This window comes from Eulemur rufifrons, chromosome 12, assembly GCF_041146395.1.
Source record: "Eulemur rufifrons isolate Redbay chromosome 12, OSU_ERuf_1, whole genome shotgun sequence".
Taxonomy (NCBI): Eukaryota; Metazoa; Chordata; class Mammalia; order Primates; family Lemuridae; genus Eulemur; species Eulemur rufifrons.
This window is the reverse complement of record NC_090994.1, coordinates 26,255,485-26,519,095: the sequence shown is the minus strand read 5'-3', so window position 1 is coordinate 26,519,095 and position 263,611 is coordinate 26,255,485. Positions and strand designations below refer to the sequence as shown.

General features: G+C 41.4%; 5 protein-coding genes, 1 long non-coding RNA gene and 3 pseudogenes across 13 annotated transcripts; 3 read left to right on the top strand and 6 right to left on the bottom strand.

The window, feature by feature from the left end:
- Window positions 1–8,326: 8,326 nt before the first annotated feature.
- Window positions 8,327–9,542, bottom strand: LOC138393823 (nucleophosmin pseudogene; annotated as a pseudogene).
- A 2,913-nt stretch (window positions 9,543–12,455) lies between these two features.
- On the bottom strand, window positions 12,456–36,507 carry POMK (protein O-mannose kinase). Of its 4 annotated transcripts, none has more exons than XM_069485318.1 (5): window positions 36,446–36,507; window positions 33,736–33,822; window positions 27,785–28,087; window positions 16,417–16,470; window positions 12,456–14,378 (listed from the first exon to the last, which is right to left on the bottom strand). In XM_069485318.1, exons 2-5 carry the CDS (start codon window positions 33,799–33,801, stop codon window positions 13,608–13,610), a joined length of 1,194 nt encoding a protein of 397 aa, XP_069341419.1. In that variant the 5' UTR covers window positions 33,802–33,822; window positions 36,446–36,507; the 3' UTR covers window positions 12,456–13,607. The 4 variants fall into 4 exon arrangements, with proteins under 4 accessions (XP_069341419.1, XP_069341421.1, XP_069341422.1 ...); XM_069485320.1 differs by having other exon boundaries at window positions 36,432–36,465; XM_069485321.1 differs by lacking the exon at window positions 36,446–36,507 and adding an exon at window positions 34,586–34,669.
- Window positions 36,508–37,115: 608 nt separating this feature from the next.
- LOC138393680 (amyloid beta precursor protein binding family B member 2-like) lies at window positions 37,116–42,909 on the top strand (annotated as a pseudogene).
- LOC138393820 (large ribosomal subunit protein uL13 pseudogene) lies at window positions 40,720–41,333 on the bottom strand (annotated as a pseudogene).
- Window positions 42,910–47,599: 4,690 nt separating the features above from the next.
- FNTA (farnesyltransferase, CAAX box, subunit alpha) lies at window positions 47,600–76,898 on the bottom strand. The gene is made up of 9 exons (XM_069485031.1): window positions 76,660–76,898; window positions 74,605–74,690; window positions 69,855–69,969; window positions 64,876–64,980; window positions 61,098–61,224; window positions 57,516–57,664; window positions 52,126–52,188; window positions 50,696–50,867; window positions 47,600–50,417 (listed from the first exon to the last, which is right to left on the bottom strand). The coding sequence occupies exons 1-9, from the start codon at window positions 76,863–76,865 to the stop codon at window positions 50,295–50,297; spliced, it is 1,146 nt and encodes a 381-aa protein (XP_069341132.1). The 5' UTR covers window positions 76,866–76,898; the 3' UTR covers window positions 47,600–50,294.
- A 23,540-nt stretch (window positions 76,899–100,438) lies between these two features.
- Window positions 100,439–196,939, bottom strand: HOOK3 (hook microtubule tethering protein 3). Its single transcript, XM_069485030.1, has 23 exons — window positions 196,737–196,939; window positions 187,629–187,714; window positions 172,330–172,402; window positions 169,357–169,407; window positions 164,232–164,364; window positions 158,999–159,066; window positions 152,819–152,881; window positions 150,771–150,854; window positions 145,263–145,426; window positions 139,683–139,823; window positions 137,715–137,916; window positions 132,514–132,624; window positions 131,739–131,826; window positions 126,466–126,535; window positions 123,777–123,917; window positions 119,518–119,605; window positions 115,133–115,167; window positions 109,708–109,790; window positions 107,690–107,790; window positions 105,443–105,547; window positions 105,082–105,153; window positions 101,884–102,020; window positions 100,439–100,711 (listed from the first exon to the last, which is right to left on the bottom strand). The coding sequence occupies exons 1-23, from the start codon at window positions 196,791–196,793 to the stop codon at window positions 100,705–100,707; spliced, it is 2,160 nt and encodes a 719-aa protein (XP_069341131.1). The 5' UTR covers window positions 196,794–196,939; the 3' UTR covers window positions 100,439–100,704.
- A 371-nt stretch (window positions 196,940–197,310) lies between these two features.
- Window positions 197,311–232,465, top strand: RNF170 (ring finger protein 170). 4 transcript variants are annotated; one of them, XM_069485314.1, is made up of 7 exons: window positions 197,311–197,351; window positions 203,753–203,896; window positions 216,474–216,549; window positions 219,295–219,403; window positions 223,163–223,236; window positions 226,127–226,237; window positions 229,948–232,465. In XM_069485314.1, exons 2-7 carry the CDS (start codon window positions 203,760–203,762, stop codon window positions 230,215–230,217), a joined length of 777 nt encoding a protein of 258 aa, XP_069341415.1. In that variant the 5' UTR covers window positions 197,311–197,351; window positions 203,753–203,759; the 3' UTR covers window positions 230,218–232,465. The 4 variants fall into 4 exon arrangements, with proteins under 4 accessions (XP_069341415.1, XP_069341418.1, XP_069341417.1 ...); XM_069485316.1 differs by lacking the exon at window positions 197,311–197,351 and adding an exon at window positions 197,599–197,605; XM_069485315.1 differs by lacking the exon at window positions 197,311–197,351 and adding an exon at window positions 197,795–197,854.
- An 8,109-nt stretch (window positions 232,466–240,574) lies between these two features.
- Window positions 240,575–242,917, bottom strand: LOC138393817 (uncharacterized). Its single transcript, XR_011235246.1, has 3 exons — window positions 242,853–242,917; window positions 242,612–242,718; window positions 240,575–242,228 (listed from the first exon to the last, which is right to left on the bottom strand). It is a non-coding gene; the product is annotated as an uncharacterized lncRNA (long non-coding RNA).
- THAP1 (THAP domain containing 1) lies at window positions 242,893–247,372 on the top strand. Of its 2 annotated transcripts, XM_069485310.1 has the most exons (3): window positions 242,893–242,963; window positions 244,994–245,189; window positions 245,744–247,372. In XM_069485310.1, exons 1-3 carry the CDS (start codon window positions 242,893–242,895, stop codon window positions 246,116–246,118), a joined length of 642 nt encoding a protein of 213 aa, XP_069341411.1. In that variant the 3' UTR covers window positions 246,119–247,372. The 2 variants fall into 2 exon arrangements, with proteins under 2 accessions (XP_069341411.1, XP_069341412.1); XM_069485311.1 differs by lacking the exon at window positions 244,994–245,189 and having other exon boundaries at window positions 245,744–245,888.
- Window positions 247,373–263,611: the final 16,239 nt, after the last annotated feature.

The following is a 263,611-nucleotide window of genomic DNA, read 5'->3' as shown; positions in this document are numbered from 1 at the left end:
TCCACCCTGTATTATTTTTATACATGAGTGTCTGAATTATTTGATAATTTTTTAAGCTACAAAATGGTGTTATTACTGCCGTTAGGAAAAGGTAGCATTTGACAGGAGCACCCAAGCTGTTCAGGGAGGGTTTGCAGGGGCCTGTGATTTGAGTTGAGTCCGGGGATGCCGGCCAGGCGAAGAGGGGAAGCGTGCTCCCAGCAGAAGGAACAGCCTTTGCAACAGCCCAGAGCACACGGGGCTTAGGAAGGCACTGACAGAAACGCAGCGCGGCTGGAGCAGGGATCCGTGAAGGGAGGCAGGAGACAGTGAACTAAAAGGTCCAGCTGAGTGCAGCCTCCTTCCTAAGGGTGGTAGGAAGCAGTTGGTGAGTTTTAAGGTGAATAACTTTCAGGAAAGTAATGGTCATGAACTGTCTCACAAACTCAAGTTCAGTCAAGGAGAGCAAGCCCCTATGCCAGAATGTCCGTTCAGTCACTCTCTCTTTCCTTTGTCCCCTGCCTCATGGTTCACAATCCCAGGACTTGGGGGACTCTGGTGCCTGAGCAGTCTGGCGAGGCCGTAGCCAGCAGTCGTCTGATGCCCTGGCTTGAGCCACAGGAGTCACTGGGTGGCTGTGCCCTTCTCTCTTCTGTTTTGGAGGACAGCTGTGGGCTCTGTCACACCCTCCAAGCCCAGGAGAGTCTTCGGGCTGTTCTCAGCCGCTCCCTCCACGTGGAACACCCGTCCCACACCCAGATGCCTCCTGGCTCCCTCCCTCACTTCATTCAGGGCTCAGCTCAATTGTGGCCTTGTCTAAGGGGACCGTCCCCAGTAACCCGGTCTAAAATGAAAGCATGGCCTGTCCCCATATCCTGCTGCATCTGCTGCATTTTCTTCGTGGCACGGATCTCTACCTGACATCCCAATGTGTCTGTCTGCCTCCCTTGACTGGAATGTGAGTTCCATGAAGGCGAGGAGTTTGTCCTGAGGGCAGGAAGCCTCTCCGTTAGATTTTAGTACACTGACAAACAGCTCCAAAATCTTGTGGCTTATCCCAATAAAAGTTCCTTTCTTGCTCACATTCATGTCCAATGCTTCATCACAACAGGAGCCTCTACCGTTACTGCTGCAGTGGGAAGAAAATGTACCAAATCCTGTACCAGTTTTTAAATCTCCTGCCCAGAAAAGAGCATGTGACTTCCACTCACATTGCACTGGCCAAAGCAAGTAAGTACACGGCCCCAGGTGACCAACAGATGCAGGAAAAACAGTGAACAAAATTCAACACCTGTTCAATCCTCAGCAAACTAGAAAAAGAGGGAAACTTCCTCAATATAATAAACATGATACTTGAAAAGACTGAATGCTTTCCCCCTAGGATTAGGAACAAGGCCCTCACCACTTCTACTCAACACTGTATTGGAGGTTCTAGTCAGTGCAAGGCAAGAAAAAGAAATAAAAATTGGCTCTATTCAAAGACAGCATGATTGCATATGTGGAAAATCTTAACGAATCTACCAAAAAAAAAAAAAGGTACTAGAACTATAAGTGAGTTTGGCAAGGTCACAGAATCCAAGGTCAAGATACAAAAATCAACTGTATTTTTTTTTAAGAGACAAGGTCTTGCTCCATTGCCCAGGATGGAGTGCAGTAGTGTGATCATAGCTCACTGTAACCTCCAATTCCTGGGCTCAAGCGATCCTCCTTCCTCAGCCTCCCAAGTAGCTGGGACTACACGCATGTAGCACCACGTCCACCTAATTTTTTTATTTTTTTGTAGAGACAGGGTCTCGCTATGTTGCCCAGGCTGGTCTCCATTGTATTGTTATTTCCCAGACACAAACAACTGGATGTTGACATTGAAAAAATAGAAATTTACAATGGAATTTAAAAATTGAATAAATGTAACAAAACTGGTGTAAGATCTGAACACAGAAAACTACAAGACACTTGAAAGAAATTAAAGAAGACTTAAAAAATTAGAGAGATCCACTGTGTTCATAGATTGGAAGAATCATTACTGTTAAGATGCCAATTCCCCTAAGATTGATCTCTAAAGTCAAAATTTAGACAGTTTTTTGTTGTTAAAATTGACAATGTTGATTCTAAAGTTTATATGGAAATGCAAATGACCCAGAATAGTCAAAATAATTTTGAAAAATAAGAACAAAGTTTCAGGTATTACACTACCTGATGTCAAAATTTACTATAAATATATATTAACAGTAATCAAGATAGTGTGCTATTGGCATAAGGATGGCAATATCAATACAATTTCCATACAAACTTTTCACCAAGTTTTTGACAATTTGGTTTTTTACCAAGCTGTCAAAGGAACTTAATGAAGGAAAGGATAACCTTGTCAACAAATGATGTTGGAACATTGGGAAATCCACATGGAAAAAAATGAACCTTGACCCTTAGCTAACTCTATACACAAAACTGAACTAAACATGGATTATAGACCTAAACATCAAAGCTAAAACTAAAAACTTCTTGAAGAAAATACAGGAGAAATCTTCATGACTTTGGGTTAGGCAAACATTTCTTAAATAGCACATAAACCATTAAAAAAGAAACACTGTAATAAAAGACACTCTTAAGAAAATGAAAAGGCAAGCCACTCTGAGAAAAGATTTGGAAAACACATATCTGAAAACAGACTCAATACCTGAATATGTAGTGAACTCTTACAATTCAATAACAAATGAGTTTATTTTTAAATGAGTAAAAAATTTGGATTCTTCATCAGAGAAGATACATCAATTGCCAACAAACATATGAAAAGATTTTCAGCAACATTTGTCTTTAGGGAAATGCAGCTTAAAATTACATTGAGATACTACTTCACACCCACCAAAATAGCTAAAATTAAATGGGCTAATAACAACAAGTGCTGGCAATGATGTGGATCAAATGGAACTCTTATGTATGGCTGTAGTAAAGCAGCATGGTATTGTTATAAAAACAGACACATAAACCAATGGAACAGACTAGAGAAAGCAATAAATAGCAACCAAATTTAAAAGAAGAAGTCAAATTGTCCCTCTTTGCCAATTAACAATCTTCTATAGAGAAGACCCGAACTCTTAGAATGGATAAAGGAATTCAATAAAGTTGAAGGATACAAAATCAACATATAAAAATCAGTGGTGTTTCTATACATCAATAATGAACTAGCTGGGAAAACCACCCAAAAAAATGCCATTTAGCTACAAAAAAATACCTAGGAATAAATTTAACCAAGGAAGTAAAAGACCTTTACCACAAAAATTACCCAACAGTGATGAAAGAAATTGAAGGGGACACAAAAAGATGGAAAGACATCCCATGCTCATGGATGATAAGAACTGATATTGTCAAAATTACCATACAACCCAGAGTGATTTACAGATTCAATGCAATCCTACCAAAATACCAATGACATTCTTCACAGAAATAGAAAAAAAATCCTAACATTTGTATGGCACCACAAAAGACCCCAAACAGCCAAAGCAATATTCAGCAAAAAGAACAAAGTTGGAGGCATCAAATTACCTGACTTCAACATACATTACAATGATATAGTATAATAAAAACAGTGTGGTACTGTTATAAAAACAGACGCATAAACCAATGGAACAGTCTAGAGAATCCAGAAATCAATCCACATTATCTACAGCCAACTGATTTTTGACAAAGGAGCCAAGAACACACTTTTCAATAAATGGTGCTCAGAAAACTGGGTATCCATTTGTAGGAGAATGAAACTAGATTTCCATCTCTCAACATACACAAAAATCAACTCAAAATGGATTAAAGACTTAAACATAAGACACAAAACTATAAAACTACTAAAAGAAAACATCAGGGAAATACTTCAGGACATTACTCTATGCAAAGATTTTTATGGTTAAGACTTCAAAAATACAGGAAACAAAAACAAAAATAGACAAATGAGACTATATTAAACTAAAAACCTTCTGTACAGTAAACAAGCAACAGGTGAAAATATGGCCTGTACAATGAGAAAAAATATTTTCAAACTATCCATCCAACAAGGGACTAGTATCCAGAATATAGAAGGAACTAAACACCTCAACAGCAAAAAAATAAAAAAAAATAAAAAAAAATTAAAAAGTGGCTAAGATCTGAATAGACATTTCTCAAAAAAAGACATACAAATGGCCACAGGTATATAAAAAATGCTCAACATCACTAATCATCAGGGATATGCAAATCAAAACCATAGTGACATAGCATCTCACCCTAGTTAGAATAGCAATTATCAAAATAAAACACAAATAACAAATGCTAGGGAGAATGTGGTGAAAAGGGAACTCGTATGCTGTTAGTGGGAATGTAAATGAGCACAATTATGGAAAATAGTGTGCAGGTTTATCAAAAAACCTAAAAATAGAACTACCATATGATCCAGCAATCCTACTACTATTTATCCAAAAGAAAGGAAATCAGTGTATCAAAGGGATACTGACACCTCCGTGTTTACTGCAGCACTATTCACAATAGCTAAGCTATGGAATCAACCTAAATGTCCATCAACAGATGAATGGATAAAGAAACTTTGGTACAGAAACACAAAGGAATACTGCTTGGCCAATGAAAACAATGAACTCCTGTCATTCCTGGCAGCATGCATGATCCTGCAGGGCATTATGTTAAAGGTAAAATAAGTCAGGCAGATAAATACTATATATTCTCACTCATATGAGGGGCCTAAAAAAAAATCTGAGCTCATGGAAGTGGAAAGTGAAGGCTGGGAAGGACAGAGGGGAAGGAAGGATGGAGGAGGCTGGTTAATGGACACAAAATGACAGCTAGGTAGGAGGGCTGAGTTCTGGTGTTCTGTAGCACTGCAGGGTGAATGTGGTTAAGTACAATTTATTGAATATATTCAAAAAGCTAGAAGAAAGGATTTTGAATGTTCACAACACAAAGCAATGATAAATGTTTGAGGTGATGGAGATGCAAATTACCCCGATTTTATCATTACACATAGTATATACATATCAAAATATCACTCTGCATCCCATAAATATGTACAATTACTATGTCTCAACTACAAATAAAAGAAAATAGTAGAAAAAATAAAACAGTGGGTACAAGCATAAAAACAGACATATAGACCAATGAAATATAATACAGGGTGCAGAAATAAACACTCACATATATGGCCAAGTGGTTTTTGACAAGGGTGCCAAGACCCTTTCCCCATTATGGGGAAAGGACAGTGTTTTCAACCAATATGTTGGGAAAACTGGATATCCACATGCAAAAAAAATGAAGTTGGGCCCCATCTAACACTACATATAAAAATTAAGCCAAAATGGATCCAAGACCTAAATAAGAGATAAAACTATAAAACTCTTAGAATAAAACATAGAAGAAAACTGGATGACATTGGATTTGGCAATGATTTCTTGGATTATGATACCAAAAGTACAGACAACAAAAGAAAAGATAAACTGGATTTCATCAAAATTAAAAACTTTTGTGCATCAAAGGACACTATCAACAGTGAAAAGGCACCCGTAGAATGAGAGAAAATATTTGCAAATCACATCTGTAAGTAATTGACCCCCAGCATATGTAAGAACTCCTACAATTCAACAACAATAATCTGATTTTAAAATGGGCAAAGGATTTCAATAGGCATTTCTCCAGAAGATATATAACTGGCTGATAATTACATGAAAAGATGCTCAACATCACTAATCATTAGGAAAGTGTAAATGAAAACAACGAGACACCACTTCACACCCATTAAGATTACTGTTAGCAAAAAAACCAGAAAATAAAAGTGTTGGCAAGGATGTGGAGAAATCGGAACCTCAGTGTATTGCTGGGGGGAATGTAAAATAGTGCAGCTACTGAGGAAAACCATATGACAGTTCCTCAAAAACTTAAACATAGAATTACCATATCATTCACGAATTCCACTTCTGGGCATATAGCTAAGAGAATTGAAAGCAGGGACTCAAAACTGATACTCGAGTAACACATTCCCAGCAGCATCACAGCGGTTGCCAGGCGCTAGGGAGTTGGGGCAGATGAAAGGGGAGTTAGCGTTTAATGGGGCCAGAGTTTAAGTTGAAGAAGATAAAAAAGTTCTGGAGATGGAAGGTGGTGATGGTTGCACACTGTGAATGTACTTAATGCCACTGAACTGTAGTGTAAAAATGGCCAAAATGGTAAATTTTGTGGTATGTACATTTTACCACAATAAAAATGAGTATACCCTGAAAGAAAGCTATTGTCATTCCTATTTTGCATATAAGAAATGGAGGATCTGAGACTAATTTTAACAGTTAAGAACATTCAAATTGCAAGTATCAGAAGCCCCAACCAAAGTTATGTAAAACTAAAACACACTCCCCTTCAAAAAAGAAAACCGCAATGAGATACCACTTCACACCCACTGGGATGACTATAATCAAAAAGTCATAATGTAGGGAAATTACAACCCTCGTATACTGCTGATGGGAATGTACAGTGGTGTAGCTACTTTCGAAAAGTTTGTCCATTCCTCAGATGGTCAGCAGAGTTACCATACGGCTCAGCACTTCTAAGTATATACCAAGAGAAATGAAAACACAAAAACGTGTACACAAATGCCTATAGCAACATTATTCACAATAACCCAAAGTGGAAACAACCCAAGTGTTCATCAGTAAATAAATGGATAAACAAAATGTGGTATATCCATGCAATAGAATATTATTCAGCCATAAAAACGAATGAAGTGCTGACACATGCTACAATTTTGGATAAACCTTCAAAACATTATGCTAAATAAAAGAAGCCAGTCACAAAAGTCCACGTAATATATTCTTCCATTCATATGAAAGTCCAGGATAGGGAAATCAATGGAGAGAGAAAGTAGGTTAGTGTCTGCCTAGGGCTGGGGGCGTGGGATGGCAGGGTGAGGGTAATAGCTAAGGGAAATGGGGTTTCTTTTTGAGATGACAAAAATGTTCTAAAATTCACTGTGGTGATGGTTGCACATACATGTGACTATAATAGAAACCATTAAAGTGTACGTTTTAAATGGGTAAATTGTATGATGTGAGTTATATCTCAGTAAAGCTGTTTTTTAAAAAATGTAGATGGCCAATACATACAATCCCTTCAAAAAGTATAGTTGAGAAGGAAAGATACAAAGCACTAGCTGGAGAGGGATGTAGAATACTGAGGGTTTTAACTATTCTTCAGAACCAAATCAGTTTGCCTGACTAATACAGGAATACCTAAATTAACCAGGTGTGGAAGGCGGAATACTGGGCCCCTAACCGTGTCCACATCCTAATCCCGGGACCCTGCGAATCCACGAGGTTGCTGGCAAAAGGGAATTAAGGTGGAACTAAGACTGCTAATCACTGCAGTCGAACCCGGAGGGTTCCGTTCCTCACGGGGAATCATTCTCAACACTTTTAAGCTGCTTCTTCTAAGGAATATGCTTATCGTGCTGATTTCTTGTTTTTCCAGTTTTGACATTATCCACTGATTTTTCTACCCTAAAATAATTCTTAGTTCCCCCATACTTTTTTATTTCCTCTAACTTCCCCACTTTAAAATAGGGAGATTATCCTGGCTTATCCAGATGCACCTAACGTAATGACAAGAGTCCTTAAAAGGGTAAAAGAGAGGCGGAAAAGAACCAGAGACAGCAGCACAAGGACTCATCTCAACATGGCAGGTTTTGCAGATGGAGGAAGGAGTCACATGACAAGGGCGTCTGCAGCCTCTAGAAGCTGGGAGGGGCAAGGCAACACCCCCCCTGGAGCCTCCAGAAGGAACGCAGTCCTGCCAACACCTTGATTTCAGCCCAGGGGGACCCATTTTGGACTTCTGACCTCTAGAACTGTTAGGATAATACATTTGCACTGTTTTAAGCCACCAAGTTCGTGGCAATACATTACAGCAGCAATAGGAGATGACTACAAAAGGTACGTTAAGAAGGGATCTCTCCCACTACAAAGCAACTTGGATTTAAGCAGGACACCATCCAAGCTTCCTTTGATTTCATGGGTTTTCTCCCTCAGAATTCCCTTAAATATTCCCCTGGCATATTTTATTTTTTCTTTGACTTTTAAAGATGTAAAAGTTATACATGGGAGGTTTTAAAAGTGAAATAATATTCCCAGGCTAAAATACCAGTCCCTGTTCCAAGTCTTCTCACTCTCACTCTGGGGTTCCCTTCCTCACGGGGAATCATTCTCAACATTTTTAAGCTGTTTCTTCTAAGGAATATGCTTATGCTGTGATTTCTTGGTTTTTCGGTTTTGACATTACCCGCTGATTTTTCTACCCTAAAATAATTCTTTTTTTTTTTTTTTTTAAATACTGGGTTTATTTCACATGTATATTTTTGTCTCCCCACCATTTCCATGTCTGACCACTGCTACTACTATGTCCTATCATAACATTCCATACATACTTAAAACCAAGCAAAGGGTGGAGTTCCATCTTTAAAAACTAAACAGGCATTTTGGACAACACATTCTTGGCAATGGAACCTGGACAACATTTATCAAACACGGTAGGGAAAGTTCTCACTCTGCATTATAAAAAGGACAGCCAGATATCAACTGTTACATAAATGAAATAAGACGGAAAATTTTAACAAACTGTTTAAACTATTTTCTTAAAGAGACTTCCTCCACTGCCAGAGATCTTGAATAGCCTCCTGGTCAGTCATCCGAAAGCAATTCTTCACGTAATTGATGAACTTCGCTTCCACTTTGGGAAGAGAACCACCCTTTTCTATACTTGCTTGCATTTTTGCCTTAATGTCTTCTACAGAACTAGGTCCTTTTGGTGTTTTAGGAGTTTTTTCCTGCTTTTTGAAGGATTCTTGACCCTTTGATCTTGGTGTTGATGGTCTTTTCCATTCTGGTTTGATTTCTGTGCATTTTTGGCTGGAGTATCTCGTACGGATTTCTTCACTGGAGCTTTTTCTTCAGTATCCTCATCATCAAACTCATCATCATCATCATCTTCATCAGCAGCAAGTTTTACTTTTTTCTGTGGCACCTTGCTACCACCTGCAGGGGCAGATCGCTTTCCAGGTATACCTAAGAGTTTCACATCCTCCTCCTCTTCATCTTCTGACTCTGCATCTTCTTCCACAGCTACTAAGTGCTGCCCACTGATATGCACAGGCCCGGAACCACACTTCAGTCGTAAGACCACTGGTGGTGTTGTTTCAAAGCCCCCAAGGGAAACCGTTGGCTGTACAGACATTTTCAAAGTTGCCAGTGTTACTTTAATTGGACTGCCTTCATCGTTCATTGCCTCTGCTTCAACAATGTGCAATTCATCCTTTGCACCAGCCCCTAACCTGACCGTTCTTAAAGATAACTGGTGCTCATTTTCATCATTATCCACCTTAAAGTGATAATCTTTGTTGGCCTTTAGTTCACAACCGAAAAGATAGTTCTGGGGCCTCAGGGGGCTCATGTCCATGCCCATCGAATCTTCCATGGGGTGGTGGCACGCACTTAGGTAGGAGAGAAGGTGGACGGAGATACACGACTACTGCTCCAAAGAACAGCCGCGCAGGACGGAATCACACCAGGGTGAAATAATTCTTAATTCCTCTTTACATTTTTATTTCCTCTAACCTGCCCACTTCTCTTTCACCCACTTTTGCAATTACATCACAATTATATATCACAATTTTGGTTAAATGAATATTAAGTGTTTATTAAACACTTAATATATTAATATCCCTCCTAGCTAAGCCACAGAATGTAACAAAGCTATATTTCATTTCTGGGATTCACTTTTTGGGATTTTTGGAGGGAGCAGTTAATAATTTCCTTTTACCTGATATTACTTCTTCCCCTACCTCTGCAACATAGCTGTAAAAATCCTATACTTACTATGAAACACACCAGGCAATCTGCCCCTTCCGTTTTCTTCTTAGAGACAGTCATGTTGGAGCCTCCTAGCGCTCCAGCCCTAGTCTGCATTGGTGGCCTGCTAGGTTGTGGTCTCCTGTCAACGTCACCCTGAGAATCACCTCTGCCTCTGTCCTTGTTTCCTCGATCCCTCATCTTCCTCTTTCTTAGTTTACTGCCTTAGCTATTTGTCAGAGAGCATCTCAATGGTGCTTGTCAAAAAACGTCTTCATTGGGGACAGATAGATGGAGGGTAGGTGGGACCTCTCTGTACTATTTTTTGCAACTTCTTGTGAATCTATAATTATTCCAAGTTGAAAAATTTGAAAATTTTGTTTTGCTTCATTCTTGGCTGAAAATGTGAGCATGGAGTTTTAGGCTGAAATAATCCTCAAAATTTCTAGGGCATAATTTCCAGCATAGCTTTTGACAAGGAGGGTGCTGTTAGTCCCCACAGCGACATTCAGCCAATTCTTGTGGCTTTCGGTGCATTCCTTACTCCCACCTGCCGAGGAACTCAGTGTCTCTGGTTTTAGAGCCTTTCCGGAGTCCTGCGGCACAGATGGTCTCGCCACTCGTTGCCTGCTCTGCTGCAGCTGTTCCAGTCTTCTCTGCTTGGCCACATTACCCCGTCTGCGTTCCAAATTGCAAACCTGTGTTGAGCTTCCTTTTTGCTGTTTATTTCTGATGTTTTTTGTCCTTGTAGTTTATGCCTATTTATTTATTTACTGCCATTTTGATTTCAGAAGGGAGTAGAGATGTGTGTGTTCCATCTCTCGTGTTTAACCAGATAAACTTGATACAAACCACAGTTCTAGGGGGAACTCTGTCCCTCTAGAAATTTTAGATGATAATCTAGAAGAAAAAGTCAATTACTTAGCTTTACAAAAGCATACCATTATTTAATGTGGGCCATGCATACACAGTATATGCCTTTTTATGATCAGTGTAATATATTCACCTTAAGAATTGAACTATATTACTCAGTAGTGATGGAGTGAATTCTAACACAATTCTGTAACAACTAGTCCTTAAATAATCTAGTCCTGAAAAACGCCATTATGGAAAGCCAATTAGAGTAACCTGCTGAAGGCCTAAACTCTCTACTTTGGCAATAGAGTAAGTAAAAATTAACCCTCAAAAAATTATGCATAAAAAATTTCTAACATCTGGCACAATTTGAATTGCCTGCTGACAATTTTATTCCTTCCTTCGATTTCTAAGAACTCATTTTAAAAGGTTAAGTTAGTAACAATTGCCAGGCTAAACACAGTGAACACAGGCTAGCAAAGGCTATAATTTATATATTATACATGTAGCCGTTTGCCCTTCTTATTAGTCAGGGTTCTCCAGAGAGGCAGAACCAATAGGACAGATACAGACACCTGAGAGGGGAATCGGTAGGGGATTGGCTCATGCCATGACAGAGTGAAGCCCCACAATAGGCCACCTAAAAGCTGGAGACCCTGGGATGCCAGCAGCATGGGTCAGTCCAAGTCCGAAGACCCCAGAAACAGGGAAGCTGATGGTGGAATTCATAGTTGAAGGCCAAAGGTCTGAGAACCTGGGGGCCTCTGGTGTAAGTCCTGGAGTCCAAAGGCCAGGGGGCCTGGAGTTCTGATGTCCAGTGACAGAAGAAGAGTATGTCCCAGCTCCAGCAGATAGCTTGACATAGTCACCTTTTCTGTGTTTTTGTTCTCTCCTGGCCCCCAGCAGATTGGATGGTGCCTGCCCACACTGAGGGTGGATCTTCCCCACCCAGACCAAGGAAAAAAACCCAGGCTGAAGTGGGTGCCCTGTGGGCTTCAGAGTTCCTTGAAGATAGCGTCCTCTTTGGCCGTCTGCCTATTCCCAAGTTCTGAACATAACGTTTTGGATGATCCTGCCGACTTCAAGACATCCTACAAGATCTTCTGGCCACAAGAACTTCTGGTCATTAGGACAAGAGCCTTGGATCTGGTCTGACCACCCTTGAGAACCCTGAGAGTAAGGGGCACCAGTCAGTGGTGACTAACCCTGGCACCCAAGGACACCCTAAGGGGCGCTACATATCGCAAACCAGTCCTTCCTTCCACCTGTGATAGGAAGAACAAAGGGGAACTGGAGAACACTGTGCTGTTTTAACACTTACTAGATACTTGTCTTAGCAATAAACACAGAGGAATAGATCTGGTGGTTGGCACTGGCATCTTAAAGCCTCAGAGAGAGAACTTAGACACAGTAAAACCTGGAAATTAATCCTGCCAACTTTCTCCTATGAGATTGGTTTGTCTGAGGCCACACAATTAATCGGTAGCGGAGCTGGGATTATGACCCAGGTCTTCTGATCCTAGTATGGTGTGTTCTCCCCTGCACCACGCTGTTTATTTTAGATGTATGGTCAATATTTGAAAACAAGTTAGTTTTAAACTGAAAGTTTTGCTCCAATGCAGAATTCAAATGCTAAGAAAAATACTCAAACTAGAATTACAACATGAGTAATGTCAAACCAGCAACTCCACACAATGACTGCCTATGCCAGGTGAAAGGACACACAGGCTAGTGGCAGAATTTTTTTTAATAACAGCTTTATTGAGATATAATTCATACCATTAAATTTTCCCTTTTTTATAATTCAGTGGTACTTAGTATATTCAGAGTTGTGCAACCATCACCACTACATAATTTCAGGACCTTTGCATCACCCCAAAGCAAACCCTGTATCCATTAGCAGTCAATTCCCATCCTTCAACCCCAACCCCTGCCAGACGCCGGCAAACACTGATCTTTTTCTACGCACTTTCCTATTCTGGACACTTCAGATAAATGCAGTAGTATAACCTGTAGTCTTTTATGTCTGGCTTCTTTAACATACGTTTTCAAGGTTCATCCACATTGTAACATGTGTCAGAACTTCATTCCTTCTATGGGTGGATAATATTCCTTTGTATGGCTACACCACATTTTGTTTATCCATTCATCGGCTAGTGAACTTGGATTATTTTTACCTTTTGTCTAATATGAATAATGCTACTGTGAACATTCATGTATAATGTGGACATTTTTTGTGTGTGGACATATGTTTTCACTTCTCTTGGGTATATACTTGGGAGTAAAATTGCTGGGTCATATGGTAACTCTTATTTTTAACTTTTTGAGGAACTGCCAGACTGTTTTCCAAAGTGGCTGTACCACTGTTCATTCCGACCAGCAATGTTTGAGGGTTTCAATTTTTCTATAATCCTCACCACACTTATTGTACATCCATTTGATTAGAACAACACATTTTAAAAATTACAGGAAAGATGTTCCTTGAAGAACTACTCTATGTTTCTTTCATGTACTACCATTTAAAACTCTTCTCTATATGTGTTTCTTGCAAACTTCTAAATCCAGCTATTAGTGCAGGGGAAGCCTTTTTGTGGCTACATTTTTGTTACTTCCCTTGAATACTGACCAGATTCACTGCTTCTCCACATCTTCACCAGGAAGCAACTGGCATTGGAAAGGCGAAGCCAGATTTAAACCAGGCCTGGTTTGTTCTTGCTTAGCAACTTCCACCAGGCGGCCAGGATAAGCAGAACACACTCAAATGTATACATGGATGTAGAAAAAGAACCACATGGCTAAACGGCAAAAAACAACGAAACATGAGACTCAGGCAAAACCCTCCACCGTCAGAGTAGAACGGCTGTAACTTCCATTTAGTCCTTAAATCCCATCCTTCAATGACTGGACTGGCTTTTATAGCATTTCTCTCGTCTGAGACATCACGGTATCTCTGAGTGAATTCAAAACCTTCTGGTAGGTGTCCAAAACGTCCTGGGCAGTGGGTCTTTCTGCAGGAGTGTGGCTCTTACACGCCTTATGAATATCAAACAAATGGAATCGAACCATATCGCTCCCTTCAACGTGTCCCAGAAGGAAACCAGAAACGTCTGGGATCTTCCAGATGTCGATCTTCTCGTCATACGAAGGCATGAGGTCGTCATGGAAAGGCACATCCTCTCCAAAGGGCCACAGTTGCTCCGGAGCCACAAAATCCCCATGCAGCTCCCTGTGGCCGCACTTCACCAGCGGCCCCGCGCTGTGGTCCACCAGGGGCAAGGCGTCCAGGTCATTTGCCACGATGCTGAAATCACTGGTCAGCAGGTACTGGGACAGCGTCTTGGGCAGGTCGTTGGAGTCGCACATGACCAGCGTGCCCAGGGGGCTGTGGTGCAGGTAGCGGATGATGCTGACGTAGTTCACGGCCAGCCGCAGGCGGTGCTCCCACGTGTTCACGTGCTGGTACTTGGAAAGGTTTAGTGTTTCCTCCAAGTTGCTCAAGGAGCCCAAGGGGTGATACTCGGTAAGAATGGTGTTGTCATCTTCACAATAGCCAAGCAGTGTGACAACACGTTTGCTCTGTAGGGATTTCAGCATCTGCAGGCCATGGAGGAAGTCGTCCTTCATCTCCAGACGGGTGAGCCGTGAGAGAGCAACTTTGTGTTTCTTCCACTCAGACAGAAAGACCTGAAACAGAGCCACAGAGAACATCAAGCCTGGACTTTCACCTCAAGTTAGTGCGCTGAGAAACAACAAGCATCTCTGCAGTGGCAGATGTGCAGCAGATACAGAGATTGGCGAGACACAGCCCGAGTCCGAGAGCTGCTCTGAGTTGGCCGTAGGACGGGCGTGAGCGACAGCACCCGGCGAGGCAGGCGCCGCGTCGCCAGCGCAGGGAACGGCAGCAGGGACCGCCCCTGGTCAGGATGCTGGAGGCTCCTCGGAGCTGGTCCTGTGGGGTGACGGGGTGTGCGGGGTCAGGACGGGGCCCGCACGTGCGGGCACAGCGGGGCACACACGCCGCCAGCTCCGGCGCCTGCGGGGACAAGCAGGCGAGCGGAGACTCCGAAAAGCCGCCTTGAGGGAGTCCACCCTGCCCATCACGTGTGACAATATTACTCATTAATTTTAAAAGTCATAAATAGGACTATTTCCATGTAAGAAAAACATTTTGATGCATTCTGTGGTTTTGTGTCACTTCGCTGTGACAGCAGGACTGAGATGCTGCACAAACACCGGCCCTTTCCATACAGCCCACAGCTAACAGAAGAGCACTTGCACATGTCGCCTTGAGTTTCCTTTTTCATTAGCTAGAAAAGGCTGCAGGAAGCATTATAATTAAAGAAAAAAACTCTGATCTTTTGTTTAAACCCCAAGAGAGAAGGCAGAAGATTACACAGCGAGAACAGGCTCAGAGGTCGGGAGAACCCGCCCGGCAGGTTCTGCAGCCAGTGAGCTGTCCTGAAGATAAAGGTTAAAGTTTACGGTTTTCAAAAGCAATTTCTCCAGCCTGAGCAAGAGTGAGACCCCGTCTCTACTAAAAATAGAAAGAAATTATATGGACAACTAAAATATATATATACAAAAAATTAGCCGGGCATGGTGGCGCATGCCTGTAGTCCCAGCTACTCGGGAGGCTGAGACAGGAGGATCGCTTAAGCCCAGGAGTTTGAGGTTGCTGTGAGCTAGGCTGACGCCACGGCACTCACTCTAGCCCGGGCAACAGAGTGAGACTCTGTCTCAAAAAAAAAAAAAAAAAAGCAATTTCTGGCATTATTATCAAGAGACTTTAACATCTAAACCTAAAATATAAGGCAACAATCTGAAATAGATAAAAATCTCTAGGGATAAAAATCTGGCATTATTTATAAAACATAAACCGGAACCTATCAAAAGACTAGAAATAGTTAAGGAAGTTTTGGTAAGATCACTCAATAATATATTATGTGGTCACCAAAATGTATATATTTATAGAGTTATAACACATAAAAGTAATGTTACAAATGAAAGGCATATGAGACTATTCGTATAATATTGTTCCAAATGCATAAAGCAAGACAAAATTAAATTACGGTACATAGAAATCACTGATAGGAATAGGAAATACACTAATGTTTTAGTTTCCTTTATGTGGTGAGATTCTGGGTGATTTTCTTTTTCCTTCATATCTTTTGGTATTTTCCAACTTTTCCAAAATGAACACATGTTGTTCTTTTACAATGTAAAACATTTTTTTTGAAAACTCAAAAATATCATATAAAATGGAGATGGACCAGAGGACTTTGAAGATTTCTTCTGGATCTAAGAAGGGAGGTTCATTATGGAAAAACCAAGATAACTACAGTTGACTTGTAACATTCAAAAGAGAAATCTTTCAAGACCTTTTCTAGCTCTCAAATTTGAGAAATTTCACTACAGATCATAAACTCTATTAAAAAGCTATTTTTTGCTCTGAATGTCACATTCACTAAAAATTTCATAAATTTTAGCCAAGTGTGGTGGACCACACCTGTACTCAGGAGTCTGAGGCAAGAGGAGCCCTTGAGCCCAGGAGTTCAAGACCAGCCTGATCAACACAGCAAAACCTTGTCTCAAGGAGGAAAAAAAAAAAAAAAAAACTTTATAAATTTTTCATATTGAACACTCTTTCTCTACTGAATGTGATATTTGACTCTAATACAAAAAAATCTCACTTTGTCAAGATCCATCACTTCCTTAGACCTACCTCTGCGTGGTCATCGCCAGCACCAGCACACGGTTTTCTAGGCCCGGTTTTCACCTAAAAGCAATGTTTGCTTTAGAGAAGCTGCTACTATATATTTAACGATAAATGGTGGGAGAGGCTCAGCCACAGGCCTCATAATTTCCTCCTAAAACCTCACTTAGGTCAAATTCATTTTTGTGCCTCAGGTAAATAAAAGATTATTAAATATTATTTACGAAATATTATCAGTCTTTAGGATCACTCGCAAATATCTGAAATCTCCAATGTTAAAAAGTTGCAAGTCATGGATTAAGAATCATTTCCCAGCAACCTCTAATTTAGATGCTTTTTATAACTTTCTAAAACACTCTTATTTGGAGAGAACAATTAATATACTTTGTTTTATTATCAAATTAATCATGAATACTCTTCTTGGTAAAAACTCACATATAGAGGATATAGAGAGTATCTCCTTCTGCCCAACTTTACGTCTCAATCCAAAGGAAACCTGTTAACTGTTTGGTTCTTTTCCTCCCCAAAGTTAAAGTTTTTCTATATTCTAATGTATTAATGTACTTATAAAATAGCATTTGAGTTTGCTATTCCATAAATGGAATTATAACATACATATATTGCAACTTGCTTTTTTCATTTAACTGACACCTTAGAAATCTTTCCCCTATATACATGTAGATCCAGGTCATTCTTTTCAAAGCTGCATAATAGTAATAGTGTGAATATACTACCTATGCTAGTGTATTTTCAGTAAGGTTTTACAGATGATCGTTTTTTGGTTTAAAACTAAAGTATAACAATAAAAATTCATAAAACTTGGAATGGATACTGTCAAATTGGACTAGATTCTTTCTCTTAGATTACTACTGTAGCTATAATTTTGTTCAGACCTTTAGTAAGATCTTATTTGATTTATTTTTAAAGACTTGATGAGTATTTAAATTATTTCCCATTTTTTTCCTAATGACAATGCTACATTGAAGAGCCTTATTATTTACATCTCTGTGCCTATCTACAAGTATTTTCTAAGCTAGGTAAGTAGATGGATACCAAAGAAGAATATATACTACCATCAGTGTCCCTGAAAGTCTGGGCCAACACGCACTGTCACCAACAGTGAGTGAGAGCAACTTGTGTACTACACCCTCTGTCACACTAGATGCTATCAATCTTTCTAATCTGTGCCAAACTAATGAATGAAAAATACCTTACTGTTCCGTTTTGTATTTCCCTGATTACTACAGAGGCTGAGCATTTTTCATCTTTATTGGCATTTCTGTTTCCACTGTCCTTTATCCAATTTTCTATAAGGTTGTTTGTCTTATGCTTATTAATTACTAGGAGCTCTTTGTATACAGTTGACCCTTGAACAACACAGATTTGAACTGCGTGGGTCCACTTTCATGCAGATTTTCTTTTTTTTTTTTTTTTTTTTTTGAGACAGAGTCTCACTCTGTTGCCCAGGCTAGAGTGAGTGCCGTGGCATCAGCCTAGCTCACAGCAACCTCAAACTCCTGAGCTCAAGCGATCCTCCTGTCTCAGCCTCCCGGGTAGCTGGGACTACAGGCATGCACCACCATGCCCGGCTAATTTTTTCTATATATATTTTTAGCTGTCCATATAATTTCTTTCTATTTTTAGTAGAGATGGGGTCTCGCTCTTGCTCAGGCTGGTCTCAAACTCCTGAGCTCAAATGATCCACCCACCTCGGCCTCCCAGAGTGCTAGGATTACAGGCGTGAGCCACAGCGCCCGGCCTCATGCAGATTTTCTTCTGCCTCTGCCACCCACGAGACAGCAAGACCAACCCCTCCTCTTCCTCCTCAGCCCACTCAACGTGAAGACGACGACAATGAAGACCTTTATGATGATCCACTTCCACTTAATGAACAGTACGTAGGTTTTCTCTTCCTTATCGTTTTCTTTTTTTTCTTTTTGAGACAGTCTCACTCTGTTGCCCGGGCTAGAGTGCCGTGGCGTCAGCCTAGCTCACAGCAACCTCAAACTCCTGGGCTCAAGCGATCCTCCTGCCTCAGCCTCCCAAGTAGCTGGGACTACAGGCATGTGCCACCATGCCCAGCTAATTTTTCTATATATATTTTTAGATGTTCATATAATTTCTTTCTATTTTTAGTAGAGACGGGGTCTCACTCTTGCTCAGGCCGGTCTCGAACTCCTGAGCTCAAATGATCTGCCCGCCTCGGCTCCCAGAGTGCTAGGATTACAGGCATGAGCCACCACGCCGGGCCTTATCATTTTCTTAATAACATTTTCTCTTCTGTAGCCTACTTTACTGTAAGAATACAGTGTATAATACATATACAAAATATGTGTTAATCAACTTTATGTTATCAGTAAGGCTTTTGGTCAACAGTAGGCTGTCAGTATTAATAGTTACATTTTGGGGGAGTCAAAAGTTAAACTCAAAACTTCGGCCACATGGAGGGGGTCGGTACCTCTAACCCCCACATTGTTCAAGGGTCAACTTTGTTGCCCATGTGATCCTTTATTATAAATGTAAAAGACAAGATATACTAAGTAATTAACTTCGTTTATGTGGTCTTTTGTAATACAAAGAACTTAACAGCTATGTAGTCAAATGTCTTCATTTAACAAGCATTTATGTCAATAAAAAACTGACATAAATCCCTGTCCCCATGAAATTTGCATTCTAGTGCAAGAGGCAGACGATAAATAAATAGGAACTGTGTAAAGTATATTAGAAGGTAAATGTGCTTGAGAGAAAAAACAGGGAATGGTTTGTAACCTTTAAACAGGATTGTGGGAGGTCTGAGTAGAGTGATCTCTGAGCAAGCCCTGAAGGAGGTAAGAGAATGAGCCATTTGACATTTGGGGGACTACATACATCTCGGGCAGAAAACAGCATGAGCCAAAGGCCCTGGGGCAGGAGGATGTCCTCAGGCTGGCAGGGCTGCAAGGCCCAGCCCACCGGAAGGCCCCCCCCCCAGCAGGACAGAGGCTGGGGGGAAGGGCCGTCTTGTAGGGCCTTGACGTTGAAAGGACTCTGGCTTGTACTCAGGAGACGGAGAGCCACTGAAGGATTCTGAGCAGAGGAGAGACACTGTTAGACTCCGGCTGCTGTGCTGACAACAGACTCAGGCGGGCAGGACTGGCGGCAGAGAGACCGTCTGGAGGCTGGTCAAAGAATCTAGGCGCAGGGCCATGGTGGCGTGGGGAGGGGGTGGGTGCTGGTACAAGTCTGAGGAGTGGTCCAGTTCCAGTGTCTGTTCTGAATGTAGAAACACAGATGTGAGGGAGAGAAGTCAGGACACCCCCCAGGCTGGCGGCCTGAGCAACCGGACTGACCAAGCTGCCGCTGCCGAGGTGGGAGGTGAAGGGAGAGTGGGCCCTGAGGGGCCAATCTGGGACGGAGCAAGTCTGAGGAGGCTTTCAGACATCCCAGTGGACAAGGAGGGTAGGCAACTGGAATAGAAAAGTCCAGAGAGTTCAGGAAAAAGGTCTCTGCACAAATAAAGCCGGAAGGCTGCATGAGGCCAGCCAGGGAGCAAGCACAGAAGGTCCAAGGTTACAGGGATGAGGAGGCAGACCCCACCAGGGAGGCCAAGGAGTGGACATCATTATTACATACTTTAAATATACAACTCATGTTACATCTTTTCAGATGTTAGGCCTTAAGGGCCAGGTGAGGTGGCTCAGCCTATAATCCCAGCACTTTGGGAGGCTAAGGCAGGAGGATCAGTTGAGGCAAGGAGTTTTAGACCAGCCTGGGCAACAGTGAGACCCACATCTCTACAAAAAAATAGCAAATTAACCAGGCACGGTGGCACACACCTCTAGTCCCAGAGACTTGGGAGGCTGAGGCAGGAGGATCGCTTGAGCCCAGGAGTTTGAGGCTGCAGTGAGTGAGCTGTCATGACACCACTGCACTCTAGCCAGGGCAACAGAGCGAGACCCTGTCTCAAAAAAAAAAAAAAAAAAAGAGGAAAGAAAGAAAGGAAGAAAAGAAAAGGGAGGAAGGAAAAGAAAAAAAAGCCTTAAGCAATAAAAACAGATCATGTAAATTCTTTCTAAAGGTTACATAAAATTAGAGTCACAAAATAATGTAAGAGAATAATGTAAGAGAATGACAGTAACCAACCCATATTTCATGCATTTCTTATGTATACACAGCAGGTCCTTGAATAACATCATTTTGTTATAAGGATGAGAAAATAATCAATTCCTGGTTTTACCATAATCTTTCTTCTTCTCACTAGTACTGTTGCCCAAATCTGTCTTTCAGAAACAGGGCAGCCCCTCCTGGAGACATGGGTGTTACTGCCCTCCAGATGACTGAGAGAACATATCTCTGGTTCTTTTAATGTAATCTTGGGCTTAAAAATCTAAAGGGGATGAATCTAAAACGGACGATATCCAGGGAATAAGACTGGGGATGGAGTGAGCAGGAGGCAGGAGAAGGGAATTTCACTTCGTACTTTACCTCCTACTGAAGATCTGAATTGGAGGTACTGCTTTCATAATCTAGAAAAAGGAATAAAGAAAAAGCAATGGGTAGATCTGCCTCTCACAAACCAACTGACGCAGTTTGGGGACAAAGCTACATAGTGCCCTAGGAAAAGGACACAGCGCCCCTGGAAATTCCAAACCCAAACTCAAAATTCACAGTCTGAAATTTTGGGAGACGGTAGTGTGTTTGCATATTGAGAAAACCATCAAAGCTAAACCAAGATTTTATATATCATGAGGATTCAATTAATGAGGCTTTGTGTTTAGGCCCCTAAAATGTCTGCTGCATACAGCCAGGCGCTGGGCTAACGTTCCGAGGACACACCTTCTCTGTTCTCGGGGAACTCACACATTGAAAACAAAGACAGACAAAAAACTAGATCCTGGGAGCTGGGAGAGAGGCTGAGGGGTGGCATTTAGACAGGCATTTCCCATCAGGGAAAGCCTCTTAGAAGAGTGACATCAAGCTGAGACCGGAGAGATGAGGACTGGCCACATGAAGAGGAGGAGACCTTCAGGCAGAGAAAGGCACCTAGGAAGGGCCTGCGGAGAGAGAGGGCTCGGCTTGATCAAAGCGCAGAGCAGACAGACAGGGGGATGACGGGGGACCACAGGGTCAGGGGTGAGGGCCTAGGCTGAGTCCCGGTGGGGGCAGGCAGGGCCCACATCAGGAGGGGTGGCAGCCCGTGGTAATAAGAGGCTTGGATTTTTCCCTTTGAGGGCCAGGGGGAGCCACCAGGGGTCTGAGGAAGGTGGTGCGATCCGACTTGTGCTGAGAAGGCGAGCGGGGAGTGGGAGCAGGAGGCCTGCTGGAGGGCGAGCGAGGACGGCGTCTCCCTAAGATGGGCCGCTGCACACAGGTCAGCAAACACACTCGGGGCATATTCTGAAAACAGAACTGACGGAACCTGCCCCTGGTTAGCTGAAGGGGCAAAGAGAGGATCAGGATGACTCCCAGGTTTCTGGCCCGAGCCACGGGGTGGGGTGCTGCCATTTACTGCGACAGAGAAAGCCAGGGAGGAACAGGTTTCAGAGGGGACTTATCAAGAGCTCCACGCTGGACGTCCCAAGATGCTCAAGAGACCACCAGGCAGACATGTCACATAAACAGCTGGACACACAAATGTGTGGCTCAGGGGAGAGGTACAGGCTAGAGATCAAAATTTGGGAGTCACTGACATATAAAATGTATTTAAAGCGATGGAACTAGATTAAACCACCTACCCCCAATCCCTGGTAGTGACGACCACAACTGTCTCCGGAGAAGCAAAATTGTTTCTGGTTAAGAACCACTGATTTAGGCCGGGCACGGTGGCTCACACCTGTAATCCTGCCACTCTGGGGAGCCAAGGTGGGAGGATCGCTTGAGCTCAGGAGTTCGAGACCAGACTGAGCAAGAGAGAGACCCCGTCTCTACTAAAAACCGTAAAAGTTAGCTGGGTGTGGTGGCGCATGCCTGTCGTCCCAGCTACCTGGGAGGCCAAGGCGGGAGGATCACCTGAGCCCAGGAGCGTGAGGTTGCTGTGAGCTAGGCTAACGCCACGGCACTCCAGCCTGAGCAGCAGAGTGAGACTCTGTCTCAATTAAAAACAACAACAACAAAAAAAACAAAACCCCATTGATTTATAGGTGAGACAGGGAACAGAAGCCAACGAAGGAGAGTCACCAAGAACGGCCATCGAAGGAGCAGGAAAACAAACACAAAAAGCGCGTGGCGTGATGGAAAGCAGGACTGCCCGGAGCGGAGCCACTGGACCAAGGGCTCCCAGGAGGCCTGGGGAGGCGGAGGATGGAGAAACATCCAGCCTGGAGCTGGCGGGTGGTCCTGAGAGGGGTCGCACTGCAGGGGTGTCTGGAAGCCAGGCTGGAACAGGAGGAGGGCAGGACCGGGAGGCGGGAGGCAGGCAGGCAGCTCTGCCCACAGGAAGCAGAGGAAAGGCTCCAGCTACAGAGGACAGGGAGCCAAGGGATACGACTTTCTTTCTCGGGGAGTGTAAGCTGGCAGTGCCAGTAGGAGTGATGCTCAGAGAGGGAAAGGCTGATGATGCGAGAGACGGAATAACCTCCATGGGTCGTGGCCCATCCGTCCCAGAGAACATGAACAAAACCTACTGAGGGAGAGAGCAGGGCCGCGGGCCGTGCTGAGTGCACAGCTGAGTCTGCGGCCACGGCGTTTCAGGTGTGTGGCTGTGGGATTCTCTTGCTCCAGGGCAGCTGCGCAAGTGCAGAGGTACAGCTGGGTCCTGCCAAGTTTGGGCTGCTGCAGCCCCGCCTGATGGAGACAGAGATGCGAGGGGGCTGTTCCAAGTGTTTGCAAAAGAGTGGCGAGAGCAGAAGCCGTGGAGTCACTGCTGGGTGAGCCGGGAGTGGAGCCCGGCGGGGTCCATACGCTGAGGTCTCGGTGACACTGAGGACTTGCTGGAGCCGGAGAGCAAGGAGAGGAGGTGGGATCAGACGGGACACCAGAACTCTGGCTGGAGAAATGCCTGCTGGAAGACCTTGCCTTCCGCCTGCAGAGCCAGAGCGAGGGGGGAGGCCAAACGGAGGGCGGCTTCCAACCAAGTGACCGTGCTCAGGACAAGCCTGTGCCAGAACCCGCACGGGCACGGGCTTCCACGGGGACTGAGACGGACAACGCTCCTGACCAACCCACACCAAACACTCGCGCACTCACACTGCTTCGCCCAAGGGCAAGTTCCAGCCAAAGGGAAAAATCAAACAAAAATCAATGTAACGTGACAGCATTTTAGTCACATTTGACTTTAATAAAGAAAACTCCATTACTCTGATTTATTACCCACATTATTAAATTACGTATTTGGATGGGCATGATTTGTAGAGATTCCTTAAGATTAAATCTATCCTCAAACAACAATGGTTTTAAAAACATACCCTTCAGGGTGAGAAGCAAATCCAGAAGGTTCCGAGCAGCTGCCGCAGCACTGGCACAAGCGAGCAGCCCCCCAAGGCCTCCCCTTCGAAGGAGACAGAAATGAACTGGCTGTATGTCCTCTTCGCTACCTACGTCCCTTCCTTGGTGATTGTTTTCACAATCCAAATACTTTCAATGCCACGTAAATGACAAGTCCCACACCTGTATCCCCTTCCAGACCCCACCCCGAATGCGGGACACGTGCGTGGAGGAAATGCTCGGGCCTGCAGCTGGGCAGGCGAGGAGGCGAACACGTTCACCTCGGACGCAGACTCTCCTCTTTTCCACCTTCCCCGTCTCAGGGAACAACAACTCTATTCTTCCTGTTGCCCAGGACAAGAACCTTGTAGTCACCCTCTCTTTCCCTTACACCCCACATCCAGTCCATTAGGAAATCTAACTGGCAATCCCTTTAAAATATACCCAAAATCCGCTGGTTTCTCACTGCCTTTGCTGCTAACACCTCATCAAGCCATGACCATCTCTCAGCTGGGACGGCATGGCCAACCTTCCACCCTTCCACCCTTCCCCTACTCTCCAGACGGCAGCCAAGATAAGCCCATTAAAAAGTGCATTCCACTACCATTAATAAAATTGTTCCAATGCTTCCAACATGACCCTTTTCTGACCTCTTGTCATGATCTCGTTTTCTCCTCCTGACGGCTAGTCACACTCCCTGCCTTCCTGGTCCTCGATCAGGCATCTCCCATCTGGGGCCTGCTCATGCTCCTCTTTGGTACTGGAACACTTTTTCCCCAAATACCCACACTAGCCTCCTGATCTCACATCATCCCGGCCAGAGTCCTCCCCATCCACCCACAGGAACGAGCCTGTCACTCACTTTCCTGGCCCTGCTTTGTCTTCACAGCACATGGCACTAATACGATGTTACATATTTGTTTCTTGTTTTCTTTCGTGTCTCATTCCCAGACTAAAAAGCAAACTTCACCAAGTCAGACGGAGTCTTTGATTTGTTAACTGTTGCACCCACCGCACCTACGATGAACAAATGAATTGTTAAAAGAAACAGTTACCTTGTTTTATGGTTTTACTTTATATGAATTCCGTTCCCTTCTCCCTGTCTAACTGGCTCCTTCCTTTGAGATCTCTCCTTCCCGCAGTCATAGAGAAAGCAGCCGTGGTGCCCTAAACTCCCAAAGCAGAAGCCAGCAGAGTACCAGGCCGCAGTCCCACGGGTGCACTTCCCGTTCTCGCCCTGCCTTTGGTCGACTTTCAGTACATCCTCACAAAGAAAATGCCTTTGTTCAACAATCTGTAACTGGCTTCTAGAGTCACTGACCCTTTGTTAGTCAGTAGGCCTCAGTTACCATAGAAACAATGACCACATAAAATATAGCACACCCTGGTTGCTGAGACAGGGCTCTTGGAGCTTTTATTTGAGAACTGTATTCACCCCTTTGGTGTCAATAAAATCATTTTTGAAAATCAATAGAAAAAGAAGTCATCACAACTGACACCACTGAAATACATTCTTCACAGAAATACAAAAAACAATCCTAAAATTCACATGGAACCACAAAAGACCTGAGTAGCCAAAGCAATCTTCAGCAAAAAGAACAAAGCTGGAGGTATCACACTACCAGACTTCAAAATATACTACAAGCTATAGTAATCAAAACAGCATGTTATTGGTATAAAAGGAGACACACAGGCTAATGGAATAGAATAGAGAACCCAGAAATTAATCCATGCATCTAGAGCCAACTGCTTTTTGACGATGGCTCCAAGAACATTTAGTGGGGAAAAGACATTCTGTTTAATAAACGGTGCTGAGAAAACTGGATATCCATACGCAGAAGAATGAAACTAGACCCCATCTCTCATCTGGTACAAAAATCAACTCAAAATGGATTAAAGACCTAAGCGTAGGACCCAAAAGTATAAAACTACTAGAAGAAAATATAAGAAAAACACTTCAGGACATTGGTGTGGGAAAAGATTTTATAAGAAAGACCTCAAAAGCACAGGCAGCTGAAGCAGAAATAAACAAATGGGATTATATCAAACCAAAAAGCTTCTGCCCAGCAAAGAAAACAATAATACAGTGAAGAGACAACCTGCAGAATGGGAGAAAATATTTGCAAACTGTTCATCTGACAGGATATTAATATTCAGAACATACAAGAAACTCAACTATCTCAAAAGCAAAACACAATCTGATTAAAAAATGGGCAAATGATCTGAACAGACATTTCTCAAAAAACAACAAACAAATGGCCAATAAATATGTGAAAAAATGCTCACCATTACTAACCATTAGGAAAATGCAAATCAAAACCACAAAGAGCTCCCACCTATAATCCTAGCACTTTGGGAGGCCAAGGCAGGAGGATCACGTGAAGCCAGGAGTTCAAGACAAGCCTGGGCATACAGCAAGAACCCGTCTCTACAAAAAAATTTAAAAATTAGTCGGGTGTTGTGGCACATCTCTGTAGTCCCAGCTACTCCAGAGGCTGAGATAGGGAGGATCCCTTGAACCCGGGAGTTTGAGGTTGCATTGAGCTATGACTGTACCACTGCACTCCAGCCTGGGTGACAGAGTGAGATGCTGTCTCAAACAAAACAAACAAACAAAAAACCACAAGGAGATATCATCTCACCCTAGTTAGAATAACCATTTTCAAAAAGACAAGAAATAATAAATACTGGCAAGGATGCAGAGAAAAGGGAACTTCTATGCATTGCTGGTGGGAATGTAAATTAGTACAGGCATTATGGAAAACAGTATGGAGATTCCTCAAAAAACGAAAAATAGATCTACCATATGATCCAGCAATCCCACTACTGGGCATTTATCCAAAAGAAAGGAAATCAGTATACTGAAAAGAGATCTGTTCTTTTCATGTTTACTGCAGCACTATTCACAAAGCCCAGGTAGGGAATCACCTCAATTATCCAGGAACAGATGAACGGATAAAGAAATGTGGTGTATACACACAATGGAATACACTATTCGGTGATAAAAAATAACGACATCCTGTCATTCACAGCCACACGGAACTGGAGGACATAATGGGAAGTGAAGTAAGCGAAGAACAGAAAGTTAAACACCACATATTCTCACTCATATGCAGAAGCTAAAAAAAGTTCATCTCACAGAAATAAAAAATAGAACAGAGGATACTAGAGGCTGGGAAGGATGGGGGGAAGGGGGGATAGGGAGAGATTTGTCAAAGGATACAAAATTACAGCTAGATAGGAAGAACAAGTATTGTTTTACAGCACTGTAAGATGACTATAGTTAACAATAATATATTAGATAGTTACGAACAGCTAAGAGGAGGATATTGGATGTTCCCAACACCAAGAAATGATAAATGTTCGAGATGATGGATATGCTAACTACCCTCATCTGATCACCAAACATTGTATGTACCAAAACATCACTAAGTACCCCATAAATACGTACAATTATGTGTCAATTAAAAATACACTTTTAAAATATCAGTATAACATCATTATAGAGTTTACAAAACAAGAATTGTCCATAAGGCCCCATAACCCTAGCACAGTTCCTATCATTTTTGTATTTTCTACATAAATATGTAATTTTGCAGTTGAAGATAGTATATTTTACAATTTTGTATCCTTTTTTTCACTTACCATAAGATTTTCTTCATGTTGCTATTGCGGGGGGGGGGGGGGGGTCCTAACTATGCTTAATGGCTCCAGAATAATCCATCAAGTAGTTGGACCATAATTTAACTATTCCCCTAAAATTATTGTTTCAAGTTTTCTATTACTATAGCACTCCTCTATGCATTTGGCTTTTTCCCTTCCTTCGGATCATTTTATTAGCATAAAGACCTAGACGTGAGATTCCCGGGCCCAAGGCTAGACACGCAGAGCCACGGGGGCTCCTAACTCAGGGTGCGGCACTGCCGCCTCCCTCGGGCTGACACTCAGCGGTCAGACGGGAACCCCAACAACTCACCCTCTTCACGGCTCCTTCCCCAACGTGCTTCAGCTGCCTCACTTCTGTTCTCAGCTCCTCGCAGGACAGCCATGGCGAGCAGTTTTTCATCTGTCCTATTTTGAAGTGGCCATAGGGACAGGGCCCGGGGTTCCCCATGGAATGTTGGGGGGAAGGAAAGACCCGACCCAGGCAGAGGTAGAGCAGCGCGTTCATGAGGGCCATGGCCAGCAGCAGCCTGACTGCCGGGGGCAGCTCCCCGGGTGCCCGGCCTGTCCTGCTGTCCTGGGGCTGCTTCTCCATGGTGCTACCCTCTGTGATTTCCTAAAACAGAAAATGAAACAAGCAGGAAGGACGCGGTCAGTTTTTATTTCTATGAAGGTGATCTGATACCTCTTCTACTCAAGGGTCCTGTAAGCTGTGGCCTCACTGTGAAGATTAAAGCCGGGAGTGAACATTATTAGGCTTACACTAAATGTCCAACGTTAGCTGTTTCCATAATCGTTATTTCTTAGTACAAACTCGAACGTGGCTCATCCAGATTAGATTAGGAAGGGAGGCGTCTGTGTCTGACTTTGTCTTTGTCTCACAGTAGTTTGCTCGGAGTACATATCCGTGAATATTCAGTAAAATGAATGCAAAAAGTCCATCAGTCACTCTGGTGGGGCTGGGGCAGAGGGTGGACAAAGGAGAGCAGAAGCAGGCAGGTGGGGGGAGGCAGGGCAGGGGGCTGAGGGCCCTTGAACCCAGCTAAGAAGCTGGCATGTTCCCTGGAAGGCAAACAAAAGCCCCCGAATGTTTCTAAGAAGCAAAGGCTACTTGTTAGCAGTTGTGAAAGGTGGGTTTGGGTGAAAGAGACTGAGGCTGGGAGACCAGTTAGGAGGCCCTGGAGATAAACAGGGATAAGAGCTGACGGACGCACGAGCTGGAGAGGAGACAGCCGATGGCCCAGAGGTGATGCTGGCAGCAAGTAACCGCTGGTAAGGTGTGGGCTGAGTGCTGGACCACGCAAGGCATGGTGGGGGGGTCTGGATGGGGAGTCTGGGGAAGAACCCTGCACAGCAGGTGCCTGGGCAGAGGCCATATCTGAACCAGAATGGAGCACAAATCGGTGCTCTAACAGTGGCTACGGCCAGGCCAGTATGTGCCAGCGGAACACCAGTGCTGGCTGCCCAGGGCCGCTGGTGATGGAACTGGCCCTGTGCTCCTGTGCCAGGCACAGCTGACATGAAGGGTTACCCTCCAGGAGCATCTTCCTCCTCCCAGCTCAGGTCTCCAGCCAGATACCGGGCTCGGTCAGTGTTCTGGCTGTCCCAAGGCGCGGTGTGGACGCACTCTGCCACAAGGTAGCAAACAGGAAGTCTGTTACACGGAAACTGCAGCTCTGCGCACAGACAGACTGCAGCGTCCACCCGGTCCACTTCCTAGGGGCCCACCCAGCACCGACGTGTCCCTCAAGCTCTCCAGCCCCCGGGCGGAGCTGCAGCCTCAGGGAAGCCCTGTGACAGCCAGCCGCGGTCACCGCGTCAGCCCCACGCTGCCTCCCCAGCCTGCTCCCTCTCCGCCGCCGCCACTGCTCAGCCGTTCAGTCACTCAACACGCCCTGAGCAGCCTCCGTGCGCCGGCCCCGCGCCAGGCGCTGGGAATACAAGAGTGAGTTAAACACATGTGGTTCCGATCCTCCTGGGGCTCAGAGGAAAATCTAGTGGGGAGGACAGACAACAAACACGTCAACAAAAAAGTTTATCATCCTGTGATGGAGCGTTCAAGGACGGAGGGTGACTGTAGAAAACCCCTCGGAAGAAGCATCCCAGGAGACCTCTCAGACAATGTGACACGTGCTCTGACACCAGGGGCCTGAGAGGGGCCAGCCATGAAAAACCCAGGAGCAGGCGGCTCGTTCAGCCCTTTTCCACAAGAAAGTAAAATCTACTCGCCATTCATGGGGCTGGGACCAGACACCGGCGAAGCAGCCAGCAGGCCAGCAGGAAGCAGCACTCTTTCCAGAACACGCTGCCGTGTGGTGCCGGCAAAGCCCCTTCTCTGAATGGCGACTGCTTTCTTGCTACTGAGAAACTTTGTTCTCCACAATCAGAGACTACCAGAAATTTTGCCTCTGGGAGTCTTATCAGTAAGAGTAAAACACCCTACTCTTGCCTGGAGGATCGAAGTCACTCCGACACAGAGAAGCAACACTGATTTCCAAACCAGGGCAGGCCTTCAGATAAAGAGCTTCTGGAGATGATACTGCACGTCTATGTTAATATTTTCATCTCCAAGGAAACCGGACCCTGGAGTCCACCTTGCAGTCCAGACTCTCACTTGGTCCCTTTATGTACACACTGCTTGGCTTTGAGGCCACCAAAACATGACTTCACTTAAATTTCGCTTAAAACCACACATCCCCCAAATTCTACCATAACTCTTTCTTTCCCTTTGATTAAAACATCCGAGTTCCAATGGTGTGCAGTCTCGCTCATGGCCATGAGTCAACAAACCAGACAGGCTCGTGTTGTGTGGCCTTAGGCTGGTTGGACCAGGTCACCCTCTCTCTTCTTCCAGCTTTTAATTCTGAGACAGGGTCTCACTCCGTCCCCCAGGCTGGAGTGCAGTGGCATCATCACAGCTCACTGCAGCCTCAAACTCCCGACCTCAAGCAATCCTCCGCCACAGCCTCCCAGAGTGCTAGGATTACAGGCACGAGCCACCAAGCCCGGCTTCGCTTCAAACTTATGTCTCCTCTTCTCCCACCTTCACTCTCAACTGATGATCTTGTTTCCTATTTTATTGAAAAAACAGAAGCAATCGGTGTTTCCAGAGTTCCCATGTTACTCTTCCCTGTTGCTATGGAACTGGCTACGCGCCCAGCTCGGGCCTGAGCACCAGACCCAACACTCCACAGCACTCTCCTCTTCTGAACACCAGGGCACTGTGATTTCCCACCTGCAGCTCTTGCCCAAGTCTTCTCTTTCCTTTTCAGCAAACTGCGCACCTGCACTATCTCCATCTCTGTCCTCTTGTTCTCTCCAACTCACGGCTCCTCCACCCAAACTAACCGGATCAAGGTCAGCACGGCGACCTAAACACAACAGCCGACACACAGTCCCAGACTCACCTGACCTATACACAGTGTCAGTGTGACTGATCACTCCTTCGTCCTCAAAACATTTTCTTTACTTGGTTCCAGGAAACTGCACTCTGGCGGTTCCCTCATCTCTCCAACCCTACATGCTGGGGTACCCAGGGTTCAGACCTCCGGCCCCTTCACTCACTCCCTGGACAATCTCACCCAAACTCCATCTCCCCCTGCTGTTGGCTCCCACGGGTGCAGCTCCAATCCCAGCCTCTCAGAACTCGAGGCTTGCTTCCTTGACATCCTCACCTGGATGTCAGACGGACAACTTAAAACTAGTATTTTTTCCCTCAACAATAAAAAAATCAAATAACTCAATTTAAAAATGGGCAAAGGACTTGAATAGACATTTCTCCAAAGATACACAGAAGGCCAACAGGCACATGAGAAGATGCTCAACTTCATTAATCTCCAAAGCAAGTGCAAATCAAAAGCATAATGAGGCCGGGCACGGTGGCTCATGCCTGTAATCCTAGCACTCTGGGAGGCCGAGGCGGATGGATCGTTTGAGATCAGGAGTTCGAGACCAGCCTGAGCAAAAGCGAGACCCTGTCTCTACCAAAAAATAGAAAGAAATGATATGGACAGCTAAAAATATACATAGAAAAAAAAATTAGCCGGGCATGGTGGCACAGGCCTGTAGTCCCAGCTACTCGGGAGGCTGAGGCAGTAGGATTGCTTGAGCCCAGGAGTTTGAGGTTGCTGTGAGCTAGGCTGATGCCACGGCACTCTAGCCCAGGCAATAGAGCGAGACTCTGTCTCCAAAAAAAAAAAAAAAAAAAAAAGCATAATGAGATACCATTTCACACCCACCAGGATGGCTACAACGAAAAAAAAGGAGATAACAAGTGTTCATGAGGAGGTGGAGAAACTGGATCCGTACAAGTTGCTGGTGGGAATGTAAAATGCAGCCACTATGGCAAATGGCCTGGCAGGCCCTCAAAGGGTTAAACACGGAGCTATCCTATCACCCAGCAACTCCACTGCTCAGCACATACTCAAGAGAATTGAAAACATATGTTTTTGATGAATGTCCATAGAGGCATTATCTGTAACAGCGAAATGGCAGACACAACCCAAGGTCCAACAACTGACGAATGGATAAACAAAAAGAGGCACATCCATTAAAGGTAACATGATTCAGCCAGAAAAAGGAATAAAGCACCAATTCATGCTGCAACATGACGAACCTCAAAAATATCACAGTGAAGCAAGTGAGCAAAAAAGGCCACGTGTTACACAATTGCATTTGTATAAAATACCCAGGTTGCGCAAATTCGCAGAGATGGTAGATCAGCAGCGATCGCTGGGGGGGCAGGGCACGGGGAGGGAGAAAAGGCTGCTGACGGGCCTGGGAGTTCCTTCTGGATGGAAATGTTTTGGAATTGGACAGTGGTGATGACTGCACGACCTTGTGAATATACAAAAATCACTGAACAGTACACTTTAAAATGGCAAATTTTACAGTGTGTGAATTATTCTATCTCAGTTTGAAGGCGATACAGTTCTAGCCCTTCTCCCCGTCTCCTCTTTTCACCGTGCTCGCAATTTCAGCAAACACCTGCCGGCCCTCGCTGCTTCCCAGCCAGCGAGTGGCACGTGCCGGCCGCTGCAGACACGCTGCTTCCTGCCATCAGGGAACTTTAGAAATAACGGACTCCGCAACAATTCGGCGCAGCTCTTCGTACTTGATAAAACGAACACTGCGTGCTCATCCCTGCTGTCATCAGGGTGCGCGGTGGGCTCCCCGCCGGCTCGGCGTCCAGCCGTGCCCTCCAGGCGCAGGGCAGCCCTCGTTTACCTTTCTCACGTAGCTCCCAGGCCACAGCCTCCTCGCTGGCCCACTGCCTCCCGTCAGCTTCGGGAACAGAAACTGAAGCCACGACCACTTTCCCCACTCGGGCCTCGGCCTCTCGGGTTTCTCCCACGGGAACCTGACTCTCACGAGGCACTTCCGGAAATGGACGAAACGATGCCGTCCACCCTCTTCCACAGTATCGAAGGCGCCAGGGTGTGCCTCAGCTTGGACCTTAGGTCAGGGATCAGCAAACTCTTTCCCACCAACGGCAGGTAGTAAATTTTTATGCTTACGGACCAAAAGTCAAAATTGAGTGGCGACCATGTCGCTGTGACTTGTGGTGCAAAGCAATGACAGGCCACCTCCCATCTCTGTCAGCCCCCAGTTACGTTGCCAGCATGTGCGAAAGCAGTCCCAGACAGCATGGAAACCAGTGAGCATGGCTGCGCTGCAATACAGGTTTACTTACGGACGCTGGAATGTGAACTTCGTACAGCTTTCACTCATCACAAAATATTACTCTTTGCTGAATCCTCCCCACCCCCCCACCCCCCCACCGCAACGTTTTGAAAGATAAAGCATTCTTAGCTCTCAGGATATACAAAAACAGGCAGTGGGCCACAGATGGCCAAGCCCTGCCCTGGGGATAACAGTCCTCTAGGTCTGTCGAAGGCCAGTGTAATCTCCACAAACACGGCTTTGGCGGCCATCTAGCCGCTGAGTTTTCAAGCCTGTGCTGCAGCCCAGATCTTTGGCCTGTGCTTCACCCCGCTGGCTCTTCAAGGTCCGCGGTGCCCACAGCTGAACTCAGTGTCTCCCTCCTGTCCCAACGTACCCCTCCTCCAGGGTTCCCTTTGTGATGGGCACACAATCCACTCACCCACTCAAGTCACAAACCAGGTGACTTGATTTCACCCTTCCCTAACCACTAAACCAACCAATCACCACACAGAGTCAACTCTGCCGCCCGCACCTCTCACAGCTGCTCATCTCCCGCTCCCTGCCACCTCCCCGCTGGAGCGAGCCAGGAGCACCCCTCACCTGGACTTCTGCAACAGTTTCCTGCATGATCTCCCTCTTCTTCCTCTCTTCCAGTCCATTCTCCATACAGCAAACAGGATCTTTTTTCTTCCATGAAATATTTCAAACAGAGACAAAAATAAAAAGTAGGATCCTGAACACCTATATAGCTTTGTCAAGTTACATTGCATCACATTTGTTTCAGGCCTTTTATAAAGAAATATTACATATATAGTTGAAGCCCCTTTGGACCCCTCCCAAGTAGTAATCACTGTCCTCAAACTGGTGTACATTGGAGGTTCTCAAACTGTGGTCCCTGGACCTGTAACATCAGCATCATCTGGGAACTTGGGAGAAATGCAAATTCTTAGGTCTTCACCCTAGACCTGCTACTCAATCAGAAACGAAATCTGTTTTAATAAGTCCTCTAGGTCTGTGGTCTCCAACCCCTGGGCCTGTTAGGAACCGGGCCACACAGCAGGCGGTGAGCAGCGGGCGAGCGAGTGAAGCTTTATCTGTATTTACAGCCGCTCCCCGTTGCTCACATCACTGCCTGAGCTCTGCCTCCTGGCACGTCAGCGGGGGCATTAGGTTCTCATAGGAGCTTGAACCCTACTGTAAACTGCGCATGTGAGGGATCTAGGTTGCAGCTCCTTATGAGAATCCAATGCCTATGATCTGCGGTGGAGCTGAGGCGGTGATGCCCCACCCCCGGTCCATGGAAAAATTGTCTTCCGTGAAACTGATCCCTGGTGCCAAAAAGTTTGGGGACCGCTGCTCTAGGTGATCTGGATGCAAGCTAAAGTTTGAGAACTACTGGTGTATGTAATTCTCATACATGCTTTTTATTTTTTAAGAGATGGGGCCTTACGATGTTGCCAGGCTGGACTCAAACTTCTGGGCTCAAGGGGTCTTCTCACTTCAGCCTCCCAACATGCTGGGACCATAGGCCTGAGCCACCAAACCTGACTTCCATACATGCTTTTTATTTTCATAAGTATGTGCCCATAAATAATAACACATAGTATGTTATAAAGCTTTATACAAAGTAGTGATATACTGGTATTGTCCTTTTGCAACCAGTTTTTTTAAAAGCTCAACATTGTTTTTGAGATTTATCTGTGCAGATACATGAAACTCTAGTTCACTATTTTCAATTGTTGGACTATTCCACAATTAGCGAAACAAGTTTTGTACCCATTTCCCCATGCATACGTGGAAGAGTTTCTCTCTAATATACACACGGTGATCTTCCTAAAGCACAGATGTGGTCTTCCCTTGCTTAAAACACTCAACACCCCTACCCTGCCACAGGATCAAGTCCGAACCCTTATGAGGGACCCCGAGATCTAGCCTTCCTCAGTCCTCAAAGGCATCCTCTTGGGGATGGCCAGGCCCTGGTACATGTGTTCCTTCTTCCCCTAGGTGAAACCTAGAGTGAGTGCCAAGACTGTGAACGCAGAGAGGACTGCTGCCTCTCCTGTTGGCCACTGTATCCCCAGAGCCTGGCACGCAGGAGGTGCCCAGTAAGGATGCATGAGCTGCCCGATCACTCAAACTTCTCCCTCTGCACGCTCTCAGCCTCACACGCTGCTCTCTCCTGTGTTCTCACTCCCACTGGATCTGCTCCTCCTCTTGGTGCTCATCCACCACCTCCTTCCGCAGTCTGAGTTCCCAGCCCAACCCCCGTGGTGAATCCTTTCAACTGTCCTTACCCCTGCCTTGCCACTTGGAGTGGATTCAGGGTTTACAGGGCCTGAACCTTACACAACTTGGTGGAAGGGTACTTCTTTAAGAAAATACACAATTATGAATGTAAAATTGTGCAAGGTATTTGTGCAAGTGAAGAGTCCAGAACTGTCATCATAAACCCACACCTGCCTGTCACTCTCCAGCCCCCTGCAACCTGCCCTGTCTGCCTCTCCAACTTCACTCAAAGGCTGCCAACCCCAGGTACAAAATTCTGTAGGACTTTAGAAATTCCTATTTTCTAATCTATTAATATGTTGGGCTCTCATCATTACTCAGCAATTGAGGCATTGTTTAAACACAAAGGATTTCTGACATTGACAAGAAAGGCTCAACAACAGAGAAAAAAATTGGGATTCACTGCTTAAAGTAAAAAAGAAAAGAAAAGCAATGGAACAAAATTATATACAACTAGGAAGAAACAGATTAGTGTCATCCAACACAATTTAGAGCAGAATTCCATTTTGCCAATAAAGCATATGGTACATCAAGATGATTATTTTCAATATTCTCAATGTTTACTTAGCCTTAGGGTTCTACGTAGAGGCAAAGGATGGCAAAGACAAGATTACTAAACAAAAGGCGTAAATTTTTCTTTCTTAAAAAGAGCAGCATATAACTACACTTAGAGCACAGTCCCAGCGACAACAAGCATGCAGAATAAACGCCCAGGAAGACAGAGCCGAGGCCTGTCACAGACAGAGTAGTTGAGTCATTCAAACGTCGGGCTCCGGCACAGGGCAGCACGCTCGCGACCAGAGCCGGCGCGGCCTCCCGGAGAGCGTCCCGGCGAACCGCAGGACAGGGCCCCGGGCTGCCCGGGGCGCGGCCGCCTCCACCCGGGCCTGGGCGAGGCGGCGCGGGGCCGAGCGGGAGACCGAGCTGCCGTCCGCGCCCCGCGCCCGCCGGCACCGCGCCCACCCGCAGCCCCGCGGCCGGTCCCTCCACGCCCCGCGGCCCGCACGCACTCGCCCTCCTGCACCTCCTGCGCCTCCTGCGCCGGCGCGGCCGGAAACCCTCCCCGAGGCCGCCGCCTCCCGCCGCGCATGCGCAGGCCTGACGTCACGCAGAGCGCGCGCTCGGGCGCCGCCGCGTGGCCGCCGGCGGAGGGACCCGGGCTGCGGTGCTCCTCGGCCGGCTGGCGAGGACGGCTGCGCGTGGGCCCGTCGCCGCCTTGGCCGGGCGCCGGGTGCCGTGGAGAGCGGCCGGAAGGCCTGGACGCGGCAAGGCGGCGGCCTCCAAGGCGCCGTCCTCAGACCGGCGGCGGCGGCGTGTCCGCCCCGGCCCTGCCGGTGACCAGGCGCCGCCGGAGGCTGAGCCCCGCGGCTGGAGGCGACGGCGGGCGCGGCCCGGAGCGCGGTCCCCGGAGCCGCACACGCGCGGCCAAGGGCCGGCAGGATGGGAGAAAGGGAAGGGAGCAAATGGAGGGGAGCGCCTCAAAGCTGGCACCGGCGTTCGGCTGGCGGGGAAACGAGAGGCAGGGCAGGCGCAGGGCTGGGTGACGTTTTGTCTAAATCGGAAGTTATCTACCCTCACACTGACTCATCTCCCAAGTTCTAAAAAACTGTGCCTGTGCTAGTAATCCAAACAGTGAATTTTAAAATAACTACAAGCAACTTTTGCCTATGGGATAGACAAATAGCAAAAAAAGAATGGTCACACCTACTGTTGGTATCCGGAGTCTGAAAGTTTGCCCACACTCATACGCAAGCGTAAGGTGGAATAACCTGTGCCAGTTCCTCCTGTGGGCTCTAGCAGGTCTCGTTTCTAGGAATTTATCCTTCGGAAATAATACGTCTGCAACATGTATGCACAAGAAAGCTTGCTGAAGCGTTGTTGATAAAGGATATTTATAGTAGAAAAAAATACTGAAATGTGTAACAATAGGGATTTCTAAAAGAAATTCTGTTTCATCCACACAGCCATTAAAAGTGATGCTGCATAGCACAATTTACAATTGCGAAGATGTGGAAACAACCCAAGTGCCCATCAATACATGAGTGGATTAATAAAATGTGGTATATGTATACCATGGAGTTCTACTCAGCTGTAAGAAACAATGGTGATCTAGCACCTCTTGTATTTTCCTGGAAAGAGCTGGAACCCATTCTACTAAGTGAAGTATCCCAAGAATGGAAAAACAAGCACCACATGTACTCACCATCAAATTGGTTTCACTGATCATCACCTAAGAGCACATTTAGGAATAACATTGATCAGGTGTCAGGCAGATGTGGGGGGGGATGGGTGTATACATACACAATGAGTGCGATGCGCACCGTCTAGGCGATGGACACGCTTGAAGCTCTGACTCGCGGGGGTGGGGGTGGGGGTGGGGGGGCAAGGGCAATATACGTAACCTAAACTTTTGTACTCCCACAATATGCTGAAAAAAGAATAAAAAAATTTTTTTTTTTAAAAGTGATGCTGCATAATGGGTACAGAATTTCAGCTTGAGAAACACTTCTGGAGCTTGGGTGTGGTAGCTCACTCCTGTAATCCCAATGCTTTGGGAGGCCAAGGCAGGAGGATGGTTTGAACCCAGGAGTTCGAAACCAGCCTCGGCAACAGCAAGCCCGTGTCTCTACAGAAAATTTAAAAATTAGTTGGGCGTGGTGGCACCCAGGTAGTAGTTCCAGGTACTGGGGAGGCCAAGGCAGGAGGATCACTTGAGCCCAGGAGTTTGAGGCAGTGAGCTATGACGCAGCTGTACTCCAGCCTGGGCAACAAAGCGAGAGCCTGTCTCAGTCAATCAATCAATCAATGAAAAGGTCTGGAGATGGATATGGGGGTGATATGGTTTGCAGAACAATGTGAATGTGCATAATGCCACTGGACTCAAAGACAGTTAAAATGGTAAATTTCATGTATGTTTTACTATAATAAAAAAGTGATGGTGTAGGTCTATGTGTATTGACATGAAAGGATATTCATAATATATGGATAAGAGAGGAAGCAATCCCATTTTTTAAATATGTATTTATAGTTTTATTTATGTATATATATATATAATATACACACACAGTGGTTATCTCCAAGAAATCGAATTTGGGGCAACTTAAATTCCCCGTTTTTGCTTACATGTATTTCTTAATACATAATAAACACGTATTAGTCTCTATGTATGTATATATGTACATGAACAGTCAGCTGTGTAGCAGTATTAGACATGTATTATGACATGTTTTAGAGGGAGACTATTTAGGAGGATCATGAAACAAAGCTATTAAACAATAACTTGGAAAGCAAAAGGAAAATGGGTGAGACATGAGAAACTTTGAATATGAGAACTTTGAAGGGAAAAATAATCAGGAGTTGAAAATTTACCAGGTATAGGAAATTGAGGAAAGAAATGAATAAAGGTAAGTGCAGTCAGTTCATCATCACACATTTTAAAGATGCACGTTTGTTTCAGTATGATAATATATTAGGAAATAATTTGAGCATGACACAGAACTCCCATTTGCTGATGTGTGATTTCATCCTGGAGAAACACCAGGGGCACAAAGACAACTGTAACAGCTGAGCCACACCACACAGGCGTGCACAAGGCATGCACACACACCCCTTGGCATCTGTCACACCCTTCAGTGTATCCTGTTCTGAGCCACACGCATCCACATCTGGTGTTACAGCTTTCTGTCAGACTTCAGATAACCCTCCCCCATCACCTCACCGTAACTTAGAAACTGCTACCCTTCCAATGCCCACTTTCAAGCAAGGTTCAGATCTTCTTAAAGGTCAAGTGCCATACTTATTATCATACACACTTCTTAACCATATGACATGTAAAACTGTGCTGTCATTTTTATTAGGTTCTTATCTTTTAACTGATTATGTTTTTAAGTGTTCTGTCTCTAACCCCATTTTTATCATAAACCCCATGGTTTTTATTTGTGTTTTTTCATAGCATGATCATTCTTATCATGTTCTAGCAGAACTGACTATACAAGGAGTTCACTGAGTTTCGGGTGGAAGAACAGTAGTACCATTCACAGAGCAGATAGAGCAGGGAGATGACATTTTGAGTTTGAAATGGAGGGATAATCCAAGATAATATCCACCAGGAACTTACATCTATGGTGAGAGGACAGTAATAGAGGCCCAATGTGTAGGAATCATGTGCCTGAAAGGATAGATACTGTGACGCTCTGGAAATGGATGAGCTCTCTGAGAGAGAGAACATACAGAGAAAAGAAAGAGCCAAGTCTGAGCTCTTGGAGACTTTGACTTCAGGACTAGAGGAAGTGTTAGTAGAAAACAAAGAAGCTGTGAAAGCCAACAAGAGTAGGAGGAGCTGATTCCTGGTAAGGTGGAGTGAACACATGCGGACCTTTCTCTCCCACCTAATACAACTATAAAACCTAAACAGAATTCATTTATTTAGTCTCTGAAAAGTGAGTATTTCCAAGCAGATCAAAGAAGAACACCAGTTCTTGCTGCCTCCCAAGAACTGGCCTAGCCTGAGCCGAGCAGAGAAGAGCTGGGAGCCGAGCCACAGGGTCCCCTGACCCCCTGCAGCAGGAAGGGCGCGGCCAGCTGGGCAAAATGGTGTGTGCCCACCTAGGCTGGCTCCAGGATGCCCCCAGCACCTGCGTACCCCAGCTGGCCCCAGGCTCTGAGCATGCCCAGCGCAGCAGATATATAGTGTGCTCACTCATTTCAGACCAATCCAGATTTGCCACCTGTGGAAAAGAATCAAGGACATCACCGGGAGCTGTCACTGGCATATCCCAACAGGAATGGCTCAGTGGGAACAGCCTGTCTCCATCCCAACAGATCTTTTTTTTTTCCTTTGAAAGCAATTTCTTTGTTTCTGGATCACAAAATACAGGGGAAGGAGCAGGGCGATGTCCGTAACCCACTGGCTGCACATCTTCCCAATCTGTGCATCTATAAATACTTTCTACAACACCAAGCTCATACTGTCCCCCTAAGTGTCTTCTCACATTCTGCCAGCTGCAGAGTATGGCATATGACCAGGTAGGAAGTTAAACCAGATGCCCCATTCACAAGGCAGGGCTCCCCTCCAATTATTGAAACTTAAGTAACTGGTGGTTCTCCCAATTTTCTAAAACTCTCATGAACAAGTAGGTTGATAAATTATGTCTGCACAAGTCCTAGAGTGATTTAATCTTACAGATGTGCAGTGTTTGAGGCCCTTTCCTTGTCCCCAGCTTTCTACATCCCAGGTTGCCTGTGGCACCTGGACTGCTGCCCCTGGGTCCCCCACGTCCCAGGGAGGAAGGACAGGCCAGGCCAAGCATGAAGAATAAAGTCTTTCTTGGGCTCAGACCAGGAGTCCATGGGTCTTGAGGACCTCTGTGTATTTGTCAATTTTATTCTCCACGTTCTTTTCAGTCTGTTTCCGTAGCCTCATGAGCTGCTTTTTCTTCCTGCAGTCGATCTTAGCCTTCCCCTTCCTCTTCTCCTCCAGGGTGGCCGTCACTGCCTGCTACTTCTAGCCAACCTCGTGAGCCAGGCACCCCAGGTAGGCAAACTTTCTCGTAGGCTTCAGACGCACAACCTTGAAGGCAGCAGGAACCACCGTCCGCTTTTTCTTGTCATAGGGCGGTGGGATCCCATCAAACGCCTTGGGGCGGTCCAGGGCAGCATGCCTCACAATGCGCCAGAAAATGCGGCTGGGGGCCCAGAAATGGTAGGGCCACGGGAAGGGTTGGTGTTCACTCGTTTGCGGAGGAAGCCCAAGTACTTTAGCTTGTTTGTGTAGAAATTGCCAGAAATATTGATGTCCTCACAGCACACAACCACTACCTCCGGCCCAGCAGTACCTGTCTGGCCGCGATGGCCGCCAAGCAGCCCAGGAGATGGCCTCAGCCATCAAGCCCCAGGAGCTGCCCCTCCGCCATCTTTGGCAGCCGCCTGGGAAAAGCCTTCAGGGTTCTAAGAAAGGATCTCGTAGTTCTGTAATGCCATCTCCCACCCCAGAGAACAAGGGTTTGCAACCACAGTTAATCCAGACCCCGGTTTAAAAGAGTTTGAAGGAGCAACACTGTGCTATGCATCTTTGAAACTCAGAAATGCCCCACATGCTGATGACAATTCTTGTAGTATCAACAGTGACTCAGAGGCCAAGTGTCTTGCTGTGAGCTCTCTGGGGTAGGTAGAAATGACAGGGGAAAAGTGGTCTTGCTGTCAACAACTGCATCAGCAGCCTTCTTATTGTAAAAATGACAGAGTTATAATCGGCATTTGGGGAGGGGAAAGACAGGGACCTGATCCTGGAGAATGACATGTTCAGCCTGGGGGACCACATGGGCCATCCCATGCTGCACTCTCAGCCTGTTGTGAGCATTCGTGTGTGTGGATTGGGCTACAACAATGGCCAGGATTCTGTCTATGTAACAAGAGACAAAGAGACAAGAATTTTTTTTTTTTTTTTTTTGTTGTTGAGACAGAGTCTCACTTTGTTGCCCAGGCTAGAGTGAGTGCCGTGGCGTCAGCTTAGCTCACAGCAACCTCAGACTCCTCGGCTTAAGCGATCCTCCTGCCTCAGCCTCCCGAGTAGCTGGGACTACAGGCATGCGCCACTATGCCCGGCTAATTTTTTCTATATAGATTTTTAGTTGTCCATATAATGTCTTTCTATTTTTAGTAGAGACGAGGTCTCGCTCAGGCTGGTCTCGAACTCCTGACCTTGAGCGATCCACCCGCCTCGGCCTCCCAGAGTGCTAGGATTACAGGCGTGAGCCACCGCGCCCGGCCAAGAGACAAGAATTTTAAAATGTCATGTGGATCAATGTGACACACCAGCAAAAGCCATTGCCACAAGTCTCCACAAAAACTATTCCAAGATTATGGCTGAAGGGAAGAATGCCAAAGCCCTGGCCTGCACTTCCTCCCAGGGAAGGACCATGAGAATCTGATGTTTCTTTGCAAGATTTTTCTAACACCAAAGACTGAGCTGGTCCAGAAGTTCCATGTGCAGCACTTGGGCATGTTACCAGCAGACAATGCAGTCAGAATGGACACCCTGAACAGTGCCACGGCAAGTCTTACGACCTTGTCCAACAAGGAGGATTGGCCGCCAGTGAGCATGACGTGGCCAATGCTACTGTGACTCCCATCAGTGAAAAGGAGGAAGAGGAAAGCATAGTGGATCGTCGTGTGTGATTCGTGTCCTACATGGGTGTTGGGAAGGATGTTGACACATCTGCTTTCATCATGGACACTGTGAACCAGTGGTTCTTCGAATGCCGCGTTTTCTGGAGTGAGCTCAATGCCGGCAACGTTTCCAAGGTCCAGGCTTCTTGCAGGTTAAGAGAACAGAGGTGCTTGGTGGCCAGGTTGTTTTCACAGAAAGTTCGACCACCTCTTCCACCAGCAGACTCAGTGACCAGAAGAGTTGCAACCAGTGTAAAATGAGGGGTCTTATCCCTCATTGACACTTTGAAACAGAAACATGCTGTCACAGAAACACCATAGCTGTGTATGGTAAAGGACTCTGTAGTATTTACCTGAAGATTGAAAGGCTACACTAAAGAAAATGAGCTGGTATCTGGCCTTCCATTCAGTTGCTAATGCTTTGTCTTAAAAGAATTTACCCTTAATCAACTAGTGTTAGACAAGTATGTCCTCTCACCTTGCCGCCATCATGCGATATGAAAAGAAGCATGAATGATTTTGTGGCGGCGGTGGGAAGTGCCATCACAAGCAGTGGAAGGTCTTTTTCTTGTAAATATTGTGAACATCATTTAACTTTACACAGAGAGAGAAGCATGTGGTCACACCCTTCCCAGTGAACTAATGCTGCATTCTTGGAGTGAACGGTGCCTGAGTTAGCGTCACTGTCTTCTTGACTGCATCTGCCGCAAGCAACTTTTAAGTCGTACAGCAGTTTGCCCTGTTTTTGACACTGGAGTAGACACTGCACAACAGATACCACTGAGTTGCCCTAAAAAGAGGATAAGTTTTTGTTTTAGTTGTTGATAAAGCTGAACCTGTTGGTTGACAAAGTTGGCTGTTGGCATCAGTATGGAAACCAATTGGCAGCTTTCCTTGACAAGCTCTTTGTCACATGGACACCATTTCATGTTTATTGCTGTTTGTAGGATATTAGAAAAAAGTGAAACTTTAAAACTGATGAAAAACTCAATTTTTAATTTTTTTATTTCAGCATAGTACAGGGGTAGAAATGTTCAGGTTATGTATATGGCCCTTGGCCCCCCCCCCCCCCCGCCCAAGTCAGAGCTTCCAGCGTGTCCATCCCCCAGACGGTGCGCACCGCACCCGTTAGGTGTGTATGTACCCACCGCCTCCTCCCCCTCCCATCTGCCCGACACCCGATGAATGTTATTCCTGTATATGCACTTAAGTGTTGATCAGTTAATACCAATTTGATGGTGAGAAAAACTAAATTTGAGGTATTAAAAGCAAACCAAATGGCCGGGCACAGTGGCTCATGCCTGTAATCCTAGCACTCTGGGAGGCTGAGGAGAGCGGATTGCTCGAGGTCAGGAGTTTGAGACCAGCCTGAGCAAGAGTGAGACCCCGTCTCTACTAAAAATAGAAAGAAATGATTTGGACAGCTAAAAATATATATAGAGAAAAAATTAGCCGGGCATGGTGGTGCATGCCTGTAGTCCCAGCTACTCGGGAGGCTGAGACAGGAGGATCGCTTGAGCCCAGGAGTTTGAGGTTGCTGTGAGCTAGGCTGATGCCACGGCACTCACTCTAGCCCGGGCAACAGAGCGAGACTTTGTCTCAAAAAAAAAAAAAAAAAAAGCAAACCAAAAATAAAAAGAACAACAGAATTTGCAACACCATTGAACTGCCCATGATGTTACCTTTTTTCCCCCCTGGCTTCCTCAACCTGAACTCAACACAGCTCAAAACCGGGAAGTGAGCACCACAGCATACAGAGAGCAACTGAGGAGACACCCTCTGCTTCTAACTCATGGGACAGAAAAGGGAACTACTAACCCACAGAGCGAGTGCAGAAAATTCCCTGATTTTTTTCTCCCTCTCGTTTTCATTCCCTTGCGCCCCAGCTGCCAGTCAAGCCTGCAGCAGGAACAATGGCAGCAACAAAAAGCTGTTCGGCAGAGCTGCGACTCCAAGAGGGCAGAGACACACTCTGCTGTGTTTTGTTTTTTTTCTGTTTTCCCATTGCTGTGGCACAGTTGTGGAAACGGGCAGTTTCTCACCAGTGAAACTGCACGTGGGAGGTTTCCGGCCAGAGAGCTGGAATGCGGAGCCCCAGGGAACCTAAAAGTACCAGGAAGATAGCGGGAAGTTGGAGAGAGGGCAGGCAAGCAACCTCATAAAGCTATTTATAAACTCTTGGGCTCAACCCTGACCTGCATAGCACAGATCTGATTCTAATTAGCTCACTGAAGACCTTGAGAACTGTGCTAATGGAAAGATTTTTGTCCAGGTCCCAAATTAACCACTGGGTGATGCACACATGAGACAGACCCAAATAGCACTGCAGAGAATTTAAACCGAACTGGCTTTATAGAACACAGCACACAGAAAGATGGCTGGAACTTGCAGCCCATACCTAACTATCACAAGCACTTGCTAAAATTAACATGTCAACATTCTCCATAGGATTTAGGCAAGATTCAGAGTCTCATAACATAATATTCAAAATGCTCGGGACAAAGTCCAAAGTTGCCAGGCATATGAAGTATCAAAAAATCTCAACTTGTATGGGAAAAGATCAACAGTTACCAATGTTGAGATGACACAGATGTTGGAATTATCTGATAAAGACATTAAAGTGGGTATTACAAAAATGCTCAAACAAGCAATCATAAACACTTTTGAAACATAAGTTAAATAGAAAGAATCAGTAAAAAAAAAATAGAAGAAATTAAGGAGAACCAAATAAATATTTAGAACAGAAAAATACAATAATCAAAATTTTAAAACTCACTGGATAGATCCAACAGCAGAGTGGAAATGACACTGACATTATCCAATCTGACCAACAGAGAGGAAAAAAAATGAGCAGAACCCCAGGCACCTGTGGGATATAACAAAAAATCTAACATTTGTGTCATGAGAGTCCCAGAGGACACAAGAAAGTGTATGCTAAAAAAATCGTTGGTTAGTTACACTATTGCAAAAAATAATTTGAAGAAGTAATAGCTGAAAACTTCCCGTTTGGCAAAACAACACAAACCGACATATTCAAAAAACCATGCAAACTCCAAACAGAATAAATTCAAAAACATCCATGCCCAGGCACATCAAAATCAAATTGCTGAAAACTAAAGATGAAGAAAAAAATTTTGAAAGGTCCAAAGAGAAATGACACATGACCTGTAGGTGAACAAACCATTCTACTGACAGTGAATTTCTCCTCTGAAATCATGAAGCCCAGAGGAAGCGACATATTTTTCAAGTGCTGAAAGAAAAGAATTGTAAACCCAGAATTCTACATCCAGTGAAAACGGGCTTCAGAATTAAAGTTGAAATAAAGACATTCTCAGATGAAGAAAAACTAAGAGAATTTGTAGCCAGCAGATCTACTCTAAAAGAATTACTTTAAAAAAGTTCTTTGGACAGAAGGGAAATGATAACAGAAACTCAGAACATCAGGAATGAAAGAATAACAAGAGAAACCATAAATATCTAGGTAAATAAAAACACGATCCTTCCTGAGTTCTTTAAAACATGTTTGGTGGTTAAATACAAAAAGTATTATAAAACTTTCTGATGGGTTTTCAGTGTAAGAAATGGTGAAGAGGCCAGGAGCAGTGACTCACGCCTATAATCCCAGCACTCTGGGAAGTTGAGGCCGGAGGATCGCTTGGGTCAGGAATTGAAGACCAACCTAAGCAAGAGTGAGACCCTGTCTCTACAAAAAATAGAAAAATTAGCCGGGTATGGTGGCGCTCACCTGTAGTCCCAGCTACTCAGGAGGCTGAGGCAAGAGAATTGCTTGAGCCCAGGAGTTTGAGGCTGCAGTGACCTATGATGACACCACTGCACTCTAGCCAGGACAACAGAGTGAGACCCTGTCTCAAGAGAAAAAAAAAGGAAATGGTGAAGGGTAAAGAGACTTATAAGGTGGCAAGATTTCTATTTGCCAATTAAAGTGACAAAATATTAAATTCTAAATAGACTGAAAAATTGAACATGTATTTTGTAATCACTGGAGTAACCATTAAAAACCAAACCAAAAATAAATAAATAAATAACAGAAGATAATAGGAAAATCTGCAAACACCTAGAAATTAAACAATACACTTCTAAATGATCCATGGGTCAGTGAGGATATCTCAAGAAGGGCAATTAGAAAATACTTTGAACTGAGTGAAAATAGAAATACAAAATATTAAAATTTCTAAGCAGCTAAAGCAGTTCTTAGAGAGAAATTTACAGCATTAAAATGCTTATATAAGAAAAAAAGGTCTTGAATCAATCATCTAAACTTCTTAGAAAATTAGAGAAGAGCAAAGTAAACCAAACCAAATAGAAGGAAAGAAATAAAATATGATAATAAAATTCAATGAAATTTTTTTCTATTAGATTTCATTTTAAAAAAATGGCTGAGACCCACTGACTTAATGTAATTGCCCATTAATGAGTTACAACTCAGTTTGAAAACACTGATTTTTACAACATAACTTCCAGAAGGAAATATTCTGGACTCTCTTACTAATTTGTAAGTAAAAATTTGAGGTACAATTATAAAATTGAGTTTAAGGCCTCATTAATGAATATAACAAGTCAAATTTGTCTTCCTTTATGAACCCTTCCTAATTCCATCATGTAGATAATCCCTCCTTCTGTGTTTCAAAGTAATATATCTTCAAATAGCCAATATAGCATTTTTCAGGGTACTGAAGGGAGTGGCATTCTGTTGGTCTCTCTCAAAATTAGGGTCCCTGAGGATAGGGATGATGGTGTCTTGGTCTTTTTTCTAACTCTAACTTTTCTTTACGTGGGTAGTATTGATTGATATTACCATATTGCAATTTAAACATTTTATTCATTAATAAAATAAACTCATTACATGTTAACAAAAATCTTTTATGAAAATTACATTTTCAAAAAATAGAAAAATGGCATTTACATTTTTGCAAATCTCTTTACTCTGACTTAATAGAAGATATCTAGATTCTTGTATCTACTTCTACATTCAACCTATTGCAATGATATTTTGATTAAAGTATATGAAGAAAATTTAGACTCACACTATTATCTAGATAGCTTGAAAGGGAGTATTAATATTTTAACAGCCTTTTCCAAAAAAATTGTGGATATTCTTCTTGATATTACACCAAAATTTGACAAGTGGTAGTTTCTCAAAGGTTAGTTGCAATGTGGAATCTTCAATCTTATCGATGAACTTTTTGTACTCTGTTACATCTTGTACTTTGAATGGATCATTTATCCATGCGTATCTTAACATTGTGGATTGGTCATTTAGGAAATATTGGTTCACTGAGCTATTCAGACATCCCAATCATTGACACATTTTATTATCCCATATCCAAAAATGGCATTTGTTAATGTCACCACTGATCTCATTAAAAAGGTTTGTAGGTATTGAGAAGCTGTCAAGCTCACTGTGGTAGATTAAAATTTTCACGTGAAAGCTCAAATTTTATCATTGGCAACACTCAGTTGTTTTCCTTGAAGTGACAAGCTCATTTCATTCATTTTTGGGAGCCTATATGCCAGCCATCCGAGTATGAATAACCACAATTTCTCAGTTGTTTGCTCAGGTGAAATGGTGTTCCATGAAAATGCAGCCCGTCCGGCCCACAGCTTACACAATTCCACACATGCTTTTCCTTAACACAGTTATAAAGCTTTATGCATATTTCCAGTCAGTCATATTAAAATATTGAAAAGACACATTGGGTGTTGTCAATAAAATATATAATGACTGATTCATCAAGGACATTCTTAAGTAAATGCGCAGCAGTAAAGAATACAATGACTAAGTACCACTGCCTTGGTTTGTGCTAAGGCATAAACCGCTTTACCCACCATTGTTTTTGCACCAACAGTGCCAACAGCACCACAGGGACAGTGACAGGCAAATAGTTTTGAGTGAGCAGAGCCCACAGCTCCCACTGTGAGAACTGCCGGTCCAGCAAACGGTCTGGGTAGCCAGCTGCCCACCGGGAGGCGGCCCTCGGGGCACAGCCTAAAATCACTCCACATTTAAACATGGAGCCTGCCCACCTGATTCAAGGCTCACTAAGCAGCCTTTTGGTTAATGAATTGCCACATGGTTAAACGTAAGGCAGAAAATGCCAAGTGGCCAGGCTGATGCAACTCTTTGGTCTGCTTCATAGTGACATTTCTGAGCGTAAATTAAAAATTACCATTATGCTTTCTATTAAACAGTCTCTATGAGCTTTGTTGAGTCAGCAGCTCTGAATCCAATCAATTTTGAGACACTGATGATAGTTTCTGAGAGTAAATGCTACCTTATGAGAACTCTATATGGTTTTGTTTCTTATGACACCTTTGAAATGGTCTACATACAGATGACACTCTATGGCAATTTCAAATATAAGATGAGATTTGGGGGATCTAAAAACACAAAAACCAGTATGTAAAATGTTAAAAATACTTCCCAAATACATTTCCTCTAGAAAGGATTAAAATATTATTTCCTAAGTTTATCTTGAGAAAAGACGACTATTCAATATGCTTATAGTTTGGTGCTTTAAACATTGAACAAAAATTATTGATAAAGTGAGAATTAAGTGCAGGTACAGCAAACTAGTTTGCTCAACACTCCCAACTTCTGGCCTGTCTTCCTGAATCATTTCTAGCTGGAAATAGTTTATAGCTATAAACTACACTTCCCAGATTCCTTTGCAGTGGAGTTCAACATGACATACAGGCTACTTCCAAACAGACGCACTAACTGAGCCTTTCACTGGGAGCCGCACTACAAGGCAAGGGAGGCAGGTGTGCTTGCAGGGAGCGTGGCAGAGGTGGTGCCTCGTGGAGCTGGCAGCCAGGGTGTGGCTTCCTCATTCCTCATTCTGCAGTTCCCTGATTCTGGCACAGGCAGCTGCAACTTGATGGCCCAGTTCTGTGCTATGGTTTTGGGTTGCACTTCTAAAAGATCAGGCAATTATTCTGTGAAGGTAGCTATATACCTGAATAAACCCATCGGTTTATCCCTTGAGTGGATTTTGTTGCTTACAGTCAAGAACTGACTAATTCACATTTTAACATTTCCTCTAACATAATCATGTTTCTGGTCTCTAAAGTTTTACAGCAATATTTTCTTCCTCAATTGTTTTTCTAAGCTGAGACAATGTCCCTGTATATAGTTAAATGCTATTAAAACAAATCAAACTACTGTGGCATTGTTTTTAGATACATCTATAATTTTATTATAAAATCATTCTTTTGGCATTAGTTGGTTACAGGGATAGCAAGATACTGTGAGTGTGGCATAGCAGTTCTGCTGGAACAATTGTATTCCCCGCTTACTGAACCAAACCTTCAGTTACCTCACATCCATGACACATAAGTGAACTGCAATCATTACCGCTACAAATCCTGACGCAGATACCATTTAGGGAGGGGTTGATGCTAAGGGATTAGAGTAAATGTTGATAAGACTACAAAAGTTCCTTTATGGGAATTTTCTTTCCCCTCCCTTCCAATTACTTTGCTTTAGAAGAATCAAATTACTTAGAGCTAGTCTGAATAGCAGCAGCACCCAAGGAGCATCCCACTTAGTTCTTGTTAAAAAGCAATACCTGTACAATGTGTCTTGTACACCACAGGCAAAGGGAATGGACCACTCTAGTTTTAAGCTCCTGCATTAAAGTCCCTTAAAAAAATAAAAGCATTCCATCAAGTTCTTCTGGATGGTGTTATTGTTGTATATTTGTGGGTGGGTCACTTTCTGTGCTGTGTTTGCTTTGAAGGGATCTTCCAACATATCTCCAATATTCCTTTCTTATAGTGTCCTTTTCTTTAGCTAAGATTTCACATAACTGAAAATGAAAGATAGAAATTCATTAAAGCAAATGTTTAATTCAATCTCAAGGCCAAATGCCTTTGAGCCAATACAATGTAACTGAGATCATGTTCAAATGAGACATACAACTGGAGTTACACACCATGTCCATGAGTGATGTCAGTGTTGCCCTAAACAGAAGTACACCTGCACCGAATTCTGAGCAAACATGTTGAAAGGGACGTGAATATTTGCGGGACTGGGCAGACCCAACTCTGAGATACCAAAAAGAAAAGCAGAGTCCCACCAGCTTACCTCTAGTGCTTTATTAAGAATGTCTTCCTTGTTGTCACATTGGTTTTCTAGCATGTCTTCATAGATATCCACAAGAAAGGCAATTAGGTAGGGGGAACTGTGACTTGGTTGTAAATCAAGTAATTGATTTAATAGATTAGGATATTTGGAAAGACCCCGATCCTGCAAAATCCTTAAAAGAAAAAAAAAAAACACCTCAATTTTGGAAAGGAAGAACAAAAACAGTAGAAAGATCATCAGAAAACCCTTGAAACATAAGCAACAAAAAGAGACCTTTTTTTTTTTTTGGAGACAGAGTCTCACTCTGTTGCCTGGGCTAGAGTGCCATGGCGTCAGCCTAGATTACAGCAACCTCAAACTCTTGGGATCAAGCAATCCTCCTGCCTCAGCCTCCGGAGTAGCTGGGACTACAGGCATGCGCCACCATGCCCGGCTAATTTTATATATATATATATATACATATATATATATATATATATATATTTTTTTTTTAGTTCTCCAGCTAATTTCTTTCTATTTTAGTAGAGACGGGGTCTTGCTCTTGCTCAGGCTGGTCTGGAACTCCTGAGCTCAAACGATCCACCAGCCTCAGCCACCCAGAGTGCTAGGATTACAGGCGTGAGCCACCACACCCGGCCAAAAAAAGACTTATTTTGAATGAATGAGGTTGAAACTAAATGAAACTTTTAAATTATGTGAATCTTATCTTTTAAATTATGTGAATCTTATGACAGATAATTAAGAGGTGAGTAAAATTAGTTTAAAAAATGAAGTTTATAAGTGATCATTTAGAATTTAAACTATGCAACACAGAAAATAAATCACCTTCTTAAAATTAAAAAGTAAAGGAAAAAGACAGGTTCTGTTTCTCCCTGAGATGGCTCCTTACCCCTTTAGTGCTCCAGACATTACAGGGCTCACCCTGACACATCTCCAGATGTGACTGGGCTCCACACTTTGTACTCTTTGGGCCTAGTTTCTTTGGAGACCTCTAAGTTTAACTTGGTTATGTCAGTGGCCAATAAGTGAAACCTTTTCTATTTAAGAAGTCAGACATGTTAACCAGAGATCTCTAGAAATGAAAACAGAAAGGTCGGCTATCCATCTGTGCAATTTGCTTGTAAATAGCCTACTGTGCTTTACTGTGTTCCAAGCTAGGCAGAACGTGGGTGTGTGTATTCCATTCTTTGACATAAAGACTACCTGATTCATAAATATAATTAAAACTGCATTGCTGTTTACTCATGGATTGTTCCAAAAATAACTGTTCCTGGGGGTTACCATAAGACTGTTACTTCTGCTCTTAGATGCAAACAAATGAAAAGTTCTTTAGAATCCCTTTGAGATCTGAATATAGAATACATTCCATGCTATATCATATTAGTAGCTTATTTGTTTTTTATATAAAAAAAACAAAAACAACCTCTTACCCTTTCAAATAGTTCCATGCACTTTCATTATGTGGTACTAGTTTGATCATTTCCAGGGTATACCTGCAAGAGAAAAGTTTTTAAAGAGCAGCACAATGATTATACAGAGTTTTACCAAGACTGTGGCACAGCTTAGCCACATCCCTGCGTGTGTGCTCTCCACAGAGGTCTGCCGGTGGACGGCGGTTCCTCTGTAGGTCACACCTGCACCGGACAGACGCTGCAGTCGGCATCTGCCAGTTCCATTTACACAGCCCCCGCTCCCATGTGTCTGTATCCCGTTCTAGGGAGCGACACTTACCTCATCTAGAGGCTTCAACAGGAAGGTTTCCTTTAATATTATTATATGGAAGACTTTCCTTTCGTAGGAAATGTCAGCTAAAACAAGGAGACTTCCATTGGTAAAGCAGCCTTGGGGAAAAAGTTTAAGATCTACTTATGCCTAAAGAAAATCCTTAGTCACTGAAAAAGGAGAATTAACATAACCTTAGAGGCTAGGCACAGTGGCTCCCACCTGTAATCCTAGCACTCTTGCTTGGGTAAGCCAAGATGGGAAGATCGCTTACAGTCAGGAGTTTGAGACCAGCCTGAGCAAGAGCGAGACCCCCATCTCTACTAAAAATAGAAAAAATTAGCTGGGCAACTAAAAATAGAAAAAAATTAGCCGGGCCTGGTGGCGCATGCCTGTAGTCCCAGCTACTTGGGAGGCTGAGGCAGGAGGATCGCTTGAGCCCAGGAGTTTGAGGTTGTTGTGAGCTAGGCTGATGCCATGGCACTCAAGCCCGGGTGACAGAGCGAGACTCTATCTCAAAAAAATAAAATAAAATAAAATAAACTCAGGAGCTATGATAAAAAATAGACAGCATAGAAATTATGGACAAATAACAAAAATTAAAAAACCAACAAAAGTATGTATTTCTTATATTCCAAAATGAGATTACCAGTAAAATATAATGTTATTCTCAGTTAAAATGGACACTCCATACCTTTCTTTTCCCTTTAAGCAGATTATTAAATATAATTCAGACCACGAATTCCAAGAAAGTTACAGGACTCTGCTTCGCCATATACTTGCTCAGATGATTAAGTCACTAACTAAAGCTTAGCAGTCTTGGTTCTGTTACAGTGCTGTTACTATGGGATTTTTCTGCCAGGAAGGAATAATAAACTCATTCAACATTATAAAAAGATTTTTTCCAACTACTTTTACATCACCTAATGTTTTCATTATTTGTAAAACACGTCCATGCAGGTCTTAGCTGGTCCTCGTTTAAGATTCCTAATTTCATTTTGGCAATACTAAAATTTCTATTTACATACACATGCACTAGAGCTGTGGTCCCCAACCCGTGGGCTGCAGAACCATACCCCTCTGTGGCCTGTTGGGAACCAGGCCACACAGCAGGAGGTGAGCGGCCAGTGAGCCAGTGAAGCTTCATCTGTGTTTACAGCCGCTGCCCATCACTCACATCACCGCATAAGCTCCGCCTCCTGAGATCAGCAGCGGCATTAGTCTCACAGGAGCGAGAACCCTACTGTAAACTGCGCATGCGAGGGGTCTGGGTTGTGCGCTCCTGATGAGAGTCTAATGCTGCAGTGAGCTATGATGATGACACTGCACTCCAGCCTGGGCAACAGAGGAAGACTCTGCCTTAAAAAAAAAAAAAAAAGTGCTAAGCAATGAAATGTGAATTTTCTCTATATAAGTCTCACTACTTAGGTTGGATTAAGAATAATAAAATCAAGCCTGACTAAGAGTGAGACCCCCGTCTCTGCCAGGCGTGGTGGCCTACGCCTGTGGTCCCAGCTACATGAGTGACTGAGGCAGGAGGATCGCTTGAGCCCAGGAGTGTGAGGTTGCTGTGAGCTAGGCTGACATCACGGCACTCTACCCTGGGCGACAGAGTGAGATCTTGTCTCAAAAAAAAAAAAAAAAAAAAGGGCAATAAATAAAATCAATCAGTAAGTCCACCATTAATCTTTACACGGATACTATTCAGTGAGACGTGCAGAGATGATGGGATGTTTAAAGAACATGTCTGTCCAATATGGTAATCACTGGCCACACAGGGGCACCGAACACGTGAAAAGCGACCAGTACAACTGAAAACCTGTATTTTTAATTTTATACAATTTTAACTGATTGAACTTTAAATAGACATGTTGCTAGTGGCTAACGACTGCCATTCTGAACAGTACAGGCATACCTTGCAGATATTGTGCGTTTGGTTCCAGACCACCTCAGTAAAGCAAATATCAAAATAAAGTGAGTCACATGAATTTTCTGGTTTCATAAAAGTTACGTTTACACTACACTCTAGTCTACTGAGTGTGCAACAGCATTGTATCTAAAAAACTAATGTACATACCTTAATTAAAAAATACTTTATTGCTAAAAAATGCTAACAATCATCTGAGCCTTCAGCCAGTCACACTTTTTGCTGGTGGAGGGTCCGGCCTCGATGCTGGCGGATCAGGGCGGTGGCTGCGGAAGGCTGGGGCGGCTGTGCCAATTTCCTAAAATAAGACAACAATGAAGTCTGCCACACTGATTGACTCTTCCTTTCACAAATGTTTCTCTGTAGCATGTGATGCTGTTTGATGGCATTTTCCCACGGTAGAACTTCTTTCAAAATTAGAGTCCATCCTCTCAAACCCTGCTGCTGCTTTATCAGCTAAATATCTGTAATATTCTAAATCCTTTGCTGTCAGTTTAACAACATTCACAGCATCTTTACCAGCAGTTGATTGCGTCTCTAGAAGCCACTTGCTTTATTCATCCTTAAGAAGCAACTCCTCATCCAAATTTTATCGTGAAATTGCAGCAATTCAGGCACATCTTCAGGCTCCATTTCTAGTTCTAGTTCTCTTGCTGTTTCCACCATATCTGCAGTGACTTCCTTCACTGAAGTCATGAACCCCTCAAAGTCATCCATGAGGGCTGAAATCAACTTCTTCCAAACTGCTGTTCATGTTAAGATTTTGACTTCTTCCCAGGAATCTTACTGGCATCAAGAATGGTGAATCCTTACCATAAGGTTTTCAATTTACTTTGCCCAAAACCTTCAGAAGAATCACTATCTAAGGCAGCTGTAGCCTCAGGAAATGTATTTCTTAAGTAACAAGATTGAAATTACTCTCTGATCCAGGGACTGTAAAATGGATGTGTTAACAGGCATGAAAGTAACATTGCTCTCCTGTACATCTCTGTCAGAACTCTTGGGTGACCAGGTGCGTTGTAATATTTTGAAAGGAATCTTTTGTTCTGAGGAGATCTGAACAGTGGGCTTCAAATAGTAAACTGTGCTGTAAACAGATGTGTTGTCATCCAGGCTTTGTGCCATTAACAGAGCACAGGCAGAGTAGATTTAGCATAATTCTTAAAGGCCCCAGGATTTTCAGAATGGTCAGTAAGCACGGACTTCAACTTAGAAGTCTCCAGCTGCATCACTCCGTAACAAGAGTCAGCCTGTCCTCTGAAGCCACGCATAGACTTTTCCTCTGTGCCTATGAAAGTCCTAAATGACATTCTCTTCCAATAGAAGGCTTTTTCATCTACATTGAAAATCTTCTTAGTGTAGGCACCTTCATCAGTGACCTTAGCTAGATCTTCTGGATAACTTGCTACAGCTTCTCCACCAGCACCGGCGGCTTCACTTTGTACTTCCGTGGTATGGCGACAGTTTCTTTCCTTAACCCTCATGAACCAACCTCTGCTAGCTTTAAATTTTTTTTCTGCAGATTCCTCACCTCTCAGCCTTCATAGAATTGCAGAGATTTGGGGCCTTGCTCTGGGTTAGGCTTTGGCTTAAGGGAATGTTGTGGCTGGTTTGATCTTCAATGCAGACCACTCAAACTTTCTCCATAGAAGCACTAAGGCTGTTTTGCTTTCTTACCATTCGTACGTTCACTGGAGTAGCATTTTTAATTTCCTTCAAGAATTTTTCCTTTGCATTCACAACTAGGCTAACTTTGGTACAAGAGGCCTAGCTTTCAGCATATCCCAGCTTTTGACATGTCTTCCTCACTAGGCTTAACTGTTTCTAGCTTTTGATTTAAAGGAAGTGACAGCTGACTCTCTTTTTCACATGTACACTTTGGGGCCATTGTAGGGCTATTAATTGGCTTAACTTCAATATTGTTATATAATATTTCAGGGAATAGGGAAGCCTGAGGAGAAGATGATGGAGGACACACATAACACTTATCGATTAGGTTCACCATCATATATGGGCGCAGTCCATGGCACCCCAAAACAATTACAATAACATCAAAGATGACTGATCAAAGATTACCATACAGATATAATAATAATGAAAGCTTGGAATATTGCGAGGATTACCAAATATGACACAGACACAAAGTGAGCACATGCTGTTGGAAAAATGGCACCGACAGGCTTGCTCAATACAGAGTTTCCACAAACCTTCAATTTGTTTAAAAAAAAATCTGCAAGGTGCAAAAACAAGATATGTCTGTACAGCTTTAGACAGAAGAGCACCAGAAAGCAAGCATGAGGTGTGCTTAAGGGGCAGGTCTGCTCTAGACATAAGCCTGGGACAGAGAGTTAATGTGTGACTTGCACTGAAGACTTCTTTTACAAATTTAAATCACTAGAACCCTGTATAGAGCAGATAAAAGAAGAGCCGGCTGCCCTGAGCCAGGCAGAAGTGAGGGCAAGGAGGACGGCAGGCAGACATGCCATGAAATCAGCTCCTCCCAGCAGTTGTTCAAACGTGTCTATAATTAAAATGATGACTGCCATCTCATCAGGCTTTGAAAACAATAAGTGTGTTCAAATGTGAAACAGACACTGAGACAAAATGGACAAATAAGTCAGAAAAAAAGTGCTCTTAATGTTTATGGATACAATCTAAAAATTCACGCCAATTCAGAAATTTCTAGCTCTTGTACCAGCCTTTGATACAGTGGTTCTCAACTGTGGGTGATTTTTGCCCTGTAGGGGACATCTGGCAATGTCTGAAGAGATTTTTATTCAAGGCCAGGAATGCTGCTGAGCATCCCACAACACACAGGATGGCCCCCCACAACAAAGCCTTATCTGGGCCAAAAACCCTGCCCTAGGGGAACATGGCATCAGGGAACTGTTACCTAAAATGCAACAGAATTTAATGAGATAGTTTTAAAATAAAGCTCAGATACCACTAAATCCGATTTCTTTTCAATCTCCAGTAGCAACAATATTTCAAGACACTATAAAGTAGAGGTAGGCTATTATTTGAAAATTTATCATTATGTTTCATCTCAGTGTTCTGTCCTAGTTTAGTTTCATGAAGGCAGATCTTGCTCTTTGCTGTACCCACAATGCCTGAGACACGGTAGGCATGCACTGCATTTTTAATGAATGAGCAAGCGAAGAGATTACTAACTGGACTTCTCTCTCCAACACAGCACGATCATTGTAGCCAGTGGTGTTTGAAATGACGAAGTATCTTTGGTTCCAGACAGAGTTATTTCTCACATCCTCTTTGAGAAGCTGGTCTACATACTGCAGCTCATTATCCCAAAGTTTAAATTCCTAAAAGAAAATTAAAAAAAAAAACCAAAACATCTAATTAGAAATGTCCCAGTATGTAGAAACAATAAAAGTAAATGAATAAAACTTCAGCAAAGCTAAGAAGGTAGAACCAAGGACTTAGGATTTATCACGTATTTGGAGGGACGTGATGGTCGCAGGTCAAGGAAATAGAGACAAGTAAGAAACTGAGGACGGAGCCTGGGAACACAGCACAGAGTGCAGGGAAAACGACACCAAAGAAAACTCAGAGGGGAAAAGCCAAACTCGCTGGCAAGAGAGTAACTATAGTGTAGACTATAATTATGTAACTATATTAATGTAACTATAATTATCAATTTGATTAATTTGATATCAATATATAACATTAAGAGCAGCATTCAAAGTGTACACATATGATAAAATTACATTAAAATCTATGTAGAGAAATATATACAACAGGATTTAAATAAAAATTTTTACATTATAAAGCTGTTTTAATAAAAAAAAATTATGGGGAGAACAGAACCATTAAAGACAATTTGAAAGAGAACAATCAAAACTTTCAAATGTGGCATAAGTTGGGGACATTACAAAAAAGATAATGGAGATACATTTCTTATTTGATAATAGCAAAAAAGTAAAAACTTCCATGTGATAGTCCCTAAAAATACTAAAAATAAATGCATTCGGGAAAACAGCATTTTTGTGAAAATCCCTGTGTGCTGGTGAGTAGCAGAGTTCACTGGTGTCAGTGTGGGCCACTGGTGTCAGTGTGGGTCACTGGTGTCAGTGTGGGCCACTGGTGTCAGTGTGGGCCACTGGTGTCACTGTGGGCCACTGGCTGGTGTCCTCACACCATCATCATGAGATCGTATCTCCAACACGCTAAGTATAGAAAGAGAGAGCAAGCGTTTACAGCTTTTTCAATGTAACAATAATTCCATGTCTGCTGAACCTAGTAATAAAAAATTGTGGCTACTATTTTCTATATTTGTGTGTTTTTTGTTTGTTTGTTTTTTCAGACTCAGGAAAGTACAAAAATAACAGAGTCCTGTGTATCCTTCCCTTAGATTCCCCAAATGGCAGCTTCTTACTAACTAAAATGTAATCCAAAACCAGGAAAATGACATTAGTACAATATTGTTAACAGAACTGCTAACCTTGTCCAGATTTTTATTGTACTCATTTGTGTATTTGTGGTGGGGGGTGGAACACAGCACTTTGAAATTTTATCCCATGTATAGTGTACACCACAATCAAGATACAGAACTATTCCCTTGCCACACAGAAACTGTCTCATGTGATCACTTTATAACTGTACCCTCTTCCCTAACCTCTGGCAACCACTGGTCTGTTCTCCAACTCTATAATCTTGAAATTTCAAGAATGGTATCTAATTGGAATTACACAGTAGGAAAACCCTTAAAATTTTCCCTTTTCACTAAGCATAATGCCCTTGAGATCCATCCAAGTTGTTGCCTGTATCAACAGTTCGCTCTTTTTTATTGCTGAGTAGTATTCCATGTATGTGTTTATTTCATTTTCAAAGTAATTCATTTTTCATTATATTTTATATAAATGGGACACATATAAAATACATCAATCTGTGATGGACTGGGGACAAATAAGGACCCTTCATTTCTTGACTTGAGAAGCTCTAGTATAAAGCGTCAATGCCAAAGAACATACAGGCCTCATATCCACGAATGTTTTATGTTTAAAACTTACATTCTGTCACATTGCAAATATGTGTGTCATAAATTCTTTTAAGAACTGTCTCATGTCCCATTTTAAGTAATCAAAGAGTATACTGAATTCATTAAATTCTCACTGCAAATAACTGAAATATTAAAAATGGTTTTCCATATAGAAACAGACTTAGACCAGGGTTTCTCAGCCTTGGCTACTGACAGTCTAGGCCAGATAATTCTTGGTTGTGAGGGCTGTCCTGTGCTTGCACGATGTTTAGCAGCATCCCTGCCCTCCACTCACTAGACAACAGCAGCACCCCGCCCCCAGGGGGACAATGAAAAATACCTCCAGACGTTGCCAAATGTCCCCTAAGCAGCACAATCACTGCTGCTTGAGAAACACTGAATTTAATATATATATATATATATATATGTCCCACTTTCAACCTCGGAACAAGTGATTTCCTTCCTTTTTATTCAGCATATAAAAACGTACAGATTCTCTTCAGTTTTCAGAATCCATTTGCCCCTCATTAGAAGTGAAATTATTCTTATCCTTAAAAAATTATGTTGGAAACATATGAAAACATCAAGTGTGAAAACAAGAAAACTACATGCACTTTGGTTTATAAAATAAATAGAAACTTATAAGCTACAAAACACAATGAAGGGACATTTTGAAGTTCTTTCTCACAGGAACTTTTTATGATAATTTTGGTAAGCAGCATACTGGGTGACGGGGCTTTTCAGAGATGCTGGTAATGTTCCATTTCTTGAGAGTGTGTCTGCAGGTTCTAGCAGGGAGCTCACGGCCACCTGTAGCCCTTGGCTGAAGAACGGTCCTCCTCTATCGGGGAAGGTCGTCCTCTTCGACCGAGCGCGCAGCTTCGGGAGGGACGCGCATGGAGCCGGGAGGGAGGAAGGGGACGCCCGCCTAGCCAGCCAGATCAGCAGAATCAACCCTGGCGATCAACGAGGTGACAGATGTCACAGCCAGATCGCCCTCACATCTGGTAATGTTCTATTTCTTAAGCTGTTGTGATAGATGGATAGGGCTGTGTGCATGGGTATAATTTTTACTTTTATATGATTAAAATCTTCATAAAAAAGTGAAAATACTGAATACCTTTAGAAAATGTATCCCTTTAATTGAATTTGGAAAAATTTTTAATTGTAAGTAAAACAATTTTGGCAAAATGCTCTTGGTATAATAAATAGTACAAAAAGTAGCAATCCCTGGAAAAAATTTATAGGAAACAATACTAGAATTGTCTGCTAAAATAAAGAAAATGCCCAGAGTGGGAGTTATAACTATTCTATTCAGTATTAAGCACAAAAGTTTAACACGTGGGTAGAAATAAAATACACAATAGTTACTATTAAATTATATTCCAAAGTTTATATATGCAGAAACTTTAATATATAATATGTCCTTGTTAATTGAAGTAATACAGATGTATTAAAAATTTACTACTTTTTGTACTCAATTTTCTAGCATGTAATGCAAATTCAATCTAAAAAATATTAAAAATTTACTATTATTCTTCTTTAATATAAAGCTATTCACCAATAAATCCAAAGAGAACATAAAAGTTAACCAACATGAAAGATGTCAGGTTTTAGGTATCTTAAGTATTGCACATTATGTGTAATGATCTACATATATGTGTGCTTATTATACTTAGACCTTAATAGTGATTTTACTTATGTAATTCAGTTAAAAAATAAAAATCTGAAAAACACTGTAACAAGAAAGGCAATACCTGAATAACCCACTGTCGGTGCTGCCAGGCGTGGTAATTCTTTGCATCCTGATTAAGAATATCAGCAATAAACTCAAGCTCCTGAGATGGATCTTTCAGCCATTCCACTAACACTCGCCTATGATGCCTAATGCCCAGAGAAGAAGGGAGAGAAGTTTTCTGTTAATTTACCCAAGAACTAAAATATCAGCTGCATGTGTTGTCTAAGTGATCTTGGAGGACACTCACGGAACAAAAATTCACCTTTACGTCTCAAGACTCTACTGGAGAGAAAAGGCAACACAAAAGAAATAAACAATAATTTGTGTGTAAAATGAAATCAGACACATAGGGCTTAAAGGTTTATCTCAAGCTAAATCTGGAAGTACAAATACAATAATCTTCTGACAACCACAAAATTCTGTCAAAGAATTCTGAAGCATTACCAGATTGCAAAATAAGAAACTAGAGGGAATACGACATTATTTTATCAAGTTCGCCCCCCTCCCACTAAGTTTCGTGGAAGACAATTTTTCCGGGGGGGGGGGGCAGAGCTCTGCCGCGGGCCCGCTGCCCAGGGGTTGGGGACAGCAGTGTCAGAGTACGGCATTCATTGCGCTAAAAGTGAGTAGGAGTGATGGGGAAGGGTGAAAGGAAGGGTTTCATGCTTAATGAACAATCTACTCTACGTGCATAGAAAATTTAAAAATTCATCTTACAGAATATTAAGAAGGCAAGATACCACCAAGAAGAAAGTCCTAGAGATAAAGGTTTCTAAATTTTTCTAGAAATCTTCCAAGTCAGTGAACACTAGTAGCATTTTATATTTCCAGATTCCTGGTAAATTACATAATTTAGGAAAAAGTTAAAAATTAAATCCTCTGGTGTATCAACTGACTTATAGGAACAAAAGTTCACTCTGATGTTCTATGACTTAAAGAATATTAAATACAGGGGTTTATCTTATAGCATAAGTTTTCACAGTGAGAATTTAATAAAAAGTGATTAATGAGGATATAAGATTTTCATTACTTGTACTATATGGATTGTAAAAGGAACTAACAGAGTGGGCAATTTAAAATGTACTGCAATTAAAAATCTGCTCGGCTTTCAGCAGGAACCGCTCTGGGTGGCTTTGTGTTTTTTTTTTCATAACAATGGGTGACGAGGTATTGATGACAGTGTCTGTAGTATCCAGAAAAGAAAAGCTATTTCTCTTTAGCAAAAACTAGAGGTAATCAAATACTGAGAATGCTTGTGATGGCCAGATTTTATAGCTACAGACTTTTACATAGAAGCACCTTAATTCCACAGGGCAAATACCTTCTTAGTGAGGGTCTGAAACTTTCTATTTCATCTCTTTTCTCACTAATACAACTATTTTATAATGCAATTTTTAAGGAATGCAACAATCCAGTTATAAACAAAGAGGCTACAGTGGTGAAGTTTTTAACTAAATAAAATTCTACAAATGGAAATCTGTATAATAGCTACCACTTCCATGCTTTGCCAAATAACTATTTTTTGCTGTTTATTTACAAATAATGTTATTTACTAAACAGTTATACACTGTTAGGTCTACTATATTCTAATTCTTTAAAAATTAATTATCTATATACAGCTAAACACTCCTTACGGATAATATTTGATTATGCAGATTACTACCACCCCGCTGGTCCAGACGGCAGTTCACACTCCCCATCTATCCACATTTGGGATGAAGGTGGTCTTTCTCCCGAGGCTAACCTCTAGGTCAGACCCCTTCCAAGCATAAGCCTTTATCCTTTTTCTCCTTAATTCTCAACCTCTCTTTTGTATTAACACTCTCCCCTCACCATGACGCCTTTACCATATTGAAAAAACAAACAAAAACCCACAGCCCTGACTAGCTACTTGCTACGTCTTCCTTTCTCAGCACCTGAGCTTCTTCCTCTCCCACTGACAATTCAACCCACTGCTGTGCGACTCCCTTCCTCTTCCTACCTCTTCCCTTCTGCCCACCTGTCACCCACCCAACCCCTGGTGGGAGGACTACACATGTCAAGGACACTCACTGACAACCACCCATTGACAAATCCATTGGTCACCACTTTCTCTGACTTCTCATCAGTAGCTGATACTGTCATCCATTTCTGTCTTCTTGAAACTCTCTCTTCTCTTGGTTTCTGCAACATTAACTTCTGGTTTCCCTCCTCGGTCCCCCAGCACACTTCTCTGCCTCTCACGAGATGACGTTCATCAGTGCTCTACCCTCAGCCTTCTCCTCTCACTCTCCCTGAGCCCCTCACCTGTGGCTGTGACTCCAGCTGCCATTCCAGAACACAGACAGCCCCCGACTCCTGTCAGCAACCCACCTGCTCCTCACTCCAGAAGAGCATTTTCCAGCCACCTACTGGACAGCCGTATGCAGATCATCCACAACCGCATCAAATCCACCTGTCTAATACTGACTCCATCATTCTTCCCCAAAATGTGTTGCTGTGCCTCCCAAATTCTGAGTGCATGGCACCACCATTCACCCAGCTGTCTAAGTCAGTAACATAATGTTCTTCTCCGTCACTCCTTCAATAAATTAAACTTCAAAATCTGTTGCTTTTACCTCCAAAATCTCTCTCAAATTTATCGCTCTCCCCACCACATCCCCACGTTTGAAGCCTCATCTCTTCTAATCTGCACCACTGCAGCGGCCTCCGGGATCGCAAAGCCGGCCAGTCCCTCCTCTGCCCTGCCATCGGGTAAGCCTTCTAAGACACAAATCTAATCACGTTACTTCTTTAAAACTTGTCACTAGCTCACCACTGCCACTAAGATCCACCCAAAGCCCTACTCAGTGCTCACAAGGCCCTTGACGCTCTGGCCCCTGCCACGCCTCCCCGCAGGCACCCTAAGCACGGGGAATCCTCATGCTTCTGCCCAGAATACTGTCTTTGCCTCAGAGCTCCTTCCTTTCCAAAGTCTTCCTTAAATCTCAGGCATAAAGATACTACGGTGTGTGTGTAGGACATTATGTTGCAAAAAGATAAAATGAGGGTGGCTCCTGTATTAGGAGCAGGCAGTCAGTGGCACAGAAAGTGGAGCAAACTCTTGGTGGCAGGCCACACTGCCACTTCACCTTCACCACCGCCACCAGCATGGGAACAGCAGCTACCTACCATTCATGGGTTGCTCACTACATGCTGGGTACTGTTCAAACTCTCTTTCCTATTTGTTCTCCGTCTTCCTGCTCCATAACTTCTCTCTTTTTCCCTATTGCGTTCTGCTACCCTCACCCATAAAAATCCCCAGACTCTTGTCTTTGCTAACCTAGGGGCTTCATTTCTAGAACAAATATACCCTGTGAAAAACTCTAGCATTATACTTCTCACAATGCTCTGTAAAACAACTGGTTTTATTACTTGTTTTCCCCTTTAAACTATGTCTGGTTTGTCTTTGTATCCCTAGCATCAAAAAAAATTTTTTGAATAAACAAATGAATAAAAAATCAAATACCAAAAAGTCATGTTATAACACACTGAATAGAAACATTTCTAAGTTTTTTTACTCAAATTAATTCTTACTCTAGCAGTATTGCACACTGATGTTGAAACTTTAAATAATAACAGCTAACCTTTGAGTGTTAACTATGGGTCAGACATCATTTTGAGCACTAAACATAAAGTTATCTCATTTAATCCTCCTAACAATCCTACGAGGCAAGTAACATTAGCTTCAATATAAAGAAACAAAAACTTCCCTACAATCTTATCACCCATTGGCAAGTACTATTAGCAGAGTGACATGCATCCTGTTTTCATCTTACCAAACTTGATAGTTTTTGGGCTGTTCCTCAATTATTGCAGTGATGTAGTTCATTTCCTCATGTAGATCCTTGTGAAGTGACTTTAAGAGAACTCTCCGAAAATGCCTACAGCAAACACCAAGAATCCAAAGTCTGATTACTCCACACAAGTTGCCTAGTAACAATAACAAATAAAGCTGCAAGACAACAAACTAGTCAAACTTCTCTATATAACCAATAATGCAATAATTCAATTGCTTGTGGTTGTCCAAATTCATATAACTATCTGGTGACTGGAGGAATAAAGCATTTGGCATAAAAATACTAAAAGGCAACAAATACGAGACAGAAGAAAAGCGAATTTTTGAACCCTAAGTAATGAAAGACAACCAACTAAATGATTATTTTCAGGCAATACTCTGGTCACGGGTGCTCAATAATACAAGAATCAAAGATATCTCTTTTCCTATAGGTACAGCCTGTTAGTGTAGACACATTATTCACATAATAAATTAATTCTATTATAAACATTAATGAAATATTTTACTTTCAGAACCACCACAAAAATGCTATGTATAAATGAAACAAGTTTCTCTCTAATTTCTCCACAGGTGGAGTCATTTTTCCTAAAGACATTGTTAGTTAGGGTCTATTTTTAATTTGAAATTTGAAAAATTTCCAACTCTATATATAGTAAGAGATAGTTCAGGACCTACTTTAAAAGTTACGTTCTAAATGAACTCCTAAATAGAAGAGATTACAGGATTTCTCTTCTATGATTATTAAAGAAAATTAGGTCTATGGGGCATATAAATATAAGCACTTTGCTTACATGGGTAATGATTTCAGATATATAGCTTTAAAAAAAACAGCAAATACACTTCTCAAGAAATTTTTAGGGCAACGTATGTAACCTGCAATTCTGTATCTCCCATAACAATAAGATGAAATTAAAAAAAAAAAAAAAGAATCACCTATTCCTATTAAAACAAAAACAAAAAAAAAAAAAGGAGAACCTAAACAAGTTATTTTATTTGATTTTTTTTGCAAATGACCCAAATAAAACTTGGCTAAGTAATAGAAAGTTGAAAAACATACACAGATTGTAAATAATATTATAGATAGAATAACCTGTAAAGAAAAAGGAATACAGAAAATAATGAAAAAAAAGTTAAAGCTATGGTTTAAAAAAATCATTCAGGAAGTAAAATCTCAGAAAACATAATAGTAAAATAGACAACAAACTTTGCAAATCCAAATGAGTTTAAAAGAGCAAAAATGCTGTGAAAATATACTTTAAAGATGAAATAAGAGAACATATTTTAGAGAAAAGGGGAGCAGCGAATGCTACAGAATAACAAAAAGGATAATTAAACAATGAAATAATTGCCACAATATAATAAATATTTCAAGAAACAAAATAAGAGACATAAAAGGAAGAGAGGGGAAATGTTAAAGAAAGTAAAACAGTGAGAAAGTTAATAATTGATATGTAAGGCAGACCTACATATTGATAATCTGAATAACATGTATTCTTATAGTAGAGAACAGAACAAATAAAATAGAAATGATAAGAAATATTTTTCCAGAATGAAAAATAATTCTCACTTAGGCATATGTTGGGTGAAGTTACTAAAGACCACAAATAATAAAAGAATAATATAAATGTATAGGAACATTTTAAAGTCAACTGAAACAAAATATATTAAATCAAAGTTTCAGAATCTCAAAATTCTTCATTAAAAATGTTTATATCAGGCCGGGCGCGGTGGCTCACGCCTGTAATCCTAGCACTCTGGGAGGCCGAGGCGGGTGGATCGCTCAAGGTCAGGAGTTCGAGACCAGCCTGAGCAAGAGCGAGACCCCCGTCTCTACTAAAAATAGAAAGAAATTATCTGGCCAACTAAAATATATATAGAAAAAAATTAGCCGGGCATGGTGGCGCATGCCTGTAGTCCCAGCTACTCGGGAGGCTGAGGCAGGAGGATCGCTTGAGCCCAGGAGTTTGAGGTTGCTGTGAGCTAGGCTGACGCCACGGCACTCACTCTAGCCCGGGCAACAAAGTGACACTCTGTCTCAAAATAAAAAAAAAAAAAAAAAAATGTTTATATCGTATATTAATATAAGGATTTCTGAGGGGAAATAATGTTACCTAAATATATTCTGTATTCAGCATATTGAAGTTTTTGTGTATTGAATTATATAATATATGGGATATGTCTAAGAATAATGGAAATGGTAGACGAATAAACAAAACTGTGCATCAGTTGATAATTGCTGAACCCAGGGGATGGGCACATTTCTTTCTTTCTGTTTAAATATGTTATTTTCCATAATACATGCTTAAAATAAATAGCTAATTAAAAATTAAAAAAAAAAAAAGAAAAGAAATTTTTAAATACATTCTAAGTTCCTTTCTGCTGTGGAGTTAGTAACTTCATAAAAGCTAAGACGTACATATTAAAGACATAAAATGATGAAATATACTGAGAATTCCAGTTAAACAGAGCAGATTAAATAAATGAGCTTATTTTCACTCCCTAATAAAACCCCACAAAAATGACAGTAAAAGAATAAAGAAGGCATAAGTCCACAAGGACAAAGAGAGTCAGGCACAAGGGGCTACCATGGCAATTGGGAGAGGTCAACAAAATCATGGAAAAATGTAAGTGGAGAGACTAGTTTTAACCAAGAAAAACAAAATGTGTTAAAAAAACTTTCAACAAAAAGAGTTAATTTGAAGATTCAGAAATCAGAGGTAACAGGTATTTCCAAAATAGGGGTTCAAGGTGGTGCTAAAAACAGTGCAAGGTCTATAGAAAGTGCCCTCAGCAGCCAGGATCTCTCCCTGATCTGAGCAGAGAGGTGATAGCGTCTCCTGACCTGGGCAGGAGACAATGGCTTTATTCTCTGGGAAAATCTGAAGCAGAAAGTGGCGCCAGGCACACTGGAAGGCAGGGGGAGGTAAAAGGGTAGCAACAACGAAAGTAAAAACATTGACATGGTCAGGCGCGGTGGCTCACGCCTGTAATCCTAGCACTCTGGGAGGCCGAGTCGGGTGGATCGCTCGAGGTCCGGAGTTCAAGACCAGCCTGAGCAAGAGCGAGACCCCATCTCTACTAAAAATAGAAAGAAATGATCTGGCCAACTAAAAATATATATAGAAAAAATTAGCTGGGCATGGTGGCACATGCCTGTAGTCCCAGCTCCTCGGGAGGCTGAGGCAGAAGGATTGCTTAAGCCCAGGAGTTTGAGGTTGCTGTGAGCTAGGCTGACGCCACGGCACTCACTCTAGCCCGGGCAACAGAGCGAGACTTTGTCTCAAAACAACAACAACAACAACAACAACAAAAGTTGATAAACAAAGCTGAAAAAAATTAAATTAAACCAGTTTCATTTCAAATCATAATTAGCTTGCACCCCCCTCCCCAAAAAAGTTGATATTCTCAACAGTGAGACTGCCAGCCATCATCCCAGACTGACCCCAGAACTGTGACAGCCAAATGTACACTCCTTAGGCAACAAATTAGAACCCTCTTTGGAGAAACACACTGTCCAAGAGAAAAGATTTACAAATACTGACATGGGAAGATTTCACAACAAAACAGCCTCATCCCCACTCAGTAACTTCACAGTGAAGCCCCCCAGTTGACAAATGCTGCCACAAACAGGGCTTCCAATCAGGGTTATTCCTGTCTCTGTTATAAGTATAAAAGGAAAGTCAAGAATTACCAACCATTTCAGAAAAATATTTACATGAAAGAGACCAAAACAGAGAGATAAAAAGATATCACATCCATTAAATAAAAAAACAAGATGCTATTTAAAAAAGATTATTCAGAGAAAATGAGTTCTCAAAAATTAAAAATGAATGCAGAATTTAAGAAAAATCAATAGAAGAGTTACAAGATAAAATTGAGGAAATATCTCAAAAGTAAATAAAAGGCAAAGAAATGAAACTAAGAAGCTGAGCGTGGTGGCGCCCACCTGTAGTCCTAGCTACTCAGGAGGCTGAGGTGGGAGGATTGCTCAAGGCCAGGGGTTTGAGACCAGCCTGGGCAACGTAGCAAGGCCCCATTGCTACCAAAAAACAAAAAGAAAAACATTAGCTGGGAGGCTGAGGCAGGAGGATCACTTGAGCTCAGGAGTTTGAGGTTGCAGTGAGCTACGATGATGCCACTACACTCTGGCCTGGGCAACAGAGCAAGACCCTGCCTCGATTAGTCAATAAAGTTGAAAGAAAACTAATGATTTTCAAATGTATAAATCTCAAAAACTATTTCCCACACAAAAATTATTTCCCATCCTTCTACTCAAGGATGTGCTCTATAAAATGAGAGAGTAAAGCGAGAAAGAGAAAGATACAAGATCTAGGAAACAGGGGATCTAACACACCAAAGAGTTGAAGACCAGATGTGCAGCATCTAAATCAGCAAAGAAAACAATGAAATTGAAGGATTACCTGTAGTGTTCAACAGAAATATGACATTTTATGTATATATGTATATATACATCAGAGAGTCTAGGAGACTTATGACGTATTAGCACAAAGAAAACTAAACCAAAAAGGCAATCTATTAAAGGAAGTATAATTATCCTATAAAATGAGGGTCAGCATGAACCATAACTGATTACACATTTGTGACTGAGGGAGGGTAGCAGAGAGTGAACTCTGAACCAGATACTGACATCTTTCATAGAAGAAACAGGTACTGTTTAAAATGAAAAAAAGAAAAAATAATAATTAAGCATATTATCTAGAACACCGAGGCTGATTCAAGAAAAAACATCTGTAAGTTGTTGCCTCTGAGGAGTGGAACTGGTAGGGAGAAATGGGCCAGAGACTGATATTTTTCATTTAGTTTCTGACTTTTAAACCCATGTGTGAATTTTATTATTTTGATCAAAATTAAAGTTCAGTTAAAAAAAAAAAAGAAAAGCTGTTCGAACCAACATATCAGACATTTAAGCAGGGAATATTAATGACATGTATTACTTACCACACTGTATAATTGGCTGCATTTAACTCAATAGCATCTCGGGTTAGTTTAAAAGCTCGTTCACTTCTTTCATCACGCTGCAGAACAGCTCGGAAGTAATCATACACATCTCTAACTGGAGACAGAGCACACAGCCGCATTAGGATTATCGTTCTTATTTAAAACTAGCACTAGAACGTGTTGTTATACCTATGTGGAAAGATTTTATTGGCATGTATATCATTTAAATCAATAAGCAAAATAAAGAGTCAAATGACTGTGACTGCCACCCTGATAATACTCTAGTATCAGAGCCACAAAGCATGGGCTTCATATGTATAATCATGCTTACTGCTTGTGTGTGTGTGTGTGTGTGTGTGTGTGTGTATATATATATATATATATATATGTTAATGTTAAACTCCAAATCTTCCAAAGACCTTATGTATAAAAGCACTATTAAGAGTGCATATATTCAGGGCAGAGCACAGTGGCTCACCCCTGTAATCCTGGCACTCTGGGAGGCCGAGGCGGGAAGATCACTTGAGGTGAGGACTTGGGAGATCAGCCTGAGCAAGAGTGAGACCCTGTTTCTACTAAAAATAGGAAAAATGAGCCAGGCGTGGTGGCGCATGCCTGTAGTCCCAGCTACTTGGGAGGCTGAGGCAGGAGGATTGCTTGAGCCCAGGAGTTTGAGGTTGCTGTGAGCTAGGCTGACGCCACGGCACTCTAGCCCGGGCAACTGAGTGAATGCATATATTCAAATCTATTCACATAGCTGTTTTTCTCACATTTTATTTTGACCAGATTTTTGACTGAAAAATAGTTCAATGGTAGAAAACTCAAACAGTACAAAAAGGTTCACTCTAAATTCCCTTTCCTCAGTCCTCCTAAATTCTCAGTCCTCCTCACCAGAAGCAACCACTGTTAAACTGATTCTGGTGTATCTTTCCAAATATATTCTCTGCAGATACAAGTATATGACCCTAATTCCATCCTTCATTTTTTTCCTACAAATGAGATCACATCACACTCAATGTTCTCGGCCTTGCTTTCTTATACATTATTAAAGACAGTGTAAACTAGTGCAAACCTCTGTGGAAAAGCATTTGGTAATATCTATTAAAAATTAAAATTTACATACTCATTAACCCAACAATTCCAGTTCCAGGATTTTCTTACGAGTAACTGCCATATGTGTGCAAAGCATCCAAGGATATTTACTGGAACACTTGGTTACATAAAAAAGAAACTGAGAGCCAGGCAAGGTGGCACACGCACACCTGTAGTCCTGGCTACTTGGGAGACTGAGGCAGGAGAATCACTGGAGCGCAGGAGTTTGAGATCAGCCTGGGCAACACGGCAAATCCTCATCAAAAGAAAAGAGAAGAAAACAAAACAAAGGAAAGACACTGAGGAGGGGGTCATAAGAACCCCCAAATTACAGCCAAGGAGGACAGAAGATGTGGGTAACCTGAGAATCCACGACTTGCAACTGTCATTTGAAGTGGGGGGCAGTTTTATAACACTGAGCCCTTAACCTATGGGGTCTATGCTAACTCCAGGTGGTCAGTGTCAGAACTGATTTAAATTGTAGGACACCTAGTTAGTGTCTACAGAGAACTGCCCGGGGTGACAAACCCAAACATTTGGTATCAGAAGTATTTTCACTATAGAGAAACATTCTTTTCCTTTTATACTATAATCCTAAAAGTAAAAGTATCAGACAAAAACATGAACAATTATAGCTCTTTACAAATTCTGAGACATACAAAGGTCACCTGCTTCTAAACAATAACTTTAAAAAGTTAAAATTTAATTCATTCCAGAGCAGAATTTAGAAACAACATAAATGTCAAATAACTACCGAATATTATGCAGTTTTTAAGAACCAAGCTTCTAAATAATTTCAAATTTATAACAAAATGATTAGAAGATGCTAACTCTCTATATAATGTATATATACTTGACCACACAAATCTGTATCTAAAGCATACACATACACAGATGTGCACTGTTAAAACAATTAATTGGGAGAGTATCAGGCTGGGATTAGCTCCAGAGCATAGGGTTCCTACATCGCAACCAAAGTCCTATTCTATGTAAATAGTAAAAATGAAAGTTAATATTAAAATATTCTTTTAATTTAAAAATAATAAATTGAGTTTCTAAAACTTTGCCTTTTTCTTTTCTTTGAGACAAGGTCTCACTCTGCCACCCAAGCTGGAGTGCAGTGGCGCGATCACAGCTGACTGCAGCCTGGAACACCTGGGCCCAAGCAATCCTCCTGCTTCAGCCTCCCGAATAGCTGAGACTACAGGTGCGTGCCACCACACCCAGCTAGTTTTTTAATTTTTTTGCAGAGATGGGGTTTCACTACATTCCCCAGGCTGGTCTTAAACTCCTGGCCTCAAGTGATCCTCCCACCTCGCCTTCCAAAGTGCTGGGATTACAGGCATGAGCCACCATGCCGAGCCAAACTTTGCCTTTTTTAACTCAACATTGATTCTGAGATCTGTCCATGTTACAATTGATCTAAATCCTCTTAATGGTTATATAGTATTCAATTGTATGACAATGATAAATTTGATTTTATCCATTTCTCCAAAAGATAGACACATAGGTGGTTTCCAGTATCTTGCTTTTTCAAAAAGTGCTGTGCATTATAGTAGCTAACATAAATAGTGCTATGAGCCAGATACTATTCTATTATTTTATATAAATAATTCACTCCATCTACAATGGAGCTACTACCATTATCCACATTTTTACATAGGTGGAAACAGAGGTACACAGAGGCTACATAACTTGTCAAAGGTTACACAGCCAGTAAAATGGTGAAGTTAGAATTGGAACCAGCTAGTCTGGCTCCAAAGTCTGTGCTTTTAACATTGCAGTGCATACCTTCTCCTGCTGTGGGCGGAGTGAACTCAGAACACGTAATGAGAAGCACCACCGCTGGGCTTTAAGATACGAGCATTTTCCAGTTTTAACAGATATACTCACTGCTTTCCAAGTGGCTAACCATTTGAAGACTACCATCTGAAGCATATGGATTTGCTCATATGTCTTAATACCTGATATCATAAGACGGTTTCCGTTTTTGCCATTTAAATCATGAGTGAAAAGTGGCATTCTCATCTGAATTTGCATATGTTTCATTCCTAAAGATAATGGATTTTCCCCCTATTTATTGGACAATGGAATTTTCTCTTCTGTAAATTGCCAGTTCATACTCATTTTTTGATTAGACTACCTCCTTACCCTTTTGTAGGAATTCCCTATAAAATTCTGAATATCAACCCTGTTTTACATGGTTTATCTTCTCCCATACTGCTGCTTGCTTTTTAACTTGATCATGGTTTCTTCCGTTGCATAAGTTTTAAATTTTGATATAGTTATCAATTTTTGGCAAGTCAAATTTATCTATCTTTTATTAAATGCTTTGTGGTTTCTCATCATGGCATATGTAAGACCTTAAAATGTAATTTTATACCATGCAAAAGGATTAATAATTTGGTCCCAATGGAAATATATGCCTATATCAGTTTCCCCAACATCTTTTTTCTAAATACTTCTGAATCTGAAAAAGTTGTGGTTTGCAGTTCTCTAATTACTAGTGAGGTCACTGTAATCTCTTCATAGATATTTTCATTTCTTCTAGTGAATTATCTCTTCACATACAATATCTCTCAAAGTAAGGAAGTTTTGCATTTTTATGCAGCTATGTGTTCTGACCTTTCCTTAATCAATTCTGAGGTCTACACCTTGCCTAATACCTTCTCTACTCTAAGAATGAAAGATTATATTTGTTTGTAATATGTTTATAGTTTTGTTTTAGAACTTTAATTCATCTGTAATTTATTTTCATGTAAGATATGAGACAGGGATATAATTCTGCTTTTATCTAAATGCACAGCCAACTGTTCCAAACCATTATTTGATTAATCCATCCTTTTCATAAAGGTATGAAATTTCCTTTTTATCACATATTAAGTTCTCATAAATAATATTATCCATTTTTAAGTCTTTATTAATCTATTTCTATACCAGTTCCACGTTTATTTAGTAGGCAATATTTGATAAGGCAAACCCTTACACCATTATTCCTTTTCAAACATTTCTTGCCATTATTTCATTATCAGAAAAAAAAATTTGCTTTTTGTAAAAGAGGAATGATCTTAGATAACAAAGCCTTAATTGAAAGGAATACATATGCATAAAATTACAAAACTGTCATTCCATCTTATTCATTTACCCTTTCCAAGAAGAACAACTAACACTTAGCATTTGCATGACCTTCAACTTACAAAGCATTTTCACATTCATTATGGAAGAATGATACTTTGTCAAAGAAAATAATTCACTCATTTTAATATCAGTAAATACATTCCAACTGAGCCTAACACTTCATTGCCAAAATATATTTTAAAATGCTGATGTTTCAGCAACCAATGTTTATTCTAAATAAAACAGTAACTCATTTATGTTGTACCATGCATGCAGATTAAATAGCAAATGAAAAGCACAATCATATAGCTATTATGTATTACAATGTAACATTGATCACTTAGAATACCTCCATTCTTTGGACAAAATAAAACTTTTAATAATAAAACAAGTCACAAAAGATACAAAATTAACTCATCTTAAGTCATTCAGATTTTTATTATACAAAAATCTGTCATCTATCTTACTACATAGTTGTAAATTTCAACTTTGCTACTAAGTTGGACTTACAGAACTTTTCCTTAAAAAAAATCAAACTTACATTTTTCACTATAGATGATCTGGACCACTGGATTGGGACCATCATTCTGTGGCACCGGATCTATATCAGCCCATTCTGCTCTGTCCCTGAAAATATACATTTTCCCCCCAGTGATTACATTCAAACACATAAGAAAAAGAATTCTGGTGTTTTTTAAAACTGCAACAATTACACTTACATTAATACTAGTTACATACAGATCTTAATGTAATCATGGTTGGATTCTTCATGACCAAGTTCTGCCACTTTGCTTTACACAGTAAAGTTTCAAAGTAAAATTAAAATAAAAGAAATAATTTATAGATTAAAGTGAATAAATCAGCAGTTTTCAAATTTAGAGTTTAATATATGGAAAATATGTTTTTGCAGCAAGTACCCAACAGTCTTAACTTAGAAATCAATCCAACTCATTGGACTAATAAGATTCTTTGCAGTCAGTCAGCACTTTTAAAAAATCTGAGGAACAATGTACTAGGAACTGACATTTTAAAATAAAAGTAACCATAATTACGCTCCTCTGTACTAGAGAGTTGGCCCAAGTGGTCATTAATAAGAAAGCAAGCTCTGGAATCAGACAACTGCCTAGGCTGAACTACTTGCTCTACCACCTACAAGTTGTGCGACCTTGAGAAAGGTACTAAACGTCTTTCGTGCCTCAGTTTCCTCAATTATAAAATGAGGATGATAATATTACCAACCAACTTTAGAAGGCTGTTTTGAGGATTAAATGATGCAACAGATGTTAAGCTGGATGGATGTAAAACATCCACAGCGTATAGTAAGCATTCAATGAATACTACTCATAATCGATGCTATTAAATAAAATAACAGTACAGTAGCAACAGTGGGTGCTTATAGAACTGCCAGTGTGAACTGTGTGAACTGCCCAGTGTGAACAAATTTGTTTTAACCACTCTTTCACTTACATTGTTTTCCTTTTACCCACTCCTTACTTCTCTATACTGATCGGCTATTGACAGAGATGCTGTGGCATCCAGACAATCCTGGAATTGTGTCCATTATACATGAAGAAAAACAAAGGACACAAGTAAGTGCCTGTGATGTGAGACCTAGAGCCTGGGGAGGTGTTTAGGAAAGGTAAGGCTGCCCTTCAGTCACTGGGAACTCAGGCACAGTCACGTGAAAAACCTGAATATTTCACAATCCAGAGAAGAGGTTTGAGGGTTAAGGGGCCACCACAACCAAATTAAATCAATAATACGTATGCTCCAGTAAAAAAAAAAAAAAGTCTAGATAGTGACTTTCATTCATAAAATCAAGGCAAACAAGCCATCTAATGAGTTTATCTAGAACTACAGAAGAAAAGTAAGGCGTAGGGCAACTGTCTCTGCACGTTCACAGGAAGCTAGGAAATCAGCAAAGAACTGACGTGGATGGAACTGGGTGTTAGCAAAGACGGACGAAAACGAAGTAAGAAAGTTACAGCAGTACCTACCGCGCATCATTTGTATTATGTAGGAGGCGACGTAGGGACCCTTAAGAGAGTTTAAGTAAAAAATCTTTTTCCATCCTTTAGCCTGGCTAATACTGGGCGCTAAAACATTGGCTGCGTGGAAACGTTGCAGTCGTTAAAGGTGTTACACTAGCTCTCTCCGTTTCAGAAGAACGACCCGTGGGAAACCTCGTTTTTAAAGTGAGCAAACGTGGCCCTTACGCAAATCACTATTTCTTTTCAGGCTACCAAAACCGCACCCTAACCTTCCGTATTCTGTATTCAGTCCGATGACTACCGGGAGCGCGTTCTGGGACCACGGAAGAAAACGGGAAGTTTCTGAAATTTATGAATCACGACTCCTAAACAGCCTAAGAGTGCCGCCCAGGGTCCCGCAGTCTCCACGTCGCGGACACACAGGCGGGAAGCCGTAGTGACAGCGCGGCCTCCGGGAGCGCAAGGGTGGCGGGCGGGCCCCGGCCGGCCCGACGGCGGGGCCGCGGCAACTCCGGCCGCTCGCCCAGGCCGGAGCGCGGGCCGCGAGTGGCGCCCACGGCCCAGGGAGGAGCCGTCCGTGTCGCCGCGCGGCCGCGGGGCGTTACCTGTACAGGACATAGGTGGGTGAGTCCAGGCTCAGGAACCCGTCGTCCATCGGGGACGCCACCGCTTCTCTGGCCTCGGCCGCCATCGCCTCTTCCTGCTGCTGCTGCTGCTGGGGAGGCGACGGGTGCGGCTGGGGCGGCGGCTGCTCCGGCGGACCCGGCTCGCCGCCTTGCGCAGCCTCCCCGACCCCCTCGGTGGCCGCCATCTCGCCTCGGCCCTCAGCGCAGCTGGAGACGGAGGCCCCGCCCCGAGGCCCCGCCCCTGGCCCCGTCGACGGCCCACTTCCGGTTTCTCGCTTCCTGCCATAGAGATGCGGGCCAGAGAGCCCGGGGCGGCGGCCGGGAGCCGGGCGCCGGGCCTGTGGGCCGACGTGCGTGGTGTGGGGTGAGGCTGCGCGACTCGGCCTAGGGGCTGCGGACTTCTCGCCCTGCTTCCCGCCAGTAGGCCTTCCCGAAAACCTGCAGACGTCGCTTCGGGGTGTAGGAGTGCTGTGATGGCGATCCCCTTCGGACGGAGCTCTGGGCGCAGCCCTTCCCGGCCCCCTCAGGAGAGCTGGCCTCCAGCGCTCCGCTTAACCGTTCAAGGGCTTTTGTGTCCGTGCACACGTTGGGATGGTAAAGCGGAATTTCAGCAATCCAGTCATTCCGTTTCAAATGATGCAAGTAATACGCGTACACGTTATAGGAAGGGGAAATACTTTTGTATATGTTATTGGAAAGGGAAACGTTTATTGAACAAATATTTCCTGAGTACCTGTTATGTGCCAGGCTTGCTCACAGCAGTTAAAAAAAAAAAAAAAAAAGATCTCCCTGGTCATGGAGTTTGCATTCTAGTGAAGGAGATTATGATAGATAATAGCTGTATCTGTCGGGTAGTGGTAAGTGTTATTAAGAAAGATAAAGCAGGTTGAGGGGATAAAAGTGTACTGGGTTCTGTTTGGCCGGGCGCGGTGGCTCACGCTTGTAATCTTAGCACTCTGGGAAGCCAAGGGAGAATGGTTTGAGCTCAGGAGTTCGAGACCAGCCTGAGCAAGAGGGAGACCCCATCTCTACTAAAAATAGAAAGAAATTAGCAGGACAACTAAAAATATATAGAAAAAATTAGCCGGGCATGGTGGCGCATGCCTGTAGTCCCAGCTACTCCGGAGGCTGAGGCAGGAGGATCCCTTGAGCCCAGGAATTTGAGGTTGCTGTGAGCTAGGCTGACGCCATGGCACTCACTCTAGCCGGGGCAACAGAGTGAGACTCTGTCTCAAAAAAAAAAAAAAAAAAAGCAATTGACCATAAATTCAAGGGTGGTCAGGTGCCTGTAATCCCAGCAGTTTGGGAGGCTGAGGCAGGAGGATCACTTGAGGCCACGAGTTTGAGACCAGCTTGGGCAACAGCAAGTCCTTGTCTCTACAAAATATTTTTAAAAATTAGCCGAGTGTGGTGGTGTGCACCTGTAGACCTAGCTATTTGGGAAGCTGAGGCAAAGAGGATCACTTATTTAAGCCCAGGAGTTCAAGGTTACAGTGAGCTCTGATAACACCCACTGTATTCCAGCCTGGGTGACAGAGTGAGATACTGTCTCTTTAAAAAAAAAAAAAAAAAAAGGTAAGGGTTATTTCTGGATTCTCACTTCTAGTCCATCGATCTCTATGTTTGTACACGTGCCAGTACTCACTGTCGTCATTACTATAGGTCTGATGTAAGTTTTGAAACGAGCATGTGTGAGCCCTCTATGTTTACTTTTTATAATGGAAAATTTCAATATCTACAAATATAGGGAAAGTAATACAATGAACCCTCACCTCTTAGCCAAGTACTGAAACAATCAATTCACAGATACTCCCTTCATCAATACCCTTCTCTTAATCTCCCAGCCTACTGGAATATTTGAAGCAAATCCAAGACATCTTATGTCATTATAATATAAAAAACACAACTGTACTACCATTATCCTCCCTACAAAATTAACAATGAAGATTTTTGCTACTGCCAAGGTGGAGTAACAAGGACTGGATTTACCCTCCTACCTGAAACAATGAAAACAAAGGACCAAAAAAATGAGACAACAGTTCTTATCTGGACAGCAGGAAAATAAGGACAGTGGTCTTGGGTGACAGGAAACAAGCGAGGTGATTCCTGTAGTTGTCCCGGCTATGGCCCATACAAAGTTTCCAGGCCATAGTGTAGGGGGCAGGACACCGTGGTCCCCACGAGCTGAGGAGCAGAGCTGCAAGTCTGAGGACGCCCACGTGCCAACACTTCACAGGGCAGAACAGCTCAGAGAGTTGCAGAGAGAGAGCACACGAAGACTGGCAAAGGTCACCCTCAAGTGCTCAGCTGAGTAATGATCACTGTCCGTATGTGAGGGAGATCACCAAGGCTGGGAAAGTATCACTCAAAGGATTAGATGGAAGAATCTTGAAACTCACACAGGGTCAAAAATACTGTTTTCATAATATTTCAGAATTCACAGGGTATCAGGTAGAGTATCAAAAACGGTCTTTCCTCAGTTGTGGGGCAAAGTTATCTTAAATGTTGATCTGGTTCGGCAAATCCCAAAGGGGTCGGTCTGTTTCCAGTTAACTTAACTGTACCTCATAAAAAAGTTTAGGCCGGGCGCAGTGGCTCACACCTGTAATCTTAGCACTCTGGGAGGCCGAGGCAGGTGGATCGCTCAAGGTCAGGAGTTCGAGACCAGCCTGACCAAGAGCAAGACCCTGTCTCTACTAAAAATAGAAAGAAATTATCTGGCCAACTAAAAATATATATAGAAAAAATTAGCCAGGCATGGTGGTGCATGCCTGTAGTCCCAGCTACTCGGGAGGCTGAGGCAGTAGGATCGCTTAAGCCCAGGAGTTTGAGGTTGCTGTGAGGTAGGCTGGCACCATGTCACTCACTCTAGCCTGGGCAACAGAGCGAGACTCTGTCTCAAAAAAAGAGTTTAAAAATTATTGTAGAAAAATATTTATCACCCAATAAAATAAAATTCACAATGTCTGGCATTCAATTTAAAATTTCCAGGCACACAAAGCAGCAGGAAAATTTGACTCATAATGAGGAGGAAAATATTTATCCATCAAAACCAATCGTGGGCTAAGTGCTATGGCTCACACCCATAATCCCATCACTATGGGAGACTGATTTGGGAGGATCGTTTGAGGTCAGGAGTTCGAGACCAGCCTGGGCAACATTGCAAGAACCTGTCTCCACAAAAAGTTTAAAAATTAGCTGTGTGTGTTGGCATGTGCCTGTAGTCCCAGCTACTCAGGAGGCTGAGGTCGGAGGATCACTTGAGTCCAGGAGTTGGAGCTTGCAGTGAGCTATGATGATGTCACTGCACTCTAGACAGGGCAACAGAACAAGACTGTCTCTGAATAAGTAAATAAAGACAGCAACAGAAACTATCCGGAATGAAACAGGAAAGAGACTGCAAAGAGATGGACGGCGCAGCAGTGAGAGCTGTGGGGCAGCTTCAGCTCACCCACACGCTGTGACCAGAGCTCTCAGAGAGGAGCCGAGGGATAGGGAAAAATATTTGAAAAAACAATGGCTGCAATTCTTCCAAATTGGAGGAAAACTATAAACCGACAAAGCTCAGTGAACCCCAAGCACAAGAAATGTAAAGAAAAATACATAATGGCAAGTCAATATCAAATTGCTTAAAACCAGTGATAAAGAGAAAATTTTAAAATCAACCAGAGTGAAAAGGACACATTAGGTACAGAAGAACAGACACAGGATGACAACAGATCCCCACTGGACACTGGTGAGAAGCCCGAGGATGGTCCCTAAGGGCCACCTCTCGGTGTCCACGTAAACCCTCTGCTTGAGTGTGGGCTGGACCCCATGATTAACTTCTACCGAACAGAATATGGCAAAATATGGGCTGTCACACCTGAGATGGCTCGACTGTGACTGCCGGCGTGTCTGCCCCCGCCCTGCCCTTAATGTCTCTCAAGAGCCCGCAAAGCGAGGGCAGCAAGTCGCTAGGGGGTGGGCCGCATGACAGAGGCCCACGTGGCAAGGACCCGGCGCGTCGGCCAGCAGTGCCCGGGACCTGAACAGTGCTGGCGAGTGACCCGGGAGCAGATCTTCTCCAGCCCAGCTTCGAGATGACTCCGGCCCTGGCAGGCACCTGTACTGCAGCCTTGGGAGAGCCAGGGGCACCAGCGGAACCGCACCTGCAGTCCTGGGCCACAGAAACTACGAGCTAATGAACATGTGCTGTTTTATGTGGACAACTTAATTTGTTATATAGTAATCAAAAACTAATATGGAAAAAAATGCAAAGTAGAGGAAAGTGGAACAACCTCTTTAAACAACTGAAAGAAGATACCAGTGAAAATACCTTTCAAAAACGGTGGCAAAGTACTTCTTCAGATGTACAGAAGCTGAAGGAACTCATCACCAGTAGACTTTCAGTACAAGAACAGGTAACGGACATCCTTCGAGCAGAAGAAAAATGCTATGAAATAGAAATCTGGATCCGCACAAAAGAAAGGTACCAGAAATGATAACTGTACTGGAAAACATAGACTACACTCCAGCCTGGGCAACAGAGCGAGATCCCGTCTCTGGGGGGAAAAAGTGTATTGTAGATTGAAAATGTAGTAGTATAAAGCATGGGAAGGAAGAAATAGAAATACACTGTTGAAGGTTCTTATGCTGTATTTGAAGAGCTATAATGTCACTTGAAAGTAAACTGTGGGCCGGGTGAGGTGGCTCACGCCTGTAATCCTAGCACTCTGGGAGGCCGAGGTGAGTGGATTGTTTGAGCTCAGGAGTTTGAGACCAGCCTGAGCAAGAGCAAGACCCTGTCTCTACTAAAAATAGAAAGAAATTATATGGACAGCTAAAATATATATAGAGAGAGAAAAATTAGCTGGACGTGGTGGCAGATGCCTGTAGTCCCAGCTACTCGGGAGGCTGAGGCAGGAGGATTGCTTGAGCCCAGGAGTTTGAGGTTGCTGTGAGCGAGGCTGACACCACGACACTCACTCTAGCCTGGGCAACAAAGTGAGACTGTCTCAAAAAAATAAATAAATAAATAAATAAATCCACAACAGAAAAATTCTTGGAAAATCCCCAAATATTTGGAAATGAAACAACACACTTCTAAATAACCCATGGATCAACATTGAAATAAAAATGAAAATCAAAAATATTCTGAACTGAATGAAAAGAGAAACATAGTATATAAAAATTTATAAGATGCAGCTAAGGTAACAGAGGGAAATTTTTAGCACTAAAGGGCTATTACTAGAAAATAAGAAAGTTCAGCTTGTCTGCCTGGTGCTAGAAAAATAAAATAAAATAATTTTAAAAGGAAAATAAGAAAGGTTTCAAACAAATGACCTCAGCTGTTATCTTAAGAAACTAGAAAAGAGCAAATGGAAACCAAATTAAGTTGAAGAAAGGAAATCATAAAAATCAGAATGAAAATCAGTGAAATAAAAACCGAACAGCTATAGAGAATTCAATTAAACCAAAAGTTGGTTTAATTATATGTTAGCATGAAACAACTGAAATTGAAATCATAAAAACAAACTATGACCGGGTACAGTGGCTTATGCCTGAAATCCCAGCACTTTGGGAGGCTGAAGTGGGAGGATCACTTGAGGCCAGGAGTTCAAGACCAGCCTAGGCAACATAGTGAAACCCTGTCTTTACAAAAAATAAAAAAATTAGCCCAGCATAGTGGCACATGCCCATAGGCCCAGTGACTCAGAAGGCTGAGGCAGGAGGGTTGCTTGAGCCCAATAGTTGGAGGCTGCAGTGAGCTATGATGATGTCATTGCACTCTAGCCAGGGCAATAGAGTGAGACCTTGTCACAAAAAACCAAACCAAACAAAAAACCAAACTATTTACAACAGCATCAAAAAATATAGGAAGGACTTGCACATTGGAAACTACAAAACAAGGCTGAGAGAAATTAAAGGAGACCAAATGAATGGATTGAAGATTCAATATGGAAGATATTAATTCTCCCCTCAAATTGACCTATAGCTTCAGTGCAATCCCAGTTAAAATCCCAACCTTTTTTTAATAAGTTGATGAGCTGATTCTAAAATTCATATGGCAAAGGATCTAAATAGCCAAAATAACTTTGAAAAAGAAAAGAAGTTGGAGGACTTACACTGTGTGACTTTGACACTTCCTAGAAAGCTACAATAATCAAGATGGGGTGTTCCTGATGTCAACATAGAGAACTAGATATAAAATGGGAATCCAGAAATAACTAGACTCACACAGTATAATCAACTGATTTCCAACAAAGGTGCAAAGTGCACTTCAATGGAACAAATTTCCAATTTTCAACAAATGGTGCTGGAACAGTTTATATGACCATGTGAAAAAAAGGAAAGTCAATCCATACCTTATACTGTTTACAAAAATTAAGTTCAAACAGGTAATAAACATAAATGTAATATCTAAAAATATAAAACATCTAAAAAAATAGGATGCAGTCTTTGTGACCTTAGGTTAGACAAAGATTTTAGATTCACCATAAAAATTAAGAAATTCTGCACTTTGAGAGACACTGCTAAGAGAATGAAAAACCAAGCAACAGACTGGGAGAACATTTTTGTGCATCAATTATCTAATAAAGGACTGTAGTCTAGAATATATAAAGAGCTTTCAAAACCAATAATTGTTAGTCAATAGGGACATACAAATTAATACCACAAGACACCACATACACCTATAAGAATAACTAAAATCACACAGACTGACCAAATCAAAGTCACAATGAGATATTACTTCACACCTGCTGGGATATTGAGAATAAAAAAGACAGAGCTAAGTATTGGCAAAGATGTGGAGGAACCGGAACTCTCCTACACTGCTTGTGGGAATGTAAAATGTGCGACCTCTTGGAAATACAGTTCGGCAGTTTGTAAAAAACTGAGCGTGCACCTGTCCTATGACCCAGCCGTTCCACTCCTGCATGTTTACCCAGGAGAAACGATAGCGCATGCCCACACAAATGCTTGTCAACAAACACGCCTAATAGCTTTCTTTGTAACAGCCCCTAAACTGGAAATAACTCTGAAGTCCATCAACAGGTCAATGCATAGATGTTGGTCACTAGATTAATATTACTATGTTAGAGACAGAAATGATCTCAGCAGTTTTGCAGGGCTTTGCCCTGAAGGAATATGTGAACATGATAGTTCGCATATCAAAAGCTGCCTCACCTGGAGGGGCGCTGGTCTCAAATGTCAGCAGCAGCTGCTTTCCAAGGTGACGCTGCAGTCGCAAGCCTGTGGTTTTTGCCTGCTTTGAATGACAGAGCAAGTTTGCATGCAGCTGCTGGACAGGAGCTGATCAAAGAAGTGCCCGCCCCGAGAGACAGACGCCTGCGGCTAAAGGCAATTAGCCTAACCTTCTGTAGTGCGATTTTATTTTAATTAAAAGGAAACAGGTTATATTGTTACAGCCAGTGTTACAGCGAGTGGTCCTGAGGACAAACCGAGGCACAAGGAGAGTCGGAGAATTAAGGTTTATTTGCCAGCGGGCTCAGAGGGGTCTCACCACCAAATTCTGAGCCCCGTCTACCCAATCTTTCCCACTTTTATTAAGTTGGGGTGGTCTGAGGGGTGGGGTCTCAGGTGACTAATGTGCCAGGTAATAGGTTAGTTGATGCGCCAGGTAACAGGTTAGTATTATGCTGATGCACCAGGTAGTTGATGCACCAGGCAGTAGGTTTAGTGTTATGTTACTACTCCTGTCTGGTTTATGTAGTAGCAGCACTCTTCCCCTAGGAATATTCACGTCTCCCCCTTTTGAGCAGTGAGTAGGTCTAAGGCCGTCTGTTCTGTAAGGTCACTGCCGCTAGTGAATTCAGTTGACTCTGGAGGGACAGTCGGGACTCTGTTACTCGTTCCATGTCTTCATTTAGTTGTGGGGATGGCTTGTGGCAGATGCTCGGGGATGTTCCTAGGCCTCCTGCTCCTGCTCCCATCCCTGCGGCAATTCCTCCCGCTATGAGGCCTGATGCTGGTAAGGCCCGCCTTCCCCGGGGGTTTGGGTGGGGGCTTAGTGCAGCTTCCAGTTGCTGGGTTTCAAAGATGGAAACATCTGGGGTGAGCAGGACCTGGGTGCAGGTCCCGGTCCGGTTTCCTGGGAGGCAGAGGTGGGCAGTGTCTCCACAAAGAAAGAACATGCCATCCCGGGAGCAGGTGGCGGTGGCATTGCTGGGTAAGGTTTGGCTATTTGTGCAGAGCTCACCCGGTATGAATCCCAGTGTTTCTTGTTCTCCCGAGTTAGTAATGCAAGTGATGTGCATGTGGGAAGTTACGGCTAAACGGACAGTGTATGCTGCTGGGCCCACCAGGGATGTTTTGTTTGGGCCTGGGTTCAAGATGCTGGAGTTCCAACCAGGAAGTACAGGGACCCCAATATAGACTCGTTTCTGGAGGGGCAAACAGACCCAGCATGAAGTATGGTTGGGGAGGGCCTAGAGGATCATACTGAGGAACCAGGTTGTTAGGGGAGAGGTTTCCAGGGCTTCCGTGATCTTTCGGATGCCTGTAAGATCTGGCCTCTTACGAGTTGACTCTGTTACTGAGGCGATCTTAGCTGAGGCTGTGTGTCTTCGAGCTGTTGGATTCTAGCCTGGTCTTGGACTCCTCCCCCATCAGACACCCCCAGTGGGTGTGGTAAGTCCAAGCTGGATTGCACCTTGGGGCTATGCAGGTTCGAGTATCACCTGTAATGGTGCCAGTCCAGTATTTCTTTCTCCCGCTGTGGCACACCTGAGCCTCACTATAACATGTCTTTGGCATGTAGGTGTTGACTGTGAAACCTCCCGTGGTCCAGAAGCCTCGAGTAATCCCGTGAGTGGAGGGAATCCAAGTCCTAGCATAGCAAGCCTCGGGACAGGGTTTCTCTGCCATAGCTGTTAGGGCGAGTGTCCCATCCAGGAGGAGGGTAGGGACTGAGGCAGGAGCGGACATCCTATCATAAGCCAAAATATCGCAGTTAGAGATGCCCTCTACAGTCCAGTCCAATCTTCCGGAGCTACCGAGAAGAGTCCAATTCCCAGTAAAGTCACTACAACCCCAGTGAGGGCCAGGGCCAGTGGTCCCATTTACTCCTGTTCAGTCCTGGGTGTGGTTGTCCTCGTTGGCAGACGGTTAAGCTGGATCTTTAGCGGGTTCCGCTGGTCCTGATGTGCAGCCCAGAGGTGAGTTTCGTTGTCTGGTTTGGCCTTTTTCACCCGGGAGTGGTGGATCCACGGAGTGATACCTGCAGCTTTAACAGCAGTGGGAGTAACTAGTATCACAGTATGGGACCCTGCCAGGTGGGCTCTAGGGGTGTTCTTTTCCAGTCCTTTACCCAGACTAGATTGGTGGGGGTGGACAGGGAGACCCAGGGTGATAGGGTTTTTTCCTAGGACGGTGTGGTGGATATGGCACATAGTTTTGGCTAAGGCTTGGAGGTGTGTGTTTAAATTCAATTCCCCTAGTTGTCTAATGTCTCCCTTTAATCACTTGATGAGCGGGGGAGGTCTACAGAACAGGATTTCACAGGGTGACTATCCTGTGGGCCCGGTGTGCACCTGACTCTGAACAGGGCTAGGCTTAGCGTGTCTACCCGGGGTAATTGTGTTTCCTGACATAGCTTTGCTAGAGTGGTCTTGAGGGTCCAGCTCATGCGCTCTACTTTCCCTGAGCTCTGTGGCCTGTAGGCTGTGTGTAGTTTCCATTTGATTCCTAGTGCGTTGGTGAGGGTTTGCGTGACCTCTGCAGTGAAGCTTGGTCCGTTGTCACTGCCAAAGGAGAGTGGTAGACCATACCGGGGGATGATTTCTCTCAATAGAAACTGTGCCACGTCCCTGGCCTTCTCGGTCCGGGTAGGGACTGCCTCGACCCAGCCTGAGAAGGTGCATATCACTACCAGCAGGTGTTTATAGCCCCGACATGGTTTTACTTCTGTGAAATCAACTTCCACATCCTCGAAGGGAGGGTTCCGGTGTACTGAATTCCTGGGGCGGGTCTCGGCCTGGCCGCTGCATTTTTCTAGCGCAGGTCTGGCAGCGGGCGCTGACTGCTGCAGTGATGGACGGGAGTCTGGCGATGTAGCGGTACCGGGCGAGTAGCTGCGTGAGGGCTGTGTTCCCCAAGTGAGTCAGGCTGTGATGTCGGAGACAATAGCATATGCTAATTTGCTGGGGATAAAGATGTTATGGTTCCGTAGGTGCCACCGCCCGTCTGCGGCCTTCTTGGCCTGCTCCTGCTCTGCCCACTGGTTCTCTTCTGGAGTATATTTTGGTTTTTCAGGCCACTCGGTTGGCAACAAGATTTGGCACTGGGTCTCAGTGTTGTCCCCTGAACGTTCTCGGGTGGCTGCATTTTTGGCTGCTTGGTCTGCCAGGTGATTGCCGGTGGCAATTGGATCTGTGCCCGTTTGGCTGCCAAACTGCCTCCAGCAGTTGGAGGATTTCGTCCCTATGTTTGATCTCCTTTCCACCTGCAGCCAGCAGCCCCCTCTCCCTGTATATTGCCCCGTGGATATGGATTGTGGCAAAGGCAGTCTGTGTGTATGTTTGCCTTCTCGCCCCGGGCATGCCTGAGGGCCCATAGCTCCGCCCTTTGTGCCGACCACCCTTGGGGCAAAGGGGCTGACATCATGACCTCATCCACTGTGGTGACAGCGAAGCCCGCCAGTCGTTTCCCATTCTGGATAAAACTACTGCCATCCGTGTAGAGTTCTAAGTCGGGTGCCGGTAGAGGACTGTCTTTCAGATCCTGCCGGCTGGCATAGACCTCCTCTGCCGCCTCGGTGCAGTCATGTCTGGGGGCCCTGGCTCACTGGGTAGGAGGGTGGCGGGATTCAGGGTCCACACAGTCTCCAGGGTGACCCGCGGATTTTCGCACAGCAGTCTTTGGTACTGCGCTAACCGGTTGCTTGAGAGCCACTGGTGCCCTGAGGTGTTCAAGAGAGATATCACCGTATGAGGGACTCGCACACGGAGGTTCTGTCCCAGTGTGAGTTTGTCTGCTTCCTTGACTGGCAGGACGGTGGCCGCCAGTGTGCGGGGACAAGGTGGCCATCCTGCTGCTACCGGATCTAATTGTTTTGACAAGTAAGCCACTGGTCTCTGCCACGGGCCCACAGTTTGAGTGAAAACCCAGAGCCACTTGTTTCTTCTCGTGTACAAACAGGTTAAAGTCTTTGGTGAGGTCCGGTAGCCCTAGTGTGGGGGCTCTTTTTAGTAAGTTTTTTATTTCCTGGAAAGCCCTTTCCTGACTCTCGGCCCATTTTAACTCTTTGTTTTCAGGCCCGTGTAGGCCCTCGTACAGAGGCTTGGCCTTTAGGGAGAAACCTGGGATCCAGATGCGGCAGAATCCGGCCGCGCCGAGGAATTCCCTGCGTTGTCTCCGTCTGGTCGGCGTGGGAATTGCACAGATGGTGTTCTTATGTTCATGGCCCAGTGTCTGGCACCCCTGAGTGATGTGGAAACCGAGGTACTTCACCTGTTGCCTGCAGATCTGTGCCTTTCCCAGGAGACTTTGTATCCTTTGTCAGTGAGCAGTTGGAGCAGGCACCGGGTTCCCCGTCGACATCTTCCCTGGTCGGGCTTGCTAGAAGGAGGTCATCGACGTACGGTACAAGTGTGCAGCGGGTTTCTTCTCTCGGAAAGGAGATGAGGCCAGTGGCTAGGGCCTCCCCGAACAGAGCTGGTGAATTTCTAAATCCCTGTGGTAGTCGCGTCCAGGTGAGCTGGGTTTTCCGTCCAGTCTGAGGATCCTCCCACTCGAAGGCGAACAGGGGCTGACTCTTCGGAGCGAGCCGCATGCAGAAGAAAGATCCTTTAAGTCCAGGCAGGAGAACCAGGCAGCATCAGGAGGAATGAGGCCTAGGAGGGTGTATGGGTTCCACTGGGTGGAGAGTCACTGTGGCCTCATTAATCAGTCGCAGGTCTTGGACGGGCCGGTATCCACCTCCGTTGGGCGTTTTGACTGGCAGGAGGGGAGTGTTCCATGGGGATTGGTGCTCCACCAAAATCCCCTCCCGCTTCAGCCTATCGATGTGTTCCTGGATTCCCTCTAGAGCCTCCTTGGGGATGGGGTACTGTCGTCTCCTGGTCGGTTGGGCGCTCGGTTTCATCTCGATCACCAGGGGTGCATGTTGGTGTGCAAGACTGGGGGGGTCGTCCTCCGTCCATACCAACGGCAAGTCCTGCCGGAAGTCAGGCAGGTTCTGTTCTTCTTTGGCCTCATCGTATAGCTTCCATTCCGATTCCCGGAGCAGGGTGACCGCCATTATGAGAGTCTCTGGAGCGCCGAGCGTGAGGCTCGCGGTCCCTTCCGGGTGGAAGGTGATCTGGTCTTCCAGTTTGCTCAAGAGATCTTGACCTAGGAGGGGCACGGGGCAGTCTGGTATGTATAGGAATTCATGTCGTATCTGCTGGCCCCCAATCTGGCATATTCGGGATTGGCAGAAGGGTCGAGCTACTCGAGTTCCAGTGGCTCCCACAATGGTGGTTTCTCAGTTTGTAAGTGGAGCCACGGGGGTTGTTACCACCGAATGTTCTGCCCCAATGTCAACTGTCCACCATGAACATTATTGGTCAGCCCCCCACTTCCATTATGACTGTAGGTTCCCAGGGGCCAAGAGTCAGGGAACCCGGTCAGTTCTATTTCCAGTTGACCCCGTTGAGACCGATGAGGTCCTGGGTCTCCGGCTCCTGCTGGGAGCCCCTGGGCAGGTTCCTGTTGTGCGGTGGGTGGTTTCTTTTGTTGGGGCATTCATGCTTCCAGTGACCAAACTCCTTACAATAGGCGCACTGGTCAGGCTTCAGGGTCCCTCGTCTTCTGGGTCCTCCTTCCCGTGGCGGGCCAGGTCTCTTGGCTGGGTCAGGTCGTCCAAGGGCAGCGGCCAGGAGAGCGGCTTTCCGTTTCATTTTCTGGTCCTTCTCCCTCTGGGCGGTCCGGTCTCGATTAACATAGGCCTTCTGGGCCACTTCCATCAGCTGCGTGATGTTCGTTCCTGCAAACCCGTCAAGTTTCTGGAGTTTCCGTCGGATGTCAGCATAGGACTGCCCAACAAATGCAGCAGTCACCATCCGCTGATTTTCGGCCCCCTCTGGGTCGAAGGGTGTATAGACTCGGTAGGCCTCACAAAGGTGCTCGTAGAATTCGCTTGGTGATTCCTCCGGCTTCTGGGTGATCAGAGTGACTTTGTTCATGTTGGCTGGTTTTCTGGCTCCCTCTCGGACCCCGTGGAGAGCTTCCCGATACCTTCCGAGTGCCTCTCGTCCACTCGGGGAGTTGAAATCCCAATCCAGGTTGGTCTCGGGTGCTGTTCTCTGTACCCACTGCTCCATGTCCAAGGTTCCTGCTGGAGCCTGGTCCTGGAGCCCCCTCCGGGTCCCAGCTACAATCTGGTGTCATTCTTCCGTGTTAAAAAGGGTCAGAAGGAGCTGGCGGCAGTCTTCCCAAGTGGGACGGTGGGTCTGAACGATGGATTCTAGGAGGTCAATGAGGGCCTGAGGTTTTGCGGAGTAAGGCGGGGTGTGGTGCTTCCAGTTCAGAAGGTCAGTGGTGGAGAAGGGCTGGTAGTACAGGACTGGCTGCCCCGGCTGAACGGATCCGTCGTCTGTGACCTATATCAGACCTCGCACCTCACGCAGGGGCACCTGGAGGGCTGAAGCTGGGGCCTGAGCTGACCCTAGCCGGCGGGTGATGGGAGTGTCGGCACCTGGTTGGTCTGGAACTGGCGGCGGGGAGACTGACGGTGGCAGGGTGTCTGGTGGATTTGGGGGCACTTCAGGAGGTGTCACGGTAGGGTTGTAGGGGGGCAGTGGTGGCTCCTCTTCAGGAGCTTCCTGATGGATGGGTTTGGACAGTTTGGAGTCTCTGGTCCTTTGGGCCACAAAAATCCTGCTCTGTCCCTTATTAGCACAGAACCGGACCCAAGGGAGCAGGGTCTGAGCAATCTCTAGCTGTGAATCTCTGTAAGAGAATTGGTCAGGGTGGCCGGGAGTCCCCGTCACGATTCTCCAAACTGCTCCCACGGTGGGGAGGTCTCAGGTTCCTGTTGGGGGCCAGTTGGCCCCAAATGTGTGCCATTTGTGTTCACAGAGGGCCCTAAGTCTGCTGGGACTCAGCGTGACACCATAATCTCCCGTGAAGCCCTTCTTAGAGTTCTTTAACATGCATTCAGGGACCGTAGGCTTAGAATCTACACTACCCATCCTAGACGCTTGAACGGCGTCGCAGCTTAACAGACAAAGGGGGGAGGTTCTCTCAGGTGTCCGCCTGGCTGCGCCCCTCGCGGCGCGTCTTGGCGAAGGTGTGCCCGTATAAACGCCGGGCCTGGTCACTCCTTTTAGGGGAGTGAGTCACCATAATGCCATATGACGCTGCCACAGAACCGCAGGTGAGGACCCACTCAGATTCTGTAGCCGTAGCCGAGGAACCACAAACAGTCACTCTTCACTCTCAGACAGGCAGAGGTGACACATTCCCGCCCTGGGCATTCCCTGCACTCAGGAGGTGATCAAGCTCCTCTTCTGTCCTCTGACGGGCCTGACTCGGACGGGTCCGGGACCTTACCTGGTCTGATGCCTCCAGACCTGATTTGACTTGTCCCTCTCTCCCGCGTGTCCGGGCGAGTTTGGGACCCCATGGCCGGCGGGAGCTCCCGAGGAGTGAAGATATTCCGCAAAAATGCGGTTGGCGCCGCTTCGTTTCTGTCGCTGAGGTCTCGCCGGACGCTGTGACTGTCCCCGGTGGCTTCAAGGGGCCAGCGCGGTGGACTCCCAGGCAGGGAACGAAAATGTTATGGCAAGTGTTACAGCGGGTGGTCCCGGAGACAAACCGAGCGGCACACAGAGGGTTGGAGAATCAACGTTTATTCGCCGGCGGGCTCAGAGGGGTCTCGCCACCAAATTCTGAGCCCCGTCTACCCAATTTTTCCCATTTTTATTAAGTCGGGGTGGTCTGGGGGGTGGGGTCTCAGGTGACTAATGCCCACCAGGTAATAGGTTAGTATTATGCTGATGCACCAGGTAGTTGATGCACCAGGTAATAGGTTTAGTGTTACGCTGATGCGCCAGGTAATAGATTAGTTGATGGGCCGGGTGATAGGTTAGTACTATGCTGATGCGGGTCTTCCGAGACGGGTGGGGGTCTCAGGTGGCCGCTGTGCCAAGATGGGGTTTTCCTTATCAGTGGGAGGACGAGCCCACAGATGATCTTAGTCTCAGACATCATCTAACTGCAACTGCATGGGGGCCCAACTGAGGACAGTCGCATCTGTCTCCAGGCTTAGGAAGGATAATGTCTCTTCCCCTGGGTTTGGAGCGGTTTGTGATGGGGCAGTGGATAACCAGGACAGTAGCATAAATGTATTTAGGCCAAACTGGAAGGCTTTCTTCTGGGTGATACTTCTGTTTGTGAACTTTAAATGCTAAACTTAATATAGTTATCTCCAAGCTAATGAGTGAAGAAAACTTATATTTATATCTTTCTGATGTTTAAATGTTACATTAAATGCACATTAAAGTGGGAATTATTTTGGCTTTGCGCATACTAGTTTTTTTTAATCTTGCTGACTTCCCTTTGGAATTACCGAGTTGAGTATTTTAATGTAAATAAATATAATCAATTTCTATACTGCTATTATCACTGAAGATGCCAGATTTCAATAATTTTTAGGGTAAGGTGGGGGAAAGGTGAATTGTAAGGGTCTCAAATGGTAGGTTGCATCTCAGTCTGAGAAGAAAGCAAAAAAAGATGAAAGAAAAATAATAAAAAAATAAAAATAAAATGGTAGGAAAGGGGGCATTTATTGCCTACGTAGGATGTTTCAACAATAATACTTTATATTGTGAATTAAATCGCCACAAAGAATGCTGTACTGTCGGTAGTAAGACTGACCATGCTAACATGCTAACTCTGGAGAGAAGATGCCATGTTGACTTTTATCCCCAAGAACTTTGGCCAATCAGGTTAGAAACATTAAGTACCAGCCTACGTCAACACAAAATCTATCACAGGTACTGGAAAAAACTCAAAGAATATTCCTGATTTACAATAAATCAGGGACATAATCTCTACATAGACAGGACACCATGGCAAGTGCCAAAGGCAAGTGGAAGAATACAATCAGAAAATTATTAAATGTGTGTAAGAGCAGAAAAAAAAAATCTAAGCTGAATTTTTATACAAGTCTTTATTTACAACTTAACAACTGTACACTTTTTGTAGCCTTGAAAACATTTTTGTACTTGAATGGGAAAATATAGTTTGACCAAATCTTAACTTTATTCTTCATATACATATACATATATTATATGCATACATATAAACACATACATATAATTAATACCACAAGTTGGCAGTCATAAAATTAAAATGAATATGTGATATCAAAAAGAAATATAAGATTTCAAAAAACTAAAAATCCATTTTCTTGTGGTTTCTTGGACTTTGTTTTTGTGATTTTAGTTAAAATTTCTTACTAAGGCTCTTTAGCAAGTCATTTACCTCAAAAAAAAAAAAACCAAAACAGTGAGAAAATCCACCAATCTCAACACATAGTAAATGGTTGGTAAACTCTAAGTAAACAGGTGGAAAAATGCTTGTACGCCATTATGTACAATGTTGCTCAATCTGTATTGTGTTTCATCTGTGAAGTGAGAAATTTAGAGTCCTATGTGGACATCATTTTTGGATTACAATGACAAAGAATGAAACTGTAAATTCAATAGTCAACCAGAAATAAGAATATAGCTAGCAATATCCTTTTTGCAAAGACTAAAATGCAAGGAGAAAAACTGCAATGTCAAATAAGAAACTAACAATTCACACAACAATAAGACGTGAGTGCCGGCCTTGAGAGCCCAGACCGTAATGAACACAACTCCCGCTCCAATGGACTAAGGTGTTTTCCAGCTCATCTAGAAAGTTTAAAAAATACTATAGGGGAAAAACTGCCTCTTTCTATTCCCAAACTTTTTATAGAATTTATTAATCAAAATATGGCAAATTATTATATTATTAGGAATGTGTGAATTTTGTCATTCATTACATAATCAAAAAGTGGGCGTTAAAAATAGTGAGCAATTGTCAAAACATAAAAATTGTAAAACAAGATAAACCTGGAAATTGTTTTCTGAGTACAAAGCATTCTGAATTATACAGGACCTGTAAAAAGCAAAGTTCGTGACCGCCATGACATTTTAGTGCATCTGAATCATAAATAACTAAGGCTATTAGAAAACAAAAGACTGCTGGTTAAAAAATTAAAAGGCCTGAAATCATTGATTGGTATTTGTGTACAGTCATTTCCTGTATTTGTAGTAAAATGCTGTTTCTTAGCATATGGAAAATTTACCTTAACTAATATGAATCTCTGCAGAACACATTAAATTAGGCCACCAAAAAAATAATAAACTGAAATCACACCATTTACTCATCTGTCCTTGAACTGCAGTAAGAATTTCATCATAACTTGCTTGGAATTTGACACTGCTGGACCAAGTCTGTTGCTTGACTATAAACATTTAAAAGGAAGAAGAAAGCATCAAGCTTTTAACTACGCACTAGTGGACTCGAAAGAATTATGATCAGTCCATTATTTTCATTAAAAGATTCAAAGATGCGTCACTGTTGATCCTTTCAGTTATGTCAAGCACTCTAGTAACAGGCCAAGTAAATTAATATTTAATGTTTTCATTAGCTAAGTCACTGGAATAATAATGTTTCCTTCATACAAAAAATTTAATTTGATTCATAACCCAAGTTAATAAGAGCAGGAAGCTATGAAAAAAAACTAAGGAAATTATTTGCATTTTGATGTATCTTTCAGGTAGAAGACGGTCAAATGTGACTTTTGGGAGAAATGTTTAATGGAACAGAAACAAAAAAACTATTGACAACTTTCATTAGATCTATATAGATTTAAAAGTAATAGAAGAAAGAATATGATGAAGGTTATCAATTTTTATTTAAAAATAAAGTAGGCATTCACATTGGTTTGCTTGTTGTTAGACAACTATTTATCACCCATTTAAAAAGAACATATAAAAAAGGAAGAAGACCCTGAAGATATTAAGAATGATTTATGAAATGATATATCGCTTGAAAAATCAAGTACTGAGAATATGTTTTTAAAAAAGAATATATTGAAAACTAACTTAAACGAATGGGATTTTGATTTTTCCAAGGTCCTTAAAAAGGGTTAGTATTAGTTTTTTATTATATAAGAAAAAGGATTTTTTAACTATGGTGGTAAAATCTAAGAGTTGTCCTAAGTTAAGTGACTGCCTTTATTGTGTCCTCATTTTCTCTGCGGGCTACTGCCCTGATCTATAAGCTACTCTTACCTAGATTAACAAGAAGACAACAGAAGTTAAGATACTTAGAGACTTATCTGTTCCAAAAATTAATTAGTGGAAGATAGAACATTGTATTTTGGCCTCATGTGTCTGTGTATGTTTAATTTTTAATTTTTTACTTTGGGAGGAACAAAAGCAGCTCTTTCCCTCAAAGGTCAGAGTCTAGATGTCTCTACTCCAGCGCTGCTTTCTCTAGGTGACCTGCCTGAACCGAGCACGTCAGCAGGACAGGGAGTGACACAGAAGAAAACACCACAGAAACTTTCATACTCTAGAAGCACGTCTCTCATCTAAAACAAAATAACACAACTCTGAGAAAATGTTCTTAAGAGCAAATATCCCTATTCTTTGGTAATAATCATATCCATGTTTATGTAACAACACGTATTTCAGTACTTTTGGACTATGATTTGAATGTTAATATATTCAAGTTACAAATGGAAGAGTGCTGGCTCCTCAAAAACAACAAAAAAAAACCAACCCAATAGAACAAGCTAAAAACTTTGCTACGTATGAACTTAAGAAAATGTCCAAGTTCATAAAGCCCATCTTTTACAGCACGACTAAGAATATTTCTGTAGCATTTCGGAGTCTGACTCGCCAGCTCCTGCCTGTAGGTGCCTGCAACAGCGAGGAGAGGATTGCAGGGAAGGGCAGCCTGCAGGCTGGTGTTTTAGGAGGAGGCACTCAAAGGCAAGCACAGCTGCTGATTAACCACAGGGTTGGTTAGTTTTTACTACTGCAGCTCCAGAAAACATCAAGTTTCAAGTGTGTTTGCATTTGAGAGGATTTGGCTTCACGATATTGTGTTGTAAGAGAGTCTTCTTAACGTGACATGTAAAAAGTAATCCGCTCCCAGTAGCCCCATCCTAGCTTCACAGGGATTTCTAGGCTTAGGCCTGCAGACTCCTGGCTCTGAGATATTAAAAGAAAATGCCAGAAAGGTAGAGAAGAATTAAAGTAATGATCTAATATTAGTAAAGTGCTATAAATCTTGCAGTATACTACATAAATGATTAGACGTAACAGTAAATAATATTAAGATACTCATCTCTAATAGAGGTGTAAATAAAATGAACACACTATAGAATATATACAGTAATCACTATCCATAGGTTGACAAGTACACCAAGAATAAACACAAATCCTTTTTATTAATTTCACAACATAATTGCTAAAGTAATATTTTCCTTCATTAACTCAGAGACCCCCTCAAATGATAATGCCTGCTGGGAAGTCTCCAGGCGTATCAAAGCCTGAGCATGCTTTGGCAGTTTTCTTTTCCTCACTTTGAGGCTGCTTGTCTCATGATACCGAATTCCTCCTTCAGACTCTGCGTAGAGACAGTTTAGGATTGACGGGCCCACGGGCCCAACGTTTGGAGGCTGTGGACACCTCTGATTTCATCTGTAGACCCGAAGCACCTGATTCTGAGCTCCTGATGCTCATGTATCAGATACACAAGGGCTCAGTTTGAATATACTTTTAAAAAAAAATGTCTACTTTTGCCTTCATTTTAAACAAACCTATGTGTGGGGCTACTGTGTGTAAACAGGAGGACACGACATTGACCCTGTGGTTTGCAACCAGACAAGCCGCAGATGTAGGTAACAGCACAGCTGGGCACAGACTTCTCACCTCCTCAAATCGCTGTATCCTTAACGGCCTAAAATCACTACCTCAGATTTAGTAATGGCATAACAGTCTCAAAATGAAAATAAATATTTTCCCCTCCACTAATAAACATACAGTTATGTGCCTAGTTAATGCCCACTGAAAGGAAAGAGAACTAGAAAATAGATTTTAGTCTACTCTTTTATCAAATGATCATGTAATAAAGACAGAAGATCTTATGTAAACTGTCACTTTAGGAACACTTGTTTAGAAAGTGCAAGTTTCACTGTGTTAGTACTTCTACCTGCCTGGGTATTTGTAATTAGGCCATTTCTTATTCCAATAATCCATTCTATTCTCTAGGAATGCATTTGCCTTTAGTCTTCTGCTACTTTCTTAGATTTCTATTGTTACTTATATACAGCATGCAAACCTAATCTTATAGAATATTATTGGAAAATATAAGAAAATAAAAATAGTAAAGAGAGATATCAAGTAATTCTGATATCTATGTATCTATCTATCTTAGGAAACACTTACAGACTCCCCACAATCACCAAAACTCACATACTTGCCATAATTAGGTTCAGGTCTCTTGTTTCTCAAATAAACTAACATCCCTTTCTCTATCATTTCAGTGCAATGTGAAGAATCCAAGGATATTCATGTTTTAAGATAACATGAAATATAAATTTTATAAGTTTTTATATTCATAAAGATAACACATATGAATTAGATTGATAAAAGGCTGTTTAAAAATCAGATAATCTATACATACTCCCAGAACATCATTAGTGGTTTAGAAGAGGTGGCTCCCACCACATTTGTGCTTTTCTTCGGTTCATAGAAGGGAAGCGAAATATTAACACTTCTGTAATTTGGGGGAATGCGAAGGGTAGACATGATTATAGCTGTATCAGCAGCAATTTATATATTTTTAGGCTCCTGAGAATTGAACAGTATCAACTGCAAAACTTTAGAACATTTCTGTGCTAAAATTGGACAATAAAATTTTCAAATATTTCAATATTTTGAAAATAAAATTTTCAAAAAGGAATATACACTAATTATTATTTCAATATTCTTTTTTTTTTTTTTTTTTTTTGAGACAGAGTCTCACTCTGTTGCCCAGGCTAGAGTGAGTGCCGTGGCGTCAGCCTAGCTCACAGCAACCTCAAACTCCTGAGCTCAAGGGATCCTCCTGTCTCAGCCTCCCGAGTAGCTGGGACTACAGGCACGCGCCACCATGCCCGGCTAATTTTTTCTATATATAATTTTAGCTGTCCATATAATTTCTTTCTATTTTTAGTAGAGATGGGGTCTCGCTCTTGCTCAGGCTGGTCTCGAACTCCTGAGCTCAAACGATCCGCCCACCTCGGCCTCCCAGAGTGCTAGGATTACAGGCGTGAGCCACCGCGCCCGGCCTATTTCAATATTCTTTATAGGAAGTAAAAAATTGGATGACAGATACATTGAGAATAGCCTTCCTCATATAAAAAACTTCATGATATAAAATATTCAAATCGTTTTAGTCATAAAGAATATGTTCTGAAACCTCTTTCTGAATGTAATGAAACTGGGTTGGATAATTATCAAAGCAAGCTGCCATTTTGACAGGATTATAGGAAAAGAGATTATCTTTATTGAATGGAAAATCCTTGTAATTTATAAAGAGGGAGAAATAAAAAAACAGGATAAAATAATTTTCAAAGATTCTGACATCCGTTTCATCGTGCTCAGTACTGTCTTTCACCCTTCGGCGTGTCAGGGGCGTTACTGCTACGGACAACGCCACGTGGGTCTGATGGCCGTTTCTAGGCAGAGTCCCTTCATAATGTAAGGATAAACAGTCAAAATATTCTTCTGTAGTTTAATGAACAGACAACCACTGACTACTGATCTATTTGCACAGTACACAGTTGTAGTTAGCTCCTTTGTGAGAACTAATGAAATGAATAGGCTGATGTTTCTGACTGGGTAACATTTAGCTTGATTTTGTATAATTGAGCTTTTTTTATATTAACAAAACAATAAAACCTCAAAAAATTACAGACCACAGTATTACCTTTATTATAATGTAATCGTCTCATTAAGCCAATTTTACCAGATTAAGGATATCTACTAGAAATAAATCAATCTTGATAAATTTTGGAACATGGGTCCTTTATTTAGGGATTTTTTTTCTTGGTTATTATCAAGTAGTTAGACAAATGATAAAAAGATTTGATTGAGTTTTTCAAAGTTCTTTTAAAATAAGTACAATTGTATAATTTATTCTCTTTTCAGATGTTATAAACTACTGTTTTGCTGGATTCTTTTCCTATTACAAACTTAAATACACACTGTGGAACACAAAGGCTGCTTTAATATCTTTAGTTATTACCTTTATACTCTTACCCTGGTTAGAATGAGAACAGAAAACGAGCTGTTTGTTTGCAGGAATTCAGACACTGGCGACAGCTCACTCCACCCTAACTGGATGACACTGTGTTTACGCCACTGCTGGGCCTCGGGGACACTGGCGACAGCTCACTCCACCCTAACAGGATCAACACTGTTTATGCCACTGCTGCTGCTGGGCCTTGGGGACACTGGGGACAGCTCACTCCACCCTACCGGGATCGACACCGTGTTTACTCCACTGGGCCGCGGGGCCTCGTCCCCCGCACAGGCAGACGGGGCTCCAGGGACTTGGTGAAAATACAGCACAGCCTCGCTCCCGTCTAGACAAGGCTCCTGATGTCTTTTACCTTCCAGATAGACCATACGTCATCACAATCCTCCTGAGAAACTATTACTCATTACTGGAAAAGTAGAAATATCACAAACCCCGTCCAAAGCTGGGCAAAAGAAACAGTTGCCACTATTGGTTACGTTTTATTCTTAGCTTTGACACCTGAAAGTATATTCAGAAGCTATTTTTTTATAAAAGCTTGTTTTGTTTTGTTTTGAAACATCATAAAATGTTTAGAAACAGAATTGCCTCTCTGTAATGAAAGTAATAAACCAAACTTTAAAGGTGCCATAGAGGAGAGTGAAAGTTATAATGTAAACACCATGATGAGAGCATACAACAGATGCTGGGGGAAATCAGAAGTAAAACTCCTTTCTAGAAGCTTGGCACCTTTCCAACCCAATTAGAGAAAAATATCTGGGTGGATAGGAGAACAGGACTGGGCAATAAACAGGGAACAAAAATGAAAACTTCTTATCACCGAATAGAGTTCATTTAACCATAGTTCATAGATTCTTGCTTTCATCTATCTCCCCTGCACATATAATTTCCCAATAATTTAAATTTCGTCAAGGTTAGTGTTCATGTCCTAATTTGTTTTAAAAACAGCTGAATCCTTATGCTACTTGTGAAATAAGGGTGGGGGGTAAGAACCACCTTAGTTTTTAATCTTTTATTGCAAAACTCTGCGTGTGGCTCAGGTCTGCCTGGCCTCCTGCTGCCCGCCAGGCTCTCCCTCATCACTAACTCTTGCGGCCTCGCGGTCTCAGCAGGCAGGAGGCTCAGGCAGTGCGCAGACTCCTGCACCGGATACAGTCGGCACGGTGCACGAGGCATTTCTGGGCACGTTCTGCTACCTTTCTCCAAATAGTTTCTGAGGACAAATAAAAACACCACTGATTTTGAGGGCAGCTTTCTTATATAAAAAGGAAATAAGGACTTAAAATTAAACACACCAATATAGTTTCAAAAATTTCTTAATTATATTTAGCTTAATTTAAAATTATTTATATTTAATATACAGAACTAAATGAAACCTGAATTTCCAAAGAGCAAGTACATGAAATGACATCCTCCTAGTAGGTGACCTATCTAAAAACAAACAAAAAACTGGCCTAATTTCAAAAACTTTTTGCTTTTAAAAAAATGGGCTGCGGTACCAAAAAAGGGATGGAGGGAAACTTAAATATAATTTGGGATCAGATACTTAAACAAGTCAATGTGGAAAGTTAGACCGAAGACATCTCATTTTCAAATGAATGATGTTTCGCATTTATATAGCACCTTACATACACACAGTGCTTTACTGTGATCACGTGGCAGCCATTCGTCACTGTAAATAAACGTGGTTTACAATCTGTGGACAAAAGGAATAAGCATTCTGAGGCAACCCAATACCAAAGAAAATCTTTTTAGTAACAAATTCCTGTGCTAGTAAATAGATGTAAGAAAAAAAAGTAGAGATTTGTCATAATATCACATATAAGAAGTTACTTATTAATCTTAGTGACTGATTTTAAGATGTTAACTGTTAGGAATTATTGAGAAATGGAAGGGTTTATATTAAGGAATAAGCAAAACAAATGAGGCACAAGTGAACAAACAGCCCAAAAGGTAAGGCTGTAAATGTACGTATGAAAGATGAATAAATCTTTCAGATGTGGAGAGCAACTGAAAGCATAAATGTCAACCATATTGCTAGAATCAGATCCTCAGTTACTAAGATATTCCAAAACAAACAAAAAAATTAATGTACTGCCTGATCTTTTTCTCTTCTGTAACATACCTCCAAATAACCTCACCAGTGCATTCACTTCTGCCAGCAAACAAGATAGCAGGAAATAATGAAATTTTACATATTTATGTTTTAAAAATAGTCTCCAAATCTATGGACAAATTTAATTTCCTATAAAATAATCTGAAAACTCATTTTTTTCTCTAAATAATTCTACCAGGTGCCTTAAATAATATCTGATTAGCACCTCTGCCAATGTATTTACGTCTTTGCAAAAAGAACACTTGTCAACCATTTTGTATAGTAAATATGCAAGTTATTTGAAGTGCATTTGGAAAACAATTGAAAACAGAGATTAATACATCATAAAAAGATTAATTCCCTTTAAACAAAGACATTCTTATAAAGCATGATAACACATAGGCACAATAAGGAATATAAATTGTGTATCAATTATTGGCAGAAAATCTAATTCATTACAAAGCCTACACCTTTGGGGAAGAGGACATTTTCATACAAAGAAAAGTATTACACTATTATACAACATTTTTAATTGGACATGTATAAATTTTTGGCACATTAAAAGGAACTGAAAGGACTACAAAATAAAGCACAAAGAATCTAAAACAAAGATACAGGAGAGAGAAAAAGTCCCCAAAGGAGAAACACTCCATGTTAACAGAGAAGAGAAACAAAAAATAAGCTGGCTGAATTTCCTGAAATGTTGTTATATGTAACAGAAGTATGCTTTGAATGCAGGCTGTTTTTTGTTTCTAATGGCAAGACTTCTCTACCTTGCTGTGGCTGGCTGGACGTGGCCGGGGTAAGATCTCCGTGTGCTCGTTGCTTGCCGCTGCCTCGCCAGAAATGACTGCCCAGAACCTGTGCTAGCCAGTCTGTCTTCGGCGGCCTTTTTATGCAGAGTCATTCCCTGTAACAGGAAAAACAAACAAACAAAAAAGTAATCAATGAAAAAATAGTGGAATATTCTCTGAAAAAAGAAAATTTCATCATGCAGAAATTTGTTACAGTGCATCAAAAAGCACAATTAGGAATATTAATTCTACTCATTATAGATTAAAATCTTATAGAGGCATTTTAGTTCCAACAATTAGGTACAAATCTTTTGGAAAAATTCAGGCTTAATTGTCTGATTTCACAATAACCAAGACAATATATAATGACGACAGATTTTTAGAATATGTTACCCATATTCAATCATATTTCCCTTTCAAATTAAATGTATAAAGTGATTTTCCAAGAAAAAAAGTGCAACTGATTGATAGCAGTTGATTGACACGGGTTGTGGAAATCTCTGGGCTTATTTAGAACAGAATAGAAAAACACACATGAACCTGTTTCTTACGGTGGAAGCCCACGCTAGGTATTACATATACATACCACTATGGGGTTTTTCTTCACTTCAAGGCAGACTTGTATTCGCAAATTAAGAAAAGTTCCTGACAGCCCACAACAGAGGGCAACCGAAAGCAGGTGGTCTTTCTTGAAGACAGGAGAAGGGTCGCTGGCTAGCTTACGGGGGCGAGGAGCGCCTACCAGGAAGGAGGAAACCTCCGGGGCAGCCCCCAACGGGAGGAGTAACAACGATGCAGCCATCATTCTGCTTCACTCAGGGCAGAGGCTGCGGGTACCCCAGGACAAGCCGTCTGCTGGTGCTCATTTAACAAGCCGGAGCAGGGCCCTGCCCGGAGAAATGCTCAGAACTGAGGGCTGCTGTTTAGGCCCCCCAAGCCCGGCTGCGAGCAAACCGCTGCAGGCAGTGGGGAGGCCGGCGGGGAGGAGGGCGGCAGGTGCGGGGAGGCCGGCGGGGAGGAGGCCGGCGGGGAGGAGGCCGGCGGGGAGGAGGGCGGCAGGTGTAGGGAGGCCGGCGGGGAGGAGGGAGGCCAGCGGGGAGGAGGCCGGCGGGGAGGAGGGCGGCAGGTGCAGGGAGGCCAGCGGGGAGGAGACCGGCGGGGAGGAGGCCGGCGGGGAGGAGGGCGGCAGGTGCAGGGAGGCCGGCGGGGAGGAGGGCGGCAGGTGCAGGGAGGCCAGCGGGGAGGAGGGCGGCAGGTGCAGGGAGGCCGGCGGGGAGGAGGGCGGCAGGCGCGGGGAGGCCGGCGGGGAGGAGGCCGGCGGGGAGGAGGGCGGCAGGTGCAGGGAGGCCAGCGGGGAGGAGGGCGGCAGGCGCGGGGAGGCCGGCGGGGAGGAGGCCGGCGGGGAGGAGGCCGGCGGGGAGGAGGGTGGCAGGTGTAGGGAGGCCGGCGGGGAGGAGGCCGGCGGGGAGGAGGCCGGCGGGGAGGAGGGCGGCAGGCGCGGGGAGGCCGACGGAGAGATCTTCCGGGCGTTAGTTTCTAAGGAAAACGGGTCACGGCTTTGCATTCTTAACGACTTCAGTCTACCGATACAAGCTCAAATATACCACATTTTCCGAATGAGAAAATCTAGAACACGTTTTTTTAACTCAACTTGAAATCAAAGCATTTAAGGATCTGAATAAAATTATCAACTATCTATTGGTAATCTTTAATTCAGTAATTTGGCTACATATATTAAAAACTATATTTGATTTAAAATATTAAAATCTGTTCACTTTCACATTTCAAGCAATTTTATTCAAATTCTTCCCTCACTTCTCGGACCTGGTATCCGTCGCAAGGCCGTTGCCCCCCTCGCCCTCGCCCGACTGGGGGCCCCTGAGACCGCGAGCTCTGAAGCGGAGGCGCGACGCTGCTACTGGTGTCCTTATCCGAACATGACCTGTGGGAGTCTATCTGGAGTTATTCCTTCGCTCTGAAGCATTAAAAGTTAGGGCTGTTCTTTAGTACCATGTCACAGAATAAATAAATCTGGTTCCATGACACACACAGTATGTGAAGTCATAAAAATCAATCCAGCATACAAAATCACCAGTGAGGGCTGAAACGCAGGGCTCCAGGATCACTAACGCTAAGCTTCAAGGGGGACAAAGAAGAGACAGAATAGCTGAAAGTCAGGACTAATTCCCAGAAAACTTCCTTAAATATATAGTTTTCTTCTCTACCTTTAAATTTTAATTTTCAAGAAATCTACATTTGTTAACAGTAATAGTAATCTAGACGCAATATGATTTCCTTTTTGTTTTTTAAAATTGTGATAAAATCTTAACTCCATAGTTTTGACCAAGGCAAATATAAATGTGGCTATGTCATGAAATCCATGAATTTTTGACAAAGACCAAGTCACATTATGAGGAGGCCAGGGACACTGCCCTTTGAGAGGCAGTATCAGTTCTAACTGTGTAACAGAGACAGTGACACTGTGCCAATGACAGAGCTTTAGGGTCAGAGGAGGATTCTGAAAGGAATCTGGTCCAATTTCGTGTCTCAGACAACTAACATTTTGAAAAGGCAGAAGCGGTGGTCTTGCTGGGGAAAAAGAACAAAAAGAGAAAAGGAAGACAAAAAGTCTGGGGAAAAAATATTGAAAAAAGTACAGCATTCTTTAAAAGTCATAACTATTCATGTCCAGACCAGCATATTGATGAGCATCAGTTTTTCTGTGTTGGGGTACTCAATTTCAAAACCTCCCACGGCTCAGGGTCTGACACTGTGAACATTTCCGACCCCCCTGAGCTGCTTCAACAGCCCAGACCTAAGCACCACCTTGCGGAGGCCCTGAACGGCCCCACAGAGCGGCAGTTACTGCAGCTGTCACTAATGGCGTCACTAATGGCGTCTTCCCTCATAATCAACAGCTCCGAGGGCCAGAGATTAAGCTGACATTTATCTTTCTACCCGTCAGAAATGCTGCTGCTGTGAAAGTGCTCCAGCCCTGCCTGCGGTGCCCCTGGCGCCTGCCCCTCAGCTCCGAGGGCAGCACGAGGTACCAGTCGCGTGTGCCGGGGTGGCAGTCGCTTTCCGGTCACGCGGCAGGGTGACTTGCACGGCAAGGGAACATAGCAGCACGACGCAGGCATCCAGCTGGGGTTGTGTTCTGGCGTGCTATTTCCTTACCATATTGTACCAGGCACTAACAATGTATTTCTCCTCCATCTCTCTCTGACTCTTCGTTTTCTCATATTCTTTCTAAAAAAAAAAAAAAAGCACACGTAAACATGAAAAGATATAAAATAACTCAACATAAAAAAATACTTACAATTAACTGTCTAAATTATGGATACGATTGTATAGTAAGGATCCCAGAAAATAAAAAATCAAAAAACAAATATTTTGGCTGGTCCAAAGGTAGTGGGTTATCAGAACTTACTAACATTAGTGTCACTAAAGTTGGTCTACACCCCTTGACTGCTAAATTTGACTGGCTTAAAGAAAACCACCACCAATGTGTTATTGCATAGTACAGTGAACCACCTACCTCTAGGGAGTGGAACAGTCGGTCCCGCTCCTGGAGTTGATTTTTAAGAGCTTGTATTTCTGGTGCTGCTCCTTGATTCTGTTTAGGATCTAAAGTACGGATAACCTGCAAAAAGTAATAAAAGAAACATTTTCAAAGTCTCAAACTTAAAAAATAAAACATCTAAGAAAGGAATTAAAAAAATCAAGGGATAAACCAATGAGAATCAAAGGCTATCTTCCAATGGTACTTTGGAAGTGAACATATAAAACAGTATTAACTGTTATAACTTTTTTCCTTGAGACAGGGTCTCGCTCTGCCACCTGGGCTAGAGTGCCGTGGCATCATCACAGCTCACCACAACCTCCAACTCCTGGGCTCAAGCAATCCTCCTGCCTCAGCTTCCTAAGTGGCTGGGACTACAGGCACGCACCCACATGCCGGGCTGATTTTTCTATTTTTTGTAGAACAAGGTCTTGCTATGTTGCTCAGGGTGGTCTCAAACTCCTGGCCTCAAGCCTCGGCCTCTCAGCATGCGGGGGTTACAGGTGTGAGCCACCACATCTGGCTGCAATTGTTGTAACTTAAATAAATTTTTTTATGGCTACAGAATAGTCGTACATATTTATAACTTTTTAATTATGTAAAAGAATCAGTTATAAGAAGCAATTCTGGCTAAAATTAATAAATATAGTCATGTGTCACACAATGGTGTTTGGGTCAACAATGGGCTGCATACATGATGGTGGTCCTGTGAGATTAATGGAGCTGAAAAATTCCTATCACACAAGTACTTACCATTGTGGCACAATGTCCCCACACCGTTCAGCACAGTCGTATGTGGCACAGGTGTGTAGCGAGGAGCAAGAGGCTACACCACACAGCCTAGGTGTGCAGCAGGCTGTATCATCCAGGCTTACGTCAGCTGACTTTATGATGTTTGCATGACACAACTGCCCAACGCTGCCTTTCTCATAATATGTCCCCATCATTAAGCAACTCGTGACTGCACTCGGGCACCACTGACCGCTGTCTACCCTTCTGTTCCTCCGATTCAGCTCAGCAAGCCCCCTGCCTCTCCTCAGGCACGCACCGCGGGGAGTCGGTACCAACTGGTTCAAACCTATTGCTGTGGCCCCACCTCCTCCTCTGCTGTGGCTCAGCCTGGGCATGGGTGCTGGGCCAGTCCTGGCTGGCCAACAAGAGGGCTTCTGGGAAAGTCTTTTTACTTTTTTCCTTAAAGCTTTTACTATTAAAATGCTTAAGCCTATAGAAAACTTGAAAGGGTAGAAAATACAAACCCATTTACCTCAACCTAGAGTCACCAATTGGTACACAGATGTGCGCGCGCACGCGCACACACACACACACACACGCACGCGCGCACACACACACACACGCGCGCACACACACACACACGCGCGCACACACACACACACGCGCGCACACACACACACGCGCGCACACACACACGCGCGCACACACGCACACAAATGCTCACAGGCATAGTTACTTGTTTTAGGGACTATTTGCAGACCGTATGAAATCTAACCCTTAAATATTTCAACGTGAATCTCCTTAGATTAAGGATATCATCCTATATAATTACAATACCTTATCATCTGTAAAGAAAATGAACAATTCTATAAAATCATCACTATTTAGTCCAAATTCACATTTCCACAGATGTCCCTAAAATGTCTTTTATAATTGACTTCCTCCACCCCCAATCGCAGACCCAAAGGTGAACACACTTCATCTGCAAATTAGGTGGGGCTCTCGCACACTCCACTGCCTGTTTTTGTTTTTATGACAAGAACTTTTATCCCAAATTTTAGATTTACATAATGGTTTATTGAAGGTGTTATTTAACTTGTTCCAATAAACCTCATTTTTCCCGTGAACTGGAAGTTGCTTGGGTTTGGGCTGATTATCACTTTCAGTGACACCAGTGACACTCCGTCAGGAGGCACAGGATGTCGGCTGTCCCACCGTAAACTAGTGGTGCTCATTTTGATGACGGTTATGGTGGTGACTACCACTTGTTTCCTGTATCAGGTGTATTTCCTCCCAGTAATTAATAAGTAATCTGTGAAGTGACCTATTTTGATCACTGCTTCTTGTTCAGGCTCCTATTTGTTGAAAGATTTGTTTTTCCCTGACAGTTCTCTGTGCGAGAACTCACCACACTGTACGTGCACTGCATTTCAAGACTATAGTGGAACATGGTCAGAAAATGGAGTGAGATGTCCACAAATTCATACTTACACTTTTGGCTTTCTCTAAGTATTTTTTATATCGTTCTTCCATTTGCTTCATTTCTTCTTCTTTCTTCCGTAAAGCTTCTTGTAGTTCTTCGATTTTTAAGGCTGCAGATGAGACACAGTAAAAAAAAAATACTTTTACATCGTAACAACTTTAAATATATTTCAATTGACCAGTAATGAATAGTTAAAAGCTTTGAGAGATTTTATACGCAATTTTCTTTTGTAAAAAACCAATTCATAGCTGGTCGTAGTGGTGCATGCCTGTAGTACCAGCTGCTTGGGAGGCTGAGGCAGGAGGATCGCTTGAGCCCAGGAAATGGAGGCTGCAGTGCACTATGTTTGAGCCACTGCACTCCAGCCTGAGAGACAGAGCAAGACCTCATCTCTAAAACCAAACAAACGAAAACCCAATTCATAATTTTTTTTTTACAAAAAGCTTTTCTTATAAATGAACAAAAATTTTGCCCAATTTTTGCTTTATACATTACTCATAACAGTATAGAAGTACATAAATTAAAAAGTAAAAATTGATGGATGAATGAACAAAATGTGGTATATATGTACAATGTACTATTATTCAGCCTTATTTCTTTCTTTCTTTTTTTTTTTTTTATTTTAGCTTATTATGGGGGTACAAAAGTTCAGGTTATATATATTGCCCATGTACCGCCCATCCCCCCAAGTCAGAGCTTCAAGTGCGTCCATTCCCCAGACAGTGCGTCTTGCACTCACCATGTAGTTATACCCCCATCCCCTCCCCCCACCCCCATCTCCCCGAATCAGCACATTCAAGCGTGACCATTCCCCAGACGATGGGCAAAGTACTCATCATGTAGTTATACACCCATCCCCTCCCCCCACCCCCTACCTCAGTCTGATACCCAATTGATGTCATTCCCAAATGTGCATTTAGGTGATGATCAGGGAAACCAATTTGCTGGTGAGTACATGTGGTGCTTGTTTTTCCATTCTTGGGATACTTCACTTAATAGAATGGGTTCCAACTCTCTCCAGGAGAACCAAAGAGATGCCATATCACCGTTATTTCTTATAGCTGAGTAATACTCCATGTTATACATATACCACAATTTACTGATCCATTCATGAATTGATGGGCATTTGGGTTGTTTTGACATCTTTGCAATTGTGAAGTGTGCTGCTATAAACATTTGGGTATAGGTGTCTTTGTCATAGAATGACTTTTGTTCCTTTGGGTAGACGCCCAATAACGGGATTGCTGGATTGAATGGCAGGTCTACTTGAATCTGTTTAAGGTATCTCCATAATGCTTTCCACAGGGGTTGCACTAGTTTCAGCCTTATTTCTGATACATACTACAACATGGAGACATCATGCTAGGTGAAATAGGCAAGACACAAAAGGACAAATATGATTCTACTTATGTGAGTTAACTAGAATAGTCAAATTCATAGAGACAGAAAGTAGAATGTTGGTTACTAGGGGCTGAGAAGAAAGGGGAGTGGAGAGTTACTGTTTAATGGTACAGAGTTTCAGTTTGGGATGATGTAAAAATTCTGGAAATGGGTAACAGTGACAGCTGTACCACAACGTGAATGTACTTAATGCCACTGGACTATAGACTTAAAATAGTTGTTTTGTTATGTATATGTTACCACAATAAAAAAAGTAAAAGCCTGTCCTCTCACCTCTCATCTCTTGGTTAATACAAAAGAATTAACAGAGTTAAGCTACCTACAGGTGTAAATATCAATGGAAGTACTAGTTTGGCTGAGTTACACGCAACTATAGTACAATATGAAAATATCTAACTTCATATAATATTCATTGGAATCCATGGTTGTGGAAAAATTCATAACTATAATTAGAAATTTAAGACATAAAGATGATTATATACTCTTTCTGTAAAAAAGCAAATTCTTTAATTGGTAGAATATGTAATAGGGCCTATTTCTTAAGGAAAAATTTTATATAAACTCATTATCACTAGGGTAGTGTATGGTTAGCCCATTATAAAACTATGAATTAGGAAAAACTCACAGCTGTTGTTAAATCTTGGCTCAAGATCTTCGATAATGGCTCTCTTCTTCTGCAGTTCATTATTGGCTTCGTGCAGCTTCTCTCTGTAACAAAATATGTAACACTGTGTCACCTACTACTGTTTCTATTTAATATATTTTTCCCACTTCAAATTAAAGATCTAAGTTCTTTATATTTGGATTGCACACAAGTGCTATGAAACAAAGATGAAAAGACTAAACTAACATGATATATTTTAAAAATAAGTAAAAAATAAAGACAAACATTTTTGCTTTGTTTGAAATAATAGCCATTTCTTTTACGTAAACCTGTATAAGCGAGGATACAGATCTTTATTTTTTCTAGGAATAAGGATATTATAAAAATTAAATTTAAAACTTAGCAGAGGTTTTACAATGTGAAATCTTGTTGCAAAAAAAATAAAGTTCTAAAAATAAGAGAACACTACCTATCCATAAAAAAGAATGAACTAATCACATAGGCAACCATATGAATAAATCCCACAGAATAATGTTGAACAAAAGAAGTCAAAAGGGTAATTAACGTATGACTCCATTTCTATGAAGGTCAAAAGTGTAAAAACTAACGGAAGGTGATATGAATAGATCTCACAGAATGGTGAACAAAAGAGGTCAAAAGGGCAATAATGTACGACTCTATTTATGCAAAGGTCAGAAGTGTCAAAATGAATGGAAGGTGACTTGGATCAGCACTGTGGCTCCTCTGGGGATGAAAGCAGTCAACTGGGGGGAGAATGCAGAATCTTGCTACGTTGCTGGAAATACTCTACATGTCGATCTGGGTTACATCAAACTGTACACGTAGGACTTAGGATAGGCATACTTTCTTACTTAAGTTATATTCCAAATAAAAGCAAAAGAATTAAGAGAAAGCAAGTTTTTTTCTCTGGTATTTGTATATGTGTAGTTCTCCTTTTATAGTATTTATTTATTTTTTGAGACAGGGTCTTGCTCTGTTGCCCAGGCGAAAGTGCAGTGGCGTCAGCCTAGCTCACAGCAACCTCAAACTCCCGGGCTCAAGCAATCCTCCTGCCTCAGCCTCCGGAGTAGCTGGGATTCCAGGCGTGTGCCACCATGCCTGGCTAATTTTTTCTATTTTTTTGAGGGACAGGGTCTCCCTCTTGTTCAGGCTGGTCTCAAACTCCTGACTTCAAGTGATCCTTCCACCTCGGCCTCCCACAGTGCTAGGATTACAGGTATGTGCCACCTCAACCGGCCCCCTTTATAGTATTTAATGTGGCACTATGTAACATGAGTAGGAGTAACAGCTGTAAAAATTGGAAGATATAAAAATCATGAATTAAAAAAATAGATCACTTTGTTATATCTATTTCTGATATTTATGTATACATATATAAATCTTTTTCTTTCTCAGTTCTTTTTTGAGGGTGTGACATGTGACTTGTGTTACATATGTGATTTATATAATACATATAAAGAATGAAAACTAAGCCTAGTGACTTGCCACCAGGTTAGGAAACAGAAATCATCCTAAACCTTAAAAGCAGCATATATCGCTATCTCCTTCCCTGAGGCTATCAAATCCCTGAATTTTAATCATTCTCATGATTTTCATGATGGTTTTATTGCCATTGTGTTATTCCTAAACAATACATTCCTTAATTTTGCCCAATTTTTACTTTATACATTAATCATTATATATTATTCTGATTGCATCTTGCACTAACCATTAATGCCTTTAGATTAACCTATGCTCATGTGCTGGCCCTAGTGCACGAATTCTCCTCACTGTATGGTGTTCTATTGTTTGAATATACTTCATTCTCTCGCTTTCCAATTGGTGGGCATTTGCATTGTTTCTCCTTTTCTGTGATCACAGACAATATTCTTCCATACTGTCTTCTAACGTCTCCTGGTACACATGGACAGCAATCTAGGAATCTAGGGTATGTACAGTGGAATTGAGAGGTCACAGAATACGCGCATGTTCAAGTTTACTAAGTAAACTGATGTATACTCCTACCAGTGGTGGATAAGAATCACCATTGCTCAACATCTTTAGCAGTACTTAGTATGCATGCTTTTAAAAATATTTGCCAATTTGGTGTGTGTAAAATGGTCTCCATTGTAATTTTTTTTTTTTTTTTTTTTTGAGACAGAGTCTCACTCTGTTGCCCTGCGTAGAGTGCAGTGGTGCCATCAGCTCACAGCTCACAGCAACCTCAAACTCAGGGGCTCGAGCAAACCTCCTGCCTCAGCCTCCCGAGTAGCTGGGACTATAGGCACGTGCCATGATGCCCAGGTAATTTTTGCTATTTTTTTGAGAGACGGGGTCTCACTCTTGCTCAGAGTTGGTCTCGAACTTCTGACCTCAAGCGATCTTCCCACCTTGGCCTTCCAGAGCACGCTAGGATCACATGCCTGAACCACCATGCCCGCCCTCTACTGTAGTTTTAAATTTGTATAAGACTATCTTTTGAGATGTCTATGGGCCTTATGGTGGGTTGAATTGTATTTCCCCCCAAGAGTAAATTGAAGTCCTAATCCCTAGGAGGTATGTATGTATATATTTCATTATTTGGAAATTGCATCTTTGTAGATGTCATTAGCTAAGATGAGGTCGTGTTAGATGAGGGTGGGCCCTAAATCCAATGATTGGTGTCCTTATAAGGCCACATGAAGACACAGACAGACATATAGAGAAAAGAATGTCACCTTGAAGATGGACAAAGAGATTAGAGTGATACATCTATTAATACTAGCTTATTAAGTATGAAATGCCTGACAGCTGATACTTCTGACATTTTGCTTTGACACTTCTTGTTTTTTTTTTTTTTTTATTGTGAAAGTGCATCCTCGTTGTTTCAGATGCATGTTTCGGCCTGTGATTACCTTTCAAAAAAATTTTTAGAGCAATTTTTGTGAAACCATACATAGTCCAGAATTTGTGTTATTTTTATATATGAGTTCCAGCGCAGAGAGCTTGAAATATCAACAAAGTGTTTGGGAAAGATGTAGCTAATGAACGCACAGTACATTGATGGTTTGAGAAGTTACATTCTGGTGATTTAAATCTTAAAAATGAGCCATATGGTGACCTGAGACCAAGCTGGATAAGCTGAAAGCTGTCGTGGAAGCGAATCCATCTCAACCTATGTGTGAATTAGCAGTAAGGTTTCATGTTACTATTCCAACAATATTGGACCACTTGAAACAAATCAGCAAGGTAAAGAAGCTGAATAGATGGGTTCTGCATAAATTAAATGAGCATCAGAAGAAAAATTGTCTCAAAGCTTGCCTGTCTTTGCTGTTACGACATAAAGGCGAACCATTTCTACACCGTATTGTTACGTGTGATGAAAAAGGGATTCTTGTCCACAATCCCAAGTGTTCGGCACAATGGTTGGATAAAGATGAAGTGCCAAAACACAATCCAAAACCAAATATTCACCCAAAAAACCTAATGGTGTCTGTTTGGTGGTCCAGTGCTGGTATTACCCACTACCGCTTCGCAAAACCCGGTCAGTTGATGACAGTGGATGTCTACTGCAGCCAGTTGGACAAAATGATGATGATGCTTGCGATTAAGCTGCCAAGATGGGTCAACAGAGACAGGCCAATCCTCTTGTAAGACCACACGTAGCAAAAAACAATGCTGTTCAAACCGCAGAAGCTGGACTCGAAACTCTGTCATCCACCATATTCACCAGACCTTGCACCGACTACCACTTCTTCCAGGCTTTGGACCACTTCTTGCAAGGAAAAATACTCAATTCTCAACAAGGTCTAGAAAACGCCTTTTGCGATTTCATTGCCACTAGCTCTCCAGGCTTCTTCGCTGCTGGCATAAACAAGCTACTATTAAGATGGCAAAACTGTGTCAATAGTTTAGGCACATACTTTGATTAGTTGTACTGCTTCTTGTTTGAGATATAATAAACTAAACTTTTGACTCAAAATCGGACATTTCATGTTTAGTGACCTAACACAACTAAGGAACACCAAGGACTGCCGGCGGCAGCCACCAGGAGCCAGGAGAGGGGCAGATTCTCCCTCAGAACCTCTAGAAAACCAATCTGCTGACAACTTGATTCTAGACTTCTAGCCTCCAGAAAGAACTATGAGAGAATATTTCTGTTGTCCAAAGCCACCTAGTTTGGGGTGATTTGTTACGGCAGGAACGGAAGACTAATACAGCTTGCATCTTCACAATGGACCCTTTCTGATGAAGATTTTTGCCACGTAAATGACTGAGCACAGAACAATGGTCAACAGTTTTACGGAACGACAGGTGTTCTACCTTTTGCCATAAAGGAATGGGAAATTAATAAAAAGAAGACAGGAGTTAGTATTAAATTCTTACTGTAATTCTTACAAAGGCTGGAAGTAACATTTTCTGTTCCTTCAGTACATAAAGATTCTGCCCACTGGTAGACTTTCTAGCAATTCTCAGTTGCTAGAGCATCTCATGTTGCCCACATTTAAAAAAAAGAAAGAAGAACACAAAACTGGATAGCATGAAGCGAACTGTCAGACAACAGAATTTCTTTCCAATCCTAGAAGAATAAATGAAAATTATCTCTGTGGTACTGAGGACGTCGGGTTTAGCACAGTGTGACACGGTGACACTCCGACGGGCTGGCAGTTGATGGCCCCCAACTCAGGGCCTGCCAGGAGTTTCGCCAGGGAGTGACAGGAGGATTAAAGCTCCTATGGGGTGTGAGAGAGCCACGAACCATTTCTAATATTGTCAACTTCAGCTAAAGATAAAGATACTATATAGATGAAGATTTCTTCTTCATGAGAAAACAAATGCAACTGCTTTAAAATTTATTTCACCTTTTAGATTAACAAGTCCTGTTCAAATATGTCTGTAATTCAAGGAAAGATTTGAAAATCTGCTACTGACAAGTTTTTATACTTTAAAAAAATTTACTTAAGAAGGAAGAGTAGTCCTGCCACACATAAGAGCTGGCCAACAGCAGCCTGTGGGCTGAACCCAGCCTGCGGCCTGCTTGCGTGTGTGAAGTGTCACTAGAACACAGTCACACGTTGGCTTACGTACTGTCTATGGCTGCTTTCGAGCTACAACTGCAGAGCTGAATGGCTGGGACAGAGACCAGTCAAGTCATCACTGACGGGCTCTTTATAGAAAAAGGTGTCTGACCCATGGTCTGGAGTGTCTCAGATTCCTAACTATGATTATAAATACTATCACCAAGATATAAAAGCCTGGAGTGTCATTTGAGAAAGCAGTTCTGAAGCAGTCACTGTTCCGACTTGAGGACCTGGGGGGAGAGGGCCCTTCAGACACTGGGGACATGCGTGAGGGTTTCCAGGGAGCTCTGCACGGCCGCCGTGCCGGTGCCGGGGCCCCTGCAACCACCTGACACAGGCACCAGGGCCACAACATCAGAAGGAGCTTCAGCAGCCGCTATACTTACAGATGTTCTTCAAGCTTCTTTTTTAGAAGAACTGACTAAAAATGAAAAATAAAAATTAGTTATTACCTACTAATGTATTAATTTTTAAAAATTAAGAGTACAATAGTAATTAATGTGGGGTGAGTCCTCAGTAATTTCTTTGTTCAAAGACCTCAAAACACACAACGTATCCCAGTTTAATTCTCTTTAATAAAAGGAGAGGGCAGCCCATAAAGGACAGCTATCGGCATAAAATACCCAGAAACTGGATACCTGAATTCTCTATGTGTAGCCAGGGAAATGAATAAAAAAGTCACTTAAATATAGACCTAATATTCCTGGACTCAACAGGCAGGCAGGACTCTAGTGACAACAAACTCTCCTTAGGACGCCATTTAGCTGCCATATTGTTTTCCTTGTATCGTGACAGTCTTGGATCAATTCCCATAAATACTTGTGACTCAACCAGTGATTTACAAACACGCACAGGCTGCAGATCATTCGTGTGATGGGATGGGACGTGACGGCTGGTATGTGCACAGGATTTAATATGATGGAGAATGTAGCTTTGACTGGGTATTAAAAAAAACGTCTCCTGTAAAGCAGGAGATCAAAATTAACCTAAAAATAAACAATGAAGACATTCTATAAAGGACCCCTAAGTTTCATAACACTTACAAGGTACATATTATTAATGAATTTTACAAAACATTTTACTTTGAGATAAGTGTTTATATAATTCAGTCAAAACCCAGTTAATATGGATTTATAAAACAAATCTTCCAATTTAATCAACAGCAGCAATGAGGGGAAATGAACTTGAACATTAAGTTCTTGGATTTTCAGTTACCTTATTAGATAATGATTACCATACTGTTTATTCAAGTCTATTCTCACACAGCTCTAGGATATTTCAAATCCTCTTAGCTCAGTATGTTAACTACAGGTAGGTCGGCAGGCCACGAGGACTTCTGTCACTGCTCCCCCCAAATATACAGAAAGACAACAACCACATAAACTTTCGATTATTACTCATTCCTTCTTTAGTACAAAGGGTAAAATGTAAATACTTTTTAAAAGACTTAAGCTTAATTTTGTACTTATGTTTTGATTAGACTCCAGCAAAATTTTAACTGAGGTAATATATGATAAAATGATTAGATTTGAGTGGTTAACATGCCAGGCAATGCACTAAGTCAGGTCATGTATGTAGTCCCATGGAAACCTCCCCGCACCGTGTGTGCAGTGGCCCCCCTGACGGCGAGGGAAGCGGGGTGGATGACGTCATAGCAGCTGCTAGGTGGCAGATCTGAAATTAACCCCAGCTTTGCCAGAACCCGCAGCCTATGCGTGGTCTTCACTTGCAAGCCTTCCGTGCTGCAGTGCCTCTCCAAAGCGAAGACTGTTGCTACCACAAAGGTGGCAGGAGGAGGCAGACTGCGACAGGAAGCTAGCGTCAAAACAATTTACATCAATGAACTAGTAATGGTGTGGAACAGAAGTGGGATGGGGAAAAAACCCAAGAGCAGACTTCTTTTGGTTTAACTTTTTAAGATCTTGATATTCTTTAAGTGTCTTAATTGTAAGGGTCATAAACCTATACAAGGCAGGTAATATTGATATTCATTCTGAATAAAATTGCCTTAATTAAAAATTTCAATACCATCAACCGTGATGGCAGATGTTTAAATCAAAAAACTGCTCAATATATAAAAATGAAAAGGATGCCATACTTACAATAGCCTTGAGCAGAAGCCATGCCAAGAGACAAAGAGGACAAGTTAGTAGGAAGCAAACACAGCAGCCAGGAGAAGGCATGATTTAGAATTCATGAACAGAAGTAAAAGATATGCATTTTTTTTTTCAGAAATGTACATTTTTCTTTCTTCTATGGTCTCCTCATCCTGTCTTGTTCTTTGAAGTTTTATATACTGTGGCTAGCTCAAATTATCCATGTAACTGGATATAACAATGCTTTTCTGCTTCCATGCTAAAAACAAATGACATAATAATGATAATCAAAATGTGTAAACATCCTACTCTGACTTATGGTCACACGAAAGGACTATGCTTTTGATAACAGACAGGCAGAAATTGTGCTGTTCTTCGTCAGAAGGGACCGATTCCTTTGGCAGGTTGTTCTATGTATTACACATTCCTGAGATGCAACACTGTAGGTTAGTGAAAGAGAAGAGTTAAGACAAAACCATAAAAAATCTGCTGGGGAAAGAACCACGTTATCTGTACTACACTATTTCTTTCTCCAAACCATTTGGAGGCAGAGCTTTAGCCATCTGAATGTTTTCTACATATGGGAAAGAGATCAGAGAGAATTTCTGCTTAGTTTAGAGCGAGACATCTCATTAGCATCTGGACAGTCAAATGAAGTGATTAATTTATGCAAATAGTACTTGATAGGGCTGGCATCTCACCTCTCAAAGTTCTCTTTAATATGTCCTCTTGAAGTAATGGCACACAGCATTTTCAATTAGATGTGATTACCACAGTGATACCTCATCAGGCTATGCCAGATTCTTCTTTAAAGAATAAACGCTTTTATTTATGTTTTAAATAAGAGAACCAAGCTAATGGTGATCACTGTAACACTAAAGCTTAGCTGGTCCTGGTACCTCGCCATTTTTACCTCCTACGTGCTACACGCCCTTCTCCTCCCTGCCATAATGAAGCAACAAAAAGTCTCCTCACAGCTTCTTAGAGACCAGAATGAATTTTACATTCATCTCAGTTTAAGGGACTTAGTGATTTCACTGAACTAGGAAATGTTACTCCCTTTGGTTCATCTCTAAGGTACAGTTAATTGGGCTTAATAATTTTTTTTTTTTTTTTTTTTTTGAGACAGAGTCTCACTCTGTCGCCCGGGCTAGAGTGCCGTGGCATCAGTCTAAGCTCACAGCAACCTCAAACTCCTGGGCTCAAGTGATCCTTCTGTCTCAGCCTCCCAGGTAGCTGGGACTGCAGGCACATACCACCAAGCCTAGCTAATTTTTTCTACATATTTTTAGTTGCCCAGCTAATTTCTTTCCATTTTTTTTTTAGTAGAGACAGGGTCTTGCTCTTGCTCAGGCTGGTCTCGAACTCCTGAGCTCAAATGATCTGACCACCTCGGCCTCCCAGAGTGCTAGGATTACAGGCGTGAGCCACCGCGCCTGGCCAATAAATATTTTAATACACTAATGGTGGCTTTGTTTCACCCCTTTGTGGGTTAGCATTTTAGATAAAAACATATTTTAAATTTTAATAAAGACGTAAAGTAGTCCTTTATGTTGGTGACAATTTTAGGAACTGGGAATCCACCTGGGAGTCTAACAAGGACTACCAACACACAACGACGGGATAAACTGAAATCACCAGTCATAGACAGAAGGGTATGCTGCTAATATCAACTAGATGATGTTCGGAGAAACTGATTAAATTTGGTTACTGTGAGCTTTTTGTATCTCACAGTCTCAGTACATTCTAAGTAATATACTTAACTCCCCTTCTTTGGCTCCTAACCCTCTTATATTAATAAGGCTGGATGGAATCAGCAAAATCCATAGTTTTGAAGTTGATCCCCCAAAATGACTCTATCAATGGAAACAAACAGATTTATACTGAAATGCCAGAGTTTATAGCAATTACACTGGTAATAGGAAAAAAAATAAAAAAACACAAAAGAGCTGGCTGAAGCAAAGACTGGTCACCAAAATTTAGACTTTTTCCCCTCTTACACTATTTTTGAACACTTTATAAGTCTTAGCTTTATTGTTTACTGCTCACTAAATGTAAAGGGGTTTGCAAAATACAACTCATGTACACTGTTGCCCGAGATCACCCGGCTGTGGAGGACAGTTAACACGTCGAGGTGGAGACGCAGCCCTCGGCCCCACACGCTGAGGAGCCTGCGGTGCGCAGCAGGGCGGGGCAGAGACGCGCAGCGTGCGGAGGGAACACGAGGGAGGCCAGTGGGGGGTGGATCCAGAAATTTAGAGATGATGAGATTCTAGGGATGACACTACTTTCTTGAATATCAATTCTATATTAAAAATTTCTAATTGAACATACTAAGTTTCTATTAGCATTTTTTTTTGACCAAAGGGGAAAAACCCTGTATTTTACCTTTGAATACTGAGCTGAACAAATTTAAAACATAAAGCCTCAATTAACTCCTTAGCTAATGACTAGAAATGCACTTCTAATTCCCAGCAGCGGGACCCTGAAAGAGATGATAAAGTACTGTCTGGTCCTTGTGATAACGAATGTTAGTAAAAAGGAAAACACTGTTTCTTTTCTATAACCAATACAATGCTAAATTATTTTGATAAAGACCATCAGATAAAAAATAAAAGCTATATCTTTTCTCAACATTGTGAAACTGTTGGACCACGGTGGGTATGAAAACTTACATCTTCTGCTTTTGAGCCTTGATCCTGTAAAGACTTTTGCAGTTCCTCAACTTGTGACTGTGCTTCCAGAAGTCTTTGATTCACCAGCCTAGAAATCAAATGTATGTTAATTTTGCAAGTACTGACTGTGAGCGTCAGTCTAGCTCACAGCAGCCTCAAACTCCTGGGCTCAGCCGATCCTCCTGCCTCGGCCTCCCAGAGTGCTAGCATTACAGGCGTGAGCCCCTGTGCCCAGCCTAACCCAGGGAATCTTTACTAATGCTGATTCTAGGGCCTGGCCTTCATAAATTCTCTAGGTCATTACGATGCAACATTCAGTAGACCAGTTTGGTTCCCTAGGTCTTGGGTGATATCGAAGGGTTGCAAGAAGGGGAAATACGATCAGACAGTAGTTCAGAAAGATCATATTGGTTTTAGAGAGGAAAACGCTATTGAAAAGGTCAGAGAGCAGACATGAAGATTGAGAGGAAACTATCACAATTATTACTAAATATGCCTGAAATAGGAGGAAACGTTTTGAGAAAAGGCAAAAGACTACAAGGAATCAAAAATATTAGCACTAAATAGCACTTAGGATCTTGGTATTCACCAAGAAAGGGAAGACAGGAGGAACAGGTTGAGAAAGGGATGTAAATTATCTGATTTTGTTTTTGTTCAAAATGAAGTGCCTGGAAATGTCTGTCAACAGCTGGAGATCTGAACCTGAAGCACAGGGTGAAATCTGAGTTGAACATGCAGATTTGGGAGCCACTTGGAGTTACCTGAAGCCAGGAACATAAATGATATTAGCTGAAAAGAAAGCGAAGGAGAGTGCAGAAGACTAACAAGGACCGGCCGTGGCAGATCCATCAAGGGGCAGGAAGGTAAGCTCAGTCTGGAGAAGAACCAGAGCATTGGGGCATAAGCGAGGGGCCTATTGAAATAAAGAAAAAATGTGAAGAAGGAGGAATTTAGCAACAAAACTGAATACAGTAGAGAGATGATGAGGAAGGAGAGTCTTAAAGGCTCCCCTGGATTGGCCATTTGAGAGATGACTGGTTATTTTAGTAAGAAATATTTTAGTGAAATGGTAGTTGTAAAGCCAGATTGCCCCAAATTAAGGACAAAATGGCAATAAGTGTTTAGAGTCCAAACAGCCAAAAAGTTCAGTAAGAATTTTTGTTTTTACTTAAGTTACAAGAAATTATAAGCCCTTTAGGCTTATTATTTACAGAGAATGACAGTAAAATTCTCTGTAAAATCAATCTGTAATAACTTTTTCACATTAAGGAATACAAAATATGAATGTTTTTTGAGTAGTAAAAGAATAAATTATCTGAAAATCCACATTCAATATGGGGACATTGTAATCTTGTTCAACCATTTTCTAAAAGCATGTATTTAGCTACAAGACTATTTCAACTATGCATTTTAGCCATTTCTGAGATCATTACCAACATCGTGGGCCTACTAGATGGGCAGCATTGGAAATGTCATTAAAGCACAACCCCAGTCTATTCCAGGATGTTCCTTGGAGGGATTTGAAAACAATTTAAATGCCCTGCAAAGGGGAATGGACGAGCAAATAGTAATGCAACTGTTAAAGTATGAAGTATGTAAGCAACATAAATATAAATAAAGGCGCATTAAAAAAGTTCATCTACAAAATAAATGAGCATTATAATGCCTCCCTCGTGGGGTTGTTTAGAGGATTACGTGAGATGATATCTGAATGCCTGCACACAGCAGGTGTTCTATAAATGTGGATTGCCTCTACTTTCTTTCTCCCCCTTCAGGGACTTAGCTAACATTTTAATCAAAGTCTAATTAGTGAAGACATATAGTTGTCAAGGGAGTGAGCCTGCGATCACAATGCAAGCGAGAACACGGATCCCTGCAAAAGCTCCCTGGACAACACTGATACGGCTCCACCCTCAGCCCTTCATCCCTCTCCTAATATTGTCTGAGGGGCAGGAGGTATTATAGACATTTAAAAATGCTCACTCACTGGGAAAACTAATTGGAAGGGACTGTGGAGGTCTAATGCAAACCTTGCCTTCCAACGGATGATCCATGGGTGGTGAGCAAACTGTATTTAAGGCAATAGAGTTAAAAGACTCAGTGGGACTAAAACTCAGGTTTCCTGGTATCCAGTCCAGTGCTGTAAACTAGTAAGTGATTAAGTTGGAAACAAGGCAATGTAAATACTTATAAAACCCAGTAAGAATGAACGGGGTAATTCACGTAAGAGAAAAAGCATCCTGTGAGAGAAAAAGATAGGAAAAATAAAAAATATTCTGCAAACATGGTGTAAGATAAATTGGCAAGAAAGAGGGTACTGGTTAGTCACGGAGGCTTTAGAGCCAGGCGGCCTGGGTAAGACAGGCCAAGAAGGTGGCTCACGCCTGTAATCCTAGCACTTTGGGAGGCTGAAGCAGGAGAATCCCTTGAGGCCAGGAGTTTAAGACCAGCCTGGGCAATATAGTGAGACCCCATCTCTACAAAAAAATCAAAAAATTAGCCTGTATGATGGTGCATGCCTGTAGTCCCAGCTATTTGGGAGGCTGAGACAGGAGGATCACTTGAACCCAGGGGTTTGAGGTTGCAGTGAGCTGTGATGACACCACTGTACTCTAGCTCAGGTAACAGAGTGACCCTGTCTCAAAAAAAAAAAAAAAAAAAAGATAAGACAACATATTTAAAACACTTAGCACAATGTTTGGAACACACAGGTACTTAATAAATATTGCTATTATTATTACTTTTGTTATAGATCATAGGTGGCCATAATCTAAAAATAAGTTATCATCAGTATTGCAATTTAAGAAACAATCACAACACTAAGTTGCAAACAGCTGCAAATAACACAGGAAGTTGGGAGGTAATTAGTCATCTATACACATGGATACTGTATGAATGATGACAGCTGTCCCATCTCTGATAAAGAAAGAGAACAGTAACTGCAAAGCCCGCAAGAAACAATGCAAAAGCCTTCTCAGGAAAGTTGTGGCTGTTTTTACATTAAAAACTCAGGGTAGGAAGAGACTTTCCTGACTAAAATGGTTAAAATATACCCCAGAGGCAGAAGACTGATGAGGCAAATGCAAAAACACTTCCAACACAGCTACGCATGGCCCAGCTGCTTCCTTCCTGCGAGGCCCTTCCCCCACCTTCTCCACTTCCCAGTCTCAAGCACTCCGTGCTCCTGAGAGCTGATGTAAAAATTTTCTCCTTCTGTTTATGCTTACTGGTGCTCTTGTAATCACCCTAGTATTTACACTGACTTATGCTGTTTGCTGATTCTACCTCAGCAGCTTCAAAACCTAAAGCTATAGGAGGAAGGGTAGGATGTGAAAAACTGTCATCGCCATTTAGGAACAATAAAGAAAACTTCTGTAATATCAGGCAAGCTATGAAGCTATTAATAAAAATGTCAAATCTCTCAAAAATGACAGAATATCACAGCAATAAAGAAAAAAACCACTGTATGTTTGCTATTTAAGCAACATTTCCAAAAGGCAAAAAGAAGCAAAAGACAGTCACAACAAAATATAAATATAACGCTTATCAGAGTAAATTACTGATTTTGAAGTAACTAACTTTGGCTCTATAACACCATGCACTGAAAAATTATAAGCAGAAAAGCAATTTTCTTGTTAAATCTGTAAATTTTAAATTCTCAAAATAATTGAACGGTTCATTAGATTACTGATTTCCTTTTAGGGTCAAAATAAATAACAGATCAGGAAAAAGGCTTTGTCAATTCGGTTATGACGGATCCCAGCTCTCTCCCCACACCAGTGGACCCCTGGAAACCGCTGGCTGGTGAACACACGGCAAACTTAACCAACCTAACAGTGATTAGGAGTTGAAATTGCTGGGAAAGACTGAATTAATGGTCAGATTTTATTTAGTCCTCTCGCTTTAATTAGTCATTAGAAAGGGTAAATGGTAGAGCTTTGATATCATTTTGCTTGAAGAAAGAATGGTTAATGTCATTATAAAGAGGCACGACATTTCTTGGCAAGTTGGCCCAAAAGTGGAGGAATGGATTAAAGTTCTAAGAGGAAAGAGTCAGGCGTGGTGGCATGGTGGCTCAAGCCTGTGGTGGCTCAAGCCTGTTGTCTCAGCTTCTTGGGAGGACAACTTGAGGCCTGGAGTTTGAAACCAGCTTGGGCAATGTAGCAAAACCCCATTTCAAATTACAATTCAAATCTTTGTTAAAGGGAATAAAAATGAAGGCAAATAGGGAAAATCTGTCCCACCTATATGTACTCTACCTATTTTCTGTCTCCAGTTCGTTCTTGCGTAGATTTGCATCATCTAGAAGGCTCTGCAATAAGGCAATTTTTTCATTGTCTGAACCCTCTTGGTTAATTTTTAACATCCTGTTCTCATGCTGAAGACGGATAAGTTTCTCCCTGAATGAGCAAAATAAAAACTGATTATCTGGCACATCAATGCAATATAGGGTCAAAATCCAACTAAACAGTTACAGAGTTAATACACAGAATAGAAATAAAAAACAAAGTAACTGCAACTAATTTAGCTCCTATTATAACTGGCCAAGACATTATATTTCCGGTATTAAGTACTTTCTTTTAACAATGACTAATCTGAAGATAATAGAGTCTCTAAATATCATGGTTTTGTAATAAGATTTTAAAATCCTGTTTTCCTTTCTGATTTACATATTTAAGATATGAATGCATTCATTCACTTGTTCTTTGGTTCTCATCAGGAAGCATGATCTCTAATGCTACACTCTTAAGTTACCAATCGCTTGGTGGCAAGATATACCCAAGGGGGATCGCCTTCAATACGTGCGGTCCATCCATTCCCACAGACACATAAAATCGTGTTCTTGTAACAAGCCAGATTATTAGAATCAGGTTACTGGACTGTTTTGGGCTCGCTGTATTATGCTGAAAGCTTACACTGAGAGATGCTGAAAGCAACAGCCATACAGAACTTGCCACCACATTTACTGTAGGGATAATATAATTGAATATTAATTCCCATGAAGATAAAGTTGTAGAAGAAACAGTTCATTCTTTACTTTACACAGGGTCATCTTTAGAGAGCCCCATGAAGACAGTACTATCAGATCTGAGATACTATGAAAAGCTGTGTTTCTCATGGAAAAAGAAACACCAAATCAAAATAATAAGCACACACACATACACAAAATTCTACTCTTATTTTATAAATATCATAAATCTTATAAAGTATTTTTACTTTTGCTACTGAAAAGATGAGAGTCAAATCTGTGACCCAATTCAAGCAACTATCCAGGACTTGGTATATTTTGTATTTGGGCAACACTGACGTCATATTTTTCAATTACAAAGTAAACACAGTCATCGTACAGGAAAAAACAAAAATGAAAAGAAAATACGAACCCTCCATAACTCTATGGTGCAAAATGCTGCTGAAACACAGCCTTCCAATGCTAAGCAGATACACACATGCACTTTTAAAAAATGAGACCACATAGCACATGTTACATTGGTACCTGCTATTTACACTTAAAATTTCACAATCATTTTATATCATTAAATATTATACTTTAATATTTTAAATAACATGGTGTTGAAATATATAAATGTATCACTTCTTTAATCAATGCCCAGTTATTGGGCATTTAGATTGTTACCAATTTTGAGCTTTAACAAGCTAATAAGGATCAGCTTTGTAAATATACCTTTTCGTACATCCTTGGTTATTTCCTTAGGATTAATTTCAAAAAAAGTAATTTTGGGGTGAAAAGATAGGTGCTGTTTTAGACAACAAATTCTGCTCAAAAGAAAAGCTGTACTACTTTAATCTTCTATCCTAGATGATGAGATTTCCAATTTCTCCATACCCTTAACTTTAATGAAAAGTATCAAATATTAAGCCACCATCTATGACATATGTTGCAAAATTTTTATCCCTCTTTACCATTTCATTTTCTTGATAGCTACTCTGGGCATAGAGCATATTTTAATTTGTATCTAGACGTACTCAGAAAAGCCATATTTGTTGAATCTTTATGCTTGTTCTTAGTCTAGAAAGCCAACTGCATTACCAATAAGCTTCCTTAAAAATTATGGCGTTTTTTGGACATAACCATGTATTTATAAATATTCATAAATATTATGTGTTCATTCAACTAATTTTGTTAGTTCAATTATAAAGTAGCATATCAGATGGCAGAAAAGTAACAGACATACAAGATGCTCCCAGACTTGGTGCTGCATTACAAACAACAGTAAACTGTCTTTATTTATTCAACAGTATTTTAAAGCTCATTTCAACTTTTATAGGTGATAAATAAAACTCTTACACCACCATTATTTCATTTAATACCCCAAGGATGTTGTACAGAATCAAGGCCAGTGTCCATTTTCAAAAGGGGCAAACAGGCCCAGAAAAGGCAAGTGCAATACTCAGGGCTGGTCGCTCCCCCACCGAATTTTAATTCTTACACATAAAGATGGTATGTACTGAAACAAATGGAATTTTTAAAATGTGATGACTAAATAAAAATATGAGGTGTTATTGAGGGAAGAGTAGTAGAGATGGGGAGAGATTTCTTCCTATCTATAACTGTCTATCTTTCCCAGGCCATTTTATGGGGTTAGCAGACACATCTCAGTAACAATTTTGCAGGCTGATAGCTAAAAGCAGAGCCGTGTCTATGGGCCACGTGTTTTTTCACCGCTAAATGTCTGCTAAGGATATTCCAGCTCAGGATGTGTTAGTTTGCTCTGCCTGTGTGAAAGATTGGCCTGTTGAAGCAAGAAAATCAATTCTCTACTGGGCCAACTGAAGAAAACTGGTAACAAGTTGAACATGAAAATTCAACACTGAGTTCATGCTGAAAGTGTGAGTAATAGAGATAAGGAACTGATCCTCTTAATGTTGCAGGGGAGCGTTTTCTCGGAATACTGTGCAGTGTGACTATGAACATCACGATCTCCTTACCTGATTTCAGGTGTAGTAATCTCTGCTGCCAGACTGTCTGAAGACTCCTGACTTCCCAGAGGCATTAACCCTATAAATATATAAACATGAATACAAGGTTAATAGAAAGCACAATTACTTCTTTTAGTTAAGTTATACTAACCCAACTTTGAATATTAATTTTAACAGCTAAAATCTTTGCTTTTCTCAAGTAAAAGACCATGTCACAGTAGTCTTACAGTATTATTACCTGTATTTTACCATTTTAATTATTTTTAAGTATAGCATTAAGAGTAGCATTAGGTACATTCATAATGTTGTGTGACCATCACCACTATCTATTTTCAAAACATTTTTTATCATCCAAATCAGAAATACTGTAACCATTAAGTAGCAATTCCCATTTCTCCTTCCCCTAGCCCTCATTAACCATTATTCCACTTTCTGTCTCAATTTGTCCGTTCTAGATACATCATATAAGTGGAATCATATAATATTTGTTATTTGTGTCTGGCTTACTTCACTTAACATGATGTTTAAAGATTCATCCATATTGCAGCATTTATCAGAACTTCATTCTTTTCTATGGCTAATAGTACATTGCATGTACATACTATATTTTGTTTACCCATTTATCTGGTGATGGACACATGGGCTGCGTCCATCTGTTGCCTGTTGTGAATAATGCTGCTATGAACATTTGTGGGCAAGGACCTGGCTGAGTCTCTGCTTTTAATTCCTTTGGGCATAGACTTAGGAACAAAATTGCTGGATCACATGGTAATTCTGTTTAACTTTTTGAAGAGCCATCACAGTGGCTGCACCATTTTACATTTCCACCAGCAATGCACAAGGGTTCCAATTTCTCCACATTCTCACCAACACTTAATACTTATTTTCCTCTTTTTTTTGTAATAGCTATCCTAATTGGTGTGAAGTGGTATCTCCTTGTAGTTTTGATTTTTTTTTTTTTTTTTTCCTAAGACAGAGTCTCACTCTGTTGCCCGGGCTAGAGTGCAGTGGCGTCAGCCTAACTCATAGTAACCTCAAACCCCTGGGCTCAAGCGATTGATCCTCCTGCCTCAGCCTCCTGAGTAGCTGGGACTACAGGCGCAGGCACTATGCCCGGCTAATTTTTCTATTTTTAGCAGAGACGGGGTCTCACTCTTGTTCAGGCTTGATTTTCATTTTTTAATGATCAATGATGTTGAGCACTTTTTCATGTGCTTATTGGCCATCTGTATATCTTCTTTGGAGAAATGTCTATTCAAGTACTTAGCCCACGTGTGAATTGGGTGGTGGTGTGGGCTTTTTTTGTTTTGTTTTTTCCGGTTGTTGTTGAGTTGTAGAAACTCTTTATGCATTCTGGATATTAATCTCTTATCACAGTTATGATCTGCAAATATTTTCCCCCATTTTGTGGATCATCTTCACTCTGATAATATCCTTTGATGCACAAAAGTTTTTAATTTTGATAAAGTTCAATTTATCTATTCTTCTTTGTTGTTGCCTGTGCTTTTGGTATCAATTCCAGGAAATGACTGCCAAATTCAATGTCATGAAGATTTTATTCTACGTTTTCTTCTAAAAGTTTTATAGTTTTAGCTCTTATGTTTAGGTCTTTGACCCACTGTGGGTTAATTTTTATATATGGTGTAAGCTAAGGACCCAACTTCACTCTTTTGCATGTAGACAAGCAAAATATACAATCCCTTTCTTCTTTTTCTTTCCCTTCCCTTCCCTTTCTTTCCCTTTCTCCCTTCCTTCCATTGCTTTGGCTAGAACTTCCAGTACCTATGTTGAATAGAAGTGGTGATGATGGGCCAGGTGAAGTGGTTCACATCTGCAATCCCAACACTTTGGGGGGCTGAGGTGAGAGAATCACTTGAGGCCAGGAGTTTGAGACTAGCCTCGGCAACATAGTGAGACCCTGTCTCTACAAAAACTAAAAAATTAGCTAGATGTGGTGGCGTGTGCCTATTGTCTTAGCTACTTGGAAGGCTGAGGCAGGAGGATCTCTTGAGCCCAGGAATTCAAGATTACAGTGAGCTATGATCAGGCTACTGCACTCCAGCCTGGGTGACAGAGCAAGACCCTATCTCCAAAGAGAAAAAAAATTTTTAAATACAAAAATTGAAGTGGTGATAGTGGGTATCTTTGTCTTATTCCTGATTTAGAGGAAAAGCTTTCAGTCTTTCATCATTGAGTATGATGTCAGCTGTGGGTTTTCAAATATGGTTTTTATCATGTTAAAGAAGTCTTCTCTTTCTACTTTATTGAGTTTTTAAAACCATGAATGGGTGTTAGATGTTACCAATGCCTTTTCTGCATCAACTGAGATGATCATTTGATGTATGACTACATTGATCTCTATGTCTACACTTATGCAAATCCTATGCTGCATTTACGCAGTTTTATCATAAATTTTGAAACCAAAATATGTAAGTTCTCCAATCTCTTTTTCTATGATTTTTGGGTTATTTTGGCTCCTTTGCATTTTCATACAAATTTCAGGATCAGTTTGTCAATTTCTTCAAAAAAATCTGCTGAGATTGGGATTACATTGAATCTTTAGACCAACAAGGAGAACTGTATAATCTTAACTATATTGAACCTTCCAATACCTGAATATGGAATGTTTCTTCATTTATTTAGATCGTATTTTAGTTCTTCCCAGCAGTGTTTTATAGTTTGCAGTGTATGTCTTATATTTCTTTGTTAAACTTATTCCTAAGCATTTTATTCTTTTTGATACTATTGCAATTTCATTTTCAGATTGTTCACTGGTAGTGTAAGAAATATAATTGGCATTTGTATATTTGTATACTGATCTTATATATTAAGACCTTGCTGAACTTATTTATTAGATCTATGATTTATTATATCCTCCCTTCTAACCTTGGATGCTTTTTATTTCTTTTTCTTTCCTGATTGCACAGGCTAGAATCTCTGATACCATGTTGAATAGATGAGGCAAGAGTGAACATTCTTGCCTTGTTTCTGACCTTTGGGGAAAAGCAGTCAGTACTTCATCATCAAGGATGAGGTCAGCTGAGGTTTTTCACAGATATTCTTTGCCAGGTTAAGGAAGTTTCCTTCCATTCCTAGTTTGCTGAGAGAGTTTATCAAGAATGGTGTTACCTATTTTTTTAATGTAATGGTATAACACACATCACTCTATGTCGGGCATATACAAGATACACCTCATTCTTTTTAAAGGCTTTATGGTATACAGTTGAATAAGAACGCCATTTCGGTACTGCTGAACTTTGAGTTGTTTCTAAATTTTACTATTAGAAGCAATGTTTTAATTCATTAGGGTAAATTTCTAGAGCAAAATTGCTAGGGGAAAGGATATATACATAAAGAAGGCTCATTTCCTGCTGCTTATAACAGAATACCTGGAACTGAGTAATTTCTTACAGTTCTAAAGCCTGGGAAGTCCGAGGCCGAGGGGACATGTGTGGTGAGAGCCTGCTTGCTGACGGGACGCTCTGCAGAGTCCGAGGCAGAGCACGGTAAAGGGGGGCTGAGCATGCGAGCTCAGGTTTCTCTTCCTTTTCTTATAAAGCCACCAGGCCCACTCCCAGGGTAACCCATTAACCGATTGATCCATGAGTGGATCTACCCATTCATACGGGCAGAGCCCTCATGATCCGGTCACCTCTTAAAGGCCCCACCTCTCAATACTGCCACACTGGGAATTGAGTTTCAGAGCCAGGCATAGTGGTGCCCACCTGAAATCCCAGCCTCTAGGGAGGCTGAGGCGGGAGGATCCTCTGAGCCCAGGAGGTTGAGACCACCTGGGCACATAGTGAGACCCGGTTTCAAAATAAAAACAAAACCAAAAACAACAAAAACAAAACAACATGAGTTTCAGAGAGACCATTCAAACCAAAGCAAAAAGTTAAACATACAGGTTTATGGGTAGCAAAGAAATAAATCTGAGAGTTTACATGAGATGTCCTATCTTTTCTTGATGATATACGAACTGAGAGTAAAAGGGTTAAGGTTCAGGTGAGATTCTTAAAATTTTGTAAAACCTCATGTGGAGGTAAGATTAGAGACACATGAAAGAACTGCCAGGGCCAAGCACAGTGGTTCACGGCTGTAATCCTAGCACTCTGGGAGGCCAAGGCGGGAGGATCGCTCGAGGTCAGGAGTTCGAGACCAGCCTGAGCAAAGAGTGAGACCCCGTCTCTACTAAAAAAATAGAAAGAAATTAACCAGACAACAAAAAACATATTGAAAAAATTAGCCGGGCATGGTGGCGCATGCCTGTAGTTCCAGCTACTCGGGAGGCTGAGGCAGGAGGATTGCTTGAGCCCAGGAATTTGAGGTTGCTGTGAGCTAGGCTGATGCCACGGCCTTCTAACCCGGGCAACAGAGTGAGACTCTGTCTGAAAAAAAAAAAAAAAAAAGAAAGACCGCCAGGCAGCAATGAGGATCCAGTTATAATTAGAAGTTATATATTTTTGGTGAAAATAAGAAAGATACATAATTTTCTTTAGCTGGACTTGGTCATTTGGAAAAGAGAAAACAACCCTGGGATATCTGAATTAGGGTTTGACGAGCTTGGTCTGGGAACAGGTCAGAGGATGGAGGAGGAGAGGAGCGGTGAGAACGAAGTGAAAATGGGTGATGTGAGGCTGGGCGGACTGGAGGCCGAGGCCAGGAGAGAGCTGGTTGACAGACGGGAGAGAAGGGGTCAGGAGGTGAAATGAAGCAGGTGAGCATGTTTGTCAGAAAGAATGAGGAGGGGAAAAAAGGAGGTTGTAGTCGGAGAAAACAAATCCTGGATTCACTAACGGAAAAGCCAAGGGCTGGTCATCAGTGTGGGGGTGAACAAACCGTGAAGCTGTGCAAGCCGTCAGGCCGCCGTCCCCGAGTGGGAGGGGATGGGCCCCGCGCTAGGCACGGTTCCTTCCGTGTGAGAAAGAGCAGCTTTCTACTTGGGATATAAGTCTCTTAATGGACTCACCCCAATTTCCTCAGGTGAAAAAAATCACTGATTTCGAAGGTTTGATATAATTTTAAAGAGGTCATGAAAAACGTTTCAGGTTAACATTTAATAAATATTTATGCTTTTGACCTAATAAAATGCAAATGTTTAAAAATTTTTTTTTAAAGTAGGCAAGTAAATCCAGTCCCACAACTACAGCCTATTTGCCATAAAATCTGGGCAACAGCTTAAAAATTTATATCAGTTTTATTGCCTCGCCAGCAAGTTTTTATTTTCTTCTGTTGGGAGTGAACCTAATATTTTTACTGATAGGCTACCAAAATGTTTTTACCTTGAGTTGTGAGCTGCCCTTCTTGAGCCTGTACACAACGAAGCTCTTCAATGGTTTCCTTCAGAGAATCCCTTTCTGTTCTTAATCTCTTAATGGACACAAAAACAAGGAAGGTTAGCTTCAACTTTTATGAATTTATTCATCAGTGGTCTGTTAGGTCTCACCTAACAGAATGATAAGCAACAGTGAATATGAACATGGTTTACCTTTTGACCTTTTACGGAAAGAACATGGAAAAGATTAAAACAATTTTTTTCCATTTAGCAATACTGAATGTCTACTATGTGCAAGGCAATATGTTATCCACAGTTAAACATAAGAATCAGAACTGTCTGACTCGATCCTTAAAGGTAATTTCTTAACATTCTTTTCATCAAACATAAACGATCAAAGACATTAAATAATGACAAAGTAAAAACATTTTTAAAAGATTTGTAATATGCTGAACTACAGAGTCCTCTATATTAAACATACAGAAAACAGAAAAGCTACAGAAATTTATAGAAAGTCATGAGCAGAACAAAGTAAAAGAGGAAACAATGGTAGAAATGATAAATATACCTATAAGAGAAATTCGAATGGAAGTAAAAATATTCTTTGTATCTTTTATTTTAGATCTATTTCTGAAACACGAATGACAATCTTTTATAATTTAAAAATAAAATCTCTAATTTTTCAGTTCATAAACAGAAGGGATTAATATAGTGAAAATGTGAATATCATTGCCTTAATTTTAGCAGTGCTCAAAACCAAAATGCCTAATACATATACTCACATCCTTTTCTTTTTGAAGACTGTCAACTTTTTCTTTTAGCCGCTTATATTCAAAATCTAATTTATCTGCTTTCTTTGATTCTTCAGATAATCTATTTTGCAGTTCTACTACCTGATACAGAAAGATACCATTACTTTTCATAATTTGAAACATCAGAAATTATCATGATTTTCTTCTATAGTTCTACGAAAATCCCCTCCCAGAAATACTCAAATAAATGCATATGGGCTGGGTGCAGTGGGTCACACCTGTAATACTAGAACTCTAAGAGGCTGAGGCATGAGGATCGCTTGAGCTCAGGAGTTTGAGACCAGCCTGAGCAAGAGCGAGACCCTGTCTCTACAAAAATAGAAAAATTAGCCAGGTGTGGTGGCGCATGCCTGTAGTCCCAGCTACTCCAGAGGCTGAGGCAGGAGGATCGCTTGAGCCCAGGAGTTTGAGGTTGCAGTGAGCTATGATGACGTCACTGCGCTGTAGCCCAGGTTACAGAGGCAGGCTCTGTCTCAAAAAAACAACAACAACAACAAAAAAACAAACACACACACACACACACACAAACCCCAAACAACAAAAAACCCCAACAACAGCAAAAACACATGATCCAGCAATCTAACACAATGGAGAGAACTAGGAGCAAAAATTTGCCCAGATAGTTTGTATTTCCAAACCAGAATCATCCAGAGTAACAATGTTCAAAGTGACAAAAGGACTTTCATTTCCAGCAATACAGATAACTGGGTAGTCTGAAACCCTTTTTTGTATAAAACAAAAGAAATGCTAGGGAGGAGGGGAAATCCACTTGCATAGCTAAGCTTGCAAGGAAGGAAGCGAAATCCTCAGAGGCTGAAGCAGGAACAGGAAGTTCGTGCAGAAGCTCTGCCAGCACCATGAACACAGAGCTTTGAGTTTAACAAGACACAGGTGGTGGTTAAACCGCCTCAGGCTTTAAAAGGTGGCAAGTCAGTCAACAGGTGGGTTAGGGAAAAAAAAATCCATCAGCTGGAAAAGTAAACTGAGTGCTTTGGGTTTAAAAATGTATAAACAAATTGTCTGGAGAGGCAAACCTCAACTCATGACCCTAGGATTCCCAAAGATAAAGATGAGGCAATAAGAGAACAAAATCCAAAATTACAAAGGCCAGAGAACTACGCCACAATGAACAAGAGCCCGTGGAAAACATTAACAGCAATAACAACAACAAAATACATCTTCAAGGATTTCAGATTAGAATTATATACAAATATATATATATACTAGGTGTAATGCTTAAAAAAACAAAGAGGAAATCTGGGCCAGGAGTGGTGGCTCACATCTGTAATCCCCACACTCTGGGAGGCCAAGCTGGGAGGATAGCTTGAGCTCAGGAGTTTGAGACCAGCCTGAGCAAGAGCGAGACCCCGTCTCTACTATAAATAGAAAGAAATTAGCCAAAACAACTAAAAACAGAAAAAATTAGCCAGGTACAGTGGTGAGTGCCTGTAGTCCCAGCTACGTGGGAGGCTGAGGCAGGAGGATCGCTTGAGCCCAGGAGTTTGAGGCTGCTCTGAGCTAGGCTGACGGCACAGCACTCTAGCCCAGGCAAGAGAGTGAGCCTCTGTCCCCACCCCCCCCCCAAAAAAAGTAAATCTAAATTATAACATTGAGTAAAAGACCATAAAAAATGATCAGGGAGGTTTGAAAAAGCACACAAAGAAAACTTGTAAAAAGAAAAATATTATCATTAAAAAACAAAGCAAATTAAGCAACAGAGCAGAGACAGGTAGAAGGAATTAGTGTATTATGTAGTTTCACTACAATATTTGTAGGTATAAATATCGTTCAAATTCTGATATCCTTCATCAGTTCTGAAAAGTGTTCAGCCATCTTTTCCTTCAAATAATGTCTTTCTCCAATACTTTCTGTTCTCTCCTCTGGAACTCTAGATAGATTATGTACCATTTATACTTCATATCTTTTAATATTACTTATAGTTTCTTTGGGCTATATATTTCTGAGTAATTTCTCAGTCTATCTTCAAGTTCATTAATTCTTTCAACTTTGTTGTACGTTTGAAAATTTCATAATAAAATGTTGGGAGGAGATGTATCCACCAAAAAAACCCCCAAAACCTGCATCCATTCTTGGTATACAGGGTTGTTCTACTGAAACTTCAAGGAATATTAGTTGGGCGTGGTAACGCATGCCTATAGTCCCAGCTACTTGGGAGGCTGAGACAGGAGGATTACTTGAGCCCAGGAGTTAGAGGCCGCTGTGAGCTATGACGATGCCATTGTACTTTATCCTGATCAATAGAGTGAGACTCTGTCTCAATCAATCAATCAATAAAAACTTCAAGGAATAGAAAATTCCAGTTTTATACAAATTCTGAGAATGATAAAAAAGAGGCCACTTTCCAACTCATTTTATTAAGATAGTGTAAGTTCAATACCAAAACCAGATAAGGAAAACCAGTAAGGAAAGTATGAGAGAGATAATTTCTAGTGACTCATAGAGGGAAAGCATTCTAATTAAAATGAAAAAAGCAAATCTAACAACATGAAAACAATAAATAAATCCACCATGACCAAGCTAAGTTTCTCTCAAGAATGCATGCAAGGACAGTTTGAGCTTAAATCCATTAATATAATTCCCCACATGAATAGAAAGGAAAAGAAGCATAAGCCTCTCTCATTAGATGTAGGAAAAGTAGATTAAATCCAATATCTATTTGAGATAGAAACTCTGAGCAAATTAGGAATACAATGGAATTTCTTCATCCTAATAAAAAGTGGCTTCAAAAACCTATAGTGATCCTTATGATATATTTGTAGAACATTTAAAACACTCTGTACATAATCAACAACAAGAAATTGTTTCCCACTATTATTGTTTCCACTTAAAGTTGTATTAAAGGCCAGGTATGCTGATTAAGAAGAAAAAAAGAGTATGGAGTAGAAAAAAAGAAAGAAAACTGCTTTTATTTGTTTACTATATCACTTCTGACAAGAGAATCTACAGACATTATCAGAAGTAACATGAGAATTTGGCAAGGTTACAGGATCAACCTATAACAAACTAAAAATGATATTTTTCTTTATCTAACAGCATTAACAAAAAACACCAACCAAAACATAAAATACTTAATAATAAATATAATTTAATATGCACATGAGCTTTAGAAGAACATTATCAAACTTAACTGAAAGACAGGGAAGACCTAAATAAATAGAAAGATATCATGTTCACAGATAGGAACAACTCTCCCCAAACCGATCAACAGATTCAAGGTAATTCTAATTCCCAAAGGTTTGGGGTTTAAAGGGAAAGCAAAGGGTCAAGAATAGACAATTCTGAAAAAGAACAAGGTATGGGGGTCTACGCTAACATATATCAAAATTACTAAAAAACTAGAAAAATAAGATAATGTGGTATTGTTGTATGAACAGACAAGGAGGTCAATGGGACAGAAGAGATTGCCCAGAAATAAGCCCATATACAACACGGACACTTTAGAAATGTAAGGTAGAACTGCAGGGCATTGTGAAAGAATGAACTACTAAGTAAACGGTGCTAGGCTGACTGGTTATCCACACAGACAAAAACAGTATCAAATGGGTCCCTACCTCACGCCCTACACAAAAGTCAACTCCAGTTGATTTAAAGACCTAACTGTGCAAAACAAACTTTAAATCTTTGTAAGAAAGGTAGAGAAGATTTGGCCAGGCGTGGTGGCTCACGCCTATAATCCTAGCACTCTGGGAGGCTGAGGCGGGAGGATTGCTTGAGCTTGGGAGTTTGAGACCACCCTGAGCAAGAGTGATATCCCAGTCTCTACGAAAAAAATAGAAAAAATTAGCCCAGCAACTAAAAATAGAAACAAAAAATTAGCCGGGTGTAGTGGCTCACGCCTGTAGCCCCAGCTACTTGGGAGGCTGAGGCAGGAGGATCCCTTGAGCCCAGGAGTTTGAGGTTGCTGTGAGCTAGGCTGATGCCATTGCACTCTAGCCCGGGCAACAGAGTGAGACTCTGTCTCAAAAAAAAAAAAAAAAAAAAAAAAAAAAGAAAATAGAGGAGATTAGACTTACATCCTTAGTAGAAAATAATTTCTTAAACAAACATAAAAAGCACAAATCATAAAGAAAAAGATACTTAAAGTTCATTACACATTAAAATTATGAACTGCAAAAAAGGTAAAAGGATAGGTAATAGACCTGTAGGAGATAAAAAGGAAAATGTGCAAGTGATGAAAAATTAATATCTAGAACATAAAAAGAAATTTTAGAAGTCAATAATAATTTAATTTAAAAAATGAAAGATTAAAAATAGGCAATTCACAAAAGAAATATGGTCAGTTAACATTTATAAACAGGGTAATGCAAAATACAATCATAAGAAGATACCATTTTATACCCTCAAATTGACAAAATTTAAAGTTTGACAATACTATGAGTTGGTGATGATGTGGAGCAACAGGAATTCAACAAACAGCTTGCTGGTAATGCAGTCACTGAGAACAACCTGGTGATACCAAACTACACTGAACATGCTCTAAGAAATTCCATGAAGATGTAAAACCTTCACTCATGTATAAAAGAGGACCTGTTCAGTACTTATATCCTTATGTATTGAATATATAAAAAAAGTTGAAACATGCTGTGTCTTTCAATAGGAAAATGGATAAATTTTGGTACAGTCACAATGGGATACTACATCGTACTGAAAATGAATGGTATAAAGTGATACCTATCAACATAAATGAATCTCACAAATATATACCACTCAGCAAAAAAAGTAAATTACAGAAGAGTACTTTCACTGTATCATTCATATACAGTTCTGGAATATGTCAAAATGCTCTAAATTTTCATGGATATATATACATGGCGAAAGTATAGAGATTCATGGGAATGAAAATCACAAAACAGCACAGAAGTTGCCCGTAATGAAAAGGGGAGAGTATGTTTTATTTTTTAAGCATGGATATTTACCGTGTTATTCTTTTACTTTTGCGTATTTATTACATAATAAATTAATAAATAAAAGCATCTGCTATAGAGACCAATAACTTCTAAATAAGAACTAAGTTTAAACTTTTTAAAAAATAAGATAAATACAAATACAATAAAGAAAAGGTAAAAATAGAGTACTGTAAAACAGCCACATGTTTTAATGGAAAGATTGCTTGAACCCATCATTAAGAAACCATGTTCCTACTCTTTTACCTGTCTCTTATAGGTCTCAAGTTGGCTTCGAGCTGCATTGGCCTTTCTTAACTCTTCCTCTAGACTGACAGTGTTCTGCATGTACATAGTATTCTTCTCTTCTAAGAGTTTAACCTGCCGCCTCAAATCACCGAGGTCTTCTAGCTTCTTTTTGTAAGATTCCACTTGACCTTCTAGTTTAGACACTTTATCAGAAGAATGCCTAGAATGAGATGGGAAATTAAAAATCAGAAACATATCCACAGTTGTAAAGCTTTTTAGACAGTGCCAAACCAAGAGGGATTGCCGGAAAACACATGTTCTAATGAAATTATAAAATCAAAAGTAAACCCAGGTTAATTTTTTGCCCAGGTTAAAAAATTGACCAAAATTACAGCAAAATGTGTAACAGAGAATGTTATATAACTGCAGGAAAGCAAACAGGAGGGGTAGCCAGCAGAGTCACACACAGGACGAGAGTAAACTAAGCTGTGCAGTGTCCTGTGTCCAAGGGACCTGGCCATTATTAGTGACCATAGGAACAGCGGTTTCAGTGGAGCAATGGGGGTGGGGCAGGCAGTGGGATTGAGGAGAAAACATAAATTGTAGTTTATATAATCTAAATTTGGTTCTAGAGGGAAGGAGGGAGTACTAAATCCCTCTCTTTTTTCTGAGATTAAAGAGCCCTAAACGTGTGCGCGCGCACGCGCGTTTGTGTACGAAGGCGGGAGATTGAAAAGGCGAAGAGACATGATGACTGACGCTACAGCTCCTGCGAAGGCAAGAAGTGCTGAGACCCAGAGCTCCGACGAAGGACTTAGGCCTGCACAGCTGGACGGGAGGAGGAATAACAGGTCTGCACCCTCGAAGCAAAAAAGAAAAGATGACTAGGAACGCGGGGACGTTTGACGGTGCAGGACACGGAGGACGTGGAGATCCCGGCAGTTCACGGCCTTCTTCTGAGCCGCTGGAGGCAAGGCCCCACTGAGGACGAGGCGTGGTGGCCGGGCACCAAGGGAGGAGTCCCGAGCATTAACGGCTGGCAGAGGGGGATGGCGCCACCTACTGCCGCGCAGCCGGGCGGGCCAGGGGGGAGAGCCCAGTGAGGAGGTCACTGCCTTGCAGTAGGACAAACCCTGCCACCAAGTGCTTTTCCCCATTCTTTCTCAGTACTCAGAAAGCAAAGGTGGAAAACAGGGATGGCTGAGATGATCCAACAGAGGACGGGAGATCGTCTGAGAAGCAGAGGTGGAAAAACGAGGTGGCAGAGAGTGAGGTGCCGCAGGGGAGAGAAACTGAAGGCACAAGAAAAAGGTGCAGCAAGAAAATGAGGCCTTGTGGGTGTGACAGTGTCTGAGAAAGGCGCTGCCCCTCGGCCCAGCACCAAGGGACAGGAGTCGGAAGAAGAGAATCTCCAGAGCTGTGCAAGTGTGGAGAGTCCCTGCTGAGCGCTGCCACGGCGAGACGCTGTCGGTGTTCACAGACCCAAACTCGCCCCCCTCCTCACGCGACCCCGGGGCCCCGCCCCCTCCTCACGCGACCCGGGGCCCCGCCCCCCTCCTCACGCGACCCGGGGCCCCGCCCCCTCCTCACGCGACCCGGGGCCCCGCCCCCTCCTCACGCGACCCCAGGGCCCCGCCCCCTCCTCACGCGACCCCAGGGCCCCGCCCCCTCCTCACGCGACCCGGGGCCCCGCCCCCTCCTCACGCGACCCGGGGCCCCGCCCCCCTCCTCACGCGATCCCGGGGCTCCGCCCCCCTCACGCGACCCCGAGGCCCCGCCCCCTCCTCACGCGACCCGAGGCAGGCGTGTGTAGTATTTCCATTTTACAGATGAGAAAACGGTTACCCAGAGGCCAACAAATGGTAGCCCCGGGATCTGAACCACGTGGCCTGGCTCTCAGACTCGCTGGTGTGCTCAGAGATGTGGGTGTGTAACCTCAGAGCTGGACTCTCCGGGTGGCGACGGAGGAGGTGACAGTGACTTTACCTGAGCACGTCGATCTCGTCCTTCAGAGACTGAGCTTCATCGGCCAAGGCGGTTAGTTCATCGTTTTGTTGCCGAAGTTCGGAGATTTCCTTTTCTAACTCTTCACAGCGTATTCGATAATCATCTTTGGCAGCTTCTAGTCTGTAGCCAAAATGAAACAGACCAAGAAAGGACAATTTACTGTCACGCAAGTCTCCTCAGGACAATAAAAGAAAATAAAAATATAAAACATGAGAATAAACTCTTCTTAAATACGTCTCCTACTTTTGTGGCCACGAGCTGCATTCCCAAGTCGTAACTGTCCCAAGGTCGGCAAAGGTGAAGACCGACTACTGCTCCACTATCAGAAAGCTGGACCCCAAGTACTCCTTTTCCAAAATACTACAGATAAAATTTATTTAAGGTTTTAATATGAAATTAACATATACTGCTTGTTGAAAATTTACAAAATACAGAAAAGCAAAGAAAATAACAATTATGTATTAATCCAGGTAGATAATTACTGCTAACATTTGTGGAATATATCCTTCAGCCTGATTTCTGTTCCTATTTTCCCCCCCAAAATATGGATAATACTATTCTTACTTTTCTTTCTTTCTTTTTTTTTTTTTTGACACAGGGTCTTGCTTTGTTGCCCAGGCAGGAGGGCAGTGGCGTCAGCCTCGCTCACAGCAACCTCAAACTCCTGGACTCAAGCAACTGCCTCAGCCTCCCAAGTAGCTGGGACTACAGGTATACACCACCACACTCAGCTAATTTTTCTAATTTTTTTTTTTTTAGAGATGGGATCTTGCTATGTTGCTCAGGCTGGTCTTGAACTCCTGATCTCAAGTGATCCTCCTGCTGCAGCCACCCACACTGCTACTTCTTATTAACCAGATTTGTTTACTTAACATACGTCCTACTTTGACTTACAAGGCTCTTTGTCTCTCATGTCACAAATATTTTATCCAGTTGACTATTTACTTTTTGAGACAGAGTCTCACTCTGTTGCCTGGGCTAGAGTGCTGTGGCGTCAGCCTAGCTCACAGCAACCTCAAACTCCTGGGCTCAAGTGATCCTCCTGCCTCAGCCTCCTGAGTAGCTGGGACTACAGGCATGCGCCACCATGCCTGGCTAACTTTTTCTATATATTTTTAGTTGTCTGGTTAATTTCTTTCTATTTTTTTAGTAGAGACGGGGTCTCCCTCTTGCTCAGCCTGGCCTTGAACTCCTGACCTCTAGCGATCCTCCCGCCTTGGCCTTCCAGAGTGCTAGGATTACAGGCGTGAGCCACCGTGCCCAGCCAATTTATTTACTTTTAATTTATATTTACATGTGTTTAATGTATAGTTCTCAACTTTATGTAGTTTAATCGATTGATCTTATACTTCATAATTTCTGCTTTTAGTGTATGCTCAGAAAGTTTTTTCTTTTAATCCTACATTTTCTGTTAGTACTTTTAATGGTTTCACATTTAACATTAAAGTTTTTAATTTCCCTGGAATTCACTTTGATATATCATGAAATGTAAGAATCTAACTTTTTCTGCCAAAATATCTACCCCAAACCATTTAACAAATAATCTAACCTTTCCCTTTTGATTAGAAAATGCTACCTTTACCACATCATACATTTTTATAAATTTAGATTGATTTCTGGATTTTCATTTTTGTCACTAGGCTTATCTGCATTTTACTGTGTGAGTACTAAGCTATTTTAATTAGTACAGGTTTATAACATTTCAACAGTGGATATGGCAAGTGCTCCCTCATCATATTTTGTTCTCAAAGTATCTTGGGAAAAATCTTGCTCGGTAATACTCGTAGAGGAGGCCAGGTGCCATGGCTCACACCCATAATCCCAGCACTCTGGGAGGCTGAGGCGAAAGGATCACTTGAGCCAGGAGTTCAAGGCTGCAGTGAACTGAGACAACACCACTGCATTCCAGCCTGGGCAACAGAGAAAGACTCTGTCTCAGAAAAAAGAACAGAACAGAACAGAACAGAAAAGAAAAAAGTAAAATATTTTCATATATGAATTAGAAGTTTTCTTCACATAAATCCCTCCTATTACTTTAAAACTGGAAGTTCTTCTCGATGACACTAACTAGCTCTTGCTAGAAAAGCTCATGATCTACGCAAATATGTCTTATAGCTACCCTTCTGTTAAACAGGGTCAGAACTTTCCAGTTGATTCTTTTATATTTCCTAGGTAGACAACACTATTATCTACAAATAATGATCATTTAGTTCTTGTCTTTCCAACATTTTCATCTCATTGCTTTTTCTTATTTCATTTTCTAGAAAAGTAGTAATAGCAGCTAAAATTCATGTAGCATCAGTCAGGTAATAGTCTCGGTACTTTACATGTATTGACTCGTTTAACCCTCACAAAGATTCTGGGAGGTAGAAAATACTAGTAGACCATCTTGAGAGTTGAGGAGATGGAGGCATGCCCAATGTTACACACAGCTAGTAAGTGGTCAGGCTAGGATTTTAGAATCTCTAGGAAAAAGTCAAATAATAGATGAATATTCATCTTCATTTTTGTTCCTAACTTTAATGGGAATTTCACATACCAAGACTATTTTATAGTTTTATTTCTCCTTTAATTCATGGATTGAAGGAAAGAGACTTAATAGTTATTGTAATAGATTAATAATATCTAGTAAGTTAACAAGCCTAGGATAGAGTTTATCTTACTATAGTGCTAGATTGAATTTGCTACTGTTTTATTTAAGACTGTTTAGAGAACCTTTCCAAATGAGCTGCTGGTACTTCTCTGTTTTCAAAATCATTTTTGTTGGCCTTGGCACAAGGGACGGGGAGTGAAGGTGAGCTCAAGCTGTCGGCACCACGACCCTTCATCCCTATGCACCTCAGGAATGAGGACGTTCTTTTACTTTTATATAATCACAACACCATTATCACATCGAAGATAACTAATATTAATTTAATAATATTGTTTAATATGTACCTCACATTTAAGTGTCTCCAACTGTAACAAAAATGTCTTTTATAGTTCCCTCTTCCCACCCTGACCCAGGACCCGATGAAAGTTTACACATTATCTTCAATTGTAACATCTCTTTTCTCTCTCTGTCTTTTCAGTTTCCTTGTTTTTTTTTTTTTGTTGTTGTTGAGACAAAGTCTCGCTGTTACCTAGGCTAGAGTGCAATGGCATCATGGTAGCTCACTACAACCTCCAACTCCTGGGCTCAAGCGATCCTCCTGTCTCAGCCTCCTGAGTAGCTGAGACTACAGGTGTGCGCCACAAAGCCCACCTAATTTTTCTATTTTTAGTAGAGCCAGGGTTTCTCTCTCACTCAGGCTGGTCTCGAACTCCTGACCTCAAGTGATCTTCCCACCTCAGCCTCCCAGAGTGCCAGGATTACAGGCATGAGCCACCACGCCTGGCCTATCTCTCTGTCTTGATTTTTATGACAGTGACTTGAGTAGTCTAAGCCATCTTATTAGGATATTCCTTACTGTGATTGTTTCTTCATGATTGGATTCCAGTTAAACATTTGGCACCAGCACGACATAGGTGAGTTGTGTACTTTTCACAGTATCATGTCATGCGGCCCATGTTGTCAGGGTGTCCCATTGTAGAGCTGCTAAATTTGATGACTGGTTAAGATCATTACTGCCAGATCCCTCCATTAAAAAAAGTACATCATCCCTTTGTAATACAAACCATCTATGGGACTTAAATCTTTTAGCAACAGTGCTAAAAAATAAAAATAAGAAATTGAAGGTATTTTGTCATAATAAAGATGAGCCAGAAGCATTATATCTTACTATAAAAAATAGTTAATCAAAATACTGAGATATATAAATAGAGTATTGATAAAATATTTAAGTTATTAAAATACTCCAAAATATTGAAAATATGTAGTTTGGAACAGTAAAAGCATAAAACACTATTTTCTTGAAATGAAAATCTAATTGATGATTCATGAAAATGTAAGATAACTCTATTAAATAAATACCAACACCCCAAACCACAATTTATAAACTAGCCACAATTTAGAAACAAAAGAGTAAAGTCATGCTTGGATTTACCAGCCACTGATTCTGTCTTAGGAAGTCAAGATGCAGATGAAGGGTTCTCAGATTTTTATGGTCTCAAGACCCCTTCACACTCTTAAAATTACTGAGGACCCAAAAAACTTTTATTTACATAGATCTAATCTATCAACATTTATCATATTAGAAATTCAAACAAAGTATATTTCAATGTACTTAGTTCATTATAAACAACATATTGTTAATGAGAAATAACTATGTTTTCTAAACAAAGAAATAAGAAGGCTGGTTTTGTTCTACATTTTTGCGATGCCAGTGTCTGGTCTAATAGAAGACAGCTGGGTTCTCACATCTGTCTCTGCATTTGTCTCTCACGACACGCTGTTCTGGCTGGAGGGTAGGAAGAACACCCAGCCTTTGCACAGACACTGGTGGAGAAGAGAGGGCCCCGCAGCCTCTCCGACGTGGTCTTGGCAAAACTCCAGGGGTCCCTGACCACCCTGTGAACTGCTGGTGCACAGCACAGGGAAACATTGTTTCTAAGGTTTCTAAGACTAAGAAAAACTTTTTATCATCCAGAAACATTTCAATGAGGAATAATGAATCATGGTAGATATGTTACCCCCCAGTTACTCCATAAAGTAAAAATCTAACTGATGCTTAATTTCTGTTTTAACACTGGAAATCTATGGCTAGGTAAGACACAGGTTATACTGCACTTTTTAGTAAATCGTAACAATATTTTAATTAAAAAAATTGTCATCATGCTCCTAAGTCTTCCAATTTTGTGGTTCTGTTTTCTCTTCCAGGACACCAAATTTTCCCTTTTCTCCCTTTCCCCAAAGGGCTGTTCTTCCTTCCTTTCGGCCTTTTCCCCCTAGATGTTTGGAAGGCTGTTCCTTTAAGTGGTGACTGTCCTGTTAAATCATCTTGCCCTTTAAATAAGTCTATCTCTATAAATCTCTCTCTATACACACATATTAAGTCTCTATAATTCTAGAAATGCACCTGGCTCTTGTACTATGTACCTGGAAAGGGCATCCGTACCTTTAAACTCCCTGCCTGCATCTTTTCATGGCATCAGGCCCTTTAACAACATGAACTTACTTTGAAATCTCCACTCTGCAGTTTGTAGTCTACTCTGCTCAGTTACCTCTTTTTTTTTTTTTTTTAAGTAATTGTAGGTCTTGGGTGAAAGTAATCTTTCTGATAACAACTCAGGCCTCGTCACTAGTATTCTTCCTTTACTATTCTCCCACTCAGCCTTTGCTTACCACAGAGCTCCGGGGCAGGGCTGGGTGGGCAGCTGTGGGGTGCTGGCTGGTTTCACTCACAGTTACTCTGCAGCTGGGGCATTCTGTCTTCAAGTAATATGAAGGATGTAGCTCTGAAAGAATTTTTCCTGAATGTGAAGTTATTTAATGTCATGTGGGGAGACTCTGGGAAGCTGTTTATTATACAGCCTCCTTGGTCTACAGTTACCCAGAAGTTCTAACACTATAATCGTAAACTTTAAATGAGAGCTATCACATTTTCTTTAAAAATCTGGTTTTAAAGAGTGATCTTTTACCTGAATGTTTCTTCTTGGAGCTGTTCTAATTGAGTCTGGAGCTGCAAATGCCTTCTTCCTGCTGGACTGTTAGGATCTTCTATAGAATCAGACTGATTGAGTCTTTCCATCAATATCTGATTCTCTGCCAACAAACTACTTTTCTCCTCCTGCAATGCTGCCACCTGTTGAGATACAGGAAGTTACTTCCTCCAATTACACTAGTACCAGCTCAGTCACTTGTGAATTTCCATTATGAATTAAAGCCTATTTTTAAAGAAGTACAATTTATCTCCACTTACAGCATTTATATTATTTTGGAATGTTGCACACACAGAGCAATAGGTAAGAGTAAGAACTCATTCTTGATTTCATGTTTGAAAAAACACTTCATCAAAGAAGAGATGGCAAATAAGCACACATAAGGATAATTATCATTAGTTATCAACAAATTGCAAATTAAAAACACAATGTTATACAACTACACTCCCACTGTAATGGATAAAACTAAAAAGACTGCACCAAGTGTTGGCAAAGAAACTTCTGGTGAGAATATAAAATGTTGCAAACACTTTGGAAAACAGCTTAGCAGTTTCTTAAAAAATTAAACATGTAACTACCATATGATTGATTTATCCATTCTACCTCTAGGTAGAATGCCCTTACTCAAGAGAAATAAAAGCATATGCCCACACAAAGACTTATAAAAGATGTATATAGCAGCTTTATTTATAAAAGAGAAAAACAACAACTCCAATGTTTATCAATGAGTAAATGGATAAACTGCAGTATATCCACACAGGTTGAACATCCTAACTCCAAAATCGGAAATGCCCCAAAATCTGAAACTTTTTGAGCACCCACATGATGCTCACAGGAAATGCTCATGGGAACATTTCAGATTTCGGATTTTTGGATTGAGGATGCTCAACTGCTAATGCAAATATTCCAAAATCTGAAAAAATCCAAAATTGGAAACACTTCTGGTCCCAAGTATTTTGGATATGGTATATATGACCTGTATAAAAGAATACTATTCAGCAATAAAAAAGAATTATTGATACTGATGACATGGATGAATCTGAAAATAATGGAAGGAGCCAGCCCCCCCCCAATTCAATATATATGGTAGAACTCCTTTTTACACACACAGAAAAGGGAATATAACTTTAAAAACGTAGACGTGATTCATTTAAGAAAAAGTCAAACAAGGCAAAGGGGCTTATAATGAGAGTTTTCCCACTCTCTAGACACAGAATGGAACAGCGTTTTAACTATTTCTAATTTTACTGCTTTTTCTATCTGTAAATAATATGCTATATAACATTATTTCTTGATTTATCAGCCCAGTGACTCTCTCCTCAGATATGCCAGATTACAGTAACTTGTTCTGTCACCATTCTCACTTCTTCACTGGTCACCTCTGCGATTTTGCACAACTGCCTGCTGCTTCCTCCTACGCAGTCGCCGCTCACATCCGCGCCGAGTGCTCACTACGCGCTAGGGACGGCTGCACTTCTCCAGGTGCAAGAGGTACAGTGGTGAGCAAAATAGAGAAAGTTCTTCCTTGTATGTTATACATTTGAAACCAACCATAATAGATATATAAATAAAAACAAATCATATGACACAAAAAAGGAAATTAATACATGCAAAACCAAGAATGAAAAGTGCTGCGCAGCGGGTTGAAATAAAAATAACAGGAGAGACCGGATAATTATTTTGGATTGGCCAACCAGGGAAGGCCTTCCTCAAGAGATCTACCTTGGACCCACTTTAGTGCCTGGCACATCTACATGCCCAATAAATATTTTATGACAAATAAATCAGGTGAGCTTGAGCTGGGTGAGGTTGGATGACAACCAGGAGCCAGCCATGTAATGACTGTTGCCTCACAGAAGTGGTTCCTGACACTCTACTTAGGAAGATGGAAACATTTTGGGCCCTTGCCTCCCTCATTGCTCCCACTCTACTCTTAAGCCTCTAGCATCTGTTCCTTTATTTTTACAATAATATTTCTCTATAGGACAATTCAAAATGTTGACATTAAAGATCACATCATTACGACTGTGTTACCACTGTTTTCTGCATAGCAAAGGTCTTGTAGGGGTACCCCTTCTCTTCTTTGCAACACTATTATTCAGTTGGCAACCTGTCCATACCAGGGACTGGCAAACCTTTCTGGTGTAAAGGACCATATAGTAAACATTTGAGGCGTACAGAGGTCTCTGGGGCAAGGACTCTACCGTGTCACTATAGTGTGAAAGTAGCCAGACAATGTGTAAACGAATGAGTGTGACTGTGCTACAATAAAAGTTTATAAAAACAGATGGCAAGCTGTGTAGTTTGCCAATCCCAGCGTGCAACTTTAATTTTATATTATCCAAGATAATATTTATACCCCACTTGTAAAAATAATGAATTTTTACTTATTAATCAAATTCAGCATTTGTGTATACAGTTAAATTCTAAATTTGAAAAGTAATTGACAGCACTTACATTATGACTATGTAAATATTATTTCCTACATAACCCAACAAGTATGCCAGGATTACACTTTGTTCTAAACACAACCAATGCAATGACCAACTCCTTTGCCTTTCAAAGTAAAATGCTTCTTCCAGTGTGAAGTATTATGAACTCTATGTATGCATGACCGGCTTTAACAGGTATCCAAACGTGACCAATTATGTCTCATGTGTACCTCAATCTGCTGCCCCCCTTCAGTTGAAGTAAACTCCAGACAAATAATCTAATTTCTGTCTTTTTATTTGTGAGATTTTCTCGACTTTATCTTTAATTATTCTACTGAATTTTTTTATTTTGACAGTTCTATTTTTTTATTTATTTTTAGAGAGTCTTGCCATGTCACGCAGGCTGGAGTACAGTGGCTATTCACAGGTGTGATCACAGTTCACTGCAGCCTGGAACTCCTGGGCTCAAGCAATCCTTCTGCTTCAGCCTCCCAAGTAGCTGGGACTACAGGCACAAGCTACCATGTCTAGCTTGACAATTCTATTTTTAATTTACTTGTTTCTTGATCTCTTAATTTTTCCTTTGTAAGATAGCATCTTGTCCTTATATATGTAATATCGTGATTGAGGGTTTTAAATAGATTAAAAAGAAAAACCTTTCTTACTCCTTAAAATTTCTCTACTTGCTTTAGGGCTAGTGTTCTGTTCATATTCATCCTTTTCTCTTTTGTAATGCAGATTTTCCTTATATTCAAGAATTAGTCAATAGCACAGGTAACTAGAAGCTCTAAATTCACGGCTGCACTTTAGGGCTTATCCACAAGAAGCTGGCTTTTGTCTAAATTAGGGAACCCAGAAGGCCAAAATGAAAAGCAGCTTACACTGCAATACTAACACTCTGACCTCTCTATACTTCTGTTTGTTTCATTTCTTTAGAAAAGAATCCTCTGATTTGGAACCTGGCTATAGGTCAGTCTATAACGTAGTAGTCGACACAGCTGACAGGCTGCCTGTTCCGTATAGTCACAGCCTCACTTCAGCCTTCCAGCACACCTGTGGTCCCTCTGGGGCTCCGCTACAACAGCCCTGCCACCTTGTGGGTGTTCTTGGCCACTGCATTCTTGCTTCTTTCAGCCACTCAGCACTTTTCTATCTACCTTTTGGCTTTCTGAGGCTGATGAAGACTGGTGGTGTGCTGGAGCTGGTTAGCATCAAGAGTACTGTGAGCTGGATGTTAAGGCATCAGTAACTTGAAATCAGCCATTGTGATAGTATTAACACTATGGAAACTGGCAGGCACTACAAACTAGGGCTTTTTATTTAGCTTATGATTATTATTATTATTATTATTATTTTTGAGACAGAGTCTCACTCTGTTGCCCGGGCTAGAGTGAGTGCCGTGGCGTCAGCCTAGCTCACAGCAACCTCAAACTCCTGGGCTCAAGCGATCCTCCTGCCTCAGCCTCCCGAGGAGCTGGGACTACAAGCATGCGCCACTATACCTGGCTGATTTTTTCTATATATTTTTAGTTGTCCAGCTAATTTCTTTCTATTTTTAGTAGAGCCGGGGGTCTCATTCTTTGCTCAGGCTGGTCTCGAACTCCTGAGCTCAAACAATCCACCTGCCTCAACCTCCCAGAGTGCTAGGATTACAGGTGTGAGCCACCGCACCCGGCCTATTTAGGTTATTAAGTATGAAATGTCTGATTTCCTTAAGTACTAAGTTTGACAGCTGATATCTCTGACATTTCACTTTGACATTTATTTTATGTTTATTGTGAAGGTACATCCTCAGTCTTTCAAACGTACATGTTGGCTTGTGATTATCTTTCACATTTTTTTAAAGCAATTTTTGTGAAACCATGGATAAGTCAAAAATTTATGTTATTTTAGAATATGAATTCCATCATGGAACCAATGCTGCACAGACAGTTTGAAATATCAACGAAGTGTTTAGGAGGGATGTGGCTAATGAATGCACAGTACATTGGTGGTTTGAGAAGTTCTGTTCTGGTGATTTTACTCTGGAAAATGAGCCATGTGGGCTACCTGAGGCCAAGGTGGATAATGTTGAGCTGAAACCTGTGGTGGAAGCAAATCCATCTCAACCTATGCGTGAATTAGCAGCAAGATTTGACGTTACTAGTCCAACAATATTGGACCACTTTAAACAAATCAGCAAGGTAAAGAAGCTGGATAGATGGGCTCTGCATGAATTAAACAAGCATTAGAAGAGAAATCATCTCGAAGCTTGCCTTTCTTTGCTGGCATCAGAACAAAAAGGCGAACCATTTCCACACCATATTGTTAGGTGATGAAAAATGGATTCTTGTTGACAATCACAAGCGTTTGACACAATGGTTGAATAAAGATGAAGTGCCAAAACACAGTCCAAAACCAAATATTAATCAAAAAAAGCTAATGGTGCCTGTTTTGTGGTGCAGTGCTGGTGTTATCTATTACAGCTTCATGAAACCTGGTCAGTCAATTACAGCAGATGTCTATGCAACCAACTGGATGAAATGATGAGGATGCTTGTGATTAAGCAGCTGAGATTGGTCAACAGAAACAGGCCCTCTCTCTCTAGGCTTCTTGGCTGCTGGCATAAACAAGCTATGGTTAAGATGGCAAAACTGTGTCAATAGTTTAGGTGCATACTTTGATTCACTGTACTGCTTCTTCTTTGAGATTTAATAAACTACACTTTTGATTCGAAATAGAATTTTCACATTTATTGATCTAATAAAATCTCCCTCACCCCTCCTGAGAGACAGTTTACTGACACACCAAAAGACTCCTGTGTGCTACCCTCCTGTCTTCTTTTCCTGTGGGTTTATAACATTTCAATTCATTTATTATAAATGTAATGGGGTTGCAGGAAGAAAAGAAAGGACATTAACATCTTTGCTCAGTCACCTATCTTTAAGCAGAAACCTGTTTTCCTTCCTACTTTTTCCCTTTAGGGTTGCATCATAGTCAAGCTGTGCTTCATGGCAGCATATGGCACATTTGCTGGTACATTTCAAATAGGAGGTACCCAGGGAAAACCTCTTACCTGCATATCCAGTTCATGGCATCTTTGAGCAATTTCCTCCTTTGCTGACAAAGCTTCATTTAGTTCCTCTGTAGTTTTCTTCAACTGGTTAGAAACAAGGAGATATGATAAACATTTCAATGCAAAGTGGCAATAATTCATAGTTACATATGTACAACATAGAATTAAAACATTTCCCCCCTTTCTTTCTTAGCGGTGGGAGGAACGTGAGGGAGGAAATCAAGACCCCCTTTGCAAGAGTTATTATAAAAGAAGACACTTCTGACATTGAATTAATTTCTTTTAACCCTAAGTCTTATCTTTTCTGTCCTTTGGATTTGGCTCATTCCTCAGATCAAGTTTCTTATCTGTCTTCTTCAAACTGGACTAGTTGGTTCTTGGTGATGTTGATTCTTTAGTCACTGAGAAATTTTACCATAGTAAAGTACGTATGTGCTAGAGGAACAGGGAAATACATAGCTAGGGTACTTCAACCCCAGTTTTTTAATCGTATTAAATAAACCTTTATGCTAATTTGTATAGCACCATTTTATATTTTTCTTTTTAAATTTATACATATTTATTTAGAGATAGGGTCTCACTCTGTCACCCAGTGATCATCATAGCTCACTGTTACACCTCGAACTAACTACTGGGCTCAAGTGATCCTCCTGTATCCCTAGTAGCTGGGACTACAGGCATGTGCCACCGTGCCTGGCTAATTTTATTATTTTAGAGATGGGGTCCTGCTATATTGCCCAGGTTAGTCTCAAACTCTTGGCTTCAAGTGATCCTTCTACTTCGGCTTCCCAAAGTGCTGGGATTCCAAGTATGAACCACCATGCCCAGCCCTGTATAGCACCATTTTAAAAGAAAAAATTTTTATTATTCTGATTCTCAATGTAAATCAAACATTCTCAAGCTGTGTACCATTATTATATAAACTCTAAGTTGGCAAAGTATGAAATAAATTCTGATTAAAATAAAATTTTATTGTCTCTTCATTTCATGTGACCAAACTTGTGTGTAGCATAGATACAAAAAAAAATACATTCAAGGTAACAACTTTAAAACCAAACACTACAACATAGGAGAAAGACATTACAGTTTGGGTTAAAATTATAGCATATCCAAAGATTTTCCTGCAAAACATTTCGAAACCACGGGGAAGAAATGAAGAGAAGATAAAGAATACGAATATTTCTGTTTATGCTTTGAAAGAAATGTCTCAGACAGCTGGAACATAGAAACCGACAGTGTAACTAACAGTATTTTATTAAGAAGCAATATTTAAAAGTACAGAATAACTTTTCCATTAAAATCATAAAAAAACATTGCAGGATTCCTATAAAAATATATTATTTCCCTTAAAGCATTTAATTATCGACTGAAAGATTATTCACTACACTGCTTCATGTCGTTTTCCAGGAATATATCTATTGTGTTAAATGTGGCATACAGATTTCACTAACAGAAAAAGAAAAAATCATAACTAGGCTGGGCACGTTGGCTCCCACCTGTTAATCCCAGCACTTTGGAAGGCCGAGGCAGGAGGATTGCTTGAGGCCAGAAGTTTGAGACCAGCCTGGGCAACACAGAGAGACCCTGTCTCTACCAATAAATCAATCAATCAAATTAGTTGGGCATGGTGGCACACGCCTGTAGCCCCAGCTTCTTGGGAGGCTGAGGCAGGATGATTCCTTGAGCACAGGAGTTAAAGATTGTAGTGAGCTATGATTGTGCCATTATACTCCAGCCTGGGTGACAGAGTGAGGCACTGTCTCTAAGAAAATAAAAAATCATGACCAGACACAAGGAATTACAGAAAGTCAAAGAAATTGATCTATCTTAAATTTAATTACAAATGGATTTAGTTACAAATTATAAACTTAATTATAAATGTATAACACCCATTAGTAAAATAACAAGTTCTTAAATTTTAGATAAAATATAAAGAATTATGCCAATATATTCCATAAGCAATTTCAACTGAAATATTATTCTCATTAATATCTGAAGTTTATCCTTGTCGATCTTTGCATGAATAAAAACAATGCAAAATCATATACCTGGCGATCAAGGTCAACATAGGCATCATTTCCAGCAGAAACAGGAGACTCTTTACTCATTAGCTGAAATTAAGATTTAAATGACCATAAATAGGAGGCAAAAAAGATATTCTACATAACATACAACAAAATGAATACCCAGCCACTATAGAAATATAAAAATGAAAATGAGAACACAAATGTAAAAGGAACATTTACCTATACATTAATGCCTTTGAGTTCAGAACTTTTTTTTTCCACTCTAGGATAATGCCTTCATTTAAAATTAGAGTCTAAAATCTCACATGTTCTCACTCATATGTGGAGCTAAGTATTGAAAACAACTGATCTCATAGAGACAGAGCAGAATGACGGTTATCAGAGGCTGGGAAGGGTAGCGGGATGGGGACAAAGGGTGCAAAAATAGAGCCAGATATGCTTGACAGCGCCACAAAGTGACTACAAGCAACAGCAAGTCAGGGTAGACTTTAAAATAACTGGAAGAGTAGAACTGGAATGTTCTAACAAAAGAAATGATAAATGCCTGAGGTGATGGATAGCCCAATTACACTGATCTGATTAATTCAAATTGTATGCCTGTATCAGAACAGCACATGTACCCTTGAACTAGTATGCACCCAGAATAATTAAAAATTAAAAATTTAAAAAGAAAAATAAAATTAGAGGTCTGAATTCTGGTGCTCCCTTTCACTGCAAGCCCAGTCATAAGGATCAAGTATTCCTGATTCTTATCACTAAGACAGCTATTAAGTTAAAAATCTGACTAAACATTTAAAAACAGTGACTTTTCAGTAAAAATAGCAACACCAAGTATCTATTTATTTCTAAAGAATAAATGTGGACATCAATACTAGCCCAAATTAACCGGCTCATGTTTAATGATCACTCACGCCCCCACCCCCGTCCTAGCCTCTCTCACGCTCATATCCCAAAGGGAGATCCAAAGGGGAGGGAAGGGGTGAGGGGAGAAGGGACAGAATTCTGATTATAACAACTGTCTGCGGCAGACTCAAATGGCCCCACCTTCTACTATTTCTTTCTTATGTTCTGTCTGAAGGACAAAAGGGAGAGGGACCATCAGAAATGTGGAGACGTACTGTCGGCAGATCTTGTGATTTCAGCCTTCACCCTCTCCAGAGAGCTGAACTGTTCAGCTGTGCCTTCTTCTCTGTATCGGGGCTCTCAAAATGAGGCCCCCAGAGCAACTGCCTGGGAACTGTCAGAAATGCACATTCTTGGGCCCCATCCCAGGTTTACTGAGTCAAAACTCTGGGGTTAGGGGCCAGCAACGTGTTTAATAAGCCCTCCAGGTGATCTGATGATACAGTCCAAAATCTGGGAACCACTGCTCTGTATTAACATAATGAGAAGAGTTAAAGATCCCTTAGCACAATTAGGGGGAAAAAAATTTTCAGGAAAAGAAAGAAATATTATCTTAAATTTTTATCCTTTTGAGAATATTCATAAAAATATTTTAAAAACATCTTTCTTCCAATTGAAAAAAAATAATGCCCAATGTAAAGAGAAAAAAATTCAGAAAAAATTATTCTAAGATGTGGTATGTGTATACCATGGAGTACTACTCTGCCATAAAAAGGATGAACGTTGCCTTTTGCAACAATTTGGATGGAACTGGAGACCATTATCCTAAGTGAAATATCCCAAGAATGGAAAAACAAACACCACATGTACTCGCTATTAAACTGGAACTAACGGATGAGCACATATGTGCACAGAGGAATGTAAATCTTAGTGGAAGTCAAGCAGGGAGGAGGGGGAAGGAGGGGCAAAAAACCTACCTAACAGGTACAATGAACATTATTTGGGTGATGGGCACACCTACAGCTGTGACTCAGGCGTTACAAAAGTGATCCATGTAACCAAAAACATTTGTACCCCCTTAATACTTTGAAATAAAAATATATATAATTCTGAAATTTTTAAGAATTTGCTATCTGTGGCAACCATGGGTCTAGCAGGATTCACATAAGGACAAATCAGTAGATAAGTGCACTGCGTTGTGACAATAAGGGTCATGACAGAATATTCAGATAGAAAGCATCTGGCTCAGAGGCAGGTGGAAGAAGGGAGGAGACATGTTTTTGTCCAGTCTTTTCCCCTTTAGTATTGCTACACTTTAGTTTTAGTCCTTATCATAACACAGCAACACCTCTCAGTAAAAATCTAGAGCGCCTGCCCTGAGCTCGGCCTTCTCTCACTCAGTTATGTCTCCTAGTCCGTTCTGCGACGTCAGGAGGCTGCCAGGCGCCTTCCCTCCATGCTGCCTCCCTCCCTCAGGCTCAGCCATGGCTCTCAAACTCACTGTCTTTCTCGCTGTGCTTAGACGCTGCGCTGAACACCGTGGCATCTGCCCGCCTAAAGTTTATTCTTCTTTCTTCTGCTAATGTCGTCGCCTTATTTTGGGGGAATATCACCCCTCTACTTTATTTTTATTTATTATTTTTTTGAGACAGAGTCTCACTATGTTGCCCAGGCTAGAGTGCCGTGGCGTCAGCCTAGCTCACAGCAACCTCAAATTCCTGAACTCAAGCGATCCTCCTGCCTCAGCCTCCCGAGTAGCTGGGACTACAGGCATGCACCACCATGCCCGGCTAATTTTTTCTATATATATTTTTAGCTGTCCATATAATTTCTTTCTATTTTTAGTAGAGACGGGGTCTCGCTCTTGCTCAGGCTGGTCTCAAACTCCTGAGCTCAAACAATCTGCTCGCCTCAGCCTCCCAGAGTGCTTGGTCTGAATTTTTAAATAATTCCTTGGGATAGATTTATAGAATAAAAATCACTTGGTCATAGATTTTAATTTAAAAAATATCCCTGGTTATAGATGAAACATCTTTCATTATAGAAAAATGGGAAAATACTGAACAGTAAAGAACATTCAACTTTTTGGACAGAGTTAACATTTAGCAAGTTTCTTTGTTTTCATTCATCTTAATTTCAATTTTTATTTTTAACAGAAATGAGATCATATTGTTGATGTGCTTTGTATTCTACCTTTTCAAAACCTAATACAAGCTTTCCCTTATGTCATCCCTGTTTCCAAAAATACGCTTTAATGCCTGCATAATATGCTGATACATGTTATATCATAATTTATTTTATCCATTCCCTACTGCTCTGTGGTTGGGTCTCTCTAATGTTTCAGTACTAGAAAATACTGAAACAAACTATCTCGAGGAGACACAGCACAATGACCATAGGTTGGGCTCTGGATTCAGACTGTTTAGATCTGAGTTCTAAGTCAGCCACTACTTCCCATGTGAACTTGGGCAAGTGACTCAAACTCTCTATGCCTCAATTTCCTTTTATAAAATGGGGACAATAATAATACATACCTCATAACTGTGGTTCCCAACCCTCGGGCCACAGACTGGGCGACAGAGCTCCTCCACGTTCCCCTTCCACAGAAAAATTATCTTCCATGAAACTTAGGAACTGGGGGGCGGGGGACCCCCCGCACAGCAGGTGAGCGGTGGGTGAGCGAGCGAAGCTTCGTCTGTGTTCACTGCCGCTCCCCGTTGCTTGCATCACGGCCTGAGCTCTGCCTACCCCACCCCTGCCCCATCCGTGGGAAAACTATCTTCTGTGAAACCAAAAAGGTTGGGGACTGCTGCCTCATAGGACTGCAGTGAACTTTTTCATTATTTTTTTCATTGTGGTAAAATATACATAAAACTTGCCATTTTAACCATTTTAAGTGTAAATTCAGTAGCATTAATTACAATTGTAGTAAATTTTAAATGAGTTAACATGTAAATTGCTTAGGAACAGCCCAATCTAGCACATAGTAGGTGATAAACACTTGATGTTATTACTATTATAATGTATCTTTGTACTTCACATTTCCTTAGGATAAGTTTTCAAAAGTGGATTCACAGGACCAATTACAGCAAGGCAGGACTGTTGTGGTCCTCTTACTTTTCCCCTGCTCTTGCTTAGTAACAGAATCCTCAGATTTTGGCAGGGTCTCCGAATACCTGGAATAAGGACTTCATCTCCCAGTCTCACCGTGTGACTATGTGAGTAAGATCTGGCTAATGGGAGTGAGAATTCCTGCAAGTTGACTTATCAGAAGAAGAAAACCCTTCCTTCAGTCCTTCCTGCTGGCTGCAAAAGTAAGTGTGACCGATGGAGCCTGAGAAGCACAGCTGAACCGCCAGTGGGCATCACGTCTTAAGAATGGCACGGCAACACGGCAGAAGAGAGGGCGTTCCTGATGACTCCAGAGCCGCCATACCAACCCAAGACCACTGAAGAGCAAATTAAACTTATGTCTTGCTTGGGTAACTGTAACTTTGGTATTTCAACGCTTATGACCAAACCTAATCTTATATGACATAAAAAGGCATAACATTTTTAAAAAATACACCAGTTTACATTCCTACCATCAGTGCTGACTGCCAAACTGATCAACTTTTAAGCTTTGCTTTTTGAAAGGTCCTGTGTGATAAAGAATTTGGCTGGCCTTTGCCTCCAGTTCCTAGGTGGTGGCCTCTAAATCTTTGGAATTTCCCTAGTAACAGGGGTATCTCTGTTCCTCAGGGTGGAGATGACTCCAGATGGGGGCTTGCCATGTGATTAGAAGGTTGAGGCTTTGAGTCACATGCTATCAGACAGACCTCCAGGAAGCAAAGTGGGGCTGGAAATTGATTTCAACATCGTGGCCAATCATACCTACATAATCAGTCATACCTAAGTAATGGAACCCCAATACAGACTCTGAACACAAATGCTCAGGTGAGCTTCCCTGGTTGGCAATACTCTGTGTATTGTCACAAGAGGATGTGCCTGGAGGGTGACTCATCCTGATTCCATGACATAGGGACAACACAAACTTTGCATTTGGAACCCTCCCAGACCTCACTCTATGTATTTTTTGGGTTAACAAAAACTTAATTGAGAAACCCATTTAATTTGATTTGTATCCATTTGCTATAATAAAAGTGTTATCATTCCTGAGTTCTGTGAGACATTCTAGCAAATGGTAGAACCTGAGAGGGTAGTGGGAACCCCTGAATTTGTAGCCAGTTGGTCAGATGTGTATGAGGGTGGCCTGGGGATCCCGGAACTTGGGACTGGTCTCTGAAGTGAACGCAGTCTTGTGGAGGACAACGCCCTTAACCTGTGAAGTTTGCCCAACTTTGGGTAGTTGGTGTCAGAAGTCATTGCCAAAAGATTTTTTAAAAATATAATTTATCTTAATTTGCATTTAGCGTTTTTCATGTTTGTCTTTTGTATTTTTTCTATGTTACTTGCATATTCTGTGATATATAGTTTTCTATTTCCCTTAAGAATTTTTTCCATTGCTTTTATGATTAAAAACATACTCACAGGGCCGGGCCCGGTGGCTCACGCCTGTAATCCTAGCACTCTGGGAGGCCGAGGCGGGTGTATCGCTCGAGGTCAGGAGTTCGAGGCCAGCCTGAGCAAGAGCGAGACTCTGTCTCTACTAAAAATAGAAAGAAATGATTTGGACAGCTAAAAATATGTATAGAAAAAAATGAGCCAGGCATGGTGGCGCATGCCTGTAGTCCCAGCTACTGGGGAGGCTGAGGCAGGAGGATTGCTTAAGCCCAGGAGTTTGAGGTTGCTGTGAGCTAGGCTGACACCATGGCACTCTGGCCAGGCCAACAGAGTGAGACTCTGTCTCAAAAAAAAAAAAAAAAAAAAAAAAACCTCACATTCTGAAATTGACCAGCTATTAGTCACTATTTTATTTTTACTTTTACAGTTTTATGTTTTCAATTTAAAATAAAGATTCACCTAGAAATTGCATTGGGTATGGATGTAGTTGAAGACCCATTTTCTGCCAAACAGGAAAACAAGAGTTAAGTGTGAGGAAGACTGCTGGTTTAAGACAGATATTATTTATTATTAGTTTCAGGAATTAGTCTACTATTCCTACTTCACTCAGGGCATTTTTAAAAATTAGGAACAGTTACATCTATAACTACAAAATAAATGTTTAAGATTTAAATAAAAATGAGAAATTTAAATGAGTATGATTTTTTAAAAATACAAATAATATAAGCTGTATCATAAACATAAAAAAAATTCTCTAAAATGAGAATCTCTTTTTAAAATTTCTATTTCTATTATTTATAGTCATGTTTGCTCCTTTAATTTTTCCAAAACAGCAAGCACAAAGCTCCAACATACCTCTTGAATGGCTGTCATGACAACATGCTGAACAGATTCCTCCATCATCATAATGGCTTGGATGTACTCTGAAAACAAGAATAACCTGGAATGTCACTGTTCAAGTTAAAGACAGTCAAGGGACTAAAGGCTAACACTTCACACATTCTCATAAGCAGCTTCCTGTGTTCTGATTCTTCCTAGGAATCCCTCACACATGGTTAAATATATTGCCATAGGTAAAGTCTGAAAAATCACATTATTTTCCTTAAGACAGTTCTTTCCCCTCTCACTATTCCTTATAAAGTTGAGATGGTGGGTCATGGGAATGCAGTATCAGCCTGGGTGTGTCAACGTAAAACAATGAAATGGTAAAGCCTAAAGCCAGGATGGAAACGACTCCATCTTACTTTTTCTAAAATCTAAAAATTATCTTTCACATTATTGTTTGCTACATGGTAAAAAACTCTGAGGTCTGTGGTTTATTCTTACATGACATCAAAGCACTGAATTGTATAATTCCTAACTTAATATTTTCTACTATTAAAAAAACTCTTAATGAAGCTGAGAGCTGCTTCGGACAAAGAATTAAGGTTAATTTAAGATAAATTGATACCACAGTTAAACAGAGATTGTAAAACCCTGGCTTTAAAATAAAGACCCACATCTGTGATAAGCTAAAGCAGCAACTTCATCAATCTCACCCTTACCACTGCCGAAAAAGAGAAAGATCTCTTTACTGTTAATAGTGACAAAGTTAAAATGATTTCTTGCCTTCTAAAAAAGCCCCGGAAGAAGATTTCGTTATTTCTGAATCTAACAATGGATGACAAAAGTGACATTAAGCATAAAAAAAAAAAAGAAAAATCAACAGGCTAGGTGAATTCCAACAAATGTGGTAAATATGCTTTAATAAGAAACATGTACAAGGGTGACATAATTAAGAAACTTTAGACTCAACCTGCCTCTCCAATCCCATACACCCAAATACATGCACAGAAAAAATCTTCTGCCCCGTTGAGGTAGTATATGAAGGAGTCTTACTGTTAAATTTTCAAAGTTATCTTTTGACGAGAGACTCATATATTTGGAATGACAAATAAATCCTCTGCCAGACAGGTAACTTGTTTTAGAAAAAGATGGTATTTTAAAAACACTATTAAATTATGACATCATTATTAGGATATTTTTGTTGTTAATGCCAAAGCTTTTAGTATCAAAAACATGTTTTTAAGGAAGTATTGTCCTAAAGATACTTGTATCCCACCAAATGTTTGGTTATACATATAAACATATACCACACAACTAAATCATAGGCATTATTTCTCTGCCAACAGTAGGAATATATCATAACTTAATCACTATTTGGTCAAAAAAGAATTCCTTTAGTCTGAGCTCAATTTTTTGTTTTTTTCCTTAATGAGGACCACCCTATGGGTGCTGGAATTCAGTAAGGGAGCTGTCAGATGTTCTGTTCAAAGCTATCAAACACAGAGCCCAGCGGCCACAGAGAAACTAGCATAGCTAGGATGACTAAACGGCCCTCAAAATAAAAGACTGTGAACATGGAAGAGAAGCAGCAGAAGCATTAATAGTGGGGAAGAAAACTGAATGACAGCCTAGTGACAGTGAAGAAAATAACGGTGGGCTCGGGGGGTGAGGGGTTAGTAGGTGTGAGAGGGGAAGCGTTAGTTAAGAAGCGGTGTTGCCACGTCAAGGCCCTTCCCCGCGAACACCGTAAAATGCTCAATGATCACATGGTGATGAGAACTATTGATGTACAACCTTTTAAATGAAAAAAAAATGGACTAATCTTTAAAATCCAATATACAACTGTATGCTATTGCTGGGTGCACACCTATGAGGCAATGCTGGAGAATGAGGTGTGCTATGTACGAGAGTTTATCCTGAAATCTTAACTGTTCAAAATTCACAGCATCATTTAGCACAGAGTATTAAGTTTACATGTGGAAGACACATGGGCTTTTGTCTTTGCCTAGCCTCTCACAAGTAGGAAATCTTGGGCAAGAAACATAATAGATATGAGTCCCAGCTTCCTAAATTATAAAAAGCATTTTTGTTCTGTTAGCGCCTAGGAAAGTACCAGACAGAAGGGAAACACTAAAAACACTAGACGTGGTGGCTCATGCCTGTAATTCCAGCACTTTGGGAGGCCGAGGCAGGAGGATCGCTTGAGGCCAGGAGTTTGAGACCAGCCTGGGCAACATAGCAAGACCCTGTCTCTATAAAAAATTAAAAAATTAGCCAGGTGTGGAGGCACACACCTAGGGGCTGCAGTGAGCTATGATCACACCACTGCACTCCAGCCTGGATGACAGACTGAGACCCTGTCTCAAGAAAAAAAAATCACTATTAATTTGTCTTCTACTACTAATCTTTGTTTGTTCAAATATACCACCATTTTATTTGGCCCAGTTTGAGAAGTCAGGTAGCCAAGACAAATTTACACTGAGTTAGCGGTCCTGGCAGCTGCACCTCCCTTCTGCTTAGGAGCCACACCTAAATAGAAAGGCCTTTTTATCTGAACAGTGCTTTATGGATTACAGAGCAAATACACACACACAATTTCACTCATGCCTCAGGACTACCAGGTTCCGCATCTTCATCTTGCACACCAGGAAACAGGCTAAGTATCTTGTCCAGGGTTAGACAGTGAACAGCAGGGCTATTATGGTGAGCTTTCCATTATGTACCATACATATGCAGTGACAGCAAATACTTAACAATCCAGAATCTCATTTATTTGATTCTTAGCTTTCTACTGTGCTCTTGAGAGCAGACAATGCTCTAAATCTGGACAAGTGAGATGTTAAAATCCTGTTCTATAAATTTTCATCATTTATACAATTTCAGGGGAAAACAACCTAGGTGTTGCTATAGAACACCTGGTCTGTGTGAGACCCTCAATAAGTATTATGATTGCACTATCTTCTTGTCCACAGGAATATGGATATAGGTAGCATCTTTGTCTTTTCCTAGTCCTATTCTGTAACAAATATAATTAGCCAACCCTTAATAGCTATACGCTACACCAAGTCCCCCTATGTATTAAGTAGAATCCCCGAAGTTGATGAGTTTCCTAAAAGAATACATAAGAGTTCATTATCTGCTATCAGTGAACTATTAATACAATTGAATAATTTTTCATCCTTTACACTTAAATCCCTTCCTCACTACACTCCAATTATAGTTTTGTGGGGCTTTTAAATCTCTCAAAGGCAATCTAAGTCTTTCTTACATTCTAGTATTTAGATTACTCTTAACCCATTACCCTCCAAATCTTTGTTTCAATAACTTCCCCCAGACTGTCCCCCATTACACTGTGTCTTCAGAGCACTCACCCTACTCTGATTATATAGGTATTTGGGGCATTATTTAATGCCCTTACCTCCACTCAAGTTCCACAATGGCAGGTACTGTCTCTGTTTTGTCTACCACTGTGTTCTTAGCCCCTAGCATAATATATCAGTTCAATAAATATTTGTGAAATACACTGATTAGAAAAGAGGGGAAAATAAATTTAAAGTAAAATTTATCTACTTTATGTATGATAAATTTAAACAGTATTTTTAGAAAACAAGTGATTTTTATGCAAATGAGTAGTTGAAAATAGAGGGAACAAAAAAGCTATTTAAGATTATACACACCCTTTGGAAGAACTAAAAAGAGATATTAATTACATTATTATCTACATATCAAAGCTAGTCTTCAAGTAACTTCAACAAAGTGAAAATGTGTCAACTTGGATTTGCTTACACATGAAAGTACATTTATCTAACAAAATCTGTAAACTTTAACTTACTGAGAATAGCTTTCTCTAGGTCTAAATTATTGGTTTTACTAATTTACATTCCATATATTCATAGGATAAATATAAATAATTAGATAAATGCCACCTTATGATAATTGACATTTTAAAAATTGTGGTTATCTGGAAGTTCACAAAAAACATAAAATAGAAAACTGAACTAAAATTAATGTTTTAAAATACTATATATAAAAATTATAATGTTTCCATGTTTACTAGTAGTAACAAACATTTTTTGAGCCATTACTATGTGCAAGACACTGTACTGTTTTACATACCCTATCTCACTAGTCTCCACAATAACCTTATGAGGTAGGTACTATACTAAATCTCTACTTCACTTAGAAACAAATTTTGAGATTAGATGATTTGCCTGGTATCCCTCCCATGGCTGTGATGGGTGGAATCATAGTTGAACTTCACAGGTTGATGGACACTGCAGCCCATGCTCTTAATCCAAGTACAGAAATATTTCCTAAATTGCTATTTGACAAACTGATTAATAAATTAACCAATACTTTGATAATAATGATAATGATATAATATGTTAGGCCATTTCAGCTCTGGGAACTTAAAATTGGATATCCTAGGTTGCAATGCCAAGAACACAAGGAAAAACAAAAGATGATAGCTCAGATTTACATAGTCAGAGATTTTTGTAGCATTAACATATACACAGGGAAATCATTAATTTATTTTAACAGCCTTTGTTTATCTTTGTGAAAATTAATCACAAAAGGCCCTTGAATTTCAAGGCTTTCTTGACAGAGTACGTTAATACAAAATATCCTGTGATATTTCTAAAAGTTTTACAATTATAAATAAATGAAGTGAACCAATCTGGATATGTATAATACTGTTCTTTCCTTTAAAAGGTACCCAAGGCAATATCTAAAATTCAACACTGAAAGTGAATTCTTGAGGAAGAATATCTACCAGATTTAGGGATAGGAAAGCTAATTCCAAATCTATTTTTACTAGAGACTGCATATAATGATATTCTTTCTTCCCTTTTCCCCCACAATAAAGACAAACTTTGTAAATGTTTCCTTCAAAAAAAAAAGTATAAGGCATTTGTCTATTACAGATATATGCTGGGAAGGCAGATCTAAATACCTATTAAACTGCTGTACATCTGCTCATTTTTACCAAACTAACAGGTGGATCTTGCCCAATTAACAGTAACCTTCATCACATTTGGTGTACTTAAGATGCATTAAAAACAATCCACTCAAAGAATCAGGTGGTCTTACAGAAAGGAAAACTTAAAAATAAATTGCTAGCAAAATCATAGAAAACGGCATTCTTTTAGTGTGATCTTAAAAAGAGGTTACTGTTTGTACTGGTGATTTATATGTAAAATATACTGTATATGTCACTTTCCTTAATTATTGTAAATGCATACACTAACTTCAAACAAATTACCTTGCTTCTGTTCACAGTTCACAGCACAGCCTAAGATGAGCTGAAGCATCCTTCCAAGCTCTGCTGCGTCAGAATGCTCCCCAACGAGGTTCACATCAGGAAGGGTAAAGTCATTAATTTGCTGTCCTAAAACCTGAATGGAGATAAAAAGATTATAATTGGATTTACATGTATATGACCAAATAAAATATTTGATCGAAATTTGCTTGTTATCACCAAAAACTCACTGCCAAGAACAGAGAGCGATTATGTCAATCTCACTCCCAAATTCTATTTTTACCTCCCATACCTAAATTATAACTATCTTCAGTGATAGCACCACAATCCTTAATCTGGTACGTATTATGTACACTGAGCAAAAAATGTGAGTACGACTGATTGTTCCACCACTTCAAGAAAGACTGAGGCAGAGGGCACACCAGGAAGGGCTCACATTAAACATAAATTCACGTCTCAACAGCAAGATTCTCCTCAGCCACCTTCATTCCATTTGACTCCCAAAACAGAGGCAGCAAAATGCCTCTATCTGGAAGCAGCATGGAGGGTTCTTTTATGGGGAAATTGGCACCAAATGAAATAATTTATACACAGACAAATGGGTAGGTGTCTGCCTGATAACCCTACAGTGAAACTTACCACTAAAAAGCACCCGCTCAGATTCCAATCAGCTTTGCACAGAGCTTTACTTGGAAACATCACCAACCAACCAAGGACCATTAAGACATTTGAGGAAAGTTTCCAACATGAAAAACAGACAAAAACAAAGAAACTCCCAGGAAAGCAAAAAATGCAGACAGTGAGTGAAAATAAAATTTTAAAAATCGTACAACTGTGTATGTATACACAGGTGGCAAAACTATAAAGAAAAGCAAGAAAACAATTATTTAAAAACTTGGGATCGAGGTTTTCTAAACTGGATAGGAGGTGAAGAAAGAGGCTGTGACCAGGAAGGCAAACACAGGGCCTTCCAGGGTGGTGGCAATGCTCTGCCCACCCACGTTACACGAATGTTCACTGCAGAATTAATGTTAAATTGCACGTATGCAGATCGTGTGCTTTTCTGAATGTATGTTTATTATATAAGGAAAAAGTAATGGTGCTGGGGAAGAGGGATTGCTAGTTTACACGGGTGGACAAGAAAGGCCTCTATGTTAAGGTAAAAACTGAGCAGAGACCCAGAATGAGGAAGCAAACGACACAGTTACACGGGAGCAGAACACGCCACACACAGGTGACACCAGGCAGTGTCCTGAGGTAGGAGTGTACGGTGAACTCCAAGAACAGCAGGAAGGTCAGTGTGGCTGGGTGAAGGAGCGGCAGAAAACGTGGCGCAGGAGTTGGGGTGGGCGGAGGCAGACCATTCAGGTCCTGGTGAGTCATGTTCTTGAAAACAAACTAAAGTAAATGAATAGAAATATACCACCAACGCAGATTAAATTTAATTTTTCCCTTTGAATAAGAAAGTCAGTCTCCAGAAGGACATATAATAAGTTGCTAACAGTGATGCCCCCTGGGAGGAAACTGGGCAGTGTGGGGTTAAGAAATGAATTAAAAAAAAAAACAAAACTATGATTAATATTTTCAGAGAGGTAAGAGAAAATATTACATTTGTAAAGCAATAATAGGATATAAAATTTCCATTGAGAAAACAAAAAATTCTTCGGAATTAAAAGATATAACAGTAGAAATGAAAAATTCAACAGGCAAGCTAGAAGAAAGGTATGTAATTATCTCAGAAAGTAGAGCAAAAACACAAGAGAGAAAAAAGGACAGGAAAGGTTAGATAATTAAAGGATCAATTCAGGGGTTTTAATAGCTGAATAGGAATTCTAGAAAGAGAACAGAGAAAATAAAGGGAAAGAATTTAAAAAACAAACAAATTATACCTACATATATGAAAATTTCCTAAAACCAAAGGTAGCAGGCATTCAGATTTTAATGGCTTGCTAAGTGCCAAGCACAATAAAACAACACAAAACAACAAAAAACCCCTCCTTACACCAAAGCACACCAGCATGAACACGGAGCTAAAAAGAAGATCCTAAAAGCTTCCAGAAAATGAACAAGCTACCAACAGGGAACGGGAATCCACCGCCAGAGCACAGGAAACCCGAGGACTAGGAAGCAATGATTTCAAGACCCGGAGGAACGATCCCAGCCTAGGATTCCACATCCAGCCCAACCAAAGCCTAAAGGGAGGACGGAGAGTGTTTTCAAATATGCGAAGCCTAAGAAAATTATCTGTCATGTGCTTTTGTGAAGATGCCACTGGAAAATGGGCTCCACCAAAAGAAGAAAGTAAACCAGGAAAGAGAAATATAAAGAATTCAGCAAACAATAAGATAGGAGAAAGACAAAGGAATTCTCAAGATAAGGGTGAAAGGGAATGTCAGAACATGAATTTATTTGTTATCCCAGTTAAAGTGAATAACCTTAAATTCTGCTGCAGAAATACCAATGTAATAGATTAACTGGCAACCCCAGACCCCACTGGGGGTATTTATACAACCCTTGGTGTGTGCATCATGTTACCTTTCTAAAATCTGAAAAACTACGGATTACAAAATGCATCCAGTCTAAAGGATTTGGGATTTGAGACTATGGACCTGCATGTATGTTTTTACGTATATTTCTGTAAAACTGGAATCACGTGGCTCATATCTCTTACTTTTGTATTACTGAAGAATTTGTAGAAATTTTCACAGCTAAATGGCATTTGTTCTATAAATGTTTCATAATTTTCTTATTGTTAGACATTTGGGTTATTTTCAATTTTTGTCCACTATGAAATGATGAGATCGATAGCCTCATAGAATTCTAGAAAACAAATTTCTAGAAACAGAATTACTGTGTCAAAATACATATGCATTTATAAAGCTTTTAAAGACAAAGACAAGTACCTTCATGTAGTTTACAAATAAATAAATGCACAAAGAAATATTTAATTACAAATTATAGTAGGTAGTAAGAAGGAAAAGAACCTTGAGCCAGGAGAGAATAAATGTGTAGCACGGGTTCACTCAGTGGTCATGTAGGCTCAAAATTAGGCAAACACTAACTACGCGCACTAAGTTTTACTCGCATTCCAACTTTCTCGTAACCACGTAGTAATAACATGATTAGGCTCTTACAAGGGCATAAGAAAAGTTCCAAAGGTGCCGCCCCATCATCAGAGGCTGTGTTTCTTTTTACTCTCTGAGCACTATCGGCATGGCAAAGATATGCTACCCAGGGCCCAAAGAATTGCCAAGAATATGCTGGAGTCGGGGCTCGGGGGAGATAAAAGTGACACGGGCAGGTGATCTGATCTGAGCCTCAGGGTGGGGCCGCGGCAGGGACTTCCTCTGGGGGGAGCGCAGCCGGGAGCAGCACACCTGGCTCGGGACAAAACGCGCTGAAGGGGCCCCTCAAACATCACCTTGTCTTTATGCCTTACATTTTCTATTTCTGTTTTCACTGTAAACTTGGTGGAAAATTACCACCTGTATTTTACAAAAGGAGCATGATGCTCAGAACAAAATATTTCTTCATAGCACCCTCAGGAAGTAACAGTAACTTCTCCAGGCCAAAAAAAAAAAGAAAGAAGAAAAAGAAAACATTGTCAAGATGTCAGCCCCAAGTACGGTGGCTCATGCCTATAATCCCAGTGGCTCGAGAGGCTGACACAGGAGGATCGCTTGAAGCTAGGAGTTCAAACAAACCTGGGCAACATACCGAGACTGTCTCTATTTAAAAAAAGAAAGATGCCTAATACTAACCCTATCTTCACACTTATATATCTTAAATATAGTCTTTGGAAATTAACATTTGAATTTTCTTTCAAAATAATATTTACTTGAGAAGATTAGGAACTCACAGTGCTGCGGTGTGCCGGCGCTGTGCGGGGGCTGGGACATAACAGCGACTACATCAGTCTGGCCCTGACCTCGTTTCATGGTTCTAATAATACAGTGGGGTGAAACCACCAAATAAACCAGCAAATAAGGGGACTGCTGAAATGCAAGGATTAAAGGGAATAAACAGGGTGACGGGGCTGAGTGCTGGGGCTGAGGGAGGACGTGGCCCTGGTTGAGACAGCACATGTCACGGAAAGCCTCTCCGAGGAGGTGACAGTAAGTCCAAGCAGGCACGAGCAGGCAATGGCAGAAGCCAAGGGAAGGGCAGTGCGCACGGCACACGGGGCAGAGGCTCAGAGAGGATGAAGGTGGCCGCAGTTGGGGGTGAGCGGGAAAGTGGAGTAATGGGTGGGCAGAGTCACATGGCACCTGGTGGCTCACGGTAAGAAATCTGGGAGTGATTCTCCAGGGAGCAGGACACCACAGAAGATTTTAGGGAGGAGAGTGATATAATCACACTTATAGTTCTAAAAATCATCCTGGCTTTAGAGTGCAGAATAGACTACAGGGGGCAATGGTGAGACTGGGGTCGGCAGTTAGACTTCTGCAACCTAAGCAGGAGTGAAAAACAGCTTGGGCAGGGTGCGGGAACCTAAGCGGTCTTACACAGAAGGATTCTAGGTCTGGGGCTGGAGCCCCAGGTGAATGGTAGGGTCACTGACTGAGATGGAGAAGGTCAGTGTTGTGGTCACACATGTGGGCATAAAAGCAGGTAAGCTTGTAGGGAAAAAACAGTAGGGAAATAACGCAGGTTTCTAGGCAGCGCTGTGTCCATTTGACATCCATGATCATGAAATTTGAAGTGAAACTAGTTAGTTCCACCGCCTGATTTTTCCCCCAGCAGCTGACTTTTCGGCAGCAGATTCAGAGGATAAACTTGAGTTCATGCGCGGCTGGGGCTCCGCCGCGGGATAAAGGAAGTCGGCAGCGGAGCCGACGGTAGTGGCGCACGGATCTAAACTACCTTCACTAGTGAGGGCAGAAAGGAGAGAATTAACAGCACAAAATAAAATTTAACATTTATTAGTGATCATCTACAAACTACCTATAACACAGCGAATAAGGTTATTCATCTATTGACCACCTGACAGATGGCTGTTTGAACCAACATCCTAGAAACTATAAAGTATTATTAATTTTGAAGGCAATTTTTCCTTAACTTGAAACGATTATAAAATTAAAGTATCCTACAGTAACACTTTCAGGCAGAATGAGAAAAAAGTCCTTACCTCATGATTATAATCCAAGATTCCTTTTAAAATTTTCTTTAAGTTGCTTATCTGTTTAAAGAGAGAAAACAACTGGGTAAAAGGCAAACATAGATCAAAACATAGCTTAACACAGAAAATTTGTGAGCCAACTAATCACTCTGCTTAATCAAAAAGTAATTATAAAAAGATAAAATTCAACGGCATATATGAATTATCATCATCATCAAAAAAGGACTATTAACGGCTTTTTTCCTTTTTCTTACCAACAAGGATGAGCTCAATATTAATGGCTTTTGATCCAAGAGGTTTATAAAATACATTATGTTCCCAATTATGTAAAATTTTCAATGTTATGACCACACTGACAACAACTGGAGGGTGACTAAATAAGACTTTTTACAGGTAAAGAAAAAATACGTCATCCTTAATAATGAAAACTTGAGTTCAGTGCTGTTTTCCCTAGGAAAGTAGAGCTGCATCTACATTGAGATTAAGTTCTAAAGTTAAAACATTAAGAAAAATTTATAGTCAAAATTACCCTTGGAAATCTCTTTAAAATAACTCACAAAGTATAATGTCTCCAAGTTCCTCCACTGTCCCAAAAAACCACTACTGTTTCTTTAGTTAAGCACCAAAGTAAATATTTGAGGACATAAGGTTAAAAAAATTACTATTATATGTTGAAACACTAGAGCATCACTCGGCATTGCAAGATACTTGTGCTCTAAGAAACACCCAGAAACGAGAGAGGACGAGGAAGCAACATACGGCTGTCTCCAACATTCACTCCCTCCAGAGTGCAAGTTCACGGGGCACGTTCCCTGGGGTGAAATGACAGGCAAAATCACTGCACTATTTACTGTCAACTGTAATTTTTTTCCTCTTTTTGACCCAACTCATGCAGTTACATCTGTGTTAAGTTAAATGTGTACATGATGTGATTCTGTTGATCATGTGTCAATCCAGCTGACCTGGCCAGCGTGAATACTTGAAGATGTCCTAGAACAGCAGACAGCTGAGCCTGAGGCTATCAAATAAAAGAGCCTTGAATCACAGCAGTGCGATCCAGGAGTTAATTAAAGACATATTTATTTTTAAGGGAGAAAATAAATGGAAAACTTAGTTTTTATTTATTTTTTTAAAAAATCTCATAAAGTATCTTATACTTCTGAAAAATTTTGGAGGCATGGAAATTTTTATTTTATTGTATTTTATTTCCTTTATTCTAGGATGTTAATTTTTTTCACATATATTTTAAATAGACACTGCAGGTATAATTTTTTCATATTTTTTAATATTTGAAATTAGAATGTCTTGAAAATCAATGTGTTCATTTAAAATGGTAGTTTTTTATTCCATCACAAAAAGCTATATATATTATTTTTAATCAGTAGCATCATAAAACTGAAGAAGTATAACAGAGTAAAAGAGAACAGGAATTTCAGTTCTGAATGTCAAGAACAAGATCGATCTTTTTATCCTTGTCCATATTGCTACCACTGTGCTACTCTGACCCTGAAGACAATGGGTGTGGGTGTGTGAGTGTTTGTGTGCGTGTGGGGGGAGGGGATACACACTCCCTCTGCTCAAGCCAGCAAGCAAACACAAAATAATTAGCAGCACCATTTTAAACATTCTTGGATTGTTTTAAACATGTTATAACATTAGAAAGTAATCATTTTAATTGTCTGTTCTTGAAAGATTGTTTAAAAGTTAAAATAGTTCCATTAAACGGTTTGCATTTACTAGCTTAGAAAAAAGAAGGAAACGGATTTTGGCAGACAATACTTAAACACTCAGTAAATACCTTTTTTTTTTTTTTTTTTTATCAAACGTGTTTCTTGGGAGAAATATAAAGACAAACCAAGCTTAGCACATCTTAAGTCTAGGGGCATCACATGCTTAATCATTTGTATTTCTGAGTCTATACTAGTCTATACCAAAAAGAAATGGTCCCAGGGATTTCCAAACTGCCAGTCATGACCATTACTAGGTCATGAAAATCAATTAACACAACAAAATCACAGAGATGGAGAACAAAGGGATTGCAAGGGATCAGAGGTGGTGTGGATGTGGCACCAGGGAGCCATGTGGTGACGAGATAGTTCTGTGTCTTCATGCAGTGGTAGTTACAGGAAGCTACACGTGAGACAGAGCTACACAGAACTGCACACACAAACACCAAAGAGTGCATGTAACACTGGTGAAATCTGAATAAAATGTGGATTGTACCCACATCAGTTCCCCAGTTTTGACACTGTATTATAGTTATGCAAGAAGTTGCTACTGGAAAAATTCGGGAAAAGGTACCTAGAACCTCCCCGTGCACTTTTTTTGCAACTCCCTGTGAATCTATAATTATTTCAAAATATAAAGTTAAATGAAAATATCACTGCATAAAACCAGAGGAAACACCTGTTCAAATATACCTGCACATATATTTTAGGAGGGCAGCAGGCTACAATGTAAACTGTATTTCTTACTGTGGGTTTTGGTCAAAGAAGCTTGAGAAATACCGGAACATAAAAGCTACTGGGAAAGAAATCAAAATGTTTCATTCTCCAAGTGCTCAGGACAGAGTTAATAATGATCAATATTATCTCATTATTAACAAAGCTAGCAACTGACATATGTCCCATGCACTATTCTAGTAGGTCCTATTACAAACCCCACTTTATACATGGGGAAGCCAAGGCACAGAAGGGTCACATCACTGCCCCAGACAGTACATGGGGGAGCTATAACGTGGACACAGCACGCTGACCCCAGAGCCCATGCCCTCAGTCACTGCACTTCACTGACTCACACCATGTCACACCCAGGTGAGCAACTCCAGGTGATCCCCAGTCTTCAATTCTAGGTTATTTCACTATAGGCTAACCAAGTTTCTAAAGCTCACTGGACACACATCAGATTAAAAAAAAAAATCAACAAATATCATACACACACAAATATTTAAAGATTTAACACATGGAAAAAATTAAAAAATACCTTTAGCCTCCAATTATCTCCTACTTCGGTTTTGATTCTGTTTAGCCAATTTTCATCAAAATATGCAGGATCTCTGCAAAATAAGGAAAACTAGTATATTAAGATCATAAAGCTATCAAGCTAATTAAAAAAAAACTGAATCCCATCCCATATCATCACTTAACTGCAACATAAAAATATGTTTGCCACGTATCAGCCACTAAATAACTTAGCACTTGGAACCAGATGCAATTACAGCAGACTTCTCTAAAATTGACTTAACATTAGTATCTCATTAAAAAAAAACCAGACTTTTTAAAAATCAAAAACAAACTAAAAGGTTAAAAGTGGTAACACACAGCTAACACATTTTACAAACAAGTTATAGGCCGAGCGTGGTGGCTCACGCCTGTAATCCCAGCACTCTGGGAGGCCGAGGCGGGCAGATCGCTTGAGGTCAGAAGTTTGAGACCAGCCTGAACAAGAGTGAGACCCCGTCTCTACTAAGAAAATAGAAAGAAATTAGCTGGACAACTAAAAATATAAATATATATAAAAAATTAGCCGGCCATCGTGGCGCATGCCTGTAGTCCCAGCTCCTCGGGAGGCTGAGGCAGGGGGATTGCCTGAGCCCAGGAGTTTGAGGATGCTGTGAGCTAGGCTGACGCCACGACATTCTAGCCCAGGCAACAGAGTAAGACTGTCTAAAAAAAAAAAAAAACAAGTTATAGATGTGTACACTAACCTGGAATTAATTTAATTGTAGATAACACATGAATATCTAAAAGCAGTCAAAATCAGTGATAGGATTTTTAAATAGACGAATATATCAAGAAAGTTAAAATAAAATTATCAGTTAATATAAATCATTGTCCAAGACCACAGAACACCTATGTTTGTCCTGCTCTAACAATTGCTAAGTCCAAAAATCTTTCCATAACACAACTGTCTCTATTCACACACACACAAAAACAGAATGGCAATGACACAGATACGTGTAGGAAAAATCTATATTTCAACTTTTCCTGTAACTCAAACTGATAAAAATATAACCATCACTACTAAATTTTAGTTAAATTAGCTTTAAATGAAGCAAGATGCTCCGTAGAATTTTTAACTTTTATTATTAAAAAAGAAAAATGTGCTTATTTAGGTAATAAGTAAAAACAGTTACAATTAAATTACCTCTACAGAAATCTGCTCAGATTCTTTCTGAAGCCCGTATCACATCACTAGAGAACATATTCACTTTTCTATCTATTTTTAAAAACAAGCTTTATTGCGATATAACTCACAGGTGATACAATTTATCCATTTAAAATAGACAATGCATTTCAGTATATTCATAGAGTTGTACAACCATCACCACAATCTAATCTAATCTAAGAGTAGAGTATTTTCATCTTCCCCCCCCCCAAAAAAAACCCCTGTATCCATTAGCTGTCACTTCCATTTCTCCCTCTCTTCAGTCCCTGGAAACCACCAGTCTACTTTCTGCCTCCATGAATGCGCCTATTTTGGACATTTCACATAAATGAAATTATACTACGTGGTCTTTTGGTTCTGGCTTCTTTCACTTCGCACGTTTTTCAGGTTTATCCACATTGTAGCATGCATCAGCACTCCACTCCTTTTTACAGCCGAATTACATTCTACTTACGATATGCCACATTTTATTTATCCATTTATCACTGATGTACATTTGGGTTTTTTCCACGTTTTGGCTATTAAGAATAATGATGCTTTGAGCATTCCTGTGCCAGTTTTTGTGGGGACATATGTTTCATCTGGGGACATGTCTAGGGATGGCATTGCTGGGTCCCATGATAAATCTATGTTTAACATCTGAAGAGTGCCAAGATTTCCCAAAGTAGCTGCAATCTGCATTCCCACCAGCAATATATGTGGGTTCCAATTTCTCCACAGCCTTGCCAACACTTCTTATCATCTGTCTTTTTAGTTATAGCCATCCTAGTGGATGTGAAGTGGTTCTGATTTGCATTTCTCTACTGGCCAACGATATTAAGCATCTCTTCACGTGCTTATTGGCCATCCATATGTCTGCTTTGGAGAAGTCTATTCAGACTACTTGTCCATTGAAAAACTACACTTTTTATTGAGGTGCAAGAGGTTTTTTGATTTGTTTTAATATTCAGAATACAAGCCCCTCATCAGATATATGATGTGTGACTGTTTTCTCCTAGTCTATGAAGTTGCATTTAATATTTTCACTTTCTTGATGGAACACAAGGTTTTAAATTTTGAAATTCAATTTATCTTGTACTTTTGTATCTAAAAGCCCTTGCCTAATCCAAGGTCATGAAGATTTACGTTTTAAGAGTTTTATATAGTTCTACCTCAAATATTTAGGTCTATAATCCATTTGTACATGGTGTAAGCAAGCTGGCTAACTTAACTGTTTGGCATGTGGATATTCATACCCACCTATTTTTGTTTTAAGCTTAGTGTCTTTAGTTGAGGTTCTTTTGTTATTAAGAGAAACCAGTTTGAGCACACTTGTACGAAAAAGGCAACTTACTTGAAGATCACTGAGGTATGTTATGGTACTAGAAGACAGCTGGGCCTCACAAAGTACTGGAAGAAGAATCTGGACAGTATTCTCTTCCTGACTTCCATCTTTCTTTCTTTCTGTCCACCTACATCATTTTCTCTCTATAGACCAACTTTTTCCTATTTCTCCATACACAATGCTGGAAATGGTTGCAGACATGTGCCAAGTCTTTATCACTTCAGTTCAAGCAATTAAAAAACAGCTATCACTCAGTCCCAATTCTAAATCCCCAGAAAAATCCACACGATCCAGCTGGTCTGTTTTTCATCCCTGGCCCAATTATATGTAGCCAAAAGGATGGGAGGCTGCAAGGAGGACACACACAACTTTGGGGGGAAGAGAGACCACACCTGTTGGGAAAGGGCTGGGTTCTCAGAGGGAGGGACTGCTGTACACTGGGGCAGACATCCCCCGAAAGTGTTCTCTATACTTAAAACCTCTTGGAAAAATAGCTTATCCAAAGAAAAAAAGCAACTGAAGTGAATTCCACTAAAACATTAAAGGATTATTATAAAAATCAATTCACAAGTTAGAAAACATTCACTGTTGTATCTCCTTTGCTGAAACAAAGTCATTGTTAATTTTGATACTTAAATAATTTAAAAAGCTATAATCCAAAAACACACAATCAGAAATCAAGTATTAATCTTTTCAACTAAAAACAACTCACACAGAGGAAAATCTGGAGTCTGGTGCTACGCAGAGCTGAAGACGACCCGAAGTCAAGGGCACGGAACTTACTAGTTGAACGGCAAGTCAGGTTCACGCAGCTAAAAGATACAGTACTTATATTGCACCAGAAAGTCCCTTATTTCTTTAAAAATGATTTAAAATGTTTAAGAAATTATATACACCAAGAACTCCAAGGTTATGGAATACTTCATTTGCAATTTAGAGTAATATAGCTTATGAATAAAATGACTCAGAAAAGTCTACATAAAATGCTTCTAATCAAGTACCATGATACAGTTTGCTTATTCCTTAAAAAATTACCAGATCAAAAACTCAGAATCATATCTGAGCTAGCAAGGGAAGACAAGAAAAAAAGCTGCTACTATCATACACACCACTTATTACACCAGTGATACACGTATTACATCAGTAACATACCTGGCATCAAACCAGGCACTTCACATTCACAAAGTCATTATTATCCTGATGTTACAGTTAAGGAATATCAGACTTAGAAATTAAGTAATTTTCCCAACCAAGTTAATGGGATAATTAAGTGGCAGAGTTGTTAGTACAATCATTTTTGTTAAAAAAGATCAGTAGAATGCAATACATGACTGGTTCTAGCAAAACCACACAAAGGTCCTGTGGCTAATTATCTCCCTACGTTCAGTAAACTCGGTCACACAAGCAGAAAAAGCTCAGCATCACTCGCAACATTCTAGTTCGTTAAGGGCAGGCATTGTTTCATTCACTGCCGTCCTGCCCAACACCTCATGTCGGGGACACAGCAGTTTCTCAGTAAATTGGGTAAAGTAACACTCTCCTATTGCCAAGCTACTACTTAGGCAGAACATAGCAAGAATAGTAGTCTACAACTTTTCTTATGTTCAGTGTAACTTTTCCTAGTAATAAACTTTGACTCCATATGCAGGTACCTAGCCATAACTTCTATTTCTATAAGTAGGTTACAGTTTCAGCAATGTTTTCTAAGGACCCCTTCATTAATGATCTCAGGCTAGAATCAAACAACATAAAGGTAATTTTCTCAAAACTCTTAATGGATGACAGTTCTGCACAGACATGTAAAGAACAACTGATAATCTTACTTCATGAGTAAGAGGCTATCTTTAGCTTCTTACTATGTATTGACTCCTACTAAGAAAAAAAGAAAACATACAAAATCATTTCCTTAAATTTTGCCAGTAACACACTCACTTGTCTGTAACTTATATATTAGTCACAGCCTAAGCTAAAGAAAAAGTCCATTAATCTTGATCCTCAATGTAATTCCAGAAATATATTGTCTTCTTGCAGTCAAACGCCTTCACAGAAACCAAAAAATTAAATTTTATTTCTACTGCTATAATTATTTATGCAAAGTAATTTTCTTAATGAAATGCAAATTAAGATGGGATCCAAAACAAGCGTATTTTGGGTCCATTTCTTAACAGGGCATTTCTATTAGCAAACTTTTAGTATTTTTTACAGATACTTAGGTATGACTATTCTTAATGATGTCTTAATTACCTAAAATAATCATCTTGGTCCTCTGCCATTAAATGTGTATTAAAGAGTTGACTATAATAATTAAATTTCACATCCATAATAACAACAAAAATATAGCAAATTATGCTTAGCCCCTGCTAAGACAAACAATACAGGTACATAAGGGATAGATTCCAAACCAAGGACAGGTACTTCAGTGTGCTATAAAATTAAAAGTATCTACTAATATTTATGAGGCTCTACACCATGGTCTCTGCTTGACCTTCACTGCATCTCCTCTGGTCTCATCTATTCTCCTTCCCCTTCTTGAACTTTGAAAACAAAACTGATGGCACTTAGAGGCACAAATTGTTACTTCTGACCTTACTCTTTCAACCAGCATGTAGTTGTGGTATAGTAAAAAATATCTTTGGTCTGTGTCCCCAGTTCCTGGCATTGATCCCCTAAAACCCTTGGAATTTCCTGAGTGATAGGAATGTCTTTTGTAACTCATACTGAGCCCCTTCCGACCATACCCGAGTTTATGCTAAGGAAGTGATTCACTGTGGGGCCCCTGGACTGCTACAGGATGGGGGCTGGTCTGAGAGGAGCCAGCCAGGAGACCAGAGGCTGGAACTTGCAGCCCACTGAGAAAGGGAGAGACTGGAGATTGAGTTCAATCACATGGGCAGGGATTTCAATGATGCCTACGTAATGAAACCCTAAATAAGCTCTGTAAACAACAGGGTTGGACCAGCTTCCAGGTTGTGAACGCTCAGTGTGCAGGGAGGCTGGTGTGCCCGAGGGCATGGAGCTGTGTGCCACCCCCAGTCCACTCCTCGCCCTACGCGTCTTTTCCAGTGGCTGCTACTGAGCTGCATACTTTTCAATAAGACTGTAACTGTAATTATAGTGCTTTCCTGAGTTCTATGAGTCATTCTAAAAAATTGTCCAACTTGGGGGGGATCATAGGATGCCCCAAATTTGTAGTTGGCTGGGCAGAAGTGTGGGTGAACGGAGGACTCCATTTTCAGGTGGCTGCCCTGTAGGACTAAGGCCCTAACTTCAGCTTGTGGGGTCTGTGCTAACCTAAAAGGAAGAGGTTGAGACACAAAATATAATTTAAAGAGCTTACTTGAACCAAATTGAAGACAGCTGCTCAGAAGACTCAGTCCCAAACAACCTTGTATGCGAGCTCTGTTTGGCCTTTCTTACAGCAGGGTTTTGGTGGTTTTTTTTTTTTTTTTAATTTTTTGTAGAGTCAGGGTCTTGCTATGTTCAACCCAGGGTGGTCTTGAACTCCTGGCCTCAACTGATTCTCCTGCCTTGGCCTCCCAAAGTGCTGGAATTACAGGCGTGAACCACTGTGCAGGGCCCACAAGCAGGTTTTTAAAGGCAAAAAAAAAGAGATAGAGAGTGGGCTGATACAAAGTTGTCTGTCAGAAATTCTCATTGGTTTACATAAATAATATTCATTAGTGATCGGCTGTACATTGTTAAGTTATAGGCTGTGGGATATACTTTCTGGTGTAGCATTATAGCAAGCAGTTTTAAGAGATGAATACATAGCTCAAGGGGGGAGTAGGATGTGATTGCTGTCTCATTTCAATGTCTCTCTGGGCCTGATAATCTAAAAGTTCTCACATTTCTCAGATCAAAGTTCTTTTCTTTTCCCTACTAACTCTACGTAGTGTCAGAATTGAAGAACTTTGCCCTTAACTTGTGCGGCCTGAGCTAACTCAGATAGTGTCAGGACTGAACTACAGGACACCCACTGGTGTCAGGGAAACTGCTGATGGAAAATGAGAGTGGTGAACCCTTCCTGAAGACAAAGGCCAAAAGAAGATAAAGTTGCTTTCTTTTAATTTTAAAGTTAAGTTGTATAATCCCACATTCATTCATTCAACCAACATTTTCTGAACACCTACTACCTTGCAGGACAAGGGGATGGGAGAGTCAGGGAGGTGGCAATATTAGCAGGGTGGACTATACTGAGACACTGACGAATGTCAGTACAGGCTGGAAGGGGGGGAAGAAGAGGGGGAGGTGAACAGCCGCTGGAGAGGCAGAGGCAAAGGCCATGCACAAGCCGCAACGCAGGAGACACCTGACGTGCTTGAGAAGGAGCAAGGAGCCACTGCCGCACAGAGCACTAGGTCACGAGGTCGGAGTGGTGACAAGGGGTCCTGAGCACTTAGAATCTTATACACTACTGTCAGCACTCTGGCTCCTACCTTGGGTGAAATGGGACAGCAATGTAGGGTTCTAAGCAGCAAATCTGATTTACTAAAGAATCACTCCAGTATCCTGGGAGCCAAATTTAAAAAGTGTCACAAGGAGGTAAACAGGATGAATGTTATCAAATGATGCTGGCAGGTTAAGAGGAGCACTGAGAATGGGCCACTAGCAATATTTAGATCATTGGTAGCCCTGACAAGTGCAGTTTTAATATAACGGTGGGAACAAAAGCCTGATTGAAATGAATTTAAGAAAGCAGGAGAAGAATCCAGACAATTGAGTATAGACTATTCTTCAAAGGAGTTTTGCTCCAAAGGGGAGGAGAAATGGAATCATGACAGAGAGATGTAAGATCAAGAGAAACATTTTTAAAGAAGGGAAAATTGACGGTGTAGGAAAGAGTGGAGAATTGGTAAAGTGAAGGTCCTGAGTAGGTGAGAGGCAGTGGGATCCAGTACACAAAAGGCAGGGACTGGCTTGAAGATGGGACCCTCTCCCAAATCCTACAGCTCATATGTGGTCACAGGAAGCAAACAGATGCTGCCAGGTGGGTAAACACAGCCATGGGATTCTATGGAAATGTTCTTTTACAGGTGTCTGTTCCAACTTTCTTAGAAGTAAGATGTATCCTACTTGTAAGGGGACAGAGGAGAGACAGAGAAGAGAGGAGGTACTGGAGGCTGAGGAGAGAGATGAGACAGTCATCCAGAAGAGTGGGAGTGAAAGAACTCAGGAAATACGGTGTGATGCTGGATTCCACGAGGTAACACCTGGGGTTTCCTGGTAAGAAATTAAAGACGAGACCCATCAGCATGTTTGTGTGTTTTTCCAGCCAGGCTCAGCTGCACTGGTGAGAAACAGAACAGGCCAGACATTAGAGTTAATCAGAGCTGTGGGTTTGTCAAACAATTGCAAAGAAGTATGAGAAGACCTAAAAATGTGGGTGTGATTATGGGTACAAGGGAGCGACTATGATTGACCTGGAATCTCAGCTGAATAAGAGGAGAGAGAGAGAGAGAGAGCGCAGCGTGAAGGTGAAGGCCGTGCTGAGATCCACTGGTACCAGAGAACTGAAGAATTACTGGGGTCTCGGTACTAGAAAGTAGTGATCGGACAGTGGTAAATGGAAAACTGAGATTATGAAGGGATTATGTATTGCTGGTAATCAAGAGGTACAGGGCGTAACCACGGGAGTGAGTGGATGAAGCTGGGTGGAAGATGTGATTAATTGAAAAGAGTTCCAAGAAACTGATAGGCAAGGACACAGAGGATCATAAAGGTACATATTCAAATCACCAAGAATCTGGACAAGAGTGGCAGTGAGCCAGGATTCCAGCTGTTGGGAAATGGCAGGGAATTATACCAACAACGAAGGGTAGTGGATGATGTCATAGATGCAAAATTACAGGGCTTTTGGGACAATGAAGGAAAGTGGCCCGGAAGCAGTGTAAGGAGTGCCCTGCTGGCATGAGTGGCACACGAAGCCTGTGGCATCTAATAATCTATAGTGACAGAAAGCAGATCAGTGGCTGCCTGAGGACGAGAAACGGTTATCAGGAAAGAAGGGATTACCAAGGGGCATGAGGACACTTGGCAGTGATGGATATATTCGTTTTCTAGATTGTGGGGATAGTTTCACAAACATATACACAGGTCAAAATTTCTCCAATTATAGTATACTTTAAAATGTGTCATTTATTGTGTATTCACCTCAATAAAGCTACAACAAAAGGGGAGGGTGTCTAAAAAGTAATAAGCCACCAAGCCGAGAGAAGACATGGAGGAGCCTTAAATGTATATAGCTAAGTCAAAGAAGTCAATCGGAAAAAGGCTGCGTACTGCGTGATTCCAGCTATGTGACCGTTTGGAAAAGGCAAAACTATGGAGACAGGAAAAAGATCAGGGTTGCCAGGGGTGTTGGGGGAGGGATGAGTAGGCAGAGCACAGAGGAGATTTAGAGAAACCGCTCTGTGTTACACTGCAGTGGTAGATACATGACATGCATTTGTCAAAACCCAAAGAACGTGCAACAGCAAGAGCGAACCCTCGTGTACTCTATGGACTCTGGGTGACAATGTGTCGGCGTTGGTCCATTGGTTGTAACAAATGTATCGCTCTGGTGTGAGATGCTGACAGCAGACGGAGGCTGCATGTTCGGTGGGGCAGGGGTTATGTGGGAACTCACTGTATTTTCTGCTCAATTTTTTAAAACTTTTAAAAACTGTAAAATGGCAGCAAGTGCATTCACACTATCGTGCAGCCACTGCTACTGTTCCTCTCCAGAACTTTTTCATCGCCTCATACAGAAGCTCTTTTCCACACACTTTTCTGTGAGTATAAAATAGCTCTAAAAAACAAAGTCTATTAATTTTTAAGAAACTAAGTAGGGGACATGAACCTACACAGACAAAAAGAGAAGACCAGCAACAAAATTTTGAAAGTTGGAAACCGGATGAACAAATAGAAAATGAATAAAAGTATCAGACAGAAATTTAAAAAAATTATACAAACAATAAGCATATTCAGATCCATTCATATTTGATAAAATTACCACCTCAGACAAAACAAAAAGTGTTGATATTTCCAGTAACATTCTCACCGGGCACCCCCACTGCATTGGCTCTCTTCCTACCTCTGACCCCTCTGCTGGATGATGCTCTCACCAACAATAAGGTCAAAGTTCTTCCAGGCTCAGGTTACGTATTTCTTTCTTCTTACCTAATATTGTCCCCTCAGTGATCTAATGCAAACTGAGGGCTTCAACTAAGAGACACCCAGATAGATACCTACAGTCTGGACTCCGCTTCCGAACTCTAGACCTGCACCGTCAATTGCCAACTTGACATTCCCTCTAGATGTATCGATACCACTCAGATTCAATGTCCCCCAAACCAAACTCATGATCCATCCAGCACCCTCCACAGCCAATCATCTTTCAGTGTTCCCGTATCAGTGGTCTGCACCCTCTTCTGTGTATCTGCTTAAGTCAGAAACTAAAAAGTCAACTTTGACACTTCTCTTTTACTTACCACGCCCATACCAATCATCAAAATCTGCTGCTTTTATGTACCATTTTGAGTCCATCCACTTGTCTTCATCTCCTTCACCACTTCCTGGTCCAAGGTACCATCATCTCCCTTCGGAATTACCACAAACTCCTTTCCAACTAATCATCCCTCATCACCCTGATCTCTTCCAATTCATTTTATACCCGTAGCCAGAGTATTTTCGAAATGTCAATCGACTGTGTTAATCCTCATCTCCTACCTGCATGACCCCTCAATTGCTTCTCATGGCCCTTAGAAGGCAGACACAAGGCTCTGCACGGTCTGGGCCTTCCCCTCCTTACGTTGCACCACACTCCCCTTCTCTGCTGTGCCCGCTCCCAGCTGTCCCTTCAGCAGCAGTGTTCACCGCACCCCTCCACCCTGCAGCGCCTCTGCACACGCTCCGCCCTCTGCTAAGAACTCTCAGAGCCACCTTTCAGATTTCGCTTACATTTACAGGGTGTCCCAAAAGTCTCCATACAAAGGAAAAATTCTGTAAAATTTCATAATGAATATTTTGTAAATAAAGGTACGTTTAGCTACAATTTCCTATTTTCTTCATGTATGGCAACTTTTGGGACACCCTGTATTGACTCAGTTTACATGTTCACGATGTCCTAGACTAAGTTAAATATATCTGTTGTAAACTTTCATGACACTGTGTACTTCTTCTCGGAAGCATTTGTCAAAACAGCAATTTTGATCTTATGGTTAATTAAAATGTTTTTTTCCCCATGCTATAAATGCTGAGGGTGGACATCACGTCTGCCTGGCTCGTCCCCCTATCAGCAGTGCTGGACACAGAGCAGCCATTCAATAAATATCAAACTGACAAAGAAGTAATCAAATGTTGGTGAGGTTGGATATATTATACAACTACTTAAAACAGATATTATGCAACAATATGGATGAATGTCACAGACACTATATTGAATGGAAGAAGACAAACACAAAGGAGTATATACTGTATGATTCCATTTATAAGATGTTCAAGAACAGGCAAAACTAATGAATGGTGTAGAAGTCAGAATCATGGCTATCTTTGGCATGAGGCGTATTAATCAGGGGAGCCATCAGGTAACCAGAAATGTTCTATACCTCATTCTGGCTGGTGGTTACAAGGAGATACAGACACATAACACATATACACAAACGTATCACTTGTTTTTGGTATGCTTTTCTGTTTGTGATATATCTCAAAAACAGGAATAAGGAAAAAACGAAGGCATTCTGGGAGGGAAAAGATAGAAAACTAAGTATCGATAAGATATATGCCCACAAGACTTTGGTAAGTTAAAACAACCACTTTGCAGAATACAATGTATGTTACGATCTTTTTTTTTTTTCCACTTAATTATTGTCATTGGGAATAGACAAATTATAATTACGTGTATTTATGGGGTACAAAGCAACGTTATACATAACAAACACAAAGTGGACTGACTAAATCTAGCTAATTATTGTAACACGAATCACCTCAAATACTTATCCTTTTTCATGGTGAGAACATTTGAAATTTATTCTTTTTTTAAAAATCCATAATACATTATTATTAACTAGAGTCACCATGCCATCCAGTAAATCTCAAAAACCGTATTCCTCCTGTCTAATTGAAACTTTGTGCCCTCTGACCATCATCTCCCCATCCCCCACTTCCCCAAGCCTCAGTAACCACCATTCAACTCTCTGCTTCTCAGTTCAGTTGTTTTAGATTCCACAAACAAGCAAGATGGCATCTGTCTTTCCGTGTCTGGCTTATTTCACTTGGCATCATGTGCCCCAGGTTCACCTATGTTGTTACAAATGACAGAATTTCCTTCTTTCTAAAAGCTAAATTGTACTCCATTGTGTATCCATCCACCTGTTAATAGACACTTATGTTGATTCCATAACTTGGCTTTCTTAATAATGTTGCAGTGACCATGGGCGTGCAGACATCACTTCAATACACCAACTTCAAGTCCTTTGGCTAGATACACAGAAGTAGAATCGCTGAATTGTATGGCAATTCAATTTCTAGTGTTTTGTACAGTTCTCCGTAACAGCTATACTAATTTACACTCCCACCAACAGTGTACAGGGGGTTCCCTTTGCTCCACATCTTGCCAATACTCATCTTTCATCTTTTTGATAATAGCCATTTTAACAGGCGTGAGGTGATAGCTCACTGTGGTTTTAATTTGCATTGCCCTGGTGATGACTGATGTTGAGCATTTTCTCATATACCTGTTGGCCATCTGCATGTCTTCTTTTGAGAAATATCTATTCAGGTCCTTTGTGCATTTTTAATCAAGTTATTTGTTCTCTTGCTATTCAGTTGTTTGAGTTCCTTCTATATTTTGGATATTAACCCCTCATCTAATGTATGTCTTACAAATAGTTTGTCTCTTCACTCTATTGATTGTTTCCTTGCTTCCTATGCCATGCAGAAGCTTTTTAATTTGATGTAATACCATTTGTGTACCTAAGCTTTTGTTGCTTGTGCTTTGGGGATCAAATTAAAAAAATTGGCCAGGTGCGGTGGCTCATGCCTATAATCCTAGCACTCTGGGAAGCCAAGGTGGGAGGATTACTTGAGGTCAGGAGTTCAAGACCAGCCTGAGCAAGAGCGAGACTCCGTCTCTACTAAAAAAATAGAAAGAAATTAGCTGGACAACTAAAAATATATATATAAAAAATTAGCAGAGCATGGTGACTCATGCCTGTAGTCCCAGCTACTTGGGAGGCTGAGGCAGAAGGACTGCTTGAGCCCAGGAGTTTGAGGTTGCTGTGAGCTAGGCTGACGCCACGGCACTCTAGCCTGGGCAACAGAGTGAGACTCTGTCTCCAAAAAAAAAAATCATTGCCCAGAACAATGTCAAGAAACTTCTCCCCTACGTCTTCTTCTAGTAGTTTTACAATTTCAGGTGGTATGTTTCAGTCTTGAATCTATTTTGAGTTGATTTCTGTATATGGTAAGAGGTAAGGGTCTACTTTCATTCTTCTGCATGTGGATAACCTTTTCCCAACACCCTTTACTGAAGGACTGTCCTTTTCCCATTTTGTGTTTTTGGCATCTTTGTGAAAAATCAACTGACTTTAGAAGCATGGGTACATTTCTGGGTTCTCTATTCTGTTGGATTAGTTGAAATGGCTACTTTTATGCCAGTACTGTGTCATTTGAATTATCACAGCTTTGCAATATAGTTTAAAATCAGGTAGTACGGTTTGTTCTTTTTGCTCATGGCTGCTTTGCTATTTGGGGTCTTTTTGTGGTTCCATTTTCAAATTGCTTTTTGTTTGTATGAAAAATATCAAGGGAATTTTGATAGGGATTGCACTGAATTTGTAAATTGCTTTGGGTAGTGTGGACATTTTAACAGTATTCTTCCAATCCATGAACACAGAATAGCTTTCCATTTATTTGTGACTTCTTCAATTTCTTTCATCAGTGTTTTATAGTTTTCAATGTACGGATCTTTCCCCACCTTGGTTAAATTTCTTCCTAAATATTTTAATTTTTTTGGTAGCTATTGTAAATGGGATTGTTTTCTTGATTTCTTTTTCAGATAGTTCACTGATAGTGTATAAAAATGCTACTGATTTTTGTATGTTGATTTTGCATCCTACAACTTTACTATACTCATATATTAGTTCTAACAGTTTTTGGTGGAGTCTTTATGGTTTTTTATTAATATGTATAATTTCATGTTGTCAGGAAACAGTGACAATTTCACTTCTTCCTTTCCAATTTGTATGTCTTTTATTTTTTTCTTGCCTCACTGCTCTGGCAAGGACTTCTAGTACTATGCCGAATAGAAGTGGTGAGTGTGAGCATCCTTGTCATGTTCCTGAGATCTTGTTTTGATAAACCAATAAACATATACATTCTTTCTTCTGGTTTCTGCAAATGATAGAAATCCTACTCAAATTAGCTTAAGCAAAAAATTCACTTATGACACATACCTGGAAAGTTCACTTAGCTAGGCCCACATGCCCAAAAATAATTTTTATTAGGAACTTCAAAGAAACTCTCTAGAGTGGGAAAAGCTAAAATTTATTAGGGTACCATTCATGTGACCATGAAAATTATAAGATCACTATTCTCAGAGTGCTAGACCCAGGGCAGGCCACGTTTCCAATGAGCCTTCCTGAGTGCCATCAAAAAACCTGTATGCCTCTATGTCTAGAGAAATGTGCCATGCATTTTAAGTTATAGAAGAAAGTGAAAACAACTATAGTTTCCAAACACTGAGTTCCCATTTCTAAAAGCAAACAGACAGATTCTCTGAAATGGAAGTATCTGAGCTACTTCTCAGATGGACAACTCTATGTAACTAACTACAAAGTAACACCAAGAATTCATTTAACAATGATACTGACTCTCAAAAGAACTGCAAGACATCCCAGGTAGTCATACATAAACCTTTTAGTGTTATCAGGCTGACAAGTGCTCAGGACTTCAAAATATAAGAGTATCCCCAAATCACACCAAACCCAATGACTTCTTAAATTCATATATAATAATTTATTTAAAAAAATTTCTAGGTCAAAAGTTTATAGTCATATAATAGCAACTTCACAACTATTAGTTTTCAAAGTATTTAGAAAGAAAGAATCAGGTATGTTTTACATATCCCAAACATTGCTTTAGTTATTCAACAAACATGAACACCCACAATGTTGATTGAACCATGAGAAATCGCTGATATTTGACCATTCTGACCTGTAAGGAAAAGCAATTTCATATGGTTCAGCCAAAAACTAGGCATTTTCCTAGTTGCTAGGATACAACAGTGAGCAAAACAAATTCCATGGCTCCACGGGAGCTTAAATTCTGTGTATGTATCTGGGGTGGCAGGGAGGCAGCTAAATGAACAACCAAATATACAGTGCATCAGATGGTGTTACATCCTTAGGAGAAGAACACAAAAGGTTAAGGGGGATAAAGGGTAGGGAGTGGTTGTTGCTATTTTATTTGGGTGGTCAGGGAAGGCCTCACTGATAAGATGACATTTGGGAAAAATTCTAAAGAAAGCCTCTTAGATTCTCCTACAATGGCAAAATCTGACCACTAACATGAAAATTTCTGCCAAGAACAAATAATTCTATTAAAACCATTGGAGTACAGTAAAAATTACAGCTTCAATTAAACTTGTAACCAGCGTATACCTAACAAGTAAGTGTCATTGAAATTATCACTGCTGCTCACAGTGCTTATTCTACATGCAAGTTTCATGTAAGCACTTTCTTTAATCCACGTTTTCAATCTAATAAATATCCACATCTAAGAACATACATAAAAATCAGTAATTCATTCTTACATCTTTTGAAGAACCTGGGCCATCACAACCCCATTCGTTAAATCTTCCACAGTCTGGCATGGTGCGTCCACATTAAATGTCTGGATCTGAAGGAAAAAAAAGGGAGGAGGGGGAGAGATTCTATGGTTACCCATACAGAAGATTTCTTAGGCTTCTTTTTGTGATTATCTCATCTTGGGGGCTGGAATTAATTTTTAAAAGGAAAACAGCTGGAAACTTTTTCCCATATGGGAAATTTCCTGCAGATTATTATTGTAATTTTCCCCCACTGGTAAAAGAGAAATTGTGGTGGACACTGAGAGACCTCCAGCATCAATTCTGCTCCCAGATGACCAATCTGGAAAATCATGGTGCCTTCTTCCCATCTACCAGTGACTAACTGAGGGACACACAGGGCAAAGACAATTTGAACCAAGGAGATACTTCTGGGGAAGAAAAGTCAACCTTCTCTTAATGTGAATAATACTGCTGCCTCTATTTACTGCATCATCCTGTGAGTACCAAGGGAATCAGTCATAATGCAGTGAAAGGCAAAGAGGGACAGAAAGAACTGAGTCCTTAAGGTAAAAACTGAACCACTGAATTAAAATATCTTGACTCCTCTATTATGTGAAGTATATGTCCTTTTTTTTTTTTTTGAGACAGAGTCTCACACTGTAGCCCAGGCTAGAGTGCCGTGGCGTCAGCCTAGCTCACAGCAACCTCAAACTCCTGGGCTCAAGCGATCCTTCTGCCTCAGCCTCCCGAGTAGCTGGGACTACAGGCATGCGCCACCATGCCCGGCTAATTTTTTATATATATTTTTAGTTGTCCAGCTAATTTCTTTCTATTTTTTTAGTAGAGATGGGGTCTCACTCTTGCCTAGGCGGGTCTCGAACTCCTGAGCTTAAACAATCTGCCCACCTTGGCCTCCCAGAGTGCTAGGATTACAGGTGTGAGCCACCTCTCCAGTCCAAAGTATATGTCTTTATCGTTTAAGCCTGGCTAGATTTGAGGTTTCTCTAACTCACACCCAAAATATCTCTATACAGACGCAGAAGTCACACTTACTATGGTTAGGTTAGATATTCAATTTATTTTGATTTCAAATATATTCTGAATTAGAACTTTGTACCTGTCAACATGATAAGGCCAAGAAATGCTGTACTTTTCCTAATAGTAGAAATTATTTCTACAAGAAAATGTGGCGGAGTCAACAATGCTTATGCCCAGGAGTGCACGCAGGATTTAGAAGGAAATAAATCACTGAGAATAGACAGACATAGGCCATTCTTTCCTGGAATGTATAGCTTAGCAAAATAAACAGTCTAACAGGAAGCATAAACAGCAAGCACAAAGACTAGAAGTGAGAGCAGGATGCAATCAAGGAATGAACAACAGCTTGGTAGGGATTGAGGGGTGGGTAAGAACTGGAGGCACAGATGGAATGGGGAAAAGTAAAACCAAAAGATAGGGCTAAGGAGGGAAGCAGCACCTTATGCACACATTAGGACTTTATCCCAAGAGTAAAGTAAGCACAGGATTTGAAGCTCGAGGTGAGGCCACGAGATGCGAGTTCTATAAAGATCACACTGGCGTCGGTAAGAAAGGACTGGCGGGAACCAGGCAGGAGAGCTACCTGAGTAGCTTTACACATTAACACACAGGAGGCTAACTAGGCAGTGACAATGGGAGCCCTGGGAATGACACTCAGGCGGCCATGTGTCTGTACATATATTTTTATTTATTGGGTTTGGAAAGAAGTAAAATCGCTGGCTCAAAGTGTATGCACATTTTAAGGTTTCTGATCAAATTGCTAAACTGTCCTTAATAAATGCTGTAACAGGCCGGGCGCGGTGGCTCACGCCTGTAATCCTAGCACTCTGGGAGGCCGAGGCGGGTGGATCGCTCAAGGTCAGGAGTTCGAGACCAGCCTGAGCGAGACCCCGTCTCTACTAAAAATAGAAAGACATTATATGGACAACTAAAAATCTATATAGAAAAAATTAGCCGGGCATGGTGGCGCATGCCTGTAGTCCCAGCTACTCGGGAGGCTGAGGCAGTAGGATCGCTTAAGCCGAGGAGTCTGAGGTTGCTGTGAGCTAAGCTGACGCCACGGCACTCACTCTAGCCTGGGCAACAAAGTGAGACTCTGTCTCAACAAAAAAAAAAAAAAAAAAAAAAAAATAAATGCTGTAACAATTTACTCTCTTACTAACAGTGAGTGAGTGTCCACTTCTCTGCACCACATCATCTATCAAACATTAAAAACAAAAACAAACTATGAACAGCACAGTCAGGAGCTTTACATTTTACGTAGAGGAGTCTTACGGGCAGAGATAGTTGTGGTGGCAGAGGCCAAGGGAATTATTACAAGATCCCCAGAGCAAGGAGTTTTTACTTAGGGTCCTTCCAAGCCACCCCCTGACACTAACCTGATACTTGCTACAGGTTCAATAAATGATTAGTAAACAAATAAATGGAACAAATAAACTCCGTACCACCTCCAGCTGCCTCCTCACTGGTGATGTGGTAATAATTTTAAAAGAAATAAGAACCTGCTTTCATTTGACAGTTGCAAAGTTAATGGACCCATTTTCAAAACAAAAAGAAAAGACAAAGAAAAAACCATCTCTTTCCTGTAGGTTTGCTTAGAAGGAAAGACAGGGAGCATGAGGGCCCTGTCTCATTTTTCTCTCTGCCACCGACCTGAGCACAATGCTTGAGACAGAACAAGTCTTCAGCAAACGTTGCTTTGAATGAAATGAACTTTGATCCCTAGTTTACTCCCAATCTGCTGTGTAGCCTTGGAATTGTCACTTCCATCTTTCTAAATGTCAGGAACGGAGGGGTGTGTCGCTTAAGGAATGAACGAGAAAACGAACACACATCGGGTATTTTGAGAATCTAGAGCAGTGGTCCCCACACCTGGATGTGTATAAGAATCATCTGGGAAGTTTTCATCTTGAAAATGCACCTTTCTTGGCTCCCTTGACTGAATCAGAATCTGTGTGCGTGTGTGTAGAAAGCTTGGAATCTATTTTTAACAAACTCATCAAGTAACTCTTACGCAGCTGGGCACCGGTTTGGCATTGGAACCCTCGGATCTAAGCACTTGCAAGCGGAAGGGATGCAAGATCAGAAAACTGCCTCTGCCCAACCAGAAGAAACAATTCAGTAAAGCAAGTCATTCAAAAAATACAAGTAATCTCAATTAAGACTTCATCTGTTTTTCTCTTGGGACTTACAGAAAGCTAAATTTTCATTTTATTTTTAAAATGAGGCTTTATTCAACCATTTTCTCTGTAGTAGCCCTTGAGATACGTAATTGCTCATGAGCACTAGAGATGTCGACCTCCTTATGAGAGTGAAGTCGATCCCAAAGGAAACATCCCTACAGAGTTTCTTTTTGGGGTGACGACAATGTTCTCGGAATTAGACAGTGGCGATGACTGTACAACCCTGTGATCACATTAAAAACCAATGAACTGTATATTTTAAAAGGATGAATTGTTTAGTATGTGAATTATATCTCAATTGTTAAAAATCTATCTATCACCTACCAGTTTTCTGAGCTAACATCTATGGCGCACTTCAGGATGTAGTACAGTAAAATTGAAAGATATCTGCACCTGACTGTATTAAGGCAAGAAATTCTACCCAAAGGGCCATCATCTTCCTTTTAATTCCAAGAAGCTCTATAATGCCACCCAACCTCCACCTCACCCTCCCTCACAAAAGCATGAGAGGAGTAAAGCGTGAGATCACCTAGAATTGCTCTAGAGCAGTGGTTCATAACCAGGGGTGATTCTGCTCCCTAGGAGACAATCTTGGTGTAACAACTAGGTGAGCGCTACTGGCATCTACTGGGTAGAGGCAAGGAATGCTACTATTAAACATAATACACATAGCGTTGCCCACGACAAAAATTATCCAGCTCAAAATGTCAAATGACGGTAAGGTTTAAAAACCCTGCTCTAGAGCATTTGCTCCTCAAAATGTGGTCCCCGGGTCACCTGGAAACCTAGAAATGCAAAACCTCAGGCCTCAGCCCAGATCTACAGAATTAGAAACTCTGAGCGTGGGGCCCGGCAATCAGTGTTTTAGCAAGCCGTCTAGATGATGCTGATCAATACTAAGGCAGGAAAGACTCTCAGAATTGACAAAGTCAGTAAAGGCTCAGGTTAAAAAATCAATGTACACAAATCAGTAGCATTGTTATGTACTAATAACAGTCAAGCTGAGTGTCAAATCAAGAACTCAATACCAGTTACAATAGCTACAAAGAAAATAAAATACCTAGGAATATACTTAACCAAGGAGGTGAAAAATCTCTATAAGGAGAACTACATAACACTGAGGAAAGACATCATAAAAGAAATAAACAAATGGAAAAACATCCCATGCTCATGGATTGGAAGAATCAACATTGTCAAAATGTCCACACTGCCCAAGGTGACTTATAGATTCAATGCAATTCCCATCAAAATACCAACATCACTTTTCACAGATCTAGAAAATAGCCAAAGCAATCCTAAGCAAAAAGAACAAATCTCAAGGCATCACATTACCTGACTTAAAATTATACTCCAAGGCTACAGTAACCCAAACAGCATAGTACTGGTAAAAAGGTACAAACATAGAGCAATGGAATAGAGAACCCAGAAATAAAGCCATATAGCTACAACCAACTGGTTTTTGACAAAGCAGACAAAAACATACACTTGGGAAAGTACACCCTATTCAATAAATGGTGCTGGGAAAACTGGATAGCCACATGCAGAAGAATGAAACTGGATCCCTATCTCTTACCATACACAAAAATTAACTCAAGATGGATTAAAGACTTAAATGTAAGATCTGAAACCATAAAAATTCTAGAAGAAAATGTAGGAAAATCTCTCCTGGACATTCGCCTAGGCAAAGAATTGATGATTAAGACCCCAAAAGCAAAATATAAAAATAACAAAAATAAATACATGGAACTTAATTAAACTATAAAGTTTCTGCACAGCAAAGGAAATAATCAACACAGTAAACAGACAATCTACAGAATGGGAGAAAATATTCACACACTAAACATCTGACAAAGGACTAATATCCAAAATCTATAATACAAAGAACTCAAACAAAACAGCAAGAAAAAAACAACCCTATCAAAAAGTGGGCAAAAGACATGAACAGATTTTTTTTCAAAAGAAGATAGACAAATGGCCAACAAACATATGAAAAAATGCTCAACATCACTAATCATCAAGGAAATGCAAATTAAAAACACAATCAGATACTGCTTTACTACCCTTGTCAGAATGGCATGAAAAAGGCAAAAAACAATAGACACTGACATGTATGTGGTGATAAGAGAACACTTATACACTAAGAACTAAGAAGGGGGAGGGTGGGGAGGGGTTGAAGGATAAAAAATCTACCTATCAGGCACAGTGTACACTATTCTGGTGATGGGTACACTGAAGGCCTTGACTTCAGCATTATACAATTCATCCATGTAACAAAAAACACTGTACCCCCTAAATCTACAGAAACATTTAAAAAAATTTTTTAAAAACGCTAAAGCACGAGAACCACTGCTGTAGTTAGCAAACTTAATGCTAAATGTGAATGCAATCAAGAAGCAGAGGTGAAGTTACTTGACCAAAGTTAGTATGAAACAAAATCAGGATTTGAATCCAGGTGGTCTAATGTCAGAACCTGTCCTCTATTTTTAAAAAATGTGCTTTAACTTTTGTATACAAGTCATTTCTTTATTCTTCCATCACAGGACAAAAATTGCTGGCAGAATGGAGTTAGACAGAGGGGGAAACACCATCAAAATAATTATACCTTTCTTAATTCTATACACTAGAAGGTATTTTATAGGCTGCCAAGTAAGTAATATGGAAATAACAAGGATACGTTCATGTTGCTGGGTTTCCCAGAAGTGTACTGATCATCATATAGTGACGATTCTTTCTCCACTTAGCTTCTTGTCATTACCTGGTAACATTCTAGATTCTTTCTTTTCAGTCTCTAAAACCTGGGAAAGTGCATTCTTTTCATTGAGATTCATGTACAGTTCAAAAAATTAGGCTTGACAGGTATAATAGGCAGGGCAGACTTTGACTCAGAGGGTGGGGAGAGGAGGCACAGTGGGAACTTTCAAGCACATCCAGCTGAACTTGCTTGCTGCACACACTTTGATTTGGGATTTAAGCTTAAAATATTTTCCATTGACAGAATGATACATGGTCTTTCTATAAGTATTCCTCTTTCAACAAAAACTTGGAACATGATTCTTGGGCTAGTAGGCTCTCTGATACAATGGCAATTTATCAAGCATTTGAGGTAACGAGATGTTCCACAGAATTGAGGTCTGCATAGGTGACTAAGAGTCCTATCTCTTTAAGCGCCTGAGCTTGTATTTTAACCATTTCTAGTGGAAGAATTTCTAAAATGGATTATATACATCTCTCCTATCTGAGACTAAATGCTATGTAGGGAAAATGAACTTTTATTTGATACTCAGAACTATAATTATGATCTTCAATAATTGAACATGGAGGCTCTAAAAGTACATCAAGCTGCCAGACCAAAGACTAAATCACCCAGACTGACCTTCCAGCTCTTGGTCTCCTGTCACTGACAGCTGTTTGTATTTTGCTGAGTGTTGCAGTCACCTTCTGGCCTACCATGTGCAAAAAAACCCCACAAACCCACCTGACTAGAAGTTTATACAAAATAGAGAAAATTATTCTAAACGGGAGTCTTTATGTTAGAATTTATTGTGTACACTTTCACTTATACTTGGTTTTGAAATAGTGTTCAGCATTTGAAATAGTGTTCACTATTTTGAAATAGTGTCCTGGCTTCCAGATAGGAGGGGTGCTACTAGACTAAATGTACATGTTTAGCTACCTCAAATGTCGTTCATGTAAACATTTATTCTGCTTTTTATGATAACTAAAACAAATCCAGCATTTAATCTCAATTTTATTTGGAAACATTTCAATATACGTTTAAAAATGTTTCCAAATCTTAGAACTGTATTATCTTTGTGTGGACACTGCCCTCCAGTTTTGTCGTTGATAATCTCTAATCTTATCCTCTCCAGAAATTTTCCTTGATGTTTCCCAGGACATTTCAAAAAGCCTATTCTACAATACCATATTTCTTGACCTCTCCCTGAAGCTGGTAACATGGTTTATCCATTTTCTTGATATTTTATCAGATTCTACGTAAATTCTCTCATATTGTCTGGTTCTGTTAGTGTCCCTTCAAACTTCCCTTTATGACTTTTCCTCTATATTTTTATCAGCATTTCTCACTCAAATAACTGCACTACCATATTTTTGTGAATACCCTTCAAATACAGATTGTTGCCTAGTTTAGGATTTTTTTTACTTTATGATGATGCCAAAGACATATACAACACATTCAGTAGAAGCTGTACTTTGAGTACCCATACAAACATTCTGTTGTTCACTTTCAGTAGTCAATAAATTGCATGATATATTCAACACTTTATTATAAAATAGGTTTGTGTTTGATGATCTTGCCCAAATGTAGGCTAATGTTGGTGTTCCAAGCATGTTTAAGGTAGGGTAGGCTGAGCTATGATACTCGGTAGATTAGGTGTATTAAATGCCTTTTTAACTCATGATATTTTCAATTTACACTGGGTTATCTGGCTGTAATCCCATTGTAAGTGGAGAAGCATTTATACACCTCTGTTTTTCCATGGCTTTTTCCCCCTAGATTTTAAACAGTGCACTCTCACTTCAGATTAAATTAGCTTCCTCATTTTTGCCTTTTTCCCCCCCAACATTGAGGAAGACACTACTTGTTACAGACTCAAAAACTGAAACCTGAAGCTCCTCAGCCTTCTGTTTACAACCTCTGCCAAATCTATTCCTTCCACAGCATCAAAGAATGTAGTAATTCTTTCCTTTATCTCTCCCCTGCCTTGTCAAGCTGTGGCCACATTATGCAATTTGTCAGTTTTCCTCTCTTCTAAAATACACCAGTGAAACTCATCTCCTTGCCCAAAGGTAGAAACCAACAGAGTTGTAAACTGTATGTTAACTCTACAGCATTGCTAATAATCTCAAACCCCCAAAATGGTCTAATATAAAACTTACTGAATACATTAAGCTCTACCCTTGTATATATTGCTTCAGAGGACATAATTTGATTCGTGATGTGACATAGCCGAATTATAAAATCCTCAGACTCTATTTTTACTACATTTGTTAGAACCAACCTAAGGCAATGCTTCTCAGCAACGTGTTCCCGCGCGACAGCGAAGTCTGTAATCCAGGGATCTGAACTTGTAAGCCAGGGCACCCCTGAGCAGAATTTCGTTGACATACGGGTAAGCACGGGGTTACTGTCCCGTTCTAGAAGAGGATGCTAAAGTCACGACTGTCGACATTAGAAATGAACACGCATTTACTTCAAAATGTCTTTGAGTTCCATTACTGATTCCCAGACACCTTCCAGATTTACTTAGACGTTCACCCTTGACGCCTTTTGTAAGTAGCTTCACATCGCTTACTTTCTGGTCGCCAAAATGCGTCTCGCATTTATATACCCTGTCCCTGGGTGCCTGTTCCTATTTTCCTACCCTCCCTTAAAGCACCTTTCTTTTCCAGCGGGCAGGGCTCATCCCGGCGAGCGTGACAACAAAGGCGAGAGGCCGCAGCCGGTCCCGAGCGCCTCTGCCGGCGTCGCCGGGCGCGGGGACAGCCAGGGCTCCGGTGTCCCTGGAGCTGAGCGGAGCGCCAGCGTCTCAGCAGCCGCGGACAGCCCTGCTTACGGCGTCGCCCGCACCCCGTCATTAGCCTCCGCCGGGCCGGGCCCCCCGCGGAGCAGCCAACGCCTCGAGCCCCGCAAGTTTCTCTCGGACCCCGGGCCGAGCCTGCTCCCCGCGCTCCGCCGCCTCCCGCCGACCCCGGCCCGGCCGCGGGTGTAGACGCGGCCCGCACCGACGAGCCCGGCTTCACCCGCCCCAGGCCCCGGATGTGACGGCACCGTCGTCCCCGGCGCTCGCCCCCCGGGACGAGCGTGGGGGGATCCCGGAAAGGCGGCCTGGGGAGGGCGTCCTCCCGGCGCCGCCAGCCAGCCACCACGTACCCAAGTGAGGAGGCTCTCGCACAGCTCCACCCGCTCCACCGACTCCACGCTGAACATCGTCCCCGCTGGGGCTTGGCGGCGCCGCCCGCACCAGACGCCGCCGCTCGGCCTGCGCTTGCTCGGAGGGCCCGCGCGGCAGACTCGGCCTCCGGCCCACCTGCTTCTCGGCCCGGCTGCCGACTGTCGCCCCGGTGCTGGCAGCGGTTCCCACGGCGTCACCCCGGTGCCCCTCCTTCTGCTCCCGCTCGGGGCCGCGCGCCCGCCGCGCGCGCCCCGGCCACGCCCGCCGCTCCGCGTCCCCGCCCCGTGCGGCCCGCAGGCTCCTCCCAGGAGCGGCCAGGGCGGGCGGACGCGCCAATGCGCACGACCGCGCGCCGCCGCCGCGCGCGCCGCCGCCGCCGCCGCCGCCCGCTGCGTGTCGCGGCGCGCGCGCGCCCGGGCCTGGCGGCGTGTCCTCTCCGGCCGTCCGCACGCGCCTCGCGGAAGCCCGGCAGTGCGCGTGCGCCGGCGCCCGCTCTCCAAGTTAGAAAAGACACAGCTAGTGGTTGCCCGGGAGGGGTGGCGGGAGCAGTCCCCGGAAACAATCCCTGTCCTCGGTCTCCGGGCACTGGCGAGGTACGCGCCCCTCCCCCCGGGCCGCGGCCTGGGCGCCGAGCGCGCGCCCGCCACGCCCACCCGCTCGGCCCGACCTGCGTGGGTCGCCCGCCGCTGGGCTTGACGGGGCGGGGGCGGGGGCGTCGCCGCCTCCCACCCTCCGGGGCTCCGCCTTCCTTCGGGCGTCCGCGGGCTGAGCCCCAGAATCGCCCGGTTCCGGTCGGGAGTCGCTGGAGACGGCGGAGGGCCGACGTGGAGGCGTCCGGTGGCTCGAGGTGGGCTTGGCGCGCGGCGAGGGGAGCCCGCCGTTCCTTCTCGGGCCGCTGAGCCTCGGCTCTGGAAACTTTACTTAAAGAGAGGGCGTGCGCCGGCTCGCCGATCCGTAAGGACCCCGACAGCCGTGGGGCCTGCTCCTCCCCGTGGCTAGGGCGGCTTCCCGCATGGGGAGGTGGATCGTTCTCGAGCCCTCACCTTTTTAGGGGCACGAATCTCTGCAGACTGCTGATAAATTTGTAGCCAATAAGGTATATGCAGAAAAGTGCATAAGACATACATGTTTAAAGAATTAGTAAAACAACCAGATAAAAAGTATTGTCAGCATCCCAGGAGTTGCCTCACCCATACATATCCTGTGTTCCTTTCTCAGCATATTTTTTCCCCAGCCTGAATTTTTTGATAATCACTTTATTGCTTTACCTCATATCTTTACCATCTATGCATGCAATAGAGCTTTCCTTTGCCTGTTTTTGAACTTTTATGAGTGGAATCATATCGTGTTTTGGGGCTTTCACTTTATATTAAATTGGTGTGCTGTATAGCTATAGGTAATTTTCATCGCTGTCTAGTCTTTTATTGGGTGAATATAACAGTGTATCCATTCTGCTGTTGATGGACATTTTGTTCCAGCTTGGGGCTACTCAGGACAATGCTATAAACATTGTTATACCTGAGCCCTAGTGCAACACACCTTGGAATCCTAAGAGAATTGTCGATTCATAGGGTGTGCATAACTACCAAATAATACGAAACGTTTATTTGGAGTGTCGCAAAGCTAACTTCCTGGAATGCATCTTCACTTTGGTTTGCAGTTCCAGGAACCCACTCGCCCCCTTTTCCCATTAAGAGTAGGTTTTTTCATTGAGCACTCAGAACTGCTGAGACAGCATTGAGTTTTTAATGATGCCTTACAGAGTACCAGTTAACAGTTCAAACCTGATGATTTAACATTTTGCTAATGTGAAAAAATCTTACTTGAAGTTTTTTCAATGGTCTTTCAAACATTTTTTCCCTACACCACGGGCAGAGAAGTTATAGGTATATATCTCACGTGCCTCTGTTTGTTTCCTCTGTTGGTGCCTCTGGGTGTTTGTCAAACCAGAGCTCCCACATTCTGTACTAGGTTGTTTCTGTTGAATCCCTGTCACTTTGAGTGACCTATACCATTGTTAGGCAAGTGAATGAAGTCAGTAGGTGTATGTTGCATTGACTTAGGCCTGACCGGCTGCAGCTTGTCTTTGAATGTGGGGACAAGGTGCCTGTGCTGGAATGTCTGGAGGCGTGAGCACCTTTGCTGTAGATGTTCAGGTTTTCAAAGCTTTGACACAATTGACCTTAAGCCTCATTTTTATAGTTTGACTGCTTATCCAGAATGCTTTTGTGCATGATGATGCAGTGTTCTTGGGGTTTCATTTTGTAGCTCCAGTTACCCTTGATGAAGGAAATTATATTAAAAACTCCTTGGATGTGAGTAATTATGTGTAGAATCCATGTAGCCATCAAGTTTCTACATGAGCTTGGGAAAAAAGACACTGAGCTGCTCCTTTGTTTCAGGAAGTCCTGGAGTTTTCTATTTTCCCCTTATTTTTCTCTCTGTTTTTTTTTCCCTTCCCTGAAAACTCTGGAAATGACCAAGAAATGAGTTGAACTTGCCTTAGCTGCCTCCTTACTCCAGTTAGTTGGAGGCTGATTCTCATCTACAGCTGTTTATCAGATTCAAGTGAATGTGGTCGTGTCCCATGTGGCAGTGCTCCCAAATTTATCCTGTCTTCCTAGGGAACACATAAAGCTCTGATTAAAGAGAGTTTGAGATGCTATGAAGGCATGGCTAAGTTTTATCATAGCTCTGCTGATTCCTTGACAGTTGTTAGCAATCGAAGTGTTATAGCTTCCATCTGAGAGCCTATACAGCGTGCCAAGCAGTATTTTAAATGCTTTACTGTCATTATCTCATACTCCACAAGGCAAAACTTTTTTTTTTTTTTTTGCTAAAAAAGTGGCAGTTTCATACGGTTCAGCCTAATTTTATGCATTTTACATATGAGGAATCTGAGACTAAGACTTTATGTAAGTACAGTTGTCTGACTCCAAAGCTTATGCTTTGCTGTAATAAGGAACTCCTCAGTCAGACTTAGCCAGCTAAGCAGTAACAAAGCCAGTTCCTCTTTAGGCTTCTATCACACCATGCAGCTTCCAAGATCTAAGGTGTTTTGTTTTCAAACACTTGAAAACAGAGTATGAGTAACTCTTATTTTCATATTTGACGGGATCCCACGAAGTCGTTACCATGTTCTGTGCATTTAATAACCTTGTTTCTTGGTTTCATGTAGGCAGCATTTAGTGGCCCCTATAACATGGAAGACCCTGTGCACTACTCAAGGGAATAAGATGTGGTTCTTATTGAAAGGAGTTCATTTTTTTAAAGTTTATTTTTAATTTTTTGGATGCATTATAGTTGTACATGTTTATGGGGTACATGTGATATTCTGATACAAGCACAGAATGTATGATAATCAAATCTGGGTCCAAAAACCCCTGCAACAAAACCTTCAAATAACATGAAAAAAATAAATAAATAAATCCAGCGAGATGTTATTTTGTATATTTTGTTATTTTGTGCTTGGAACTGAGTGTTTAACAGTCTATGATTAATAATCATAAGTTTTGAAGGTAAAGCAATTAAGCACAATATGTATTCTAAAATTCAACTATAATCAATTTTGGGCAGGCATCTGTATAAATATTTGGCATCTGTATAAACATTATTTTGAGTAATGTCTTAAAAAAAAAAAAAAAGTTCATGATGGAGGGAAAGAGTGTAGCGATTGACACGCCCTGTGGCCAGCGTGGGTGCCCCCCATTGGTGTCACTGAGATATTTAGGAGGCACCAGGAGGAAACAGAGTGCCCAGGCAGGAGGCGAGAAATGGGCGTTGTGCACCGAAGCCTGATTGCATCTCTAGCGAGGAAGCCAGCACTGGCTTCATTTCTATTGTTAAGGTAATAGGTACTTGAAAGAATTCAAGTTGTAAAACTGTCCTAGGAATGCTGAAGGCCTGGCTCTCCCGGTCCACCTCCCCACTCATCACCACTTTAACCTTTGGTTTTTATCTTGCCTGAGTCTTTTCTTCTTCCAAAACTCTGCATCAGAGAAATGTGGTGGAAGGAACTAAGAAATCAGCAAATCCAACTTTAACATTTTGCAGAAAATGAGCAGCCCTGATAGATTAAGTGGGGTTACGGTTGTTAACCTAAAATTATTGCAGAGGTCAGAATCTAATTTAAAGAGAGTTTATTTAAGTGTAAAGGTTGAGGACTGGCCACCTGGGAAAGTACAGATTTTAAAGAATGGAAATCAGTGTTCCAAAATGTAGAAGTTTGGGATTGTTTATAGAGACAAAGTTTAGGGAAGTTTAAGAGAATTTTAGTATCTTTTTATGTAAGGCTTAATGTATAGTTATAACGATCTGATTAGCTGAGGTGGTCTGTTTTGTTGGGGGGCGGGGAAGGTATATTTAACATTTTACACTGAAGTTGTCACTATTATGAGGTCCCTGTTTGGGGCACTATGTGATTTGAGTTAGATACGGGACAATAAAGGAGGCAGTTAATCTATAATAAAGATCAGTGATCAGAAGGGGGAAGTCTGATCTCTGGTCTTTTTTAGTCATTTATACAACAAGAACAATGAGGAAGAGAGTTAAACTATAATCTGAGAAGCAGAATTGTAAACATGTTATGTGACTCAGATCACAGTAACATCTCTCTCGAGGTTTAAAGTGTTTGGGGCGTTCTAACAGTTTTTTAATTTAGTTTTACACAGTTTTGGTAGCAGAATTGGACTAAAATCCAGGGCTCTTAATGTCCAAGCAGCAAATGTCTGGGCTTCACTTTAGAGCATATGCTATTGGACAAAATCAGTAGCACTGTTTAGTTCCAGATAAGCACTGACTGAAAAACAAAAGTTGGAGAACTGAAGTCCAGATTGATTCTGGAATTCATTTTCAAGACTGAGTTATTATGTTATCTTGGCAAGTGGAAATTCTCTTTTTATTGTTTTATCCCCTGTAGTTTTAAATCAGAGCAGCCTCTTTTCAAAATGAAGTAGTGTTTTGATACCTCATTTTTGAGCCATTAATACCTACAGTTCCTTTTTTACTCCGATTGTAAGAAAAACTAAGACAGTTTCTTTAAAACTATTGAAGCCCCAACAAGTAGATCTAACACAATTAGTGGATCTCCACTGACAGCCGAAGGTTTAGTTGGGATCTCCCACATGACAGGAAAATGCAGTGGACTTCTCTGTTCCTCTCAGCAGCATTGAGAACTTCTGCTGTACAATGATGCAAATAAAATTATGTGGCCACGCAACACTTAAAGATCCTGGAACTTGAGCTCTTGGAAGTGTGCATGAAGCGCTGTCTTAAGGGTATGATTGCATAGAATTCAGTCACATTAACACTAATTGCACCTGGAAGGACATAGAAACAAATGTAATGCATTTTTTTTTAAAGTACAAAGTAGTAAACTGCCTGAATGTATAGAATAGGAGAAAATGTAAGCAGTAAAAATTATAATACGTTTGTTGATGCACTCAATTTACAAGGTACTTTTGCCTCTGCTAATCTGGTTTAACCATCACAACTCTGAATTAATTAGAGGCTGGGAATCTTGACACAGGAAATAACATTTTGTTTATCTTTGAGCAGATGCAAGTAGTTCTCACTGCCCTTAGGACTTTTGACACAGTCATAGAATCTCTAATTTAAAAAGAGGAAACTTAATAAAATAAAGGTCTGAATTGATTACGTGGCCCACTCCTAGATTATTTGAGGCTCTCTCTTCAGTTTCAGTTGGGCAGTTTGACTGTTCTTTTAAACGAATATACTGAAATTAGAGCTCCTTCCTTGAGATTCCTGGTGTGCACCTTCATAATGGGTATTTGAAACCTGTCATTAGAAAGTTCCTGATGTGTCAGGCTATTACTACGTGTAAAGCTGAAGAAAACTGCCTTTGATCTATTTGTTTGCTTAGGTTTCTTCCATGAGTGGCAATTTTCTTACTAGCAGCCAGTTCAGATTCTTTTCAAAGGTAGTAAGACTTTCACACTCAAAATACTGAGTAGTGATGATATTGGATAAACTCTTTTCAGTTCAATAAGTTACATAAGTGTAGAACTTTATTTTAATTATTAATATCTCATATTTAATTGAATATTTATTTCCTCTGTTTCCCTTTAGGTATCTTGTAAGACTTTGAACTTTACTGTTTTGTCATCTGAAAAAAATATGAATTGCCTGTGATATTTGGACTCCAATGTGGTTGGGCTATCTCCCCTCACACCTATAGAATTGGGGGCTACCCTTTTGCTCTAGTTTAGAGTATGGGAAGGAAAGTTTCATATCCTTCGTTTTTCTTCATAAGGAAATGCAGCCTCAGAGTGATTCTATATTCCAGGCAGTTCAAAGAATTCTGAATCGTAAGCTGAGCTTAGTTTCAGGTGAGGATAATAGTTTTTCAAGTACCAAAATTTTCATCAATTCAAATAGTCTTGATGTAAATAAGTGTGTTTTGCTTTTCAGATTACTGTCACTATAAGCATGGAAAGTCACTGTTATTTAAACCAATATTACTAGGTTCTACCATGTACAGGGCATATGCTAGGTAACATAGGAATGTTTACAAAAGACTACAATATATTTCCCTTCCCATCCATACATGGTAAATTCCATAAGACATTCAGTGCTATGAGGGAGAAGAGGGATCTGATCTACTTGGAGAATTTGTCTCTCATTCAGGAGTAAGAAAAGAGCAGTTGGGCAAGAATGCCTTTTTTCTTAAAATTAAGGGAGTTAAGCTTGAAGAAGAAACACTATTTTCAAAAATATAAATGGATGATAAATCATAGTAATTGTTTTTCTTAAAGGAAATAGAATATTGTACTTCCCAAAATAGTGTGTCTGGAAAATTTTAAAGAACTCAATGATAGGACACTACCCACTGGAGTTGTGCTTAATGCCGCCTACCTTATGTGGGTGCCACAAAAATTAAATGTATTAGAAGTCAGTTATATTTATATTGCTTTTATTAGTATATTTCATTTTCACTGTGTCATTTATAACTTTTTCTTATTTCTTCATATTTTAGACCTGTAATGGCAAGATATCAAGGTGAAGTTCAGAGTTTGAAACTGGATGATGATTCAGTTATAGAAGGAGTAAGTGACCAAGTACTTGTGGCAGTTGTGGTCAGTTTCGCTTTGGTTGCTACCCTGGTATATGCACTTTTCAGGTGAGACTAAAGGACAAAATTATATATTTACAAGGGCCATTGACTTTTTGCCTCCCAGTAACATGCAATACTTAATATGAAAAGCAAGTGATAGATGGTAGTGATTGTAGAAATTTACTAAGATATTTTACTAATATTTTCCACTGGGCTCTGAATGCTAACATATATTTTTCCTGTCATTAACTGTCTTATCAGATAATATATAAATTCATATCATTCATATTTTAAGGTTGGGCGCGGTGGCTCATGCCTGTAATCCTAGCACTCTGGGAGGCTAAGGTGGGGGGATCGCTTGAGGTCAGGATTTCAAGACCAGCCTCAGCAAGAGCGAGACCCTGTCTCTACTAAAAAAATAGAAAGAAATTAACTGTGCAACTAAAAATAGAAAAAACAATTAGCCTGGCATGGTGGTATACGCCTGTAGTCCCAGCTATTTGGGAGGCTGAGGCAGGAGGATTGCTTGAGCCCTGGAGTTTGAGGTTGCTGTGAGCTAGGCTGATGCCATGGCAACTGAACAAGACTGTCTCAAAAAAAAAAATTTTTTCATAATTGAATCCATCAACTTGTAGGTGATATAGATAATTAGTGCAAAATATTTTCAGTTTTTAAATGGAGAAACTGAGGTAGAAAAAGACTTGGAAAGTCTAAAGAGAATTAAGATTAGAATTAATTTTATTTTACTTATTAGTTATTTATTAATACTTTATGTTTTAGAGATGGGGTCTTGCTATGTTGCCTAGGTTGGACTCAAACTTCTAGGCTCAAACAGTCCTCCCACCTCAGCCTCCTAAGTTCCTGGAACTATAGGCACATGCCACTGCACCCAGATCTCTCTCTTGTTTTTTTTAAATTTCATCACATTAGCAGGGTACAAATATTTAGGTTACATATATTGCCTTTGCCCTGCGGAGTCAGAGCTTCAAGCGTGTCCATCCCCAAGACACCACATCTATTAGGTGTGAATATACCTATCCCCTGCCACCTGCCTGACACCTGATGAATGTTACTACTATATATGCACATAAGTGTTGATCAATTAATCCCAATTTGATGGTGAGTACATGTGGTGCTTTTTTTCCCCCATTCTTATGATACTTCACTTAGTAGAATGGGTTCCAGCTCTATCCAGGATAATACAAGAGGTGCTAGATCACCATTGTTTTTTGTGGCTGAGTAGAACTCCATGGCATACATATACCACATTTTATTAATCCACTCATGTATTGATGGGCACTTGGGTTGTTTCCACATCTTTGCAATTGTGAATTGTGCTGCTATGAACATTCTAGTGCAGATGTCTTTTTTTCCTTTGGGTAGATGCCCAGTAATGGGATTGCTGGATCAAATGGTAGTTCTAGTTCTAGCTCTTTGAGGTATCTCCATATTACTTTGCATAGAGGTTGTACTAGCTTGGAGTCCCACTAGCAGTGTATGAGTGTTCCTATCTCTCTACATCCACACCAACATTTATTGTTTTAAGACTTTTTGATAAAAGCCATTCTCACTTGAATTAATTTTAATTAATCTTAATTAACTATTATAGAATCAGGAATAATATTTAAAAGTCTCAGATGTCTATATATCAATATTCAGGGATTAGGTAATAAAGTAGAAATTTATGTGTTAACACATGAAAATAAATAGAATTTTGTATATATCATTAAAAACAGAAATGAAAAAAGTACAAAATTAAAAAAAGGTTAATTCTAAAAATTGCAAATCAGTATGTTTTCCTGTAAAAATTATAGAAAGGATTATTAAACAAAATGTGGACACTTGAAAAAATGGTGATTAGTTTACTCTTTTACCTCTGCATTGATGGTCTCTTTTCTTACTTTTTTTTTTTTTGAGACAGGATCTCACCCAGGCTGGTGTGCAGTGGCCTGACCATAACTCACAGTAGCCTTGGGCTGAAGCGATCCTCCTGTCTTAGCCTCCTGAAGAGTTGGGACTGTAGGCATGTACCACCATGCCCATTTTTTTTTTTTTTTTTTTTGTAGAGATGGGGTCTCACTATGTTGCTCACACTGGTCTCAAACTCCTAGCCTCATGCAATCCTCCCGTCTCAGCCTCCCAAAGTGTGAGATTACAGGCGTGAGTCACATATGCCCGGCTTGATAGTCTCTTATCGTAACATTATCTTAATTTCAATAGGTTATTTTACAGAGTGATAATCCAGAGTGACACTGGTGACACACTTGTGGATATAATGGGGGGAATGATGACTAGGTGATAGCAGACTTAAGTGAGTTCATAACTGGTTGGCAGGTTGTTCTTAGGAGTCCTGACTAATATTTTTTTTTTTTTTTTTTTTTTGAGACAGAGTCTCACTCTGTTGCCCAGGCTAGAGTGAGTGCCGTGGCGTTAGCCTAGCTCACAGCAACCTCAAACTCCTGAGCTCAAGCGATCCTCCTGTCTCAGCCTCCCGAGTAGCTGGGACTACAGGCATGCGCCACCATGCCCGGCTAATTTTTTTTTCTATATATATTTTTAGCTGTCCATATAATTTCTTTCTATTTTTTAGTAGAGGTGGGGTCTCGCTCTTGCTCAGGCTGGTCTCGAACTCCTGAGCTCAAACGATCCGCCCACCTCGGCCTCCCAGAGTGCTAGGATTACAGGCGTGAGCCACCGCGCCCGGCCCTGACTAATATTTTAATATAAACCAAAAAGGAGGACATTGTATATTGCTGCAGGCCTCTGTTGTTGGGACTGGTCTATTCAATTTCAATAGCAACTTGGATGAAGAAGACATAAGAAGCATGCATATTAAATCGTCAGTTGAGAGGGATAGCTAACGTGTTGGTACAACAGAATCAAGATTCAGAAGTGGTCAAGCCATATATCTACGGTCAACTGACCTTTGACACATGTGCCAAAACCACTCAGTGGGAAAAGATTTCAACAAGTGGTGCTGGGACAACTGGATAGCCATATGCAAAAGAATGAAGTTTGAACCATAGCACACCGTATTAACTCAAAATGGGTCATTATCATGACTCGATAATGAAGTGACAACCCAACTAATAAGTGGGCAAATGATGTGAATAAAAATTTCTCCAAAGAAGATATACAAATGGCCAGTAAGCACATGAAAAGATGTTTAATATCACTAATCATTAGGGAAATGCAAAATTAAAACCACAATGAGATACCACCGCACTCCCATTAGGATGGCTACTGTCCAAAAAACACCAAATAACAAGTGTTGGTGAGGATGTGGAGAAATTGAAACCCTGTACACTGTTGGTGGGAAGGTAAAACGGTGCTGCACCTGTGGAAAACAACATAGCAGTTCCCTAAAATGTTAAAAGTAGCATAGCCATGTGATCCAGCAATTCTTTTTCTGGCTATGTACCCAAAAGAACTGAAAACAGAGACTTGAAGAGATATTAGTCTACCCATGTTTATAGCAGGATTATTCACATTAGCACTAAAAAGTGAAAGCAACCCAAGTGTCCATCCACAGATGAATGGATATACGCACAACAGAATAATATTCAGCCTTAAAAAGGGAGAAAATTATGTAGTTCTACTATTGAAAGAAACACTAACACCAATCCTCAAACTTTTCCAAAAACTTGAAGAGGAGGGAACAATTCTTAGCTAATTCTCTGAGGCCAGGATAACCATGATACCAAAACCAGATAGAGACGGTACAAGAAAAGAAAGTTATAAGCCAGTATAGATGTAAAAATTCTCAACATAAGAGTAGTCATTAAAAGGGTCATATACTGTAACCAAGTGGTGTTTATCCTGGGGTGCAAGTATGGTTAAACATATGCAAATCAATGAACATGATACACCATGTTAACAAAAAGGAGAACAAAAATCATATGATCATCTCAATAATTGCAGAAAAAGTATTTGACAAAATTCACCATGCTTTCATGATAAAAACTCTCAACAAATTAGGTACAGAAGGAATGTACTTCAACATAGTAAAGGCCACATATGACAAGACCACAGCTAACATCATACTCAACAATGAAAAGCTGAAAGCTTTTCCTCTAAGATCAGGAAAAGACAAGGATGCCTACTTTCACCACTTGTATTCAACATAGTACTGGACATTCTTGTCACAGTAATTAAGCAAGAAAAAGAAAGGCATCCAAACTGGAAAGGAAGAAGTAAGATTGTTTCTATAGATGATTTGATCTTATATATGGAAAACTGTAAAGACTCTATCAGAAAACTTTTAGAACTAATATATGAACTCAGTAAAGTTGCAGGATACAAAGTCAATATACAAAAATCAGTAGTGTTTCTATACACTAACAATGAACTATCTGAAAAGAAAGTCAAGAAAACAATCCCATTTACAAAAGCGTAAAAAAACTCTTAGGAATAAAGTTAACTGAGGAGGAGAAAGGTCTGTATACTGAAAGTTATAAAACATTAATGAAAGAAATTGAAGAAGACATAAATAAATGGAAAGATACCCTGTGGTCATGGATTGGAAGAATTATTGTTAAAATGTCCATACTCACCCAAAGCGATCTATAGGCTCAATGCAATCCTTGTCAAAGTTCCAGTGACATTTTTCACAGGAATAGGAAAATAATCCTAAAATGTATACAGGCTCACAGAAGCACCCAAATAGCCAAAGCAATCTTGATTAAAAAGAACAAAACTGGAGGCATCATACTACCTGACTTCAAAATATGCTATAAAGCTACATTAATCAAAACAGTGTGGTAATAGCATTAAAAATGGATGTTATAGACCAATGGAACAGAATAGAGAGCTCAGAAGTAAATCCATGCATTTATGGTCAATTGTTCTGTGACAAAGGTGCCAAGACCACACAGTGGGTGGTTTCGTGGAGGAAGGGTATTGGGAAATTGCACATCTACATGCAGAAGAAAGAAATTGGTTCCTTATCTCACACCATTTACTAAAATCAACTCAAAATGGATTAAACACTAAAACATAAGACTTGAAACTTCTAGAAAAAAACACAGGGAGTAAGTTTCTTAAGATTAGTCTGGGCAGTGATTTTTTTTTTTAATATGACCCCAAAAGCATAGGTAACAAAAATCAAAAATAGATAAATAGGATTGCATCAAACCAAAAAGCTTCTGCACAGCACAGGGAACAATGAACAGAGTGAAGAGAAACCTACAGATTGGGAGAAAGATATTTGTAAGTCATATCTCTGGTAAAGGATTAATACCCCAAATATGTAAGAAACTCAAACTTGATTAAACAATAGCATAGAAACAAATAACTCAATTAAAAAATGTGCAAAGGACCTGAATAGACATTTCTCAAAAGAAGAAATACAAATGACCAACGATAGGTATGTGAAAAAATGTTCAGTGTCACTAATCACCAGGGAAATGCAAATTAAAACCACAAAGATACCATGTCATTTCTGTTAGAATGGCTATTATCAAAAAGATGGGGAAAAAAGATGAAACATAAGTCAAAAGATCTGTGTTGTCCAGGATGTGGAGCCAAAGGAACCCTGGTACACTGTTGGTGGGAGTGTAAAATGGCACAGTCACTGTGGAAAATAGTGTGGAGGTTCCTCAAAAAGTTAAAAATAGAACTAGCTGTATGATCCAGCAATTGCACTTCTGGGTATACATCAAAAGGAAATTAAATCAGTGTGTCAAAAAGATATCCGCACTCCCATGTCATTTCAGCATTGTTTACAGTAGCTAAAATGTGCAATCAAATCAAGTATCTATCAGTGGATAAATAAAGAAAATGTGGCATGGGTATTATATAGAATGGAATACCATTCAGTCTTAAACAGGAAGTTCTGCCATTTGTGACAACACGGACAAACCTGGAGGACATTGTACTAACTGAAATAAGCCAGGCACAGGAAGACGAATACTGCATAATCCCATTTATACATGAAATCTAAAAAAGTTGAACTCATAGAAGCAGGGAGTGGAATGGTGGTTGCCATGGGCTGGGAAGATGTTAGTCAAAGGGTACAAAGTTTCAGTTAGACAGGATGAATTTTAAAAAGAGAAAAACAGATCACAAAACCATACGTAAAGTAGCCTATGACAGCTAAAATTCTAAGATTAATTTTATTTTTAAATATTTTTTCTGTTTTCTGATTTCTCTACTATGAATATTTATTATTGATATTTGTATAATAAAAGCTTTTTTTCCCACAGACAGGAATGATGTGAAGCCCAAACTAAAAAATTTCCATTTAGTAAGGCAATTGTATGTTGCAGATGCCAAAACCGTAATGGTATGGGCTGCATTGATAAAAATAACCAGCTGAAGGCCACATCTGGATCATATTCAGTTTGGGACAAGCATTTTAAACTGGAAGTCATTCAGGAGAGATTGTCAGAATGAGGAAAGCTACAGAGAAAAACCCTATGAAACACGAGAAGGCACTGGGGATGTGTGGCAGAGGGCAAGGGACTGTCGGACATAAAAACGATCTTTAAATGTGACAAGGGCTTATTTTGTTAAAGAAATAGACTTATTCTGTGTGGCTTCATGGGCAGAACCAGGGCCAGTTGGTAGAGATAAATGATGAGATTTGGGCGCAACCTAAGAAATACATTTTCTTTTTTTTTTTTTTTTTTCAATAAATGCTAGCTTTATTATTAACACTTTGCATATTTATAACATTTTCATTCATCTATGAATCTATTCTTCTATCTATCCATTCAATGAATCAAGAAATACATTTTCGAGTTTCGTAAGTGCTCCGTTTCCTGGACATGGTCTTGAGTCTGTCCTGTGACTGGGTGGGACTTCGGTTTCAGTTTCTGTGCCGCTCTGGAGACTCCAATGAAGTTGGCAGTCGCAACGCTGTAACTCCAGCTGAGGGAGCCAGTCAGTGAGGGGTCGGAGGGGGGTAGCACGTATAGTTTAAAATTCAAACAAGTCTCTTTTTCGTGATGTCTTTGATTTTAGTCATTATAATTCACTTTTTGTATTGTGGTAAAATGTACATAACATAGAATTTATCCTTTTAGCCATTTTTAAGTAGCATTAAGTATATTCACATTGTTGTGTAACCATCATCACCATTTACTTCCAGGACTTTCCCATCATCCCAAACAGAAATGCTGTACCTGTTCAAATAAATAACTCCCTGTTCCTCCTCCACCAGCCCCTGGGAACCTCTGTTCTCCTTTGTGTCCCAGTGGATTCGCCTATTTTTGGTACCTTGTAAAGTAGATTCCTACAATATTTGTCCTTTTGTGTCTGGCTTATTTCACTTAACATAATGTTTTCAAAGTTCATTTATACTGTAGTATGTATTAGAATGTCCTTCCTTTTTATGACTGAATAATATTGCATGTGTATACCACCTTTTGTTTATCCATTCGCCTGTTGGTGGCCATTTGGGTTATTCCCATCGTTTGGCCATTGTGAGTAATACTGCTGTGAACACTGGTGTGCAAGTACCCGTCTGAGTCCCTGTTTTCCACTGGAATTTCAGGGCCGTATGGTAATCCTAGGTTTAACTTTTTGAGGAACCTGCAAACTCTTTCACAGCATCTGCCCTGTTTCACACCCCCGCCAGCAAGGCACTGTGGCTCCAGTTTCTGTACATCCTTGTCAAAACTTGTTACTTTCTTTTTATTTTTTTTTAAATAATTACCATCCTCAGAGGTGTGAAAGTAGTATCTCATTGTGGTTTTGATTTCTGTTTCCTTAACAAGTAATGATGTTGAACATCATTTTGTGACTGTTGGCCATTTGTCTGTCTTTTATGGAGAAATGTCTATCCAAGTCCTTTGCTTATTTTTGAATTAGGTGGTTTTCTATTTTGTGTTTGAGTTATAAGAGTTCTTTATCCTAGCACTCTGGGAGGCCGAGGCGGGTGGATCGCTCAAGGTCAGGAGTTCGAGACCAGCCTGAGCAATGAGCGAGACCTCGTCTCTACTAAAAGTAGAAAGAAATTATCTGGCCAACTAAAATATATATAGAAAAAAAAAATTAGCCGGGCATGGTGGCGCATGCCTGTAGTCCCAGCTACTCGGGAGGCTGAGGCAGTAGGATTGCTTAAGCCCAGGCGTTTGAGGTTGCTGTGAGCTAAGCTGACGCCACGGCACTCACTCTAGCCTGGGCAACAAAGCGACACTCTGTCTCAAAAAAAAAAAAAAAAAGAGTTCTTTATATATTCTGGTATTATTATCAGATACAGGCGTACCTCAGAGATATTGAGGGTTCAGTTCCAGACCACCTCAATAAAACAAATATAGCAATAGAGTTGACTCACACAAATTTTGGGTTTCCCAGTACATATAAAAGTTACGTTAGCACTATATTATAATCTATTAAGTGTGCAGTAGCATTATGTCTAAAAAATGCGTATACCTTAATTGAAAAATACTTTATTGCTAAAAATGCTAACGATCATCTGAGCCTTCAGCCAGTCACAATCTTTTTGCCAGTGGAGAGTCTTGTCTTGATGTTGATGCTGTTGACTGATCAGGGTGGTGGTTGCTGAAGGGGTGGGGAGGCTGTGGCAGTTTCTTAAGAAAACAGTGAAGTTTGCTGCATCTGTTCACTATTCCATTCCTGAAAGATTTCTCTGTAGCGTGTGATGCTATTTGATAGCATTTTTTCCACAGTAGGACTTCTTTCAAAATTGGAATCCATCCTTTCAAATTCTGCTACTGTTTTATCAACTAAGATTATGTAACATTCTAAATCCTTTGTTATCATTTCAGCATGTTCACAGCATCTTCACCAGGAGCAGATTCCATCTCCAGAAACCTCTTTCTTTGTTCGTTCATAAGAAGCAACTCCTCATCCATTCAAGTTTGATCATGATATTGCAGCCATTCAGTCACATCTTCAGTCTCCACTTCTACTTCTAGAAGTTCTAGTTCTCTTGCTTCCACCACATCTGCAGTTACTTCCTCCACTAAAGTCATGAACCCCTCAAAGTCATCCATGGGGGATGGAATCAACTTTTTCCAAACTGCTGTTTGGAAGGTTGGCATTTTGACCTTCTTTGATGAGTCATGAATATTCTTAATGGCATCTATAATGGTGAATCCTTTCCAGAAGGTTTTAAGCTGACTTTGCCTAGATCCTTCAGAGGAATCACTCTCTATGGCAGCTATAGCCTTACAAAATGTATTTCTTAAATAATAAGACTTGAAAGTCAAAATTACTCCTTGATCCATGGGCTGTGGAATGGATGTTGTGTTAGCAGGCATGGAAACATTAATCTCCTTATACATTTCTGTCAGAACTCTTGGATGATCAGATGCATTGTCAATGAAAGAAATCTTTTTTTCTGAGCAGTAGGTCTCGACAGTATGCTGTCATCCAGGCTCTGTTGTTCCATGAACAGAACATGAATCGTGTACCTTTTACCCAATAGGTAATTTTCCATCCCTCGTCTCCCTTCCAGCCTCCCACTTTCAGAATCCCCAATGCCCATTATACCATTCTTTGTGACACATAGCCATAGCCTATCTCCCCCTCGTAAGTGATAAGATGTGGTATTTGGTTTTCTGACCCTGAATTGCTTCACTTAGGATAATGGCCTCCAGTTCCATCCAAGTTGCTCCAAAAGACATTATTTCATTCTTTTTTTGTGGCTGAGTAGTATTCCATAGTATATATATCACATTTTATTTATCCACTCATAAGTTGATTTGCACTTAGGTTGATTCCATAACTTTGCAATTGTGAATTATGCTGCAATAAACATACAAGTGCTGGTGTCTTTTTGATATAATGATTTCTTTTCCTTTGGGTAGATACCCAGTAGTGGGATTGCAGGATTGAATGGTAGCTCTACTTTTAGTGCTTTGAGAAATCTCCATACTGATTTCCCTAGTAATTTTAACTATTTTTTTTTTTTTTGAAACAGAGTCTCACTCTGTTGCCCGGGCTAGAGTGCCGTGGCGTCAGCCTAGCTCACAGCAACCTCAAACTCCTGGGCTCAAGCGATCCTCCTGCCTCAGCCTCCCGAGTACCTGGGACTACAGGCATGTGCTACCATGCCCAGCTAATTTTTTCTGTATATTTTTAGTTGTCCAGTTAATTTATTTCTATTTTTTAGTAGAGACGGGGGTCTCGCTCTTGCTCAGGCTGGTCTCGAACTCCTGACCTCGAGCAATCCTCCCGCCTTGGCCTCCCAGAGTGCTAGGATTTCCGCACCTGGCCATAATTTTAGCTCTTAAGTTTAATCCTTTGATGCATTTTCATTTAATTTTCATATATGGTGTGAGCTAAGGGTCCATTTTGCATGTGGATATTCGGTCTTCCTGGCACCATTTACTGAAAGACTGTACTTTCCCCATAGAACAGTCTTGTTACTCTTGTCAAAAATCAATTGACCATTGTCTCAGTCAGTTTGGGTTGTTAAATAACCGTCAACTGGATGACTTAAACAACAAACATTGCTTTCTCACAGTTCCAGAGGCTGGGAAGTCCAAGATCAAGGTGTTGTCAGGTGGTGTCTGGCAAGAGTCCACTCCCTGGTTTGCTGATGGCATTTCTCCTGTTGTAGCTTCACGTGGCGGAGTAGACACAGGAAGCAGGCTCTCTCCGATGTCTTCTTATAAGGACACTAATCCCATCATTCAGGCACCGCCTTCGTGACCTAATTACCTCCCAAGGTTCCCATCTTCACATACTGTCACATGAGGGATTAGGGTTTCAACCGTATAAATTTTGGCAAGGGGTAGGGGACATAAACATTCGGTCTACAGCAGCCATATATGTGAGCGTTTGTTTCTGAGCTCTATGTTCTATTCCATCGATTTATATGTCCTTGTGACACTACTACCCTATTTTGATTACTGTAGCTTTGTAGTAAGTTTTTCAATCAGGAAATGTGTGTCCTTTTATTTTCTTCTTTTTCAAGATTGTTTTGGCTAATTTGGGCTTCCTTTTAAGATTCCATATGAATTTTAAGATGAGTTTTTCTATTTCTATAAAGAATGTCATTTCTTTGATAGGGATTGTACTGAATCTGTAGATAGATCACTTTGGGTAGTATTTTAAGCCTTCCAACCTGTGAACACAGGATGTCTTTCCATTTCCACAGTGTTTTGTAGCTATAATTAATTTTTTAAAAATATTTTTATTTGTTTTTCCTTCTTAAGCTATTTATTTATTCATTCATTTAAGACAAGGTCTGACTCTGTTGCCCAGGCTAGAGTGCAGTGGCATCATCATAGCTCACTGCAACTTCCAACTCCTGGGCTCAAGTGATCCTCCTGCCTCAGCCTCCTGAGTAGCTGGGACTACAGGTGTGCACTACCATGCCCGGCTATTTTTTTCTCTTTTTGGTAGAGATGGGGTCTCACTTTTGCTCAGGCTGGTCCCGAACTCCTGACCTCAAATGATCCTCCCACCTTGGCCTTCCAGAGTGCTAGGATTGCAGGTGTGAGCCACCATGCCTGGCCTCTATTATCAGATTTTAAAATGCCTACATCTTTTATAGAAAGAAGCCAAGGAACCTTCCAGTCACATGGTTCGTTATCTGTACTGTGAAATGTCATCCTTATTTTTTTCCAATAAAAAGAAAATGGTTTTCTATTCTCAAAGGACAGAGAGATGCCATTTAGCTAGTTATTCACTGGTATTTAAATGAGATGGTTCCTGTGCTACGATTGCTTCTTGACAGATTGCTTTCATATAGAGATAGCTTTATTTCATAGATCATCTGTTTAGTCATAAGAATGTAACTTATTCTAAAATAAAGAATCCATCAAAATTTAAGGGTTTTAAACAGAGTTCAAGTAGTTTCATTACATTTATGTTGAGTTTCTATTTAGATATTTGACTTCAAATTGCTTTTATGTCTTCTCTGAACTAATGGTTATATTTTGTCAGTTTTCTTTTCTAAAATTTGCATTTTTTACTAAAAATTGAATTATCATAGGATGGATTTACTTCTCCCTATCCCATTAGGACATTAGAGTTGAATATTGGCTTACCCAGAGGTTAAAGACTCTTCTATAGAGTAACCCTGAGACTGTGTAGACTTAAAATATTGTTGTTCAAGACATTTAAATTTAGAAAAAACATCTATAGCCAAATGAAAGTAAGCTGTGATTCAAATATAAATCTTGACCCCCACGCTGCCAACCTGACCATCTACTTTTCAATACTCTCGTGTTGTATCCCATCTGATTGTATCAGCCACTAACTTCTTGCCTTTCATTCTCCATTTTAATTGTTAATGTCATTAGTTTCTGTTCTGTTCTTGTCCCCTCATACCTGAAAAGTTAGGAGAAAGACCTAATTAAATGTGGAAAAGTGTTCAAATGTATAATAATATGTAGAACTATATAACTGCTTATTTTTAAGGAATTCCACACAAAAAAATGTGTTAATTGCTCTTTGTATTATTTGTAAGCAATGACAATAAATCCCCAGGTATGAGGCCTCTGGATTCTATCATTCGCCATTTTAACCTGGAATCAGCTAACGATCCATGATCTCGGAAGAACTTGCACAGAATAGCCTGGAATGTACAGTCCTTTGAAGGGCAGTTATATGCCATGACTTATATTTATTAACAGTAGTTCTAAGTTAAAAATTAGACCCATAAAGAAAATGGATTCATCTGACAATATTTTTTATTCAAAGTTTATTATATTCTATTCAACAGAAATGTACATCAAAATATTCACCCAGAAAACCAAGAGCTAGTAAGGGTGCTTCGCGAACAACTTCAAACTGAACAGGTACTGTTACATGAATATGCATTTATGTAAGGAGTAGATGTTATAACTCCCTTCACATATGAAATTATGAGGAAACATTAATAAATTACTTTTGGAAATTGGCTTCTTTCCTGCTTTAAATTACCTTATATTATTCTATAGATTGTATATTTTTAGGTTAGGCAAATTGCCAAGTATTAATCTAGATATTGTCATATTTTGATTATTATTAATTTGCCTTAAAAGACAGCAGTTTTCCTATAATTTATTAGTGCAGCAGTAATCACTGTCTGATTGGCCTTAATGAGATGTAGTGTCGAAACTATTATTTCTAGCATACGCTCCCTGAGACCTACAGAGAAATGACTAGAAGGAGTGGCTCTTGTGGGCTGGGTTTTTTCCCCCTTTTTCTTTTTTTTTTTTTTTTTTTTGAGACAGAGTCTCACTCTGTTGCCCAGGCTAGAGTGAGTGCCGTGGCGTCAGCCTAGCTCACAGCAACCTCAAACTCCTGAGATCAAGGGATCCTCCTGTCTCAGCCTCCCGAGTAGTTGGGACTACAGGCATGCACCACCATGCCCGGCTAATTTTTTCTATATATATTTTTAGCTGTCCATATAATTTCTTTCTATTTTTAGTAGAGATGGGGTCTCGCTCTTGCTCAGGCTGGTCTTGAACTCCTGAGCTCAAACGATCCGCCCACCTCGGCCTCCCAGAGTGCTAGGATTACAGGCGTGAGCCACCGTGCCCGGCCTCCCCCTTTTTCTTCAATGGTCAAAGTTAACAAAACTAGTTAGGCAAAGAAGAAAGCTTCTCCTCTGTCTCTTCTTAACTTTTTACCAGTTTGAATCTCTAAGAATCAGAAATGTAATATACTTTATGGAGGCTGGAATAAGAAGGATTTGTACATGTTCATGCCCAGATAGTTAACATCAAAACACAAAAATTAAAAATTGCTTTCCTTGTCTTCAAAAGTGTTGCAAAAAAATTTTTCTAGTTAAAAAAATTGCTTTCCTACCTGATCAAACTTTAGTTCCAATAAGAGTTTTAAAATGTATCCATCCACCAAATATTTTTTGAAATTCTACCATATGCCAGACATTTTCCAGGCATTGGGAATTCAATTGTGAACTATACAGATAAAAATTCCTGCCCTCGTGGAACTTAAATTCATTGATGTAAGAATAATTTAAGCATATTAGTAGTACTCAGTTCCAGAATTATTTTTATCAATAATTCATGTTAGGATAGTGTTTTATAATTTACAATGTGCTTTCACAACTAGCTTATTTAATAGGCAACTGTTATTATTCCTGTTAGCATATTAGATCATTAAGATTTGCTTAAATTCTCACACTAGCAATTACATGAATAGATTCAGCTGTGTAAGAGACCTAGCTTGAGGGGCCCCTTCTGGATTTCTCTGCAGCGCTGTCCCGTTCACCTGCCTCACACCTTCCTCAGGCGTGGCATGGAGCTCTTAGAGTTAGAACAAGGCTGGTGACCTAGCAAGTCTGTGCCATCCAACGTGGCAGCCAGTAGCCGCATGTGGCTATTTAAATCAGTTAAAATTAAATACAATTTGAAATTCAGTACTTTAGTCACACTGGCCACATTTCAAGTACACAGTGGCCACATGTGGCTCGTGGCTACTGTATTGGACAGTGCTGATAAAGACTTCCATTATTGCAGAAAGTTCTATTGGCCATCGTGGGATTTTTGTCAATTTCTAAAAAAAAAATGAGAAAAGATAGGGGAACGTTAGGTGCTGTACATTTTTTGTATGATTAAAAGTGACATGAATATAATGACCTTGAATTATAGAATATTCTGATAATTTAGGACTGTTTTAGGAAATATGAAATTTTAATTATGGTTTTTTGGGTGGCAAAAATCTGATTCAATTAAGAACATTTCATATTTAGCGAATTTGATACTTTTTCCTATAATTAGATGTTTTTAATGCTAGCTACTTTATAAGATGTGTGCTGGGTGCTATCAAAACAGTTTTTGATAAATAAGTATTTAAAAAGATATACATTATGTACTAGTGCTAGACACTTTTCTAGGTTTTGAGGTAATACGAGTGCTACAGATAAATTCTTTGCCCTCACGGTCCTTACATTCTAGCGGGGTCTTTGATATCTGGATGCTTCTCATACTGGTAATTCTACTTAACATTCCTATTCAATCACAACACTGATGTAACTGAGAAACATGTTAATATTTACTTATATGACCGTGTGGAGGATGAAGTTCAAATTACCAGTGGTCTTAAATTTTTCTGTTCCCAAAATGACCAAACATTCTTCTCTGAAAGTTTAATTCTGATCTCCTGTGAGGTACAGCATACATGCAGCACTTGGCAAGAGGACAAGTGTTAAAGTGAAAAAAGGTGTTAGAAATGAAAATAAGCTACATAGAAAATAGTTTGACATCTTATTCTTAGTGTATTTGCATTAGCTCAGGCTTGCGTTACTCAGAATAACTTACTCATTCCAAGAGAGTAAAAGTGGAACTCCTGAGTCAATCTGGGCTTTTATCTTTACATGGTTTTCAGGAAGGAAGGCAGAAGTCATGCAGCTTAAGTAAAACAACAGTACACCCTTCTAACTTTATCAAAGTTATAAGACCTGTGACATTACCCATCTAAAATTTGGTGAGGATTACACACTGTTGACTGTGTTCTTAAATGTATTATTTAACGTAAGATACTGCTGAGGACTTGTGTGTGTCGCGTGTAACTGTGTGCCTGTGTCTTCTCCCCAGGATGCCCCCGCTGCTGCTCGACAGCAGTTCTACACTGACATGTACTGTCCGATCTGTTTACATCAAGCCTCCTTCCCTGTCGAAACAAACTGTGGACACCTGTTTTGTGGTGAGCAAACAACGCTAGACGTGGTAAAAGTGACTGTTCAGACCAACACCTATCCGTGTGCACAGTCTGCATTCCTGATTTTCTCTTGTCACATTTTGTATTTTGTGAGTAGGTAGATTGCCTCTGATATCCTGCTCTACTTGTCAACAAAGTGTAGTTAGCATCTAAATAATGTACTTATTATTTTATATTTATTATTTAGCATCTGTGGGTTCAAAGGTTAAAAAAACTAATCAGTTTCTCAGTAAATAGACGTGTTTCTTTGAATGGTAGTTCGAGTATGTCAGTAGCATGGGGGGTTCACTAAATCCCTCCTTGTTCACTCTTTTGGTTCACATTTATTTATTCATCCTTCCCAGGGCAGGAAGGTTCTTCTCGTACTTTGCCCAAGACCAGCCATAAGCTCTTCGACCTCTTTGTTCTCTGAGTTAGTATAAAAGGTCTCAGTCTCTGTCTCTTTCTCTGTGACCTCAAGAGGGTTGGAAAGGAGAATGAGAAACACAGAGCATGTAGTAGAATAAGAAGGGAATATTGATTTCAAACTTACTCAGTTAGAGGTGCTTTCCACCACTCATCATTTTTCCTGACCCTCCAGAAAGATTTCATAGAGAATAATGAGCTATTGTATCGTTATTGCTTATTATGGCCATATAAGATCAGAGGGGGGAGTGTCGGCTATTACATGCCTACTATGTGCTGGACACTTAACATACTTCATCTCATCGAACCCTATAAATGAGGAAGCTGAGGCTCAGCGACATTAAGAAATTTTACAGAGGGTAACCCAGCTGCTAAGTGACAGGGCCAGGTTTTTAAACCTAGGTCTGTCTTCAAGCCCCATATTCAGTTCTGCTCCATGATTGGTGCTGAGCACCCTGAGAGCTCCTCAGTACTAACCCTGTCCAATCACTATACCTGTTGGGGTGTTTTTGAGAGGGGGTCTCGCCATGTTGCCCACTGGAGCACAGTGGCTGTCCACAGGCAGTCATGGCGTACTGTCAGCCTCGAACTCCTGGCCTCAAGTGATCCTCCCGCCTCAGCCTCCCAAGTAGCAGAGACTACAGGTGCAGCCACTGCCCAGCTTAGACCAAATGTTTTTTAATTAGGTTTCTTTTTGTTTGAACAGCTGTGCTCAAGATAGGGTTTTTATTGCTTTCAAACTGTACCAAATTTTCGTATAAAGACTAACTTAAAATGTAGCATACAATGATCCTATAAATTGCTTTCTCCCTTTTGCCCAACTCCATCATATAGAGTTAACAGACACAGTGTTATGATTTCTGAGACCCATGCTGTGCAGTGCGGAGTTTGCTGTGCCTTGTGGTCATTTAGTAATCCGGCCCCACTCTTGCTTCATCCATTAAATTCAATCTCTTCCCTAAGGTTTTTGACTGAGTGGCTAACAAATTATCAAATACTTATTTCAGTTTTGTCTTTTAATTTTCTCTTGGAAATGCTAATCTGCAGCAAAATAATGATCAGGTGGGGGACATTAAATGGCCATAAGAGAAGCAGATGCCTTTCTCCTCTCAAACCTAATCAATCTGACACTCAGTTCTGGGTCTGAATGTGGCCTCAGTCATCCTCTAACACAGTACCCCAGGCAGGTGTTTGGAATCAATGAGGTTTCTTGGCCAAGATGAACCTGTCTGCCACCCCAGGCTCAGGCAATTCCCTTAGTGGATAATCCTTTCAGTTGAAAGATGCCTGTGTTGTGTTCCTGGTTTTACCTCTGGGTCTGAGGTAATAGGGTAGATTGCTTCTGATACCCTGCTCTACTTGTTAGCCACTTTACCAGTGACTGCAGCTTCAAAGGTTAAGAAAACCTAAATATTCAACTTCTCAATCAACAGAGATGTGTTTCTTTAAATGGTAGTTCAGGTATATCAAGTACATACCATGTATATCAGAAGCACTTTAGCTTAGTTCCTATATAGGACCACAGCTCTGTTCCCTTAGAGTTAAGAATAATAACAACAACAGATAACACCTTATTTGCATTTGTAACCCACATTATTTTATTTAATTCCCTAGCAGTCTTGTGAGGTCTTATTCCTCTTTTACAAATAAACGGATTCAGAGAGATTGTGACAAGATTACAGTTACTGAGTCATCCCTCACCAGCCCGTGTAGGTGGCTGTGTCTCTGTGAGACGGCCAGTTGAGGAGCGGGAAACACCAAGTGTGTGGTAGCGGGTGTGCGGGAACTGACGTGTCTGGGCTTGCTGGGCCGTGGCTGTTCAGCGCAGGCAAGTGGCCGCTGCATAATTCGCAAAACAAGGACACCCAGACCCCAATTTGTGGAAAAGACAATGTGAGATTAAATGAGGTTAATGTATGTCAAAATACATTGAGTTCTTGGGTGAAAAAGTGGTAGATAAACCTAAGACATCATTTACTAAGACTACCCTTGCTCAGATGGTAGTAATAATACTAACAGATTGATTAGTTTTGTTTTCATATAGTTCCTATGCGAAATTAGATTACTCAAAATACTTAATAAACATGATCTAATTAAAACAGCACTCTGAGAATTAAGATGACAGATATTGTTTAGCTTTAAGTTCGTCTTTAAATTGGCGAACAAGTTTCTCCCGACAGTCACTGGTGGACGTCTGCCTGTTGACCATCGTCCTCACACAACACTTAATTCTGCCCTAGCGTCTGCTCTTGCTGTCCATGCAGCGTCCTCCCTCCTGCTCCTCTGCCCGTCTCAGTCTTACTGTCCGGCAAAGTTCAGTTCAAATCCTGTCTTCTAAGTTACTCTCTAATGCATCCTTCCCTGCACTCCTTTCGTCCTTAAAGTTAATATTACACAGTTCAAGATTAACTATTAATCACTGATTTAAGCTTGTCAGCTTGGTCTCTTTGGTCGGCTCGCCCTTGCTTGTGCTGAATGATGAACGCTCACTTGCTCTGGAGGAGGAAGGATGGGGACGGAGGGCCGGGTTGGGGTGGTCAGGCAAGAGGAAGGACACAGACGGCATCAAGCGGGAGGGACTCACAGTGGGACCTGGGCGGCTGAAGACACAGGTGTCCGCAGAGATGAACTGCCCCCTCAGAAACGTTCCCCCATTGTTATCGGCCTGAAGTGCAGTGCTTGTACACTTAGCTCACTGCCATTTTTTGAGGTGACATAACCCGTTCCTTTAGGCCATGTTGTCCCTCCGTAGTGCTCTGCTGCTCATGAATACCTTCAAGCAGAAAAATCAAATCCGTCTGGTGCAAGAGTTGATTCAGTTATTGAACTGGATTATAAACTTTATTAGGGTACAGAGCATATAATCTTTGTATCCTTTGATTCCTTGCTCATACTACTTAATTACTATTAGTTAATACTTCAGGAATTGGTTTTCTAAACTCTTAAAAAGTTGTGTTTTTGTAACATACATATCAAATTTGGAACAGAACATTTATGCTCTGATTTGTTGGCTGTTATATCTACAATGATGTTTAATTATTGTTTTATTTATATTACATGGGAAGTGCAATATTTTCTGTGAAGCCTCATAGCAGCAAGACAGTTAACACACACTTGCTTTTGATTGTGTAAAATGTCTGTAGCTTAACTAGTAGTTTAAATAAAAATATTTTTTAATGGCTGGGAATTGTTTCTAGATACAAGTATGCCTGAAAAGTTGGTTGGATGAAGTAAAAATATTTTTAAATAAAGTGATACTGTTAAAATATTTCAAATATTTGAAACTTTCTGAGGATATATGGACTTTAAAACATCAGTATTAATGGTTTTTTTCATTAGGTGCCTGCATTATTGCTTACTGGCGATACGGCTCATGGCTTGGGGCAATCAGTTGTCCAATCTGTAGACAAACGGTAATGTTTTATATCCAGAAAGCATCATTTATACTAGTTCATTTTGTAAATTTTCATAGTTTTTGTATCTAAAATTTGAATAGCTTTCATCCTTTTAGCAGAATTTCATTTGTCCAAAGTTTCTAGGTGTTCCTTGATTATTTTTTAAAAACTGTCATTATGATATTACCAAAAAAAGGATATTCTATTTGAAAATCTAACAGTCACAGTGAAAAACAACTGATAAGTGAATCTTTCCCAAAATCCTGGTAAGTCTTTGTTGCAATACCAGCAAGGGACTAGCTGAACCAGATAATCAGGCTCAAGCATTTACCCCCTCCTTATACTTCCTTTGAAAAACAATTGCGTTTCCTTTTTTATTTATATTTAATCTGCCTTTTTTTAGTGAGGGTCCAGATAGCTTAAAATAATGCATAATAATTTTTTTAATGTTTCATTTATTTTAGAGACAGCCACGTTGCACTATCGAGAACAGATCAGACCGTTATAGTTAGTGTAGAAGCCACCTCAGGAGAGAGGCAGTAAATTTTTATATATGTGAATTTGAAGACTGTTATAAAACATCAGCACACATGAGATGTGCCTAATTTTCTCAATTTCTTTGACAAACTGGAGAAACAAAATACTGAACAATTCTGAGAAACCAAAGATCTTAGTTTTTTTAATATGGCAGCGTAGGACAGTCTATCAGTTGCACAGTTTTTCACAATTTCTTTTATACTTATTTTTCATTTAAAATAAAAATACGGTAGTTCCCCGTTAACTGTGGGGATGTGTTCATACACACGGGCACACGCTTCACCTTTTCTCTGGCTCTCCGCTTCCCCCATTGCTGCCTCCGTGTTTTGCTGCAGAGAGGGAAGTCCAGGTCCTTTTCTTGCTTCTACATAACTAAGTCCTGACACTTTCACACTTGACTTTTTAGCACATGATCAGGAGGAAAACTGATGTTTCTCTGTTGCCTCTCTGCCTGATTTGATGTGTGACACAAGGCAGTCAACACAAAGCTTACTTGCCAATACCACCTCTTACCATCTTTTGCCATCAGCCAGCAACACTGAGACCCTGAGGTAGTAGGTCTCGCATTGAAGAATCAGTTCTACCTCTTCTTGGCTCTACCCATGGCTTTTCATGGAGCATATGTATATGAGCTGCTGGTATCCTTTGTGCCACTGATAAATTGACTAGAGGCTAGTAAGTCTATCTTGACAGCTCTTGGCTCCCTAACTGTAGAGTAACTCATGCTGGATACAAGACAGATGGCAGACACCTGTTCTACCTCCTGTTCACTGGGCTCCTTTGGGAAATGGTGACGATGCTGCCTCCGGCTGGAACACACTCCCCACTTCTCCCCCGGTGCATCCACACTAACCCAAGCAGTCCCACCCACACTTCAAGGCTTAGCTCAAGTCTGGACTTTCTGGCCACCCCAGGCAGAAGAGGTCCTTACCCTCATAGCATCATGATAACACCTGCCACAGTGCCAGGTAACAGGCTGTTGACCAGGTCTGCCTCTCCTTTTATTTTGGGTGTTGTGGTCACCCAGGAGCAGGGTCATGTCTTTTATTTATTTATTTTTTTTGTATACTTCACAGTTAGCACACTGCCTGGCCGGTAATAGGTGCTCCCATTAATGTTTAGTGAAAGAATGCATTTCTATTAACAAATCTGCGAAGGAAGAGGTGGCTGTACCTGCTGTTCCTATCACCTGCTACACTTAGTCATTCTTTCGGTTAGCTGTTTGAGAAGCCCTGGTTTTACAGCTGAACAGAGGAAGGATAAAAACGACAGCTAGATGACTTCAAACTAAATCTGTCACTACTCCTGCCCATTTTTATCTCCTCATACAACTCATCAGTGACCATTTTCTATAGGGGCTTTATATTTTAAAATGTATTTATTTTTCAAGGTACCGTCTGTCACCTTCAGATTATCCCAGTATGGTCCTGGGACATTTGTATGTACTTTTTTTTTCTTTTTTTTTGAGACAGAGTCTTGCTCTGTTCCCCAGGCTAGAGTGCCATGGCGTCAGCCTAGCTCACAGCAACCTCAAACTCCTGGGCTCAAGGGATCCTCCTGCCTCAGCCTCCTGAGTAGCTGGGACTACAGGCATGCGCCACCATGCCCGGCTAATTTTTTCTATATATATTTTTAGTTGGCCAGATAATTTCTTTCTATTTTTTAGTAGAGACGGGGTCTTGCTCTTGCTCAGGCTGGTCTCGAACTCTTGACCTCGAGCGATCCACCCACCTCGGCCTCCCAGAGTGCTAGGATTACAGGCGTGAGCCACTGTGCCTGGCCTGTATGTACTCTTTACCACAACCATGGAGGAAGCAAGGTTAAATGTATTATGTTATATAACAGCATTGAAAATTCCTTTTTTTTAAATCATAGTAGGGATTGGTGTTTGAGAGCTGGTCCTTGCAGTAATTTAATCTCTAAATTATGGTTGGTAGCATTCAAAGATCTTTCAAATACCAGTGAGAATAAAGAATCATTAATTTCACACCAAAACAAGAATCCGTAATTTGGCTTTCTCAAAGTGATAAGTATATGTTTTATGTCACTTTGCTCCTGAATGTGTTCATATCTTTAAATATCTGTCAGCCCAGAGAACTACTGAATTTATCCTCGGTGTTGACGGGAAAATATTAGAACCAGTGTTTGGATATAGTGCCTATTTTATTTTATAGGAGTTCAAATTACATTCTTCATTGGATTTTATTATAAGGTAGTAGTAACTTACCCTCCCACCCCCTGCTGCCAGGTTGCCTTTTTTAAAAGAAATGAGTAAAATATGAATTCAGATGCTTTTATCATTCTATGGAGTGACACAAAATGAAAAAAATGATGCAGGAAGTTGAAACGACGTTTTTCCTGTAATGTACAGGTAACTTTACTCCTGACAGTATTTGAGGAAGATGAGCAGTCTCAGGATGCTGTACGATTGCATCAGGATATTAATGATTACAACCGAAGGTTCTCAGGGCATCCCAGATCGGTAAGTAATATTTACAGCAGGTACAAAGTTGCAAAGTGACACTTACCAACAAGTATTCTGTGATTGTGAAAAATCTCGTGTGTATTGGGTCAATTTTTACCTTCACCATTGCCAATCACTGAGTTCCAGCTTTCCCAAGGACTGCAGTTTTCTTTGTTAAAACATAAACAAAAAGCATTATAAAAATCTTTAAGAAAGAAAAACTAGCAAAGGAGCAATAGGAAAAATTGGAGAGAAATAGAAAATTATTGACTTCTATGTGATTCTAAAACAATTTGTCTAGAAAACTTACACATAAAAACTTGCAGCTGAAAACTTCTAGACAGTTTATAACCATTTTACTCTGTTTCCTTTACCCCAGCCCCCGTTTGAAATGTTCCCTTAAATAACTCAGGTTTTGGGGCATTTTTTCATATGTCATCTTAGCTATTCAAAAGCTTTCTATTTTTAAAGAATACATTAATTCCATAGTTGACCTCTTCTCCCTCTGCCCCAAAGCATTTAATAAATTAAAAACTGTTATATGTTACTGACTCATTCTGGTTTTCTTAAAATCTAACAGATGATTCTAGAAGTGTGTGTATAACTGAATAAGTAATTCAGAAACTAGAATACACTAAGTATAAATTTATATGGGAAGCCCAGACCTCGCCTCGGAGCGGCTTCAGCCTGCATTTCAGCTTGGCTCTCAGCAGAGGCTTCTCAAACTTAACGTGTGTGACACGGAGCTGATTCCCTCCTTGACTCAGCTTATTCTCTTCCCAGTTTTAATTTCCTCATCTCCCTCATCCTCGTCTGATCTGTAACCAAATTGTATCCTTTCTTTTCTTTCTCTTTGTTGGGTTTCCGGTTATTTTTTACTGCATAAAAATGTCCTGGCTGTGTCTACTTCTCTCAATCACTGCAGTCATCTCTGCTTAGGACAGTGACAGGGGCCTCCTCACTTCTGCTTTTTTCTCTGCACAGCACCCTGAGTAATATTTTCAAAACATAAATCAGACCATGACGCTCTTGTGTTTGAAAACTTCCAATTTTTTTGAATAATGTTTTGACCCCTTACTATGGCTTATAAGGCCCTGCGTGATCTGGTCGTCCCCTCCCTCCCCCCGCTCCTGCACCACCCGACCCCGCCACCGCACCGCCACCCTCGCCTCCTCCGACACACACGTCCTCTCCTGGGAAGGCCTGTCTCTCCCCTTCTCAGGGCTGCCTTCTGCCCGTTAGGTAAGAGCCATCTGAAACAGACCTTGCTCAGAAAGGCCTTCCCGGACCATCTGTGTGTCCCCCGGGACTGCCCTTCATAGCACTTGTCACACACAGCACCCAACTCCGCTTTGCGCTTTGTCTCCGGAAACTGAAAGCTTCCTGGGGCCATGTTTATTCATTCACTACTACAGTCCCTGCCAAATTTAGTGCCTGCGATACAGGCCCTTAATGGGTGCTGAACAAATTAATGAGTTATCCTTACGATAACACTCGATGATACTACTTCCAGCCAAAAATATTAAGCTATTAAAATGCTTCAGGATTAAACAAACACGTGCTTGGTGTTCCCTTTTTTCCTTGTTCTGTGAGATCATGTACATTTAAGGGCATGTATTAATAGTTTCAACTGCTGTGAATGGTAATGGGTAGATTTACCCATTTTTCAGGTGTTTGCTTACTGCAGTCACTGTGGTCCTCCATGATCATTTGAGAGCCTCCCCTGCTATTTTTGATGCAGCAAGTTTTTTTACATATGTTCCAGTGACATCTATAGGACAATTCTTTGAAAATGCAACCTGATTCCAATTCAAGAACTACCACTGAACTTAAAAAAAATCACTTTAATATTGTCGTTCATATTTTTAAATGTGAAGCATACCCACTGCTCAATTATTATTTTTTTGTAGATGTCAGATATTTAATGAGTAAGAAAGCCTGGTATGTAATGAAATTACAGTACAATAAATGCATTTAGCTCTTTGATATTCTACCTCCTTCAAAGTTGGAGTAAGTTTATGGTTAATATACAACATTTCTGAGTAAACCATCTCATATTTCTTATTATTGTTTTTATATAATTGATGCCGTATTAAAAGTCAATAAAACAGCTCTGATAAAAGATAGAAAGGTATTCAAAAGGTATACTGGCTGTTCATTAGAAGAATATCTAAAGTCATTTACCATAGACTTTGTGAAAGCCCTAAAGCTATTTTGCTTTAAATATTAGTTTCTTCTATAGAGAATAGAATATTAACATCGCCAAAAGGAGTTATAGGATGATTTTCTTTGTCAGAGTTTTTAAAAGTGTTTTCTCCTCACTTGCTTAATTCTTTGCATTTTTGTCTTCATCTCCCTCTCAACTTATTTGGCACTTGTTACGTAAAATGCATACCTGTGGTTGGATTTATGATTTTTATATAGATTGTTAAAAATAATTGAACTGTAGGCAGAGGAATGACCAGAGGAAATGATTCACTGGATGGAATCAGTTTCACTGCTATTCTTCAACTGTCAAAGCCATCACAGTTCATGTCTTTAATGTGTATAGTATTTCTATATTATCTAGCAATTTATACATTTCTTTTATAAACAGTTATCTCTTTTTTTTTTTGAGACAGAGTCTCGCTTTGTTGCCCGGGCTAGAGTGAGTGCCGTGGCGTCAGCGTAGCTCACAGCAACCTCAAATTCCTGGGCTCAAGCGATCCTACTGCCTCAGCCTCCCGAGTAGCTGGGACTACAGGCATGCGCCACCATGCCTGGCTAATTTTTTCTATAAATATTTTAGTTGGCCAGATAATTTCTTTCTATTTTTAGTAGAGACGGGGTCTCGCTCTTGCTCAGGCTGGTCTCGAACTCCTGACCTCGAGCAATCCACCCGCCTTGGCCTCCCAGAGTGCTAGGATTACAGGCGTGAGCCACCGCGCCCGGCCCAACAGTTATCTCCTTTAGTTCTCAATCGTCCTTATTGCACATAAATTCTCAATTAGTTGTTGAATTATCTCTAGCAGGTAAACAACTATTCGCAAGATCACCTGGCTAATAAATGATTTTGAATTCAAACCCAAATCTGTTTGACATTAAAGTTTGAGCTCATGCCTTAGACTCTAATCCTATATTCTTTGGTTTATTAATATTTTACTAACTCAAATTAGACATGAGTTTTGTGTTACTATAACCCACATTTTAGGCTGAATGACACTTAGTTGCTTTTGAATTATCTGTAATAAGACCTATTTTATAAGAACTTAGTATTCAAAGAACTGTATGTAAATAAAATGTATAATTACAAAATATGAGGCCAGGCACGGTAGCTCAGGCCTGTAATCTCAGCACTTTTGGAGGCCGAGGTGGGAGGACTGCTTCAGGCTAGGAGTTTGAGACCAGTCTGGACAACATAGTGAGACCCCATCTTGACAAAAAATTTAAAAAATTGGCTTGGCGTGGTGCTGCATGCCTGTAGTCCCAGCTACTTGGGAGGCTGAGCTGGGAGGATCGCTTCAGCTCAGAGATCAAGGTTTCAGTGGGCTGATTGTTCCACTGTACTCCAGCCTGGGCAATAGGGCGAGACCTTGTCTCTAAAAAAAAAAAAAAAAAAAATGCTATTCAATCAATATGCGAAATTCCTTAATTCATCTTAACTGAATTTTCATGTTATAGGAAAGTTATATTATTTTGAAATCTGACATATGATGCTAAATCATAATATTTGTTTCTTCCCCTACCAGATTCTGGAAAGGATTACGGATCTACCCACCTTGCTGAGGCACGCATTCAGGGAAATGTTTTCAGTCGGGGGCCTTTTCTGGATGTTCCGCATTAGGATAATACTTTGTTTAATGGGAGCTTTTTTCTACCTTATATCACCTCTAGATTTTGTGCCTGAAGCCTTGTTTGGAATTCTAGGCTTTCTAGATGATTTCTTTGTTATCTTTTTGTTGCTTATCTACATCTCTATTATGTATCGAGAAGTAATAACCCAAAGGCTAACCAGATGAAAAAAAAATGAGTTTACTAGATTAGAATACGTGAGCTAATGTATAGCTAATGTAAATCAAACAGAAGGACCCATGGCAGTATAAAGCATTTGAATATTATCTTACAAGCTTAAAACCGCTATGTGACAAACATTTGATTATCGTTTGACAAATGCCTGGCAATATATAACTGGAACTTTTACATTTCACAGGCTCTAATGTTTAGAATTATAATGATCTACAGTTATATCTTGATCTGTGTTGTCTGGAAAAAATATGGAATTACATAAAAAAGGATGCTTTTATATCTTTTTCTTTTTCCTAAAATTATTTAAATTGGATGTATAGTAAGATATTGTTAAATGTACTGTTTATCCAATTTATCCTCCTCAGTGGGTACCTGTATGATAATATATAGCTATGAAACGCATCTAAATATTTTTGTTACAATAAAATCTCACCCAATCTGGGGGCAAGTCCGTGTTCTCTGAATGCTAGCTCAGTTTTGTGCATTTGGAGCCGCTCTGCTTTTTCATTCTGGTGTAATTCTTTGTTATCAGCTAAAACTGAAAGAAGAAACTTGAATTTTATAATTTGATTTCATATTCTGGTTTACAGAACACTTTTTAATCAGTGGAGACATTAAGATGAAAAACATTTATCTCCAGTCAGCATACCTGATGTTTGCAGTTACGACAGTTAGACAGAGTTTGGTCCTTGTGTAGGAGTAGACATAAAGTAACTTATAAAGGAAGAATTTTTTAGGAACCTGCGTGATACTGCAAACACATAGTAGTTTGACGCATTTCTGAGGAAAGGGAATCTTCATGTCTATAAGCATCAAAGCCTTTAGGAAGACTAGGAACGCTATTTAAATTTGAGAAAAGAATTTACTGGTTAGCTCTAGCAACAGTTGGTCAAATTTGGCTTTCTATTGTCAGGAAACGTTTGTAATATTCTCTCGAGACGGCAGCACCATGTCTCATGCGGAGCGAATGACTATGTCAGAGAAGAATCAACACCACAAGTGTTGGGAGATCCTTACTCATTCCGGCCGGCAGTGCTCGTTAGTGAATTTAGGACCCAGGATGGACGGTCACGCCCAGGACTCAGCGTGAGCGCTGCCATCTGCAATCGCCGATATCGCTGTTATCCATTAATTAGTGAGCCTCACTATGGGTAACAGGATATAAGGAGAAAAGCTGTCACAGTCTCCCAGATTAATCAGATTAGCCATCAACTGAGATTCTGAATGAAACATCAATTTGTGTTTTCTAATTTGGACCTAGGACAAACAATAATGCTTAGATAGAGCACATCATACTTAAAGCAGTTTCTTGCTCATTTTTCATTTTATCCTTGGGCCAATTCTGCGAGGAGGGCAGGGCATCACCTTCCTCTTCACAGCTGAAATGTCATGGTACTAATGAAAGTTTTTTGCCTGAAGTCACACAACAAATAAGTGATTGAACTGGTATTAAACTCTTAGTAGGACTCCTGCGTAGGATGTCTCGATAAACATGACGGTCGCTATGACGAGGAGAAGGACTTCGTTACACACCATTTACACCAGACTGGAAATGCATTTTCTACCAGTTACAAATTTGGTGTGGGGCCACAGCAATGTTGTTTATGGACAGGATTTTATTTTCTGTGCCTGTGTTTGGTTCCAAGTGTCACATTTTTGGTTGCAATAATTTTATTGCAATATTTGGAATTACTAAGATTTTCTTTCCTAAGAGGTATATTGTACCAACTTTCGTATTGTACAAAAACACTGTATGATCTGAAGTGTTATGTATGATCTGAAGTGACATCTCAGAATTTTAGAGCTGTTTTTGTCACCTTTGTTGATCACTGATGATAAATGCAGAAGGAATCTGAGAGAATATTTAAAACAAGTAGAGTCAATCAATGTTTTAAACATCATAGTAATACTTCTGTGATTCAGAGTTAATCATATAAATCAAAACAACAATTTGCACTTTTTAAGACAATATTGTAACTGTCACAAAAACAGATGGTCCAACCCCAGGAGCAGATAATAACTTGGGCAGCTCTGTGGGGAACAAGACGGGTGAAAACTGTTCTAATTGCCCACTAGAACAGTGGTTTCAACCACTACAATTCTCAGTGTTTGAGAGGAACAAGGGAACAAGGGACTTTTCCTGACCCCTTGTGGCTGTGCAGATACCTACCTCACAGAGTTGTTGTAGAAGATTGCGGTTTAGTTCAAATTTTGTGATTGAAACTTGTCAAGTATTTTATTCTTTTGAATAAAAGCAACGTATCTAAACATTTTTAAAAGGTGTTCTTTTTCTTTTTCTTTAATATTGTTTGCTTTAAAATTCAGAACTCTTATCAGTATAATGGTTGTGGTGGCTTTCTTCATCACTAATGGACATCCAATATCTCATCACCTTTCTAATTAATTTTGCTTAGACATTTTTAAATTTAAAAAGTAGAAAAGAATTGTGTTTTGTTTTTAAGGAAAATTATTTAATCCGGGCAATCTGTATTAATTCTGGACAATAAGGTTGGAATTTAAATTAGAGATCAGACCTCTAGTTGACTTCCCACCCCCATTTCTTTTGACTGTATATTGTTCATGGACATTTTCTTTCCTGAGTCTGTGCCCTCACATTTGCATCAGCGCCTTCCCCTCCTGCCCCTGCTCTTGGAAACCCCAAATGTCCTCCAGGCCCTTCCATTTGCTAATCAGCAACCCACGTACAAGGGGCTGGGTGGGCTCCTTGGAGCAGGAGGAGGTGTTTAAGGCTTTGAGGCCCCGAGACTTAAGACTCTCTCAGAACCAGGCCAGCAGGCTCTAAGGGCTGCTAACAGGAGGCAGTGCTATCGCAGAGATAAAGACAGCATCTGAGCCAGTTGTTCTGTTAGAACCAGACTGTCTTCACGGCATCAGTATTTGTTTTAAGCATTGAATCCTTGACTCCAGACAAATCTGAGGTGTTATCAGTCACTGTCATCCTTATCCACCTGCATCTTAACTTGTCCCATGTCCCAGATGGTCATAAGAGGAGTAAATGCCCCAATAGGAAACACTGAGCATTTCTGGACACTGTCCTCAATCTCTTTCAGACGAGTGGTATTTGGCTCCAGGCCTTTTGGTAGTATGTGATATAGAAGAGGGTAAGAGCTAAAGATGTTTTAAAGTCACTGATATCTAATAGTCTAGATTTTAATTTAAAAACACCATTTAGAAAATAAAAATACCTGATATTCAGATCCAAACTGTAACCCTTCTTGGAGGTTACTAATAATAATAGATCTTGGAGAAAAACCTAGAATTTATCTCTACATATACACCTAATGCAATGTAAATGCTATATAAATAGTTGTTACACTGTATTTTTATTTGTATTCTTTTTTATTGTTTGGGATTTTTGTTTTGGAATATTTTCAGTCCACAGTTGGTTGGGGGTAGGGCCCTCATGAATGGGTTTAGGACTGTTAGAAAAAGAGAGAGGAGAGAGATGAGCCAGCGACTCTCTCCCGGCCACGCAAGGTGTGCGTGTAGCTCACGGCGAGACGCGGGCAAGACACAGGCCATCGGCAGCACCTGGCCGTGCTGGCAGGCACCCTGGTCTTGGACTAAATCACCCAATCTGGGTATTTTTGGTATATCCGTGGGATATGGAGGGCCAACTGTGTTTGTGCAATTTTGCATTCATTTTCAGGGCATTCAAAGCCCTGACCATTTGTAGGTTCCAGATTTAAAATTCCATGTTTAGTCCCATAGCCTTATTCTACAAATGAAGACAATGAGGTCCAAAGCCTGAGTGCTAGGGTATTTTAAAATAAAAATTGTTTATAGAAAAGGAAGTTGGCATCTCAGCCTGCTCTACCAAAATATAAGCATCTCTTCTTTAAGAAAAAAGGGCAATTTTGCATATCTCATGTAGCCCTTGTTGAATAAGCTATATTAAGTATAACAAATACCAAACTTTTATAAACCACCAGACTCCGATAATGAATGATCATAAGTAAACAAACTGGCCATCAACCCTTTCATTGCCTTTCCCCAAAAGTAAACTCTCCTGACTTTAGTTTTACTTTTCTAACTTTACAAAATGAATCCTATAGCACGTTTTCTTTTGCGTCTGACTTCTCCAACACTGTGTGTAGGAATCGCCCATCTTGCTGCAGGCCGAAGCTGTATCCTGACTGCGGGACAGTATCCCCCCCGCCCCCCCCCCCCCGACTGTGTTACAACTCACTCATTCAACTACCAACGGACATTGGGTTGTTTCCATCAACTTTAGAAGGCGGCACAGTCACCTTTAAAAGTAAAAATGGTTCCCTGTAACAGCCGTTGACAAAAACAGCTATTCCAGCCTCAGAAATGCTAGGAAGAAATGGGCAAAGTGGGAAGAAGAAAAACAGACAACAGGTGTGTTAGTTTGGAGGAGGTGAAAATTATTTTTCTATTAAGAAAATAAATTAATTTGCAGAGCACACAGTGAAAATTTTGGAGATGTTTTACAAAGAAAAACTTACAACATTCAGTTCAAATTTGTAAAAAATTATATGCAATTCACAATACCAATAAGTACCAGTAAATTTACCATGTGTAAGTAAGGAAATACTAGGATTATATGCAACAGATAATAAAAGCGTATATTTCATTTCCAAGGTATGAACAACTAGAAGACAGAAACCAAGAAAAGGCGGCACAGAGGAGCCGTGGCTGAGGGGTCATCCAGACTGGTTTCCCTCTAGACTGATTCGTGGTCACAAACACCAAAAGTGCGCCCCGTGCTGGGCGCGGTCCTCGCGCGCTTCTTTAGAGGCTTTTGCACTTGCAGCCCCTGAACTATGACACGTCCTTTCTCGTCTGACATTCCCCAGCCCCACAAGCCCGCAGCCCAGTTTCCCAAATCCCTTCTCCCCTCCAAGCCCTTCCTTTCTCTGAAGGCCACCTGCACCTCAGTAGGAGGCAGCCCTGTCAAGCCAGCAACTCCAGCCCAGGGCACCCGCACTGTCCTGGTCGTCTCTTCCTCCTTCCCACGCCCGCCTGCCCGCCGCGGCGCCCCGCACCTGCCTGGGATCCCGCCGCGCGGCGTCCTCCGCACGGTCCGCAGCGGCGCCGGCGCCCTGCCCCGTAAACTACACAACCGTCAGAGCCGCCTTTTCCACGCGTTCGTTAGATCTCGTCTCTCCCCGCCCTGAAACGGTTCCGAGTCTTCCCGCTGCGCTTAAATCCAAAGCAACCCCTGCCCAACCTCCTCGACCTCAGGGCAGGCCCTTCTGCAACCCCCTCCACTGGGCTCTACCACGCGGTCCCGTCCAGTCGGTCCCGTCCAGTCGGTCCCGTCCAGTCCCCGGAGCACACGGAACCCCCGCCGCACCTGCGCCGGAGCGCCCCGGCTTCACCACCGCCGCCCCCACGCCGCCCGCCGGGCTGTTTTTCCGTCCCTTGGTGAAACGCCCCTTCCTCGCAGACCACCCACCTACCCCCCCCAGGCAGGCGCGGCCTCCCCGCCCCCAGGCACCCTCACCCCACTCTCAGGTGTTCAGGTATCTTGGTATGTTACTTTACTGGCATTTTGACGTCTGTCTTCTCCTCACTAGAATATAAACTCCATGAAGACAGGGACCGTGTTAGTCTTGCCCACTAGGACATTCCCAGGCATAGCGCAATGCCGGCCACCGCATAGGTACTCGGTAAACAGAGATTAACAAATACATGAAAGAAAAACGGACTGGGTGCGGTGGCTCCCGCCTGTAATTCCAGCACTTCGGGAGGCCGAGGCAGGAGGGTCGCTTGAGCCCAGGAGTTCGAGGCTGCAGTGAACTATGATCACACCTCCGCACTCCAGCCTGGGCCACAGAGCGAGACATCGTCTCTGAAAATTATACAAAGAAAAGAAGAAGGGGGAGAAGACGAGGAAAGATTACTTCTTGCTGCTTGCTCTTTCATTGCTGCCACCCAGGTCTGAGCCACTGTCACCTGTCACCTAGGTGACCACCGAAGCTTTCCAGTCAGGCTCCCAGGCCCCGGTGCCCGGGCGATGTACACTCACCTCGGCAGAATGATCATTTTAGAAGATGGCGTCACTGCGCTGCTCTGAAGTCTGCCTCCACTTCCCTCACGGTGGCCTACAGGGCCCTGCATGACCTTGTCCCCTAGCTTCTCCCTAGCCCATCTCAGATGTCTCCAGGCCCCATGCCCGCTCACCTCGCTCTGGCCACACTGACCTCCCTGCTGGTCTTTGAACAGGCCGAGAGGCTGAGCCCCGAGCTTTGCCTTGGCCGTTCCCGCTGCGGGACGTTCTTCTGCTGACGTCCTCGTGGCCAGCTCTCCCCAACTCCACACCTTTGACCAACGGTTGCTTCCTCTGTCAAGCCCATGCTGTCCATTGTATTTCAAGTCACAACTCCCTCACCCCACAGAGCACCTTTCGCCTCATACCATACTCTGTGGTCACAAACCCTTGCTGTTTGTCTCCTAAGAGAACAGTAGCTCCCTAAGGGCAGAAATCTTTACCTGGTTCATGACAGTATCCCAAGTCCCTGGAACTGTACATACAACACAGATATTTGTTGAATCAATTAATGAGTAAAGAATTTCAGTTCCCCCTAAGTTAAAACTTACTTTTTCAGTTCACATTCTGATATTTACTAGACACAGGCACAACAAACCACAGAAAAAGTCCCACCTGTCTCAATACCCCTCAAACTACCATTCCGGTACTTTGGTACAGGTATACTTCCTTTTATTGCGCTTTGCTTTACAGAGCATCGCAGATGCTCTTTACCAACTGAAGGTCTGTGGCAACTATGCAATGGGCAAGTCTATCAGCACTATTTTTCCAAGAGCATGTGCTCACTTCATGTCTGTGCCACCTTTTGGTAATTCTTGCAATACTTCAAGCTTTTTCATCATTATAGCTGTTAAGGTGACTGTGATCAGTGATCTTTGATGTTACTATTGAAGTTGTTTTGGGGTACCACAAACTGTACCCATATAAGATGGCAAAAGTAATCACTAAATATTGTAAGTGTTCTAACTGCTCCACAGACCAACCATTCCCCAGTCTCTCTCCCTCTCCTTGGGCCTCCCTGTTCCACACAATCAGATTGAAATTAGGCTACGTGATAACCCTGCGATGGCCTCTAAGTATTTCAGTGGAAGGAAGAGTTGCACGTCTCTTGCTTTAAATCAAAAGCTAGAAATGGTCAAGACTGGTGAGGGAGGCATGGCAAAAGCCAAGACAGGACAAAAGCTGGGTGTCTTGTGCCAAACAGCCCCATGGTGAATGCAAAGGAAAGGTTCTTGAAGGAAATGGTAAGTGCTACTCCAGTGAACACTCAAATGACGACGAAGCGAAACAGCTTTATTGCTCATACGGAGCAAGTCTGAATGGTCTGGAGAGAAGATGAAAACAGCCACACATTCCCCTACACCAAAGTTCTAAGCCAGAGCAAGGCCCTTAAGAAGCTGCAGAAGAAAAGTTTGAAGCTAGCAGAGGCTGGTTCATGAGGTTTAAGATAAGCCATCTCCAAAACATAAAAGTGCAAGGTGAAGCAGCAAGTGCTGATGGAGAAGCTATAGGAAGTTCGCCAGAACATCTAGCTAAGATCACTGATGAAGATGGGTATAACAAGATTTTCCTTTTTTGGCTAAAAAAGCAACACAAATTTATTATCTTACAGTTCTGGAGGTTAGAAGTCTGACACAGGTCTCACTGGGCTCAAACCAAGGTGTCAACAGGGCTGCGTTCCTGCTGGAGGCTCGAGGGGAGAATATCTCCTTGCCTTTCCCAGCTCCCAGAGGCCACCTTCATTCCTTGGCTCGTGGTCCTATTCTCTATTATCGAAGCCAGCCTTGTGGCATCTCCCTGACCATTCTTCCATCATCACAACTCTGACTACAGCTGACAAGTTGTCCACTTTTAATGACTCGTATGACTACTAGAGGCCACTTGGATATAATCCAGGCTACTAATCTCATCTCCAGGTCCAAAATCACACCTGTAAGTCCCCCTCCCATGTCATATAACATTTACAGGTTCTGGGGATTAGGATGTGGACATCTGGGGTGGGGGTGATTACTTTGCCTGCCACATAATGTATTTGTACAAATACACACACATAGGTATGTATGTATAGTTTCTGGAAAGATCTCCACGAACGTGCTTAGGGGAATTTTTTGGAAAGGTAAAGAAGTCTGAGGCATAACAAGGCATTTTTACTTTGTATACATCTTTATTCGTTGAAGTTTTACAGCAGTAAGATATTCAAGTGCTGCCTCTATCATTAATAAGCCTAAGAAATAACAACAAAAGAGCTTCCTGAGTTGGGAATTGGGACTCCTAGGCCCTGCCTACAGGACCCCAGACCAAAGACACTAACACTGGAGACCAACAGGCACCAGACATCATGGTGAGGCCACCCCCGCCCCTGAGAGGGAATGGACATCTCTACATCATAGGGACTTGGAGGGACAGAACTGGTGTGTGGTAGAGCTGGAAAACTCCCAACTGCCTGACCCCAGCCAGTCTCTTTGTCCTTGGGATTGGCCCACACTGCCTTTCTGACATCACAGCAAGCTAATCGTGGTCTTCAAGAGATTGTGACATTGGGATGTAACAGCTGAGCTCAAAGCCATGTCGCTGGCCCGGTGTGGTGGCTCACGCCTGTAATCCCAGCATTCTGGGAGGCCGAGGTGGGAGGATTGCTTGAGGTTAGGAGTTCGAGACCAGCCTGAGCAAGAGTGAGACTTCGTCTCCACCAAAAATAGAAAAAAATTAGCCCATGCCTATAGTCCCAGCTACTTGGGAGGCTGAGGCAGGAGGGTCACCTGAGCCCAGGAGTGTGAGGTTGCTGTGAGCTATGCTGACGCCACTGCATTCTAGCCTGGGCAATAGAGACTGTCTCAGAAAAAAAAGCCACATTGCTTATGCTTCCAAAAGATGCTGGTGTCTGCTGGGACACAAGGAAGTGGAGAGAACCTGGAGGTGAAGGGGAAAAAGCCTGGAGCAGGAGGTGGCCATGTCATGAACGTCAGGCTGCAGACTGGGGCCTCTTCAGAGAAGTGCAGGGCGCTCTCCTCATCCCCAGCCCTGGACCTTCTGGGGGCCCCACCCCTGGGCCACTGCTCATAGCTGCTGGAGGCCAGTTTTGGCCTCCGCTGTAGGGGGCAGAGTTGGGGGAGTTATTGGGAGTTGTCTTCACAACAGATTTTCACTGAAGAAACAGCTTTCCACTGGAAGAAGATGCTAGACAGAAGTCAATGTCTGACTTCAAAGCTTCAAAAAGCAGGTGGACTCTCTTGTTAGGGGCCAATGCAACTGATGACTTTAAGTTAAGTTAATTTTCATTTATCATAAAAATCCTAGGGCCCTTAAGATTATGCTAAATCTACTCTGCCTGTACTCTTTACTATTTGGTTTACTATTTCAAACCCACTGTTGAGACCTACCACTCAGAAAAAGAGATTCCTTTCAAAATACTATTACTCATTGATAAGCACCTGGTCACCCAAGAGTTCTGATGGAGGTGTACAAGATTATTGTTGTTTTCATGCCTGCTAACACAACATCCATTTTGCAACCCCATAAATCAGAGTAATTTCAACTTTCAAGTCTCAATATTTAAGAAATATTATTAATACATTCCATAAGGCTGTAGCTGCCATAGATAGTGATTCTGCTGATGGATCTGGGCAAAGTAAATTAAAAATGCTCTGAAAAGGATTCACCATTCTTAATGCCATTATGAACATTTGTAATTCATGGGAGAAGGTCAAAATATCAACATTAACAGGAATTTGAAAGTTGATTCCAACCCTCATGAATGACTTTGAGGGGTTCAAGTCTTCAGTGGAGGAAGTCATTGAAGACGTGGTAGAAATAGCAACAGAACTAGAAGTGGAGCCTTAAGATGTGACTAAATCACTGCAATCTCATGATAAATCTTGAACAGATGAGGAGTTGTTTCCTATAGCTGAGCAAAGAAAGTGGTTTCTGGAGTTGGAATCTACTCCTGATAAAGATGCTGTCAACACTGTTGAAATGCAACAAAAGATTCAGAATGTCACATAAATTTAGTTGATAAGGCAGGGGCAGGGTTTGACAGGACTGACTCCAATTTTGAAAGAAGCTGTACTGTGGATGAAATGCTATCAAATAGCATCACATGCTACAGAGAAATCTGTGAAAGGAAGAGTCAATCAATTCAGCAAACTTCACTGTTGTCTTAAGAAACTGCCACGGCCACCCCACCTTTCAGCAGCCACCACCCTGATCCATCAGCGGCCACCAACATCGAGGCAAGAACCTCCACCAGCAAAAAGATGACAACTTGCTGAAGGCTCAGATGATTGTTAGCACTTTTTAGTAATAAAGTATTTTTAAAGTAAGATATGTACATTTTTTGAGACACAGTGTTATTGCACACTTAGTATACTACTGCATAGTGTAAACGTAAGTTTTATATGCACTGGGAAACCGAGGTTTGTTGCAGTGTTCTGGAACCAAGCCCACGATATCTCTGAAGTATGTCTGGCTATGAACTATTTTATTTATTGATTTATTTTTGAGACAGTCTTGCTCTGTCACCCAGGTTGGAGTACAGTGGCCCAATTATAGCTCACTGCAGCCTCAAACTTCTGGGCTCAAGTGATTGTCCCACCTCAGCCTCCACAGCAGCTAGGACTACAGGTGTGCACCACCATGCCTGGCTAATTTCTTTATTCTTTGTAGAGACAGGGTCTCGCTATGTTGCCCAGGCTGGTCTCTAATTTCTGGCCTCAAGCAACCCTCCCACCTCAGCCTGTCAAAGTGCTGGGATTACAGGCATGAGCCACCAGCTCTGAACCTATTTTAGATACACAGTTTCTGGGACCCCTTGATTCAACCAACATTTCCTGAATACTTAATGTATGCCAGATACTGCAAGCTGCTGAGGTTTCAAACTTAAGACACAATCCCTATCCTCAAGGGCATCTCTGTTCTGATGAGGACAGACATGTATGCAGACATTACAATGTTTCAGAGTGGTTTACAGAGATAAGTGCAAGATTCCACTACAACAAGCGAGGAGCCTTAGTTGGAGAGGCTAGGAAGAGACAGTAAGAAAAGCTTGCTGAAGAAGATGACACGTAGGCCACATTTTAAGGGTGGACAGGTGGGCATTTCAGGCCAGGGAAAACAGCCTATTTAAAGAAGCCAGAAAAGAGCCAGCCCTCTAAGACATAAAGTTGGAAGAGTTTAAGGACAGGTGGAGGCAGATGATGGTGGAAAAATAGAAGTACCTGGTCCTAAAGAGCTTTATAGCTCACCACAAGATTTTACTCAGTACAGGGAGTGGGCTCAGAAGGATATGAGCAGGGGAGCAACAATCAGTTTCTATGGAAGACAGGAAAGATGCAAAACTGGAGACTAGGACAATTAGGGGTTGCTGCAGGGGTAAGATACCACTGCAGCTTGATAAAGAACAGTGGAGCAGATGGAAAGGAATGGATTTAAGAGGTATTTATTTAGTCTATAAAATTAACCTGGTCATCAAGGGGTTTTCAAAGTGAGGGGTAAAAAATCCAAGATGACGCCAGAGTTTCTGGTCTAGACAGTTGTTGAACGGTTAATTCACAGATGATAATACAGAAGGCTCAACAGATTTACACGGAAGTAAAAGATTAGGGAATCACGGTATCTGATTGAGTTCAAGGAGCAAGGTGTCCAGCTGGAGGAGGGCAGACGATGGAACCCTGGGGAAACGCCGACGTTTAAGAAAAAGTAGAGCAGAGGGCCATGGAATTACTTAACAGACCGCTCTCCGGATCTGCAGGCTCAGATCTACATAGAGGGAAAGGGCAGGGAATAAGGAGGCAAAAACCTCTCGAACGTGAAAATCGCCGCAGCAGCTCGCCATTTCCAGCACAGCACACGGAGATCACGGCAGCGAAGAGCCTTCAGAAACGCTTCCGCCTTGGCAACTGAGACACTGCGGTGTGTCTTCTTTCATTTCTCAACATTTGTCACCTTGGCTCTCATGGAGACTTGGGATACCTGAAGAGACAGGTAATGGGACAAAGATCAGCGGTCCGGGAGACGGTTCCGCGAAGTTTTATAACTCATTACCTGTCTGTGGCCGCCCTTTTAAAGAAATGTGCACAAGACAATAGCCCAGCTTTACACTTGTTCTCCAACAGGCCCTGTTTGTTTCCCACTCGTCCGTCCCAGGAACACTCCGGATAAATTCACGCACGGGAACACTACTAGGTCCCACCAGCCGGGCCGAGAACTCAGGCCGCTCACAGAACCGCCTCCTCCCCCAGGCGGTCCCCATTGCCCAGCCGGAAGCCCACAGGCCCCGCCCACTTCCGCAACGCCAAACCCGCCGCAGGAAACACCTGGCCTCAGCCAATAGCCTGCTTCCCAGGAAACGTTACCTCTGACCTCGGGGGTAATCAGAGACAGTGGGACGAACTCCTCGCGAGAGGTAAGCTTGAAGCTGCCTCCGCCATCTTGGAGATGGGAGACGGGCGATGGCTGTGGTCTTTCTGCTAATGCAAACAACAAAACGGGCACATTAGGCACCTGGGGTGAGGCTATTGTCGCTGTGACTGTTGACCAAAGCTACAGGAGAAGCGAGGGTGTCAAAGCCGAGCGCGGCGTTGACAGCAGCTTCACCTGCCTTCTGGGGTGGCAGAAGTGACCGAGGACCGGAAGGATGGTGCAGTCCTGTTCCGCCTACGGCTGCAAGAACCGATACGATAAGGATAAACCTGTTTCTTTCCACAAGTGAGTTCCCTGCGCGCCTCGGCGTCCCAGCTGGGGCCGGGGGCGCGCGGCCGGTCGGGCTGGGGGCGGAGCCGGCGCGTGTCCGCGCGAGACCCAACGGGAGGGCGGGGCAGGGGCGGGGCGTGTCTGGCGACCGTTTCTGGCGCCCGAGGAACCGCCCCGGCGAGTTCCGGGCTCGCGGGACGCCTGGATTTTGCCGCCGGCAGAGGCGTGGAGAAGCCTGGTGCCGCCGCTCCTCCGGTGCATTTGAAGGGGAAGCGAAGGCCGGCGAAAGGACGCAGAGATCACGGTTTTCGTCCTTGCCAGCATCGCACCGTTTAAGGATTGATTTGTTTTGTTTGTTTTTTGGCCAGGATATCAGGGAGGATTTTTGGACCCAATTTCTAGGAACCAACCTTTAAGGACCCCTGAGTTTTAGAGAAAGCTGGTACTGCCGAGATAAAGCGTTATCATTTCCGCACACAGCGGCGATAACCTGGGCCGTAGCAAAGGTCCTCGCAGGCGCAGTGGGGAGGCCCTTGCGGGAGCAGCTGCCCCGCAGCTCTCGGGCTACTTCAGCCAGTAGGTAGTGCGGTTGGAGTCCTAGGGTAAAAAATATTCTGTTGAAAATAGGAAAAGAAAACTGCAGAATTTAAATTTCATAATGATATCAACCGTCTGAAAAATGTGAAATGACATTTTCATCAAGCCGTATTGTTTACAAATTTTACCACATTTACGTTAGGTTTTCTTTGCAAGAATTCCCAGCTATGCACATATGATAGGTAAGAAATCAGACCCAGTGATAAATTACATCAATTATTCATAGCTAAATAATTAGAAAGGGAAAAATTTAAGTATTCCTTCAGTTTTTTTGGTGGGAGCTGTTCATGTTTAATAGGGGATGTGGATGCATTTTTATGCTTTATATGTGAGGTGGACCTTGTAGAAACAAGAGTGCCTAGAGCAGAGAGATCTCCAGCGTTGATGTTTCCCCTCAGAGAAGGGGATAGAACGCTTACAGCATTCCGTTCAGTGTGTCTTAATATTACCTCTTGGTCAGTGGGAATTTCTGAAAACTGAGGTACTTCCAAAGTGTAGGAATAGGTCAGGCGATGGTGACAGGATCACACACATGTCAGAGGGAATCTGAAAATACGGAAAGTGCTGCACTGGCACGTGACATTCACATATCAAAAATACTGTGTTTCTGCTGATGTTTAACAGTTGACTGAATCAAAAGGGCTACCCTGCATCTTATCCATTACCTAAAAGAACAGATTTTGGAGGAGTAGATGGGAAATACCCTGACAGAACCTCACAAGCAGCTGAGCATTTGTAGTCTTTGGGCCATTCAGTACTGAATGTTGCCAGTGATTGCTACCGTGGTTTGTATTTCTAGAGGCCATTTCCAGCAAGGATTTTCTAGGCGTATATCTTCTCCCAGCTTCTATATATTGTCAGTGGAGAAAGCTATGCTTTGCAAAGAAAAGGGGCAGCCATAAAGATCTCTTAGATCTTCATGATAGTGGCAGACTCGGGCTCTATCTAGCATACCTTACATGGAAGAGAAACCGTGGAACATAGATTTGAAACATCCTTCTTTGGTTTTTTTCTAATCCTCCAGTGTACCAAATTCTTGACCTAGAAAAGTAAAATCACCATAAATTTACCTGGACCTAATGAATATAGCCCAGTTGATTAAGAGATGAATCAAAATAAATAATTTTATTTTTTACAATTATTCCCTATATTTGATTAATTCAAATTTTATGAACAATTTTTGTTTTTTTTGTGAAGCAGACAAAATCACTGGTAAAAACTATGACTGTGGATTTATTCTATAGTATATATTTTACTTGAATCTTTTAGTGTCCTCAATATGAAAAGTTAAACATTAATAAATAAGATAGATAACTGGAGCTAATCTTTATCAGATACTCCTTAGAATATTAACACCAATGTAAGATAGTTCTTTCCTAAGCTGGAAAGTTTGGGTGCCTTTTTTTTTCTAAATGAAGTCAGAGAACTGAATTATGTCTTCTTCTTAGGTTTCCTCTTACTCGACCCAGTCTTTGTAAAAAATGGGAGGCAGCTGTCAGAAGAAAAAACTTTAAGCCCACTAAGTATAGCAGTATTTGTTCCGAGCACTTCACTCCAGACTGCTTTAAGAGGGAGTGCAACAACAAGTTACTGAAGGAGAACGCCGTCCCCACGATATTTCTTTGTACTGAACCACATGACAAGGTAATACGTGTTTTAAAGTATTGGGTTGTTTTCTATTCATAAAATTAATGTGTTCATTGTGGAAAATTTAGAAAATTAGGAGTTAATGCTAAGAAAATAAATGTACCTGGAACCCATCACCTGTAAATAACCACTGTTGACAGTGATATACTTTTTAAAAACCCAAAATACAGTTTATTAAAGTTAAATATCCTCACTTAAAGAAACTCAGTTTCATTTTGTAACTTATTTAAAGATCACTCTATACTGCCACTTGTATGTTGATAAGTTTTGGGTTTTCTTTGTCAGTGACAGTTTAGTTTCAAAGTACTTTTTTCTTCTCAGTTTTAAGTGCTTAGTATTAATTAAATTTAATCATTATATCTCTTGCATCACACTTCTACTTCAGGTAGAAAAGTTTTTAATTAAAACTGAAAATATTTTCTCATTTTGGAATGTTTCTATACCACAGATTCACAAAAAAAGTCTAATATTTCTTAAATTCCACAGATTAATTCTTTCAGACTATTATTTTTAGTCACTAAATTCAAGCATATTCTGTGTTATTGTTTTAGAAGGAAGATCTTCTGGAGCCACAGGAACAGCTTCCGCCCGCTCCTGCAACACCTCCCATTTCCCAGGTGGATGCTGCTATTGGATTGCTAATGCCTCCTCTTCAGACCCCCGACAACCTGTCAGTTTTCTGTGACCACAACTACACTGTGGAGGATACAATGCACCAGAGGAAGAGGATTCATCAGCTGGAACAGCAAGTTGAAAAACTCAGAAAGAAGCTAAAGACTGCACAGCAGCGATGCAGAAGACAAGAACGACAGCTTGAGAAGTTAAAGGAGGTTGTGCACTTCCAGAAGGAGAAAGACGACGTATCAGAAAGAGGTTATGTGATTCTACCAAATGACTACTTTGAAATAGTTGAAGTACCAGCATAAAAAAAAAATGAAATGTATAATGATTTTTAATGGGGCATATCCTCTTCTAGCATATAAAGGAGTTTCATTTGAAAAAAATAACACTTGATTACTTATATAAAAACAATTCAGAATATTTTTTTAAAAAAATAAATTCGATATATACTGTAAACTTATAAAATTTTTTGTTTGTAATTTCAGGGTTTTTACATTTTAACAAAATATTTTAAAAGTTATAAACTAACCTCAGACCTCCAATGTAAGTTGGTTTCAAGATTGGGGATTTTTGTTTTTTGACTATTTACAGAGATAATGAAAAAGTAAAATGCAAAGAGAATGAGAACAGTGAAGTTAAGGATGATTTAAGTTTAAAATTTAAAATGAATATACTGTCTGTTGAGAGAACTTAGTTATACTTTAAATCAGAAGTATGGGTCAGATCATAGGATACACACACTTATACATTCTTATTTGTAAACTCAGAAGGTTCATTTATCTTTCTGAATTGGTTGTCAAGGAAAAATTGGCAGGTCAATATTTGGGGAAAAAAAAGATTTAGTTGTCTTCAGAGCAGAAAATGAAGAGTCATCCCATATCTAATCAATAAATAACTTTACAAAGAATGGATTTTTAACAAGTGGGCCCCTATTTTCTCCCCCACTGTCTAGCATTATAAAATTAAAAGTGTATTTCAGTGGAAGAAACATTTTTCAGTAAATAAAATCAGGCATTGTTATCAATGAAGTAATTAAAATTGGGGCCTGACCTGTGATATGCTTTTTTCCTCTCACTGCCCCCTAGCTAAAGGACATCCAGTTCCCCAACGGTAGTATCTGCATCCAAGTCTCTAACAAATGTGTTGGGTTAGTAGAGTTTGATTTGTATCCTAATGTGGTAATCTTGCACTTGACTGATTGATTTTGGTCAAGGCATCCCATAATAAATTATTTCTTCACTTTTAACACAAGTTAGAAATTATATCCCATTTACTTAAATAAGTGATTTATATTCAAAAGCAACCTAATAGATAGTGTTTATTTTACTGAATGTTGATATAAGCACAGAGGTTTCTGTTCAAACTGTGAGTTGTGTTCTGACTTTGTGAGAAATCTTGCATTATTTGAAATGAAAATATGTTCTGAGTAAACACATTGCTATAGGAATTCTCTATTTAGAATTAGAATAACTGTTCCACTATAATTACTACTTTTATATTTCAGAGTACACTGAGATAGTTGAAGAGTAATAGACCCTTTAAGACAATATTAAAGATGTTCAAAAGTGTCTTTTGTAGACCTGGTTTTCATTGTAATTGCCATGGCTGCCAGTGGATAGCACTTTGATTCATGGAGATTTAATATTTTATGAACCAGTATCTCAGAAATAATGATTTAGAAGATTACTTAAGTTACATAGTCTGATAACATCATTTAGAACTAACTAATGAATCAGAGGACTTTTACTGGTTATTCATGGAACTCATAACTGTTTTTAGAAGCTAACAAAGTCTCTTCAAGTAGTTTGTTCTTACATTAAATTTCTCTAGCAATTCCTGGAGGATATGTGGGTATTTTGAAAAGTATATATCTTCAACCTAAATCATTTTCTACATAAAAGTCAAATTGTTCTCTGTGTGTGTCCCCAGAAGCAAGAATCCAGGTTAGATTATAATAGTGGTAATCATAATTATTTAGCATCTTAGCATTATTTAACCTGAAGCTAATTTCTTTTCAGAATAGACATAAATCTCCATTTGGAGAGAACTGAGCAAGTAGCACGTATACCAACTGCTTGCATTTAAATAATTTATCATGATAGTTTAATATAGGGAGTTCAAGTGCAGGTGTGTATTTCAGAATTTGAGATGTAACATTTGTTAAATGTTTTTAAAGTTCATTTTTTTCTACTGTTTAGAACATTGCCAAGAAACGTAGAACATTTAGGCTAAAATAGGTTCTGTTCAAGCATGGTGAAACTCAGTCTGAAATGGGGACCAGGTCTCAATCTGGATCAAATGGGGAGAAGACCCATGTGAATTGCAGCGTTTGAAATTTGCTGGCAGTTGAAATTTATTCTAAGCACATATAGTAAGATACTAAAATTTCCATTTTTATGTGACATAATCTGGCCATAGTTGCAAGAAGTAATTGTTTCTTAATAGAACTGCTGGGAGAATTATAGAATTATAGAATTTTAGAATTGGAAGGGATTTAAATATTATTGAACAATAGTGTAACCTCCAAACCTTTCCATTGCATCTCTGGTAAGTGGTCATCCATTCTCTGTTTACCGTTTACATTTAAGCAGTTAACCTCTGTTGAGGTTCTTTAAGATGGATTTCGAGATTAAGAATAGAATCAGTTGCCACTCCTTTTATACTTCTTTATAATGCAAATGTAACTTCACTTTGAACTGCTGCTTAGTTTGAACTATCACATTCCAAACTGAAATTTTAAATTTTTAAAAAACAATTCAAATGTTTACTAATTGTATACCTGTTACATGTACTAAAAATAATTCTGTCATTGTGGTAAGAACATACTAGCAAAACTTTTTACTTGGAAGTCCAAGTACGAGAGGATTTTTTTCTAACTATAATTTGTGTGATCACTCTTAGAAGTATAACAATAATGGTAAAGGCATATGAATGTTTCACATGATATGGACTTTTTAAGCTTAAGTTAATATTCCCTGATCATCTTTTATTATTAATAAATCATACATGTATACAACATCTATGGCTTTTATAAAGTCAGTAGTAAGCAACATAATACATTTAAAAATCTGTTTGATCTATAAAAAGAAAACAGATAGTCCACCCTAAACAGCATTTTTACCAAAAAACACATTTGCCTGCTTGGTCTTCCTTTTCCTGGTATTGGGAGAGTAATGTGAATTGAGGGACATTTCGCTTGGCTGATGGTAACTGGTGTTTCTGGGCATTATGGTTTTATATGATGTTGTGTTTTAGAATAGAGTCACTCACATGAAAGAAGACTGAAGAGCAAACAGTGATTTTCAAATAAGCAAAACAATTATTATGCTTCAGTGGAAAAGTTTGCTCAAAGTAATGTTCTTATAATTCCATGTCTTAATATCTTTTTTACCTTGGATATGGCTTTATTCTACTGATTTTTCTGAATGGCAAATATTTTTTAAACTAAAAATCTATTGAGAATTTTTATTTGTTCTTTTCTAAATTCAAAGTATTTTGTGTCTTGAGATTATCAAAATTTCATTTTTAAAATATTCTAAAGGATACAAATAAACTTCGTTGTTTAAAACTGGTTTTGGTGAGGTAAACTGCAGAACACCAACGGTGAACAGATGAATGACTTCCACAGTGGCTGCGTGAGGGGCTCTGCTGACCCACTTTCCAGCGTACTGGTTAAAATTGTTTTTTAAACAAGCATTTAAAGTCTCTGGAAATTGTCCTAAGGAAATACAGCAAATGAAGAAACATTCAGGGACATCTACTCAATCTCCGTAAGAACATAGGAGTCTGTGGCATTTCTGCCACACCCATTTTCTTCCTAACCAGCCCCCCCATCCCAACTCAGTGCCACAGAAGCTCCCCCGACTGTAACTCAGAAGACAGTGCTCCCTTCACCCCAACTCTAAGAGGGGTCTCCCAGGGAGGGGTGGGCTGCCGGGGTTTCTCATGCCCCTCCAGTTTTGTGTTGCAGAGGACGGTCTAGCCACGAGGTCAGGGACTCCCCCTACCCAGGTCCAACTCAGGCTGGAGGCTGTACCCTCGGTGTGGCAGGCCCAGGACACTGGGGTCCCTACTTCACTCTTAGGGTGGAGTTTCCATGCCAGGAGAGGGAAGCCAAGAGGAGCAGAGGCTGCTGTCTGCTCACATAGCCGGCATGTCAGTCCTAGACAGGCGGGCCACTCTCCTCACCCCTAGCTCCGGAGCCCTGGCTCAGGTTTTTCCTAGGGGAGATACGGGTTATAAGAACAGAGAGCTCTGAAGCTTTCCCCAAAGGAATTGACTTGGGAACAGTGTGGGGAAATTCAAGCCTAATTCATTGCTCTCGAAAACAATGGAGAATTGTGCGGTAAGCAATTAAGAGGAAGCTGGTAGCTCCCTGACAGCAATAGCTGAACTGTAGGCCAGCTGATTTACCAGAGAGAACCAGAGAAAGAAGGACCCTTCTGGGGTCAGATCAAACCTCAAAAACTGGCCTCAAAGCCCACTCCTGCATAGGGGCCCAATGTAATTGAATCAGTCTGTGGAGCAGTGTGGACCTCAGAGTATTGGCAAAAACGACACAGCAATCCAATGGCAACTGGATCCCAACAGCCGAGTGTGGCATCGCCGAAGGCAGGCAGGTTAACGGACCCGGGAAGCGGGCAGACGGCGCTGCTAAAACTGCTGCCGAGCCCAGTGGTTGTGTGCGTGCGCAGGGCTGCGCTGTCTGTGAAATCAGAGACTTTACACTGAAGAAGATATAAACTTCATTAAATTAGTCCAGCCAAGTAATGAAATAAAAGCACAAACAATGACAGCAAGCCCTGAAGATGGGGGTGGTTGGGTGGCTGGAATCAGTGTCTAGAAATCCTACAATATAGTAAATATTAACTCAAACTGTTCTGAAGCCACGAGTTTTCCCAGCAACATCCCTTCTCTGTACGAGGGTCCCTCCTGTCTCCTTCGTCTTCTCTAATCTAGTGCCTGGGGTGGCCTCAATCAAGCTAGAGCTGCGAGTGAGGGTGGACCCTGTGGCTGTGATGGGACTAGGTCCTTGCTTGGGGGCCACAGAGGGGCGGGGGCCACACTGCTGTGCATGTGGCTTTCCCAGCACAGATGCACTTCAGCAGTGGTCGTGAGCACCCCTCCCTGCGTGGCGTTCCCCTGCAGGTCAGGGCTTGCCTCAGCCTCAGCGGTCCTGCCTGCGTCTGGCTCCTGCTTCAGTAGGAGGAGCCCAGGAAAGACATCATGGGCCAGTCTGGGCATGGTGAAATGGAGAGATCACTATGACAAATAAAAGGGGTGTGGTTTATTCAAGCCCACGCTGGTGAAACAACCCACACGGTTGCCATTCAGGAAGTGCCTGCTGCTACACTAAAGCCTCACAATGACCTGGTGGAATAGGTTTTATTTATTTATTTTTTTTTTGAGACAGAGTCTCACTCTGTTGCCTGGGCTAGAGTGAGTGCCGTGGCGTCAGCCTAGCTTACAGCAACCTCAAACTCCTGGGCTTAAGCGATCCTACTGCCTCAGCCTCCCGAGTGGCTGGGACTACAGACATGTGCCACCATGCCCGGCTAATTTTTTGTATATATATATTTTGGTTGTCCATATAATTTCTTTCTATTTTTAGTAGAGACAGGGTCTCACTCTTGCTCAGGCTGGTCTCGAACTCCTGACCTCGAGCGATCCACCCGCCTCGGCCTCCCAGAGTGCTAGGATTACAGGCGTGAGCCACCGCGCCCGGCCTGGAATAGGTTTTAATATTAAGCTCCAATATCAGAGGAGATGAGGGGTCAGGCCCAGATGGCTTTGGAAGGGCACCCATACGCTTGTCAAGAAGCTGAGCCCGCAGGTCTGACCGGCCGAGACCAGAGGTTGCATCTAGAGGTCCCTAATTCTAAAAAGGCCATCTCCTAGTGTGGGAAGTTCCCATGGCTATGGCTTCACCTAAGTGTTCCCAATGCGCACCCAGGCCCTCACAGAGTGTGAATATGGGAGGGTCCTCCTGTGGGGCACTTGCGTGATGTGTTCAGCTGTCTTAGTCCATTTTGTGTTGCTATAAAAGAATAACCAAGTCTGGGTAATTTATAAACAGAAGAGATTTATTTAGCTCAGGTTCTGCAGACTGAGGTCAAGGGCACGGCCCTGTCCTCTGGTGAGGGCTTTCACGCTGCAGTGGTGGAGAGGCTTGAAGGGGAAGTGGACATGTGGACATGTGTGAAGAGGGGGAACCCGAGGGGCCTTCTGGTCACTGCCTGGAGAACAGCCCCAACCATTCACAGGGGACCTGCACCCACAGCCCGCGCACCCCTCCAGGCCCCACCTCCAGCACTGCCACACTGAGGGCCAAATTTCAACATGAGCTTCCGTGGGTTCAAACTATACCCAGACCACAGCAGCAGCCAGCCCCGCCCAGCCCAGCCCCTCCCCACAGGAAGGCAGAAGAACAGGGAATCTTTGCACTCTGTCTTTCTGCCTGTGAGTTCCCAAGTAAACACTGCTCTTCATTTGTACCTCATGGTGCTTGTGATGGGCGGATTTGTGACCCTTTTGCACAAAAGACTCATGGAGGTTAATTAACTCACCCAAGATCTCACAGCCAGCAAATGGTACAGCTGGTATTTGAAACTGGGGTTCCAAATGTCAATTTTCCTGAGTTTTATGAATCCCATCAGCTACACACTGCCTCTTGGTTTTTGCAACGAAGTGTAAGACGATCTCCTATACTTCCCAGCATTTCCCTATTCCAAGCATATGATGTTGCTAAAATGTTGATATTACCCGAAACAGCTAAATAACAAATCAGAACAGTGTGTAACTAAAGGCCATAATCAGTGGTTGCTACACTAACTGGCTGTTTGGTACCTTCTCGCCTTTGATCCATTGTTCTCCCAGCACCATGGTGATGCCTTTCTGGTCTCCTAGGAGGCCTGATGCCCTCCATGTGTCCCCTGGACTCCGTGGAGACTGTGTATTACAGCACCTACAGGAGGTTATTGAACTTAGTTGTTCACACACTGTCTCTCACTACAACTCTCGCGAAAGCAAGGGTCAGTCTTACTCACCTTACTCCCCGGCAGGGTGCTCAGCACATAGTAGGCATTCAGCTGTCAGAGGAATTCCTAGGAAAAATTATCCATAAAATATCAGTGCTAAGACTATAAAAAACGATGAAAACTATCCAAGACATGGAAATGAGGCAAAGGATAACTCCAAGTCCCCTCAGCACCATCCAAGAGCATTAACAGCCCCCCAAAGACTATTTAGTTCTCTAGAGCACTGTTCCTTTTTACTATTGATCACGACTAAGACTCTGACGTCACACGCTAACTTGTAGATCGTTGTGCTTATGGATGCGCGAGATTTCTGCTCAGTAGGAGATACCCCCAAAGGCTGCAGTTCTGTGCCCCGAAGGCTATTCATCTGTTTCGTGCTAATCCAGTCCTTGTATTCTGCATCTGTCTTTCAAATACTCTGAACCAGCCTTATCAACCTGCTCTTCCCTCATAAATGAGTTAATAAATCTTTGACATTTGCTCACTTTGTATTCATATGGAAATCATGCTTTAATTTAAAAATAATTATACTTTGGCAGTTTTGGAGCCCCCATCAGAATGTCCACGTGGACTCACCTGTCAGAATGAATTGAAAACCTCATGGGGTGTGACCCCGGGCATGTCTCTCCTTGGCTCCCCAATGAATCCAAACTGGAAATAGAACGAAACTTTCAACTCTCTCGTTCCTCCTCTCTCTTTTTTCCTCTGATCCCATGTTTTTACTGTGGTCAAGTCTGTTGGTCCCTTCATGGTTTGGATTCTGTCCCTTTCCATAAATGGGTCCTGTGGCTGGTGTGTAGTGGACCACTAAGTCAGCGTGCTTGAGTAGCCAGAGAACATCCTCTGTATATCCGACTAGAGTTTGTACATGGCCAACAAATTATTCCTCATGGGTGGCAGTAATATTTGGGAATCTATTTTATGTTCTGACTATTTAGTGATCTCTTTTGAGATGCTGGGTATCTATTCTCTGTTGGGTAAGAGAGAGCAGAGAATGTTTTTATTTATTTGTTCCTCTGTGACTCCAAATTAATTAGGAAGATATCTTGTTCTTTGGACTGATGAGTTTTTGGGTTTTTGTTTACTTTTGACCAATGACTGATGCTGTAAAATTGAAGCTGTAAACACTCTGGCTGTTTGGCTATAATTAAGAAAAGTCTTGCCTTTTCTTTATGTGTGTGAAATATTTTCTTACCCCTGAAAGGTATTCATAAATTAGCTGACAGTCTCTTAAAATAGGAGCTGTCCTCTGATTGGTTTGTAGACACTAATTAAGCACCTCCATGAATGTAGTGCTCCCAGAATTCCCAGCAAATGAAGACACAGAACTAATATATTAAATGTAATAGCCTTTTAAGAAAAACCTAGCCAGGTGTGGTGGCTCACGTCTGTAATCCCCGTGCTTGGGAGGCTGAGGTGTGAGGATTGCTTGAGGCCAGGAGTTTGAGACCAGCCTGGGCAACATAGTGAGTCTCCACCTCTAAAAAAAAAAAAAAAAAAGAAAGAAAATGAAAAAATTAGCCAGGTGTGGTGACATGCAACTGTAGTCTCAGCTACTTGAGAGGCTAAGGCAGGAGGATTGTTTGAGCCCAGGAGTTTGAGGCTGCAGTGAGCTATTATCATGCCACTGCACTCCAGCCTGGGCAACAGAGGGAGATTCCGTCTCTAAAAAAGAAAAAAACCTGCTCACAAAAACCGGTAGCTCAGAAGAAATTGTCTATAAGAAACCAAGTTCACATAACCAATACAAATCCCAGCTACCTGGGAGAGTGGAGTGGGAGGATCACTGGAGGCCAGTTCCCTTTGAATTAACTTTTCTTTCTGCACATCTCTTTAGTCATGTTCATTTTAGCATCTTCAAGTTGCTTCTTTTTATCATCTAGATCTAGGTTCAGTTTACTGATGATGCTATCTCCTTCATTTTGTTGTTTCGATAGCTGATCTCTCATCAAAATCATGTCCTTTCCAGCTACTTGGTCTGTTTGTCCGGTTCCTCCAACTCAGCTATCAGTGTTTCCTTTTCAATAATACTCTGATGACGTTCTTGTTCCTCTGCCTCCAAATTAAGTCTTAAGTCATGTAATTCTGAACCCAAACTCGTGTCTCTCATAGCTGTACTTTTGATTATATCATACTCATTGTTCCATGTTAAAAGTGATGTCTGAAGTTCTTCCTTTTCTTGACTTAATGATGACTTCTCTTCTTGTAAAACTTGGACTTGCATTTTAAGATTCAGGTTGTCTTCAGTGAGACGTTTTCCACCTCAGACAGCGCCTGGCGCAGTCTGAACACGTTCTCCACTGATGTGCTCTGTGCACACAGATCCTTTCCTTCTGTGTCACAGTGTCACTGCGCTGCAGTTTCCTACATTCCAATTTCAGCTTTCACATCCCACAATTATTTGTCTCTTCTCCACACTTATCTGTTCTCGGTCTCTCCTCAAAACATGTCTTGTCATTTTCTACAGAAGATAACTTTTTAGTTATGTCTTTTATCCTCAAGTTCTTCAATTTCTTTGTAGACTCTACTTTTTCAGTTTGTAGAACTTGAATACTTTTTCGCATCTCATGGATTTTAAAGTGATCCGTTTCTGTGACTCCAGAGCCACCCTGCTGTGTAACAAGTCTTTAGTTCTTCAATTCGTTCTTCATAGTCATTTAATTCCTTTTGATGCCGACGACTTAAGTCTGTCAACTTCTGTGACATGCGGCGTTCTGCAATACTGACATTTCATGTTAATGGTCATCAATTTCTTGCCTTCTGTTTTAAGTTCCTTAATGATATTTTGCAGTTCACAGATTTCATTTTGATCAGAGCACTGTTCCTTGTGCTTTGGAAGTCTGAGCAATATGCCCCCGTGGCCAACTACAGACTCCAGTCTTGAAACTTCATTTGATTATCTGTTCACTTCTTGCTGTGATGAAACTACGTCAGCACAGTCCGTGCCATCGTCGCGGAGAGCTGAAGTACGATGACTGGGCCCACAGCCCAGGGCAGCTGGCGCCGTGGTTGCTGCTGCAGCCCCGGCCGCGCAGAGGGGGCGGCTGACTGCGGTTTCGCAGCGGACCCTGCAGGGCCACCTGTGTCGCTCCAAGGCGGCTGACTCCTCCCTCTTTCTGTCCTGGCTGACGTCGGTAACTCGTAGATGGCTGCTTTATGTGACGCTGTGATGCTCGCTGCGTCTCTGCCAGATCAGGGCGGAGTCTCTCGAGTCTTCCATCTCCCATCCCAGACAGCACGCGGGCGCCAGGGTCCTTTCTCCCGGAGGGGGGTCATTCCGCTCCCACGTCCTCCCTGCCGCCCTCAGCACATCCCTGACGGAGTTTGAAACGTGGCCGGGAGGGACGCCAGGCTGCCCCTCGCTGGACCCGGAGACCGGCCCAGGCCGAGGTCCCCGAGCCAGGACGACATCGCGGCGGGGTTGGAGAACGACCTGGTCGCTCCCAGAAAGGCGCCCGTGGCCATCGGAGGATCCCGCCAACTGTCCTCCAACCGCGGTCTCCGTGAGACTGAGTCGCTCAGGATGTGATGACACAATGTGGGTTGCTAGGCAACGCCGGCGGGGCGGGGCTCCCACCAACCGTGAGCCCTGCCTGGGAGCACAGTGGCCTCTAGCGCTGTAGGGTGACCAAGATTGGTAATTTCCTGTGTTTTGTTTTTTTTTTTTTTTTTTTTTTTTTTTGAGACAGAGTCTCACTCTGTTGCCCGGGTTAGAGTGCCGTGGCGTCAGCCTAGCTCACAGCAACCTCAAACTCCTGGGCTCAAGTGATCCTCCTGCCTCAGCCTCCCGAGTAGCTGGGACTACAGGCATGCGCCACCATGCCCGGCTAATTTTTTTCTATATATATTTTAGTTGGCCAGATAATTTCTTTCTATTTTTAGTAGAGATGGGGTCTCGCTCTTGCTCAGGCTGGTCTCGAACTCCTGACCTCGAGCGATCCTCCCACCTTGGCCTCCCAGAGTGCTAGGATTACAGGTGTGAGCCACCACGCCCGGCCATTTCCTGTGTATTTTGAAAGAGTTAGAAGCCTGGATTTTGAAGTGGTCCTAACACAAAGAAATGATAAATATTAGAGGTGATGGAGATGCTAATTACACTGCTTTGCTCATTAGACATTGTGTACGTGGATCAAAATGTCTCACTGTACCCCATCAATATGTACAATTATTGTCAATTAAAAACATTAATGGCAGCAAAAAAAACTTTGGATGTCTGAAGTGAATTAACTTACTACAATTTAATTCTGCTGAATTCTTCAAAATATTCTAGAGAAAATACTTATAAAATAAATTATCAAAAACAAAAAATTGATACAGCAAAGCAAACACGGCCTAAGGTGGAGGTTTTTGTTCTTAAAATAGTTTCCACCATGTTATTCCCTCACTCAAAGCTTTCAGAGGTTCCCTGTTATCCAAAGACCAGATCTGTTAGGCTGACGCCGAGGGTCCTCCAAAACCTGCCTCTGAGCCGTCCATGCAGTGGCGCCTCCACTTCCCAGTGCAGTAGCCGAATCAGTCCAGGTGGCATCTTCGAGGTCCCCACTTCCTCACTGCTGTGGTTGGCTTAGTCCCCCCGCCTGAAATGCTCCCTTTCCTTCATCTCATTCAACTAAAACTCACTCTTTCCTTCAAGGCCTTTCTGCACTTTTCTCCTCCCAATGGAAAAATAATTTAATTGGTAAATTTTTAAAAAACAACAACAGACCAGTTATAGCCTCTAGAAATTTTCCTAAGGGCACACACGAAATCAAGAATCTTCTGTTCAAAGCAGAGAGTCTGTGGCATTTGAGCCATGATCTGCTTCCGTCCTCACCCAGCTCGGTGCGAGAGAAGGTCTGCTCTGCGAGGCTTGGGCGGAGCAGACAGGGCTCCTTTTCCCACAGGGCCTGGTCTGGGCTGTGCTTTCACCCTGTGAGGGGCAGGACAGCGGCGTCTGTTGCCAGCCCAGCTCTGTGTCGCAGAAGCACTATTCCAGGCAGGAGTGGCTGAGCAAACCCGGCTTCCTTCCTGTCACTGGGCCCCCAGCACTGAGTGGAGAAACAATGAGGTTCATAATTTGGAAAGGAGAGCTTTCTTCCTCAGAAAGGGCTGCAGCCTCCGGGTGGGCATTCCAGCAGACTGGAAAACTGGGCCCCAGCCAGATGCCAGGAACACGTTTGATGCAGGGACAAAGGGAACAGGAATTTATGCTGAGCGGGATGGCCAGACACACATATACAACAAGCCATAGGAGGAGTCATGAATATTTACAAAAGAGAAACATGTCCCTGCACAAATCAAATTTTGTCCCCTTGTATGGGGTCTATGTTCAGAAAGGGCCACCCTTTTATGTCAAAAAGGTGAAGCAAGGACCCACAACCCCTCTCTGTGACTCCTCTGCAGACTGGTGAAACCGCTGCATGGTTGGTGGCCCTTGTCAGGCAAGAATGCTGGTCTGGACCATGAGATTGGTTTCTGTTTAGCCCTTGGGAAAAAACCCAGTGGCCATTAGCAAGGGAGAGGGTATAAAGAGGCGCATCTGACCTCCAATCCGTCAGGGCTGGAAACTCAGCCTTAGGGTTTCTCTGGGGTCCCCTTGGCCACAAGGGGGTCCTCTCACTGAGCAAGTGGTTTAGGATTTTATTGTAGTTCACATCACTCGTAGGGCAGAAGCTGTACTCCAGGTGTGGGGGCTGAGAACACTGTATTCCCATTGCTCCTATCCCAGTTTGCTTGTAGAGTAGAGGGTCTATGAGAGTCAAACCGAGCTGACCAGGAGCTACCATCCCACCTAATGCCCACTTACAGGGCAGGGGTGTCACACTGGGAGACCAGGCCATGGTCCCTGCTCCCAGCTCTAGTGGTTTGGTGCAGGCTTTGCCCAGGAGGAGGGGCAGGCCATAACAGAGAGCTACGCAGCTCTTCCTAAGGAGACCGCCTGTACTTGGAACAAGCTTGCACAGGTTTGCACCTCAGAGCGTTGTCACAGACAATAGGGATTTGGATGGTGAGCGAGGAAGAGGAAGTGAAACAGCAGACCAGCCGGAAGTTTTCCTGGGAGACCCAGGGAAAGAGACTGCTAAGAAGGGCCCTCCCAGGGTAACCGTGCCAGGACCGTTGCCTGATGCACAGTGTATTGATCCGCCAAGACCCCAAGTAGCAGCAGGGAAAGAGGCTCATTCACAAGACCTGCAGCCAAAGGAGGAGGTGGGAGGAAACCCCAGATCTGCCTCGCTGAGGAGTTCGGGGACGGCGTTTAAAGGGATTTGGGTGAGCAGTGGCCCAGGGCATGGAGACTGTTGATTGGTCAGAGAGAGCAGGGGACATCCTGGGACAGGGAGACAAGGAAACTGCATGCTCAGGCCGATTTGTCTGCTCTGTGGGCCTTCACAGTGGTCGGCCTCCCTGAGCCCTCCCCTGGATGTCAGCATCTGGAAAGCGCTGGAGCGATTCTTAAACGAAAGCCCGTGGCTCTGAAGTCCCGGATCCGCCTGTAGGAGCAGGGGGTGCGAGGGGTCGGTGCCCAGCGCTGCAGGACCCTCGGGCCGGGAGCAGGCACGAGGCAGTGGGCCCGAGTGCGGCCCGAGTGTGCTCAGTTACAGCGACATTTCCGTCAGGGCTGGCGTGGAACTCTCGTTAACCCTGTGATGATGGTTTCACCAGGGTCCACACAGCTGCCAACGATGGCGTCAGCAGGACCTCAGCGAAATTACATAACACCAGAGAGCAGGCTCGGCCCCAGGGTGCTGTCCAAACCAGCACAGGAACCGCCGGCAGCTAGTGGGTGGCGACAGCTGGGTGTGACTCTGGCTGAGTGACCGGCCAGAGCTTAACTGTGAGGTCAGTCGCTTCTCCTTTTCCCTCTTCTCAACTGATCTGAAAGGCGACTGAAGAACTTACATACATAACTGCGCTGTCGGGCCTATGCCAGATAGAAATATAAAGTATTTTACAATGGCTCAAAGAGGCTCGTGCGTACAAAGGTGTGCTGACGTCAGGACACGACACCAGGTGATAACTGGAGCGCACAGGAGCAAATGGACAGGAGCGAGAACGGTGCCTAAGAAGGTTGACGTAACGAACTACAAACACGTGCTTTCCCTTCTCTCCGTTTCTGTGAAAGACACAAAATTATATGAGGCAATATTATTACGATGGTTTGTAACTTATACAGACATAATATGCATAACAGTAATGGCGCACAAGAAGGGAGGGAGGGTGTTGTGGATATCTGCCTTACGGTCTATAGTTAAAAACACGGCATTGTGCACTTAAAAATTTACTGGGAGGATAGATCTTGTGCTAAACATTCTTCACCCCCCCCAATAAGAAACAAACAAACAAACAAAAAACCCACAGAAAGACACAAGGAAACTTTTGGAGGGGATGGGTGTATTTATTACCTTGATTGTTGTGATGTCTTGGGTGTATGGATATGTCCAAACTTATCACAGTATATACAGCAAATATATGCACTTTAAAAATATAAATTATACTTCAATAAACCTGTCAGAAATGAAGGGTGAAACAGACAATTCAACAATAAGAGTTGGAGACTTCAATTGCCCACACTCAACAATGGCTAGAACCACAGGTAGGAGAAGATAAGGCAATAAAAACTTGAACTACACTATAAATCACTAGACTTAACAGACATCTATAGAACTTTCCACCCCAAAGCAGCAGAGTATGTATTTTTCTCACGTGGACATGGAATATTCTCCAGGATAGACAATATACTAAGGCCATTATAAAGTCTCAATAAATTTAAAAAGGTTGAAGTCATACAATGTATATTCTCTGATCACTATGGAATTAAATTAGAAATGAATAACACAAGATAATATGAAAAGTTCACAAATATGTGTAAATTAAACAACACACTCTTAAATAACCAATGGGTCAAAGAAGAAATCACAAGGGAAATTAGAAAATACTTGGAGATAAAATAAAACATAACTATAACTTATAAAAATTTATGGAATGCAGTTAAAGCAGTGCATAGAGGAAATTTATAGCTCTGTGAGAACCTATATTTAAAAAAGAGGAAATATCTGAAGCTAATAACCTAATCTTCTACTTTAGAAGCTGTAAAAACTCAAGGCTAAGGGAAGGAAGGAAATAATAAGGATGTGGATGGAAATTAATAAAATATAGAATAGGAAAAAATGGGGGGATCAATGAAGCCAAAAGTTATGGCTTTGAAAAAATAAAAAAATTGTCCAACTTTTTGCTAGACTAAGAAAAAAAGGAGAATGAAATTATTAAAACCAGAAATGAAAGAGGGAAGCAATCTCTACTGGTCTTACATAAATAAAAATGATTTTAAGAGAATATTTTGAACAGCTGTGTGCCAAAATTTAGACGACTTAGATGAAATGGCAACTTCCTAGGAAGACACAAAGAGACCTATAGGAAGTAAAGAGATTGAGTTAGTGCTATGGTTTGAATGTGTTCCCCTAAGTTAATGTGTTGGAAACTTAATCCCCAATGCAACAGTGTTGGGATATGGAGCCTAGTAAGAGGTGATTAGGTCATTAGGGCAGAGCCCTCAAGAATGGATTGGTATCATTATTACAGGAGTGGGTTAGTTATTGCAAGGGTGGGTTTGTTATAAAAGCAAGGTTGGCCTGCCCTTGCTCTCTCTCTTGTGCTCACTTGCCCGTCTGCCTTTTACCATAGGAAGACACAGCATGAAGACCTTTACCAGTTGCAGAACCCTCAACCTTGGACCTGCCAGTCTCCAGAATTGTAAGAAATAAAATTTTTAAAAATAAAATACCTAGTCTGAGATATTGTCTAACAGCACAAAAAATGAACTAAGACAATTAGTAATCAAAAAGCTTCCCATGAAGAAAAGACTAGGATCAGATAGCTTCACTAGTTAATTCTACCAAGTATTTAAAGAAGAATTAACACCAGGCCTTCAAAAATTCTACCTCCCTACTATTTGTTTTCTATTTGTTCTATTTTTTTTTTCTTTTGAGATAGAGTCTCACTCTGTAGCCCGGGCTAGAGTGTCATGGCGTCAGCCCAGCTCACAGCAACATCAAACTCCTGGGCTCAAGCGATCCTCCTGCCTCAGCCTCCGGAGTAGCTGGGACTACAGGCATGCACCACCATGCCCAGCTAATTTTTTCTATATATTTTTAGTTGTCCAGCTAATTTCTTTCTATTTTTAGTAGAGACAGGGTTTCACTCTTGCTCAGGCTGGTCTCGAACTCCTGAGCCCAAACAGTCGTCCTGCCTCGGCCTCCCAGATTGCTAGGATTACAGGCGTGAGCCACCACGCCCAGCCTATTTGTTCTATTTTTATTTGTTCACTTTCTCCTCTTTTTCTGTCTTGTTTTATGTTTATTTTTTTTTATTTTTTTTTTTTTTTGAGACAGAGTCTCACTCTGTTGCCCAGGCTAGAGTGAGTGCCGTGGCGTCAGCCTAGCTCACAGCAACCTCAAACTCCTGAGCTCAAGCGATCCTCCTGTCTCAGCCTCCCGAGTAGCTGGGACTACAGGCATGTGCCACCATGCCCGGCTAATTTTTTCTATATATATTTTTAGCTGTCCATATAATTTCTTTCTATTTTTAGTAGAGGTGGGGTCTCGCTCTTGCTCAGGCTGGTCTCGAACTCCTGAGCTCAAACGATCCGCCCACCTCGGCCTCCCAGAGTGCTAGGATTACAGGCGTGAGCCACCGCGCCCGGCCTTGTTTTATGTTTAATTAAATGTTTTATTATTCTATTTTGTCTTTTCTTGGATTATTACCTATGCCTTTTTTGTTGTATTATTCTAGTGGTTGCTTTAGGGTTTATAGTATACATCTTTAACTTGTCACAGTCTATCTTCAAATAATATTATATCATTTTTTGAAAAAGCCACAATGACCTTTAAAAAGTGCTAACTACAAAGACAAATTAGACTACATTCACATTAAGAATTTTAATTCATCAAAGAAAACAACAGAAAACAAAAAGATAACTTATAGAAAACTAAAAGATAACTTCCAAACTGAAAGAAAATACTTGCAGTACATATAACCTAAAAATAATCTGTCACAAGAATATTAATACATATCTTCCTTATCAAAAAAGGCTACCCAATAGAAAAATGATCCAATGATATGAATAGGAGTTTCACAGAAGGAGAAACATATTCGGGTAAAAAACACATGGGGAGATACTCAATCTCAGCAATAATTAGAGAAATGGAAATAAAGACCATAAGGGGAGGGCCAGGCAGAGTGGCTCATGCCTACAACACTAGCACTCTTGGAGGCCGAGGCAGGAGGATCGATTGAGCTCAGGAGTTTGAGACCAACCTCAGCAAGAGCGAGACCCCATCTCTACTAAAAATAGAAAGAAATTAGCTGGATAATTAGAAACAGAAAAAATTAGCCCGGTTTCGTGGCGCATACCTGTAGTTCCAGCTACTGGGAGGCTGAGGCAGGAGGATCACGTCAGCCCAGAAGTTTGAGATTGCTGTGAGCTAGGCTGATTCCTGGGAAATAGGGCAAGACTTTGTCTCAAAAAAAAAATCATAATGGGATATCATTTTACACCCACTTGATGATCAAAAATTAAGAAGTCTGACAATACTAAGTGTTGGAGAGATGTGGACCAATGTGATAATTTGTAAATGAGTACACAAATTTTGGGAAAAAATTTGGCATTATTTTGCAATGTTTAATATTTACATGACTCATAAACTAGGAAATCTATTACATTTATGTGCCCAAGAGAAATTCTTACACATATGCAAAGACACACGTATAAGAATGTTCATGGCA

Excerpts from the sequence above, each read along its gene's own strand:
- THAP1 (XM_069485310.1), top strand. The coding sequence starts at position 242,893 with ATGGTGCAGTCCTGTTCCGCCTACGGCTGCAAGAACCGATACGATAAG. Across the intron at positions 242,964-244,993 it reads AAACCTGTTTCTTTCCACAA|GTTTCCTCTTACTCGACCCA; the intron begins GTGAGTTCCCTG and ends TCTTCTTCTTAG. Across the intron at positions 245,190-245,743 it reads GTACTGAACCACATGACAAG|AAGGAAGATCTTCTGGAGCC; the intron begins GTAATACGTGTT and ends TTATTGTTTTAG.
- RNF170 (XM_069485314.1), top strand. The coding sequence starts at position 203,760 with ATGGCAAGATATCAAGGTGAAGTTCAGAGTTTGAAACTGGATGATGAT. Across the intron at positions 216,550-219,294 it reads AACAACTTCAAACTGAACAG|GATGCCCCCGCTGCTGCTCG; the intron begins GTACTGTTACAT and ends TCTTCTCCCCAG. Across the intron at positions 223,237-226,126 it reads GTCCAATCTGTAGACAAACG|GTAACTTTACTCCTGACAGT; the intron begins GTAATGTTTTAT and ends TGTAATGTACAG.
- POMK (XM_069485318.1), bottom strand. The coding sequence starts at position 33,801 with ATGGAGAATGGACTGGAAGAGAGGAAGAAGAGGGAGATCATGCAGGAA. Across the intron at positions 16,471-27,784 it reads GGGAAGGAGCCGTGAAGAGG|GTGAAAACCGGGCCTAGAAA; the intron begins GTGAGTTGTTGG and ends CATTGCTTTTAG. Across the intron at positions 14,379-16,416 it reads CTGGCGATGACCACGCAGAG|GTCTTTCTGTCTGAGTGGAA; the intron begins GTAGGTCTAAGG and ends GCTCTGTTTCAG.
- HOOK3 (XM_069485030.1), bottom strand. The coding sequence starts at position 196,793 with ATGTTCAGCGTGGAGTCGGTGGAGCGGGTGGAGCTGTGCGAGAGCCTC. Across the intron at positions 137,917-139,682 it reads GACGAGATCGACGTGCTCAG|GCATTCTTCTGATAAAGTGT; the intron begins GTAAAGTCACTG and ends ATCTCATTCTAG. Across the intron at positions 132,625-137,714 it reads TTGAGACCTATAAGAGACAG|GTAGTAGAACTGCAAAATAG; the intron begins GTAAAAGAGTAG and ends TTTCTGTATCAG.
- FNTA (XM_069485031.1), bottom strand. The coding sequence starts at position 76,865 with ATGGCGGCCACCGAGGGGGTCGGGGAGGCTGCGCAAGGCGGCGAGCCG. Across the intron at positions 52,189-57,515 it reads GTGTTGGAGAGAGAAGTCCA|GTATACCCTGGAAATGATCA; the intron begins GTTAGTAATCTC and ends TTTCTCTTGCAG. Across the intron at positions 50,868-52,125 it reads GCATGGAACTATTTGAAAGG|GATTTTGCAGGATCGGGGTC; the intron begins GTAAGAGGTTGT and ends TTTTCTTTTAAG.